Source organism: Mus caroli, unplaced genomic scaffold, assembly GCF_978045245.1.
Source record: "Mus caroli unplaced genomic scaffold, Mus_caroli_1 scaffold_4, whole genome shotgun sequence".
Lineage (NCBI taxonomy): Eukaryota > Metazoa > Chordata > Mammalia > Rodentia > Muridae > Mus > Mus caroli.
In genome coordinates this window covers 148,131,414-148,360,813 of record NW_028227259.1, presented here as the reverse complement: position 1 = coordinate 148,360,813, position 229,400 = coordinate 148,131,414, and the positions used below count along the sequence as shown (strand labels likewise).

Below are 229,400 nucleotides of genomic sequence, written 5' to 3'. Positions count from 1 at the left end.
AGCAAGGTGACCCACACTCGGAAAGACAAAGACCGCGTGTTTCTCGCTCAGATGCAGATATCCTAACCTGTAATGGATATACGTGGGAGTGAGTGTGGGTAAAGCCTAACAAACCAGAAAGGAGACCAACCAAGAGAGGGTGAAAACTGATGTTGGGGCAAGGGCAAAGTAAATTAGACACAGAAAATAAACCGAGGGGAAGGTACATGGTGCGCGGGGGAGGGAGCGGGGAGACCGGGAAAGTAGAAACAGTATTTTTTGGATGTTGGTATACTAAATCAACTCTGCCTTCATACGTGTGCCTGTTGCCTATGGAGGCCAGAAGAGGGCATCAGATCCCCTGGGGCTGGAGTTACAGAGGGCTGATAACTGCTGAGAATTAGACTAGGTCCTTTGCAAGAGCAGCAAATGTTGTTGACTACTGAACAATCTCTTCAACCTCTTTGTGTGTTAATTTCGAAAATTCAGCCATCTAAGGGATCTAATTTTAGAAGTGATGCTCATATATATATATATATATATATATATATAAGATATAATAACTATTTTTAAAAAAGAAAAAAATACCACCCATAATAGTGGTTTATATGCTTCTAATTTTTATATTTGAGCACTTGAGAGGTAAAAATGAGAGGACCAGGAGTTCAAGTACATAGTGAGTTTGAGGCCAGGCTGGCTTAAATGATACCCTGTTTCAGAACAAAAACAAACTTATCTACAAGTCCTGACTCAAGTAGAGCAAACTTGCTTTGATCCATCACAGACCATAGCAAAATGGGAAAGCCAGAGAGAATCTAATCTAAAGGAAATTCTTGGGTTTAGAGACTAACTTTCCAGTTGGTTTCAAGCCAAATTTTTTTTTCCTTGTGACCACCCAGAACCCACCCACCCACCTCCAAAGCTACCCTAGATGACAGACGCACAGCTTGAAGTTAAGATTCAAAAATCCAAGCCGGGCGTGGTGGCGCACGCCTTTAATCCCAGCACTCGGGAGGCAGAGGCAGGTGGATTTCTGAGTTCGAGGCCAGCCTGGTCTACAGAGTGAGTTCCAGGACAGCCAGAACTATACAGAGAAACCCTGTCTCGAAAAGCAAAAAAAAAAAAAAAAAAAAAAGATTCAAAAATCCATGCTGAGACTTGGGAGTAAGTTTACTTGTTGCTCAAACCTAAGGACCTAAATTCAAATCCCCAAAAACCCACACAAAAGCCATTGGCTACAACTGTGCATGTTATACTAGAACCTGCAAGGGACAGAAACTGGAGAATCCTTGGGGCTTGCTGGCCAGCCAGTCTTACCTAATCAGAGAGCTCCAGGCTCCATGAGGAACCCTGTCTCAAACACACACACACACATACATACATACACACACATACATATGCATGTGTTTTTCTTTACTGCTTGTCACCTTATTTCTTTAAACTTGTGTGCGTATTTGTGTGTATGTATGTATGTATATATATATGTATATATATATATATATGTATATATATATATATATATGTGTGTGTGTGTGTGTGTGTGTTGTGTGTGTATGTGTGTGAGGGTATGAGTGTATATGTGTATATGTATGTATGTATGTGTGAGGGTGTGTGTGTGAGGGTGTATGGTGGAGAAGGCTCAGTGATTGAGAGCACTTATTTTCAGAGGACCTGAGTTTGATTTTCAGCACCATGTCTAGCAGCTCAAAACTATCTGTAACTCCAGCTCCAGGGGATCCAACACCTTCTGGCCTCTGTGGGCACACACACATACACACACCCTCACACATACACATATACAAATACACACATACCCTCACACAGACACATACACACACCCTCACACACACACACCCTCACACATACATACATACATACATATACACATATACACTCATACCCTCACACACACACACACACACATATATATATACATACATACATACACACAAATACGCACACAAATTTAAAGAAATAAGGTGACAAGCAGTAAAGAAAAACTGATAGCATCCTCTGGCCTCCATCTATGCATGCACATGAACATGTACACATGAATATACCACACATAAACATATAATTGTTTTTTAAAGGTTAATGTCTCTGTCCTCTGTTCAGCAGGTCATGTCCCTGCTTTGTCAGTGCAGCGCTGTTGAAAATAATCCATAGTAGCTCTCAATGCAGATAAGTACAGCTGGCATGAGCATCTTGTTTTGTACTCCGAATTTAGCGTGGTATGCAAAATTGGTAGAGTTGACATTTTTATTTTAACATATGTTCCATATAGAGTCACGCGGTTCTATACAGCCTCTCTCATGTGTGGGAAGAGAGCAGCCCTCCTGGAGAGGGATTTAACTGAATGCATCCATGGGGTTTTTGGTTTGTTTGGTTTTTTTGTTTTTTGTTTTTTTTTTTTTTGAGACTGTCCTGGAACTCACTTTGTAGACCAGGCTGGCCTTGAACTCAGAAATCTGCCTGCCTCTGCCTCCCAAGTGCTGGAACTAAAGGATGTGCCACCACACCCGGAGCTGCACCCATGTTTTTTAAGCCACTACTTATAACTCAACAATGCCCTTCACAGGAATGCTTCCCAAACACAAGGCTGAGCAAGCATGGTGTTGCGGGCCTGTGATCTCAGGACCTGAGAGTGGAAAGAGGAAGATCAGGAGTTCAAGACCATCCTGGGCTACATCGTCAGTTCAGAGAACAGCCTGAGACACATGAAACTCAAAAACACATATAAATATCCATACAGGGATATAGACTGTAGGCATTAAAAACATTGATATGGAATCTGGTGAGATGGCCAGGGGAGGGGGGGTGGGGTGGGGTGGGGGAGGGAATGTGCTTGCAAGCTGTGCAAGCCAGAGGATCCAAGTTCAGAGCCCCAGCATCCATGCAAAAGCCAGGCAGAGTGCTGTACCAGTTCCCTTTCTGTTGCTGTGACAAGCATGATGACTGAAAGCAACTTGGAGACGAAAGGATTCATTTCCTTACAGGTTGCAGTCCATCGTGAAGGGAAGCCAAGGCAGGAACCTAAAGCTGCTTCCTGGCTTGCACCCTGGCTATTGCTGTGACAAGGCATGCACCATGAGCCAGTTGGGAAAGAAAGACTTCCATATCACTGCTCACCATTGAAGAACAGGAACTCAAATCAGGGCAGGAACCTGGAGGCAGGAGCTGATGCAGAGGCCATGGAGGGTACTGCTTACTGGCTTGCTCCTCCTAGTTTACTCTGCCTGCTTTCTTATAGAATCCAGGATCCTCAACCCAGGATGGCCCCACCCACAATGGGCTGGACTCTCCCCATCAATCACTGATTAAGAACATAGCCTACAGCCCGATCTTCTGGGAGGCATTTTCTTAGTTGATGATCCTAGTGCACCCCCTCTGACTTAGTCAGCAACCATTTTTTAATTATTTCTTTTTACTTTTGTCTCACTCCATGGCCTGGGCCAGCCTGGAACTGACATCGTAGACCAGGGTGGCCTTGAGTTCATAGACATGAATTTGCCTCTGCTTCCAGAGTGCTGGGAAAGACGTACACCACCACAGACAGCTTCAGCACCATTCTTACACAGCTCCGATGATTAGAAATTAAGAGAATGCCTTGCAGACATGGCCACAGCATGGTAGTCTGATCTGAGCACCTTATTAGTTGAGGTCCCTCTTCCCAGCTGCCTCTAAGGTTGTGTCCGGTTTACAGATGAAATGAGCAATGAGAGGGCTCTAACTCCAATGTGGGATTCTTTAGGAAGAGACAAGAAAAGCATGGAGAACAGCTGGCCTTCCAGGATGGCTGAAAAGGCAAGGTCCAGGTTCAGTGAGAAACTCTGCCTCAAAAAAAAAAAAGATGCAGTTTGATTGAGGAAGACATCCTAACATCAGCTTCTAGCCTCTGTGAGCACCTCCATGGATGAACGAGCATGTCTGCGTATGTCCCAAACACGCACACACGCATGCATTCACAAACACAAAGAAGACATAAGTTAGAGGTAGAGCTTTAGATCTCAGTGGTAGAGCACTTGCATAGCATATACAAAGTCCTGGGGAAAGGAAAATGTGTTATGCAGGATCTGGCCCACGTCACTGTTTCACCATCAGTAGACATGCCCAGCGTTAACAAGGTCAGTGCTTTCAAGCAAGCGCACAAACTAAGCAGAGTTTCTAGATGACAACATGCAACTTGCACTACCTGCTTTTTTCACTTCTACCCATTTACAGTGCGATGGTTTGAATATCCTTGGACCAGGGAGTGGCACCATCTGGAGGTATGGCCTTGTTGGAATAGGTGTGACCTGATTGGAATGGGTGTGTCACTGTGGCTGTGGGCATAAGATCCTCACCCTAGTTGCCTGGAAGTCAGTCTTCCACTACCAGTCTTTGGATGAAGACATAGAACTCTCAGCTCTGCCTGCACCATGCCTGCCTGGATACTGCCATGCTCCCATCTTGGTGATAACAGACTGAACCTCTGAGCCTGTAAGCCAGTCCCAAGTAAATGTTGGTTTTTTTTTTTTTTTTTTTTTTTTTTTTAATAAGACTTGCCTTGGTCATGGTGTCTGTTCACAGCAGTAAAACCCTAACTAAAACATACAGGAATGCATACAAAGGAAATCACCAGCGTGAGAAGTTAAGATGAACCTGTAAGGAAATCCATGAAAGGGTGGCTTTTTCCCATTTTTGTCACGTGTATGAGTGTTTCCCCTGCATGTATCTCTATGCACTGCTTGTGAGCCAGGTGCTCAAAGGGCTCACAAAGGGACATTCATCCCCCTGGGACTGGAGCTACACGTGGTGATGATGTGCCATGTAGATGCGGGGAGTCCAGGTCCTCTGGAAGAGCAGCCCAGGACTCTTAACCACTGAGCCATCTCTCCAGCTTCAATTTAGTTTCTTATTATTTTTGGAGGTGTGCATGAGGTGTGTGGGTGGGTGGATGGCTGCAGTGTGCATGCGGAGGTCAAAAAATGACTTTGCTTAGTCTGTTCTCTTTCCACCAAGGAGGTTTTTGGAATCACTTACTTGGCTGGGTTTGTTCAGCAAGAGCCTTTATTGGCTGAGTGATGGCGCATTTGTCCCCAAAGTACGGTTCCTAATACAAAAGCCGCAAAGTAAATCCTAGAATAGTCACAGTACGTTACCATCACTGAACCTTTATGAGGCCACTGCAAAGTTGATACAGCATAGTTCTCTCTTTGTTTCCATGACAACACATTCCTCTGGGTTCCCCCCTTTTGGGTTTGTTTGTTTGATGGTGGTGGTTTGTTTGTTTTTGTTTGTTTTCTGTCTTTTGTTGTTGTTGCTTTTTCTGATTCTTCTATCTCAGTATCCATTTTTTTTTTTCGAGACAGGGTTTCTCTGTATAGCCCTGGCTGTCCTGGAACTCACTTTGTAGACCAGGCTGGCCTCAAACTCAGAAATCCACCTGCCTCTGCCTCCCGAGTGCTGGGATCAAAGGCGTGTGCCACAACCGCCCGTCATTAGTATCCATTATTGAATCTTTGTCTCTAGATGTATAAATTCTGTAGGACTCATGTTATATCTGTCTTCACATTCACTTAGGCAATACAGATGCATTACTGTGTCACCCCAGCCACGTTGACACGTACCTACAATCCCAAAACATCAGAGATGTAGGCAGGTCCTAGTCAGCTACAACACTGACAATGTGTCAAGAAACATACCATACCCCAGCAATACCGGTGCCCAAGGGTATGCATTTGATGGTGTTTAACAACAATATTATTGGTATTACAACAATGTTAAGGGCCCAATATCTGTGATGGTTAATGCTGTCAGCTTGATAGGATCTAGAATCATCTAAGAGATAAACCTGGAGGCGCGCCCACAAGGGATTTTCTGTATTAAGGTTAGCCTCTGAGACTGTCCTTAAAGGATTATATAGATTAAATGTGTCATAACTCCGATTGGCACCATTTGCTCTGGGCTGGATTAAAAAAGAGAAAGAAAGTGGGCTGAGTACAGGTATCCATTGCTCTCTGCTTCAACACATTCTTTGTTTTCCTCAGTGCCAAGGACGGAAGCTGCGGCCTCACGCATGCTAGGTAAACACTACACTGCAGAGCTGTGTTCCCGGTCCTCTCTTGCTTCTTCTTTAATTTAAAAAATCACATTCTTATGTATTTTCCGTGTGCGCACATGACTGCATGCATGTGCGCATGCTCTCCGTAGAGCATGTCAGACAGAGGACACTTTGTCGTGTACATTAGCTCTCTCTGAGTTGATCTCACCTTTACCACGTGAACCCTGGGGCTTGAACTCAGGCTGTCAGGCTTGGCTACAAGCCCCTCTTATACACTGAGCCATCTCGTTGGATCCGTTCTCTGCTCCTTGGCTGTGGATGCAGTTGACCAGGCTATCTCAAACTTTTACCATTGTGCCTTAACTGCCACAGTGGACTGTGCCTGTAAACAATGAGCCAGACAAAAAACAAACAACCGAACAAACAAAACCTCCTCTGTCCTTACGTCACATTTGTCGGAGTATTTTATCACAGCAGAGGAGAAACCTAGTCAATGTCCGTCAGCAGAAAGATGGACAAAGATTGTGAATGTAGAGTGACTCTTACTGAGCACTGAGCAAAATGCTGAGCAACTGATGATAAGGAGGTGTCTTAATCAGGGTTCCACTGCTGTGAGCAGAAACCATGACCAAGGCAACTCTAATAAGGACAAATTTAATTGGGGCCGGCTTACAGGTTCACAGGTTCAGTCTGTTATCATCATGGCAGGAAGCATGGCAGCATCCAGGCAGGCAACATGCAGGAGATGCTGAGTTCTATATCTTGATCTGAAAGCAGCCAGGGGGAGACAGTGACCCCTTTTATTCTTGACTCTAAGCCACATGGCCAAGGCTGCCGAGTTCTGCTTCTTGCTGGAGCTGGAACAGGCAGGCCCCCTTATTCTATTACATCTTCATCAGCTTTCTGTTTTCGATTATTTCCTTGACTGCCTAAGCTTGCCTGTTCTAGAACTTGGCTCAGTAGACTGACCTTGAACTCAGAGATCTGCATGCCTCTGTCTCCTGAGTGCTGGGATTAAAAGTACGTGCCACTAGATCAGGACCTAATCCTTTCTTTACCTTTTCATAAGATCTTTGTATATTCTGGATTGTAGTTCATTCCAGATATAGTCAAGTTGACCACCAAGAATAGCCATCACGGGGGCTGGAGAGATGGCTCAGCGGTTAAGAGCACTGACTGCTCTTCTGAAGGTCCTGAGTCCAAATCCCAGGAACCACATGGTGGATCACAACCATCCTTAATGAGATCCGATGCCCTCCTCTAGAGTGTCTGAAGACAGTTACAGTGTACTTACATATAATAAGAATAGCCATCACAGTAGTTCAGGTAGATCACCAGAGACATTGAATCATCCTAGTGAAGGCCCTAAGTCACAATGTAACTAGAGTCATTGCTCCTGTTTACTGAACACTGTCATGTTAGCCCTACTACCCACCTTGCCCTAAGTATTTTCACTCACTGATTCCACATAATAACCATGCCAAAAAGATACTGCACTTATCTTATTTTATAGACAAGAACATAGGGGCACAGGAAGCTTTTGAAATATTTAGCCCAAGAACATATGACTTACACATCGTGCAACTAGGATCTTTTTCCACATATTAATTTCCATTGGTATTTATACATTTTCCCTATTTTGTGGTGTGTGTGTGTGTGTGTATGTGCTCTGAACTTATGTGTATGCCTATTCAAGAAGGAAGATACACATGTGTGCACATGCTTGTGAAGACCTGAAGTTAACATACGAGTCCTTCTTGGTTTCCCTTCCTCTTACTCACTGAAGCAGGGGCTGTCAATCAAACCTGGAGCATCTCTGATATAGCCAGTCAAGCTACTTAGCATGCTCTGGGAATCCCACCCCTGCCATTTGGGGCCACCATGCACACTCAGCATCTATGTGGGTTTTGAGGACCCAAACACCTGTATCTATTTTATGATAGTTTTGTTAAAATATAATTTGTATATTATAAGATTCACCCTTGTAAAGTGAATTTAGTATGTTCAGAGAAATTCAGAGCTACCGCGGATAATTTTAGACATTCTCATCACCCTGCAGAGAGACAGATCCTCAGCAGACTGAATTGAAATCCAGGCAGTTTGAGTCCAAATTTAGCTTCAGAAAGAACAGCATGGTGTCACATATGCAAATTTCTTTACATATGCCAAAGTGTATGTTATCTGTGCACATAAGAGTCATACTAAAATGCTAAGATACACATGGAAATGATTCTGACCTTATTATTACTCTTATTATTATTTTGGAGTTTATTTTTCCCTTTGAGACAAAGTCTCATGTAACTGCAGCATGTCTTGAACTCCCAACGTAGCCCAGACTGGCCTTGAATTCCTGATCTTCCCTCCTTCACCTCTCAACTGATAGGACTACAGAAATCCACTCCTGCCAGGCCTAGCTTTTTATTTTATTCTTTGCAATGCTCAGGACCAAGCCCAAAGCTCCATGAACTCTACCACTGAGCTCTGCTCCCACTTAGCACTGGAATCATCATTATCATCACTACCACCAACGTCATCTTCTTCATCCTCACCATCACCATCTTCATCATCAAAATTGAGAGATGATTTCTATGCATTCCACATTTGCCCAAAACACAGTATATAACCCAGATGGAACTTGAACTTTCAATTCTCACACCAAAACCTCCTGAGTACTAGGATTACATGCCCAGGTGGCTCCTGACTTTAAAAGCATAATTACTGGCTGGGAAGTGGTGGTGCACGCCTTTAATCCCAGCACTTGGGAGGCAGAGGCAAGGCAGATTTCTGAGTTCGAGGCCAGCCTGGTCTACAGAGTGAGTTCTAGGACAGCCAGGGCTACAGAGAGAAACCCTGTCTCGAAAAACCAGGCTAGGTAGATGGCTCAATTGGAAAAGTTTGAGTTTTTTCGTGTCCTTGTATGCACCAAGACCTGAATTTGATACCCAAAGATCCAAGTTTGAAGGTCACAGAATCCATTTAAAAAAGAAAAGAAAAAGCTGGGCACGGTGGAACCCTCCGGTAACCTCAGCATTGTGGCGCAGTGTGTTCCTTCTCGCAGTGAGAAGGGCCTCCTTAGTGAGCTCCAGGCCAGTGAGGGGCGGTGTCTCATAAAACAGGCAAAAGTGCCTGCTGCCAAGCCTGATAGCCTGAGTTCAATCCCTAAGGCCCACATGGTGGAGAGAAAGGGCTGACGCCAGCAGGTTGTCCCCTGACCTCCACACATGCACCATGGCACATGCCTGTGCACACCAGCACAATAAACAGAGTGTGGTTTTAAAAAAAAAAACCAAGGTGGATGGTGTCTGGAGAACAATACCCAAGGGTGTCTTCTGTTGTATACACACATACGCACATGCACACGCATACCTGAACACACACATATACACACAGGCATACCTGAACACACACAGGTATACACACAGGATAAGAGAAAATTCTCTCTCTCTTATTTATTTATTTATTTTATCGAGACAGGGTTTCTCTGTGAGGCCCTGGCTGGCCTCGAACTCAGAAATCAGCCTGCCTCTGCCTCCCAAATGCTGGGATTAAAGGCGTGCGCCACCACTGCCCGGCTTCACTATATCCTCAGTATGTAGCTAAAGGTGACCTTTGAATTTCTGATATCTCTGTCTCTACTTCCCAACTGGTGAGATTACAAGACTCTACCAAGAAGCCCAATTTTATGTAGTGCCAAAGATCGAACCCAGGGTTTCATGCACGCTAGGCAAGCACTCTGCTCACTGAGCTATGTTGCCACTCTTCAGAGCACTTATCTCTCGAGAGGGTATAAGGGGAGTGATTTCTGAAAGGCTGGCGTTTGGAGTCCAGCTCTATCTGCGATCATCAGTTCTATAATAAAAGTAGTTGATACACTCTGAGTGTGGTCTTTCCCCATATCGAAATTTAATCTTTCTTATGAGATTAAGAGATGAGACTGGGTGGGACATCTAAAAGGAGATTAATTACCTGCCCTCATGAGTGGATTAAACCACTTATGCAATTAATGGACTAATGGATTTTTTTTGATTGATTGGTTATTTCAGGAGATTGCTGTAAAAGCAAGTTCAGTTGTCTTTCTCACGTTCCTGTTCTCTCACCATTATGACAGTCTGTGCAGCCTAGGGACTCTGCTAGCAGGAGGATCCCAGATGTAGTTCCTCTAATTTAAACGTTAACTATGAACTAAAATAAACTTCTTATCATAATGTGCTCAGCCTGTGGTAGTATGTTATCCACTACATAATTTGTGTAAAGACACAAGTAACATTCGACAGCAATGGTTAACTTGGTACATGGGGATGTTGGTATATTCTTTGTTTTCAAACTTTCATGTTCTTTGCTCTTTTACTTTGAAGTATTAGTGTTATGTGGATGGGTTTTATTGTTTTATCTCGTCTTGGTTTTGTTTATTTTATAATCATTATTATTACTATTGGGGGGGGCGGTTCGAGACAGGATTTCTCTGTATAGCCTTGTCTGTCCTGGAACTCACTTTGTAGACCAGGCTGGCCTCGAACTCAGAAATCCGCCTGCCTCTGCCTCCCAAGTGCTGGGATTAAAGGCGTGTGCCACCACACTGGGCTCATTATTATTATTATTTTTTAAGATTTATTTATTATTTGTAAGTACACTGTAGCTGTCTTCAGACACTCTAGAAGAGGGAGTCAGATCTCGTTATGGATGGTTGTGAGCCACTATGTGGTTGCTGGGATTTGAACTCCGGACCTTTGGAAGAGCAGTCAGGTGCTCTTACCTGCTGAACCATCTCTCCAGCCCCTCATTATTATTTTTTAGACAGAGTTTCATGTAATCCAAGCTACCCACAAAGTTTCTAGGTAACCACAGACAGTCTTGAAGTCTTGACCCTCCTAGCTCTGTCCCTTTCAACAAAGAGTACTGGGAAACTGGTTGAAGCAGGAAAAATAAAAGTAGATCCCTTTCTCTTGCCCTGGAGGAAAGTCAACTCAAAATAGATTTTAAAAAGAAAAAAAAAACTACTTGTAATGGCTATTCCTGGTTGTCAACTTGACTATATCGGAAATTAACTACAATCCAGAATTGGAGGGCTCACCTGTGATCCAGGTCTTGAGGCTGGGCTGGAAGACAAGTTTCTGACCTGGATCGTGATAGGGAGATCTTGAGGCATGGTGGTCATGAAAAGTTTAGGCCCAGGCCAGGTAGAACAGGCCTTTATTCCCAGGAGGTTGAGGCAAGGAGATCTCTGAGTCCAAGTTCAGCCTGGGGCAAAGCAAGTCCCAAATGCAGGCTTGGTGGTATACACCTTTAATCTGGAACATACCTTCTACTGGAGACCTACATAAGAACATTGGAAGAAGGAAGATTCGCTCTTTGCCTGCCTTCATTTACTTGCCAGCACATCTGTTGGAACTTACTTCTACAGAAGACCAGATGAAACAACTAGCCTTGTAGAACTGAGCAACTACTAGATTCTTGGACTTCCCATTCACAACTGACCACTGTTGGGGAGTTGGACTACAGGCTGTAAGTCATCACAATAAATTCCCTCAATATAGAGATTCATTCCATAAGTTCTATGACTCTAGAGAACCCTAACACACTAATATATGACTTATACCCTGAAATTATTATAGGAGACAGTTTGTGTTGGGGCGGGGAGACTTCAAAACAGGCATAGGCAAGGACTTTCTGAGGGGGTTTTATTCACTCATCGTGCCAACAACTGACAAATAAATAGGATTGCATGAAATCAAACAGCCAGTACTTAAAATATAAAGTACAAGTGGGGAGGCAGAGGCAGGCGGATTTCTGAGTTCGAGGCCAGCCTGGTCTACAAAGTGAGTTCCAGGACAGCCAGAGCTATACAGAGAAACCCTGTCTCGAAAAAAAACAAACAAATAAATAAATAAATAAATAAATAAATAAAAAAGTACAAGTGACCAGTAAACAGAGGGGAAAAGTTCAGCATTACCGGCCATCAGAAGACTACCAATTAAAACTTCACTGAGGGACTAGAGGATGTAGGTTGCTAGAGTCTTGGCCTAACAAGCAAGAAGTCCTAAGTTCAGTTAACAGCACCTCATGAACACTTACTTAAACCCGGTGCAGCAGTATATGCCTGTGGTCTTGACTCTCAGAAAACAGAGGCAAAAGAATCAAAAGCTCAGTGTCATCCCCAGATATCTAGCAAGGTCAAGGCCAGCTTGCTCTATATGTGACAGTCTCAGAGGGAATAAAGTGTCATCCACAGGAAAATGACACAACTCGAGATGATTTTAGTAAGCAAATTAAGTCAAGTCAATATCACATTAGAGGCAAAGATCACAGCAAGTTTTAGGCCTTTCTGTCCTATGCAGCAAGACTGTTTGGAAAAAGAATAAAGAAAAGAAAGAGCTGGGCATGGTGGCGCACACCTTTAATCCCAGCACTCAGGAGGCAGAGGCAGGCAGATTTCTGAGTTCGAGGCCAGCCTGGTGTACAAAGTGAGTTCCAGGACAGCCAGGGCTACACAGAGAAACCCTGTCTCGAAAAACCAAAACCAAAACAACAACAAAAAGAAGAAAGAAATCGAAAGAAAGAAAGGAAGGAAGGAAGGAAGGAGGGAGGGAGGGAAGGAAGGAAGGAAGGAAGGAAGGAAGGAAGGAAGGAAGGAAGGAAGAAGAAAGAAAGAAAGAAAGAAAGAAAGAAAGAAAGAAAGAAAGAAAGAAAGAAAGAAAGAGAAATGTTAGCCTTTGAAAATTGTTCATTTGCATTTATTTCCTTATCTTTAGTTAGTGTACAAGTAGGGAGATTCACACGGAAGTGAGAACAATTTTCTGGAGCCAGTTCTGTCCTTCTGCCACATGAATTCTGGGGACATCAGTCTTGGTGGCAAGCACCTTTGCATTGTCTGGGAACTTTATGCTCATATTCCCATGATCCTTTAATCTTTGCCCTTTGTAGATTTCATTTCATTTGTGCAATTATTCAAGTACTGCTTATAACAGTCTTGTCCCCAAATGATGTCGGCTACTAATTACTAAATTTCCGAATGTTTTATTTTATAATATACGTAACATCTTCTTAATTTATAAAGAGGATCTTGATGTTGCCCAAGTTACATTATGTAAACTGACACATCTACCTGAGGCTTTCTCTCCCTGTTACTGAACACCTGTCTTTTCTTTTTTTTTTTTTTTTTTTTTTTTTTTTTTTGGTTTTTCGAGACAGGGTTTCTCTGTGTAGCCCTGGCTGTCCTGGCACTCACTTTGTAGACCAGGCTGGCCTCGAACTCAGAAATCCGCCTGCCTCTGCCTCCCGAGTGCTGGGATCAAAGGCGTGCGCCACCACGCCCAGCTACCTGTCTTTTCTTGGCTGGGCTCTGATACTTTATTTATCTTGGCTTTCTGAGCAACCTGGTTATAGATAATAATGCACTGCTGTCGTTTGTCAAAAAGCATCTTCTCCCCTCGCATCCCATACTTTTTCACATGAGTGTCTTCTGTCAGATGTGATTTTTCTGTTAAAAGGGAAATCAGGGAGGCAGTGGGAGGAGAGGGTAGGGAACCTGGGAACGAGGTCAGGTATGAAGCATCATCATTCTCTGCGTTCCTAGATCTTGTGTAGTGTCCAGGCTGGGGGCAGTGAGGCCCCATTTGGCACCGGTACTTGGAGATGGACGCCATAACCGGAAGTAGCTTTTTGCCCGGGGGAAACTCCACCACAGCCATGTTTGCACGTGGCAGTTTTGCTGCAGGCTCAGCATGGGGTTGGTGGGTGGGTGGGTGGATTTGGGCTGGAGTGGTGTTGGCTCAAACTTGGGGTGTAGTTCTCTAGTGGGTTTTTCTTTTTTTTTTTTTTTTTTTGGTTTTTTCGAGACAGGGTTTCTCTGTATAGCCCTGGCTGTCCTGGAACTCACTTTGTAGACCAGGCTGGCCTCGAACTCAGAAATCCGCCTGCCTCTGCCTCCCAAGTGCTGGGATTAAAGGCGTGCGCCACCATGCCCGGCTCTAGTGGGTTTTTCTTGGGGTGGCCAGTAGCAGCGATGGACGTAGGACTCGGCTCCTGCCACCCTTCCAGGCTGTCTTCAAGAAAATCTAGCCTCCTTTTTGGACTATGATGCTCAGCCTGGCTTTCTGCCTTGCCCAGAAGTAAGCGTTATCTGCCGAGTGTTGTCATGGGTTCGATTCTGTTGCATTCCATATACGTCTATATAGTATACAAAAAATTGTAAGTAAGGAGCCTGATGTGGTGGCCTCTGCCCAGCATTTATAAGGGAGAGAATAAGGAGCTGAAGGCCATCAAACTGGGCTCCAAAGATTGGTGTCAGCCTGGGTGCATTCTAGGAAACATCCTGTCTCCAAAAGCCAATTTAAAAAAATTATTAGAAAGAGAAAGGGAAGAAGAGGAGGAGAAGTAAGCAAGGGGGAGAGAAAAAATATAAACAGTGAGCAGGGGAGAAATGGCTCTTCTAGTGGTGGCTGAAGGATGGCCATATGTCAAAGGGTTGTACCTCAAAATGTAGAGAACCAAGGCCCTGTTGCTCCAGGGTATAACCATGCTGTCTACTCCTTGACCCACAAGCTCAGCCTGCTCTACTTATAAAAATAAAATGCAGGCAAACACAAAGTGATTTGGAAGGAGCTTTTATGTGGGGCCAATTGTGAAGCCTTTTGCAAGGCTTCAAAAGGTGAGCCAAGCCTGGTGTGCTGGCCCACACTTGTGGACGTGGCACTTAGGGATGAAGACAGGAGGGCTAGTTAGGAGTTTATGGTGATTCCTGGCTACAAAGCCAGTTTGGAGCCAGATTGGGCTATAGAGCATCTTGTCTAAAATAAAACAAAACAATCCAGGAGGGCTTATGGGATAGGTGGGGGTGGGCCAAGAGCATTGCGCCAGTCATTACAAAGTTCTAAGTATCATAACTTTCAATCATAGGTCTCCCGCTGGGCCGTCTGCATGAACTGTTACCCCTGAATGAGGAAGCTTACAGGTCACCTACTTTGTCTTGCTTAGGAATGCTGCTTTTCCAGGCGGATGCAGGCTTCAGCAAGGTCATAGAGGTCCCCTAAAGAAGCTGGAGTGTCTACTCAGTAATTGTAAACTATCAGTTACACCAAGACAGCCATGAGGGCAGCCTCCACTCAAAACACTAAGGGTTTTGTTGTTGTTGTTGTGGTGGTGGTGGTAGTTTAAGTTGTTTTTAGTTGGTTCAACTTTTGTTCTAGGGTCTCTTGTAGCCCAGGCTGGCCCATAAGTAAGGAAGTCATTGAACTCCTGCTTCTCTTCATTCTGTCTCCTAAACGCTGGGATTACAGGCATTCGGGATACCATGAGTGATTCTGGAGAAGTATTTCTCGGGCAGCCGTGAGTTTTCTCCAACAACAAAGACAAGATGCGCCCTGAGCATCTTTGTTTACATTTTGTCTCAGAGTTTCCAGCATCCGAAGGTCAGCTCTCTCAGTGCCAAGGATAACTTTTGATCCTTTTGTCTTTACCTCCCCACTGAAGACTGCACTACTATGCCTAATTTCCGTGGTGTTAGGGACTGAACCCAGGGATTCATGCATTCTAGGTAGCCTCTCTACCAACTCAACTCCATCTCTAACCCACTGCTTCCATTTTATATCTGCATTTCTCAATCCTGTTCAATCTACTTAGAAAATCCCACCGGCCACAGACCTCTATAGATGTGTGCTCCTACACTCGTTGCAAGCAATGTACATGACCTGAATTGAGTAAACCGGGAAATCCTCCTATCCACTCCGCAGGCTTATCAATATTTAATTTAAAATGTCTTAATCATGTCAGGAGATGGCTTGTGTGGTACCCGTTACATGTTATCTGTCACTAGGAATCTTTCGTAATAGCAGCCCCTCATCTTTGCCCCTCGGTGTATGCATTTGGATAAAAGGACTGTAACCCTAGTGGTCACCTCCCTTCAGCACCACTAGCTAACTGAAGCCCATCTTCATTAGGATCTCCCCTACTAAGGGGATTTCTTCAGAGTGTTTCCTTTCCTCTGCTCATTAAGCTTTCAGCCAGGTGAGTTAGACACGCAGGTTATCTTCTGCCCTCTATCTCCCTTCCCTCTCCCAATCCCTGGGTGTTGTGTTGTGAAGATGTTGACAATGGGACCTAATAGACCCCACTGGGGACCAGACTGCATCTTGTAAAGAAGACGGTTATAGTGTCACAGGAGATAGGGTTGATGTTTGTCAGGCAGGCCCAAGGGAACACCCGAGCTTTGGATCCAGCAGCAGTAAATAGGAACGAGGATAAAAAAGATGAAAAAGCAGTGGCGAGAGGCTTTGCCCGGTTCGGCGGTCTTTCTGTGAGGGCGTTTCGACGCGCTGGGCCGTTTGTGCTTTCATCACATTTGTTAACAGGTCAAAATGCAGATCTTCCTGAAGACCCTGACCAGCAAGACCATCACCCTGGAGGTGGAGCCCAGTGACACCATCGAGAACGTGAAGGCCAAGATCCAGGATAAAGAGGGCATCCCCCTGACCAGCAGAGGCTGATCTTTGCTGGCAAGCAGCTGGAAGATGGCCGCACCCTCTCTGATTACAACATCCAGAAGGAGTCGACCCTGCACCTGGTCCTCCGTCTGAGGGGTGGCTATTAATTATTCGGTCTGCAATCCCAGTGGGCAGCGATGGCATTACTCTGCACTCTAGCCATTTGCCCCAATTTAAGTTTAGAAATTACAAGTTTCAATAATAGCTGAACCTCTGTTAAAAATGTTAATAAAGGTTTTGTTGCATGGTAAGCATAAAAAACAAACAAACAAACAAAAAGATGAAAAAAACCTGTTTGTGGCAGTTAGGACCTGTAATGTCAACAGGCCCTGAGTGAGGAGAGCCGTGAGTCCCGTTCAGCCTGGGGAATGCCATAGGTTCCAAGCTGTTTTAGACTCTTAAAGAAAGGAAAGAATACGGTGGGAGATGGGCCTGAGGGAAAGCAAGCCAGGACAGAATGAATAAGGCGTTGCCAAATAGGACGAGTTCAGGGGTTTGGAGGCACATTGATGGGCTCTGTTTGCCTGGTGATTTAGGAGAGGAAAAGAGAGGCTTGTGTGTCAGAATTAGATAAGGAAGGTACTGAGAATACAGATGTGGGACTGGTTAGTGTGTAGATGACAGACACGCCTCCCAAAGAGCTCTAGAAGTCCCCAGAAGACAGCTAACCTTGAAAGGGGGAGTCTTCCCTAAGGTGTCTAAATATCCTAAGATACAAGACAGTGTGCCAGGAGCGGTGGCACATCCCTGTAATCCTGACTCCGAGACGGCTTGGGGAAGACAGCTGCGAGTTGTAGCCAACCTGAGCTACAAAGTGAGACACCCATCGCTGAACAAAACAAGTTAAAAACAAATACAAAACAAAACTGAGCAGGATGGCATACACCTGTGGTCCCAAGACAGAAGACTGAGGCAGGAGGATCAGGTTTGGACCGGCCTGAGATGAGCTGCCTGAACCCTTCATCTCAAAAATCAAAATTGAATATGTACATAAATAAATATGAGGAAAGAAACAAGTGTATGTAGATAGGCCTGGGTGTGTGGGAAGGAAAGCACGCCACCGTTATAACAGAGTCCTTCGTGCAAATGAAAGATGTTTGTATCAATCACTACCCGCCAGCTGGACCACCTGGGGGATGGCTTTCCCTCTCTGCCCTGATAAAAATGACTGCAGGATCTTCCAGACCTATTTAGCCCTGTCTTTCTTAGGAGTGCTACTTCCCAAGGCCAGTGCAGGTTGTGTGAAGTGGTCACAGCATAGGGAGGTCTTCTGCGGCGGCTGGGGTGTCCCCATAGTGATTAAAAGGCCATAAACAGTAGATTCTTGAAGTCATGAGGTTAATCCAACTGATTGCCAGTCAAGGACTGGATTAGCTGAAACTTCCCCACTCAACTCTGTTTCTTTAGTGCTTGTTTCCAGAGTGTTTTGAATCAAGGTCTTATGTGGCCCTGGGAAGCAAGGACCACCTTGAAGTCTTCCCTTCCCAGGTGCATGGCCACAGTGTCTGGCTCTAAAGGTATTTTTCAGAGAGCCTTGAGTTCCCTCTAGTAACTCTTAGAGACAAGCTTTCTGCTGTATAATAACAGACAACGTCAAGGTCATAGCAAACACAGGCTGAAGCGAATCACCCTTCATAGAGCTTTATTAGGGAGAGCTACAGGCTCACGAGCAGAGGCGCCCACGATGGGGCCTGAAGCGGGAGAGCATAAGGAAAGAGAGCCACCAGGTACAGCAATGATGGGGACCCTGAAGGGAAAGAAAGGGGGCGTTTTACAAGTTTTTTGGGGGGAGGGTGATAAGATCCATATCACGTGACCTAGCTAGCCTATGTGGTGTGAGTCACAAGACAGGAAGGAACTAGATAAAAGTAGTTCTAAGTCAAGGTTGTCTGGGCATCAGTGTCTGGGCTTGGCGCTGTAGGGGGCTTAGAGAGAATGGAACTCTGAGAGCTGTGAGGTCACAGCAGCTCTCTGAAGCTGGCCTTGAGAGACTGAGGGGTGTGGCCTCATTCTGGGGAAGAGGGAACAGTGGGTAGAGGACCTGGCTTCTGCCACTGCCCTCTGAGCACTCTTTGCAAACCCCTGTGTTGTGTTGATTTTTCTTTAAACTTTCCTGAGCCTGGGACTGGGGAAGCCCTGGCTGGCCTCGACCTTGCGACCTTGCGACCTTGCAGTGCAGCACAGGATGACCTACTTCTCCTGCCTCTGGCTCCCCAGGAGCTGGCATTCCAGGCATGGGCGCCACACTTATGTTGGGTGCTGGGGAATCAAACCCAGGGCTTCAGGCAAGTTAAGCAATCACACTACTACTGAGCTACAACCCCAGCCCTCATCTCTTTTCTAAGAATAGTCTCGAACCTTTGCTTTCAGGAGTCTGAGCTGTGCTGCCAGTGCTGACTGGCGTGCCTGCCGGAGGCCCGCGGACCTTTAGTGGTCGTTTCCCTTCACTGCCTTTCACCCTTAGGATCTCCCTTCAGAGAGAAGGCCCCATGACCTTGACATCTCTGTCATGTTTCTTAGGGGGAGTTAAAATACTTGACTTTCTTTTTCATCTTAATCTTTTTCAACCCATTTCCTTTATAGCCTCAGATGACAACAGATATGAATGGTAAAGAGTTTATATCCATGAGGTTGTAACAGAAGGGGACTTGGAAGGAAGATGGTTATATAAAAAATCCCACTTAGAAAAGAGGTTGCTACGTGTCAGGCAGGATAAAGATTAAACCCTGAGATTGGATAAAGTGGCTGGGATGCTTTCCCTGGGGAGATGCTATACAACTAATAGGGAACGCACCACCTAAGTCTAACTTGGTGAACCAGTGAGTTTATTGGAGTTACTTATAGGAGTATGGGTGAGGGCTTACGCACAGAAGCAGGGATAACTCAAAGTCAGCTGCATCAGTAAAAGTCCATTCACACATGGTCGACTCATGAAAGCCGGAGCTCTAGATATCAACAGGTTGAAGCACCTCTTCCTGACAGCTCCTCTGGTTCTAGGCTCCTCAGCAGTCATGACTGTGTGCATAACCTGGTGGGGGTGGGAGCTTATGCATCTGCTCAGTTTCAGGAACTTCCTGAGACTCGTGGGTTATTTACTTCCTGAATTGTAACCTCCATTCTGACCGTCCTGAGTTTTAGCCATCTTCCTTTTGGGATGAAATATTTCCATTAGAAGGAAATTGCTGCATATTTGGCGGCAAATGCTTCATGGGGTGGTATAGGTCCCAGTGCCCAGGAGGATGAGGCAAGAGAATAAGCCTGAGTTATAGTAAATTTCAAGCTAACCTAGGCTCGCAAAAGAAGTGAGATGATAGGGAGTCCTGAGGGAGAACCTTTATTGACATTTCAGAGGGAGGGCAGATAAGCTGCATAGCCTTGGAAAATTGAAACAATTCAGTTGGTTTCTGTTGTAGATGACATTTCTAGTTTGGTACTGGGCACTGGATAGTCTAGGGAGAAAAACCATTGGTTTGGATGTAAGAGTTAAAGGAGGTCATTTGGGGGCATGTAGTTTCGGGACGGGTTGGTTCTTATGTAAAGGCACGTCCTCGGAAGATAGTTCTTCTACGTTTACTATCCCTTAGGAGGGAGGGAGGCTATCTCCCAGACCTGTAAGCTTTAGAACATGCCAAACAACTGCTCCCTACTCAACAGGAAGAACTTTTAATAGTGAATGCTTGGTTTCTGGTTGATTTTGATCCGTGGTATTATAGAGCCTAGCTGACCTGTAGCCAAAAACCACCTCGAAGTCCTGATTCTCCTGTCTCCACTTCTTAGCTGTTAGGGTTACAAGTATGCGGGATCAAGACTTGCCCTAATCAAGTAGTTTTAAGAGACGTATAAATCTTCTCTGTTAACTCTTTGAGAAACCTACTCACTAAGCATGCCTTCACGTTTCCCTAATTTTTATTATTTGCTCTTTAAAAAAAAATAAGGAAATCATTCTTTCAGTGTTTTTAATATCACACTTAACAAAGGTGATTAATATTTTAAACTTTATTTATTTATTTATTGCATGAGTGTTTTGCCTTTGTGTAAGTATGCACCATGAGCATGCCCAGGGCAGGTGTTGGGGTGTTGAATCCCCTGAAACTGGAGTTACAGATAGTTGTGAGCTGCCATCTGGGTGCTGAGAATCAAACTTGTCGTGTCTAAGTTGAGGGTTCATGTTGCTGTAATAAAATACCATCACCAAGGGCCACCCGGGGAGGAAGAGGGCTACTTCATCTTACACTTCCAGGCGGTGCTCCACTATGGAGGGGAGTCAGGACCGGAACTCAAGCAGGGCAGGGCTCAAGTCGAAGCCCGTGGACACATGGCTGCTTACTGGTTTGCCACACTGCTTGCTCAGCCTGCTTTCTATACAACTCAAGACCACCTGCCCAAGGAAAGTGGCACACCTGATGTGAGCTGGGCCCTCCCACATCACTTATTCACTTGATGTGAGCTGGGGCCTCCCACATCAGTTATTCGATCAAGAAATTGCACTATAGACTTCCCTGCACATAGATCTTATAGAGGCATTTTTTTTTTCAACTGAGAGTCCTTCCCAAATGACCCTAGCTGTGTCAAGCTGTCATAAACTAAGTGATTCACACGCGCACTCCACAGTCTTGGTGTGCATATACTTGACTTCAATAGCTTATTCAGTGGAGGAGTCAATAGTGACATTCTAAATGCTCAAAAGTTTTCTGTCATTAATGTGCCTTCATCTTTGAAGTGCCTCATCTTTGCCTTAGGTGACTGTTTTGTCCTGGCAGTGCTGATTGAGCCCATTTGAGTCAGGGAACCTCTAACCCTAGTGGTCATGGTCATTCATTAGGCCTCACACCATTAGGATCCCACTAAACAGGAAGAAATAGTCAAGGGTGACAGTAGTTAATTTTCTGTCTTGAACTCCTCATCAAGGTGAGTTAGATATTTGGCTTATCATCTGTTACATATCCAAGCCAGACCCTTTCTACATACCCAAAGCAAAGTATGCTACGCTTAACCCTTAGCATACTAAGAATGCCCTTGTTGGAGGTAGGATGCCTTATTTTATGATTTTTCTCATAGCCATGGCAAAATACCAACAAAGCCAGTTTAATACAGCAGCGGTTTCTGTTGGTCCACAGCTGTAGGATGCAGTTTGCTGTGAGGGCAGGAATTTGGGACCACTGGTTACAATTCCTCATGGTCAGGAAGGAAAGATGATGCTGATGCTCAAGTCACTCTCTGTCTACTCATTCTAGGACCCCAGCCCACTGAATCACAAAGGCATCCATACCCCCAGAGATAGAGCCAACAGTCAAGAGCGAAAGGCAAAAGCCATTCCTACCCTACAGTCTTTAAGCTGCAAACCCACACCTCTGTCTTAAACCCAGATGTATAGTGGACCCCTGCATGCAGGTTCTCTGCAGAATAAACGCTCTTTGCTGTTGCGTACTATTTGCGTCTGGGGTATTGTTCTTCACAAATCGCAGACCTTTACAGTACAAAGTACTCAGGCTTTCTCTAATGGTGTAATCCCAGTAATGACCAGCACTCCTTCTGGCTCCGCCTTGACTGTAAGGTCAGTTTATTTTTTTCAAGGTTAGATGCTTTTCCCTGCCCAACAGCACATTTTTAATTCCTTGCTTCTTCACATTTGCTCTCTTTCATCTCTTTCATCGTAGACCTGGATAAGGGCAACCAACAGTGCCCTTACTGAAGCCTGAATGCTGTCCTGTCCTGAAATTTCTTCTGCCAAACAAATTAGTTCATCATCTTCAAATTCAGCTTCACCGAAGTTCTCAGGACAGGTTCTTTACCACAATATGGCACAAACACCCCCAGCCCAGTTCCCGATAGTTCACCCTCTCCTCCCTTGTCTATGTCTCTGTTAGTATTTTTGTTTTATAGGACTGCCACCAGAATGGCCATTAAGTTCTGCCTGCAGTAGTTTATGCCTCTTGTGGTCCACAAATGCATCTTTCCCAGGTTCTACCCACAAACCAGTTGAAACAGCTTAAGAACCACATTGTCAGGTTATCACAACAACACCCCCACTCCCGATACAATTTTCTATATTAGTAATGTTCTTAGTGCTCTGAAAAAATACCTTACAAGAAACACCTTAAGGGAGGGAGGGCTCACTTGGACCACAGGGAAGTCCATGATGGTAGGGAAATCATAGTAACAAGAATGAAGAAAGAGCCAGCCGTGGTGGTGGCGAACACCTTTAATCCCAGCACTCGGGAGGCAGAGGCAGGCGGATTTCTGAGTTTGAGGCCAGCCTGGTCTACAAAGTGAGTTCCAGGACAGCCAGGGCTATACAGAGAAACCTAGTCTCAAAAAACAAAAAACAAAACAAAAACAGAACAAAACAAACAAACAAACAAAGAATGAAGAAAGATGGAGTGGAAGTGTACACCTGTAATCCCAGCACAGGGGAGGCTGAGGCAAGAGAATCAGAGTTCCAGGTTACCCTGGTTATATAGGAAGTTCTAGGCTATCCCAAGCTCTCAAAATGGGGAGGGGGATAGAATTAAGGGAGAGCCTGAGGCAGAGCCTTAATTGGAAATGCAAGCCAAGGAAATGTACACAATTTTACAATTGTAAAAGCAATTTTATGGGTGGCTTCTACCCCACTCTATTCCGTTTAACTTCCAAGTAATCTTCAGAGAGACATCAGATCTTATTAACGAACTGCTGGCACTGTGGTGGGCAAGTTCTGAACTCTCCTCACCCAACTAGGCTATTAATAACCAGATAATGCCCCGTTACTCGCCATCTGAGTCTTGCTCTGTCCCATGCGTGTCCTCAGGGTGAGCCACTTGGCCATGTGCTCCATCATGTCATAGCCACCTCCTTCTTCCCTTTCCTTTTTCTTCTCATGATCCCTACCTGAGATCTCCTCACTCAGTCCAAGGTTCTGTCTTTCCTGCCCAGTCATAGGCTCTAGCTTTTTCTTTACCAATCAGAGATTTTGGGGGAGCATTCTTTATAGCACATTGGTCAATATAGTGCCCATGTCCACACTGCATCTTGATCTTGGGACACAGCACTCAGGGTCTGAATACACCATGCACAAGACCAACCCCAACACTATACTGCTTAGCACTAGGAAACTGGACTGACTCTGCTGGGTATGCTGTAGGTGCAGTTCTAATTGTCTAGTACTTGACTCTGGGTAGCTTAGGTAAAGAGAACTACTACCTGTGTGTTAAAGTTAAATAAAGAAGTTGTTGGGAGTTTAGACAGGATTGGTTTGCTTGTTGCTGAAATCCATATTCTTGCTAGAAAACTGTATATTCCCCCAAATTAGCTAGTCTAGGAATGAAGAGTCTTTCCCAACCCAGGGAACTTTAGAATGTGTCAATAATATCCTAAGACAGACTGGAGAGATGGCTCAGTGGTTAAGAGCACTGACTGCTCTTCCAGAGGTCCTGAGTTCAATTCCCAGCAACCACATGGTGGCTCACAACCACCTGTAATGGGATCAGATGCCCTCTTCTGGTGTGTCTGAAGACAGCTACAGTAGATAACTAGTGTAGGAGATAAGGCATTTGTGCCAGAGGAGATCCGCTGTTTGTCCCATTTGCCATTGAGAGCTATTTGGCTACTTGCCAAGGACTGGGAACCAGATGGTCCTTTTTTGTAACCCGTCATGGTCACAGGATGATCTGGGATACCATACGTGTCCTGAAAATAGGCCTCAGAATTACACCACTATCTTGTACTTGGAGAAACTTTGCATGAGAAAAGCACACTGGATGAAATTCCCTATGTATAGTACTCTATAGCCTCGTCAGAATGAGGACCTCCATCAGAAAGGTATGTTAAACGGAGTGAAGTTAAGCCTTTGACAAAATGGGAAACACCTTTGCGCTGTTTGAAATTCCTCCAGAGGAGGATGAGCTGCTGTCCTCTCTCCTGGGTCAGGAGAGGGGGTCCCCCCACTACTCCTCAGAGGCCTGGCCTCTTCCTGAGCTCCCCACATCCCCTGCAGAGTCTCAGCCCGCTCACATGGAGGCTGCACAATAACTTGATGTATGAATTTGTCTTGCTCCGGGAAGATCCTGATTCTCCTAGTTCCTCGAGCTGGTTATCCTTCCGCGGGAGCTTATTAGTGCCCGGCTTTTAGCTCTCCAGCTTGTGGCTGCTGATACAAAAACAGCTCTAAAGATAAAAGGACTAGCCAAGCAAATGTGGTAGAGAGAAAGGTGTCTATTCAAGAAGGCTCACCACGGGCTGGATAAAAGTCTGTTTCTTTCCTTCCTCCCTTGAGTTGCCCACTTACCTTTGCAAGCTAGCACACTGATCACGCCAACACAGTTAAAGCACAGAAGTAGGTAATCATGCTCTTAGTGCCTGGACTCAAGGAGGAGCAGACCCTGGCAGGGTTATCCCTTTAGATAAGTGCAAGGATGTTTGCTATTTCGGTCAGCACCTACGGATATAACCACTCGATCATTTAGATGCACGTGAAAGCATGAAAAAGCAAGACCAGAAAGGAGAAAAGAGAAATCCGTTAGAAACCCAGCAAAGTTGGGTTCCATTCTGGGGAGCAGAAACACTCTCGGGAAGATGCTGGACCTACCGAGTGACAGGGCTTCTTTTAAAGCACGGAGCTTGGTTAGTTTAAAGCACTGTCCTGCTTAGGTCTCTCCAAGCCTCAGCTCAGGAGGGGAGGCACCTGTCTTCACTATCCCTCTGGTCCTCATTCTCACCTCAGTTTGTTGTTGTTTTGTTTTCTTGACAATCCAAGGATCACATTCCCCAGATGTTGGACTTAAACCCATGAGACATTAGATAACAACTTCTCACTAAGAATTTTCTTCTTGGTAAGAAAATGCAACCCAGATGTAAGACTTCAGATTTTGCCTCAGTTCAAAACTGCAGTGCCTATCAGTAGCAGAGAGACAGGCCCGTTACTGCTTTAACCTAGAAATCAAACAATGGCTGAGTTTCTTTTCTCTCCTTAAGAAGCCAAATGGGAGGGGTGTCATGCTGACTTGCCACTCCGAAGGCTGTCTATCAGATGGTCTCAATCAGTCTTAAAAGTCAAAAGAAAATGAAGAGGAGCCAAATGGACAGAGGTTCTTGTGAGCCTGGTAAGAGAGTCCAGTGAACTTTGATCTGGACGTTTAAAACACTCTGTTTGGCTTCCCTTGTGTCTGCAAATAACTTGCTGTAACTTCTGCCTCATACCCCTTTTCGGGTACCAAGCAAGGACTTCTTTTCTTCCCTCTCTACAACTGGCGGTTATACAGATAATCCTACCGTTATCTCTCAGAGGAGGAGAGGGATGGTAAAAGCAGGTGAGGTTTGGCTGGGCAGTTTAAGGGAAAAAACAAACAAACAAACACAGACAATTTATCTCTTGGCTAACAGCCAGAAACTTTCTTGGAACTCTTGGCAGCCTCCTCTCTGACAGGAACTAAAGAGCCAAAAATCTGATTTGGTTCCTAAATGAGTCTATGATTTTTTTGTGACGGGGGTGGGGGGTGGGGTGGGGGGGTTGGGGGGGGAGGTGTGCTGGGAGGAGTGCTGCAGATTGGGGGGGGGGGATGTAAAAATTGTCAATGAAGGCCTGTTAAAAAACTGGACAGATACAGTGTGCCTTTCATCCCAGCTCTTGGGAGGCAGAAGCAGGCACATCTTTGAATTCGAGGCCAGCCTGGTCTACATAGTGAATTCTAGAACAGTCACGACTACAGAGAGAGACCCTGCCTCAAAAAAAAAAAAAAAAAAGTAAATAAGTACATAAACAAAAATAATAAAAAGGAAGAAGAAAGCAGGAACACTTCTGGTCAGGAGAGTAGCTGAGCCAAATCAGCCTTCTGGCCCAGGGAGCAGCCCTACCAATGTGTGCGCACCTTAAACCATGCTAGACGTCCCGTGCATCAGGGGCTCATTCCCAGGGTTATTGAGTCAGCTTTTACTAAACACGAACGTCCTCCTAATAAGTCTCTTACTTCAAGATGTGACAGCAAAAGAAAGTCACCACCTTCTTAAAGAGTTTGAAGAAAGAGGGATTCGTAGGAAACATTGAATATTAGTCTTTTCTATTGGCCACTGTAAAACTTAGGTTGTGAGAATGAATTCAAGTCATTTCATCTCCCCCACCTTGTAAGACTTTTATGCAAATGTTTATCCCTTCCTCCTCCCGACTCAAGACCTAGTAAGCCTTTGTAGTTGAATACAAAGCCCCTGCTACAGTCTCAGAACTTTGGTGACTGAAGCAGCAGACCCCTTCCCAATTTCCACATTTCCTTTTCCCCAGTCTTTTAAAAACAGTCAATTCAAAAGTCTGTGAGGTCAGCCCCCAGCCAATGGGGAATGGCAGTCACTACATGAGAATAGAAACCAAGTGCCCAGCCCCCCTCCACCTGCTGCCTGCTCTGTGGCTTGCACCCTCCTGATCAACATCCAAGGTGGGCTTCCCCCTCTCTGAGAGTAGGGAGGTGTAATGGGGGGAAGGTTTTGTGGGGTGAGACTGGGAGAAGGAGGGATGTAATGTAGTTAAAAGATTAAAGTTTTGCCTTACAGAGCCCTTTGTATGACACTGAATATATTTTTAACAAAGGTAAAGTTTTCTGTTTTGTTTCTTGAAGGACAAAGAAAGCACATTTTTCTGGGTGGGTGGCGGCGGCTCAGGGAGGGCACCCCCCCCCCCTGCCAGGACACCTGGATATATATACCTTTTCTACCAGCTTCAAGACACTAAACACTGAGCCAGGAGAACTAAAATTCCTCTCAAGAGTTGAGAGAGCTAGCTGACTATTGACTTGGGTACCAGAAGACACCCTTTGGGCAACCTTGGTTGAACAGGTCTGCATTGGTCAGGAGTTCATGAACATGATTTAAAAAAATCAAATCAGTGTTGGCTCTTTGTTTCTGGAATTCTAGACACCTGGTATGAGGCCCAAACTCAGAGGCTGCCCATAGTTAGATCTGGTCTATTTAATTAGCAGGCAAGTTGCAGCAACTGTCTTAAAACATGGCAGTACCCGAACTGCACAGACATATGGCTCCAGTGTGTGCATTAGTGCACCTGCTGCAAGCTCTTGAACAAAACTTAATGCAGAGATGCTCACCAGTGGCTTCTTTAGGTTTTTTAGTGGCTTAATTACAGGGTCCATGTCACTCAAGTAAGTCAGCATCCTGTCCTTACAGCTTGTGATGTGATATGAGGGCTTTGCAACTAACTAAAAGAAACTGGAGTCCAAAGACAGCAGAAACCTGCCATGCCTGAGAGTCCCCATGGTTGCCTCTGGGTTCTTGGACTTACTAGCTGGCAAAAAGCCAGCTTCCTTGGGAGGAAGGCAATGCTGTCCCTGGAGATTATAAGGCACAGCTGCTGGACTGTTCTTTAGACACACCTGTGCTTTTCCTTGACAATTGTATAATCCTTTCAGTCAAGATTGTAAAAGCCTGGCCTGGAGAAGCTCAGTGGATAACAGTTTGTCCTGCTCTTCTTGGGGAAAAATAAAACGGAAAAAATAAATCTTAAATTACAAAGTACTACTGGGCCTAGAGAGATGGCTCAGTGATCAAGAGCACTGCCTGCTTTTCCATAGGACCTAGGTTCAATTCTCAGCAGCCACAAGGCAGGTTCTAACTGTAACTCCAGCTCTAGAGGATCTGGTACCCAAACACCGACATACATGCAGGTAAAACATCAGTGCACATAAAAGAAATCTTTAAAAAAGTTACCGTACTTTTGTAGTAGTTGTTGTTTGAGACAGGATTTCTCTGAGTAGTCCTAAGTCTCCTGAAATTTACTCTGTAGACCAGGCTGATCTCGAACTCATATCCACCTGCCTCTGCCTCCTGAGTGCTGGGATCAAAGGTGTGTGCCACAACCTCTCTGAGGTTGAGTGACCTTTTCACAGAGGCTGCATATCAGATATCCTGCAGATGAGATATTTACACTACAATTCATAACAGTTGCAAAATTACAGTTATGAAGTAGTAACCAAAATATGGTTGGGGGTCACCACACATGAAGAACTGTATTAAAGGGGCCCAGCATTAGGAAGGGTGAGAAACACTGCTTTACATCTATTGGATAGACTCAAGAGACTGCTTGGTTTCTTGCTCCTTTCCCCAATACCCTTTAATTTACATTCTTTCTTGAACAGAATTCTTCTTGGGGAAAAATAAAACGGAAAAAATAAATCTTAAATTACAAAGTACTACTGGGCCTAGAGAGATGGCTCAGTGCTCCTCTTTTGGGAACACAACATATTTGGCTCCAGTGTAAAGAATTCAGCGCCCTCTCCAGATCCATTCTTAGATAGATCCTGGGACTCCTCAGAGAAAATCTGAACAGTGCTATCTATAGGAAGCCAGATCAGGGAGCCCCTTTGCCCTATAGTTGTTCGTTGTTAACCTTCTGCAAGAAGGAACTAAGGGTCAAGTTGGTCCTTACCTTCTTTGTCTAAGAACAGCTGGGGCAATCCTCTTCCGATGGCCTCCTGCTGATGCTCATGGCTCTCAGTTTTGTGGACTCCACATGGAGTCTGGAGGCACCTGCCTGAGATGCGGTCTTTCCAGATTTCCTAGAGACTGGGAGGCCAACAAGGTCACTTGCTTTTTATGGTTCTGTTCCTTGGGGCTGCGGTGATGGCCCAGTGGCTAAGAGCGCTGGCTCATCTTGCAGAGAGAGGAACTGGGTTCATTTCCCAGCACTCACATGGCAGATCACACTCACCTGTAACTGTGGTTCCAGGGCATCTGATGAATTAGATTGCTAGAATCCACATGCCCTGGAAGGAGAGAACTGACTCCCACAAGTTGTCTTCTGACCTTCACATGTGCTTCTGTGAAATACAACAAACCCCACATACTGAGCATCTTAGTTTGGGAGTGTATTTTCTTGTTGGGTGTTTTAAGATCATATAGATGACCAAAATTAATCATTTGATTTTTATCGTCAAGGCCAGTTGCGGATCTGGTCCTCAGGGATCACTTGGGTTTAAGAGGAACCCCTGGCTGTGAGGACAAGTCAGAGGCCTTGCTTCGCTTGGAAGCATGGAGGAAAAATGTCCTCCTTTTGGTAGACCAGTTAGAGTTCACTCAGTAGGCTCTCCATGGCCTCCCTGAACAAAAGGACAATGACTTCCCATAGTCACAGAACATTTTGAGTAGGCCCCTGGCACCCAGGTAACCTTGGAGGGCAAGGGGGAAAATATTCTCCCTTTAAGTCCCTTTTACAGGTAGTTGTAGTTCACAGCTTCAATCCCTGTGATCAGGAGGCAGAGACAGGCAGATCTCTCTGAGTTCAAGGCCAGCCTGGTCTACAGAGCAAGTTCCAGACAGCCAAGACTCTCTCAAAACAACAAAACAGAACAAATCCCTCTTACCATATCAGTATAGGCCTCTAAGTATAATTATCAAACTCTTAGGATTTCCATTAATGTGAAGAGACACCATGTCCACAGCAACTCTTAATGAGGACAGCATTTAATTGGGGCTGGCTTACAGGTTCAGAGGTTCAGTCCGTTAGCATCAGGACAAGAAACATGGTGGCATGCAGCAGGCATGGTGCTGGAGAAGGAGCTGAGAGAGTGAGTGAGCCACTGGGCTTGGCTTGAGCTTCGGAAACCTTAAAGGCCACCCTCAGTGACCCCCTTGTAGAAAGTCCTCCAACAAGGCCACACCTACGAACAGTGCCCCTCCCAGTGAGCCTATTTTCATTCAAACCTCCACAAGCACCCAGAATGTCAATTATACCCTTTTGGTAGTTTTAACTACCATGTTATATTTAGATGAAACGTGAGCCAAGACCAAACATTTCAAAGTAAACTTTGATTAGACAAACATTTTAAGCACTTCTTGTAATTGTTATCAAGAGCAGGTCAATAGCGCCACTGATTTAAGCAGAGGCTTGATATCAGTATATTGGGCTTAAATTCTGAATACCGTCTGTATCATGTCTACACCTCGTCCTTTACATGCCTTAAATAACTTAATCAGACCTTCACAACTCAAATGAGCTCTCTCGCTTTCTTTTTACATTCTGGAAACATCAACCATCTTAATATTCACTCACAAATCCTTTTTTTACCAAAATATTTTCATTTCTATACCCTTCTAATATTTTTTACTTGTTTCCTTAACACCACAAGGCATAATCACATTAACAAATGAATGTGCCATTTGTTGTGAGAGTTTTCCTTGCAGGGGCAGGGACCCTAAGCGATGTCTATTCCCACTTAGTTCTTCACCCAGCCTATATTACAGCCTCCCCATCGATGCACAGGTGGAGCCCCCACTACCTAGTTTTTCTTAGAGCATATACTCTAGTCTGCCTCCCTCAAAAGAGCAACCATGAGGCCTCATAAGATTAGGGCAGAATTACATCCAGCTGGTAGGAGAGGCTGGGTACTCAAGTGAGGGTCCAGTGACTGTCCTTAACTCACTTTTTCTATGAAGGGACATCTACAGGCAACAAACTCAGCTGCCACTGCAACAAGGCAGGGGACACATCTCTTTCAAGGAGTGGATCTGAACACTCTCCCAGATGGATCTGAAATCCTGGAAAAGCCCCAAAGTATTAAAAATATTCTCAGGGTCACACAGAGGAACACCCAAACAAAGCCCAAGCAAAACTTGCCTCTTGATCAAAGGAAGCACTCAGAAATTAAAGTGCCCAGGCTAGGAAGGACAGTTGGTGTTTAATGCTGGTGGTCTTTCCCCATTGGCTGGGTCTGACCTGAGTTGTTGGTTAACTAGTTGAAAAGACTCAGAGCAAATGAAACGAAACAGGAAGCAGGCTGCCTCTTAAATCAGTTTTCTTTGTGTAACAAAGGTTTTACCAGGTTGGGAAGGGATTAAAATATTTGCATAAAAATCTTACAAGGTGGAGGGATATAAAAAGTCTGAGCTTTGTCATCAGCTTCACAGTATTTGATAGAAAAGACCAGCGGCTAACATTTCCTATATTGCACCCTATGCCGGCTAGGCTGCACTGGCTTCAAACACAAGTTGCGAACCCATTGTTGTAGATTACACAATAAATTAATTCCATTGCAGATTCTGCATTGGTTTGTATTTGAAAGACATGCTCCCGGTTGGCACCAATTTTACTCCAAGAAACAGTGACCCTGGCAGGGGTAAGAGGCACTACTCAAGCCAGAAAGCTTGGGAAGATGTGAAAACAACCTAAGATACAGAAAGTAAGTCAAGGATGACAGTGGACACACATCCAACCAAGCCCAGCACTCCGGAAGAAGAGGCAGAATACTGCTGGGAGTTCCCTAGCAGCCTAGGATACAAAGTGAAACACTGTTTCAAATAAGTCGATCAAAAGGAAGCAGGGAGACATTCACCCACAGCCCCAGTCTAGAGGTTAAAGCAGGAGCATCAGGAGTTCAAACTGTAAATCAAGGGGCTGGAGAGAGAGCTCTGAGATTGACAGCACTGGCTGCTGGTTCAATTCCCAGCACCCACATGGCAGCTCACAACTGTCATTAGCTCTATTCCAGGGGATCTGCCACCCTCATGCAGACATACATACAGATAAAACAATGCACATGGAAATAAATCATTAAAAAAATCATAACCCTGGCTACATACCAGCTTTGAGTCCAGACCTTGTCTCAAAACTTAAAAAAAAAAAAAAAAAGAAAGCTTATACACCATAGTGTATGACAAGGGTATTACATCAAAGACACAGTCTGTCATTCAAGGATGAAGGTTACATCAGTCATAGGTTGGCTATTAGGATGGCCAGGGTCATGTCTCTGGCCAAGAGAGCTGATTTCCTGGGCTGGCTGTCCTGGTGGTCCTCTGCAGCTGCTGTGAAAGTGACGCTAATAATCTAAGGTGACAGGGTTGTGATGTCAACAGTGTAGCCACTCGCCAGCAAAAGGGTTTCATGGCTGACGGCCCCCTGCTCAAAATTCTTGTGGTGGACAGTTTCCAGGTTGGTTTTTATGACGCTGGGATTCATGTGGCCCAGGCTGGCCTGTAGATGAGGAGACCCATGAAGTCTTGATGATCCTCCTGGCTCCATCTCCTAAGTGCTGACCTGACAGGCACAGCTACAGTGTCTGGCTTTAAAGGTATTTTTCAGAGAGCCTTGAGTTCCCTCTAGTAACTCTTAGAGACAAGCTTTCTGCTGTATAATAACAGACAAAATCAAGGTCATAGCAAACACAGGCTGAAGCGAATCACCCTTCATAGAGCTTTATTAGGGAGAGCTACAGGCTCACGAGCAGAGGCTCCCACGATGGGGCCTGAAGCAGGAGAGCATAAGGAAAGAGAGCCACCAGGTACAGCATGATGGGGACCCTGAAGGGAGAGAAAGGGGGCGTTTTACAAGTTTTTTGGGGGGAGGGTGATAAGATCCATATCACATGACCTAGCTAGCCTATGTGGTGTGAGTCACAAGACAGGAAGGAACTAGATAAAAGTGGAGTTATAAGTCAAGGTTGTCTGGGCATCAGTGTCTGGGCTTGGCGCTGTAGGGGGCTTAGAGAGAATGGAACTCTGAGAGCTGTGAGGTCACAGCAGCTCTCTGAAGCTGGCCTTGAGAGACTGAGGGGTGTGGCCTCATTCTGGGGAAGAGGGAGCAGTGGGTAGAGGACCTGGCTTCTGCCACTGCCCTCTGAGCACTCTTTGCAACCCCCTGTGTTGTGTTGATTTTTCTTTAAACTTTCCTGAGCCTGGGACTGGGGAAGCCCTGGCTGGCCTCGACCTTGTGACCTTGCGACCTTGCAGTGCAGCACAGGATGACCTACTTCTGCCTCTGCCTCCCCAGGAGCTGGCATTGCAGGCATGGGCGCCACACTTATGTTGGGTGCTGGGGAATCAAACCCAGGGCTTCAGGCAAGTTAAGCAATCACACTACTACTGAGTTACACCCCAGCCCTCATCTCTTTTCTAAGAATAGTCTCGAACCTTTGCTTTCAGGAGTCTGAGCTGTGCTGCCAGTGCTGACTGGCGTGCCTGCCGGAGGCCCGCGGACCTTAGTGGTCGTTTCCCTTCACTGCCTGTCACCCTTAGGATCTCCCTTCAGAGAGAAGGCCCAAGTCTCTGCCCTCTATTTCTTGAGGTTAATCATATCCCTGGCTTGGCATCTGTCCTGTGCCCCACCCAGCCCCTTTCCCCAACACCTGCAGTATATACTATTCTTGCAGAAGTGGGAGGTGGCATGGTAAAGACTTTATAATCCTGAGAGAGGACCTGAAGCAAAGAAGATGGCTATAAGTCACAGATCCCACCCAGAGAAGAGTTAATTCATTCATGGCAGGCAGAGTGGAGGGAGGTCCTGGGCTGGATCAAGTGGTGGAAGATAAGAATGAGGGCCAAAACCAGCATGTGGTGATGTGGGCCTCTAATCCCAACAAGTGCAGGTCCCAGCTCTCCTATGGTTAAGAGGGCAGGCAGAGAGAGGAGGCTGCAGCAGAGAGAGGAGGCTGCAGCAGAGAGAGGAGGCTGCAGCAGAGAGAGGAGGCTGCCTGCAGAGAGAGGAGGCTGCCTGCAGAGAGAGGAGGCTGCCTGCAGAGAGAGGAGGCTGCCTGCAGAGAGAGGAGGCTGCCTGCAGAGAGAGGAGGCTGCTGCAGAGAGAGGAGGCTGCCTGCAGAGAGAGGAGGCTGCCTGCAGAGAGAGGAGGCTGCCTGCAGAGAGAGGAGGCTGCCTGCAGAGAGAGGAGGCTGCCTGCAGAGAGAGGAGGCTGCTGCAGAGAGAGGAGGCTGCCTGCAGAGAGAGGAGGCTGCTGCAGAGAGAGGAGGCTGCTGCAGAGAGAGGAGGCTGCCTGCAGAGAGAGGAGGCTGCTGCAGAGAGAGGAGGCTGCCTGCAGAGAGAGGAGGCTGCCTGCAGAGAGAGGAGGCTGCCTGCAGAGAGAGGAGGCTGCCTGCAGAGAGAGGAGGCTGCTGCAGAGAGAGGAGGCTACTGCAGAGAGGAGGCTGCCTGCAGAGAGAGGAGGCTGCCTGCAGAGAGAGGAGGCTGCCTGCAGAGAGAGGAGGCTGCCTGCAGAGAGAGGAGGCTGCTGCAGAGAGAGGAGGCTGCCTGCAGAGAGAGGAGGCTGCTGCAGAGAGAGAGGAGGCTGCTGCAGAGAGAGAGGAGGCTGCCTGCAGAGAGAGAGGAGGCTGCCTGCAGAGAGAGAAGGCTGCTGCAGAGGAGGCTGCTGCAGAGAGGAGGCTGCTGCAGAGAGAGGAGGCTGCTGCAGAGAGAGGAGGCTGCCTGCAGAGAGAGGAGGCTGCTGCAGAGAGAGGAGGCTGCCTGCAGAGAGAGGAGGCTGCCTGCAGAGAGAGGAGGCTGCTGCAGAGAGAGAGGAGGCTGCTGCAGAGAGAGAGGAGGCTGCCTGCAGAGAGAGAGGAGGCTGCCTGCAGAGAGAGGAGGCTGCTGCAGAGAGAGGAGGCTGCTGCAGAGAGGAGGCTGCTGCAGAGAGGGGAGGTTGCTGCAGAGAGAGGAGGCTGCTGCAGAGAGAGGAGGCTGCCTGCAGAGAGAGGAGGTACCTGGAGTTAATGGATCAGCTAGCCTGGCATATACAAAGGACAACAAGAGACCCTACCTCAAGAAAGGTCAAAACCAAGATCTGACGCTCAGTGAGGCCCTGTGGCCTACCATCCATTCACCATGTCAGGTATTGGACGGACACACACACACACACACACACACACACGAGAGAGAGAGAGAGAGAGAGAGAGAGAGAGAGAGAGAGAGAGAGAGAGAGATTAAAAAGAATGAGAATGAGCAAAGATTCAGATTCAAATTCAGAAAGAGGGATTGCATTTTGTGGTCTCATAACCATGTAGGATATAACAAAGGACTCACTATAAACTGGGCATGGTGGCGCACACCTTTAATCCCAGCACTTGGGAGGCAGAGGCAGGCGGATTTCTGATTTCGAGGCCAGCTTGGTCTACAGAGTGAGTTCCAGGATAGCCAGAGCTCCACAGAGAAACCCTGTCTTGAAAAAAACAAAACAAAGCCGGGTGTGGTGGCGCACGCCTTTAATCCCAGCACTCGGGAGGCAGAGGCAGGTGGATTTCTGAGTTCGAGGCCAGCCTGGTCTACAAAGTGAGTGCCAGGACAGCCAGGGCTATACAGAGAAACCCTGTCTCGAAAAAACAAAAACAAAAAACAAAACAAAAAAAACCAAAACAAACAAACAAAAAAACCAACCAAACAATCAAAGGACTATGTCCCCAGAGAAGAAAACCCCTGATCCAGCTACCCAACCCTCAGGAGCACAGGACTGAGCTCTGAGCTGCCTTTGTGTGTTTTGGCAGAAGGAAGGCATAGTTTTCTGCACACTGGGGTAGTAGCACTCTGCCGTTGCTTTTCTTCCTCGGTCCTAATGCCTTTTCTATGAATGTTTTATCACATTCCTTTCTTTTCTGTGTGCTGGCAGAGGGCATGCAAGCCTCAGTGCACATGGAGATCAGAGGACACATGGAGGAGTCAACTTGTTCTAACGTATGGGTCCTGGGGACAGAACTTGAGTCATCACAGTTTACCCACTGAGCCATCCTTCCAGCCCCTAGTATCCTTTTTTAATAACAACCCCTCATCTTTTTTTCTAGAAGGCTTATTGGTGTGACAGATAGTGATCACGTCACCAGGTCCTAGGACCTCTGACTCCTGTGGTCAAGTCTGTTGCCAGCCCCACCCCCCACCCCCAACTAAGGGGATCATAACTCAAAGAGGAGAATTCCCAGTAGTCTCCGAGTTTCTTTCATCTATTTCTTGAGGTGAGTTAAGACTTTTGGCTTATCATCTGTGTGTCCTCATGGCCACTTTCCTAGACACCTGTACTTGCTAAGGATGCAGACATTGAAGGTGGGATGGTACTGAAAGACCCATAACGTGAGGACTCCCCCACGTTCTGACTCAGGAGAGGCGACACCCCAAAATCACCCACAAGAAACGGTCTTGCTGCAAATTGCAAGAGGATTTTTATTCAAGAGCGCTCTCGGGCCCATGGTCATACACCACGCAGGGGTAGAGGACCATGGCGCCCCGAGTAGCTGAGTAAGGGGGTATTTAAAGGAAGAAACCACAACTCAAGGAGGTGGGGGAGGGCGTTGTTGGAAAATACTAAAAATACCAGTTAAGAGTCACAAGGAAGTACAAAGTCACAAGTGTCAGGTTATCTCTCAAGACAGTTTCTAAGAGCCCCTAACAATCTAAGAGCCCCTAAAGATAGCACATTTGCATTGCAGGTTCCAGTAATGGTCAGGGTGCCTTTCTTTGAATGAACACTCTTTGAACCCAGGAAGCAGGTGGGTGGAGGAAGGAATGTCGCTATCTGTTTTATGACCAGCACCTGGAGCACTAAGCCACAAAGGCTACACTCCCAAGCCTGAGCCCAAAAGCCTCGAATTTTGCTATACTTCTTCAGTACTAGCCCTGGGAGGGGACCAGAAGGAAACTTGGGAGATGGTTCTACTGTCACAGATCCTACCCAGAGAAGGGGGTGCCCCATGGCTAGGCAGGGCCAAGGGTGAGCACCAAGTCTGTCTGATGCAGTAGAACACAGGTTGATGGGAGGAGGCTCAGTGTGTAGATGTGCACGTGCAATCTCAGCACTCAGGAGCCTGACGCAGGAGAATCACAAGTTCAAGGTCAGTAGGCTACGTGGAAAGTTGCAGAGTAGCCCAAGCTCTTAAAACAAAGACGCAGAATGTGGAGGAAAGTCTGAGGTGGGGCCTTTGCTGCCCATTTCTAAGGGAGAGGAAAACTTGGGCAGGCAAACAATGGCAAACTGGAACAGTTCAGCGGGTTTGGATACACAAGTGGTGGCTTGTCGCCTGATACCTGGCTCTGGGTGAGTTAGGAGAAGAGAAAAACTGGTTTGAGTGTGAGACTTAAATCAGGAAGTTGTCAGGAATACAGACTCAGGACTGGTTAGTTTGTTCAAGAGAGCCACGCCCCTGGTAGAGAGCGTTTTGAGGCTCCAAACAATGACCTACCCTAAAGAGCAGAAACTTCCCCCAAGCCTTCTTCAAACTCTGGGAAATATCAAATCATCCTAACATACAGAAAGTAAACTGAGTGTGGTTATATACACCTGAAAACCCAGCACTCTAGAGGCCAGGGCAGGAGGCTTGCTGTAACTCAAGATGGGTTACAAAGTGAGACCCTGTCTCAAAATACAAAACAGAGCTCTGCATGGTAGCACATGCCTATCATCCCAGCACTGTGGAAGCTGAGGCAGTATGTCTGTCTGTCCAGGAGTCCAAAGCCAGGCTGTCCATGTGAGTTTCAGGTCATCCAAGGACACCTAAAAAAAAAAAAAAAAAACAAAAAGAGAAATTTGTTAATAAGAGTTAGCTGGGTATGCGTTTAGTGTTTGCCTATAATACTAGTATGTGGAAGGCTCCGTCTAGAAGATCATGAGATTGTTAGTTTATCTGTTGTACCTCCAGGTAATGTCTCATAGTCTTAGCCGAGACTGCATAGAAGTCACTATGTAAGCCATAGGCTGTGGCCTCAAGTAGAATGAAACCCTCTTGCCTAAGTGCTGGGATTTCAGACTTGAGATGCCACATTAAGCTAGGATTTCAAGTTTGAGGCCACCCTGAGTTACGGATTGAGACTCTGCTTCAAATAGTATCAGCACCATGCCCTCTGCCTGCCTTAACTAGCATGCAGGATCCATGAGGAGGAGGAGAGGAACCGGCACAGGGGTCAGAGTCAACCTCAAAGGCTTCCTTCCAGCTCTCACTTCAGTTATCAAAAAGCTGGGGGATCCTGCACTCCCAGCTGCTCAGGAGGCTGAGGCAGGAGGATCACTTGAGCTTAGAGATTTGAAACTAGCCTGAGAACAGAATTTTTTTCTTAAAAAAAAAAATAGCTTTTAAAAAGTCAGGTGTGGTACACTTGGGGCACGGGGCCTGCTGAGGGCAAGGCCAGCTGTGGATAATTCCGGGCTATGAGACCCGGTCTCAAAGAGTGAAGAGTGCACCTGCAGTGTGGCTTAGTTGGTAGTGTGCTTTGACCTCTATGCAGGGGAACCCTGGGTTCAATCCCCAGCACCACATTATCCAGGGAGGGTGATGCACTCCCGAAATCTTAGCACTCAGGTGACAGCAGCAGGGCGTCTGGAGAGCAAAGTCATCCTTGCCTGCAAGTTCCAGGCTGACATGGACTGCCAATAAATAATAAAATAAATAAAATCACCCTAGGCACCAAGACAGTAGTACTGGGCAAATAGAACAATGCTGGAGCTCTGGCCATATTTCAGGTTATCTTGCGAAGCCACCATAACTAACAGCATGGCACCTGCGCCAGATGGACACTGAGATAACAGACTGGGATGGAGACCCAGATAGAAACTACACAACCAGTCACCTGATTGTCGGCAAAGGTTCCTAAATATACACTGGAGAAAAGATGGTCTCTTTCAACAGTGTTGGCGAGTGAAACTGTGTAGATGAGTGTAGACGAGTGAAACTGGGCCTGTATCGTCTCTCCCTGGTGATCAGAGAGCCTAATGGAAGATGGGCTCTGCCACTGTCAGGAAGCAGGACACAGACTCTGAGACATAGACAAGGACTTCCCGAAAAGAACCTCACTCACTCACATACTGCAAGCAACTAATAGGGTGGCATCAAACTATAGGCCTCTGCACACCAAAGGCTACATCTGGGTGAAGACAGCTTGGAGGATCTCTGCAGGGACTCTCACCTGAGATTTAGATCTACAACATATACACTTAATTCAAACAACCCAATTGATTAGTGTGCTAATGAACTGGCCAGGCAGGTCTGAAAAGATACAGATAACCAATATACTTGAGAACATCATGCCAGGCGTGGTGGCGCACGCCTTTAAATCCCAGCACTTGGGAGGCAGAGGCAGGTGGATTTCTGAGTTTGAGGCCAGCCTGGTCTACAAAGTGAGTTCCAGGACAGCCAGGGTTATACAGAGAAACCCTGTCTCAAAAAACAAAAACAAAAACAAAAGAAAACATCATTAGCCATCTGAGAAATTCCAACGAAAACTGCACTGGATGGCTGTGTGTCTAGCTCAGTACAGTGATTACCTAATCCACAAGTCACTGAGTGCCATGGAGATCCACTGCAACTGGCTAACACCTACCTTCTGCATCAGGATCATATGTAAAATGTAGGTTTCCTTCATGACACAGTAAGGGCAAACTCTAAAGCAATGCCAATCTGTAATCTCTGTCTCTATGTCTCTGTCTCTCTCTCTCATGTTTGTGCTTTTTGATTGTCTACAGTCTCCTCTAACAACTATACCTTAATATGGGTCCTCTATCTACATCCCTGTAGACCTAAGATCAGCCCTCTCAGGCTAGAGGCGTGGCTAAGTGGTATAGGACTTGCCTAGCATGCAGGAGGCCCTGGCTTTGACCACTAGCATCACGAGCTCAGCTCTATAAATTACTATGTCAGCAGTGCCAAAAGGAAACTCAAGTCGCGACTACCGTCATGATTGCCTGGATATTTCAATAAGGTTGCTAACTAACTGCTCTGCATGGGCAGTACCACTAGCTGACCACTCTACATGGTTAGTACCACTAACTGACTGCTCTGCATGGGTAGTACCACTAACCACTCTGCACAGGTAGTACCACTAACTGACTGCTCTGCATGGGTAGTACCACTAACTGACTGCTCTGCATGGGTATATGGAAGTGTATGCACGGCATCACACTTAACACTCCTTCATTTCTTTAACAGCTCAGGGCACTTTGTAGATACTTAGTAATTGCCAACGAGAGAGTAATCTCCTTTTGGCTTCCATCCTCCTGCGAAGTTCCCTGAGAGTAGTCTGTCAAAGAGTACCACACGACTTTAAGGTGGCAGTCACCTGTCACCTCTCATCTCTGTTTTGAGGTTGGGGGCGGAACCCACCAATGCACACAGATCTTGACCTTTTAAAAACTCAAGTATTTGTTTAGGGGTAACTTGTGACATAGGAAGAAGGAATAGATGAGTTAAACTAAACTGTCATATTAGGGGAAGACTGGCCCATAAACTTTGGTTGATTTGACTAGCTACCAAGAAGTGCTTGTGAGGCCATCAAGATTAGCTTACAGGTTATGGCCTATGCTGTGACAGCCCAGGCTGGTCTAGAACACACAGCATAGTCCAGGCTGGCCTCTAAGTCAGTGCTCCTTCTGCCTCAGTCTCCCAAGTGCTGGGTCATACTGATTACAGCAGTGTACCACCACATCCAGCTTGCCTTCTGCACTTCCCCAAAGGGATCCTCACTGAAACCAACTCTTACCATCCCTTGGTTCAACTAAGACATCTTGCATGATGATTTCCACAGCTAACTGCCAATCCTTTCAGCCTTGAGGTCTCAATGTCAAGAGGCAAACACATTGTTATAAAGACTTATTTATTTTTTTTAATATAGGGTCACAAAACTGTCAGGTGCCAGACTTTGGGCAAAGCCTGGCTAAAAAGTAGCTAGCCATGCAGAGTGGCTCATCTCTGTAATACATATATACTTGGGAGGTAAGGTAGGGGAACTACCTCAAGTTTGAGGTTACCAAGGACTGCATAGCCAACGGTGAGGCCCGCTGGGCTGCATGACAGCCGGCCTCCCAAAATTACGAGGATCAGAGATGGTGGGTATCTTGGGACATACCTATAATCCCAGCACTAGATAGGCAGAGTTGTGAGCCCTGCCTGGTCTGAGGGAGAGGGGGATGAGTGTGCTTTAAATCAGACTTTGAAAAATGGCAGTTGCTATCCTTCACAATGGTGCCTACCAATGGTTACTTCTGGCTGCCACATCCTCGCCAACTTTCCTTGCACTCTGTTGAGATTGGTCTGTGTGATCAAGACCACAGAATGAACATTACGTGCCTGTAAGATACATTCAAGACACCAGAGTAGATATCTTGACCCTCTCATCTGTTTTTTAAGGGAAGACAAAAAAATCACACTGATATTTGGACTTTCAGAGACTCTAAAGTATTTGTGAAGGGGTAATTTGTGACACAGGAGGAATTAATAAACAAGTTCAACTGTATCCCAGGCATCAGGCTGGGGTGAGAACTGGCCAGGAAAACTTTTGTTTACTTGGTACCAGGCAACACTTGTGATGTCATCGAGATTAGAACCCTCACTTGGTAGGTCCTCGCCTACACAGTGACAGTTAGCGCGCAGACTCAGCTGACTCAGCAGGTGAGCACACCTACTTTTGCTCTCTCCTCCTCCTTTCGACTCGGTGATGCTGGGGGTCCGATCCAGGGCCTTGCCTGACCTAGGCAAGCAAAGTATGACTGAGCTACACCCCAGCCACTTCTGCTGTGGTTCTTTTTAAAATATTTTTCCACTTTTCAGTTTTCTGGCACAAGGCATCACTCTATAGCCCAGGCTGGTCTAGAACACACAGTGTCATCTAGGCTAGCCTCTAAGTCAGTGCTCCTTCTGCCTCAGTCTCCCAAGTGCTGGGATTACAGGAGTGTACCACATCTGGCTTGCCTTCTTCACTCCCCCCAAGGTGAATGGCTAAGGAATCCTCACTGAAACTGACTCTTGCTATTCCTTGGGTCAACTAAGACATCTTACATGGCGATTTCCACAATTAACTGCCAATATGAGAGGGTTGCTCCAATTTCAATCCTTTTGGCTTTGAGGCCTCAATGTCAGTACAAGAGGCGAGGGATATATTATTACATTGTTTAAAAAAAAAAACCTTTTCATGAAAGTACACAAAGCTTCTGGACAAACGCCTAGCCAGGTATAGTAGCACAGTGCTGTATTCCCAGCACTTACGCAGGATGAGAGGTAGGGGGTTCCAAGGCAAACCCCAGCTACAGCCCAAGTTTACAGACAGCTGAGCTAAAGCACACCCAGTCTGAAAAAAACAAAGGCTGGACATGTCAGGCTCTGTAATTGCAGCATTGTAAGGCAGAGACAGGAATAGCACAAGCGTATGGGCTGTTCACAGCAAGACCTCATCTCAAAAATAAATGAGAAAAAAAAAAGTTACCCTAATATTTTTAGTACCATTATAACAGTGGGTCCTAAAATAATGTCATTTTTGGCCGGGGTTGAGAAAACTTTATCTCCACTCACACGCACATGCACACACTGGTGAATAAGGATGAAGTTTTACTAACCCGTGCCACGGCCCTTCATTTGGGAAGGAGATCTGGATGTTACCTAACTTGCAGGTTCCAAGTGATATTAAATAGCTGGCGTATTTACAGCAGGTTCTCAGGAACTCATACCCCGTGTTGTGATCTCCTTTGGTGAGCTCGGATCCTGTAGTCTCGGATCTTAGGAGATTTGTTTAAATTAACGCGCACCAATTCTTTTTTTCAGATCGATTTCAACTCGACTGCGAATCTGTGCGGGAGGGTCGGGTAGTCTTTTTTTTACTTAGGTGAGCTGGAAACACAGTCTCCCACACGCTTTGCATGGTCCTTAGCTAGAGCCTCAGCTGCTACCTAGATTCATATTTCCTGGTCCTTCAACATTAACAGGGGCTGAGTCCGAGGGTCCACAGTTTCTGAAGCATCACTGTATCTGAACTCCCAGAGGCCGGTGCTGTCCGTTAGTAACGCCCACTGCGCGCGGGATGCAGGGAGAGCTCACAGGCGCACTGCGCTGGCTGCGCTCGGCACCCGTAGGGTTAGGTTGGGGCGCAGTAACTGGAAGTGTCCCCTCCCCGAGAGGAAGTTACACATTGGCCTCTTGCGCCTGGTGGAGATAGAACTTCCGCCGGCTCCGCCCCCTTCCACTTCCGGTAGGGAAGAATGGGTTGGTCCCACATGGGCAAAAACTGGCTGGAAGATTTTAGTGGTGACGTTTTGGGGGCGGCAGCCAAGGGTCGCATTCGGCTGTGTGGCCCTCCTGCTGCCTTTACAAACTGTCAGAGAACCTAATCCCCTTTGACCATGATACCTAATTTCAGTCATTCTGCTGTGACCAAAAGTAAGCTCTGTGTCCACAATGCCCTACTACCTTATACTCCGGAACACTATACATCCATGTAACATACATATTTAAGAGCCACTTGGGTTTGGTTCTTTTGTCTTACACAGACATCATGAGTAAGGAGTCTGGTGTGGTGGCCCATGTCATTAATCCCAGCACTTAGGAGTAGAAGCAAGTGTGTTAGGAGTTATATATCATCCTGAGGTGTATAGACCATTTGGTGAGAGCCTGGGCTACATTCACTGTATTTATAGAAAGAGGGAGGGAGGAAAGGAGGAGAGAGACCGAGGAGAGGGGAAATGCTGAGCAGTGAGGAGGCGCTGGTAGGCTATTGGCTAGTTGACCTGGGCCTCCAAGATCAAAACAGGAGCTAGGCTGGACTATTTAAGTTCTGAGAGTCACAAGCTTATAGTTTCAGGCCCTGACCCTAACCTGGAATCTACTCTTCATATTACCACCTCAGGCCTGCCATACTTATTTCAAAACCTAAATATAGCAAAAGATTTTTTTATGGGCCTAATATAAAAAGATGGCAATGGCTTACTGCTTCTAAATTGTAGTCAAACCTAGTGAGGTATCAATATTTGTAATCTGGACATATGGGAAATAAAGACAGGGTGGGGAGGAGGTAATTACACAATTAGGTAAGGGTTACGTGTGAAGCCCTGTCTTGAGAAAGCTGAGCCAAACGGCTTTGGGTCGAAAAGGGTATGTGTAGCAAGAGTATTACAGCCATCACGACATTGTCCATAATGCAAATGAAGGATCGAGTTTGTACCAAAGGCCTTCAGGGAGAGTTGGGCAAGGGGTAGCATCCTCCCCTGGCCCCTGTGAAATGGCTTCAGGGTCCTCCAGAGTTTCCTTTATTCTGTCTTGTTTAGGAACGCTGCTTTCTATGGCCGCAGCAGGTGGTCTAGACCGGCTGTAACCATGGCAGGTCTTCAGCCATGCTTGCAGTGCAGCTGCTGGGGTGTCCTCACCATGACTGCAGTGTGGACGGCACGCGAGCTGCCGTGAGAGATGCACCGCCTCAGCAATGAGGGTGCACTTGACTGGCAGCTCCCACTCAACAGAAATGCCTCCGTCTGTGGGCGCTTTTGAAAAGGGTGTCCTGCAACCTAGGCTGGCCTGTAGCAGACACAGACCTGAACTCTTCACTTCATCCTCTGGTGTGCATCTCCCAAGGACTGGATGCACACACTTGCAAAACTATGAGAGATGATAAAGATATTTTCCATAGATAGATAATTGTTGTCCAATGACACCCAACAGAAGATACCAATAGAGGCCTCCTACCTTCCTACATCTACTTTTTTTTTTTTTTGGTTTTTCGAGACAGGGTTTCTCTGTGTAGACCTGGCTGTCCTGGCACTCACTTTGTAGACCAGGCTGGCCTCGAACTCAGAAATCCGCCTGCCTCTGCCTCCCGAGTGCTGGGATTAAAGGCGTGCGCCACCACGCCCGGCCCTACATCTACTTTTACACAGGCAATCCCATCCACCGAGAAAAGCCTTTTATCCCCAGGCACACGGACTGACACTCATTGTTTGATTGTGATCAACTAAACCTAGAAGCTACAGCATGGAAAGTAAAAGGACAACTACAACAGTCATGTTAGGACTGTGTGGCTTGATAATTACATAAACCAAGGGAGGGTGGGACCGGCGACCCAGGAGCAGAAGATAGCCTTGCAAATCAGACGCACCAGCTAGCACGCTCCAAGAGTGCTGGGAAGAAATGGGGCCCTGCAGAATATTTCTGTGATGCTAGGTTTGGGGACTGGGGAGATGGCTCGCTCAATAAGAGCAATCACAGCACAAGCAAGAGGACATGATTGATCTCATGTCTCCAGTGCCCATGTAAAAGCCAGCTCGGCCAGGCATGGGCACACATGCTCAGAGATACAGAGGGACAAAGGCAGCACAGCCAAAATAGCTAGCGAGCCTCAGATTTAGTGAGCAGGCCTCTTAGAAAAGTAAGGTGGAGAGAAAGGAAGGACGAAGTGTCCTACACTGATTGCAGTACACGCGTGCAAATGAGTGTACGCAAACTGGACGAGAAGACCAGAGAGATGGCAGTGGGTCAGGGTGCTTGCTGCCAAGCCTGATCCACCTGAGTTGGAGTCCCAGGACCCACATGGTAAAAGGGCAGAAACAACCTTTGCAAGTTGTCTTCTGACCTCCATATGTGTACTGTGGCATGTGTGCAGACATACATATGCATGAACACAAAAATTATAAAATGACTTTAAAAATCAAAATGGGTGATGTGACTGATTTAAGATAGTTAATGAGCTTTCAAATATTTGTCCCTAGTTGTCTTGTTGGTGTGTGCGGACAGTAGGAACCAGTATTGTCAGGTCCCGGGACCTCTGACCCTTGTGGTTAAGTCCATTACTGGACCCATACCAAGAAGATCTCCCCTGCAGTAGATTTCTCCAGAGCCTCCACGTTACCTTCATCTATAGATTGAGGTGAGTTACACACTTGGCTTCACACATGTACTAGAGACGTCTGCAAGCATACTACACATATAAATGCCAAGAAGTGGGAGGTAAAGACCTCCCATCAGCAGGAGAGGAGACAAAGGGCACTGGGGAGATGGTTAGGTAGTCATATCTACAGAAAGGGGGAGGGGCCGCCTGGCAGACAGGGACTCTCAGGTTGAATCAAAAAGGGGTCCAAAAACAATGTGTGGTAGTGTGGATCAAGAATTTTCACACGAGGCATCTACTGGCAAAAGGTGTACTAAAATCCAGGCCAGTCGGGAGAACAGAGCACGCTGGTCCCATGTCACAAGCACAAGGCGATGAAGAATACTGGAGAAATGGTTGAAAGCATAGAAAGTCCTTTCACAGCCAGCTCGAGGATGCAGAGTCTGAGTACCCAGAGCGCATTTGAAAACCGAGGGAGTACCATGGGCCAGCAATTCTATGATGCAGTAGTAGGGAAGGAAGTCTATGAGGAGGCCTGTATGCATCTAGCCTAAATCACATATTGCAGGAGAGACTTTGTTTCAGAAAAGTTAGTCAGTGGGGACCACCCCAGCTACATCCTATTGCCTCCATTAAGACGAGCCAGGGCATGTGTTTGTCACCACACAGAGTATGGAAATGAGATGAGATTCTGATGGAGAGCTTCTAATGACGTTTCATAGTCCCATGTAGTCAGGATTGTTAAAGTCCCTGTGTTAACATTAAACTAGTGATGAACTGCCTCCGCCTCTGGGAGAGCTAGACTCACATAAGTAAGCCCTGGGTGCCCCATATGCAAGGCTGGGGAGGAATAAATGGCCCACACCATGCTAAGCAGCACTTGATCAGCCGACCTTACCGTCGTCACGATGCCCTTCATTTCATAAAAGCATTTTAAAATATTGTGTATGTTGGGGGTGGGAAGGGTGTGCTAGCATGAGATGAGGCAGCTGTGTGGTCACCCCCACCGAGTGGGGACCGCACATTGCACCATAAGGTTCTTGGGGATCAGCAGAGTGGCAAAGTGTGGTAGTAAAAGCCCAAACTTAATGACGATCTACCGGCCCAATACATCATGTTGGTGACAACCCTGAATCTTTCTCCTAGGAGGCTCACGCGTTTGCCCCGGCCTAGGCCTAGGCCTAGGCCGTCAGGTCTTAGGACCTCTGACCCTCTGGGTCAAGTCCATTCCCACCCCACCCCTCACTGGAGCTCCCCGGCAGGAGACTTCTACTCACCTCCCAAGTTACTCTCCTGTTTCTTGAGGTGAGCGGGGTACTTGGGTTATCTGTTTCATGCCCCACGCCAACTCCTTCCCTAGTTGCAGATGGAGGTAGGGTGGTAAAGACCTTTCAGCCCCAGGGGGTCCAGAGACACCTTGGAAGGAAGATGGTTCCACACTTACACTGCAGAAGCAGTGGTTCTTGGAGGGGCAGGAGGGAAAAGACTTAGATGGGCCAAGAGTTGTAAAAGCCAAGAACGATGGCCAAGAGAACATGTGGTTGAAGGCGGTGGGGTGTGATATCCCAATGGAGATTTACTATTTAGACATTGCCTTACTATATATATATATATATATATATATATATATATATATATATATGCTTGCCTGGGAAACACAAAATCTGGGGGCTTGCCTGGACCCCCAGCAATGAAGGAGAGAGAGTACTGTGGAGATGGCTTTAATGGGCAAGACAATTCCCAGCTAGCATGGAGATCCAAATTTGAATTCTAAAAACACAGGCAAAATGGTAGTCCCTCCCTCTCTCTCTGTCCACCTGGGAGGCAGAAATGAAAAAATGTCTAGGAGCTCCCAGGACAGCTGGGAGGACTCCACAGAGTAAAGGGAGCGAGGGAGGAACCCCATCCTATGTCGCCTGCCCAGTGTCCTCCAGGTTCTCATGGGAGTTGAGTGTGCATGAGTCTTCATGTGTGGAGACACACACACAACAACAACTAATGACGTGAGGCAGAATGAGTGGAGATTCTGAGGGATCGCCATTAATGGCCCCTCTAGGCTTCATGGAAACATGTGGGGCTGCCAGGGCCTCGCTGTGTCTCCATGGAGAACTTCAAAATGCTGTGACCTCTGCTGCCACCTTTGGGAGTGCCAGGATCCCAGGCCTGTGCTGCTCAGTTACTGAGCAGGGAACCAATGGCTTCTTCGTGCTAGACTAGCAATCTGCCAACTAAAGGTGTTCCCTGCTAACACTATGGCTTCTCTTATTAAAGTTATTGGTATCCCATGGATTGTTTGAGGTGTGAACCCAGCAACTGTGTAACAGCACAAATGTGGGTGGGTCTTAGGACAACTTGTGGGTGTCAGCTGTCTGCTCCCTTGGGGGTCTTGAGGGGAGTCAGAGTTCACACCAGTACTTGGACTGGAAGCAAAAGCCTTTATCAACTGAACCACTCACTCACTCACTCACTCACTCACTCACTCACTCACTCACTCCTAAAGTCCTTTCCTAATGACAGTCCTTCATCTTTGCTCCTAGGAGGCCCATTGGTGTGCCTGTCCACTAGAGATCAAGGACATCAGGTCTGAAGACCACTGGCACTCCTGATCAAGTCCAGTACCTCCCTCCCCACACCCATTGGAGCTCCCCTGCCGGAGACTTCTCCGAGCCTCCCAAGTTACTCCCCCTATTTCTTGAGGTGAGTTAGACAGTTGGCTTACCTTTTGTCCTGTGGTCCTCTAGCCCCTTTCTCAGATGCCTGCAGGGTGCTGAGAATGAGGATGTAGAAAGGTAAAGGCCCTACAGCCAGAGTGGGGCCTGAAGCAGCCTTGAATGGAGCATGCTCGTATGTCTCATGTCCCACCTAGAAAAGAGGATAGCCCATCACAGGTGGGCCAGTGGGGAGCCTGTGGTGACATCCTGTGGGAAAACACAAGGATGAGCAGGAACAGTAGCATGCAGTGGTGTGAGTGTGGAAACCCCAGTACACAACAGGCTAAGGAGGGGGCATGAAGACGTCCCTGTTCATCCTGGGAAATATAGGATGGTCCAGGGGACACTTTACACTAAAAAAAAAGGAGTCTAGAGTACTCTGGTGAGATGGCTTGAGGCTTGTCCAGTGAGCATAAGGTCCGGTGTTTGCATCTAAGAACCCAGGTAAAACCTGAAGTGTAACTAATTCAGATTCTATCACACCTTTGGTGAGATGGTCGAGAGAATTAGGTGGGAATTTTTAAGTTACCGGACTAGCTAGCCAGCCCTGGGCAGAAGATGACTTGAGACCCTACCTCCCAGAAGGTTGAAGGTGAGGACCCACACCTGAGTGTCCTGTGGCCTTCTATGCAGGCCAAGGTCATGGATTGCATATAATGTGTTTCTGTCTCTGTCTCTCTCTCTCATCCACTCTACCTTTCTATCTCACACATACTCATAGAACACACACACACAGACCTGTGGACCCAATGGGACCCACAGTGACACACATACAAGGGCACAAATTTACAAACTACCAGGATAAGAGACTATTCCAAGGGTCAGCCTTTAGTGTCTTTTCCTGATTTCATGTAGCCATGTAGGGTGCCATGTCTCCAAGGAGGGCACTGACCCCTCATCCTGCTCCCCCACCTTCAGGAATGCCGAGGCTCCCCCCCTGACTACTGCATGTGCTTTATGCCACACTGAGTAGGACCTCGTCACTTTGGGCATGGCAGGTTAGCGCTCTGCCAACTGAGTTTATCCTCCACAGCCAATACCCCCTTTCTCCCCTAATCCTTTATGGGTTGATTGTTTTTATGCCCTGTCTGCTTAGCACACCCAGGTATGAGAGAAAGACGACCTCAATGTTATCAGTTATTTCTTTGTATTGTGGGCATCCACAGATCAAACTTGAGTGGTCAGGCACCTAGGCAGAAAGCTTTATATGCTGAGAATCTCGCCAAACCCTAATATCTTTTCTTTAAAAAAAAATCATTATTTATTTGTATGGATGTTTTGTATGCTCTTACTGTTCATTACACGTGTCCCTGCCTGGTCCCTGTGGAATTTAGAACAGGAAATCAGATCCCCTGTTACAGGCAGGTGTGAGCCACTATATGGGTGCTCGGAATGAAACCTGGTTCCTCTGCAAGAGCAGCCATTGGTCTTAACTGCTGAGCCACCTCACCAACTCTCCCTTAAGGACAATCCTTCATTTCCCTCTTAGGAGGCTCAGCCTATAAGGACCTCAGTGTTCTGGTCCCAACTCCCCTGACCCTCTAGGTTCAGCCCTTACCCACCCCCCTCGCACCCACTGGCATTCCCCTGCAGCAGGAGACATCTCCCAGCTTCCCAAGTTACTCTCCCTATTTCCTGAAGTCAGCTAGACCCTTGGCTTATTTTCTTTCCTTACAGACCCCCACCCCCGTTCTAGCAACCTTGAAATATACAAAGATGCTGCAAGTGGTGTGACAAAGTTCTTACTGCAGGACACCCAAAGGAATCCTGGAAGATGTTTCTAGTACCACAGATCCTACCCGTGAGGGGGTTGCTCATGGCAGGCAGGGTTGCATGGAAGTCTCAGATTGCAAAAACTGGCAGAAGACAGGGATGAAAGCCTAAAGCAGCATATCCTATCGTGGAGCTGTAATCTCCAGCGTCAGGGGCCTCAGAGAAAGGATTGTCAGGTAGAAGTCAGCCTAGGAAATAAAGGGCATTCCAGGCTGTCCAAGCCTCTAAAGAATATGAACCAGGAGGGCCAAGTGCATGATTCCATGGGTAAAGTGCTTACTAAACAAGCATGACAACGCTGGGCAGTGGTGGCTCACGCCTTTAATCCCAGAACTTGGGAGACAGAGGCAGGCGGATTTCTGAGTTCGAGGCTAGCCTGGTCTACAGAGTGAGTTCCAGGACAGCCAGGGCTACACAGAGAAACCCTGTCTCGAAAAACAAACAAATAAGAATGAGGACCCGGTTTTGAGTCCCAGGAAGGCATGTAAGAGCTGAGGAGGTAGCTCCTCTATGGCGGGATGCCAGGCAGAAACAGGCTATCCGGAAGCGTTCAGTGCATCTGAACTGGTCAACACAGCAGAGAAACAGAGACCTCGCACAAGGAAAGGTGGAAGGTGAGGGCCAGCACCAAGGAGCTGTGACCTCCACACTCATGGCATGACAAGTGACCCCCAACTTAGCACAGGCACAAAGAACAAAAAGGATGAACACAGTCTGAGGAGAGCCTTTAAATGGCATTTCAGAGCCTCCCATAGCTGTGTGGCGTGCTCAGGGACCCACTGTGTGGCCACAGATGACTCCTGAACTCTAGACCCAGCCGCCTTCCCTTCTGGAAGCTAAGATTACAGGCCTACTGTGTGTGCCCTTTATGCAGTGTTGGGCTAGGCTAGCACTGCACAGAGTTTATTTAACAGCTTTTCTTGAAAACAGTTTTGTGTTACATTGATTGTGTGCACCCAAGCCAGCACTGTGACCCACCTAGGTAGATCTGAGATCAACTTTGGGTTGTCAGTGCTTTTCTGCTACCATGAGGGGTCAGGGGGCTGAGTGGTCCATTTAAGTGGTGACACTGCTGCAAAAGCCTTCATCTTCTGAGCCATCTCACTATCTCCAAATACAAACATAGTTTTCAATAACAGTCTCATGTTTTTGTTCCAAGGAGGCTCATTGGTGTGCTTGGCCAGTAAGGACCTAGGTCAGCAGGTCCCAGGACCTCTGACCTTCGGGGTCAGGCCCAGGACCTGCAATGGTGTCAGCGTTTGGTGAATATGCTTTCTTAATAGCAGAAAATCTAAATCTTTCTCCCCCCAGGGAGCTTGTTGGTGTAACTGGACAGTGGAAATCAAGGTCTTCAGGTCCCAGAACCTTTGAACCTTGGGGTCAAACCCATTGTTCATTCCCTACCTTTTGGAGCTCCCCAGCAGGTGGAGAAGTATCCAAGCCTCTCAACTTAATTCCCTTATTTTTTTGAGGTGAGTTAGACAGGCCTATCTTCCCACTTATGCACCGCCCTAGAACCTTCTCTAGACATCTGGAGTGTACTAGAGGAAGGAGAGGTCTGAAGTAAGATGCTGAAGACCCTGCAAGCCTCAGACTGTGACATGAAGGTGACCCTAAAGGAAGGTAGTTATAAACTCACAGATCCACTCAGAAAGGAGATATCTACATGCCACAGAGGAGAATGAGGAGTCCTAGATTGGATCAAATAAAAGAAAGCAAAACTGAAAGCCAAAGGAGGTGGTTTGGGCCTATAATTCCAAAATAAGGCCCAGGCAGGTGATTGACCAGTTGAGGCCAGCCTGAGAAACAAGTGTATTCCAGGCTAGGCTGAGCAATCAAAAATGGGGGAGTAAGGGAAACGGATTCAAGCATAGAATTATTGTTGACCAAGTGTGAAGACTTGAATCGAGTCCCAAGAACACATACGACAGCCTGGCAGGTAGTGGGTGTCAGTATGCCCAGCTCTCCTCTGACCAGAAGGCATGCAGACATCAGCGAGTGCCTGGGAGCCCAGCAGGAAGCTAGCCTTGTATATGCAGCAGAGAACAGGGACCATCAAAATCTGTGGACAGTGAGGCTCTATCCCTGAGGATACCTCATGTCCTCCCCACACCACATACTGCACAAGTTAAAATCTCCCCATCAAACTCAAGATGAAAAGAGGGGAGGAGAGCAGAGTAGCTGAGATAGACCCTTCAATGACATTTCACCGTCTTACGCAGCCACATAGGATGGCCAGGTGCTTCCTTATGTTACAAAAGAGGACACTGACACGGATGTTTCCACTCTCAGAAGGGCTGGTACACAGGCCATGTTCTTCAGGGTTGGGGAGAGGACCCGTGGCTTCCTGCCTGCTTGCCTATATTTTGCCAACTGAATTTATTCCCAAGTCACAAGTGTTTGTATGCATCGTCTATTGTGTGTGTGTGTGTGTGTATGTGTGCGCGTGCGTAGGCCCTTGCGTGCATGGGACAGTGTGGGAGAAAGTAGAGGGCAATGTGTGGAGTCTTTTCTCTCCTTTTACCATGTGGAACCTGGAGATTGAACTTGGGGCTGCTGGAAAGCACCTTTGACTGTTGAACCATCTCACAGCACCCCAGGGCTTTTTTAATGGAGAAACTTCCTCTCTGCTCCTAGGAGGGTCATTGGTGTGCACGGCCAGTAGGACCTAGGTCAGTAGGTCCTAGGACCTCTGACCCTTTGGGTCAAGTCCATTGCCCATCCAAACCTATTGGAGCTCCCCCAAGGATCTCCCACGACACATCCCTCATTTCCTGAGGTGAGTTAGAACTTGTCTTCTCTTCTGTCTTCTGTGCCCTCAACACCTTTCTTAGACACCTGCAGTGTACTAGTGGGTGGGGATGGGAGAGCTGAGCAGATGAAAACAGCCTCAGCAAGGTGACCTAGAGGAGACCTGGAAGGGAGGTGCTTATACAGTCCCTGACCTACCCAGAGAGGAGGCTTCCCCCTGCATACGAGGTTTCCCAGTTTGGATCAAGTGGCAGAAGACAAAAATAAGGCTCAAAGCAGCGTGCAGTGGTGTGGGCAGGAATCCCAACACTCCAAAGGCCCCAGCAGATGATTTAACAGTACGAAGTTAGCCTACCGAGCAAGTGGGTGCCAGGCTTGTCTGGGTTTTCAGAAATTGGGGAAACATGAGAGGTGGATGAATGCAGCATAAAGTTTCTGTTGAGCAAGTGTGAGGGCCTGAGTTGGGTCCCAAGAACATGTGCAAAGGCCTGGCAGATAGTGAATGTCGGCACTCCCAGAGGACAGGCAGGCAAGGGGAGTGTCTGGAATGCCATGGGACAGACAGCATAGTTTATGCAGCAGAGAATGAGACACTAAATAAAAACAGTTGACAGTGAGGATGTCTTGTGCCCTCCAAATGTCCACTATGACATGTCATAACTCTCAAACAAAACACAAAATCATTACAAAGGAGAATGAGCAGAGATTTTTTTGTTTGTTTGTTTGCTTGCTTGCTTTTTTGAGACAGGGTTTCTCTGTGTAGCCCTGGCTGTCCTGGAACTCACTCTGTAGACCAGGCTGGCCTCGAACTCAGAAATCCGCCTGCCTCTTCCTCCTGAGTTGGGATTAAAGGGGTGTGTCACCACCGCCCTGCTCAGAGACTTTTTTAAAAAAAATTACTTACTATATTTTATGTATATGAGTACACTGTAGCTGTCTTCAGACACACCAGAAGAGGGCATCAGATCCCATTACAGATGGTTGGGAGCCACCATGTGGTTGCTGGGAGTTGAACTCAGGACCTCTGGGAGATGAGTCAGTGCTCTTAACCACTGAGCCATCTCTCCAGCCCAAGCAGAGACTCTTAGGGATAGTCTTTAATGGCATATAATGGTTTTATGTCGCACCTAGGATGACCAAGGACTCCTTTCTCATCAATGGTGGCATTGAACCCACTTCAGCTGGCTGCAATCTTCTGAAGTGCTAGGATTATATCCGGATCTACTTTGGACTCTGTATTTAGTTGGGGGGGGGGAAGGGGGGATCCTGTAGTCTAGGCTAGTACTCTACCAACCAAGTTTATCCCCCATTCCTAATACAGTGTACCTTGTTAAGATATTCGTATGAAATGTATTTATTCTGTGTGTGCATGCCACTCTATACAGGAGAAGGTTAGTGGATCAGTGGGAGTCTCTTTTCTCTCTGCTTAGTGGATCCCAGGGATCAGAATCATGTTAGGTCACAGAAAATTGCCTTCACCTGCTAAAACATCTGGCCAGCTCCCAAGATGGTTTTTGTTTGGTTGGTTGATTTTGTTTTTTAACGCTAAGCCTTCCTTCTGCTTCTAGGAGACTCATTATTGTGCCTAACAAGAGGCGACCAAAGGTCATCAGGTCCCAGGACCTCTGACCCTTTGGGTCAAGTCCACTGTTGGTTAGTGTGGGGGGAATCTGCCCACCACCAATTGGAGCTCTCTGCAGGTAAATTTCCCAACTCTCTCAAGTTAATTCCATTATTTTAAAAGGTAAATTAAACCCTTGGCTTCTCTTCTTTGTCTTCTTAGCCCCTTTCACCGGTACCAGAGGGAGAGGCCAGAGGTGGGATGCTAAAAAGCTTCTACCCCCAAGGAGAAGCCTGGAGGAGATGTAGAGAGAAAATGATTTTCTTTGTAGTCACAAAGGGGACTCCACTTTGACAGGGGAAAGGGAAGTCTCAGGTCAGACCAACTGGGAGAAGGCAATTGGGTCCGAGGTAGCACGTGGTGGTCTGAGTCCCTAAAGCCAACACTTACGATGTTCTGGCACAGGAGTTACTAGGTTGAGGTCAGCCAAGGAAACATGCTCCAGGCAAGCACGAACTCTCAAAGAGGGTTGGGGGCGTTGTGGGCAAGGCTCAGTGGTTAAGAGTCAGCCTGGGTCCACGTCCCAAGAAGACACGTAAAACCCCAGTAGGGAACACCAGCAGCATTTAGCCTGGTCCATGAGGAGGCAATGAAGATAAACACTGCATCAAAAATGATGAACAATAAAGACAGCTATCTGAGGACGACAAAATGTGCACTATGGCTCACACCACCCTTGCTATACACCACACACACACGCACACACACACACACACACACACACAGTTGATTTTGTTTGTTTGTTTGTTTTGCTTTTCAATACAGGATTTCTCTGTGTAGCCTGGGGTGTCCTGGCACAGGAACCCCTGCTACAAGCTGGCCTGGAACTCATAGAGATCTGCCTGTCTCTGCCTCCTGAGTACTGGGACTAAAGACATGCAGCACCACTGCCAGGCCAGAGTTGATTTTTCTTTAAAAACAAAAAACAAAGTACCTGCGGTTCTAATGCAGAGCCTTTATGGTTTCATGTTGCTATGTTGGATGACCAAGGACTGACTCAGTATGTCACCAAGGGATATTTAAACTCCTGGTTCCAGCTGAGTCTGCCATCAGGAGTACTAATACTACAGTCCTGAGCCACCATGCAGCATTCACTGGGTGCTAGGAGAGAAGTCATGTCTTCTTCCACCCTGGCCAGCTCTCAACCAACTGACCTGATTTCCAACTTGAATGTCTTTTTTGTTGTTCTTAACAAATTTTAATTCCATTTATGTATGAAAAGCCCTCAGAGCATTAAGGAGGTTAGAGAATGATGTAAGGTATTCGGTACTTCTTCCTGGCACTATGTGGACCCGTAGACTGAACTCTGGTGGTCAGGCTCTCAAATGTCTTTATCAGCTTGCCAGTTCCTGCTTTCTTAAAAACTCATTTCTTTTATCTTAAGAGAGAGACTCATTGGTGTACCTATACAGAGGAAACCAAGGTCATCAAGTCCCAGGACCTCTGACCCTTTGGGTCAAGTCCCCCACCTATTGGAGTTCCCCTGCAGTACAGAATTCACCAAGTCTCCCAAGTTACATTTCTTATTTCCTGAGGTGAGTTAGACATTTGTCTTATCTTCTGTCTTCTGTACTCTTGTCTTAGTTAGGGTTTTACTACTGTCAACAGACACCATGACCAAAGCAACCCTTAAAAGGACAACATTTAATTGGGGCTGGCTTACAGGTTCAGAGGTTCAGTCCATTGTCATCAAGGCAGGAACATGGCAGCATCCAGGCAGGTTGATCCACTGCCGCTGCATTCTTGGTGGTCATTCCTGGCACTGGCATCTTCACTACACTGGGGTCTTCCACTACAACTAGGCTTCACCAAGAGCCTGTCATAGGCTCTCTTCATGGTGCCAGGTCTCAACTCCTTTGCATGACCCTTTCAGTCCTGGTCCATCGACTGCAACTGAGGCTGCACCTTCACCAATGGCCTTCCATGGCCTCTCACAGTGCCAAGCCTCAGCTGCTCTTCATGATGCCTTCATGCCTTCAAAACCAGTACCATCTGGGTGACTCTTATATATCACCAAGTACAGCCGCAGCATGAGGTACAACCTTGACTATTTCTGGAACACAGCCTCCGTGCTCTCAGAAAACACTTCCTCAGTGATGTTAGTCTCTTCTTAATCACCACTCATTTCTTAGCTCCAGGTAACCAGCATCAGCTGTCCCAGGAGTCTCTTCCTCTTCTTGACTACAAAGCCAGAGACACATGGCCAAAGCTGCTGAGTTCTGCTGCTTGCAGGAGCTGGAACATGGCCCCCATGTTCTATTACATTATCACCAGCTTCCTCTTTTCCTACTCCTTCACTGCCTAAGCTTGGCTGTCCTGGATCTTGCTTTGTAGATTGACCTTGAACTCAGAGATCTGCTTGGCTTTATCCCCTGGTAGTCAATGTGTGTACCACCACGCCTGGATCTAACTTTAGCTGGGTAGAATCTTGCCCCAAAGCCCCACTCCCTTAATTTGTTATGTCCTTGGACACAGGATTCAGCTCCATTTCACTTCCTGTTGCCCCTTGAACCATATATTTATATTTTTCCTTTCTCAGCTTGCTACGCTTGTTTAAGTGCTCTTCATATGAGACTTAATCAGAGAACAAAGTCCATGATGGGCATTTCTGAGACTTCCTTTGTCAAAACAATTAATCTGACTCTCTTCACCTTAGCCTCAGGCAGACTCTTCATACAAGGGCAAAAAGTAGCCACATTCTTCACCAAAATACCACAAAACCAGTCTCTAGGCCACATATGGAATTTCCCCACTGAAACCTCTTGGACCAGTTCTGCACAATTCAAATCACTCTCAGTAACAAAGTCTTCCATATTCCCACTAGGATAACACGTTAAGCCCTACTTAAAGCATTCCACAGCTTTCCAAATCCAAAGTCCCAAAATCCACATTCATCCAAACAAAAACATGGTCAGGCCTAGCACAGTAATACCCAAGTCTCTGGTACCAACTTTTGTCTTAGGGTTTTACTGCTGTGAACAGACACCATGACCAAGGCAACTCTTATAAGGACAACATTTAATTGAGGCTGGCTTACAGGTTCAGAGGTTCAGTTCATTATCATCAAGGTGGGAATATGGGGGAATCCAGGCAGGCATGGTGCAGGAAGAGCTGAGAGTTCTACATCTTTATCTGAAGGCTGCTAGCAGAATACTGGCTTCCAGGCAGCTAGGATGAGGGTCTTAAGCCCATGCCCACAGAGACATACCTTCTCCAACAGGGCAACACCTTCTAATAGTGCCACTCGTTGGGCTGAGCATATGCAAACCATCATAGCCCCCAACACCGTTCTTAGACACCTGCAGTGTACTAGTGGGTGGGGATGGTAAAGCTGAGCTGATAAAAACCCTACAGCCTCCACAGGTGACCTAGAGGAGACCTGGAAGGGAGGTGCTTATACACTCACTGACCCACCCAGAGAGGAGGCTTCCCCCTGCCAGGCTTGGTACTAGGGAGTTCATAAGTTGGATCAAGTGGTATAAAACAAGATCTGGGGGCAGGGGAGGCTCATAGCAGCATTTTAGGGTGTGGGCAGGCAATCCAAATATTCCAGAGGCTCAAGGAATCTGCTGGATGTTAACAAGAAAACCTGTTTTTTTCAGGCTAGCTGGGCTTTCAGAAATGGGGGCACCAGGATAGTTTGCTTCACCCACTAAGTGGTCACACTTGTTCTAAGACAAGAACACATGCCAAGGCCGGGCAGGGAGGCCAGTGGGGGGCATCAGTACTGATGCTGTCTTCTTCAAGAAAGCAGGCAGACACAGGAGGCTGTCTGTAAACTCAAGGGACAACAATCCTGGTGCAGACAGTGGAGGAGAAACCCTGCACCTAAAGCGTAGGACTGCAGACCCTGGAAGATGTCTGTCCTCTCCATATACCCAGTACTGCACAGCACACAAGCCGGCACCCTCATCCAACACCCAAAAAGGCTAAGAAGAAGAACGAGCAGAGAGTCTGAGAGGTTGAGAGCAAGAGCCTTTCATTCCATCACATGGTCTCACTGGCCTGACCACGTAGCATGGCCATCATTGGTGACTTGGAACCCCTGATTCAGCTGCCTCCATGTTCGGGAGCGCTAGAACTACAAGCCTTATCTGCTTTGTACTCTTTTTTTCCTGAATGCTAGGACAGCACACTGCCAACTCTGCTCGATCCTAATATCACTTCTTTTGTTAAAACATCTAATTCCACTTATTCTTTATTATGGGTCATCGCTCCGTGGGAAGGCAGAGGACAACTTCCTGGATTCTGTTCTGTCTTTCCACTCTGCAGACCCTAGAGGGAACTCAGACAGCTAGACTGGTGGCAAGTGCCCTTATCAGTTAAACCATCTGCCTTGTCGCTAAAACCTATCCTTAATGGCAGTCCTTACTCTTTTGATATAGGGCAGTAGGGCTCTATATCAGCAGGTTTCAGGACCTGTGACCTTTGGGCTCAAGTCCTCTGCCAGCCCCCACCAATTGGAGATCCCCTCTCCAAGCCTTCCAAGTTACTTTCTATACTTTTTTGTTTGTTTGTTTTGTTTTTGAGACAGGGTTTCTCTGTATAGCCTTGGCTGTCCTGGAACTCATTCTGTAAACCAGGCTGGCCTCAAACTCAGAAATCTGCCTGACTCTGCCCCCCAAGAGCTGGGATTAAAGGCATGTGCCACCACTGCCTGGCCTTTCTCTACTTTTTTAGGTGAGCTAGACTCTTGGCTTCTCCCCTTACCCCCCTTTCAAGATAACGACAGAGAACTATAGAGAAAGAAACACTGATTTAAAGCATGTGTATGGCTAGGACCACACCAGAGAGGGAGGGCTTGATAAACTTCATCCTCACTCACGCATGCACACATATTAAAAATGACAAGGATTGGATGGGGGAGGAGCTTTTAATGCCACATCACCTTCTCATGTAGGATGGCCACGGACTCCCTGCGTCTCTCACTCTGACACTGAACTCCCAACTCAGTTCCCTGCAGCTTTGTTGTTGTTTCAAGACAAGAGTCTCACTGTGTATCCCTGGCTGTCCTGGAATGTAGACATCTGCCTGCCTCTGCCTGCCAAGTGTTGGAATAAAAGTCGTATGCCACTCTCACCAGCTTTTGCCTGCACATTTGGGAATGTTGGGATTCAAGCCTGACCTCCCACAGGCCCTTTCTACTTGGGAAGGAACCCATGGTTTTCTGTATGTTATGCTAGCATTCCACACAATGAATTTGACAGTCTAAAGTAATTTCCTTTGTTAAAATATTTTATTACTCTGTGTGCTCTATATAGTTTGCAATGTCCCCCTTTCACGATGGGAGACCCACTGGGTCCTGCACGTCAAACCTGGGTAGTCTGCGCTTGCAGCAAACACCTTTATTCCTAAGCCGTCCTGCCAATTCTTAATAACATGCTTGTATCTTTGCTCCCAGGAGGCTTACTGGTGACATCAGCCTATAGGGACCAAGGCCACCAGGTCCCAAGACCTCTGACCATTCTTCATCTCCCACATTACTACTTATAGTTCTTGAGGTAAGTTGGATACTTGGTGGGTCTTCCATCTCCCTTTTCCTAGATTTCTGCTGAGGTCCAAGGGTGTAGATGTCAGAGCAGGATCTAGGTTCACTCTTACAGCCCCAGGAGGGCATGGGAAGACTTGTTAGGAATATGGTCACACAGTCACAGATCCTACACAGAGAGGGCGCTGCATCACACCAGGAACAGGGTCAAGATGAGGCCCCTGGCTAGCTTAAGTGGCATATACCAACCAGAATGAGATTCCCAAAGCAGCATGATAGGTCTGTAACTCCAAGACTCCGCAGCTTCAAGCAGGAAATTCACTAGTTGGAGGTTAGCTTGGGAAACATAGGATGTTTCAGATTAGCCTGGACTATCAAAAATGGGGACTGGGAAGCTGAGAAGATGAATTTATGGGTAAAAACTTGTGTCAACAAGTATGAGGACCCGCCTTTTATATTTCAGTTTAAGCCAGCTGAAGCTGTGAAGCTGAGGTGAGGGGCCAGCACTCTAGGCTCAGTACCGTGAGAAGGCAGGCAGAGACCAGAAACAGTCTGCTGGGGCAGTTAGCTTAGCATGCACAGTAGACAGCAAGAGACTGCTTACAAATGGTGAAAGGTGGGGCTAGAGAGACAGTTAGGTGGTAAAGAACACTCACGGCTCTTCCAGAGGACCTTGGTCCAGTCCCCACTTTACAACGACCTGTATCCCCTGCCCTAGGTGAGCTGGGGTTCTCTTCTGGCCTCTGCAGGCACCAGGAGTGCACGCGGAACACTTAAACACATGCAGGCAAAATACTCATACACAGAAAAAAAAATATTTTTTTTTTAAGATGAAAGATTAGGGACAACACCAGAGGCTGTCCCCTGGCCACGCTCCCTCCTCTCCTGCCTCCTCCCTCCCCTCGGAGATTCTGGGGCAGAGCCTTATAATGTTTCATGTTCTCAGGTGACCCTGTAGGATGGCCATGGGCTCACTGCGCTGCTCACAATGAGACTGAACTCCTGAAATAGTGCTTCCTGTCTTCAGAGTCTGAGCATTACAAGTCCCAGCTACTATTTGCCCTTGATTTGTTTATGGAGAGGGGACCCATGGTTTTCTGCGTCCTAGGGAATCACTCTATCTTCTAAGCTCAGGGGTTCCATCATCCTTGTGTCTTCCTTCCAGAAAGGCTCCATTACATTTCTAGTGTGCCAGAGGTTAGAGGACAAGCGTACAGCACTCGTCTTCTTCCACTGTTGTAGGGATGGAATTCAGGTCACCAAGCTTAGAGCAATGCCATTTACCTGATGGGTCGTCCTTCATAATGACAAGCTCATCTCTGTGCTTCTCTAGGAGACTCACTGGTGAAGGCAGCCCTTAGGACCAACACCACCAGGCCCGGAGACCGCTGACCCTCAGGGTTAAGTCTATTGCCGGCCTCCAAACAATTGCATCTCCCCAGTTGAGGAAAAGTCCTCGAGTCTTCTACATTACTTCCTCCAGTTTTGAGGTAAGTTGATCACTTGGTGTGTCTGCTGTCGTATTGCCCCCTTCCCAGATAACCTGTAGTATATTAAGGATGCAGGTGTCAGAGGTGGGGTGATAAAGACATCATAGCTCCAGGCAGCAATCTGTAGGAGCTCTGGAAGGAAATAACAGCAGCTCTGCCCAACAGGGTCTTGATCCATGTCAGCTGGGTCAGGCGGGTGCCAGGTTGGAACAAGCATTAGAATGAAGACAAAAAGCACTGTGAGGTATGGGCTTGTAAGCCAAAAACTCAGGATGCTTACGTTTGATTTAGCCTGAGAAACAAAGGGTATTCCAGGACTAGTCTGGACTGTCAACAGCAACAACAACAAAAGTGGGATTTTGGGAGCGTCTTAGGAATAATCTCTACTGGCATTTTTTATTAAAAGTAGCATAGGCGCTGGGCATGGTGGCGCACGCCTTTAATCCCAGCACTCGGGAGGCAGAGGCAGGCGGATTTCTAAATTCGAGGCCAGCCTGGTCTACAAAGTGAGTTCCAGGACAACCAGGGCTATACAGAGAAACCCTGTCTCAAAAAAACAAAACAAAAACAAAAACAAACAAAAAAGTAACATAGGCAGTTAGGCAAGATATCACTGACAAATTGTAATAATTTTAGTGAAGACATAGTTGCCTGTCACTTGTTTTTCATGATTTAGTGGTAGCAACATACATATTTGACAGTGAGTGGGGTAAGGATGTTTTTGTGAATAGAATATCAGCTAGTTTGCTTTGTGGATGGGAGACATCCTCTTGGTATATAAACTGTCTTTCAACAGAGTCAGCTTCTGTAGGAGGAGGAGTCTCCCCAAATCTGCAAAGTTGGTCAATATGATGTCAAATGTCATAAGATACAAGTTGTAAGTTACATCTAGTGTTTCATATTTGCATACCCAGCACGCAGGGGGCTAAGGTAGGGGGATTGCTTGGAGTTCTAGGCTAGCCTGGGCCACAAAGTGAGACCCTGTCCCAAGAAATGTAATGGATGACGGAGATGGGTCCTTTATTGAAACAGTTTTACATTTATTTGGTGTTGGGGGGATTGCACATCTGCTGCAGCATGCTTGTGGTGGAGATCCCAGGACAACTGGAGGAGATTAGTTCTCTCCTTCTACTATGTTGGTCCCAGAAATCTAACTCAGGCCCTGAGGCTTTCAGCAAGCACCTTTTCAAACTACTTAGCCATTTCCCTGATCTGTCCACTGATCCTTCAGTAAAGTCCTGCCAAGCAGTAAGAACTGAGACAGATGGCCATAACTCATGCAGCTGTGGTGACATGGACTTGCTTGCCTAGGTCTGAGGTCCATCTAGTCTGGCCTTCTTGGCATGTTCCAGGTCAGTGAAAGTCACTATCTCAGTTCTCCTGAGACTGGTGCAGGAGGATCAGTGGTTCAAAGTCAGCTACACAGCTAGTTTTAGGCCAGCCAGGACTATATGATACCCTTTCTCAAAAAAGCCTGCTGTCAGAGAAGGAATGATCCGGCCATGGCCTACCTCTATTGCTTAGAGTGGTGGCTACGGTAAGAATTGCAAGGGGGCAATTCTCTTACCTCTGAGATGCCTGCACGATCTTCTAGAATGCACTCTGTGCTTTGGGAGAGCTGCTTTCCAAGGCCACAGCAGATGACCTGAAGTGCTCTCGGCAGGAACAGTGTTTCAGGCATAGTTGCAGTGGTCTTCTGTAGATGCTGTCTTGCCCTTCCACTTCCAGGGAGTAGAGAGGGGACATAGCACAGGACATGTGGATCTCAGGAGTTTGATGGACGCCATCTAAGCAAGCTCTCTGTTCAGTGTGACACATGAAGATGCCAAATGTTAACCTCTGTTCTACACACACACACACACACACAAAATGCTTTTATAGTCAAATTGTTAAGGTGACCTGAATTAAAGAACATCAAACTTTGTGTAAAATCAAATCAGAAGTGAGGGCCATTTGAGAATGTCTTGTTCACTGGGGCCAAATTCTCTTTCTTCCCTCATTTAAATCTGTAAGCCCAGCACTTGCAGATCGAGGCAGAGGTTGTGGAGTTTAAAGCCAGTATACAGAATAAGACCCTGCCTCTAAAAACAAACACCAAACCCCCTTCTTAATAAATCCCAACAGGGGCGGGGTGAACTTCTGGGACCTCAAAGGGAAGTGTTTTGAAATACCATACCGTTTAGCTAGATAACTCGTCCCTCAGTTCCTCAGCATTTGAATTTAATTACCTGGAAAAGGCAAAGTACCGAGCAGGCAGTTCTAGTTGCACAAATCGGTCATTTTCCTTGAGATGGGGTCTCAGTCTATAGTCTTGGCTGACCTGGATTACAGACAGGATTTTACTCTGTAGTCCAGGCTGGCTTGAACTCATGGCAATCCTTCTGCCTCAGCTGCTGAATTCTAGGATCACAGACACGAGTTACCTTTTGCAAATCTCCTAATAATGGTCTACAGTGGTGAAATGCCATAACCATTTTTTTGTAAAGAAAAAAGTTGTGGTGTTAATTTTGACAGGAGATGCTGAAATGTGAGCAACTAGGATTCTCTTTCTCCTTTTTAATTCCTCGAAGTACTTGAGTTTTTTGCTCCAAATACTCAATAGACATTTTATAGCCAACCTATAGGGACTGTAATGAAGTTGGTAGCATGAGCAGGTATAGGCTCCTGACCTCTTTATAATGTTAAAAGCTTAGCATAGCATGCTCTGGCTGGAATAAATGAAAGGAAAAAGGAAATATGGAGTTGTAGTTTTGTTGTTTTGAGACTGGGAGTCCTTCTGTAGCACAGGGTGTCTTCAAACTTGTGATTCTCCTGTCTCAGACTCACCTGTACTGGGAATCATTAAAATGGGACTTTTAATGCCCAAGCTAAGGAGCTTAGCTTCTTCTGATCTGTGTTTTAAAATAAAACAAAAAACTGTGTCGACAAGAGTATAGTGAAACCAGAGTGGAGTGCTGGAGGAGTCAGTTAGACTAGGCTTAGTGAGAGAGAAGGCAAGTGGGTGGTGGGCAGGACCACAGCTCGTTCGGTCAGTAGGGTGTAGTGAACTGATGGTCTAGGGGGTGAAAGATTTTGATCAGCAGTGAATGCTCTTCAGGGGTGTGTACTAAATGGGTACCACAGGCAGGCGCTGGAGGGGAGAGAATACAAGGATGAACTACTTTGTCCAGCCTCAGGATCCAGGAAGTGACAAGAAGCATGACTGTAGGACTGGGGCGCAGTTGCCTCAACCTGGAGAGCTAAGACTTGAAGTGAGATGTTGATGGGGGTGCATGGTCTGTTCTTTAGCCTGGCAGGGCTACGTGAGGTAGAGACAGCGGAGGCCCCGTCGCGGTGAAGGCCCGTGGATCGCGGAGCCCAGTGGCCCCGCCACCGTAGTCTGCAGGGCCGCTCGTCGGAGAGGCATGGGTCTCCCCGGATGGGAGCTCAGCAGTACTAGCTTTAGGGCCCCAGCCCGGGCTGCTCCGGGAACTCTGGACGGAAGCGGCCCCTCCCCGCCCTGCTGCCGGACACCCAGCCAATCAGTGCATCCCGCCAATCAGGGCGTCGGACCAATCAGTGTGCTTTCTCCGGCGGAGCCCGGCGCTTAGCTGACGCGTGAGGCCAGCCCGCGCCCCGCCGCCCTTGGGCGACGGCCCCTCCCGCGCTTGCCCGGCCCGTTAGCTGCGCGCCGCGCCTCTTGCGCGACGGCCCCTGGGCGGCGGAGGCCGTGGCGGCGGCGCGTGCGGGCGCGGCCCTGGCGCGCCCCCTGGCGGCCCGGCCGGCAAGCTGCGGGTGCGGCGCTGACCCGGAGGCGGCGGCGGCGGTGCCCGGATGGAGGCACGTCATTGTCCCCCGCCGGGCGGCTGGGCTGTGTGCGGCGGCGGCGGCGGCGGCGGCGTCCGAGGGGGATGGAGCGAGTGCCGAGCCGGGTCAGGTAAGCTCCCGCCTCCTTCCCGCCCGCTGCAGGCCGGCATGGGGCCGGGCCGCGTGTCCCTGCTTCGCGGCCTCAGCCGCCCCGCCGCCTTCAGCCGGCCGCGGCCCGCCGGGACTAGCGCGGCCCCTCGCCCGCCGCCCCCTCTACAGCCGCCGGGCGGCCCGGGGACCCCACGGCTGCGGGACCGGCGCTGCCGCCGCCCGGCCGGGCCAGGCCCGCAGAGCTGGAGGCGGTGGCCACGGCGGGCGGGCTCGCAGCGAAGGCAGCGCCGGGGTTGCACGGGAAGGGCCGGACCCCCCTGGTTGCCATGGCCACCGCGCTCCCACCCCCACCGGCCCCAGCCCGCCCCCTCGGTCCGCTGCTCCGGCCGGGCTGCGGCCAGCAGCTCCCGGGCCGCCCGGCGCGTTTGGAGCTGCCGGGGTGGGCGTGTGCACGCCGGGACAGTGTAGCCGGCGTAGCCGGCGTCCGGGGCCCGCCCGCCGCCCCCCGCGTGGCTGCCACCTCCCGCTCCAGGGCGCCCCTCGGAGCTCGGGGCTGGCCTCCCCGCCCCCACCCCACCCCGACAAACTTTCCCACCCGGGCGCAGTCCACTCGGCTCCTCAGCAGAACACCCGAGTTGCCCACGCCGTAGTGGAGCGGACACCCGAAAGAGAGGCGGACAGCCGGGGGTGTTGGGGTGGGGGGAGGAGCCCCGTAGCTCTTTCCCCTCCGAAAAAGCGAGTGTGCCTTCCTCCCTCAGGCTCTTTATCTTTTGGGGCACGGAGAAACAACTTACCTGGTTGAAAGGGCGGGTGGGAGGGATCGGATTCAGATGTTTGAAATGAAAATTTGACGGGACCAAAGTTTTACAATCTAGGACTTTAACCTCCCTAGAATACAGTTGAGATTACTTTTGTTGAATAGCTCTTTTATATCTGAAGGCCTTAGAACTTGCTTGTTTGTCGTTCTTTCAAGTAAATACACTCAAGTAACAAAAAGTGTCGGGAAACTAGTTAACGCCCCTTTTACAAAGTAACAACGGGATCCAGGTTCGCCCAGCTGTTTATGGAGGAGATCTTTTCTTTAAAGCATGCATTTTAAACGTTCTGCTTTTACCATGTCACTTATTCAGATGCTTAGGTCTGTGAATAATGAGTTACACTTATTTGTTTTTACTCAGGGACAGTTTCACTTTCTTTTCTGTAATCATTGATTCAAGACTACAGTAAGTATTTGGTTTGCAGAGTTTTACGGCTAATCATTCTGTTTACCTAAATACAATTAAAAACCAAGTGGTGTCTTTTTATAAAGTTTCTTAAAACTGAAATGTTACCAGAACTTGAATAATATTGTTTATGAAGAATTCGCATAACAGTTTTTTTTAATGCGTTGACCTTAAAGAAATAAGGTATGTGGGGGGACACAATGTTTACATAGTGATATTCTTTCTTAAAATGAGAAAGATAAATGTAGCCTGGCATTTACTTATCGTAAAAGAGACCTAAGCAAGTAATTAGTCTTGCACATTTACCCAGCTTTGGTCCCCGGTCAGGTTTCAAAATGGACTGTCGTAACTTTGTATGTCATGAAAAGGTGTTGGGCCGGGCTGGGCTTTGAGTAAGTAGTTACCGTTCACAGGCCGTTTTGAACACTAACTGTCAGACGCTTCACTTAGACTAAAAACAGGAGCCACATGAACCTGTCTTACACGATATAGCTGGGTTTTAAGAAAGGTTGGCTCTTATAGGTGGCGTTTAGTTTGATCCCTGGTGACTTTAGGGTGATATTCATTGGCTGAATATCCAAGTGAAGAAGATGAAGTGAAGATTCTGTTATTCTTGCCAGAATCAAAACAATGACACACTGATGACTTGAGTTGTGTTTTCCTTAATATTTATCTCCTAAGCCTATCACAGCATCTTTGCTAGAATGAGTACAGTGTTTTGTTTGGTTGTTTGTTAATCATTGTATGGGAAGGTTGCTTGTCCCAGGTTTTACTATTAATGTTATTTTAAGTAAGAATAGACTAGCCTTTCCTTATTACGGAGTTTTGTCTTTCTTCCCTTAACTCTCCCTCCTGTTCCTTTTCTTCCATCAATACACTGTGTGTGTTGTGTGTTTGCACGTTGTATGTATGTGTATATATTTCTTTTGCCTGTAGCATGAGAAGTATATAAACTTTATTTGACTAGTAGGCCCAAGTTTTTTTGTGACTGAAGGTGATTTATCTTCATTTCATTAAGTATTCAAGTTATTGACTTTCTGATTTTATGTAACTGCCCCTACATTGTTAAGGTTGTAACTTCACTTGAATTAAAAATTGTAAACAAGAAGGTTGAAAGTTTTAAGAAACAACTTGACTGTAAGCACCAACATGGGGACGTCTGTTCACTGAAGTGCATGAGGATTTTATTACCCTTTGTACTTAAAAAGTGGTGGATTTTTTATTTTTTTTTATCTTTTTTATTTTTTTTTGGTTTTTCGAGACAGGGTTTCTCTGTATAGCCCTGGCTGTCCTGGAACTCACTCTGTAGACCAGGCTGGCCTCGAACTCAGAAATCCGCCTGCCTCTGCCTCCCAAGTGCTGGGATTTAAAGGCGTGCGCCACCACCGCCCGCGTGGTGAATTTTTTAAAGGCCAAATTTTAGAGGTATTCCCTTTAATTCAGAGGTTTTAAAGAATTAAATGAGATGCCATATATAAATCCCTAAGCACAAGCTGGTGCTACAAGCAAACACTAGTCACTTCCTGTTTGCACGATTTCATTCATTTGTTGAACACGTGTTTGGAAAGCTTCCCCCATACCAGGTAGGGGTGGAGTTAAGTTTTTACTACATGCTTCCGTGGAGATCAGCGCAAGGACTTTTTAGGATTGGTTTCTGACCCAATCTTGGGGTGAAAGGTATTGTCAAGGAAACCCTTTAGGATGGATTTCTAATCCAGTCTTGGAATGAAAGGACTTGTCAGAGAAAGCATTCCAGAGGAATGAGTTCTAAGCCTGACAACGGAAAGTGTTAACTAAGCAGAGGTAGGAGATGGAGAACATGTGAAGAATAGCTTGCAGGAGCTCAGAAAGGAGCTGGGACTGAAAATGGACCCTGTCTATGGTGGGAGCGTAATGTGCGGAGTGTTCCAGAGACTAAAGCAAGCCAAGTTCAGATGCTGGCAAGAACATAGGGAGGGCAGTGGAGCACCCCTACATGTCACCCCTTTTCTTCAAGGTGTGACATGTAGATTTGGCTGCCTGGACATTTTGAGGACCATTCCTTAAAAGCACTTTGCTGACTTGGGTTGCATAATGGCTAGACAACGGTCCTGCTGGGTGTTGTGGCTCAGTCACTGACCTTGCAGATTTTGGCTGATCTTCTAAAGGTTTATCATGAAAATTTAGCAAATATATATATATATATATATATACACACATACATATATATATATATATATACATACACATATATATATATATATACACACACATACATATATATATATTCAGCAATTAATATGAGACCTAGCACATCAAAAAAACTCAATTAGTAGATTTAAAAATAAGATTCAGAGATTTAAATACATATTTGTGTTCAAAGATTGATGTTAGTAAAATTACAGGTTTAATTCTAAAAGTTAAAATACTTATAAATGCTGGACTTTTTCAGAAAAATGTATTTGCTTCACTGGTAAGACCTTTCTGTAGCTAAAATTTTTCAAAACTTCAAATTTCATACAATAATATTTTAGACTTTCAATTAAAAATTAAAGCTAAATATTCTCTTTATGCAATTGAATTGATTTTTTTCCCCTGAAAAATGGCGTATGATTTAAAAATGTAGTCAAATATATTAAATTGTAGACTGTTCCTAGCTTTAAGCAGTATATATTATATAAATATATATAAGGTGTTTTTAGTGTACATAATTGTGTATATAATATATATACACATATGTGTGTATATATAAATATCATATACACAATTATATATATATATATGGTGTTTTTAGTGTGCATAGTTGTGGATGAGGAGCCTGGGTATAACCTTGCATGGTTTGTGGGATGTGATACAGGAAAAGGGTTTTCTGGTAGTGGTGCTGCTGCGCCTCGCAAAACAAGGTCTTTGTAAGACAGTCTTGTACTGAATTCTTGATCTTCCTGCCTCCACTTCCATTGCTGGGATTACAGGCGTGTAACCACCAAGGCTAGGCAAGACCTCTGCCACCTGAGCTACAGTCCTGCCCCCACTGATGTTTTCTCTTTGTTGGATGACTTGTTTAAAGGTAGTTTCCCTTGGTTAGACACAGTTTGGAGGACACAGTGACTGGCAGGTAGACCGCTCTTCTCACCCTTTGAAACAAATGTACTTTTTGTCTTTTGCAGGGTTGAAAAATGACCATAGTTGACAAAACTGAACCTTCAGACCCATCAACCTGTCAGAACCAGCCTGGCAGTTCTGAGGCAGTCTCACCTGAAGACATGGACACAGGCTCTGCCAGCTGGGGTGCTGTGTCTTCAATAAGTGATGTCTCAAATCATACACTTTCATTAGGGCCAGTGCCTGGTGCTGTGGTTTATTCTAATTCGTCTGTACCTGAAAAATCAAAACCATCACCACCAAAGGATCAAGGTATGAGTGCAGAGTTACTGCCGCCAGGGGCTCCTGGGCCGGCCAAGATTGACACCATTTCATTTTGCTCTAGTGAGCATTCATTCATTTACCACACCCACCCATAGATCATTATTACCACGTATAACAAATAGGATAGATTGATTTTTAATTGTCAGATGAATTTTTTTTTAAATTTCCAGTTTCTTGAAGGATAGACTTTTATCTTGGCCTCAGACTCATTATGTAGCCAAAGCTGACCTGATTGTTTTGTCTTCTTGATTCTCTTGTCTCTACCTCCTGAATGCGGGATTACAGGGGGTGCTGGGGATCAAACCCAGGACTTTCTCTGCATTCTAAGGAAGCATTCTGTGAATTGAGCTACATTTCCAGATAATTATTATGGAAAAAATATAAAGTTGTAGGTCCAGTAAACCCATATATCCATCAGCCAGCTGCCGACAGTTCATGGCCTCTTAGCTGAACCTCCAACCACAGACCTCCCTCGTGTGTGTGTGTGTGTGTGTGTGTGTGTGTGTGTGTGTCTGTCTGTCTTTCTTTCTGTGTGACTTACACCCTCTTCTGGCTTTCACAGCACCAGTGCTTGTATGTGCACAGGTGTGGCACACAGAAATGCATCTAGTCAATATTTAGATTTGTCTATTATATAATTTTTAAAAATTGTAGTATTTTGTGTGTATCCATGCTATGTATATATGTACAGGTCAGAAGGTAAGTTTCTGAGGTCAGATTCTCTGCTTCTGCTGCAGGTTCCATGATTAAACTTGGGTTGTCACGCTTGTGTGACAAGTTCTTTTACCTGCGAGCCCTCCTGCAGGTCCTCCAGTGTAAATGAAGCCTACGTTTGGCTTTAGGTAGACTTATGTCTTTGAAGATTCTTTAATTTGTTAACAACACCCCCCACCCCCGTCCTTGAAGACGATTTGTTGAAGAAGCCAAGTGAATGTGGAGTTAATCTCACCCTAGGCTTTGGACTTTGTCTTCTGTGTTTGTGGCAGGCTAGTAATGAGGTGTAGGGTCCTGATCAGATTCAGACGTTGCTATGTATTTTGCTTATTTGTTTTCAATTTTTTGCTCTCTTTTTTTAAGTCCTAGGTGATGGCATTGCTCCTCCTCAAAAGGTCCTGTTTCCATCTGAAAAGATTTGTCTTAAGTGGCAGCAAAGTCATCGAGTTGGCGCTGGGCTCCAGAATTTGGGCAACACCTGTTTTGCCAATGCCGCATTGCAATGTCTGACTTACACGCCACCCCTCGCCAATTACATGTTATCCCATGAACACTCCAAGACATGTGAGTGTCTCCTGCTCTTGAGTGCCTGTTTTCAGTGCTGTGGTTTGCTTTCCTGATGCTGTCTTCTTCTGAAATGAACATGACGAGTAGTGACATTACATTACCATGGGCTTGGTGTGTAGCTCCGTGCTAGTCCCACTCACCTAGCATGTATAAGGCTCTAGGTTCAATCCTCAGCCTGCATTTAAAAAAAATCAAAAACTCCAAGTTAAATGATCACAGAGAAGTTGGTTTGCTGGCTTAGAAGCTGGGGTGGGTGGGAGGGTGGGAATTTTAGGATTGGTCTTGGGTTGCATAAGGAACATTTCACACCTAATTTGATCTGTAAAGTATTTTAAAAGAAGTTTATTTTGTTAGCTTTTGACAATTCAGAATCCCTTGGGGTGTGTGTGTGTGTGTGTGTGTCTCAGTCTTGCTGTGCAATCTTCAAATCAAGTCCAAAATCCTGCTCAGCCTCCAGGTATGACCTGGCATTCCTAGATTTTTACATTTCTTTTAACTCAGTAGAAGCCCAGCTCAGTGTTGGCTAGAGAAATTTGAAGGTTGCCTGCTGTCCCTATCCCTCCCTTGCCACAGTTCTTTTGAAGTGTGATTGATAGAAAGCCTGTATTGTAGATTCACAAGCTGATGTGTGTTGACTTTGTGTCTCTGAGACGATGACCACAGTTACATTCATCAAACCCGAAAGTTTCCTGGTGGCTCTTTGCAGTCCCCACTTCCTCAGTCCCAGGCAACTGGCTGATCCACCTTACAACACATTAGCTTGATTTTATTTGCTTTTTTGTATGTTGCATATATGGAGTTACAACATATATATTGTTTTATTTTGCCTGATCTGACATAATTCAACATTATTCTGTTGGTTGTGTGTATCACAGATTACACAGCTACACACTTGGGAAGTGAAGGCCAGAGGACCTCTAGAGTGAGTTCAGGCCAGTCTGGGTTACCTGGATCCTGTCTCTAAGAAATAATGAAAAAACCAAGTCTTTGTAAAACTTTTTTTTTTCTTGTCTTAGGTACGTGTGTAAGAATGAAAAGGTTTCCTCCTGTTCTGGGCACAATAGCTTTTAAACTTTCCAGAACCAGCAGGGGATAAAAGTTCTGTTCACACCATTTCCCAATACAAGATGTGCTCAGGGAGTTTTGTTTTGTTTTGGTACTGGAGCTTGAGGCTAGCAGGCCACGCCTGTTAGTAGGCCAATGGTCTATCCCTCAGTTGTACCCTCGGCCCGGTCTTCACCATTGAGACCATTCTCAGGAGTGTTTAGTAGTGTTCTGACTGGGGACTCTGCTCTGCCCTTCTCTGATTAGTAATGATGCAAACATCTTGTGGAGATTTGAACTCTAGATGTTTACTTGGCTGAAATGAAATGTCTTTTCAATTGTTTTTCCTGAGATAGGATCTCATGTAGGCCGGACAGGCTCAGCCACTTCTCATCCTCCTGTTTTTACTCTTGAGTCCTGGGCTTACAGGTATTCATAACCAGGGCTTCCCACATGTGAGGCGAGCAGCCTGCCAATTGAGCTACAGCTCCCGCTCCCCTTCAAATAGTTCGTCTGTCTGAAAACTAGTTTTCCAATACGTTGAATTTTGAGAGTTTTACAGTTTTTGGAAATGGTAGACTGAGATTTGTAAATGTTTTTTCCTGCCTCACAGGTGTCTTTTCATTCATCTCAGTGTCTTTTGGAAATTGAAAATACTTGTCAGGATTTGTAGTTCATTAATCTTTTTTATTTTTTATCAGTTGTGTCTTAAATGTTTTATTAAGAAATACTGAGCTGGCAAGATGATTCAGAGGGTCAGGTTGCTTGCTACCAGGCCTGACAACCTAAACTCACTACCTGGGGCTCCTCTTGTCGAAGGGAAGAATTGACTCCCTCAAGTGGCCTCTGATCTCTACACATGAGTGTGCGCGTCCAAACATGACACATAAACAAGATGTAAACATAAAAATCTCTGCCTAGTCGGAGGTCAGAGAGAGTTTTACTACATTTTCTTCTATACATTACCTAAAGGGCCTGTGATTCCTTCTTAATTTTTGTTTGTGATGTGAAGAATGTGGGTTTTTTGTTTTTTTTTTTTTCCTTTTCAGTGCTGGGGAATTGAATGCAGGGCCTCACATACGCCAAGCGAGTGCTTTGCCCACGGTGCCACAAAGGCCTCTACTGTTGCAGTTGTTCACTTACACTGTTCGTACTCAGAGAGTAGTAGCCTTCCTCCACCGAGACATCTGGCACCTTTGCCTCGCATGTCTGCTGCTCAATAAATACTTCCCTCGGGGTACATTTCTCCTCTGATTGTAAAGTAGTCAGGCTATACTCATCGATGCCTCAGGTGTCCTAGGTGAATTAAATGACCACTAGTGATAGTAGTGAGCTCTGCACACACATGGTAGCTGGCACTAGTGCTGCATCCTGGGCATCTGCCCCTCATCTCTGCTCTACTTTCCTGTTGCACATTGTCATTTTGCTCATTTGGATTCTCGTTATCTTGCAGGCCACGCAGAAGGATTTTGTATGATGTGCACAATGCAGACACACATTACCCAGGCACTTAGCAACCCTGGGGATGTTATCAAGCCGATGTTCGTCATCAATGAAATGCGGCGTAAGTCTCACTGCAGTAGCTCAGGGCAGAGCCATGTCTAGTTGTCCTCCATCCTTTTCCTTCTTGACACATCTCCCGAATCATCCTCTCAAATGCTGACAGGGTCATAGGTGTGTACCACGTGTGGGGCTTGTATACATTTTTTTTCTTACGCACTTTTTGCTTTCTGAGACAGCATCTCCTTTGTCTCAGTCTGGCCTAACTCTATCCTCTGATTTCCTCATCCCAAGCGCTAGAGCATAGGTGTGTGTTGTCAGATCCACTGGCTTGATGTGCTTTTTGCTTTTCCTACTGCAACTTTTTATCATTTTAATTAGCCAAGTTGTAATAAAAAGGAAGCAAAGCTTGAGGCTTCTAGCTGAGTAGCTAGGTGGCGAGGTAATTACGAGATTACGTGAGTGTGCTGATGCACATTTGTAATCCCAACACTTGGAAACTGAAGACAGGAGGCGCAGGGGTTCAAGGCCTTCTTCATTACATGGAGAGTTGGAGGCCTGACTGAGATTCGTAAGACTCGGCCTCAAAAAACAAACAAGTCATTCGGGGATTTTTCCAGGCGCATACTTCAAGGTGTTGCTTTTAGGAGTGTTGCTATGGCATAAGGTATGTAATAATAAAGCCTTGTCTTTCTTCAAATCTCATAGGTATAGCTAGACACTTCCGTTTTGGAAACCAAGAAGATGCCCATGAGTTTCTTCAGTACACAGTCGATGCCATGCAGAAAGCATGTTTAAATGGCAGCAATAAGTACGTATAGCAGAGCATATGTTGCTTCATTAGATCATGCACTTAGCCTGTCTCCTTGAAGGCACACAGATCCATCACTCTGATGTATCTTGGCGTCTCATCACCTTGTCCCAAGATTTGCATAATCTTAAAATGATATGCTGACTATAACCATTTGATTTTGTTGCTCTTAGATGCTGGGTGGGCAATAGGCTTCTGTCCTGTTGCTGTTTAGTTTCCAGGTCTGAATAGTAGCTCCTTTTACTTTGTAGCCATGCTTAATGGTTTCCTTGTTCACCTTCAGACTCAACAATCTGCCCCAGACCCACTTTAGTCAGCAGTTCTGTAGTTTCTTAAAACCCAAATGTAGACTCAGGAGGACTGAAGATGAAGGTGCTAAGGCAGCTGCTGTGTTGCAGACAGCTATGCACAGCGCACACCTTGCTGTTTGCTCTCATTCTTTCATGGTCATAGGATTGGTCCGAGTGAACGCTGATGCTGAGCAGAGGAAGGTGCTGGGCCTTTAGCTCCCCTTACCAGGCCTTGGGAAAGAAAGCCAGATTTGCAAAAGGCGTCTTCTCCATTCTCTGCCTCAAGTTCCCTCATGACAGAGTGCTTTTGTGTCCTCTTCACATCTCTAGCTGAGACACATTCTGATGTCGTTTGTGATTCTCCTGAGTTCTTATTCCTGTATAAGCATAGATGGTTTTAGATGTAGACGCAGTATCTCTCCAGGGCAGTGTTTGCCTGGCTCTCATGTCACCGTCCTTGACTGTTTTTCAGATTAGACAGACACACCCAGGCCACCACCCTGGTCTGCCAGATATTCGGAGGCTACCTAAGATCCCGAGGTAAATCATCATCACATACATGCTTACAGTTTTAAATGTTAACAGTAGGGGCAGGATAAGGGAAAACTAGATCCCAGGTCTGCCCAGACTTCTGTTTACAGTGTAGCCTTCTGGTGCTTCCTTATGCGTGCGCAAGCTGGGCGCGTGCTATGCATAAGATTTTCATAGTTCTCTTACTGTTAGAGATCTTATGTGTGAATGCAGAGATGTAAGAAGTCAGTTCCATTTTATTTCCTAGTGAGGGATAAGTCAGTTCCAGTTCTGATGGTATCCGATACACATACTTTCGTGTGTGTGCAACTGTGTGTTCAGGGTAAAGTTTTCTAATTTCTGAATCATGCAGTATCTAGAGGGTATAGCAATTTATATCCCAACCAGGAGCTCCTAGGGACTAGGTTCATTGCACTTCTACCCACAGTACAGAGTATCTATTTATAGTTGTTTTTTCATTGTAATAAAAGTTGTACTCAAGTTCATTTTTTTTTTTTGGGGGGGGGGGTTTTCGAGGCAGGGTTTCTCTGTGTAGTCCTGGCTGTCCTGGAACTCACTTTGTAGACCAGGCTGGCCTCGAACTCGGAAATCCGCCTGCCTCTGCCTCCCGAGTGCTGGGATTAAAGGCATGCGCCACCACGCCCGGCTCTTTTTTTTTTTTTTTTTCAAGTTCATTATTTTGAAGTATTTTCTGTTCTTTCAGTAGTTGGTAAGACAATGAGTAGATGACCTTACTCACTGTTGATATTTTCTTTTATTTCAGTTAAATGTTTAAATTGCAAGGGTGTTTCAGATACCTTTGATCCCTATCTGGACATAACATTGGAGATTAAGGTGAGCTCAGCATCCACCGTAGGGAAGTTACGCAGCCTGCTGTCACCTCGGACTTTTTATGCATTCTCGTCGCTGTCAAACTTAGATCTAAGGTTGTTCCTCTTAGAAACTTCAGCTCATTGAAGATTTTTTCACACTCTTTTTGTTGTTGCTTGGAGCTTTTGCTTTTCTGACTATAGATTCAGTTCTATGCTTACTATATAAAGAACATATTTCAGAGAAATGCAAAACTTGCCTCTCAGAGTTCATTCTTTAGTGCTGTGATCTATTCTGCTTCACAAGGAGATTGCTTGCTTTAAAAAAAATGTTTAATCTTCAATGTATACGTGTGTGCACGTTTCATCTGTCTATTGCTCTCAGCCTGTGGCAGTGTGCATGGGGACCTGATGTTTATGCAGTGTGCATGGGGACCTGATGTGGCAGTACGCATGGTGACCTGATGTTTATGCCCCTTTCCTAGGCTGCACAGAGTGTTACCAAGGCGTTAGAGCAGTTTGTGAAGCCAGAACAACTGGATGGAGAGAACTCCTACAAATGCAGCAAGTATGACTGGGTGGTGGGCTTCTTCCTGCTCGCCCGTGATGATCCACCTTAGAAACTGGCTCCGTTTTCACTGCTTTTTTTTTATTGATTTTTTTTCCTTGTTTTGTTTTGTTTTGTTTGTTTGTTTGTTTGTTTGTTTGGGTACTGGATGTTGGGTCCAGAGTCTCACATGTGATAGGCAAATGCTGTTAGCCACTTAATGTCATCATTTATCAAGTGCTTGTCATTTTAAAGGCAGGTCTTCTGTGTGGCCCAGCCTGGCTTTAGATCTTTGATTATTCTGAACTGCCAGCTTACATCTCCTGTTAGTGGTCAGTTCCCTCTGTAATTATTATTACTACTCTGTGTATATGTGTTACAGAGGATTGAACATGGGCCCTTGTGCATACTCAGCAAATGCTCCACTGCCGACCTCCAGGCCTCATGGAATTTTAATTTTATAATTGTGATTATTGGTCTAGTTTCCTTGTGTTAAAATACTTTTTAAAAATTTTATGTACATTGGTGATTTGACTGGATGTGTAAGTGTGTGTGTGTGTGTGTGTGTGTGTGTGTGTGAGAGAGAGAGATATCCTGGAACAGGAGTTGTGAGCTGCCACTTGGGTGCTGGGAATAGAACTCAGGTCTTCTGGAAGAGCTGCGAGTGCTCTTCACTGCTGAGCTACCTCTCCAGCCCTTGTTTTAAAATCTTAATGTAAGGTGTTTTAGAAAGTACAGACCAATACACTTGAGATGTTTCTACACTGAGTATCCTAACCCTTCCTTCTTGTGCTTTAAGGTGCAAAAAAATGGTTCCAGCTTCAAAGAGATTCACAATCCATAGGTCCTCTAATGTTCTTACCATCTCACTGAAGCGCTTCGCCAACTTCACCGGTGGAAAGATTGCTAAGGTATGTCCATGATTCCTGACTGTTCTCATCTCGGTACAGTGAGTTTTCCCCTTTTCTTCACAATTAATGAAGGGTAAAGTGGTGAAGACACACAGAAATGTGCAGGAGACACAGCACATGCTCAGGTCACTAAGACAGAAGAGCTATGAGTAATGTCTGGCGCTGTCACTGCTGCTGCATTTGGTGAACATTCACAGTGTGGACCCTTCCTTATTGATGGCAAATAAGATCAATGGGGGTTTCCTTCAGGTCCCTTCTGTTTCAGGCATTAGGTTTCTGGGGTCAACAGTTGTAGGTTCTGCAAGTCCCTTCCTCAAAGCCCTTCCTTAGGAGTTATGCCTGTAGCTGAAAATGTACCTGTGTCTTCAAAAATGGCAGAACTTTCTCTTTTTTCCATTTATCTTTAGGATGTGAAATATCCTGAGTACCTTGATATTCGGCCCTATATGTCTCAGCCCAATGGAGAGCCAATTATTTATGTTTTGTATGCTGTGCTGGTACACACTGGTTTTAACTGTCATGCTGGCCACTATTTTTGCTACATCAAGGTAAGCTGTTGGGTGACGACTAAGTCTGTTGTGGGGCAGCTCTGCATTCATGGGGTAAACAGTGGAGTGAGACTGAATGACATCACTTACCACCCCCACCCCACCCTCCATCTCTTTGCAGGCTAGCAATGGCCTCTGGTATCAGATGAATGACTCCATCGTGTCCACCAGTGATATCAGAGCAGTGCTTAACCAGCAAGCTTACGTCCTCTTTTATATCAGGTACTGCTGTGGAAACAGGTGGGCGGCAGCCAGGTCTTCTTCATCCGGACAGTTAGTTAAGCTGGGAGCTAATTTGTACAAACAACAAGTTAAACATGAGTTGCCATGCACCTGAGCACAGCAGGCCTTTCTGAGTGACAGGTGTAGAAGGCGGGAATGGCCCTGAGGAGTGGTCTAGGGACAGTGGAAGCCATGGGAATGGGTTCTCAGTGCCTGTGTGCTCTCAGCCAGTTGAGCACAGGCCTCCGGTCAGGCCCTGCCAGCGCCAGTGTCTGACCTGCTGCTGTAGATGCAAGCTCATAACTCAGCAGCGCTCTCTAGAGAAATGGGATGCCTGCCCCAGGCTGGCTTCTCTCTTTGTGAGGTACTTGGGTTAGAACCCAGGGCCTCTTCATGTGTAGTAGCCAAGACTTCTGTCAGGCCTGGCTGCGTCCCCACAAGGTATCCCAAATAGCTGAAAATTAAGGCTATCCCCAGATACTCACCCATGACAGAATGATCGTATCCACATGTTGAAATACTATGGCAATGTTAAGAGTGATTTGTTTGTTTGGGAAGTTGGGGGAGATAAGGGTCTGACTGGTATACAGGCTGACCTTGATTTCTTGATCTTTCTGCTAAGAATGATTTTGCATAAAGCCTTTTTAAAAATGTTCTGGGAAAGTGCTTGCTGTATATGGAAGGAAGGGAAACAAGTTGAAATATTAAATGCAGGTATTGAAAAGAGCAGCGGGCTGAAAGCCTATGGGAGAGTGTAAATGAGAAGGGGCTGGGGGCTTAGTGACAGCTCTCTGAGGAGCAGGTCTGCATAGTACAGGGTTTCCATAGCGCTATATACTTATCATTGAAAACCTAGACAGAAAAATAGCTTTTCAGATAACAACTATCAGGATATACAGTTAAAAAAATGAATTGAGAGCCAGGCATGGAGGCTCATCATTCTCAGGCAGGAGGATTGCCCCAAGTGTGAGGCAGCGGAAACTGCATGAGGGTTCCAAGCCATCCAGAGCTTTAGAATGAGACCTTCTCCAAAACATTAACAAAAAGACAGTAACTTAACAACATACAAAAAACCCAAACTGAAACATTTTGTTGTCTCATTGGGTGCTAGGTGTGGTGGCCCACAGCAACACTCAGAGGCAGAGGCATCTCTATATATTTGAAGCCTAGTTTACACACCCAGTTCCAGACTAGCCAGGGCCATGTAGTGTGTCCTAGGGGGAGGAGAGGGGGTGTCACTGAGTTGTGCAGCGCCTAATGCAGGTGCTGCGTGCAGCTCTGAGTTGTGCGGAGCTCCAGCTCCTGTGTCTGACAGGCTGAGTATTGTTGGCTTTGAGAGTAAAGGCCCTGCCCTTGTTACACAGCCATTTCATTCTGTATCCCAGGTCCCATGATGTGAAAAATGGAGGGGAGCCCGCTCATCCTGCCCACAGCCCCGGCCAGTCCTCTCCCCGCCCAGGAGTCAGTCAGCGGGCAGTCAACAGCAAGCAGGCGGCCCCAGGGTTTATTGGACCCCAGCTGCCTTCCCACGTGATGAAGGTAACACTCGAGAGTCAACATTACTCCCTTTCTGCTTGAATCCAAACCTGGCATCACTGTAGAAATTGCCTCATCTACAACTGAGCTTCTGGCTTGAGGGCACTGCAGCCCGTTATTACAGAGGCCTCAAGATGGGCGAGTGATCCAGTGGCCGCCTAAGGACTGTGTAGCAGGTCCCACTTACTGTGCACTCCCACACTTCTTACAGGCTAAATAGTTGGACTCGGGGAAGTGAAGCTCTTTCAGAAACATTTTGTTCATGCCTGAGGGGTCATCTTAGGAATGTGGCAGTGTAAAGGGGCTTGGGCTCATCAGTAGATGAGAGAATGGTAGGTATTTTATAGAGGTGAAGCTTGTTAGTCACCAAGACCAAAATGGGGAGGGTCCTAGCCATTGTGCGTCTTGTGTCCAGAGTGCTGACCCAGCTGTTCTCTTCCTCCTTCTAGAACACGCCACACTTGAATGGCACCACGCCAGTGAAAGACACGCCAAGTAGTTCTGTGTCAAGCCCTAACGGAAACACCAGCGTCAATAGGGCCAGTCCTGCTACTGCTTCGACTTCTGTGCAGAACTGGTCTGTTACCAGACCCTCAGTTATTCCAGATCACCCCAAGAAACAAAAAATCACCATCAGTATTCACAACAAGTTGCCTGCTCGCCAGGGTCAGGCACCACTGAATAACAGCCTCCATGGCCCTTGTCTGGAGGCTCCTAGTAAGGCGGCACCCTCCTCCACCATCACTAACCCTTCTGCAATACAGTCTACCTCGAACGTACCCACAACGTCGACTTCCCCCAGTGAGGCCTGTCCCAAGCCCATGGTAAATGGCAAGGCTAAAGTGGGCGCCAGTGTGCTCGTCCCCTATGGGGCCGAGTCCTCAGAAGAGTCTGATGAGGAGTCGAAAGGCCTGGCCAAGGAGAACGGTGTGGACATGATGGCCGGCACTCACTCCGATAGGCCAGAAGCTGCTGCAGATGAGGGTGCTGAGGCTTCCTCCCATGAGCTTCAAGAACCCGTCCTGCTAAATGGTGCTAATAGCGCAGACAGTGACTCACGAGAGAACAGCCTGGCATTTGACAGTGCCAGCTGCCAGGTCCAGCCCGAGCTACACACAGAAAACCTCTTTTCCAAACTTAATGGTCTTCCTGGAAAGGTGAGTGGGAGGGAGGATTCTCAGACCTCAGAGCTCCCATAGCTGGGGTTCAGTAGGCACGGAGCTGGCCACAGGAGCTCAGGTACCTTTGTTTCATTGTAGGTGACGCCTGCTCCTTTGCAGTGTGTTCCTGAAGACAGAATCCTTGAGACCTTCAAGCTTACCAACCAGGCAAAGGGTCCAGCGGGTGAAGAGAGGTAGGAGTCGTGCCACCGGTGTGCACCAACACGCCTAGTGTGTTAGTACTGAGGACACAACCCAGGGCTTTGTATGTGCTGGGTGAGCTCTGCCACCTGAGCCACAAGCCCCAGCCCGGGACATGTTCACACGGGGTCTCACCGTGTGGTGCAGGCTGGCCTCGAGCTTCCTGTGTAAGTCGGCCTTGCTTCAAGTTCTTGCCCAGTTTCTCAGATGCTGGGGTTACAAGTATGTGTAGCTACCATTCTCTTCTACACTTGGCTCCTCAGATGAGATAGATACTTACCTGAAAGTACGAGGTGTCTAGAACTACAGAGGTGTGAAAACAGAGTTAGTCTTGATACAAGTTTTATTTCTTACTGAATGAGGGACGAGAAAAACTTGGTTTCCAGGGATGATAGGCTTGGTGCTGGGTTTCATCAGATATGCTTAAGTTGCGAGTAGTTGAGTAGACCTGTCGGGTAGTCCTGTGTGGCAGGCAGCCTGTGACTTGGTTTCTTTGTCTTGCTGTAGTTGGACTACGACAGGGGGAAGCTCTCCAAAGGACCCTGTTTCACAGCCAGAGCCCATCAGTGATGAGCCCAGTCCCCTTGAGATACCGGAGGCTGTCACCAATGGGAGCACACAGACCCCTTCCACCACATCACCCCTGGAGCCCACCATCAGCTGTACCAAAGAAGACTCGTCCGTTGTTGTCTCAGCTGAACCTGTGGGGGGTTTGCCTTCCGTCTCTGCTCTTTGTAACAGCACCGGTACTACCTTGGGGGATACCCCAGTGCCCGAATCGTGTGACCCTGGAGACTTGACTGCCAACCCGAGCCAGCCAACCCAAGCAGTGAAAGGCGATACAGCTGAGAAGGCTCAGGACTCTGCCATGGCTGAAATGGTGGAGAGGCTGAGCCCTGCTCCCTCAGTACTCGCAGGTGACGGGTGTGAGCAGAAACTCTTACTTTACCTCAGCGCGGAGGGCTCAGAGGAAGCAGAAGACTCTTCCAGAAGCTCGGCGGTCTCTGCTGACATGATGCCCCCTAAGCCTGACAGGACCACCACCAGCTCCTGTGAAGGGGCTGCCGAGCAGGCTGCTGGGGACAGAGGCGATGGAGGCCATGTGGGACCCAAAGCTCAGGAGCCTTCCCCAGCCAAGGAAAAGATGAGCAGCCTCCGGAAGGTGGACCGAGGACACTATCGGAGTCGGAGAGAGCGCTCCTCCAGTGGGGAGCACGCGAGGGACAGCAGGCCCCGGCCGGAGGACCATCACCATAAGAAGCGGCACTGCTACAGCCGAGAGCGGCCCAAGCAGGACCGCCATCCTACTAATACATACTGCAATGGTGGCCAGCACTTGGGCCACGGGGACAGAGCCAGCCCTGAGCGCCGCTCCCTGAGCAGGTATAGCCACCACCACTCACGGATTAGGAGTGGCCTGGAGCAGGACTGGAGCCGGTACCACCATTTGGAAAACGAGCATGCTTGGGTCAGGGAGAGATTCTACCAGGACAAGCTGCGGTGGGACAAGTGCAGGTATTACCATGACAGGTACACACCCCTGTACACGGCCCGGGACGCCCGCGAATGGCGGCCTCTGCATGGCCGTGAGCATGAACGCCTTGTCCAGTCTGGACGGCCATACAAGGACAGCTACTGGGGCCGCAAGGGCTGGGAGCTGCAATCCCGGGGGAAGGAACGGCCTCACTTCAACAGCCCCCGAGAGGCCCCTAGCCTTGCTGTGCCCCTCGAGAGACATCTCCAAGAGAAGGCTGCACTGAGTGTGCAGGACAGCAGCCACAGTCTCCCTGAGCGCTTTCATGAACACGAAAGTGTCAAGTCGAGGAAGCGGAGGTATGAGACTCTAGAAAATCATGATGGCCGTCTAGAAAAGAAAGTCCACAAAAGCCTGGAGAAGGACGCGCTAGAGGAGCCAAGGGTGAAGAAGCACAAAAAGTCTAAAAAGAAAAAGAAGTCCAAAGATAAACACCGGGATCGAGAAAGCAGGTGAGGGCTGCTTGCGGGCTGGCCTGCTCTGTCCTGCCGGTAGGAGCCAGCAGTTTGTTTGTTTCACTTTTGAGTTTAGAGATTTCATTAGTTTACATCTCTACATTTTCACACAGCTTTGAAGTTGTTGGTCCCTAACAGTTCTTCCAGGCCTATCACATGTCATCGTACCTTGTAACTGTCGCAGTTTCTTCTCTGCCTGTTTGCCTGCTTAGAGTGAGCTTAAGACACACCATTTATTTCTTTGGCTTTTGTCTCCTTTTTAGGCCACCATTTCTCGTTTTGAAGTCTAAATGTTTTTTGTATCTTTTTGAGGCCTGCGCTGGCCTCAAACTTAGATCTTGCTGCCTCAGTGTCCCCAGTGCTGGGGTTACAGACTGTGGCAAAGCACCTGATTGGTTTTATGTAACTTAGGAGCTTAACTGTTGGCGATTGTCTTAATGGATGCCTGATTGGTAAGCATGAGTGTGATTCCTGGATTTTTTAGCTAATAACACTTAGCACTAAACTAGTTGAAGACTGCCAGAGTCTTTGTGACCAGCTACAGACCACAGATGCCTTTTGTCCTCTGCTTGAACACTTGGCAGACATGGCAGGGCAAAGCTATGCTGGGGAAAGTGGTGGTGGACTTGAAGACTGTGCTTAAAACTGGTTTCCATGGAAGGAAACCACACATGAGCAGGAGGCATTTGCCCACTGTTGGTAAGCAGTGTTCCGGGGACAGGGAGCTCAGATGGCGGTTTTTCTCAGTGCTAACCTCGGGCTGCTTCTTCTGCAGGCACCAGCAGGAATCTGATTTTTCAGGAGCGTACTCTGATGCTGACCTCCATAGACACCGGAAGAAAAAGAAGAAAAAGAAAAGGCATTCCAGGAAGTCGGAGGACTTTATAAAGGGTGTTGAGATGCGTTTACCGAAGCTCTCCAGCTATGAGGCCGGCGGCCATTTCCGGAGAACAGAGGGCAGCTTTCTCCTGGCTGATGGTCTGCCTGTGGAAGACAGTGGCCCTTTCCGGGAGAAAACGAAGCATTTAAGGATGGAAAGCCGGCCTGACAGATGCCGTCTGTCGGAGTATGGCCAGGGTAAGGGAAGCAAGGACACAGCTCTGAGTAAAGTACTTTGGGAAAGGTGATAAACACAGAAACATAAGAGGCACAGAAGGGCCAGGCAGTGGTGGCGCACGCCTTTAATCCCAGCACTTGGGAGGCAGAGGCAGGTGGATTTCGAAGTTCGAGGCCAGCCTGGTCTACAGAGTGAGTTTCAGGACAGTCGGGCTACACAGAGGAACCCTGTCTTAAAAAAAAACAACAAAAATCAAACACACAGACAAAAAGGCACAGGAGGATATGAGAGTGGACTCGATGCCCAAAAACAAGACCTGCCTGTGAGCAGAGGTGTGCTTTAATCTCTGGCTGGGAGTGTCTAGCTCTGTGGAGGGCCTAAGTTGCATAGAGCTAGGCTCAGCACAACCTGTATACTCAGATCCCTGGAACTTGGAGCGTCTGTGAGTGTCACACAGTAGAACTTGGGCTATTAAAGCATTCTGTGCCCATGTATGTCTTTATGTGCACATCTCTGTGTGTGTTGTACTAATTTCTGAACCCCTAAATGCACTCGTGTACCCCAGCTCCTAAGCCATAAATCAATAGGGTGATCTCTAGAGGTGTAGCTGCAGTGTGGGGCTCTGGTATCCTTCAGGCTGCTGGTTTCTGGGGTGGTTCTTGCTGGTCTCTGAGTAGGTCTGTACACTATACTCTGTATACAGCAGCCCCTGTGCCTTGAGCTTCCTATGTAGTCCAGGCTAGCCCAGCACTCAGTTTTATGTTAGCATCCTGAGTGCTAGGATTACAGTCCAGTGCCAGTGTGCTTGGCTGCTTTCTCTCTGTGAACATTCATTCCCTCTGGACAGGAGCATTGGGCTTGTGGAAACTGCATGGGCTGTGAACATCAGTGGGGCTAGTGCAAAGGCTGGCAACCTGCAGCCAGTCTAGCCTGGAGTTAGGAATGGCTCTCAACAGTTCAAAGTGCAGAAGACTGGCGTGTGTTCACGGGAGCACCGAGGTGGGAGGGTCAGGGTCAGTGCACCGTGGAAGCCCAGGTGCTATGTGTTAGCTCTGAGACATAGCCTGTCCACTGAAACGTTTCTCATCACCTGGCCCTTGATATAAAAAGCTTGACAATTCTGCCTCAGACACCCAAAGATCATGGTCACAAATAAAGGACATGTGTGTCACTACAGAGATGTGGGCATCTTGGTGGCCCCGAGTGGAACCTTCTGCTTCTTGGCAGTCCGTCCATACACTGCATCTGGTTCTGCAGCTAAACACCGCTGCTCTGGGTCTGACACCAGCCCTTCCTCCAGCTCTTTGACTCTCAGATCATTGCTTCAGCCTGAAAGGATGGTTAGCCATGCGAGAATGTGCAGCTCTGTGCTGGGGCTGAGACCTGGTCCCGTGTGGCTCTTGACCCTTCTGTGCCCGTGCTTTGTGGCACTGCCAGCTCATGCTGCTATACGAGTGATTTTTCAGCAGCTGATAATGAGCTGTAGGAATTGATTATAGTTAAGTCTGCAGGTACACACCCATAATAAAGATGTTTCCTTTGCCTTCTAGGTGACTAAAAAGCCTTGGCCTTATAACAACAAAATTACGGTAAGCAATTGTCCCCGTTTTGGTCATTTGTGGAAGTGCTGAGTGGATATAGGTGGGTTTCCTGGTGAAAAGCAGGGGTGGTGAAGGGGAGGGTCCTGGCGTGTCTGTGCCTCTAGGACACAGTCACTAGCTAGCATCCAGATGTGGAAATTGTGCTAAGAAATGGAGTTAAGTATCTGAGAGCCAAACAAGGGTCAGGGTATATCCTGGTTCCTAATGCTGGTGTTGTGTTGTGTGGCCCTGAGACACAGGAACTCAGAGCCCGAACTCTGTGATGGAGGACAGGTCTAGTCAGCAAAGGCTTTAAATTTAAAATGAGCTGCTGCTCTCGCAGCTCAGCTTCAGCTCATTCACAGGCTTCCTCCGTGTCATGGAGACAAAGCCTCTGGGCCTCTCCTCTCTGAGGTCCAAGTGATTTGCAGCTGTGGGGCCCAGCAGGTGGCGCTGCCCTGGCATCCCAGGGTTCTCTACTGCAGTTCCGGAAGGTAGAGAGGCCATTTCAGGAACTTCTCAAAAGCCTTGGGGACACATCCAGAGAGTGAGAGACCAACCTCTGTTCAGCTAATGCCTGCTGCACCTCTTATCTTTCAGATTCAACATTTTGATCAGAAGCCATCCCCAACCCAGCTTAAATTATAAACATAGAGAATAACTTTGTCCGAACTGCGTGGTGCTTCTTTAGTAAATACTGTACAGAGTTTACCATGGACAACTGTTTCTTTTTCTTTTTTTTTTTTTTTTTTCAGTTTTTACCTTTTCTTAATTGCCCTTATTCCAAACGGATACTTTCTACACTGCTGAACATTGTAAATTACCGTGTACATAAAATCACACTGACAATAATGCCCTGGAATAGACCATCTCAAATGCTGCTTAACCACAGACTCAGGTTGACTACTTGTATCTCATGTAATGTTCCTCCACGCTAGACACCTGGTGCACGGCCAGCTGGGAACCATGGACTTCAAAAGGACAAGCGACAGTGCGTCTATTTAAATTAAAGACTTATTTAAAGACCCAAGCTCTCAGCGAGACCTTCGAGGGCTTCCTCTGCAATGTCTGACACTAGAAACTAATTTGCTTCACATTTTAGTTGTATTCAAGATTTGAAGATGTATTTTATAGACAAGTTCTGTTTTTGAACTTTGTGGAACTATTCCAATCAATTTACCAGTTATGATGAGTATTTGCATTATGAATGTATAATCCAGACATTATTTGTAAAGCCTACAGTATGTTTTTTTTACCTAACACTTTTTATACTGTGTCTCGTCTCGACAATATGATATTGAAGTCTGAGTCGTCAGCTTGATCCCTTCAAGTTTCTAGTTACAGACAAAAATCATACTGTGATTTTATTTTTAATATGGATATGCTATAAAACTGTGACACTTATAATTCACTGGTCCTGCATCAGGAGATGGGAGTGGGGAGAAGACTGTATTTAATACAGTGTGTATCTGAATAATCTGTATGGTTTATACAGTTTGTGTTGTTCAGAGATGTCTAAAGTTGATCTTTGTTTTTTTAAGATTAAAAAAGCACTTGCCCCACTGTATATATACGGCATGTAAGATTTATATAGTATATAAATGGCAGCAAATTAAACAACCGTCTCAGTTTTACTCTGTTCTCCACAAGCTCATAGCCATGTCTGTTTTAAAGAATTGAGTCTTAGGCAGTTTTGGTTTTAGCAGTATGTTTTTATTTAGGGAACACAGTATTTGCAATAGTTCTGACAGCCATAAGGCCCTCCATTTTACTAGCTGTTTGCTTTGCAATAAAATAGCCAGAAATTCTGATATCAACATTAATAGGATATTTCTTCATGCAGGTTGTAGGAGTATGTACATTGTATAACACTGAAGAAATTAATACATATGTACATTATTTACATAGTAACTATTTATTGTAAATAGAAATGTTTTCTAAGATAAAAAGAAATCACAACATGGTTTCTGGTCTGTAACGACCTAACTTGTCAGCAAAGCACACCTGTAGCTCTGAACTCAGAATGACAGGAAGCACAGTAAGTCACATCCCCAGACGGTTCCGTTACACTGCAGTACCACATCAAGTCTTCTGAAACCCAGAAATGATGCCCAGGGCCCAGCAGGACAGGGAACTGTCTTTGGCCAGAGTAGGGCTTTAATGCTTCACTGACGAGTGCAGACAAAGGGTGAAGGGCAGGAGTGCCTGAGCCTTTACAAGCTCTGGGAGTGGCAGATGCCCTTGGGGTTAACACTGTCACAACATAACCTGAGTTAAGTGACTCCATGTGGATACTCCAAGAGCCAGTAACTTAGGATTCTTAGCACCAACAGCCATCAGGCAAGGTCCCCTCAAAGATGACTATGGCATCAAAGACAACATTAGGTAGCCTCATGCTTAACGTCCTGACCTCAATATCCCACAGAGCTCTGTTGCCCAGGGCCTCACCTGGGTTGAACATCCGACCGGCTCACCATGGTCCTGATTGAAGAAATGCTGCCAGTTCCCACCTCCCTACAGGTGCCCCACCAGCAGTAAATTCAGGTCTGGGGTGGGGAATAGGGGATAGGGATCATGGAAGACTGGAAGCCAGGCTGCATACACACCAGCCAGGCAGCTCAAATGCAAGGGTTTCAGATTTGAGGTATCAGTAAAAGCAAAGCCTAGAAGCTTGGGAATAAACCAAAAAGTGATCAGTCTGGTGCACGAGCAAGGGAGCTCTGGCCTGCACATCCCTCTGTGCCATCTTAGATGGCAGCTACCACCAAGGTCAGGCAAAAAGCCTTAAGACAGCTCACTGAAAGTCTCCTGTAAGGGCATTTGGTTGGCGGTTTTCAAGGGCTCTCAGAACACAAGCTCCAGGTGGGTGTGCAGGGAAGACCATTTTCCAAATAAGCCAAGAGTGGGCCCTCTCATCTTACCCAGTCTCAGCCCAAGCACATATGCCCTGAAGGCATGCGCCTTAGGGGTCTGGATGTCACAGGTGTCCCTCAGTGCCATCCTCAGTTTTTCCCCTCCTCAAAAGGCTGTCAAATGTTGGAAAACATGGCACTAACAGAGAACAGGTGGATTACTTCTGGCTGCTTCTGCTTGCTTACTACATCAAACTATGTGTCAGCACTTAACCAAGTTTGAAACAGCAAGCAACAACAAAAGTACCAAAGTCCTGAGCCATGTGCAGTCGGACCACATGAAACTGTCCTGCATGAAGGTCAGACAGGAGGAGGCTCTGCACATAAGTGGCCTGTTTTCCAGAGAAGGAACTCCATCTGCAGGCCTTGGCACTGGCAGGATAAATACCCCGGCCATAGCTGTACCTTACTGATTCATCTTAGAGAAGCATGTGAGGGGCACACTGGTCTCCACGCTCACCCCAATGCCTCTTCACTCAGCCGACACTGTCAGGATGACTGCGCCCCAGCTGCTCTGGCCCCAAGTGCATGGGGGCTGCATATATAGACTGTTTTCAGTGCACAGTATATACTTGTGTCCAGGAGTTAAATTTATAGCTGCCATTCTAAAAATACTACTGTTAGAAATTAAGTATCTTTCATTATAATTTTCAGAATATAAAAAGGCATATAAAAGCTATAATCCTATATATCTGAGAAAAATTCTGAATAAAAAAGTGGTAGGTTTTCCTTTCCCATTTTGATATAAAACAGCGACTTCTAGAACATCTAGTGTTGCCCCAAAGAGCAGGTGTGGCATGGTGTGGATGAGGCTCTGGCTCCAGAACAGGAGTCCCATGTGGGCTGTGCAGATCTGGAGGCTGTATCACCAGGTGCTGTTGTGGACAAGGGTCCCCAAAGGTTAATGCCAGGATGGTGGCAGGAAGGAGACACTCACAGCTGACCAATGTCCCAGAGCACAAGCTTGAGGGCTCAGGCCTTGGCTTGCTGTTCTGGAGGACCCATGGGCAGCACGTCGCCCCTGGTCCTGCTGCTGGAGTCTGGATCCTGACATGTACCTATTTCTTATTGGCAATCCTCCTCTTCCTGGTGGCCAACATGTCATAGAACGGGTCCCTACTGATGCTCGCTCTGGGGAGGAAACGAAGTGAATTGGGCTGGAGCTGAGAGAAGACCTGGCTGCCCGCCTCACCCACAGCTTCCCAAGCAGCAGGGTCAGGGTGAGCTACCCAGGCTGGCCTGCTCAGTTGCTGACACACTGAGTAAAGGCATCCGACATGCATACACGTGTCCACACACTCCTGACATGCACACGCATGTCCACACACTCGACATGCACACGTGTGTCCACACACAACTGAGCAGCCTGGCTGTGCCCACTCACTTGATGGACTTCATCCACTCCTCCTTCTCCTCCGGGCTGGGGGCAGAGATCCGGTACACAACGTGGTTGCCCTCTACCACACGGCCATCGGCCTCCGTCTTGCAGGCCTTGATGACTTGACCTTTGTGACTGGGGTTATACAGCTCAAAGCAGTTCTGACAGAGAGAAGGGGGTGAGTGTCAGGGGCATGGGGGTTGGGTGGGGGTGGAAGGAAGGCCGCAGGCACAGGGCAGCACATACCGGCTTCCGGGGGTCCTCCACCTCCCTGATGCTGAGGTTCTCCAGGGGAATGATCCCCCTGGGCTCCTTGTCCTAAGAGAGAGGCATGTGAGGCAAGGCCTGACAGACACGAGAATGCCAGGACTTCGGAGGGTGTGCGGCCTCACTTACCGTGGTGTACTCAAAGTAGTAGAGGCAGTTATCTGTGAGGATGAACCAGCGCCGTTTCCAGGTCTTCACACGACCCCCTAGGAGCAGAAGAGCCCTGTGAGGCAGGTGTCCTGGCAGCTGGATCCCCAGGGCCCAGAGTGGGGCCCAGAATCCCCTACCCCATATCACTGCCTTGATCAAAGGCCACAGGAGCCAAGCTCATAGCTGGGCTTCCTTCCTTTTCAAGCTTCCCATATGACCATAGTTATAAGTCAAGGGCAAGCCATGAGGCCTGACCATTCAGGATGGCTGGGTGCAGGGCTGGGGCCCCCATGCACCCCCACCCAGGGCCCACGCAGGAACTCTCTCTCCATGGCCACCCAGGGTCACCCTAGGTTACACACTGATTTCAAATCTGCTTCCTGGAAAAGTTAGTTGTAATGGATGGGTGCAATATTTCCCCCATGAAATGAACACGATGAAGTCAGTGCCGCCTCACACAGGTCTGTCCAGGCTTAATCCTGTTACGTCAGGGTTGTTATCGCATTACTGGGACTCTGAGCAGCCCTGGGATCCATCAAAGTCAATTACTCTTGGCCCAGGGAATTATTAGATTGAATTAATCTTTTAACAAGATCTGGAGCTACACACACACACACACACACACACACACACAGACAGAGTTATCTATAACACACAGGGTTATCTGTAACTAACACACACACACACACACACACACAGAGTTATCTGTAACACAGGGTTATCTGTAACTAACACACACACATACACACACACACACACACACAGAGTTATCTATAACACACAGGGTTATCTGTAACTAACACACACACACACACACACACACACACACACACACACACACAGAGCGCTATCTGTACCTGCTCTTTACTATAGAAAAACCCTTTTTTCTGCCTTCTTCCCTGACACATTCAGTACTCTCAGTTACAATTATTTCTACTGACAGCTTCTGCTCTTGACAAGAAGTTTGAAAACACGAAGGGGAAACTGCTGGTGCTGACAAAGTCAAGTGTTCCACGGGGTGAGGGCAAGCGGGCCCTCCTTGCCCCAGAGGCTCATGGAACTGACAGTGCTCACAGAGGCCTTGGCTTGGCTTTCTCTAGGTGCTAAGAGGTGGGGTGCTAAGAGCCTGGGGCTGCATCTGGAGCCTCCTAAACTCTGCAGGCATGCAAGGGGCTGCAAGTGTGGGTAGGCTGTGGGAGGCACAGAAGGTGCCCAGCGTGTGGCTAGAGACATACAGCAGACAGTAGGAATAGGGGAGGGAACTTTACCCTGACAGAGTGGAGAGTCTGGAAGGTAGGGAGGGGTCTGTAGAGCACAGAGGGATGTCAGGCCAGCCCCAAGCTACCACACACCCTCCTCCTCTTCCTCAGTCTCTCACACCATCCTTCCTGGGGCCTGTCCTGAACTCCTGCTCCCCACGCTACAGCTTCCTCTCTAGAGTCCTGCCCCAAGTCAGGACCTGTCTCACTCTATTGTACTCTAGGGACTTATGGGAAGCCCCATCCCATGAAGGGGCCCAGAAAAAGCTCAGTTCTGTCCCTCATGGCCCTAACTCCTCCAGTGAGAAGCAGAGAGAGGCATGCCAAGATCTAGCCAAACTAGCTTCTCTCAGCTGCTCTTCCAGGCCAAGGCTGTGACAGAATCAGGTGACAGCAAACTCACAACTCAGACACTAGTCTGCTGCTTCTTCTCCCCCTGGGGACTCCTACTGCGTGGTCATCCTAGCTACATTGCTGCCTCCAGCCCTGGGCAGGCCACCTTCCCAACAATAGCCAAAGCACTTGGAAATTAAAACGCCTAATTTCCCTCTCCAGTCTCGGGCTCCTCCTTGGCAAAGCTGCTCTGGTCTTGGTGGCAGCAGCCGCTGGCACACACCTGCTCCTCTCCCATGCTAGCTGTACCCCGCTCTTTACTGCGGAAAAGAATCCTTCCACCTTCTGCCCTGACATACTGAGTACTGTCAGTCAAGATTACTTCCACTGACAGCTTCTGCTTTGACAAGACTTTTGAAAACACCTGGCTGTCAGGCCTGTCTGTGCTCCGCTCAACCTCAAGCTACCTGGCCTGCCAAGCCGTGGGCCCACAGCTGCCTAGCGGGCAATCTGTGAAGATGAAGGGCCTTGGTTCAATACCCTGGATAGCTCCACTGTTCTCACCGCCAGGCAATTGCTGGAGCCTGGCCAGTAGGTTCCTACACTGAGCAGCACCAGCTGGGTTCCAGGCTGCCCAGCAGGGCTACCATTCAGCTCAGATGCAAGTCTAGAAGGGGTTGGGCAGTCCCCAAACTCCAAGTCACAGCAGACTCTGTTACAAACCGTTGGGACGCTCTCTGCTAACCGTCCTGCAGCCAGCCCTGTGCAGAGGAGCTGTGCTCCAAACCCTTCCATGTTTGCATGCTTTCACTTTCACGGGTGTTAGCAAGCATGTGTAAGTGGACACGCATGGCTGCACACACACAACACACTGACATGTACATGCCTACACACACCTTTTCCTCCATGATAATTCAGCTTCATCTACATCCAATGTTTTTTTACTTGAATGCTCAAAATCCAACACTGTACACAGCTCCAAGAATGCAGAGGCTTCCAGCAGATCATCTAGTGTCCCTCCGGACACTTTTCCAGGATCAGCCGGCTGCAGCAAATGCTAGCTATGTGCCCCACACAACTGAGGGAGACCCAGGGCATCAGGCACTGGGGAGAGGCCAGTGCAAGCTCTCCGTGCCTCATGCTGGGGTGCCATCTACACCTCATGTAGCCATGGCTCTGGCTTCAGACTATCCCTAGAGTAGCGTAAACACAGCGGCTGCTGGTGTGAGCGAGGGAGAGCTTGGGTCCCTGCATCTGGCTGTACTGTGTGGAGGCCTAGCCCAGCCCAGCCCAGCCCAGCCCAACTCTGCACACCGACTTCATGGCCTGTTTAAAAGTCCAACTAGAAACTAGGCTGCAAACCATGAGCCATCCTACAGCTTGTGTCATTCATTTGTCATCTTAGGGACTGGCCTCTTCCTAGCACAGGAGCTGTTTGTGCCACCATCCTCAAGGGCTCCCTCCTAGTGGGCTGTGGAGCCTCGCAAGCATTCCTCTTTTCTCTGCTGCAGGTCCACACGCACAGCACACCTGAGGCCTGTAGTGCGTGCATCTAAGTCTCTCAAATGGCCAAGTTCAAGGGTACTGTCATAGGTTTAAAGCCAACATTGAGAACATTTCTAAACGCTGACCCAGGGAGAAGCAAAGAGGAGCAGCAAGCAAAGTTTCTGAGACAGCAGGGCTCAGGGCCGACCCAGTAGGCTACAGCAGTTGTCCCTGACGTCACACCCCATCCTCCTTTGATCTTTTAAAAAATACCCTCAGAATTCTATATCCCTCATGTCTTTCTTGCTACAGAGCAATGACATTACCTGAACAGGGTGCTGTCACGTGTCACAGGCTTTACTGTCAATCTGCAGTGACACTTCATCCCCCCAGAGTCAAATGAACCCTAAAAGTCTCAACTGCTCCATATGCAGGAGTGATTAACTTTCCTAGGGAAGCCCCTGTCCAGGCACAAGCACTGTTGGTGAGTGGGGTTGGGGTGTGGGGGGTGACACTGTAAGGACAGGCTGGTTTCCAGCTTCCTCCCTGCCACAGGGCCCTGAAGACAGAGGCAAGCTTACTCCCACAAGCCTCCCCATGCGCTTCCGTCCCAGGTGCTCTGGGTCCTGCTGCTGGTGGGTGGGTGTCACACACACTATGCCTGCATGATGCTGCCCCAGCCGAGTCCAAAGCCAAATGGATCAGATGAATGGCAACCACAGACCAGAGCTTCACACAGACCAACGTGGGGGAGAGAATGAGCCGCTGGGGAGGGGAGGAAGCCACTGGGTACCTACCTCCTAACGCAGGACAAGCAGGGACAGCCCGTCACAGAACAGAAAGGTGGGAGCCACAGGCAGAAGGAAAACAACAAGAAGGCACATTTAAACCACTCGTCAGAATCACAGCCACGCCAAAGCACGGGAAAGCACACAGGCTCTGGAGAGAAAGGCACTTGCTTGCTTCTCAGGCAGAGGACTGCCTGGATCCATGTGGACACTAACTCAGTAGCTTTCTGGGATGGGCCGTGCAGTGGATGCTGCGAGCATGACCCATTCTGGAAGGCCACAGCTCAGGGACAGAGCCACCGGTGCTGGGGGTGTGGCTGCCCAGAGTGGGCTCTGGCTTGACTGCACTTTTCCTTTTTAATCTTTCTGCCTTGTAGCTGGGGGCTTCAGGGCAAGGAGCCCCGGAGGTGCTGCTGTGGGCAGGGGCGCAGTGCAGGTCCCCCCGCCAGGCTCACTCACCCAGCTTCAGCAGCCAGCCTTCTCGGTCTGGGTTGAAGAATGTGTGTGTCAGGTCATTGCCGTCGTCTTCTGGGATCTTAAACGGCTCATTCTTGATACTTTCATACAAGTTCTGTAAGGGAGGGCAACAGCCAGTCAGGGACTGTACTGGGAAGCAACCATCCTTTCTCCCTCCTGCACAGAGTCCCCATGCGGCCCGAGAGACCAGGTGCTTAAGGAGACACTTGGAAGACCAGGTGCTTGGAAGACACCTTTGAAATCAACAAACCAGCATGACTGATTCTCACTGGGTTGAGAGTATTTGAAAATGAAAAATAACTTTCGAGGCCAGGAGATGGCTCAGCTGGTGAGGTGCTCGCTGGTCAGCAAGATTCTTATTCTGAGTCCCCAGCACGATGCCTCTGTGAGTGTAAGAACCTAGTATCTGTTCCTGTCATCTCAGAGACAGACACAGGGGGATCCTTGGGACTCACCAGCCTGTGAGAGACCCCGTCTCCAAAAACAATAACAACAAATACCTGGAGGTTGGCACAGGCCCAGCAGGTACAGGCACTGGGTACACAGCCTGGCAACCCAGTTCCATCTGCACAGCTCACGCACACATGGAGGGAGAGAGCCAACCCCAAGTATAGTTCTCTGACTTCCAAAGGCCACCACCTCACACACAGCACGTGCACACATCCACTACAAACAATAGTGATAATAGTAACAATACAGGAGAGGAACAACTGAGGGAAAAACCCAACACAGAGCCCTCCCTTCCTGCACACACACAGTAGAGAAACCCCAGGAAAGGCAGCAAGGACGGTGGCCATGCTGGCTCGTCTTAACTGTCAGCAAGACACAATCTGGAATCGCCTGAGAAAGACTTGTTAGTGAGGGACTGTCTACATCAGGCTGCCTGTGAGGAGGAAAGAGGCAGCCTCACTGTGGCCAGTACTGGTCCCCTTGTCTGGGTCCCACAGTATAGAGAGCGAGCGAGCGAGCTTAAGGTGAGCATGCTCTGTGTACACCTCCCCCTCCTCTGACGCAGTACCTGCCCTGACTTCCCCAGTGATGGCCTGTATGTAAACCTAGGCTTTGTAAGCTGAATAAAGCCTCCTCCCTTAAAGCTGCAGTTGTCCGTATTTGATCCCAGCAAGAGAAAGGAACCGAGGACAGACACACGCAGGGCAGGGAAGCCGCTGCCTGCGGACTCACCCTCAGCAGCTCCTCAGGAAGGTCCCCACCCTCGTTGATGCCTCGGTTCATGGTGATGAAGCGCTCAGCGGTGGGCTTGTCGCGCACGTTGTGGTTGTGCAAGCTGGTGTTGAGCATGATGATGGCAAAGGAGAGCACGTAGCATGTATCTGCAACAGCCACAGACAGGGAGGGCCCTGAAGTGCTGCCGAGCTGCCTCCCTGGCAGGATGGCCTGCCCACTTGGAGGGATGGTTCCCTACAGAGGCAGCAGGGTTGACGGGGAGCGATGGTGGGGCACAGGGGCTGCTGACCTGTGGACTGGAAGACCCCAGGGTTACACAGGCAGTATCGGGATGCGAAGGCCTCCATCATGCGGTCGATCTTCTGCGCCTCTCCAGGAAGTCTGAAGCTCCATAGGAACTGCCTACAAAGACGGGATGCCTCACTGAGGGGCCCTTGGAGGACAGATCTGGCCAGGGTCCCAGCAGTTCCTGCCCCACACCACAGAAGAGCCTGGCCTGCTCAGCCATCAGTGAGAACTCCCATGAGGGCAGCTAGTGTCCTCTCGTCCAACAACTGAAGACTGCAACTGCCCCCTTTTGTGTAACTATGATCAATTCTTCCAGATCTGCTGCAGATGCCTTAAACCTGTCCGGGATCTCAACACATTGCCTCTCATGTCCCCATCTCATCCATGTACCAGATGGTCACCAGGGCCTGTAGGGGCACAGCTGTCACAGTTCTGACAGGATAAAGGGTCCTGCCCTCTCAGAACCTTTCACCACAAGGCAAGGTCAGTCAATAGCCAGTGCCCACCCACACCTTCCAGGCCACAGCCATGGTGTGTGGTACCATTCCTGATTCTAAGGACCAGGCCAAGCTCAGAGACACTGCTGTCCTCATAAGTCCCTTTCCCAGTAAGGTCTCCACTGGACACCCTATGTGACACGGTAGTCCCTGCTCGATGTCTCCAACTCCTTCTTGCCTCACTTTCTCAGTCTGCACGGCACCCACCAGCACTTCCCACCTGTCTGCCTTAAGTACTGTGGAGAAGATATGGCTGTCCTGCCCTTTAAGGTCTCCCTGGCCAGCGAGGCTCATACCCAGTGCTCAGGAATAGCTCGCAACCATGGCTAAGAATGAAGATGAGAAGGCATGTCAGACCCACAGGCTGGAGAAACCTCCTGGACTGATGTGGGTCTAAAGACATAGCTACTACAGTGATACCAGGGAGAAGGAGCCGTGTCCCTCTGGGCTCCTCCTCCCACCTGCGCTGGTGAGATAGGCTGGTTTCCTCTGGGCAGGGCCACCACTCCCTCCTCCTTGCCACTGCCCTCTGCTCCACTGCAGAGGGACTCCTGCCACAATCAGTCCTCACTCAGCCAGAGCCTGGCTCAAGGCATCTTTAGTGAGAATTCTGGTTTCTTTACCAAACACAGAAATAGGAATGCTTTCCTTTTAATCTCAGATGTGGGGTGTGGGGTGTGGGGCCGCAATAGGTTGGCCTCAGCAGCTATGATTGGCCTCGTATTCTGGTGGCAGGGGCATGATTTTGCCAACTACAGATAGCTTCTGTGGTTGTGTGACATTTGGAATTTTGGGGACATTTTGGAATGTATATCAATGCTAGGGCCCCAAGAGGCACGGTGGGTTGTTGGTTGGTGTTGGTCAGGGTTTGTTAATTACTTGTACACAAAGAAAAGGAGGAGGAAGAGGAAAAGGAAGAGGAGGGAGAGGAGGAAGAGAAGGAAACGGAAACTAGGTGACGTCCTCACAGTGAAGATCAAACAGGAAGTGATCCAATGACAACATCACCATCTCTCTGCCCCTGACTTTACCCCGAGGCCTCACTCCTTCCCTTGCTGTCCTGGTTCTCTCCTATCTAGTGGTAGTGGTAGAAAGGGTGGGAAGGGATAGAGAAGGATGAAGAAAGAAGAGCCATCAAGTACCCAAAGAACAGCTACAAGCACGCCATGCTGATGTCCTGTTCCTACTTTCAAGGCAGCCGGTGGAGCCAGGCCCATCTCTGATACTTCCCACTCTACTCTATACAGTCAGCAAAGTGCCACCAACATGCTCTCCCTGCCCCTCACCCCCGGAAGCTGGTGGTACATCTCTGCCCCCTCCCCCCGCCCTGTAGCAGTTCTTCAGACTACAGGGCAGCAGCATCCACCAAAGCAGGGCCTGTCTCCTGGTTCCTGGTGCTTGCTCCATCCTGGTTTCTGAGGAGAGCCCCCTTCACTCCACTAGTCTGACAAGTTCTTATTCAGCCTCACACTTTATCCCCACAGGAGGTAGTTTCTCTCAACAATGGAACAGGCATTAGCAATGCCTGCCACCTCCCACGCCCCTAGGGATGGCACTATTAGGAGGTGTAGCCTTGTTGGAGTAGGTGCGTCACTGTGGGAGTGGGCTTTAAGGTCTCCTTCCTAGCTGCCTGGAAGCCAGTTTTCTAGCAGTCTTCAGATGAAGATGCAGAACTCTCGGCTCCTCCTACACCATGTCTGCCCGGATACTGCCATGCTCCCGCCTTGGTGATAATGGACCAGACCTCTGAAGCTGTAAGCCAGCCCCAATTAAATGTTGTCCTTATAAGACTTGCCTTGGTCACAGCAGTAAACCCTAACTAAGACAAGGTCTGAGCCAACAGAACCTAAAATCAGTGACCCGGGTCCTCAGCACTCATGTATGGGTTTCTGACAGGAAGCTTTAAGCCCATGCTGAGCTGCTGAGCAGGGTTCCAAGGGCTACAGCCAAAGGCTGCCAACTCTTCAGTCTGTGGCTGAAGTAAGGCTGCGTAAACAACCCTGAGGCAGGAGGAGAGGTATGAAGATACAGCAGACAAGACCAGCTATGTGTGCTTAGCTTGCAGCAGGCGGTGACCCCACCAGGACAGTCCTGTTTCCTCTTCCTATACCAGCTGGTACACCCGGGTGATGTCACAGTCCAAATGCCATGCCTCCACAGAACAAGACACCAACTGCACAAGACTGAAGACCCAGCGGCTTGACTGGGCATCTGAAGAACATGCTATGTTCACTAGAAAAGCTGAATGCTGAGGGCCATCCTCCTTCCCTTACAAGTCAGAAGCCACAGGGTGACATCTGATGGTACACATCCTCCTTTGCATGCTTGGGGCCTGAGGCCAACTCTAGTGACAAGAGGCCAAGGAGACACTGAGGCTGCACCAAACATCGCACAGGAAGCAAAGCACACACATGCTGTGATGGTTAACCTCCACTGTCAACTTGATTGACTGGATACAGAATCACCATGGAGACATGCTATCGAGGGCTATCGAGGATGGTGTTCCCAGAAAGGTTTCAATGAGGAGAGCCCGATCTGAATGTGGATGGTACCATCCCTGGTCCAGGACTGATCCCTCCCATCTCCCACCTCCACAAAACCTGCAAGAGCAAGAAAGCGCTCTATCCTTAGAGCAGGAGGATCTGTCTCTCTGCCTTTTGGAACCCAGCATGCCATCTCTACACAGCGGTTCTGCTGCTTCAAGGCTGTACCGTAGCTGGGAGCCCGTAACTCTCCAAATAAAGCCATAGGGAGAGCACCTGACCTCAGATTCCTTTCTGCAAACCTGTCAACATCTTTTCTTGTCTATATGTATACCTTAAGCAGCTGCTATGCCTTCCCCATCGTGACAGACTGCACCCTCAAACTGTGAACCAAAACAAGTCCTTCCTTAAGGCATAATCAGAGCCTTATGTTAGAGCAACAGGCACGGCAACAGCAAGTGCAGGGTCCTCAGACTGAAGGACAGCAAAGAGACTGAGAAGGGGCCGAAGCAGTGTCCATAGCGAGGCAAGCATGCAATCTGCCCCTGAGTGAGTCCGCTTTCTGCCTAGGGCTGCTAAGTGTCACACAGGAGAGGGCCCTGAGGCTGAGCAGCCAGAACTAAAGGACTAATGGGGAGTCCATTCAATGGCTCCTGCTACCCCAGCCTGCCCATCTGTCTACTCATGCTGGGAGGCAAGCACTCACCTTAAGGCCTGGACAAGGTTGAGATCAGCAAACTCATGCAGCTCAACAAAAGCCTGAAGAACTTTGATATTAAAGTCATCCCTAGGAAAGAGCACACAGGGAGAGCACATCACATCCCAGTCCTCTGGGGAGAACGCTTATCATGGCAGGGCTTACAGCTGACAGCAGGCAGCCATGTCTGCACTGTGAACTTGTCTTCAGGGTTGTTACTTGTTTTGCTCTTTTGAGAGAGAGTCTCTCACTAGACTGGAGAAGGAAGGCCTGGAACTCAGGGTTCTCCTGCCTCCACCTCCCACGGGCTGAGATTACAGGCTCCCAGAACCCAGGCTCCCCATTTTCAGGGTCAGTGCCAAGGACGCTGAAAGGCTCTCTGCTGAGTGTTTCCTAACAGACAGGAGATGGAAAGGAGTCCACCATAAAGCCTCAATTCATCTTCAGGCCAGCTCTACCTATGACAAGTTGTGAGGCCCAGGAATCTATCTACATCCTGGAACCTCCCTATGATAACCTCTGCTTCATAAATGGGGTTTTTGAGCATAAGGAAAAAGAAGCAACACCCAGGCGATAAAGCATCAACTGCAGCGACCAGGAAAGTCTAGGGGAAAGGACGGCATAGTAGGGGGATTTGATTTTGGAGGGGGTGAGATCAGGTCTCATCTGTAACCTGGACTAGCATGAAACTCTATGTAACCCAGAGAATGCATTGTAATCCTCCTGCCTCAGCCTTATGAGTTCTGGGATTACCAGCACAAACCACACCAGTTTCTAAAAGTTAAACATGAAGATGCAATAAAAGGCTTTTAACATTTAAATAGAAAGAAAACTGAAGTATCTGTGTGTTTCACTGGATCTTAGCTCAAGTCCCGCCGCAGGCGTGCTCACACGTGCTCTAAAGACATCCCCACTAGCAGCACAATGCCAGAGGGCACCTGCCCTGTCTCAGGACTGGAATTCACCATGAGGGTCAAATACCTACAACCTCAAGGGACACAGGGGTTAGAGCAGACCTGGCAGAAAAGCTAGTCTGTACCACACAAACACTAGACAGATCTTAGGCACTAACCACAATATAGTGCTGCCGCCCGTTGGACACCTCCCACCCAGGTGGAGGTTTCAAGTTAAAAGAAGGGAACCCGGAAACAAAGCTCTGGTGGAGAAGCGTGGTACTGTTATCTCCAGGGCCCTTGATGGTTCCTTAACCTGTGTCCCCAGAAGGGGGCATGATGAGACCTTCCCAGGAGGCAAGCAAGACCTATTCCTGCAGATCACAGAGGCTGGCTTAAGGCCCCAGTCTTGCAACACACATGTCAGATGACCCACTGAACTGGCAAAGTGGCTTTGTGTGAGGCACACTTGGGCCAGGTGAGTGTCCAGACATGCATGCCCCACTGCTGCTCAGTGTGGAAGGACCACAGTGGCAGCCACTCTAAGGCCACAGCTAAGGACAAAGCCTGTAACCACAGCAGCTTCCAGAGCCTCAGGGAATGGTGGGAGAGGCTCCCATCCTACAGTATTAGGGTAGGACTGAGGCAGGTCAGACTACCAGACGTCTTCATATCTCCAGCTGTGTCCTATCAGTCATCAAGTATGATTTTCAAATGCTGCTCTTCGGGGGAGCTGCCCCACCTCTCTCTCTTTCGGGTTCTTCGAGACAGGGTTTCTCTGTGTAGCCCTGGCTGTCCTGGAACTCACTTTGTAGACCAGGTTGGCCTGGAACTCAGAAATCCGCCTGCCTCTGCCTCCCAAGAGCTGGGATTAAAGGCGTGCACCACCACTGCCCGGCTTCTGGACCATTTTTATCCTTATGTTAGTTGTATGTGACCGATGGGGAGGGGGATGAACAGGTGTGTTCAAGTACAGCAGAGGTCAGAAGAGGACACCAGGCCCCGGGAGCCACTAGATGTGGGAGTCGCAAATACAACTTAGGGCCTCAGCCGAGCTCCTGCTCTTGCCTGCTGAGCCAGCTTTCCAGCCCCACAGTCACACGTCTGTCTTTACGTCAGTATTGCACTTTATTGATTAGTATAATTTTTATTTTATTCTGTAACCAAAAAGTGGTATTTTGAACTTTGTTCTTTTTCAACACTGTGGCTATTTTGATCCCTAAAATCTTCCATGTTGAATTTTATAATTAGCTTGTGGAGTTATGTGTAGAAGCCAAATGGGATTTTGGTAAGAGTAATGGGATCTACCATCATGGTGAGGCTGCTGAGTGCAGCAAGGCTCCTTCCCAACCCATCACTGTGGGCTGGACTCCCACCCACTCAGATCTCTGCACTGCCTGAATCCTTTCAGGTTGCAGGCTGTCTGCACGTCTTCTGCTAAATTCACTCCTGGTCTTTTTAATGCTACAGACCTCCCTTCTGTTTGCTGAGGTGAGACTGACTGTACAGAAACAGGACCGACTGTGGTACATGGAGCTTGACCCCAGCAACCATGCTGAGCTCGCTTGTTCACAGTCTGGTATGTGTCCTGCCTAGGTTTATTGTCAGCTTCACAAAAGCTGCAGTTACTGGGGAAGGGGAACCTCAATCTAAGAACACTATCTATCAGGCTGGTCTGTAGCCATGTCTGTGAGAGATTCTCTTGACTAATGGTTGTCCACTGTGGGTAGTACTGTCCCTAGGCAAGTGGATCTGGTTTGGCAGTGTGAGTGCAGGTGAGCCAACCCTGAGGATGTGAGGGCTGGAGAGCCGACCCTGCCTCCTTTGATGGTGGCATTGGATGGCCTACCTGGAGCGATGCTGGAGAGCTTGCCCTGGTGGTGTGGAAAAGGGAGAGCTAGTAGGCTGCCCAGCCCAGTTACCAACCAGGTCCATTTCCAGGGCTTTTGAGTTGGCTCACCCCCAAGTCTGTATCATCTGTGAACTGTTGGGGCACGTAAAAGGGCTAGACCTGCTAATCCAAAGCTGCAGAATCTCCATGACACAAGGCAACAACAGGATAACCAGGAGTCCTAGTGGGAAGCCAACTATTGATGACATTACAGAAGCCAGAGGCCACAAACCCAAACAATGGCTCACTGCATTTAACATTCGTAAGGTAAGATGTGTGGACAGAGGAATCTACTATGGGACACACTGTGACACACTGCTTTCTAGGCTTTGTTTTGTTTACTTCTGTTTGTGTGGCTTTTTTTCATTTAGGCAGGGGAGGAGGTTGCAAGGGCAGAGAGTGGGTGCGAGGGGATGGGGAGATGAGTGGGGGCTGGGGTGCATGGTGTGCAACTCTCGAAGGATCAATAAAAAGTAAAAAGAAAGACAGCAGCCAGCTGAGCACGAGGCTGCGAGCAGGCAGAGCAAACGCTGCTGCTGCTGCTCCTCCGAGTCCTGCTCAAGTGCCTGCTCTGCTGGCCTCCCTGGCGCCCAGGCAGAGATGTGTGTGCCACAGACATTCTTTCCTGCCCAAGTTGCTTCTGCTCTGAGTGTATCACAGCAACAGAACACCAGGACATCGTGTGTATATATGTAAGGTGTGTGTACGTGCTTGCTTGCAAGTATGTTAGTACACACGTGTGCTTAGCTACATATGTGTGGAGGCCAGAGGCTAATGTCTCAACCACTTTTTGCTTTACTTTCTGAGGCAGGGTCCCGAACTGCCTCTGCTCGCTTTCTGTAGGATTCTCTATACACACGGATCTTGTCACCTGCAAACAGTCCACTTCTACCTCTCCAACATGCATTTTTCTCACTGTTGACTATGTGACCTGGCCAGTATCAGCAGCAGCAGCGCCGCACTGAGGAGCAAGAGTGAGAGGGCAGGCAGACTTCCTGTCCCCTCTCACTTCAGGCCTGACATGTGCACTGTCTGTCGTGCTGAGGGAAACCCCTGCCTTTGCTATGTTAACTGAGGTGTCTGTTTACTCGAAAGTATGTGCCACCATGACCAGCTTACGCAGTGCTGCCCAGGACTTGTATGTTATACAAGCACTCGAACTAATGATCTACATGGCTGGCCCTGAATTACTCGGTGTGTGTGTGTGTGTGTGTGTGTGCTGCTGTTGCTGTTGCTCAGGATGAATGCAGGGCCTCATGCACACTAAGCATCGCCAAAGCTCTGTGACTGACTTGACTGACGTGACTGACGTGACTGAACTAACTGCCCAGGGCCAGGAAAGCCAGGAGCCAGCAAGGAAGTGAGCGACTGAACACAAAGAAACTTGAGGCCATGTCACTAGAGGCTGTGCGGGCATTTGGTACATAATCTTCACTTACTGTTAAGTCTAATGTGCTAATTTGTTTTGAAAGTTCGTTTCTATAAGCATAAGATACTTGTTTGTAGCTTTTGGCTCATCAATGTCTGCTATGGGTGTCAGCTGACCTCCCTGAATGAGCTGTTCTACTTTAGATCAAGTATTTTTAGTAATAAACTAGAAGCAGACCTGCCCTGACTAGGCAATGTTAGGCTTTAAACACCCCCAACATTGAGAGTGGGCACCTGCTGCCACCGTCTTCCCACCTAGCCTCAGCTAAGCACAGCAGACGGCCCTTCAGGGACTGGTGATCCCCAGTAATCCCAGCCCTTAGAGGCAGAGGGAAGAAGATAGATCTAAGCATGAGGCCAGGCTAGGCTACATACACAGCAGGACCTGATCTCAAAAAGCAACAAAGACAAACAAACTAAAACCACCAGCAGACGGACCTTTAGCTGAGGTGAGAAAGTCACCTCAAGTGACAGGGGAGAGACCCATGAAAAGGCTGGGATACTTGTGGGCCAACCTGCAGACAGCACACATTCTTTTGAGGGCCAGGAGGGAATGCCACCAGTGACAGAGAATAGTTCCAATGGGACATAGACATACCTGACTCTCAGCCACCCACTCCTGCTCTGTGTGCATCTGCTGCGTATCTGTCCAGATCATCAAGTTCACCCCTATGCCTCCTAAGTAGGGCTTTGGTCCACTTTAACATTCGGTGCCGTATGATCCCAAATGCCCGGTGTCCCCATCCCTGTCCTCACTCGGCCCCCAGCAACCTGGGGTCAGTGCCTCTATCCTACAGCTCGCAGCTCAGGGGCTTGAGGGCCTCCTCAGCTTACCTCTCACCCAGGTAGTCTCCAATGACGGTCTTGTTCAGGCCCTCTCCTTTGTACAGAAACTGGGCGACATCCTCTGGGGAGCTCTGCAGCAGGTCGTTCTCAATTAGGAACTGAATGCCCTGCGGAACAATGTGGAATGGAACATGCAGGTCAGGAGGGCCACTCACGATCCATTTTCACAGTTAGAAACCCAACAGGTTTAGACACAGTGAAAATGCCAGAGACCTATGGAAGGCACACGGTCTGGTTTCATCCATTCGAGAAGGAGCCACTCTGTTTGTCAGGTATCACCCAAGCAGTTAAAATCACCTTCACATTTGTAAAGCTAAGGGAAAACACCTCCCTCCTGCTGCACAGACTTCGCTGTGGTGAGAGATGCTGTCAGCTGGGCAACCCAATACCTGCCCCTACGCACCAGTCTCTTGAAACCTTGTATTTCTGTTTTATGTATGTGACTGCTTTGCCTGCATGGATGTCTGGGTACTTACTACATGCATGCCTGGCAACTGCAGAGGCCAGAAGGAGGAGTCAGATCCTCTGAGACCGGAGTTACTGAAGGTCTGAGCTACCATGTGGGTGCTGGTAATTGACCGCAGTCCTCCAGAAAAACAGCTGAGCCATCTCTCCAGCAGCCCTTCCCCACCTTTTACAAAATAACTTTTAAGTTATTAAAGTTTTAACTTAGGTTTACTTATGTGTGTGAGCCCATACACTGGCCATAATCAGAGGTCAATTTGCCATGGACTGGATCTGTCTTCTACCATGGTGTCCTGGGGATGGAACTCAGAGCTTCAGGCTTGGTGGGCCTCCTTATTCACTGTGATTGTGTGTCCGTGTGTGAGTGCCGTGTATGTGCTACAGTGCACAGCCTTCAGAGTCAGACCCTGGCGCTGGAACTCAGGTTACCAGGCTGTGTGGCTTCCCATTCTGCCCCAACCCAACCCTTTTCAATGACCTAAGACACAGGCTTGGCCAACCTGACGTAAACAGAGGCCTGGAGGGATGCACACTTCTACTGCCTTTCCTCTTTCTTTCCACCTTGAAGTCCATGCCATGACAGCACCACAGCACCTCACGTGAGAGAAAGACTGGGATAAGTACCTTCCGCCTGTCACTTGGAAGACACTTATTGCCACAGCATCCACATGAGAAAATAAACTCCACTGTGCAACCAATTGGAGGGTGTGTGTGTGTGTTTGTTACCTGAAGCCAAAGACATGTTAACTGGCACACCGCCACTGAGCTTACACCAAGCAAACACAGGCCCGCTTGAAGAACCTGCAAAGTGCACTGGCAGTTTTGAGAATGGGTCGTCCTAAATCAGCTGCACTACACCATCTCACTGGACTTCCAGGACCCATAATAGCAAACCTTCACCTTTCACACAACTTGAGAGCTGGTTTATACCAAGCTACCTTATTCCAGGCTGGGGAGAGCACATGGGAGTCTGCTATCCATGTGCCAAGAGGCATTTCTACAAACTCAGGGAGGCTTTTCCAGCTGAAACTCCCAGGCCTGCTGTGGCTTCCTCATCCACCCACAGTCCATCTGGCAGCCTTATTTAGCATTCCCAAAAACTTCATACAGCAACAGACAACCAGTAAGAGAGAAGATAAAGGTAGACGGTGGAAGACTGCAACCGGGTGGAGAGAACAAAATGAACGAGAGCTCATAGACCTAGGACACAGCAAAAGACAGTGCAAGAGCACACGTGTTTACGTAAATGCATCTTGGTCACTGTGTGCATGGTGCAGGCATGTGCATGTGCACATGTGCTCATGCATGGAAGCCCTACGCCACTCTCATGTCTTCTTTGTGCTCCATTTTTAATTGTTGAGGCTGGGTCTCCCACTGAACCCAGAGCTACCAATTCTAGTCTATCTACTTAGCTACCTTGACCAGGGCTTTCCTGTCTCTGCCTCTCAAGTGTGGGCCCACTATGCCTACTTGGGTTTTGTGTGGGTTTGGAGGCTCAATCTCTGGTCCTCTGGTCCTCAAACCCGCACAGCAAGCTCCACAGCCACGGAAGCCGCCTCTCCATCCCCAGGCAAGCTCCACAGCCATGAAAGCCACCTCTCCATCCCCAGGCAAGCTCCACAGCCATGAAAGCCACCTCTCCATCCCCAGGCAAGCTCCACAGCCACGGAAGCCGCCTCTCCATCCCCAGGCAAGCTCCACAGCCACGGAAGCCGCCTCCCCATCCCCAGGCAGGTGTATTTTCATTCTGCTTGCGCAAGTCTTAAAAAAGGAAAACCTAATTTTGGTGATCGTGTGGGATACCTGGGGGAATGGATCTGAGAAACAGTGGCCCCAGAAAGGTGGCCTGCAATGTTCTGCAAGTACGGTTTGTTCTGGGTTGAGGGTTTTGTTTCTTAATTTGTCAGGAGGCTTCAAGACTTACATTTAAAATTTGTGGGCCACGCAACGTGCCGTTTAAATCTGACAGCAGCCCTCCGTTAACTCTTGTGTGTTTCTGGCAGGAGTGGGAAAGCATGCCACCTGGTGCTACTGTGAAACTACACACACTCTGCACGCTGCTGTGGCCATGGGACACACCTGTGCTGGAGTATGGGCTAAAACCAACTTCACTGCTGCTTTGTGTGGCTTGTTCTCCAACCAAACAGGTGAGGAGGACTTAGAGCCAGTGAGCCAGTGAGCCAGCAGCCAGCAGAGGGACACAGGGCAGGGATACCCTTGGGGCTGGCAAGGGAGGGGCAATAACCACAGGACCTTAGGCAGGTGTTTACTGCCTAACACCTCAGGGTCAAAGGTCAATACTGCAGCATTATAGAACCCTTGCTAAGAACATTAGGAGTCATGAGATTAACAGTAAGTGTGAACTGGTAAGTCTTGCTACTCTGAAATCTACTAAGGGCAGGCAGGAAGGAAGGCATCTGAAAGCACCCAGGATTCTGGAACAAAAGGCTCATGGAAGTAGAGTGTAAAGTGGTCTGGTGTGGGCCTGGTTCCTGGACTCCTTCCACTGACACTGTGCTAGCAGAGGCTGAGTTTGAAGACATCCCCCTCAAAGATCCAATGACCCCCTAGGCAGACAGACAGTCCCAGGACTCTTATGAGGTTCTTGCATCTTTGCCCTCTGGCTTTTTCTCCCCTCCTTCCTGTCCTGGGGCTCCAGGGTCTGTGGTGTCAAGGCTAAGTGCCAGACCTTGGAAGCCTAGACCTCTGCCAGGTCAGTGACTTTGTGGAACATGCTGTATGGATAGATGTTCTGGACCTGCCCTGAGCCTCTGTCCTCCCAAAGAACTAGGTCACTGTAACAGCTGATCTAGACAGCCTGACAGCGCTTGGAGTCACCTAGGAGAAAAGCTTGTCTGTGAGGGAGTGTCAAGAGACTGTGAAGTGAGGGAAGGCCACTCCTTATGGTGGATGGCACGGCTTCCATGGACTAGGAGAAGGTAGCTGAGCTCCAGGTGAGCGCCACTTCTTACAACTGTGGACGCAGAGCGAGCTTCAGCTGCCATGCCTTTCCACTATGGACTGACCCTTGACCTGTAAGCCCACGTGACCCTTCCTTCCTGAGGTCTATTCTGTCAGGCACTTTGCCACAGCAGTAAGAAAAGGGATCAACACAACTGTTGGGGAGACATGAGAAAACCATATGGTCAGAAGAAGGTCATTTTTGGCTGCCGTCACAGGAGGGACAGCAGGAGGATCCCTGCAAAGGTTCCCTCTGCAGGAGACACAGACCCTCATCATGGGAAACGGAGCTGCAGGGAGTTCAGGGCAGAGACCTACAAGGTTAGTCCTGTCCACTGGGCTGGACTGAGAGACCTAGGTCACTGAAGGACACTTCTGCGTGTCTGTGTGCTCCCAGACACGATTAGATTGGACGACACTAGATTTTGAGAGTTTTGACCTCATTAATGTTAAGATTCTTCAAGGCTGATAGGTTGAAGGTAGCAGAGCTGTGGAAGACAGGGTCTGGTCACAGGAAGTGGGCTGATGGAGGCGTGTCTCTGAAGGGTCTATCTGGCCCCTTCTTGCTGCTTTTCTCTGCTTCCTGTCTCCACAAGTAAAGGGCCTCTGCCACATCTGCTACCACACACTCTTCTGCCTCCCCTCAGGCCCAGAGCATCCCGATGACCATGCCTGACTCTCTAAAACCATGGGCCCAATCTAATCTTTTTCCTTTAAACTCTGCTCAGTGATGAAGTGTCTGATGCAGACTAAGCACAAATGGAGTCAAAAGCCAGATACCAAGCAAGTGGGTGTAAGAAAGTCTCCATCAGAGTGAGAGACAGAAAGGAAGCAGAGGCCATGGGAGCAGGCCTGCTCTGAGTCCAGTGATCAATGTCCTTACAAGAGCAGTTAAGCCAGGTACTACGTAGTGGCACATGCTTACACTCTCAGCACTTCAGAGGCTAAGGCAAGACGATCTCGAGTTCTAGGCCAGCCTGGACTATACAGTAAAAGGGAATGTGCACAGAAGAGAGAGAAGGCTCAGCAGCTGGAGGCTATGTCCACAGCTAAGGCACACCGCTGTCAATCACCTACAGCTAGGATAGAGGCCTGGACAGACTCACCTTGCAAGTGTGAAAGGTATTCTGCCTGGACCTTCAGCTTGGACTACTTGCCTCCTGCATGAGGATATATTTCTGTGCCTTAAGTCATCTAGTTTGGGGTAATTTGTTACAGAAGGTACAGAGTACTAGACATTAAAAAAAATACTTATAAAAGAAATCAAATGTCTCATTAGTAAAAAGGTTGTTTTCTTTTGTTTTTGAGACAGCGTTTTACTGTGAAGCCCTGATTGGTCTGGAACTGACTTTGTGGACCAGGATGGCCTTGCAGTGAGTGATCTGTGTGCCTCTTCCTCTCTCTTCACTTCAGTCTTCCTCTAAGGGCATCTCACCTGAGAGGTGCTGGTGTGTGTGTCCTTCTGTGTGTGTGCTTTGCCTCCATGTGTGTCTGTGCACCACAAACACACAAAGGCCAGAAAGGGCTTCAAGTTCTCTGGAACTGGAGTCCTAGTGGATGTGAGCCACCCTGTGAGTGCCAGGTCTCCAACCCACACACGTGGGACCCACTAAACGGCCTCTCTGGTCCCTGCTGGTATTACTTCTAACCTAGGTAATTTAGCCAAGTCAAGAGCTCACTCCTCTCATCCCATAGCTGGGAGATTTTTTTGGGGGGATGGGGGCGGGTCTTTTGGAAGGAAGAGTTTGTGAAACTCTGAAGCCCAGGCCATCCCTGCCATGACCATACCTTCTTCTGGGAACGGATAAACCTTAGCTCATCCCTGTTTTTCATGGCAACCCAAAATCTTGGCATTTAACCTGTGTATGCCTCTCAATACCTAGAAAACCTCAGCAGTCTTTGTTCCTCTCCTTTCTCATAAAATATACTGAGCGAATTTGGGTCTTCTAAAATACATTTTTTCATATAACCCTCTTCTTGTTTAGACTTGGGGTTTGTTGGTTTCTTTTTGTCTTCTGTGTGGCTGTTTTAGGAGGCGGCACGTATCACATTCTGTGGTTTAGGCTGACCCTGAACTTGATGATCCTCCTGCCTTAGCCTCCCCAGTACTGGGGTTACAGCACCCCTGGCTCTGTGCACCTTCTGTATTCTGGGTGTGTTTCTTGTGTTAGGGTATACTTACTCAGTTTCTCAATACTCAGACAAGGTCTTAGTGACTAACTTTTTTAGTCCCTGCATGTCTAAAACTGTCACTGCTCTTATTTTTTCATTAGGGACAGTCTGGACAGAGTTCTCAGTTTTAAATCATTTCTCCCCTTAAACCTTAGAAGATACTGTTTCGCTACTGTGCCTGACACAGCCTTCTCTGGTAACACAGCTCCAGACTTCCGTGATCTAATCAAACCTTTCCTGATTTATTTATAAACCCTAGTGTTACTTCTAGACGCTAGCCCACTGAACAAAGCCAAAGCTCCTTGCTTAAAGTGTCATCGCTCAGAGGCTGACAGTCCCACCTACCTGAGACTAGTCACTCTGGCATTTCCTTGTGCTTTCATGAGGTGACATGGCGCCCTTTGACACAGGCATAAATAGTGTTCTGAGCTACAAAGTGAGATTTTCTACTGTGTCTGTGGACTAATTGTGTATGTCCCTCAAGATGCACACACAAAGCCCCAACCCCGTGACAGCCAGTGGAGGCAGAGACCGTGGGGTGATCAGGTAAGACAAGCTCATTTGGAGGTGCCGGGTGGGTCAGGGCGTACAGCGCCTGAGAAGAGGAGCTCTAAACCCAGCTTCCTCCACAGCCTCGGCACATGAAGATTCAGAAAGACGGCTGCCATCTGCACGGAGAGGAGGGACCTCAGTGAACACAAGCATGAAAGCACCCATGGGCTCAGACCTGCAGGCCGACAGAGGAGTGTGAGAAGAAAATCTCTGGGGTTCCCATCCCTGGCCTGGGTGCTGTGTTTATTTCCATGCATGCCAGTTTTTATGCATGCCAGGCTAGCCACCAGCTGGCTTTGTAGGTCAAGACGACAGTGAGCTTCGGATCCTCTGGCCCTCCTGTTTCTACCTTCCAGCACTGGGCTTACAGCCTCACTCCACCAGCCTGGTTTTCAAGGTGTGGTACTTTGTCATAACAGCTTAAGCTGACTAAAGCAAGTATCACAACCAAGTCTACAATACTAAATGATTTTTTAAAAAAATTCATGTGCAGACTAAATGAGCTTTAATTATAAATAGTTGAATAGAACCAGTAATTAACATAAAATTCATAAAAATACTTTCAGGTCAAAAGGGACATCAAGTGAAACCTACAAAGCAATTCACCACAGCCTGACTAAACCCTGATGCCCTTGGATGTGGTGGGCAGACACCACGGGGCTGACAGAGTTTCTGGACCTGGGGCTCTCAGCAAGTGACCGACAGGCCTGCATCCAGAGCCCCAGACCATGAGAAAGGTCCAGGTGCTTGTGACAAACTGAAACATCAACTCCATCTTTTCACAAGGCCATGGGAGTCAGCCATTTGCATGCTGAAGGCCGGAACTATTCCTCACCTTTTTGGGGTCCATGTTGAATTTCTTCCTTCCCATGGCTATTTGCTTGTTCCTCTGAGTAGTTTTGCTATTGGTTTTAAACAATTTTGAAAAATCATTAGTATTTCACAGAGTACAGCAGAACCACACACCCCTGTTCCTTCTCCATCTCAGGTCCACCTGCGGCATAAGGCAGCGGTGTCCCGCAGACCCTACTGCCCTCCACAGGTGACACTGCTGCCGCGTTTTGCATCTTCATGAACAGTAAGACTTCTTCAGAAAGGCTAATGGTGGAAAGCAGGGCCTTGCTACAAAGCAAGACTTTAGAGTCCTGTTCTCATGATACAGAGTTAACTCAGAGTCCCTCTGCTTACTCCCACACCTACAAAGTTGACGAGGACACAGGAGGCATGAGGAAGGATGGCCAAAGGCCCCGACTCCCAGCCCAGCCCTTGCTCCTGCTATAGTGGCTGGAGGAGGTGGCAGAAATAAAGAGGGGGAGGAGTCTGAACAGTCACAAGCATTTTACCTCTCCTCCACTGAAGTCAGGTTGTCAATCTCCGTCATCACTTCTGCAATTTCATATTTCAGCCTCTGTTAGAAAAGAAGGAGCCAGGTCATGGGGTATCTTAACTCTCCTATACTCATAGGCTCAGAGACATCCTGATCTTCTCCAGGCTAAGCTTTCCTAAGGACTCATATGAGCATCACAAGGCCAAAACCCAACATCTGTACCAGTAAGGTAGACCCAATGCCAGAGGCAGCACAGCACAGAGAACACAGGCAAGCAAGCATACACTCATGCACGCACACTCATGTACTCACACATTCATGCACACACATATTCATGTACGCCCACACTCATGCTTGCCCACACACAATCTCCACCTCTCATTACACATATCACAGGTGTCCAACAAGGCAGGCTCTTAAGTATCTGTGTGAAAAGTCAAGAAGGAAGTAAACAATACAAAAGCATGTACAGGCAAGCGGGGGTCCTTAGCTAAACCATGTGGTCATCGCATATAACCAGACGCATGGGTAGCCTGCATTCTGAGGGGAGCAGAGACTTGGAGATGTCTAAGTTGATACCAGGTTTGCCAAACAGTCTCATGACTGTCACTTCATAAAAGATGAAGCCCCTCAGGGCTAGAGAAACGGCTTAGAAGTTAACACACTGTGCTACCCTCAATCTGCACACACACATCAGATGGCTCACACCACTTAAGTCCAGCTCGAGGGGGTCCCATTCCTCTGGCCTGAGCGCACCTGCACTCGTGTCCATAGACACACACACATGTACATCATCTAAAATAATAAAAATTCAAAGTGATGATTAGTTACCATTCTCTTTTGTTTTTGTTTTTCGAGACAGGGTTTCTCTGTGTAGCCCTGGTTGTCTTGGAACCCACTCTGTAGACCAGGCTGGCCTCGAACTCAGAATCCTGCCTGCCTCTGCCTCCCGAGTGCTAGGATTAAAGGCGTGCGCCACCACACCTGGCTAGTCACGATTCTTTTTAAAAGAGCAACATGAAGCCCTAAGAACAAGGCCCAACTCAGAGACATCAGAAACAGAGGGGACCGAAAAGGCTCAGCCCCCTCTGGCTGGTTTCCCCACCTCTCTGCAGTCAGAGTTCAGGGAAGGGGCCGTGTTATTAAGCAGTACGATCACTCTGTCCACACGATACCCACTCTCACTCTTTAGATAAAGGACTTCGCTGGTTTGCAGAATTTTCCAAGAATGCAGGCTAACCTGACAGCCAAACAGCCACCAATTACCTCTCAAGTACAAAGACATTATATTCAGAACCCTATTATGTGTGTGCCAACAAGTTCAAACTTAAACAAGTTCCTAGAAAGGAGCCATTGTCTAGGACAATCGTGGCCTGTGAAGCAACATTTACTTTGGCAATGACAGTGACTAGGAGGCCCCTCAAGCAGAGCCACACAACTGTCTTTCCTGAGGACCAGGTGGCCCCTGCATGTCGTCTGAAGCAGCTCAGATCCCCAGCTCTGAATGTACTGTATGTAGCTTCACTCAGCTCTTGCCCTGTGGCACACCTTCCACCCTGGCCTCGGAATCAAGTACACAATTGTGGGAAGGCACTGTATACCCATCGGTTTTACTTATCTTCGTTTAAATTTGTTATTCTGCCCTTACCAAGTAGGCACATGGTATATAGTTAGAATCCAACAAATATGCTTGTCTGTCTATTCAAAGGACACAGACTGCCAAAGATATAGCAGGCACTTTTCTGAGTGCCTGGAATAATATACACAGAAGAGGGCAGCATGTGCCGGGCTGTTGCCACTGCTTCCACTGACACTGTACCTCTGAGGCCACATGACAACTACTGGGCATGTTAGTCCCATTGAGGTCTCTACCAGAGCTTGTGCTTTCGGGATGGACAGTCTTTGCTGCGCCAGGCTGGAGAAGCCATCTCCTCTGTCTCTGTATTTCTAATACACACATACTGAAGACTCAATGTCGCGTGTTCCTGAAGCTACCCTATTCAGTATGCCACACAAATCCACACGCTAAGACACTCTGCTGTTGCTGAGTTACCTCAATGTCATCAATAAGTTCCTTTTTTCTTCTACGAATGTCCAAAAGTTCTTCTCGCTCTTCTAATGACAGGTCTTCAGGCACTGAAAAGAAGAAGAAAGAAGAAAGAAAGGTTAACACCTTCGGGGAACCTGGTCAGGCTGGAGACCGGAGGCGGGAGGTTGGGTTGGGAGGCCCCTGAGCCTCCTCTGAGCCACCCTACAGAGGCTGCCTGCTGCTCTGGAGGAAAACAAAGCTAAAGGACACCAAGCACCTCTGTGCACACCTCACCCCACCACATGCTCATCATCCCGCCCCCATGCTTTAGCACAGACCTGCTCCACCACGGAGACCTCAGGAGAGGTTTCCATGGTGGAGGTTGTAGTGCTAAGATAGACACAGATGCAACCAGCACACCCCAGCACCCAGCAGGGAGCAGTGGGCAAGGTGGCCCTGCTGTACTCAGCTCTCAACTGCATGTAGCCTTTCACTGAAGTGCTACATATGTAACACATAAAACATGCCCTGAACCAGACACACACCAGTAAGAAAGGTCAAAGTGGTTACACTCTGGGGACTGAGAAATGCAGTGGGAAGGCAGCACGGTGCTGGCCGCCTACACTCAGCTCCACCGTGAGCCTTGTAGAACTAGGGGCTTTCTTAGGCACAACTATAAAACTGCTTGCCAATCTCACTAGACTTGCTGTGCTGGGGTGGGAGCAGAGCTGGGGAGCACAAATGAGCAGGAACTTGGGGAAGCACTCAGGTACATCAGACAGCAACCAGGATGTAGCACTCTGCAGCAGTGCAGCTGGAGTAGCAATGTTGAAGAAGCACATTTTATAGATTAGAAATTATCCAAGAAGTTAAATGCCATCCACGGGAGGCAGGGCAAGTGTGCTGGCCTCTCATAGAAAACCAGTTGCTATCAGGTGATTTCAGAACATCTGTGTAGACATTGCACACATTCTCTTATGAACCTCAAGAACAAAACATTAAATAATAAATTGTACAGGAATTTTCTTAGCTTTGTTCCCCACTGCCATGATAAAATACCCTGACAAAGCTGTGTTAGGGGGAAAGGGTGCATTTAGCTCACAACTCCAGTCCATTGTCATAGGGACTCCGTGGAGTTTGAACACGCATCCAAGAGCAGAGAGAATGAGTGTGTATGACCATGCTAGTGCACAGCTTGCTCTCTTCACTCACTAGGACCCAGCCTGTGCATGAAATGGTGCTGCCCACACTCACAGGAGGTCTTCCTCACCTTAACCCAATCAAGAAACTCCCACATGGCCACAACCACAAACCAACCTATTCTAGAGAATTCTTTACTGAGACTTCTTTTCCAGGAGATTCTGTATTATATCAAGTTGGCGATTAAAACTAACCATGGATAGGCTGAAGAGATGATCCTGAGGTTAAGAGCACTGGCTGTTCTTCCAGAGGACCTAGGTTCAATCTGCAGCACCCACATGCTAGATAACAACTTTAACTTCAGCTCAAGGGGATCCAACATCCTCAGATAGACATACATGCAGGAAAAACATCAATTCACATAAAATAAACAAATCATTTAAAAAAAGAAAAAACTAACCACGGGCACATAAATACATGTCATAACATGATCAGAACAATGAATGCAGAGTGTATAATAAGCACATCCTGTAAGGCGTGGAGGAAGGAGAGAAGCAGAGTGTCTGTTACATTGCTACCTCTTCTTCCTCTGCTCGCTCCACACAGAAACATGAATGGTGCCTTAGTGGTGTCCTTAGGTAACCTTCTATGCCAAAATGCTACTAAGGAAATGGTTACTGCTCTCCAAATAACAGAGGGCTATAAAATACCTGGGACCCTCAAAAACACCATGAGGACAGTCATTATTATCCCTATTTTAAAACTGAGGCCAAGAGAGATTGAATGATTTTTCCCTAGGAAAGAGATATTGAAGATAGAATGGGGATGGAAAGATGGCTCAACACTTAAGAGCACTTGGTGCTCTATCAGAGGCTCAGAGTTTGATCCCAGTACCTACATCAGGCAGTTCACAAGTGTCTGTGACTGTGATTCCAAGGACCAAATAGCCCTTTAGGAGTCACTGAATGGACACACACACCTAGATAGATAGATAGATAGATAGATAGATAGATAGATAGATAGATAAATAGATTGACTGATTGATAGATAGATAGACAGACAGACAGACAAACTTAGATTTCCACAAGGTCCCTGGAACCAGTGTCTTCCTTCTACCTTGCAAAGTGCCAGCTTCATCATGGAGCTGCCTCCCGCCCTGCTATGCAGTACTTGGTAGCTGAGGCTATGTGCTTCCTCACCCCAGAACCTGAGCTGTCTCAGCTCAGACCAATCAGCAAAAGTAGGAGGCATGTCCAACACACACACACACACACACACACACACACACTCTCTCTCTCTCTCTCTCTCTCTCTCTCTCTCTCGACATTTTATGCCCTTTATGTCAAAGAAAAGACATAAAAGGAGCCAGCAATGCCCAATACCCAGAAAGATGAAGCATAAACAAGCATACATGTTTTCTCTTCAAAACTATTATCACAATCATCAACTTTAACAAAGAGAATATTTCTCAAGTTAGGCAGTCTTTAGTGGTATTAGCTGGATATTAGTCAACCACACCGATCAGCTGCCTAAAGCCACCCTTAAGAAAGCCTAAGGCTTTTCTTCTGCTGACCTCTCCGACGTACATACACAACACAAGAGTCTAGAAGCAAAGAGCTGCAGATTTCAGTCTTCTGCAGATGGCTTTTCTACAGAAACGGCTTCCTCTCCTGCCCTGGAGACAAGAAGGCTGCTAAGAATGAACAAAGGTAACGGAAACACCGAGACGGTTTCATCCTAAAGATGCCAGTGCTCATCCATCAGAGCCTTCCCACGCCTGCCTGGACCTCTCTCTTCTACAATGCCTGTCTTAGCCTTTAAGGCAAGGAGGCACTAAACAATAAAGTGCTGCCCATTCACCTTGCCAGGAAGTCTCGTCTTAAAGAGGAGAGGAGCTGGAAAGGCGGCCATAGGCAGAGTGCTTCCCGCCAAACCCAACCTGAGTGTGAGCCCCAGGATCCACATGTTAGGAGGAGAGGACTGACTGCCATATGTGTACCACGGGCATGCTTGCACACGCGCACGCGCACGCACACGCGCACACACACACACACGCGCACGTGCACACACACACACACGCACACACACACACACACACGCGCACACACACACACGCACACACACACACGTACACACACACACACACACACGCGCACACACACACACACACACACACACACGGGTGGGGAGGGAATATGTAATTTTAAAAATATAATTTTTGTCAGGTAGGATAATGGTGTTGCAGTTATATAGGAAATATCCTTATTTTCTAGAGATTTATAACCAACTATTTTGTTTTAATTATTTTAAGGCTATTAGATCTAAATTTTACTATCAAAGACTTCAGAAAAAAATTGAGTAAGCTAAAAATTATAGAATCATTTGATTGGTTATCAGTTCTACATTCAAAGTTTGAGATTTCTAGGCCAGGTATGTGGGGCATGCCTTTAATCTCAGCACTCAGGAGATTACATCAGGTGGATCTCTGTAAGCTCAATAGCAGCCTGGTTTTCATATTAAGTTTCAAGGCTACACTGTGAGACTGTCTCTTGGAGTAAGGTGGAAGAGGAGACAAAGAAAGAAAAGAAAAAAATTAAAAATTTTCATAATAAAAAGTGACACCCCCCCCCAAAAAAAAAAACCTCTTTTAACTCAAACAGCTAGTAGCATCTCTTCTCGTAACATCTTTTGAGTTATTTGGCAGGAAACGGGACACTCCTCCACACATTAGAAAGACTAACAGGGCTGGGTTGTACAATACAGCATTAATGCAAAGGATAAAAGAACATGATCCACTATCCCTGGACCAATCCCTGCATTTCCTCTGTCACTCCTACACCTTGCCACGCTGTCATGTTGTCAGGTGCCAGGATGCACCATGAACATGGCAAGCACTGTTTGGTACAACCCCCGGCATCTCTCTGTAGGCCCCTTCACATGCTCAGCTGCCATGTGAGGAGTGGAATGGCATGTGATGCTGGGGGAAGGCTCGCTAACGCTGCAGACCCTCCCCAGCAGCAGGCCGGTCCTTGCCCAGCAAAGTCCATACAAAGCTTGGACTCGCTTCTGACATCCTGGGCTCTGCTTTGTCACTTTAAGTGTCTTGGCTTAGGAGAAGTAAAGTTGTCCTAATGAAAAATATTTCCTCCAACTTCAAGTAAGAAAAAAAGGCAAAGCTGTCCATCCAGCACGGTCTTTAACATTTGGGCGTTTCCATTTTGCAAGAAGTACTCAACAGAAGGCGTGCTTTCTTTTATGAGAATACTGAGTGACAGCTTCACCGTGGAGGGCTGTGAAGCCATTTTCTGTGAGTTGAGTTTTCAGCACAGGTGAAGGGTGTACTGATGGTCATCTGATACAACACTGGTTCTCCTGAGTGACATCAGCTTAAAGTCAGACTAAAGGCAGTGCAGTGAAGAGCAATAGATGGATGGTTCCTGCAAGCACTGCTGGCTTGCATAGATCTCTGCTAGAGCGCAGAATGTTGCTCCCATCCCTTACAAGTCAGATCTGGAGGCCTGCTGCAACTTCATGATTTCCACTACACCCTATGGAATAGACACTGTTGACATGGCCTTCTCAGGCGTCTCTGCACTCTTTCTGTAATGGCCACAGATAGCCCCAGCTGGCGGTTAGGCTACAGGTACATGCTTTTGTTGTGCACATTTGCTGTGATAATTGGGCGTTTGTGCATCCCTCTACTTCCTGTAACTTATTTTACTGTCACCATCCCTGAGAGTGTCATACCACTCAGAAAATTGTCAAACATCCGTCCATTAGAGGAGAAGCACTCCTCTAACTGTGGTAAAGCTTCCTGGGTATTACTCAATAAGTCTCTGGGGATTTAATCCTCTTGCCATTCCTTCCTCTTTTCTCCTCTCCTTTCCTCCTCTTCTTCCCCTTTGTTTGTGATTCTGGATATTTGTGTGGTCCTGTGCATGTGACGCTGTCACCTACCACAGAACTCTACCCCAGCCCAGCTTTGATCCCTTTTGAGTTGGAATAGGGAGCCTTGCACATGCCAGGTAGCTGAGTTGCGTGCGCTCCAAACCCTTTCTTTATTTTGAGACAGTCTTGCTAAACTAACCAGGTTGGTCTTGAACTCATACAGTCTTAGTTTCTTTATAAAGTTTTTAGGTTGGTGGCTAGGCAAAAGTTGGCAATTCCTCAATTCATAACATTTCCACCATATCCTACCCAAAGGCAGCAGCAGTGAATACAGAGTGAGAGACACTTCCTCGTGATCCCAAGCAGTCGAGAAAGAGAAGCAGGGAGGGGAGGCACTCCCTGAGTATGCCCACCCCGTCTGTCCTGCGTGTCCTCACTGGGGATGGACAGGATCTATAAACTTTTAAGATGCCTTAAAAGAAGAGAATCCCGCCGGGCGTGGTGGCGCACGCCTTTAATCCCAGCACTCCGGAGGCAGAGGCAGGCGGATTTCTGAGTTCGAGGCCAGCCTGGTCTACAAAGTGAGTTCCAGGACAGCCAGGGCTATACAGAGAAACCCTGTCTCGAAAAACCAAAAAAAAAAAAAAGAAGAGAATCCTTTGATGACTCTTTCCAGAAATTGAAGTGTTTATAGTGCTATGGTTTGCAGAAGGAGATGCTGAAAGAACCGCCAGCTTTGTTATCAGGAACAGAAGAGGGCAGCTTGACAGCCACTACATAGAACAGCCCAGCTCCAAACACCAGGAGCCTTTACAGTCTGCCAGTTCAAGATCTACTTAAGCAAGTCTGAACTCTGCTGCTCACTGCAAGTATAGCTCACATAAAGCATTTGCCATACAGCCTTCTCATGTCAACAGGTGTGGTATGAGAACAAATAATGCCTTCCTGACTTCCAGGGTGAACGGTTCCAAGTGAACAGCTTTGACTGCTGTGTGACTCACACTTCATTCCAAGTGGGGAAAGGGTGGTAACATCTGGATTCTGGATGTGGGCTGTAGTGTTTTCTGTTTCTCGTCTTATTCCACATGGAGGCAGGCCTGAGTTCTGTGCTCACATAATGAGGAGCCACACAGAGCATAACTTCCATGACAGCAGAGAGCCCTAGCAGCACAGCGCAGGCTAGATGCAGGACAGCAGGTACAGTTTCAGTTTGGTCCAAATTCTGGAGAGCAAACAAATGCTTTCACAAGGTAAAACAGTAGGGAAGGAAGGCAGGAAGTCCTGTGTTTCTGCTGTTGGCACAGCTTCAGAGAAGAGTCACAACAAAGTCATGACCAGGACCAGGCCTTGCTTTCTCAGGTACCTGCCTCCTTCAAATGAAGATTTGCAAATCAAAGCACCATAGCCTGCTGCTATAGTCTGCTGCCAGCCAGGGTGGGCAACTAAACCTGGGCTTGACTTTGTCCGAAATGAAGGAGAAAGTGGACAAAATTCCAAACCTTGCAAAATAACTTTCAGAAAAGGTGAAACCAGCTACTTTTCAGACAATAAAATTTTAAAATAATTCATTGGTAGCAGATCTGCAGGCAGCCAGCTGTAGACTACCAAATGAAAAATCTCTATCTCTACAAAACAGTGTCAGGTGCTCAGAGGAGCAGCGTGAGCAAAGGTTCTCAGTCTCGATGCAAGTCTCTTAAAAGATTTAGTGCTGCTGTCCGGATCAAAAGCAAACGGCGCACTGCTTCAGTAGGCATGTAAAAGAACACAAGACTCAGAAGAGAAAGTCAAATCACATTGTTCTGACATTCTTAACCTAGCTAGACACCTGTAAACAGCTCAGAAGGCTGAGTCAAAAGAAACACCCTAAGTTCAAGGCCAGTCAGAGCTACAGAATGAGACCTTGTCTCAAAAACACTAAAACGAGACAGACAACAAAAACAAGAGAAAAAATATTATTTTCCTATATGAGAAATGGTATATAATGTTTGGTGATAGACTATAACAAGTTGAAAATAAATTATTACAGGGCTAGAGAAATGGCTCAGAGGTTAAGAGCATCGGCAGAAGACCTGCCATGGGTTCAAGTCTGAGAGCCCACTTGGCAGCTCACAATATCTGGAACTCCAGGGGACATGACACCCTCTTCTGGTCTCTGTGGGCACCAAGCATGCATATGGTGGCCAGACAGACATACGGGCAAAATGCCCATACAAATAAGCACCACTGTCTTTATAAACAGAATATAGTGTAGTGGCTGGGAAGATGGCTTAGTGCGTAAGAACACTCGCTAAGCAAGTATGTGAACCTGAGTGTACATCTCTAGCAGTCACAGAAGAAGCTGTTGTGGCTGTGCACAACTGCAACCCTGGCACTGTGGGGACAGAGGTAGGATTACTAGGGCTTCCTGGTCACTACATGCTCTAGTGAATAAGCCCAGCAGGACACTGAACATCCTCCTCTATCCTCCATACAGAAACACAGCCCCTCCCCCCTAGCCCCCCCCCCCCCCCGCCACACACACACACACACTATAAACCCTGAAGCAGCTAACAAGGGCGGAGACACTGTATGGAGAGGTGGAGTGGAGTGCAGTGCTGCCCTGTTTACCTCATTCAATAAAATCCAGGCACGCACCCGTTATCCACTGCCTGTTCACAGCCATCGAAGGACAGAAGTATTCACATCGCAGAATCAAGGAAGAATCGGGCACTCTGTATATAGCTTAGAAAACATATTGGTATTTAAAATGTGCTGACACTAAAGAATCAACAGTTACCTCCAAGATGAGCAAGTACTTTGTAACAGTGAAGTTATGTGAATAACTCACTGGGTGACAAGTTACAGGTGCCAGACAGAAGCTGTCATTTCTCAGCTCTGCATTGTTGCTGTACCTAAGGCTCCCTTGTAACTCACCCCACTCCCCCACATGGGCATTGTCTCCCTGTGTCTCTCACACACTGTCCATAAGGCTAACATTCTGTTCTACAACTCTCCTGAGAAAAGATAAGATCCCCGAGTTAAGAACCAGAAACATTATGTTTTAAGGACCAAAAGTCAGTATGTTAACAAATGATCCAATGAACAGAAATTTGACCACTTGGTTACCCGACCATATGTTCTGGCCCTCAACAGCAGACTGGAAATGGTATCTGCCACTTTCAAGTTTACTATCACTGCAAGGAATCAACACTAACACACAAAGCCTAACTTCCCTCTTGCCATTTGACAGCTTTTAGATTTTCTTAATTAGGGACATGCTAGTCCTACAGGATATTAGCAAGGCATGAGCCCAGACACTGGTCCCCACTGATCCACTAAAGAGCCCTGTAAAGAGAGGCACCTCTCCTGCATTCCAAACACTAGTGACTCAAACAGTAAGCATGGGTCAGAAAGACAGTCCAGAGCAGGGAGACCTGACAGCCGGGACAGAAGGGCAGCTGGGCACAGAAGCAGTGCTGAGCCTGTGGGTCTCACCAAGAGCCTCCTGACCTCTGAGGTGATAAGGCCAGGCAACACACTCACATCCAAGTGGGTCACCTGGCCAGTCACATGATGATTGCAGCAGGAAGGGACAGTGGGGAGTACTCCAGCTGGCTGGATGCTGCACTGAGCCACAGGGCCAGGTAAAACTGGGAGCCTCAAGGTCACATGGGAATTGCTAGTGCATGGTTACTCTCTTGGGTCCCTTCAACCTTCACTGTTCCTCTTCATTGTCCCAGGACTCTTTGCCTGGTCTTCTTTGAATTAAGTAAAACAATTACAGAGAAGTAAAAAGTGAATACTTTGCCACCTGGACACGATTGTTAGAGGAAACCCTGAAAAAGGACCATTCAGAGAAAAGATCTGAGCCAGGTGGAGAGGGAAGCCAGAGAGTAAGCACAGACCTCTTCGGTCCACTCTGAAGGAAAGCCATGATGCAGCAGACAGTATCTCACAGAATAAAGAACTAGGAACTGGAGGCGGCAGCCAATGAACAGCAAAGCAAACAGGCTTCCCTCATGCTCCTGCGCGTTATGAACCATCAAGTGGAATCTTGACAAGATTTTATACGAAAATGTCCAGGCTATGCAGGAAAGGAACTGAGTTTCAAATTCCAAAGATGGGGGGATTAAGATTGGACTGAAGGAAAAAAAAATATATATATAAAGATAAGTGGGCCAAGGTGGAGGTCATTACAGCAATGGCCCTAAGTTCCATCCCCAACAGCACAAAATAAAACAACTAAAGACAAGAAAAGAGATACCACCACACCACCAAGAGAAATTAAAAATATAAAAGATTAAAGCAGGAAAAATAGTGTATTGGTTCCTACTATAAGAGAGAGAAAAATAAGTCCTCTGTAAATTACAGTTCCAATCACAAAGGGAAATCTGTTTCTGACAGTGACTGCAGGCTACCTTAGAAACTTCCTATGACCAAAGGAAGGGGGCAGATGTGGCAATGTGTTGGGTCAAGGCCACAGAGCCTAATACCTCACCCTCTCATATCTTGGAATCTGAGACCACCATGCTCTGGAGAAGCTAACGCCCACAACCCTGAGGGGAGAAACCACACAGAGACAGAGCTGCAGACACCCCAGCTGGCAGAGTCAACTCAGCTAAGCCCCCAAACACCAGGGTGTCACTGTGTAGATGAGCTCAGCCCCCACATGACCTGCCAGTTTAATATAGCAAGATGAGTGAACCCAGAAAATCAGGAGACAAAAAGACTATAGTAGCCAACATGCTACTGCCAGATTATAACAACTGCACTGGACAATGTGGTCTGCCATAACATGTAACCGGTACTTATACAATAAATATAAAAGGAAAACAAGTCACATTTAAAGCCTAAAGTTAAAAATGGAACACAAATAAGGCTAAGTTTTATGAAGAAGAGGCACATTTACAACAAACATAGTGTGTAACCGTTACAAATAAAAGCAAGAAGGTAGTGAGCAGGGAGATGTTCAGCGTGTACAGTGTCTGTCATGTAAGCACGAGGGCCCGAGCTCACATCCTTAGAAACCACGTGAGGGTATGAGAGTGCGAGAGCTGAGAGCGGACCAGCTCAGATACAATACATCTCAGGCCCAGATCCAGGGCTTTGAATTGGCCAGCCCCATGATCTACCCCATCAATCAACTGCTGGAGTGCAGTTCCTCCAGAGCAAAACCACAGGATCTCATGACACAGGGCAACAACAGGACTCCAGTATTAATGGAGTAGCAGAAGCCAGAGGCCTTGAATGAGAGCAGCGAGTCATTACGATCAACATTTGCAAGCAAAGAAGTGTGGAAAAGGGGTATATTGTGGGATACACTGTGACACTACAGCTTCCACAACGGGACTTTGTTTCTCTGTTGGGGGGAGGTTAGCAGGGTGGAGAGCAGGTACGAGGGGAAGGCAAGATGAGTGGGATTGGGGTGCATGATGGGAAGGCCACAAAGAACCAATAGAAAGTTTAAAGAAAAAAATCTAGGAGACTGGTGCGGGGGTGTAAGAGCAGTGGCTTTTGCAGGTACCCAGGATCAGCTGAGAGTACCCAGATCGCAGCTAACAGATAGCTGTAGCTCTAAAACAAACAACTCTGTCTTCTGGCCTCCAAAGACTGCACGCATGTGGTGCATCAACACCACACACACACACACACACACACACACACACACACACGGGTGTGTGTGTGTGTGCAAAACATAAAATAAAATATGTTCTTTTTAATGTCTTGGGGGCTTGGCAGAAAGATCAGTGTGGACTAAAACAAGCTATGCAAGAATAAGAACCCAAGTTTGAATCCCCAGCACCCACAATAAAGCTGTAAATGACCACACAGGCATATACCCCAGAGCTGGGGAAGCAGGGATAGGAAAATCCCAGGAGCTCTCTGGTCAGGCAGCCTAGCAAAACAGCAAGCCTCAGGATCAATGAGAAAGCTTGTTTCAGGGAAATCAGGTGAAAGCCATATTCACGCATAAGTGCATACACCTGTACATGTACAACACAAACACTGTATACACGTTTAAAATCTTTTTAACCTTTGGTGATGTACAATGGATATAGTGTGGGGCCTAGATTAGATTCTGCATTACGCACGAGCGTGCGCGCACACACACACACACAGGCACACGTGCACACACTTTCCCCACAAGGGGCTGGTGAGAGAGACACCTAAAGTATCATTATCTATAGGGCTTGAGCCTCACTCTGTGAAGACAGAGTGATGCTGGTCAGACAGAAGAACTGGCTCAGAGCTTCTGCAGAGCACGAGTAAGACAGTTAGGAAGCCAACTGCATGCAGGCCTACTGCTGAGAACGGAGATCTTTAAAAGCAGTTCTGCACACATGAGGTAGTGGCTTAGTTGCTTGATTTAACCATCCCACAGTATATCACACAGCAAAGCATTGCACTGTAGGAGCCTCCACCTAACGGATAAAGGTGCTTTCCTGCCAAGTTTAGCCACTTGAGTTTGAAACCAGGAACCTAAGTGGTGTCAGAATAGAGTCAACTCTCACAGGCTGTCCTGACATTCACATGTGTCATGGCACATGTGTGCCATCGCCAACATACCAAAGTAAGTAATTTTTTTTTTTTTTTGGTTTTGTTTTTTGAGACAGGGTTTCTCTGTGTAGCCCTGGCTGTCCTGGAACTCACTCTGTAGACCAGGCTGGCCTCAAACTCAGAAATCCACCTGCCTCTGCCTCCCGAGTGCTGAGATTAAAGGTGTACTACTAGCCACCACACCTGGCTAGTAATTATTAAAAAATTAAATAAAAGAACTATCTAGCACACTGTCAATATATATGATTTTTGTTACCTCTACCTTAAAACTAGGAAGAAAAATATTTTACCTTAAAATGACATTTCCAAATAGCTGGGTGAGTGGATCCAGCGACTGGAGACAGCACACAGGCCAGACACAGAGGCAGATCAGAGTCCACCTAGGCTTCTCAGAGAGCAGCAGACTGGGAATGGAGGGTTGCCTAGATCAGCATCTATACACCTATGGAGTTTATTCTCTACAACTCTAGAACCTGTGAGCCCACTGCAGCCATGGGCATCTCCTAATTCAGGCTTGACTGTCACCGATAGGTCATGACCACAGAGGTGAGCTCTCTCTGCTAGCCGTCCCACATAGTGAGCAGCCCATTATTCCTCATAGCACACCATCCATTCCTGCTAAGTCAATCACAGTGCTTTATTCCTTGGCTTTCATGGGAAGACCATATTCTCTGTTAAGTCAGAATTCAGCAACAAAACAGTCACTAGAAAAACCACTTGTTTAGAATTTAAAAAACAATCTTAGAAGGGCCTTATGTTGAATGAAATAAGACAAATAGCACATGTTCTATCTCATATGTGGAAGCTAACAACCTGGACATCAAGCAGAAAACAGTCATTACAACAGTAAGAAAGGGAGGGAAAGGGAACAGAGAGTGGGTGGCAGCATGCTCCAAAGCATAGTTACCTAAGAAGACAGGGAGTGCTCTCAAACACAGCAGAGTGGCTAGGTGTGGGCATCTGCCACATAAGAGGCTCCAGGAGGAGGCAGGAGTTTCGGTCCATGCTGGGCCTGGAAGAGCGGGGAGTCTGAGGTGCAGAGCAGTCAGGAGAGATGCTAATTACCTGATTTGATTAGTGTATATTCTATACAGGAATTAAAACTTTATCCCAAATAAACTGTGCAACTATGACATTAACCAGAAAGAGAAAGCTAAGGATCCTAATTGCAAATAAGTTACTGGTCAAAGAAGACATAGTAAAAAATGGTTTCTCATAGTGAAACTTCTTTAAAGACCTAAAATGGAACGAGAGTGTAAAAATGTCAAATACCAATGTTCATTGGCTATAGCTCTAATACTTAGAAAACCACAAGCTAACATGACAATTTTAGAAAACAAACTGAAAATGTACTCACTTTTTAAAGTAAGAAAAATAAATTGCTCAACCCTAAAGAAGAAAACAAAACACTTATTTTGTTAAAATGTGATACATTGTAGCCATTTTGGGGGCGCTTGGCAGATCTTCAAAGACCCAGTCTGCTTAATGCTGCAGTTCAGCTCCTAGGTGTGCATGGCAGAGATGTGAGGATGCATGTCAACACAAAGCCCCGCATGCCAATCTCCAGAAGCACTGTTGACAACAGTCAATTGGTGAAGGGAGACATGTGTACATACATACATACTACAGACAGACAGACAGACAGACAGGGAGGGAGGGAGGGAGGGAGGGACATAGAGTGAGAGGGAAGGAGAGAGGAAGATAGAACATGTGTGTGCCTAGATAGGTAAGAAGAGGCATCAGATCCCCTGGAACTGGAGCTGCACGTAGTTATAACCCACCATGTGGGTGCTGGAAACCAAGTCTAGGTCCTCTGTAAGAGAAGCAAGTAACTGCTAAGCCCTCTCTCCAGCCCTCAAGAGCACATTTCTAATAGGAAAGGTTGAGAGTAGGCCAAGAATAGACAAAACCAACTCATGGGGATAGAAATCTGAGCAGTGGCAAATCTGAGGGTGGATGGTGCTGCCTGAGAAAGGACACGGCAGAGCTTCTTAGGTGGTGCCAAGTGCTCCATGCTGACGTGGGTGGTCACTACCCCATGCGTGTATCCAGCATATGCAGACATAAGACAGCTTGAGCCCTAGGGATTACTTAGCAACTGAGGACTCTGTTAGTCATATTCCTGTCACCGTGACAAACATCCAGGATAATCAGCTACAAGGGAAAACGTTTATTCTGGCTTGGAGTTTCTGAGGTTTTAGTCCATAGCTGTTTGGCCCTGTTCCTTCTGTGTTTGGGGCAAGGGACAAATGGTAAAAAGAAACCACTTCATGGCCAGGACTAGACAAGTGAACCGGAGAAAAACAAACAACAAGAAAACCAAGAATCTGAAAATCTCTTCAAGAGCACACTTTTGATGAATTTTTAGATTGTTTTTCACTTCCTCATTCTAGGCCCCATCTCTTCAGGTCCACCATCTCTTAAAAGTGCCATCCCGGGAAAAAAGCCTTTAACTAACCCAAACTGTAGCGCACTAACCTCAGCTTTACCACACACTTTATTACCCTGAAAGGCAGCTATCTAGGGGCTGGGGAATGGTTTCGTGGGTTAGAGTGCTTGCTCTGCAAACATGAGGAACTGAGTTCAAATCCCTAGCACCCATGTTAGAATCCAGGCATGGCTATGCAAGCCTGTAACCCCAGCCTAAGAGTAGTGGAGACAGGTGATACAAGAACCCCCTAACCAGCCTGCCTAGCCAAACCAGAGTTTTCTGGTTCAGAGTGAGGTTCTGTCTCAATGCAGAAAGCTGGAGAATTTGCTCTGGTCTGCACATGTGTACACATGGACAGTTGCTTCACACACACACACACACACACACACACACACACACACACACACACCTTAAAAATTTTAAAGACTACACCTGAATAGTTGACTCCTTTCAACCCTTGATGAAAAAAAAAAACAGTGTTTGCTAAAAAATAAAAGCACTAAAGATAGTTTCTGAGGACAGACAGTAAGAACCAGCGTTTATCAGTGACTCCAGCAGCAGCAACACTGACTTTGTATACAACAGCCGATCAAGGTTACTACCTTTATCTCACAGTAGATAAAATTGTTTTAAAATTAGCACATTGCATAATAGATTAAAAACAGCAGAGATTGAGAATCAGAGCAGTCAGTAAATTTTTAAATGTCAGCCTTGTCTTTATACAATGTTGCATATTAAAAAAAAAAAAAGCTGTCATTGCAATGTCCTCGAATTAGCCTTTTGGAATCCATATAAACATCCTCTTGACAACTAGCATGCCAACCCACAACTGTTGCTCTTCCTGTTTGACGATGCAGTCAACCACTGCCAAGGAACAGAAGAACCACTGTAGGCCTGTGTTACTGTGGCAGTGGTAGAGGGCAGTTGACTCCCTGGCTCCATCTAACAAAACTAAACACAAAGACAAAGGACTCAGCCAGCTCTCTAAAACATGCAACAAACATGCTCCTTTAGGGTGTCCGATTCTAACTGATTTTCCCCAGCAGTTTTCCACCATGTGGCCTATGAACCTTCTCTACTCAGAAGCACCTATCTGGGTCTGAGAGATGCTCAGTCAGTAACTGCTGACTTCCCAAGTATGATATCTGGAGTCTGGGCTCCCAGTACTACAAAGAAAGCCAGGTACAGCCATGTCAATCTGTAATCCCAAAACTGGGGACAGATGGGAGGAACCCTCAGAAACTGCTAGCCAGCTAGGCTGGCCAACTGAGTGAACTCCAGATTCAGTGAAAGCCCTAACTCCCAAGTAAGGCAGCGGACCCTGACACTAACCTTGGGCCCATGCTAGGTCTCCAATCTTCTATCTACCACAGACGCTGGGTGACCCTGAGCTACCCTTTAAACTTTATGTGACGCAATTTTCTCAGCTGTAAAAGAGCAATGCAATTACTTTTAAAAGTTAGTCACATCTCTTCTTGATGTTGAAATTTTAAAATAAGTACTCTATTTTTAACAAAAACAAGAAATAATTTTAAAATTTGAAGAATACTTGAAAAATTAACAGTAGACAATGAGGCTTTCTACCCTCAAGAACAGGTGAGGAAATAAATGTTTATATCAAACCTGACAGAGGGATTCTTTCCACACCCAGAGGTTGAGGTTGTGGAGGAAAGACAAAGGTTGACAAATATGTGAATAGGAGCTGTGTGGCGGGTGACACTCTGAAAGATAGTGTGCCAGCCTCTCACAGAGCTAGACACAGGCATGCAATACAAGCCAGTGCTGCATTCCTAGAGACTTACCCAGCAGAGCTGAAAGCTATGTCCACAGGGAGACCTGCCCATGAATATTTATAGCAGCTACTTCATTACTGCCCAAATCTATATGCAACTGTGATGCCCTTCAATAGGTGAATAAAGAAACTGATACTTGTCAGGCAGTGGTGGCACACGCCTTTAATCCCAGCACTCGGGAGGCAGAGGCAGGTGGATTTCTGAGTTCGAGGCCAGCCTGGTCTACAGAGTGAGTTCCAGGATAGCCAGGACTACACAGAGAAACCCTGTTTCAAAAAAAAAAAAAAAAAAAAAGAAAAGAAAAGAAAAAGAAATGGATCCATCCTTATTATGGAACAGTATGCAGAAATCAAATCTAAAGCTGTGTCAGTGGGGTTTTCACTGCTATGACAAACACTTAAGAGACAGTCTAAGGATGTGACCCCTTCCCAGAAAAGCTGCAATGATCCAGCCTCCAGGTCATTCTCAGATCTCACCCACCTGGGTGCTGTCCCCTCCTTGTTGGTACCAGTTCTGCTCACAGTCCCTCCCCTTCAGATTTGAGCTGAGCCTGACCTGCCCCAACCTACCAATAAATTAAAGACCCACAACCACTGCCTAGAAGACATCACTCTGACCTGGCAGCGTTAGCAAGTGATCTAGAAGCAAGAGCCTAACTGAAGACTCCGTGCTCCAGGGTCAAGCCCAGGGTTTCATTTCTGGCTCTGTTCACTGGCTAAGCTGTGTGACACTAGGTTCCTGTGTTCCCCTTTACTCATTTAAGTACACCGAATGTTTGTTTGTTTGTTTGCTTGTTTCCAAGACAAGGTTTCTCTCTGTGGCCCAGGCTGTCCTGGAACTCATTCTGTAGACCAGGCTGACCTTGAACTCCCAGAGATCTGCCTCATGAGAGCTGGCATTATACAAAACACTATTTACCATCATAGCCAAGTAATGTAATATGCCTGAGATTCCAGTACTTGAAAGAAGGGGCAGGAAGAGCCCAGCGTATTTGAGACCAGTCAGGGCTACATACTGAGACCATCTTTTTAAGACACCAAAATCAACCATTATAACCACTTGTGGGGGTGGAGTGCACGGTGAGCATGCTGTATCTGGGGACTGAGCCCAGGACCTGACTGATTCATGCTGTATCTGGGGACTGAACCCAGGACCTGACTGATTCATGCAAATGAAACACTTTTCTGACTGAGCTACATTTCCAGCTCCTTGTGACAATTTTTAAATAATTTTATTTACTTTATGTGCATTGGTATATTGCATGCACGCACGTCTGTGTGAAGTGTCAGACAATCAGGAGCTTGTGAGTACTGGGAACTGAACCCGAGTCCTCTGTAAGAGCAGCCACTCTGTAAATGCTCACAACCACCCAACCATCTCTCTCCAGCCCCCTTCATGACCATTAAGAGTGCAGTTCAGGGGCTGGCAAGATGGCTCAGCAAATAAAGATACATGCTAAAGGTGGTTACCACCAAGCTGGCTCCAACTCTGGGATCCACAAGGTGGAAGGAGATAAATGACTCCCTCAAATTGTCGCCCAACTTCCACACATTCTGTGACATGTGTGAATGCATAGCACACACATGTACACATGATCGATAGATAGATAGATGCTTGATGGGTAGATGGATGGATGGATAATGGATGGATCGATAGATGATTGAAGGGTCAATAGATAAATGGTGGATGGATGGATGGATGGATGGATGGATGGATGGATGGATGGATGGAAAGGTTCCATAGTGTTAACAACACTCACCCATCTTGCAGATATACATCTGTATTAAATACTAAGCTAACCCCACTGTTCTTCACCCTTGAGAGCCACCATCCAAACCATCTGTCAGTAAGAACCTGACCACTTATAGACACTTCATGTCGGAGTTCTGGGAGAGGCTTACTACACTCAGCCCAGTGGCACCCTTAGGGTTTATCCAGGTTCTAGTATGTGATTTCCCTCCTTTAAAGAAAAAAAAAAAAAAGTGTCTCACTTTGTAAACCAAGGCTAGTCATGAATTCAAGGTAAGCCTTTTGTCTCAACTTGCCCACAGTACCAGAATTATAGCATGTACAAGTCTAAAAAAAGCAAGCTCTTCCTTCTAACGGCTGAGTAATATTCCATTTGTAATAACCTACCACATGTTGTTTATTCATTTGTCAAAAGAAAATTTTATTAGATTTATTAAATCTAATTAAATCTTATTAAAATTTATTAGATTTTATGTTTATTTTGCCTGGATGTATGCATGTACACCACATGTGTGTGTGGTGCCTGCAGAGACTAAGAGGGTATTGGATCCCCTGACACTGGAGTTACACAGATAATTTTGAACCACCTTGTACGTGCTGGGACTCAAACCTGGGTTCTCTGCAAAATGAACAAGTGCTCATATGACTGCACTCCCTCTCCATCCCAGTTTCCACATCTTATCTATGATTGGGGTCATGTGGCATTCAACGCTTACTTTGTCAAGGACCGTCCACTGTAACAGTTATGCCTTTCACATTCTCACCCACAATACACTGGCTCATCTTTAATGGCAAACACAGGGAACACTGCTTTCCCATAACAATGGGAATGCTATGTATCAGTATCACCAGTAGCATCATGCTAAATTATTGTTCAGTTGTGTCTATCATAACACACAGTAGGTGCTCAGAAATTATTTCCTGGGTTGGATGCAAGCAATATGCCCTTGCAGCATATTTAAATGACTGGAAGAGACAGATAGGTGGAGAGAATTTTCAGAATACTTACAACACAGGTTTTTTCCTCTTCAAAAAATTGCTCAAGGGATCAGAGACATTTGCTTATTAATGTCTTATAAAGAGCTGTTTCATGGGGCTGGAGAGGTGGCCCAGGAGATAAGAGCACATGCCGCTCTTCCAGAGGATCTGAGATCATTGCCAGCATCCATGTTGGTCTGCCTGTAACTCCAGCTCCAGGTAATCTGATGCCCTCTTCTGAACTCTGTGAGTACTGTATGTATATCCACATACCCACACATATACACACATAATTAAAATGTAATATTTTCTTTAAAAGAGAGAGTTGTTTCACTATTATTTTATAGTCCTAGTGAATTCCTGAAAATCGGTCCTAGCACTGGCTGCTGTGTCAAATTATCTACAAAACAAAATTTGGGGAGGAAAAAAATATCTCTAATGATACATCAATAATATTTTAACTATTTTTGTGTCAAATAATTTTAGAGTTAGGATTCTTTTAATGACACAGAGCCCAGGATGTTAAGCTCTACAACACAATGAGGCAATGTAATCCTGGCTTGTGAAATACAATCTCAATCTTGGCAAAGCATCCTTCTTCCTTTTCCTCCTGGTCTTTAAATAACCAGTGAAAGTAAGTTTTAATCCTCTTGGCCCACAGCTCCCAGAGCCCTTGAGAACCAACGGTCTAGGCAGGTGCAGTTCCTCAGTGACGCTCACTGCCTTTGCGAGCTCTTTTAGTCCCTAAGAACAAAACCCATTCCTAGATTCCTCATCTAATGCAAGAGTACACCCTAAAACAAGATGAGCATCCATCTTAGAGCTGGCAAAGCAAGAGTCTATCACTCTGGGGATGCTCTCCTGGACCACCTGACAGAACTCTACTCCATACGGTTCCAAGATCCAACACGAAGCTCCTGTCTGGGCAAGGGCACTCATCTTACGGTCTTGTAGGAAGGCTTATGGACAGGGAGTGAGATAGTCCCTGTACCTTTACTAGTCGCCACAGCTTCTTAGAGAGCATGGCTTTGATGGGCCCACCATGGAGTGTGTAAGATGCAAACAGCCAAATGATAAATCTCACAGCAATGTAGAATCTGCACTGTGATACAAGTAGACCTAAGACACAGGTTGCAATCAGTGTAGCATCCCTGCAGAAGGCTGAGCCTCTTTCCTGCTGCACTCACGGGGCCAGGGAAGAGACGACAGCGTCTTCATTTCAATCAGCTTAGACACAAGACTCAAAATTCTTTTAGTAAGAAACAAATTTTCAACCAAATGCACCTAACACGATATAGAGTTCTTTTACATGTGAAGAGAACAGACTTGGAGGGAAGGTCTCCTGTAGTTCTGTGTGGGGTGGAGCACGGCTAACGGTCAACATCACCTATCTTTGTCCAGACTCCCCACCTTACTTTTGGACACAGAATCATTCAGTGGGGCCTGGGTCTCAACTGTTGGCTAGACTTGCGGACCAGCAAGCCCCCAGGGATCCGTCTGTCTCCAGCTCCAAGGTCATCATCCCGTATGGAATATGCAGTGCCACACACACAGATTTTTATATGGATGCTGAGAAGCTCGTGCAGCTGAGCACATTATCTGTGTCTCTCCTCACATGCAAGAGTGCTGCAGACAGAACATGCAATTCCAATAGGAGCAGCCAAGTCAATAAAGAAAGGCCCAGTGAGTCTGAAGGTTCCTGATGGTCCCTTCTCTTCAAGGAGCCAAAAGAAGGACCTACTCCACAGCTAAAGAGATACGGCAATCCACAGAGTTGTGGAGAACCTCCCCAACCCAACCACAGACAAAGACTGCAAGCTGCAAAAAATTTTCTTTTATGGCAAAAAAACTTTTCAAACAAACTCCCCCACAAACCTATAAATTCAAGAAGTTTATCCAAACAGGATAAACCTAGAGATCAATGCCAAAACACATCATAAATACACCCCTAAAAGAGAGGGAAAAAGATAAAAGTTTCCAGCCAGAGAGAAAAATGTCTTACCTAGAGGAGACAGACATCTACTCAACAGTGTGTTCTCACCAAAGCCTTCCCGGTCTGAGGAAATAGCACAACATTTTTCAAGTGAAGAAAGAAAGAGCTGTCAACACTGTACATCTGACAAAATTATCCTTTGGGAACTAAGGGGAAACTGAAACATTCTTGAACAAAGGAAACGCAAGCTGCATTTGCCAGGGGCAGAACTCCCCTTGAAGGCCAGTGGAAGGCCACAGTGCAGAAAGGAATCTAGAGCCTTAGAGAGAACAGGTGGGTTAGTGAGGTGGCATGTCTACCTAACTGTGATGACACTCCACCCTGGCTTGCCTCAAGTAGTACGGTGTACATCTTTAATCTCAGCACTTGGTAGAGCAGAGGCAGGAGATAGTGTGAGTTTGAGGCCAGCCTGGTCTACAAAGTGAGTCTGGGACCTTGCTATATTTTATATTGTATATATGGGAGGGTATGCATGTGTTACAGTGTCAAAGGGCAACCTGTAGGAGACATTAGATGGCACGAAAAGTAGCCCCTGGCAGGCCAGTGAGATGGCTCAGCAAATAAAAGCATGTGCCACCAAACCTGATGATCTGAATTCTATTCCTGGCACATGGTAGAAGTTAACAAATGACTCCTTCAAGTTGTCCTCTGATCTACATTTGCCATGGAAGAAGCACGTGCACACACACACACAATTTCACTATTTAAGTACTACTGATAAATCAGGTACTTCTTCTTGGGTAGTATTATATATACACTTCATACCCTGTCAAAAAGACTTCCTGACAGCCTGGTTGGACAGTCAGCTCGGCTTGACCATGTGGCAAGCAGAACTCAGGATGCAGCTCTGGAGCACAGTGCTAGTATCTTACTGTTGATGAAAGAAAGGCACTAGCAGAAAGGGATGAAGTGGAAACATTTATGCACAGAAGGACTAAGAAATCCTTCTGAAACGTAAAAGCAAATACAAATGACTCCAACAAAGCGCATATAAGCCCTGTGTGCAAGGGGTGAGAGGATAGGGGATTTTGGAGGGGAAACTAGGAAAGGGGATAACATTTGAAATGTAAATAAAGAAAATATCAAATAAAAAAGTGAGAAAAATACATAAAATTTTAAAAAAGAAAGAAAATAATGAGGCCAGGCTGAGGTAGTAAAAGCAGGCCTCTCTCATCACTCTGAGGTCCGTACAATGCGGCACTCACAGACGCTCACGTCCTAGACGGCAACTCTGCTCCCCTGAGCCACCCCTCTCTCCCCTGTAGCTTTCCTCCCTCCCACGAGCTCCAGTCCATTGGTAATAAACATGTTCCAAGCCCTCATGCCCCCACCCTCTGAAAGTACACATTCCCTTCTCCTCGTATGAACTATGTGAGAGCATGCTGATCCTAAACTCTGCTTCTCAAAAACAGGGATGATCTGAGTATGATCAACAACTTCATGTTGGTAGGGAAACACTGGGGCATCTAAACATCCAATGATACTCTGACAAAAGAATATGGCCCCCAAAATGGGTAAAGAGAGCAACAAATTAGACTACAGAGCTTTAAAGCAGATAATCACACATTAAAAATATTCAACACACCACCGGGCGTGGTGGCGCACACCTTTAATCCCAGCACTCGGGAGGCAGAGGCAGGCGGATTTCTGAGTTCGAGGCCAGCCTGGTCTACAAAGTGAGTTCCAGGACAGCCAGGACTACACAGAGAAACCCTGTCTCGAAAAACCAAAAAAAAAAAAAAAAAAAAAAAAAAACACCGAAGTATTCAACACAGAAGCTTCCGTGTGTGTGTGTGTGTGTGTGTGTGTGTGTGTGTACGTGCATGCGTGTGTGTGTGTACACTCTAAATGAAATCATCAAATAACAGGAGACATAGAGTCCCAATTGGTCATCTCTTGTCATCAAATGAAGCTCCGTATACTGGAATTGGATTACATCTAATTGAATTGTTGGCCAAAGGGGTCCTGTGGGAATCCCAAACAACGCAAGTTGTTGCCAAGACTATAGGTTTCTTTCCACAACTGACAGCAAGGCCCCATTGCTGAAGCCAACACCTACAGACCTCACTGCACATGGAGAAGCTGAGCTGGTGCCTACACAGCCTTTGCCCATGTGTCTTTGGGACAGGAAGGTACTCTGCACACTACCAAAAGCCACCAGCCAGCCGCTAACCCTTTGATCTAAATGGTGTACTGCCTGCAAGGTATGTTAGGGCAAGAAAGCTTGAGGCACAGAAATTGCACGAGTAACCAACTAAAATCTGATTTGACTTAAGGCCCACACCATGAGATGGAGCCCATACCAGACATTATTTGGGTGACCAAAAACCAGAGACTAACTAGCCAGGGACCTAGGATAAAACCAAAAATCATGTTCTAAAATCAAATGACCAACAACAAAAACATAGTAATAAGATGACCCCTAATGACATTCTGCTAGACTCATAGCACTGCCATTCTCAGCCATCACCAGAGCAGCTTCCTCCTGCAGCAGATGGGAACAAAGTTTATTTATTTTAGGAGAAAGATGGATCAGGAGATGAAGGTACTTGCTGCCAAACAGGACAACTTGACATCCTGAGTCAATCCCTAGGAACCACAGTAGTGGAGAAAACCAAAGACCTATAGCCAGATGTTATGCAGAAGGGGAGAAAGCCATGGGAACCACTCAGCCCTAACTGGGACTTCTCTATCCCTTCCCTCAGGCATCAGAGAACCTGCAGAAAAGGAGACAAGAAAGACCTAAGAGCTAGAGTGGGTAGAGGACACCAAGAGAAAGGCCCAGGCCTGCACCAGGTCCTCTGCATAGGCATGGCTGCTGACTTAGTGTATATGAATGTGCAAACAAGTGGTCTCTTGCTCTTGTCCTCTTGGGCTCTTTTTGTTCTACTTGTTTGTCTTGTTCAACGCCAATCTATTGGGTTTTTGTCTTATTTTATTTTATTATTATCCCTTAGAAACCTTTTGTTTTCTAATGAAAGACAGAAAGGGAGTGGATCTGGATGGGAGGGGAAGTGGGCAGGAACTGGAAGGCGCGGAAGGAGAGGAGATGGTAATCGGGATGTCTTATGGGAGGGGAAGCATCTATTTTCAATAAAAAGAATGAACTCAGTAGTCCCTTCAAAAAAATATGCTGAGATGATGGAGTACCAACAGGAAAAAGATCAGGTTATACTTCTACCCCTCATATGATATCCAAAACTCCACTCAAAACGGGTAAGCTCAGGGTAAGTGCAAAACTACTGGAAGAGAAGTGGAGGCAAGGCCACAGGGCCTTATCAGAGCATTATCACATGACCGTAAGCGCAGGAGCAGGAGGAGAGTGCAGTCGAGCTTGGGGCACTCTTAGAACTCAGCTCTCTGAAGTTAAGGTAGGAAGACAACAAGCTCCAGGACAACCTGAGCTACAGTGAGCCCACAACGGGACAGCTGGAGGAAGGGCACGTGGTGTCTGCAGTAACAGCTTGCTTCTTAAGTGCACTACTGCTACTGCAGAGGACCTGGGTTCAATTCCTGGCATCCACATGGCTCACAATCATCTGGAACTCAAGTCCCAGAGCATGCTACACCCTCTTCTGCCTTCCAAAAGCATACACATGGTATACACACAGGCAGTCAGTCAAAACACTCATACACAAAAAATAAAATTAAATTTAAAAATTATTATGTACAAATGCCAACAAACACATGAAAAGAGACTGAGTACGGTTAGTCATAGAGAAATGCAAATCAAAACACAATATTCCATTTCATTGCATGAAAATGGCTTTAATGTTTTTAAAACATAAAAACTAGTGTTGGCAAGCATGTAAAGAAATTAACTGTCCTGCAGTGCAAGTGGCAATATAAAATGGACTAGTCACTGTGGGAAAGACTGTTGGCCTCTTCAGAAAGTTGAACACCAGGTAAGCCCACGATATGGCTTCTCTCTCTGTATGTGTATATATATATATATACACACATACCTGACAACAAACACTATAAACAATGTTCACAGATGCACCACTCACAGTAGCCAAAGGTGGAAACAACAGAAGTGTCCACCATGCCGTGAGTGGATAGAAAACAGCTGTGGCAGGGGCTGACCGATGGACAGCTCAACAGTTAAGAATGGATGCGGCTCTCCCAGACCACCCAGATTTGCTTCCCGGACCCAACAGCAGGTATCTCACCATCTTCTCCTACTCCATAACTCCAGCTCCCGGCGATCTGACGTCCTCTTCTTACCTCCTCAGACTCTCATACTTACATATGCACTGCCCCCAACACACACATAGACACACACACACACACACAAGTGTAATAATATGATGCAGCACAGGACCCGGCTGTATCATGTGAACACCTGTAAGGTTGGCTGTGTGGGAATCTGACGCAGGAGGATCACTGATGTTCAAAAGACAGCCTGAGGAACTCTGTCTGATCTAGACTTGCATACATACACTCACACACTCACACACACATACACACACACACACACACCTAGGAACACAAGAGACGTACCCAAAGGCACTCCTAGAAGTCTAGACCAACAAGTAGTCCATCATTACTGAATAGAATTTCTAATATTAATAAAGTCTATAAATCAAACAAATCAAGCCAGTACAGTGTGCCAAGATGCTTACACATCCCTACCACGTATCCAACTAACTGTAGCAGAAATGCTTTCTACACAAAGACCAAACTATGGGGTAAACACTGATAAAGCTCACAAAAAAAAAAATTAATCTACAAATTATCATGACAAAAAATAAAAATTAGGTTTTGTCCTTAAACAAAGAAGAAATCAGTCTTAAGTGTTTATTAATCAGTGTCTTTTGACATATGTCTAATGAAGTAAGCCACTAAGTCTAATAAAATGTACCTCAGGCAGACACTATATGAGAGATGCTGGGGGGTGAAATGTTAAAGAAAGTGAGACAGGGTGTATGCAAAGACACACATGTGTGCATCATGTACATGTGGCTGGCTCCCCATCCCACCCCTTCTTCCATGGGGGTCAAGGCTCGGCAGGAAGTAAGTGCTTTTACCCAGTGAGCTGTCTCGAAGCCCGCCTTCTCTCCCTCTCCCCCCTCCCCCTCCCCCTCTCTCTTTAAATTATTTTTAATTGTTTTCATGGGCATGGGTGCTTTGCCTGAGGAGGTCAGAAAAGAGTGTTGGATCCTCTCGAGCTGGAGTTACTGATAGTTGTGGGCCACCATGTAGATGTTGGGAACCAAGGCCCAGGCCCTCTGGAAGAACAGTAAGTGCTCTCAACCAGTGAGCTGTTCTCCAGTTTCTTTCTTACATGAAGAATCTGACGGTCTCCACACAGGCTGAGGTGTCTCCCTGCACCGATCACACACAAGCACAAACGATGTTTTTCAGTGAGTTGGCTTAAGGAGCCTTGGAGATGCTTCCTCCCTTCTTGCTGGGAAAGCCTGAATCACCCTCCCTCTGAGGCAAACTGGATACAGCTGCAGAACATCTGGCATTCCATTTCCCACTCACAGACATTTAGAAGGTAGAACACTTGAGGAATTTAATGTTGGGGTGGGGGTAGGGAAGTGCTATTTTAGGACACAGCGGGCAAAGAGGGGTGTAGCCCATCTGGTTTTCATCTTACAACCCAGGCATGAAGGTGAAGTGAGCAGTGGAGGCTGAAAAGGCTGCAAGGCTTCTCCAGCCACTCCAGGGCAAAGTCCTCAAGGAGCCTGTGGTCACATCTCAACACTACTCCAAGCCTTCGCTCTCCATCAGGGCCTCAAAGGAAAGCCCCTATTGTAACATCTCACAGGTGCTCAGGACACCAAGGTTCCTATGGAGCAGAGAGTGAGCCAAGAAGGTTGCAGTTTGAATTGCAGGGGTGAGCTGGAGAGGGCAGGGTTAGCACATGGGTAGACTCTGCCTTTCTTCTAACCCCTACGTAGCACAAGAGGCTTTTTACAGAAAAATCACTCACAGTTCAGAAATGCTACTTTTTAAAAAAAAAAGGACCATAGTGAAGAAAAGCTTTCAGGAGACACAGGCGGCAGACTGAGGAGTTCGTATTTTAGAGTTTGAAGCCTGCAGTCCCTGGGAATGTTTTGTTCCCACTCGAGACAGAACCAGAATCAGGGCCTGAGGTGGTGAATGCCTCACAGATCAGGGGCCAAGTGGCTCCAGTAGGAGGAAAAGCAACAGCAGAAAACCCTCCCTCAAACAACCTAAAACCTCCACACTTGCACTGCTGCATATGGGAAATCCACCTAACACACACACACACACCCTGACTCAAAAATTGTTTTGTTTTGTTTTGTTTTTAATTAGCAATGTCCAGTGTGGTGGAATATGGCTTTGGGAGCAATTGGGAGGCAGAGACAGTCAGAGGGAGATCTGAGTTTTGAAGCCAATTTGATCTACATGGGGAGCTCTAGGCCAGTCAGCACTACAATAATAATGAGATCCTGTGTCACATGCACACACATACCATGAAATTAGGAATGAATGTGAAAATATGAACTTTCCCCTTCATTTACATTCTAAAATGCTCACTTTTTACTGCTAAGTCGAGGATCATATAGGAATGGTCTAAGAACCAGAGGAATACACACATGAAGCAAGCATTTTAGCACAGAACTCCACCTCAGCCCACAAATTATCTTCTTGACCCTTTATTCTCTCCAACCATCTGAAGCTACTGCTGATAGTGTTCCAGAGGCACGTTAGAAAGCAGATCACACACGTACAGTGCATTCATGAATACAAGACAAGACTGTTTGCTAGCTTCAGAGTGCATGTTCTTCAATGGCCATGGGGACAGAAGAACACACTCATCATGCCCTCTGGCTAGGCCTCTGCTCCAAATACTCAGCTCCAAATGTGGAGGTTAGGGGGAGGAGAGGGGCTAGAAAGAAAGGTCTTTGTGAGCTAAGGATCAAGTTCTCGATTTGTGTGGGAGGGTAGGATTCAGGGGTCAGGTCACACTGAGAGAGCTAGGCTGGAAGCAAACACACCCCCCACCCCATGGCCTTATTTTAAAAAAAAAACCAAAAAACAAAAAAAGAAGAACTGTTTTAAACCAAAAAGTGGAGGCAAAAGAACTTATCTACAGCCAAGCCAATGCTCAACTTTAACATTTAGCTTCTGGAAATCCAGGCTGCCTCCCCCTTCTGAGTGCCCTCCCACTCGATCCTCCACAAAAGGATTCCCTCAATTCAGGCACTCTGCCTCATTTATAAAAATGTAAAAGTGCCCCTTCTCATCGGGGACTTCCTCCTCCCACTAGCCTTATCGTCCTTCCCTTCATTTATCTAAGGGGACACAGAGTCTAGTTTTGTTAGACGTTTTTATTGGTGGCTCATGAGTTAGTAGCTACAGTGACAGGGAGGAGCATAAAGCCCTTTGCAACTGCTTCATTCTGAAGGCATTGAGTGCACACAAACAGGATACAGGGAGCCACTGTAGAGACGCAAACAACTGCAAGTTCTCAGAGGAGAGCAACAGATGTTTAACAGCTGTCCAGTGACAGTCTGAAATAGTGGAACAGAAGGTAAAACTTGAGCTAGCCAAATGAAGTGTAGAGGGAAATCCAAGGAGGAAACAGTTATATTCGAGTTGGCTGGGGAGCCCCAGTGCCCTACTGACTTGTGCCTCTCAATGGCTGCGTAGCTACAGCTGAGAAAGGAAAGAAGCCCTGCTGCTCCTAAGTGCCCCAAAGGTGGTAAAATCTGCTTCTAGTTTGAAAAACACAGTGCCTCTTTAGCCTTCTAGAGATGTGCAATTTTACTACCAGCTGTGCTTTAGCCCAGAGAGCAGGCTTGTTTGTCCAGGCAAGGCCCGAGAACCAGCAATCATGAGGCCACAGCTCAACTCCACCTTAGGTGTGCCATGAGGATTATTTACACAGAATATTTCATCTGATTAAGTCCCCGTTTTCTGGTCTAGTGACTAGGATTTATAGTGACTGCATATTAAAACTCAGGAAATTTACAAAGCTTATTTAAGAAGTAAACAAAACTCACAACGCTTAGGAAGCTCCTGAATCCTACAAGATTCACAAGGCCCTCCCCAAGATTATTATACAAGCTACAACAACTGCTAAAGAGAGTTTCTGTGGCCTGCCAAGGTGCCTGCATGCTCATTGACACTACAGTGGATATTTTAGGGGATGCAGCTGCCTATGAATGCCTATGTCATTCATACTCCTGTAGAAACCCCAAAATCTCACTGGTTCACTAAAGTGGAGTTGTATTGGAAGAACAGAAACATCTCCCCAAGAAAAATCATACTGAGCCGGGCAGTGGTGGCGCACACCTTTAATCCCAGCACTTGGAAGGCAGAGGCAGGTGGATTTCTGAGTTCGAGGCCAGCCTGGTCTTCAAAGTGAGTTCCAGGACACCCAGGGCTATACAGAGAAACCCTGTCTCCAAAAAAACCAAAGGGGGAAAAAAAAAAGAAAAGAAAAGAAAACTCATACTGAACATGAGCAACCAACTCAAAAACTGTAGTAAAGATTACAAGTGAGCTCATAGCTCAAGTGGAAAGTGATGCCTCTACCACTGTATTGCTAGAACTTATAACCACATTCAATAAGGAGCCACAAGTCCCTAAAGCTAAAGTTCCTATCACTGTTCTAGACAGAGGAAAAGGAAATATGAAGTGAATGAAGAATGTCAGATGACTAATGCAAATGCCAGAACTATTCAAAAATAAAAATGAAGCCAAGTGTGATAGTGAATGCCTGAACCAACACTCAGAAGCTGGAGGCAAGGGAATAAGGAGTTCAAGGCCAGCCTTGTCTAGGTAAGACCCTGTCTCAGACAAACAAACAAAACCAGGATTCCAATGTACATTCTACCTTACGAACAATCAGACTTAGAGAAAACTCTGTGTCTTGGGGAACTGACAAGATGGCAGAAAGAATATCTATTTAAATAAAAAAGAGTCGCATCTCCGTCCAGAAGCTCACAGCCATCTCTAACTTTAGTTCCAGGGAACCTGATGCCCCCTTCTGACCTCTGAAGGCTCCTGCATGTACACGGTGCACATAAACGCATGCAGGCAATGCATTCTTAGGCTTTTAAGTAGCATCTGCTGAACAAAAAGGGGTTTGAGGCACATGAGCATTTTCTCAATGTTTGCTGTCACAGGCAAGAGACTGTTAGATCTTCTAGATGATCAAGAAGTTACCTCCCCCCCCCCCCGGCAAAAAAGAAGTTACCTCCCAGAGTAGGACCTACTAAGAATCAGAAAACTGCGCAAACTGGAGAGGGGCTTGACCCTGGCCTGAGCCACTCGTCTCACTAATGACACTTCCCAAGCACCTCCCAGCACCAGTTCATCCCCTGAAGAGATTGATGGGTTTCTTAACAAACACTACACTTAGTGGCATTCCAGGCAATTCCACAATTTGGTTATTTCTGAAACAAACAGGCGACAAGTGGGCCTCTGACCCTGGGTATACCTACAAGAAGTACCACTAGGACTGGAGAGTCAGCTCAGTCAGTGAGGTGCTTTGTACCACAAGAGTGAGACATAAGGCTAAGACCCAGCACCATGGCGGGTGGGGCGGGGGCAGGGGAGCAGCACCCTGACTGCATGTGCTTGTAAATCCAGTTCTGGGGAAGTAGAAACAGGCCTATCCCAGGGCTTGCTGATGAGCAAGTCTAGCCTAATTAGCAACCTACATCTTGATGAAAGAGTCCTATTAAAAACTAAAAAACAAAACAAAACCAAACCAAGAAGTTACCTCCCAGAGTAGGAGCCACTAAGACAATGAGGAGCACCACAGGAGGTTGACCTCTGATCTCCACATCCCTCACGTGAATGAGTGCCCCCCACACACACATGCACATGCACTTTGTACATACTGACTGACCAGGCTCCAAGTCTACGGCTAGCTTAGGTTAGCTCATCAATCAAGATCTCTACCAGGTGTCCCCATGTCCCACCCTCTAACTGTTCCTCTCCCCAGCTGCTCCTTCTCTGCTCCTGTGACAATGGACCACACTGGCTGTCATGATGGGCAGGCTGCCATCACAGAAAGAAAAGATCTGTGTCACAGCTTCAGAGCCCTCCTGTTATGAGGCTGACCAATATGTGTACCCATGCTTGATAAAAATCAATCGAACAACAGCAACAAACAAACAAATAAAAACCAAACCAACTAACTCAGAAAACCTGTTGCTAGCACTAGCCACAGCCAGGAGCCTCTAGGGGCAGCTGCTGCAGCAGCCACAGGCGTGGCTAAAGCCACACTGCTCACATGGCCTGGCTACAGCTGTAACCCTGGTTCTGGCTCTAACTGCCACTTCCCTTCCCTCTGGTCAGTTTCTGGGTATGGCTTTCCAGACTGCCTGTAGACTCTGGGACTTCCCCCTCATTCTTCCAGAGACTTCCTTACATACATACATGAACTAACACCATCTTCTGTGATTTGCAACGGAGAACTATGGTAGGCACAGACATGAGTTCCCAGTCCAGTTGTGGTACAGGAACTCCCGACATCCCATGCGCCTCCCCGCAGTCTTCTGCTTTGCTCAGCTACAACTGCTCTCCTAGCCTTCCACTGACTTCTCAAACTCTTTCTGGCTCAGGTAACCGGAGTTCTTTTCCCCCAAGTACCTTAACTAGTGCTGGCAAGACCTTGTTCTTCAGTCCCCATACTCCTCACTGTAAACTCTCTCCTGGTTTTATCCTTGTGCTCAGTGCTGCTGCAACTTCACATATCCCCTGAGCACCAACAGCTCCAACACAAAGTGCACATCTTCACTGGGAAAAGCCACACATACATCACGATGCTGGCAGAGCCACCTGTTGCCTTGTCCTCTGCAGTCTGTTTCTACCCTGGACTCAACTCAAGCCTCTGCTTTCCACAATGTCAGACCAGCCCTAGCTTCAGCCCAGAGCGAAGACCACCACATCCTGCAGACTGTACCTTCAAGTATAGTTGATGCAGCTGCAGTTTCTCCCCGCTTCATGCCCTTATCCTTTCTCCAGCCTCTACACCTTCTGTCTGTCTGGACTGCTGTAACAAGATGCTCTTAGAAAGTACAGAAATGTATATGTCTTCCAGTTCTGGAGGCTGGAGTCTATGACTGGTGTCCAGAGGAACTGCAGTATCTGGTGGGGGCTGCTCTCAAGGTGGCCATCTTTTCGCTGTGGCCTCACAGGGTGGAAGACGCAAGCAACTCTCAGGGGTCTCTTTTATGAGGGCACTAATCCCCATTCATGACCTCATCACCACCAAGGACCCCCAACTCCTAACCATCACCTCGGGGCTAGGATTTTTTTTTAAGATTTGTTTTTGTGTGTGTGTGTTGCCCGCAAATATGTATGTGCATGCCTAATGCCCATGGAGGCCAGAAGAGGGCATCTGATTCCCTGGAACTGAGGTTGCAGATGGTTGTGAGATTCCATGTGGGTGCTGGGACCCACACCTGGACTTTCTGCTAAAGCAGCAAGTGCTCTTAACCACCAAGCCATTTATCCAGCTTAGGGGTGAGGGTAGGGGAGATGGTGCTAGGATTTCAACAGATGCATTCTGGAGCTGGACAGGTGGTCCATACCCATAGTCCCAACTACTCAGAAGGCTGAGGTGAGAGGAACACTTGAGCCAGGGGTTCAAGGCCAGGCTGAGTGAGTGTCCATGTGGCCGACTGAGTCCAGAGCCACACGCCAGCTAGTTAGGGCCACTAAATCACAAAGCACCTGGATGGTTACACTCAACTTTTCAGAAAGCTGCCATGGGCTCTTCCTTCCACAGGGAAGCAAGCCACTTACCTGGAAGTGGTGACTAAATGACAAGATGTGCAGTCAAGAGCAGGCAGTCACTTCTAACTCTCATTCACACAGTCTCCTGACACCTGAAAGTCAAGGACATTATACGACCCTTGAGGACAGAAACCCCATTCCAATGTGAGCAGTCTCCATTCTCTCCTCAACCATCTACAACACATCTAACTACTTGTTAGGGAATACTGTTCTCAAGAGCTCCAAGTATTGGAGGCTACAGAGACAGCTCCATCCATAAACTGCCTGCCACACAGATATGAGGACTTGAGCTCAGAACCCCTAGCATCCATATAAAAAGCCAGGCACAGCAACATCCATCTGTCACTTTAGTGCAGGGGAGACTGAGACAGGGGATCCCTGAATCTTGATGGCTAACGGGTTTAGCTCAATCACAGAGTTGCAGATTTACAGAGAGATTCTGTCTCAGAAACAAGCACTGAAAAGCTGGCTCCGTGGTCAAGAGCAGCTGTTCCCACAGAAGGCCTGAGGTCAGTTCCCAGCACCATCCTGAGTGGCTCACAACCGCCTAACCCTAGCTTCACAAGATCCAATGTACTCTTCTCTTCTGGCCTCCCTGGGCATCCATACATATGTGTACAAAGACAAATGCACACATAAAACTTTAGCAGCTAGAGAGATGGTTCGGTGGCTAAGAGAACTTGCGGCTAGTTCAGAGGGCCTGGTTCTGCTCCTAGCACCCACATGAGAGCTTACAAGTGTCCTTAACTCAAGTCTCAGGAGATCCCCTGAACTCTTCTGGCTTCCACAGGTACCAGGCATACATCCTGTGCATATACATACACACAAGCAAGACACCCATACACATAAAATGAAGAGTAAAAATTCAATTTAAAACACAAAATGTTTTAAAAGTTGAAGGATCTAGAGAAATGGATCAGAGGTTAAGCGCACTTATACCTCTAAAAGAGTGCCCAGGTTCAATTCCCAATTCAGTATGTGGTGCTTCACAACCATATGTAATTCCCGTTCCAGGGGATCCAATGCCTTCTTCTGGTCCTCATGGGCACCAGGCAGCCATATAATACACATACATTAAGGCAAAATACCCATACACAAAATAATTTTTTAAAGGACACTACACTCAGTACAGAAATTTACCTGACTCCAGTATCTCGGGTCTTGCTTGCAGTCCTTTCAGAAAGCTAGACACAAACCATCTTAAGTCAAGTAGTGTAGAGTAGAACTGTTGGGGTCAGGCACTCAAAGCACAGGGGAACGGAGAAAGCACGAGGCTCGGAGGCCTGGAGGACAACCAAGGCTCCAGGAGTCTTCAGGGGCAGCTTGGCTCCATCCCACTGGTAGATAAACCTCAGGAAGATGTGACATCACAAACTGAGACAAAGCACTAGCTCTCCAGCCATTTGGCTCTAATTTCTACTTTAAGACATGTTCAGGAGCTAGAGACAACTCAGCAGACACAGTGTGTGGGACCCAAGTGTGGATACCCAGCACCTACATAAAAGCCAGGTGTCCCAAAAGTCACATATATACAAAATCCCAGCATTGAGAAGGTAGAGACAAGGAAGGTCTCTGGAACTCACTGGCCAGCTAGCCTAGCCAACTGGAATGCTAGAGACTGATGGGAAAACACGGGCCATCAGCCTCTGCCTTCAGACACACAGACACATGCGAGCACCGAGTGCTTACTCCCATCAGAAATTACCTGGGTAATTACCTAATTACCTGGGTCTCAACTCATGGGAATTGGAAGTCCCAATTTCATCTAATTTCCAGAGAAGACAAGAGAGGCAAAACACAAAAAAAGAATTTCATGACGCTCAGGGAAGCACTTGCCCTCTGTTGTTAGAACAGGGCCTGTACACCAATTTGCCTAGGATGTACAATTAGTGGAATTGGCTCTGTGCAAACATTGTAATTTACAAAAGAAAACATTGTAACAATCTGAGGCAACTGTTATATTTTATCAAGCACCCTTGCAAACGGTTGTCATTCAAACCCAGAAACAGACTATAGCTACCAGCACACAAAGTAACTATTAATATTTTAACTCATATGTGTTCTTTTTTTAAATTAATTGCTTTTAAGTACATGTTCATAAAAATGTTAAGCATCATGAAACTTGGTATCTATGTAATTGCTTCATTTGTAGTCAAAAGAAATAACCCTGGGGCTTGCAATCAAGCCTAGCCCTCCCCCACAGGTAACTGCTGAGCAGTTTCCATTAAAGGAAACTCCATAGTCTTAAAAAGAAAAGGGTGGATGTAAAAATGGCCAGATTAAGAAGTGACTGCTAATACCCAAGATGACGCTCACTAGGGAGGAGGCCTGGTAGGAAATGCAAAGTGCCGGGGAACATAAATAACCTATACATACGGAGAAGTGTGCTGTGCAAAGATAAAAACTGTGTTAAAGCCCTGTGGGCTCGGGATACCTCTCAGGGTCGTGTAAACTTAGAGTTCTATTCCAGTACCAAAGACAGTGTGGGAGGAAGAGAAGAAAGATTAGGAAATGGGAGCCCAGCCGGGCATGGTGGCGCACGCCTTTAATCCCAGCACTTGGGAGGCAGAGGCAGGCGGATTTCTGAGTTCAAGGCCAGCCTGGTCTACAAAGTGAGTTCCAGGACAGCCAGGGCTACACAGAGAAACCCTGTCTCGAAAAACCAAAAAAAAAAAAAAAAAAAGAAATGGGAGCCCTTCAGGGCCTGCTCTGTGACACTACAAAGAAAACATGCACACTCTAACATTCAGATTTGTAGAACAAATACCAGTAAGGTAAAATCCAATCTACACCATGGACCTTGGGCAGTAGTAGTGATGTACCCCAGTGGATTTCCACATGGCTACTGTTTGTCCAGTGTCCAATGGACAATGTGTTCTCGTATGTTAAGGGCTTGGTTACCAGTTGACAGTCTTTTTGAGAGGTGACTGAATCATGAGGGTTCTGACTATCAATAGACTAACAATCCATGTAAGACTGCTTGGAAGAAGGAGGATGCTGAAAGGCACGGTCCCATGAGCTGACCAACTGTCCTCCTCTTCTGCCATGATGTTCCTACCTCACCATGGGCCCCAAAACGCCAGGCCAAGCAGCCAGAGACTGAAACTTCTCAAGCTGCATGGCAAAATAAATCCTTTCTTCCTCACCTTTGTCAAAACAACTAGCAGGTGACTAACAGATGGACTTCATCACATATATGGCTATAGCATGAGTGTGAACAGTGGGGAAAAGAGCAGGCGGGGCAGAGAGTACAGAGTACCTCCTTATCTTCAAGAACATATTCTGTGACCTCTAGGAGACATCTAAAACTACATAGAGTACCAATTTGTATATATATTTCTTTTCCTCCACAGACATCTGTTGGTCTGATGCTGCTTATACTTTAGTGCTAAATACTGGTTCCTCACAATGTGGTTGCCACTGACAAGCAAGTGCCCACAGTCTCAAGTGAGGCCAGGTGAGCCTTCTCCCCAGCTTAACTGTCGCTCAAAGGCCTGTGACTGGGCAGAGGAGGGAGAACATGGGACTGAAGGTTTGAGAGACAGGGTTGCAGACAGAGAGAGGAGGAGAGGAGGAAGGAGGAGGAGAGGAAGATATCATGGACAAGAACTGTGTGTCCAGGAGAAACAGCAAGTAACAAGTGGCATTTTTGTTGGGGAATAAGTTAGTATAGCCTAGATCTGCCCAATCTAGGCATACGGCTTATAAATACAATATTTGGACTATGTGTCTTTTGTATGGGCTTATTAGGATTGTAAATTCTTACTCCAGATATCTAAATAAGATTTGACTTATTATTTAGGTACTATAGGAGATTAAAAACCATTAATTGAGCCTGGCAGTTGTGGCACACGCCTTTAATCCCAGCACTTGGGAGGCAGAGGCAGAGGCAGGTGGATTTCTGAGTTCAAGGCCAGCCTGGTCTACAGAGTGAGTTCCAGGACAGCCAGGGCTACACAGAAACCCTGTCTCGAAAACAAAAAACAAAAAACAAAACAAAAACAAACAAACAAAACATTAATTGACTGTTGTAATATTTTTTTTTAAGTTGCTTAAAAGTAATGAATATTTCTAGAACTTTCCATTTGGTATTTTGAGACCAAGGTGAACCATGAGAAAGTGAAACTGCAGAAAATAAACCCACATACAACCAAAGGCAGAGAATGGAGGTGACCATTGAGTAAGGGAACTCTCTACAGGCTGCTCAGTTTTGTTGCTACCTAAATTGTTCTAAAAGAAGTCTGTTAAAAAGACAACATCTCTAGAATAAGGAGGTTAAGGCAAGACCAAGTTTAAAGCTACCATAGGCTATTCAAGACTTTGTCTTTAACAAAAGAAAAAAAAAAGGGGGGGGACTTCTTTCCCATCCTCTCTGGACTCTACACATCACCACCCACAATGCCTAGGGTCACTGGGCCCTCAGCTCTGGCCTCTTTCCCTTTAACAAACACAAGTTCCCAATGTTTCAATTCACCGCCTACAAGTTAATGACATCCAAAGTTGATGGGATAGCTAATAACACTGTCAACTTGAGAGTATCTAAACTCATCAGTGGAAGCGAATCAGAAAGACTCACCCTAAACATAGGTGATGCTATCCTGCGAACTGCATAGAGAAGGGCAGCCGAGTGCCAGTACCTATCCGTTTCCTGACTATAGACAGGGTAAACATCCGCCTGACAGTCCTGCAGCCATGCCTTCCCTGCAATGACAGACTACATCCTCAAACTGGGAGCCCAATTCTTCCTCCCTTAGGTTGCTTTTGTGGGGTTTTTGATCACCACAATGAGAAAAGTAACTAACACAGCTGAGTCTAATCAATCGCTCTGAACTAGAGTACCAATGGCTGCTGAGACCAACAACTTACAGAAAATAACTGGGTTATCTCTCTTTCATCTCTTTGTAGTAACATACCAGAGAACTTTCATGTATGGAGATTGTCAATTAGCTAGAGTGGGCAACAAAAGCTACAGAAAGTATGAGGAAGTACCACGAATATAAAATAACTGTTTTTCTAGTTTTGGGTTGTTATTACATTTATATACTTCTTAAAATGTGTTAAATCATTGTGACTTTTGGTCCATTACAACGCAATACCTGAAACACACATGTTTATTCTTTTTCCCTAGACATGATCTCCCTGTGAAGCCCTGGCTGGCCTGGTACTGTAGAGAAGGCTAGTCTCACACTCACAGACTCCCCTGCCTCTGCCTCCAGAGCACCGGGATTAAAGGCCCCATAAATCCTCTCTCCGTCACTGCTGACCTGAGCTGCTGCTGTGGGGCCTCTCACCTCTCTCCCTTCGTTGCTGTTTAACACAGATCCGACCGAGAGCCTGGAGAAAGCATGCCTTTGAGAGATACCTATGCCTTTGCTCAGACCCTAACTCATCTCCAACCTCTAAGAAATTCATAAAGATCTAGCTTTAAATATCTCACAAGAATTTTGGGGTGAATTATAGGTTATCACAATTCTAAATAAATATGGTCCTCATCTCCCATCAGTATCCTACACAAAATGCCACCTGCTTAAATACTTCCTAAAAAAGAGCTGGTGAGAGAACTTCACTGGGGAAACGTTTGCTGCACAACAAGCATGACCCAAGTTCAGCTCTCCAGCACCCAGCAGCCATTCGCCTCCATTACCCCAGTACAGGGGTGGGGCAGGGGGCAATTAAAAACAGGAGCATTCCAGTATTAACTAGCCAATCAGTCTAGCCAATGAACCCCAGGGTCAGCAAGACCCTGTCTCAGAAAGGAGGAAAGCAGCAGGGAGGGCATCGGAGGCTGGAAGACATGATTTCACAACATGTGTGTGAGCACACGGAATCTTTACACTATAACAAAGTATTTAGTTATACTCTGAACAAAGGAAGGGAAAAACAGACCACAGCACGTTTGACTGGAGGGCCTGATCCCATAATCTGTTTTGTTTTCCTCCTCTTATGTAAGATGCCTTTATCTTATTTTATATCTTCTAGTAGTTTGCTTACCTTCATATTATCTTTTTAAACCACAGTACTAATAAATTTCTGTAATTATCAATGTTAAAAGTAACACCAAGTCTGGGTCCTCACCTTCTCCCAGTACTTCCTGAGCCGTCCCCACCCTCACCTTGCCAGCTTCTCTAGTTCCCAGACTCATTTTATTAGAACGGCTCCTGAGTAACCAGCTGAATTCTATTCTGTTTTATCTTCCCATTGAATTCACTCAAATAGTTATGTTTATAATTAGACAAATTTGTGGTTAAATTTCTTTTCTTTTTTTTTTAAAGATTTTATTCATCATTTTATTTATTATTATATGTAAATACACTGTAGCTGTCTTCAGACACACCAAAGGAGGGCATCAGATCTCATTATGGATGGCTATGAGCCACCATGTGGTTGCTGGGATTTGAACTCAGGACCTTCGGAAAAGCAGTCAGGGCTCTTAACCGCTGAGCCATCTCTCCAGCCCCTATGGTTAAATTTCAATGACAGTGTTTTGGTTTCAATATCACAGCTTTCTCATTTAAGTTCTTTCACCTTTTTTGCCATTAATAAGACAGACCCTTCCTCTGTTGCCAGGCTGACCCTGAATGCTCCCATTTCAGGCTCTCTGGAAGCTGATTTCAGGCACACCAATTAAGTCTTTTAGTTGAGGGTCTACTATGAAAACATTGTCTCTTTTTACAGAAAAACTCCTAAATGACATCAGAAGATTCCCCACATCCTTGAACAGAAAGGACACTCTGGCGCCTGTCCAAGGACAGGTGAGCTCCCACCGAGGCCACATGTTAGCTCTACCCTTTGCGTGTACATGTGTGCAAGAATCCAGAGGTTAATGTAGTGTGCGTTCTTTTCGCTCTTGGTCTTACTTCTGAGACAGGTTCTCTCTCAGACGAGACTGGCTAACCAATGAGTTCCAGGGCTTATCTCTACTCCCCAGCACTGGGCTACTGATGGATGCTCCACACCTGGCTTTCTGCGTCAGTGCTGGGGATAAGATTCAGCTCCTCATGTCTACACAGCAGATACTTCATGGACTGAGCTGGCTCCCACACTCCTAGCTCTCCCTTCTTTGTAGATTCAGAGAACTCCTTTCTGTTGTCTTTACAAATTAGCAATGAGGGTGATTGATTCTTGGATACAGTCTTTCTCCTAAAAACTTCCAGTCTTACTCTACCCAACAATATTGTAGGAAAGTCTAAAAGTATCCTGACTTCCCCTTGCTAGGTAACCTACACACACACACACACACACACACACACACACACACACTCCTAAAAACTTTCAGTCTTCCTCTACCCAACAATATTGTAGGAAAGTCTAAAAGTGTCCTGACTTCCCCTTGCTAGGTAACCACACACACACGCACACACACACACACACACTCCTAAAAACTTTCAGTCTTACTCTACCCAACAATATTGTAGGAAAGTCTAAAAGTGTCCTGACTTCCCCTTGCTAGGTAACCACACACACACACACGCGCACACACACACACACACACACACACACTCCTAAAAACTTTCAGTCTTACTCTACCCAACAATATTGTAGGAAAGTCTAAAAGTATCCTGACTTCCCCCTTGCTAGGTAACCCACACACACACACACGCACACACACACACACACACACTCCTAAAAACTTTCAGTCTTACTCTATCCAACAATATTGTAGGAAAGTCTAAAAGTGTCCTGACTTCCCCTTGCTAGGTAACCACACACACACGCACACACACACACTCCTAAAAACTTTCAGTCTTACTCTATCCAACAATATTGTAGGAAAGTCTAAAAGTATCCTGACTTCCCCCTTGCTAGGTAACCACACGCACACACACACACACACACACACTCCTAAAAACTTTCAGTCTTACTCTATCCAACAATATTGTAGGAAAGTCTAAAAGTGTCCTGACTTCCCCCTTGCTAGGTAACCACACACACACGCACACACACACACACACACACTCCTAAAAACTTTCAGTCTTACTCTACCCAACAATATTGTAGGAAAGTCTAAAAGTATCCTGACTTCCCCTTGCTAGGTAACCCACACACACACGCACACACACACACACACACACACACTCCTAAAAACTTTCAGTCTTACTCTACCCAACAATATTGTAGGAAAGTCTAAAAGTGTCCTGACTTCCCCCTTGCTAGGTAACCCACACACACACACGCACACACACACACACACACACACACTCCTAAAAACTTTCAGTCTTACTCTACCCAACAATATTGTAGGAAAGTCTAAAAGTGTCCTGACTTCCCCCTTGCTAGGTAACCACACACACACACACGCACACACACACACACACACACTCCTAAAAACTTTCAGTCTTACTCTATCCAACAATATTGTAGGAAAGTCTAAAAGTATCCTGACTTCCCCTTGCTAGGTAACCACACACACACACACACACACACACACACACACACACACTCCTAAAAACTTTCAGTCTTACTCTACCCAACAATATTGTAGGAAAGTCTAAAAGTGTCCTGACTTCCCCCTTGCTAGGTAACCCACACACACACGCACACACACACACACACACACACTCCTAAAAACTTTCAGTCTTACTCTATCCAACAATATTGTAGGAAAGTCTAAAAGTATCCTGACTTCCCCCTTGCTAGGTAACACACACACACACGCACACACACACACTTGCGTTAGCTGGGCTCCTTTTGGGTCCTTTATCCTGATATGTCTTTCTTACTACTATGTCAGCTAATGCAGAATAAGCCCACTGAATAGACAAAAGCATCTGGTGTTTTTCTTTCAAGTCAAAGACACTTTTTCCATTGTAGCTCTGATTACTGTTTCCATTTTGTTTTGGTATCTTCTCAGGAACAATACTTACTTAGATCACAGCACTAATTAACTTCCCACATGGCCAATTTCTTCCTCACGGATCCTAGTAGAGTTTAAAATTCTGCAAATACATTTAGTAATTGTATTTTCTTTCTCTTGGCTTATTCATTTCACTTCATAATTCTGTCTCTCATCTCAATAAACTAGTTTTCAACTTGGCCTATGGCCTTTTTCATCTGTGTGTGTGTGTGTGTGTGTGTGTGTATGCACACAAGCATGCCCATGTCATATGTATGCAGTGGCTATGAGGCCAGAAGAGGACAGTGGATCCCCTGGAGTCATGGGAAGAGGGTGCTAGGAACCTTGCAAGAACAGCAAGCACTCCCAACTACTGAGCCATCTCCCTATCCCCTCCCCACCCCCTTTAACTTTTTTTTTTCTTTTTTTTTTTTTTTTTTTTGGTTTTTCGAGACAGGGTTTCTCTGTGTAGCTCTGGCTGTCCTGGAACTCACTCTGTAGACCAGGCTGGCCTCGAACTCAGAAATCCACCTGCCTCTCCCTCCCAAGTGCTGGGATCCCCATTAACTTTTAATCCATTTATTTCCCTCCTATTTTATTAAAATCAACAAAATTACATTTTACCTAAAATTTTCTTCAAGCTTTTATAGTTCATTTTCTCTCATAATCACATTTCAGAATCTGTATCCCCCTTCATTTTATTTTGGCAGCAAGCTGTTGCTATTATTATTGAACAATGGCTCCCAAGCCCGAGCTTCCCAACCCACCCCCAAACAGAGTGGCTGGCCCTGCTTGTAACACCGCCAAGTTTGGCTGGGTTTGTTTTGTTTTACTTTTCTACCTCACATGTGTGAGCAGAAGGGTCTGTGCACACCTCAACCACAGGAGCACTCCTGGGGTAGTCCAGCTTCACCCCTCAGACATTTTGTCAGAGTCTCCTAGGATAATCCCATCCTGTTGATTCTGGATCCTGATGTCTGTACCTGACTCTGACCTGGTTTCCACTCCAGGTGGCTGGATTGCTGCCCATTGCTCCAGGGGAGAGACTGCAGCGTGGAGGCAGCAGCCTTAATACATCTGAGCATATGGAGCGCACATGTGTTCAATGGCCTCCCAGTCCAAGTGGCTCATTGGCCTCCCAGTCCAGCGGCTCCTGATGCTAATTACTGTGCAGGAACAAATCCACTCCTGGCTGTCTGAAGTCACTTGGGATCCATCATCTAGGCTTTTTCCTACTTCCCAAATTAGCAGAGCCCATATCACAGTTTACATTGTTTCTCGCAGCACTGAATGCTTAGGAAACAGTAAATGAGTCAGGCCCTGGTATTTCTTCACCCGATCCCACCTATTATGATTCAGCTTTTCACTCTTTTTCCTCTCAGTCACTTCTATCAGAAGCTGCTGATTCAGGAGGCAGGAAGACTGGAAGTCAGGGAAACTCCAGCACCTATTCACTTACCCCAAGTAAGTTGCCAATGATAATGTTTTAAAGAGTTCTTCCATCTTCTCAATTCTCTTTCTTTTGGCGTCAGCTATTCTTTCTAAAAATATTTTGAATTAAATCTCTTTCATGCTAATGGGTTTTTCCACCCATCTGGATATCCTTGCTGTCTGTACACATTTAAAAGTGAGATACCATTAGTGATGTGGCATCCCTCAGTGTTGTAGGCAAGTGTCTTCCCTCAGTAGATTCCCTCTTAAGGTTTGCATTTTGAGTTGAGAAAGTACATTAACTTTGGGGTTTATAAGCAAAGCCTAGACACTACCTTCCATCATGGTGAAAGGTGAGATAAAGTCTGACAGGCTCAGAAGCCCTCAGAAGGCAAAAATAAAAATAAGCAACTTTATTTGGGTTCTCAGGATATGTCCAGAGAACCCCAATTCCCCTCTAGACAGAGAACTCAATTTTTATAAAGAAATGTTTGCCTAAGAATAAATATCTATCAACTATGCCCTTACTAAAGAGGAAAAGGAGCAAACAGAGGGAAGAGTCTGGGGAACATTGGGGCACAATGGCTTCCAGATGGCCTTTTGAATCCAGTTTGTGTGTAAAACAATTCCCACACTGGCTGCCCTTCCTTGCACAAGCATAGCCCTACAAGAGGCTGCCAAGAGCCTTTCCTGCTTCTTCTAAACGCCCATTCTCACACTGCATCGTGGTGCCACAGCTCGTCATCCCAACACTCTGGAGGGGAGGCAGAAGTATCAATTCAAAGCCCATCTTGGCTACAAAAGAACTCCCTCAAAAAATAACCCTCATTCTGTGTGACGTGTTGGTAGGTTTCCAATTTCTTGTTCCTTCTAACAGCTTAACTCTCCCTCTCTACAAAAGGGTCTGTCCTTGAATTTGTCTCCACTTAAATTATAGCATAACTGGCAATGAAGTCCTATATATCAGAGGGGTGTAGTGCCATGCACCTTTCATTTCTGGAGGTAGAGGCAGTACTCTATGTGAGTTCAAGTTCGGCCTAATCTATAAAATGATACTCTGTTTCAAAGAGCTATTTTATATACATACATATCATGAGATGATTATCATTCAAGCCAATTAAAATGACCACCTCCAACAGTTACCAAATGTGATAAAAACTAAAACTGATGAACTTCAAGTATATGATACAGTACTAAGCACAGTCACCATGCTATACAATAGCTATCCAGAATTTACTTACAATGCCATCTCACACTACCTGCCCCATCCCCTTTTCCTAGTCTGTCTGCTGGGAGTTGTTTTTAACTTTGCTATCTGTCAGAACTTCAGAGTGAACAGGGGCTGAAGGTCTGGCATCCCATGTCCCTCAGAAAAAGATCTCCCACAGCTCTGTTCCTTTAGCTCAGCTCCTTGTATCTATGCACTGGCCTTCAGAGTAAACACCTTCCAGACAACCTGCTTCTGCCTCACATGCTGCTGCCCGTACAACCGAGAGGACACGACCACAGTCCTGCTCCACGTGTAGTGATGCCTACCGAAAACACAACTGCATCTTCTCCTCTTGTGTGGGAGACAGGGGATGTGCACTCTCTCTCGAGCGCTCTCTCTCTCTCTCTCTCTCTCTCTCTCCCCCCCCCCCCCATCTGCCCATGTGTACTCTCATGTGCACTGGGCTTCCCCATCACTCTTCACTCTTCTTATTGGGGTAGGGAAGGGGCCCCCATGGCCTGTCTGTGGAAGTCAGAGGACAACTTTCGGGAATTGGTTCTCACCTCCCCACTTGCTGAGGTAGGTCCTCACTTGTTTCTGCAGGTCAGCTGCATAGAGAACGTGTGCACAGGTCTCCTGACTCTGCCTCCCATCTCACAGGCAGGGCTGCGATTAAGGATGCTTGCTTCCTTCCATGAGTTCCAGAAACTGACTTCAGGTTCTTGGACTTGGGCACCAGGCACTCTTGCCCACTAAGCCATGCATCGGCCTCATGCCTTACTCTTTGGTCAAACTCTGATGAACGCAGAGCTTGCCTTCTCACTAGACTTTCTCTGCCTGTCTCCAGTCCCCAGCTTGGAATGACAGGTGCCCATCCAGCTTTAAGTTAGGTTCTGGGGATCAAACTCAGAACCTTGTTTGTGCAACAAGCACTTTCAACAAACAGCTCAGCCATCTCTCTAGCCCTACACTTCAACATTTGTCAATGTGACAAATATTCAAGCAAATCTAAAAGCCTTCAGGATAATACACCAGCCACAAGTTCAACCACAACACACGCATGAGGACACAAGGTGAGCAGACTCTCTCACCACTCCCAAAACTCAAACCAATCAGTTCCCCTCACAGGAGCTGCATGGGGGTGGCTGCTGGGCCTACGACTTGCATGAGCCTGAGACACTGCAGCCTGCCACAGCATGAATGAATCTGCCAGGAGAAAGGAGTGGAGCACAAAGGCCCTGTGGTCTACAACTACACTAATATCAAATGGAGTACATAAGTGGTTGCCAGATGGAGAGACTGTTGGAGGTAAGGACATACTTGTGAGATAAAAATTTTCTAAAACTGGGACAGTGGTGATAGTTCAACGTTTGTAAAAACTGAGACAAAGTGTCTCGTATAACCCAGGCTGGTCTTGACCTCTCTGTATAACTGAGGACGACTTTAAACTCCTAACCATCCTACCTCTACCACCATAGCCCACCCCAACCACTCCCCACACTGGCATGATAGGTCTGTACCCCCACATCCAGTTTCCGTAGCACTAGGGATGGAATATATGAATTCTCTCATGCTACGCAAGCATTCTGCACCTACTGAGCTACATCCCAGCCCTCAACTGCATACATTAAAAGGCTGACACTTAAGGGCTGGGGGTATAGTTAAGTGGTGGAGTGTGTGCCTAACACGTGCAAAGCCAGGCCCTGAGTCAGTCCTAACACTGTGTCCCCCACTAAATGTTACTGTTATGACATGAATTTTAGTGCTTTACAAAATAGGCATTTTATTGTCAAAGAGTCTAAAGGGTTACAATTCCTGTTAGTTTATAAGATCTAAAACTTCTTACAGATCTTTGATGCTATAAAAAAAAAAAAAACAGCAAGTCAATCATTTATAAGTAAGAAGCTATCAGATTATTCTAATGTTAACAAAAAGGTAGGTAGCACTGATGAGCCAAGAAGTGGAAGCTGTGCAGGAAGTGCCTCAGGTATAAAGCTGCTCCTCTGGTGGGAGGCCGCAAAACCAACAGAGGAGGACCAAGGAGACAGTACCCTTCCTACTGTAAGATAGGAGACAGTACCCTTCCTACTGTAAGATAGACAGGAGACAGTACCCTTCCTACTGTAAGATAGATAGGAGACAGTACCCTTCCTACTGTAAGATAGATAGGAGACAGTACCCTTCCTACTGTAAGATAGATAGGAGACAGTACCCTTCCTACTGTAAGATAGATAGGGGACAGTAACCTTCATACTGTAAGATAAATAGGGGACAGTACCCTTCCTACTGTAAGATAGATAGGAGACAGTACCCTTCCTACTGTAAGATAGATAGGGGACAGTACCCTTCCTACTGTAAGATAGATAGGGGACAGTACCCTTCCTACTGTAAGATAGATAAGGGACAGTACCCTTCCTACTGTAAGATAGATAGGAGACAGTACCCTTCCTACTGTAAGATAGATAGGAGACAGTACCCTTCCTACTGTAAGATAGATAGGGGACAGTACCCTTCCTACTGTAAGATAGACAGGAGACAGTACCCTTCCTACTGTAAGATAGATAGGAGACAGTACCCTTCCTACTGTAAGATAGATAGGGGACAGTACCCTTCCTACTGTAAGATAGACAGGAGACAGTACCCTTCCTACTGTAAAATAGATAGGAGACAGTACCCTTCCTACTGTAAGATAGATAGGGGACAGTACCCTTCCTACTGTAAGATAGATAGGGGACAGTACCCTTCCTACTGTAAGATAGATAGGGGTCAGTACCCTTCCTACTGTAAGATAGATAGGGGACAGTACCCTTCCTACTGTAAGATAGATAGGGGACAGTACCCTTCCTACTGTAAGATAGACAGGAGACAGTACCCTTCCTACTGTAAGATAGATAGGAGACAGTACCCTTCCTACTGTAAGATAGATAGGGGTCAGTACCCTTCCTACTGTAAGATAGACAGGAGACAGTACCCTTCCTACTGTAAGATAGATAGGGGTCAGTACCCTTCCTACTGTAAGATAGATAGGGGACAGTACCCTTCCTACTGTAAGATAGATAGGAGACAGTACCCTTCCTACTGTAAGATAGATAGGGGACAGTACCCTTCCTACTGTAAGATAGACAGGAGACAGTACCCTTCCTACTGTAAGATAGATAGGGGACAGTACCCTTCCTACTGTAAGATAGACAGGAGACAGTACCCTTCCTACTGTAAGATAGATAGGGGTCAGTACCCTTCCTACTGTAAGATAGATAGGGGACAGTACCCTTCCTACTGTAAGATAGATAGGAGACAGTACCCTTCCTACTGTAAGATAGATAGGGGACAGTACCCTTCCTACTGTAAGATAGATAGGGGACAGTACCCTTCCTACTGTAAGATAGACAGGAGACAGTACCCTTCCTACTGTAAGATAGATAGGAGACAGTACCCTTCCTACTGTAAGATAGATAGGGGTCAGTACCCTTCCTACTGTAAGATAGATAGGAGACAGTACCCTTCCTACTGTAAGATAGACAGGAGACAGTACCCTTCCTACTGTAAGATAGACAGGAGGCAGTACCCTTCCTACTGTAAGATAGATAGGGGTCAGTACCCTTCCTACTGTAAGATAGATAGGAGACAGTACCCTTCCTACTGTAAGATAGATAGGGGACAGTACCCTTCCTACTGTAAGATAGATAGGAGACAGTACCCTTCCTACTGTAAGATAGATAGGGGACAGTACCCTTCCTACTGTAAGATAGACAGGAGACAGTACCCTTCCTACTGTAAGATAGATAGGAGACAGTACCCTTCCTACTGTAAGATAGATAGGGGACAGTACCCTTCCTACTGTAAGATAGACAGGAGACAGTACCCTTCCTACTGTAAGATAGATAGGGGTCAGTACCCTTCCTACTGTAAGATAGATAGGGGACAGTACCCTTCCTACTGCAAGATAGATAGGGGACAGTACCCTTCCTACTGTAAGATAGATAGGGGACAGTACCCTTCCTACTGTAAGATAGATAGGGGTCAGTACCCTTCCTACTGTAAGATAGATAGGGGTCAGTACCCTTCCTACTGTAAGATAGATAGGGGACAGTACCCTTCCTACTGTAAGATAGACAGGGGACAGTACCCTTCCTACTGTAAGATAGATAGGAGACAGTACCCTTCCTACTGTAAGATAGATAGGGGACAGTACCCTTCCTACTGTAAGATAGACAGGAGACAGTACCCTTCCTACTGTAAGATAGATAGGGGTCAGTACCCTTCCTACTGTAAGATAGATAGGGGACAGTACCCTTCCTACTGTAAGATAGACAGGAGACAGTACCCTTCCTACTGTAAGATAGATAGGGGACAGTACCCTTCCTACTGTAAGATAGATAGGGGTCAGTACCCTTCCTACTGTAAGATAGATAGGGGTCAGTACCCTTCCTACTGTAAGATAGACAGGAGACAGTACCCTTCCTACTGTAAGATAGATAGGAGACAGTACCCTTCCTACTGTAAGATAGATAGGAGACAGTACCCTTCCTACTGTAAGATAGACAGGAGACAGTACCCTTCCTACTGTAAGATAGATAGGGGTCAGTACCCTTCCTAATGTAAGATAGATAGGGGACAGTACCCTTCCTACTGTAAGATAGATAGGGGACAGTACCCTTCCTACTGTAAGATAGATAGGGGACAGTACCCTTCCTACTGTAAGATAGATAGGGGTCAGTACCCTTCCTACTGTAAGATAGATAGGGGACAGTACCCTTCCTACTGTAAGATAGATAGGGGACAGTACCCTTCCTACTGTAAGATAGACAGGAGACAGTACCCTTCCTACTGTAAGATAGATAGGGGACAGTACCCTTCCTACTGTAAGATAGATAGGAGACAGTACCCTTCCTACTGTAAGATAGATAGGGGACAGTACCCTTCCTACTGTAAGATAGACAGGAGACAGTACCCTTCCTACTGTAAGATAGATAGGGGACAGTACCCTTCCTACTGTAAGATAGATAGGGGACAGTACCCTTCCTACTGTAAGATAGACAGGAGACAGTACCCTTCCTACTGTAAGATAGATAGGGGACAGTACCCTTCCTACTGTAAGATAGATAGGAGACAGTACCCTTCCTACTGTAAGATAGATAGGGGACAGTACCCTTCCTACTGTAAGATAGACAGGAGACAGTACCCTTCCTACTGTAAGATAGATAGGAGACAGTACCCTTCCTACTGTAAGATAGATAGGGGACAGTACCCTTCCTACTGTAAGATAGACAGGAGACAGTACCCTTCCTACTGTAAGATAGATAGGGGACAGTACCCTTCCTACTGTAAGATAGACAGGAGACAGTACCCTTCCTACTGTAAGATAGATAGGGGACAGTACCCTTCCTACTGTAAGATAGATAGGGGTCAGTACCCTTCCTACTGTAAGATAGATAGGGGTCAGTACCCTTCCTACTGTAAGATAGACAGGAGACAGTACCCTTCCTACTGTAAGATAGATAGGAGACAGTACCCTTCCTACTGTAAGATAGATAGGAGACAGTACCCTTCCTACTGTAAGATAGACAGGAGACAGTACCCTTCCTACTGTAAGATAGATAGGGGTCAGTACCCTTCCTACTGTAAGATAGATAGGGGACAGTACCCTTCCTACTGTAAGATAGATAGGGGACAGTACCCTTCCTACTGTAAGATAGATAGGGGACAGTACCCTTCCTACTGTAAGATAGACAGGAGACAGTACCCTTCCTACTGTAAGATAGATAGGGGACAGTACCCTTCCTACTGTAAGATAGATAGGAGACAGTACCCTTCCTACTGTAAGATAGATAGGGGACAGTACCCTTCCTACTGTAAGATAGACAGGAGACAGTACCCTTCCTACTGTAAGATAGATAGGGGACAGTACCCTTCCTACTGTAAGATAGATAGGGGACAGTACCCTTCCTACTGTAAGATAGACAGGAGACAGTACCCTTCCTACTGTAAGATAGATAGGGGACAGTACCCTTCCTACTGTAAGATAGATAGGAGACAGTACCCTTCCTACTGTAAGATAGATAGGGGACAGTACCCTTCCTACTGTAAGATAGACAGGGGACAGTACCCTTCCTACTGTAAGATAGATAGGGGACAGTACCCTTCCTACTGTAAGATAGACAGGAGACAGTACCCTTCCTACTGTAAGATAGACAGGAGACAGTACCCTTCCTACTGTAAGATAGATAGGAGACAGTACCCTTCCTACTGTAAGATAGATAGGGGACAGTACCCTTCCTACTGTAAGATAGACAGGAGACAGTACCCTTCCTACTGTAAGATAGATAGGGGACAGTACCCTTCCTACTGTAAGATAGACAGGAGACAGTACCCTTCCTACTGTAAGATAGATAGGGGTCAGTACCCTTCCTACTGTAAGATAGATAGGGGACAGTACCCTTCCTACTGTAAGATAGATAGGAGACAGTACCCTTCCTACTGTAAGATAGATAGGGGACAGTACCCTTCCTACTGTAAGATAGATAGGGGACAGTACCCTTCCTACTGTAAGATAGACAGGAGACAGTACCCTTCCTACTGTAAGATAGATAGGAGACAGTACCCTTCCTACTGTAAGATAGATAGGGGTCAGTACCCTTCCTACTGTAAGATAGATAGGGGACAGTACCCTTCCTACTGTAAGATAGATAGGAGACAGTACCCTTCCTACTGTAAGATAGATAGGAGACAGTACCCTTCCTACTGTAAGATAGATAGGGGACAGTACCCTTCCTACTGTAAGATAGATAGGAGACAGTACCCTTCCTACTGTAAGATAGATAGGGGACAGTACCCTTCCTACTGTAAGATAGATAGGGGACAGTACCCTTCCTACTGTAAGATAGATAGGGGACAGTACCCTTCCTACTGTAAGATAGATAGGGGTCAGTACCCTTCCTACTGTAAGATAGATAGGGGACAGTACCCTTCCTACTGTAAGATAGATAGGGGACAGTACCCTTCCTACTGTAAGATAGATAGGAGACAGTACCCTTCCTACTGTAAGATAGATAGGGGACAGTACCCTTCCTACTGTAAGATAGACAGGAGACAGTACCCTTCCTACTGTAAGATAGATAGGGGTCAGTACCCTTCCTACTGTAAGATAGATAGGGGACAGTACCCTTCCTACTGTAAGATAGACAGGGGACAGTACCCTTCCTACTGTAAGATAGATAGGGGACAGTACCCTTCCTACTGTAAGATAGACAGGGGACAGTACCCTTCCTACTGTAAGATAGATAGGAGACAGTACCCTTCCTACTGTAAGATAGATAGGGGACAGTACCCTTCCTACTGTAAGATAGATAGGAGACAGTACCCTTCCTACTGTAAGATAGATAGGGGACAGTACCCTTCCTACTGTAAGATAGATAGGAGACAGTACCCTTCCTACTGTAAGATAGACAGGAGACAGTACCCTTCCTACTGTAAGATAGATAGGGGACAGTACCCTTCCTACTGTAAGATAGATAGAAGACAGTACCCTTCCTACTGTAAGATAGACAGGAGACAGTACCCTTCCTACTGTAAGATAGATAGGAGACAGTACCCTTCCTACTGTAAGATAGACAGGAGACAGTACCCTTCCTACTGTAAGATAGATAGGGGACACTACCCTTCCTACTGTAAGATAGGAGACAGTACCCTTCCTACTGTAAGATAAATAGGAGACAGTACCCTTCCTACTGTAAGATAGATAGGAGACAGTACCCTTCCTACTGTAAGATAGATAGGAGACAGTACCCTTCCTACTGTAAGATAGACAGGAGACAGTACCCTTCCTACTGTAAGATAGATAGGAGACAGTACCCTTCCTACTGTAAGATAGATAGGGGACAGTACCCTTCCTACTGTAAGATAGACAGGAGACAGTACCCTTCCTACTGTAAGATAGATAGGAGACAGTACCCTTCCTACTGTAAGATAGATAGGGGACAGTACCCTTCCTACTGTAAGATAGGAAAGAAGACTTAGAAACCTGGCACAGACCCAGCAACACTCTAGGAAGTAGATTTTCGCCCCTTAAATTTGTCCGGCAGTGCTAGACCGTTACACCCACAAAAGCACCACTAGCGTGGTTTTCTATAAAGTCTAAATAGCTTTTAGATAGTGAACATTTCTGTGCTAATATGTATGTATTGCTAATGCCCTGAACCACAGAAACATAGATCTAAAAATAGTACATGGGAGTTTTCAAGGAAACCTGCCTATAAAATCAAATCTAAGAAGACTAACTAAGAAGGCTTCCACAGACCGCATGATTTCTTCACAGGCAGCACTGGTCTCAAATAGCCCCCAAACAGGATGTCTGGCTACAATTAGAAGAACTATGAGAAATGTGACTCCCACACACACACACAGAAGAAAAACAAAATGTCCAAGATGCACAACTGTGTGAAAGCCACTAAGCTGACAGTCAGTACACTAATCTCAAAACTATCTCCCTCAGCTACAGGGTGATAATAGATTGTTCCTAAAAGACACCAAGATCCAATGGTGTTCTATAGAGAGACTTAAACAGATGCAAATTAAAGTTTTCATTGAGCTGCTGACTCTGAACTTAATGGCTTGATGGTAAATGCACACATAGGAGTATTCCAGAAAAAAGGAAAAAAAAAAAAATTAAGAGAACCTGGCTTTCCTTAACGGAGCGAAGCTGGCGCTATCCCACCCTCAGCATAGACTGCGTTTTGAAGAATTCTCACTCTGTTTCCATGAGGAGCAGTTGGGTCCTCTGGGTTCTCACATGTTACTATTTTCTGCCTCCCACTGAAAATGTGTCAGCCTCACGTACACTCTCTGGTTACATGGTGTATGCATAATATTAAAAGGGAAAAAAACTAAAACGCCTACTAGACTAGTCACAAACAGAATTAATACCTCAGAATGGAATTTAAACCGGCCTCTGAGCGGGAGACTCCTAGATCCCGCTGCTATTTCTTGAATGCTTTCATAGGGTGTCACTCTTTTCCCACCCTGCCCTTTTCCTTTATTGAATTTTCATACAATGACTTTGCTATGACCATCACCGGATGTAAGAACAACAGCAAAAAGTTACAGCTGGATCCTGTATTGGCTTCAGCTGCAGCTAAAGTTCATTTCTTTTTTAAAGACTGAGAAGAGAGAGGGAAGAAAGAAAGATCATTTCCTGAGAGAATTTAGTGTGCTCTATATCCAAGGATATAACGGCAAATATTTCTTTTATGCTATATAACTACACTTTGTCTAAATTCTCCAGTCCTATAGTCCATTTCATTATAAAACCCTGGCCAAATATTCAAATAAAATCTTCACTATGTCAAGCCAGACAAGAAATCACCTTCACATGGATGTGAGTCTAACAAGCCATTGGCCAGTTCCAAGCGTACTCGCTTGCTCTCTCTCTTTCTCCCTCTCTCTCTCTCTCCCTTTCTCTCTCTCTCTCTCTCTCTCTCTCTCTCTCTCTCTCCCTCCCTTTCTCTCTCTCTCTCTCTCTCTCTCTCTCTCTCTCTCTCTCTCTCTCACACACACACACACACACACACCCCACTGGAATCTGAGTCATTTAGTCACTTCTTCTGGTGACCAACTTAGGCCACATTTACCAAAAAAAACACAAGAAATGAATACAACTTTGACCTTGAATTTATACAATGATTTTAACATATTTGTAATGAAAGTGGCATTAAAGAAGAAACTAAGTCTTTAGAGCATCTCTCTAGCTCATATGGATAATCTAGTCTACAGTATGCAAAGAATATTAGGCAGTAGGACTATACTCATCATAAAAAAGGGAAACTGAAAAACCATATGATGTAAATCTTAATCAGACCTAAATATGTAAAAAAAAAATAAACAGTGCGGCTGAGAGATGGCTCAGCAGTTGGGAGCACTGGCTCCTCTTCCAGAGGACCCAGGTTAGAGTCCCAGAACCCACATGGCAACTTACAACTTTCTGTAATTCCAGTCCCAGCAGATCTACCATCCTCCTCTGGCCTCCACGGGTACCAGGGACACACACAACATACAGATAAACATTCAGGCACAGCACTCATATACAAAAAATAAACAAGTAAGGCTTAAAAAGAAAAATAGCTTGAACAATCGGAGCTAACTGAACTTGGATTATTATGTAAAATACTATGAAATCTGTGTGTGTGTGTGTGTGTGTGTGTGTGTGCACATGTGCACGCATGCTTGACACAAAGTCTGACTGTCTACTTGTCCAGGCTGGCCTAAAACTTACTAGATAGATGGGCAGCCTCCTGCTTCAGTCTCCCAAGTGCTGAGATCACAAGCCTGAGCCCCAGGTCCATTGGGAATTGCTGTTACTCTTTAAGTGGAACCATGGTTGCTGATTCTACCGAAGAGTGTCCACAGCAAGCCAGATACTTAATTATTTATGGAGAAAATGAAATGATACTTAGAAGTTACTTTCATATAGCTTCTCTACACACACATACACACACACACACACATACACACACACACATACATACACACACACACATGCACACACATACATACACACACATACATACACACACATGACCATTTAAATGATATAAAGAGGAGAATGAACAAAATGTCGGCAGTTCAGATGCAGAAAACAAACAAATGAAAGCTGACTGAACTGCTGACTCTGACCTTACCGGCTCAGAGGGAAACATTCAGGGCTGTTTGTCGTAGTTGTCTTTCCAAACATGTATACTTAAAGACATGCAGAATACAAAGGGTAGAGATAAAAACTACTTAGCTTACAAATCACAAGTTTCTCCTGCACCCAACAGAAGCCACTCCAGCTCACTGTCTGCCTGTGGCCTGGGGCAGGTAAGGGGCTAACACACTGAGGACTGGCAGACATGTCTGTCCACTGTTTGAAGATTCACTTAGAGCTCTGAACATTCACTGCACATATGAGAAATCTGAAGCTCAAGGAAAGCAACTTACACCCATCAGGAAGGTAGAGACAATGAATATGTCAATGCCAAGCGCAACTACTCGGTTCACCATGTCCACAAGCATGTTTATGTATGCAAGCACACTAAGTACAGACTTACTCCAAAGCCTCAGACTTTACAGCCGACGCTTCTACCACAAAGGACAGGATTGATATGGGAAACGGGTCAGTCTGGATAACAGGAGGTGTCTTAAGAAGAAATGGCTGCTCAGCTATCTCCAGCAGCACGATTCCTACCATGTCAGTCATGAAGATGAAGGCTGGTAACAGAAAAGGCTCAGGTGCTGTGGCAATCCTACAGTTCCAGAGGCCAATTAACTTATGGAAGTAATGATCTGTACATGGAAGTAAGAGAAAGGCATGTTCAACACATTAAGAACTACGAACATGAAGTTCAATCCACACAGATTAGAAGCCACGTTCTCCGACTTTTATGTGACAGCCCAAGCCTGCCAGCCTTCTTCCTCTCTCTTAGTGGCTGGCGGAGCAGCCCTACCACCAGCACTTTACAACTCTCTAGTTACTGAAAAGCTACACCTGTGAAAACCTGTTCCTGAAATCGCTCACCACTAACCTACTAAAAGCAAAACAAAAACCAGCCACTTGTTCCTCTAAGGCAGCAGCAGCCCTGAAAGCACACTCCCACATTCTCAGGCTCCTGGGCCACTGCTCCGTGCTTCACTATGGCTGTGCTGAGGATGGAGCCCAGAGCCTCACACTGCTCAGCTACTGAGTCCGCCTAGCCAGACTGAATTCTTTTCTGCCCTATCAAAACCTTTTATAACTAAATCAGGAAAGTCAAATAAATAAAAGTTCTTGATGTGGAACTTGTAAAACTCTTCTAAAATAGATGGTCTCCATCCCTCTTCAGATGCAAGACCAAAATAATCCATAAAAATGGACAGGAAGACCAACTATCCTGTACTGTGAAGGAGAAAGGTAGCGGCAATGTGAAGGCTAACAGAGTCTTAAAATCTAAAAACTAAATGTCAAAGCCTTAATAGCGGCAGGATCCCAGGGGAAGAGCGTATGCTCTTTCCAGATTTAAAAAGAAAGATTAGTCATGTTCTGCATGTCCAGCCATATTACCAGGCATCTTATGAAACAGAACTGCTACCCCAGCAGCCACAGGAGGGTGGCACACACATGTCCTACTTTGACTCTGCTCTGCTAATGGTTGTCGTCAGGAGTGAAGGCCATGGGACAAGGCTTGGGGACTGAGAGGTAGAAGAGGCAGAGCAATCTGAAGGGAGGAAGGGAAGGAAGCTTGAGCCCTCCGTTACCCACGTGACGAGCATAGAGTCCAGCCCTGTTTCAGAGGAGAGAAGCTAGCAAGAGCCAGTCTTTAAAACAGAAGAACGAAAAGCTTTGGAATCACTTTACTCTGGGAATCACAGGCAGCCACACTCCTGAGGAAATGCAGTTTTAGAGGCTTGTCCCACATGACGATTCTCACTCTCTGCCCGTGAAAGGCATCCCTTCTCACACCATCCATGCTCTCTCTCAACAATGCAGTCTGTACTGCACCAGGGTCTGCACTCACTCAGCCTCCCTCCCACACGTGGATGTACAGACTTGTCATGGGAGCAGGCCAGACTCTAAAAGACGCTACAATCCTCTACTTTCCCATACTCTAACACAAACAAAAATGAATTCATTTGTCTGATCTCTTCAACTCAAAAAAATTTTAATCTAATTAATGAAATTTGGCAAAAGGCATTCTTGATCATTGTCCTTTATTTCCTCTCTGCTAAGAACTGAAAGGGAGTCTGTCTTCTAACAGCATGTGATGTTGCCCATGCCTGCTCCACTATTCCTCACTGCATTAAAATATATATATGCTTGAAAGAACCATAATCATAAATGTCTGCCAAGTGCAACTATAAATACATCCTAAGCATATGAAAACATAATTTTGTTTATATATTTTATGCAGAAGAACAAAGTGTCAATCTCAAAAAGAAAATATCACCTACCTCAGTTTTTAGAAAGAAAACATACATGATTAATATACTCACAGAAAAGGAGAATACCTTTCACTCGGCCCTCTACAGCAATGTAATCCTCGCTGAGTGCGAGCGAGAGACACGGAAGCTTCCCTGCTGCCCCACCGCCTCAGGCCTGTCACCTCTGACTCTAAGAGACAACACCTCTTCCTGGCCATTCTAATAAGGAACCTATTGCCCTGTGTGACAGGAAATATAGAGACAACAATGCTACAGGAGGGGTTAATATGTGAGAATGTGGGCTCAGAACTCAGGCATAAAGGATACCATGCCTACAAACTGGCTAGCCATCAGAGCTCAAGGAAGCTCAGTGTAATGAAAAGAACCATATCCCTCATGTAGTTATTTAAGATGAGAAATTTCCCCCAAGAAACCCCTTTGTGCTGGCCCACCTCCCGGGGCTGGTGATAAGCAGAATAGCCGGACTATCAGACTCTGTGGTGTCCTGATGGGGAGATAGCCTCTGCACAACTCCTGGTTCTGTGCACAAGAAGAAAACAGGGTGGAGCTGTGGCAGGAGAGCAAACACAGCAATGATGATACACTTCCCAGAAGCAGGCAGCAGAGGAATGAACAGGCTGCTCACTAATCCTTCTCTCCTGCTCCTCTCCCACCAATACCTAGGTCCTGGTTTTATGGTTTCAACTCACAGAGCATGACTTAGGTACTGCTTTATAGAAAAGAAAAAAATTACTTAATTCCATCAGCCACCCTATTATTTAAATCAACTCTAGAAATAGCTAAATAGTTGCTGCTTTAATGAACCCTCACATTATCAAATTGTGGTTTTTAAAGAACCTCCAGAATGTGAAATAATAAATGCAACCCAGATGTTCACAAAAAAAAAGAAAGAAAGAAAGAAAACAAGACTGTTTTTACTTCATAGCAACCAAATAGGTCAGCCCATTTCCTCCTTCCGAGAATCCTCAGGGGACCGCAAACGCCACTCCAAGAGCATGTGTTTCATATGCATCTGTCCACAGAAATAGGAAATGCCGCTGTCCAAAGTAAACGGGGAATATTATATGTTCCCATGAAAGTGAATTTAAGACTGCAGTCAGACTGTTTGCTCTAAGTTGCCAAACATCTGGATGAAAACAGGGGGAGGGCAATTAGTAATTACCTTTCAGTCATCATCAAAATGCTTAGTGTTATGGGACATTTCTGAGCTTATTTATCAATTACAGAAGTATGTTTGTCAAAAGGGGAAAAAACAAAAAAACGAAAGAAGCCCAGCACTGACTAGAGCCCTGCTGAGAGCTCAGGCCTGGAGCTTTATCCTCCCCTATTTGAACAGTGTTCTTGGTGACTTACTAGAACTGAGACAGCCCAGAAAGTCAATTTGCTCTGTGAAAGTAAATTACAGAATCATCTTGGCCAACTAAGTTGACTTGAGTAGGTCTCTCCTAATGTTTACTCAGGGCTGACAGACATTTATCTGAAATAGAAAGCGTACTGGGCGGTCTCCAGGCAGAGTAGGAAACATTTCTGAACCCCCAGTCTATCTTATCACGCTACTGGAAAGCCAGACAACAGCTCTAAAGTTCATGAGCGCAGTTAACTTCAAAAGTCTGACGAAGACAGGAGGTATTTCCCACCCTTGCTTAAATCATTCACTGTATTCCCAAAAAGTCAAAATATTTTATGTATCTTCAGCAGATTTTAGGCTGGGTTGATAAAATCTACTTTTAAGACCGTTTAAAGAGCTGGAGAGCTGGCCCAGTAGTTAAGTACGCTCACTGCTTTTGCAAAGGACCAAAGGTCAGCTCCTAGGATCTATTGGTAGCTCACAACTGCCTTGTATCTCTAGCTCCTGGATAGCCAAAAGCCTCTCCAGGCTCTGTGACTCTGAAGCCAGCCTGGTCTACATAGCAAGCTCCAGCAAAACAAGGCTACACAGTAGAGAACTGTCCCAAAAAAGCAGGGGGCAAAACCCCAAAAAAGTTTTTCACTTAACAATTGTCCTGTGTAATACAGACCTGTATTACAAACTGACAAACACACTTCCTCCAAAACTTTCCATCAGCTTCTTGAAGCTCATCGACCTCTTTCCAAGGGGTGGCTCCTACCCGTGCTGCTGAAGCAGTGAGGGGGCTCACCTATACTCTCAGCATAAGGAGTCACTTTTGCTCCCCATACAAACTGATTACTCCAGAAATATGTCTCTCACACGCACATGCACACACACAAATACATGCACGTGCACACACACATACACACAGAGTTTTAAATAATGAGAAGCACAGAAACTAGTCTCACATGTACACACACGACAACACAGAAGACACACCTAATTACATGCAATCAGTATTCCAGGAGAAGGATCAATGAAGAGACAATGACCAAGAATTCTGCACATCGTATTTAAGATCAAGCCTTGGCATGGCCCTTCCAAGAAGAAAAACAGCAGCAGCAGCAACTCATCCCAGGCAGGACAGATCAGAGGGAAGCCACCTCGGGCCCAACACAGCTGACAGGCAAACAAGAAGACGGCCGAAGGTGAGCTGCGGAGAGTCATACTAGCTTCAAAGGAGCAGTGAGCCTGAGCAGGTTCCTCCAGAGACACTGCAGCCCATGCATGGCAATGGACAAAACAAACTGTCCCTTCCCAGCACCTTGGGAATTAACTTGATACTCAATAAAAACAGCCTTTGAAGGTAGAGAAGGCAAAGACATTTTTGACAAAACACACACATGAACCCTCTCTTCTGCTCTCTAAGCCTACTCACAGAAGCTAAAAACCCCAAATCATCTTCCACTGCTAACCCCTCCAAACTGTTAGTGTGTCCCTAGAAAAGCAGCAAGAGCTACAGCTGTGGGGCTGCAGCAGTGGCTCCGAGGCTGGGAGTACAACCTGTTCTTCCAGAGGTCCTGAGTTCAATTCCCAGCACTCACACAGTAGCTCACAACGTCTCTAGTGGGTCCCAACACCCTCTTCCGGTGTGCAGACATAGGTCCAGACAAAAGACCCATCTAATTACAAAGAAAAAAGGATACATCAATGTATCTGACTCCTGAGGCAGGTGGACATTTAGGATAAGAGCCAGAGCACCAATGTGGACTAAAATGCTGGGGCTGCTGGGAAATCAGAGTCCCACTCACCAGATCCTAAGGAGAAGGCAATCTGCTGGAAATGTAGGGAAACCCAAAGCAGGAAAACCATAACCGCTGGCTGTGATGCCAACACAGACGCAGAAACAACAACAGATCCAAAAAGCCTCACACATTTATGAAGAGATGCAAGCCTACAGAGCTCATCTCAATGCTGTCTGTAACCACATCAATAGAAAATCAGCAAGTCAGAGTTCAAGACGGGACAAAGACAGAATGTGGGGGAAGTTAAAAGCAGCAAACAAAAGTCCCTGTACCATTAGGTGGGTCGTCTTACACTTACATGCACACTGCCAAGCATCCATAGAGCCCACACCAGTGTCATCGTTAAAAAGGAGACGTACATAAACACACACCTCTGGAGGAATCAGTGGGAACCACACTGACCTGCAGTGTGACAACTGGAGATAGTTCAGTGGTGAAGGGCCTGCTGCACAGGCACCCAGGAAAAGTCTAGGCAAGATCCTGCATATCTGCAGGCCTAGTGCTGGGGAGTCAGAGACAGGCAAATCCCAGGAGTTCAACAGCCAACTGGTGAGACCTGGGTTCGGTGAGCAACTTTCTCAAAAAACAGTCGAAGGGGATGGAGAGGTAGCTCGGCAGTTAAAAGCACTGGCTACTATTCCAAAAGGTGTGGGTTCAATTCCCAGCACTCATGCAATGGTTAACAACCATCTGAAACACCAGTCACAAGTGAAGTTGCGCCCTCTACTGGCCTCTGTGGGCACTGCATGTACACATATTCAAGGAACACAAACATGAAATAAAAATAAAATTGTTTAAAGGTGGAGAGCCCTTGAATAGTTCTTGTGTATGGTGTGAGAAACACCAGTCATCAACCTCTGGCCTCTACATACACAGACATGCACGTGCACATACAGACCATATCAAAATAAGTAAGTAATGTTACTGAGGCCTGATGTACAAAAGATGCACAGAGTGGTATTTTACATCTTAAAGGCATGGCAGCATAAAATATTTCTTCATCCACACAACCTACCTTCTTTTAAATTATTTTATTTTATTGAGACAGGATCTCGATGTGTAGCCGTTTTCACAAAGGCCCTCCTGCCTCTAACGCCCAAGAGCTTAGATTAAAGGCATATGCCAAAACGCCTGGCTAGAGCTTACACTCTATGAGAGAAGTTGACTATAAATAAATACACGATGGGCAAGGGGTGCTGAGTACTGAGGAGTGGAACTCAAAGAAGAAACTGAGAACGGAGAAAAGGGAAGACTGACATTGGGTGATGCTGGATGGCTGCCTGAGGGAGGGCTCCACAGTAAGGAGACACAGCAGTCACAAGATTCTGAATGAAATCCGGAAGGCACCAGGTGCAGCTGGCCAGCAGGAAAAGCCTGGGGGCAGCTGAGAAAGGTCCTGAGGCAGGGGTTACCTGGCAGAACCCAGGAGGTGTACCTGGAGTGAAGGGATAAGGGAGTGGGAAAATGTTGAGCTAGCAAGACCTGGGGCTAGGGAGCACTCGCAGCTCTTGCAGAAGGCCTACGTTCAGGTCCCAGCACCCATGTCAGGAGGCTCACAGCCACCTACTAACTTTACTTCCAAGGGATCTAACACTCTCTTCTGACCTCCACAGATACGGAGACAGGTGGGCAGGCACACACATACACAGCACAGATTTAAAAAGCAAACAAACAAACAAACAAACAAACAGCAAACTCTTTTTAAAGTAGATGGGCTATACAGGAGCCAGATGTAATGGCAAATGCCTTTAATATTAGCACTTGGGAGGCAGAGGCAAGCAGGTCTCTGAGTTCTAAAACACCCAGGGATATATAGTAAGAACTTGTCTCAAAAACAAAGCAAAACAAATTAAAAAAAAAAAAAAACTTACAAAGGGGTCAAGGAGAACAAAAGGGCTTTTTATTTAGCATATATTAAAGTACATACATTAGTATATATCCTAATGTATGTACTTTAATAGATGCTGGGGTGGTGGAACATACTCTGGCTGTAAACAAGGACGAGGAGCTGGGTGGGGGAGGGTGTTTGAAGGCTAAGGCAAAGAAGTAAAAGATAGCACCCTATGTTTGGCTGGAGTATCCAGAAGGATGCTGCTGCTATACACTGAGACAGAGGGTCAAGCCTCTGCTATATACAAAGATGAAGGGACTTACCTGCAATAATACCTAAAGTCATACCACACACTGTCAACAGCCAGTATACTAATTCTGAGAGATGGAGACATTATGTATTGTGCACGATGGTTTGTCTGTCTGCTCTGAATCACAGTCTCACTCTACAGACTAGGCTGGCCCAGAACTCACAGATGCCTGCTGGCCTTGGCCTCGGCCTCCAGAGCACGCAGCTTTGTATGGAGACAAGTCCCATGGTCTTTCACCCCTTTCCCACTGCTTCTTGATCCTGCAGCTGATGTTAACTGTCACCTGCACCACGACAACCTCCTCACTGTGCCCACACACCTGGTTCTTCCTCCAACCCATTCTTCACTGGGACCCAGGAATACCTGTCCTAAAAGGGCAAGGTGGGCAATGGTTAAACATACATACAGCCGGGTGTGGTGGCGCACACCCTTAATCCCAGCATTCTGGAGGCAGAGGCAGGCATATTTCTGAGTTCGAGGCCAGCCTGGTCTACAGAGTGAGTTTCAGGACAGCCAGGGCTACACAGAGAAACCCTGTCTCGAAAAAAAAAAAAAAAAAAAAAAAAAAAAAAAAAAAAAAACAAAAACATACATACAGACTCAAGCTAGGCTGTGACAGGGCCTGCCTTTAGGTCCAGTGCTTGGGAGGCAGAGGCAGGTGGATCTCTGTCTACAGAGTGAGTTGCAGGACAGCCAGGGCTACACAGAGAAACCCTGTCTTAAGAAAGAAAAAAAGAAAGAAAGAAACAGACTCAAACAAGAACACAGATAAAAGTCAGGCATGGCTCCACCACTCAGCAGCTGTGACATTTGAAACAAACTACTCAGCTTCCCCTCTCCCTCCACTTTTCTGTCTGTGGCTAGTAATACTTGGCAGTGTGGCAAATCAAGATATGGAAAGCACAAAAGACAGGACCTGACAAAGAGCAGTGTATAAACACTAGATAAAATTATTGAAACATAAATCTAATCATGTTGTCTTGTTTGAAATGGACTTCCTGCCCTGTGAGTGACACCACACACTGGCTCACCAGCCCCTCAGGCTGACCCTGAAGGAGTCCTTCCTCCAAGAGGCTGTCTAGGCCAATGGCTTTCTCCCACCTCCCCCACCTTCCATGCCCCACCTCCAACACCCTTCTGGTCATCTCTTCATGTCTTTCAAGGCATTTAGAATAATTTTTGATTATTTTAGAAATCTAGTTACCGTTTAAATCTGTCTCGCCATGCAAACGTAAGTTCCATGAACACAGGAAGCCCCCCTGCCTTACTTATGATGACTGCCCTGTGGCAAGCACAGGAACTGCCACTTGATACAGACCATATCACAACCTGCATTACTGCTCGAGCCCGCTCAAGGCTTAATATAAAAGCAAGTGTCCCAGCGTAAATCCTCAAGAGTAGAGTGCTTACTGCTGTCCACACACACAGGACGCATGCAGGGTGCATACTCTATTATACTCAATAATTAAGTTTTAAGATGTAAATCTCTTTGTAAAAGGAGATGTCTTCCTTTCTCTTGTAGGGGATGGTATTTTATTTTTTGCTTGCTTTGAGAGTTTTGTCTTGGGGTATTTTGTTTTGTTTTTGAAACAAGTTCTCTCTACATAGTCCTTGCTGACCCAGAACTCACTATGTATATAAGACTGACCTCAAACTCATAGAAACTCGCCAGCCTCTGCTTCTGGCCTGGGATTAAAGGCGAGCCCACCAGCCCTGGGCTCGTAGAGACAGTTTTTTGTTTGTTTTGTTTTGAGAAGGATTTATTCTGTAGCCCACACTGTCCTTAGGACCCACTCTGTACTTCAGGCTGGACTTAAACTCTTTGCAAGCCCCCTGCCTCAGCCTTCAAGCACAGGAATTAGAGACATCCCCTGTGCCCAACAAAAGAAGGTGGGGGCGGTTTTGACTAGCACAGAAAAATACTTTTCCCAAGAACTTGTTTTCTAATCTTAGCAAGGTGCGGACAGATTTATTTCAACTTTATCCAATTTTGAGAAATAAAAAGGCAGAGAATGAAACATTTCCTCCCTGTCTAAATTCATCAACCTGTCTGAACAGGTGATCATTGTTCTTAGATCTTTGTTTAACCTTCCAGAAAATGGTCATTCATCTACAAGCACTTCCTTAAAAAACAAAAAACAACAAAAACAAAACCCAGAAACTAGCACACAATTTATATTTTCGTACTTTGCTTCTGTAGTTTAGCAAAACATTATGGAGGTGTGTCTGTATCAACTCAGTTGCCTCTTTCCTCAACTCTGTAGCTTCGGTCACCATCCCCTATATTAAGAATTTATTCTCCCGAGTCTTCTGCTGATAAGACATTCAAGGCAATGAATAATCTTTTGCTTTTATTGCCTCACACAAACACAAATGTATTCCCACATTAAATTCCTAGAACTGCACAGTTGGGTCTGAGGACTTACAGCGTGATTTTAAAAGATAGTGTCCTGCATTTCCCATAGATACCAGGGTCTAAACAGGGTAAACAGCCATCTCTTTAAGGCTCTGAAGTCGAGGGAAATTGGCCTAGGGAATTGGTTACGCATGTGACAGAAAAACAGGAAACAGTAAGACAACGCAGAGACCAGGAGGAGCCACCAGCTCTCCCTTCTGTTGGGAGTTTGAAGACAGAAGGCATTTCCAGAGCTCGGAGCTTAGGAAAGCCAGGAGTTAGAGAAGCAGAGACCCTGTGGCAGGAGCAGGAGCAAGAATAAAGGAGGAGCAGCTGCAGGGACATGGCCTGGGGCAAGAACCTTTACAGGAGAACCTAGGTTCTCCTTCCTTCAGCTTCCAAACTCCCCAGTAGCTCCCACTGGCCAAACCCAGCCGGCAAGACCACTCCCAGAAATGTCTGGGAAATGCACCTGCAGGTCACCGTCCCTCCCCAAGGCAAGAGCAAGAAACAGATCTGAGCCAACAGGACCCAGGCAGGGTACATTAACCCTTCCTGAGAGCTGTGACTAATTTGCAGTGCCGCCAGCAAAGGCTAAAGGCCTTACCAACAGTGTTTTCGAACTTCAGGCTTAGCACTTGACTGATAGGTTAAAGTTGGGCTCTCAACCCAGCTTTTCTTTCGTGTTTATTGAGTTCCCTGAACTTCAGAGCGCCTGAGCACAGACTGCGCCTGCACCCACACAGACGGGAGCTGCCGCGGGTACAAGTCAGACCCATCACCTCATCTGTCCCAACAGCACATTCAGAAACATGGATCTGGCAACAGCACAAAGCCAAACTAGCCAGTAGAGGCCTGGTTCAAGAACTGTTCTAGATAATCTGGAAGGAGAAACACCTTAACTACACTCTGCACACACTACAAGGAACAATGTGTTCCTGTAATCTTGTACCCCCACTCGCCCCGCCTGGTAACCGCCCCCCAGCCATTCATGCACCATCCCTTCCTTATCGCACACGGCAAAGAACAAATAATTCAAGCCTGGACAAAAAGTTCAGTTATCAAAACTACAATTTCTGAAGTCCTTTTTGCCTGACCAACACAATAGCAATAAAGAAAATCTTTCCAATCACTTTTGGTCTATTTGAATAAATTTAGCTTTTTTTTTTTTTTTAATCTTCTAAGAAAGCTGAAACAGGGGTCCCAGATGTAGATTAAAGGCTCTCCTATACTCTAATGATATGCCAAATAATGCTCTGCTTTGTAACTGCCTGTAACTACAACAGTTTTATCAAAGGGCCAACAAAAACAAAACAGAACAAAACAAAATCTTTTCTTTAAGCAAAGCAGTTGTTTTGAAAATGGAAATGGGATTACTACAAGAACTATATGTGAACTTCAAATCTCCACAGATCAAGGGTCACACAGAGGCCATCAAGTTCACACAGTAAAGTATACAGTAACTCACATTTTTAAGTTGTGAGAGATTTTCACTGGGTTCGAAGCTCTAAGACTGCCAAAAGCATCCGTAAGTATCTTTCCATAATGTGAGGAGGAAAGATTTTTTTTTTTGATAAGCTAAATCAATAAAAGTTAAAAAGCTGTTTCCTATCACATAGCACACTGTCTGGCATTTCAGTAGAAAAAAAAAATCAATAAATCTCTTCATTGTCAAATGTTCCAGGAAGGTGGATTAAATCATCCTGTATGTTTAAAATATCCAAATCTTTCATAAGCTGAGGTGTTTTTTTTTTTCAAATTTGAAAGCATGTGTTATTATTCAAGAAAAATCCATAATGATAGCAGTCTTTACACTCTTTAGACCATAATGTACAAAATAACTGCTTATTCTTGGTTACTTTTTAAGATTGTGTGTATGCACAAGCTTGTTGCTGCTTGCCTAAGGAGGTCAGAAGACAACTGTGGGCGTCAGTTCCCATGTGGCTCCCCAAGAGTCAACTCCAGCTGTCCGCATTACTTGTAATGTCTCCCTGAAGTAATCTTACCTGACAGCCGTTACTGTTTCTCATTTTTAAACTTTTTACCATGGAATACAGTATCATTGAATATAACATCTTTTTTAATTTTAACATCCTCTGGTATATTGATATACCCAGAGATATTGATAGTCCAGAGATAGCTTTAAGTCTTTTTGACACTTTAATAATGACCTTTATTATACTTCTAAATTCTATGAACTGCTGAAGCACACTGGCTTCTAAGTTTACCCCACTGTATCTGCTTTTACCTTCATCTCAGCCACGTGTTGACTCAACAGACTGTGCAGCACCTGCAGAGCAATCGCCAGCTCTGCTAGCTACCTGGATCCCAACGTCAAATTGCCACTGTCTTTTTTTTTCTAAACGACAATGTCAGACTGTACTATAGGCGAAAGGCAAGGCATCCTCAGGGACCCAGTGCCTCCAGACCGGCAGCCGGTATGTAGGAGGGTTTGCAACTGGGCTCTTTCTTTTCATAAACAAAACACCCACTCGATGCCACTGTGCTACCCCTGGCTTTTACTATGAGAACTGAACTTGGCAAATGCCACGAGGAGTGCCAACTTCCTACAGCCCAGCCACTTTGTCTCTTTCACAGGGAAGAAAAAAAAAAATCTGACAAGCTCTGGAATTCTAGAAGGCACCTTGATTAACCGCTTCACGAGGAAGTCTTCAATACTGCTGATTCTTACAGGCAGCTGCTCCAGCAGCCTGTAATTAAGACTTCTTTTTCCCCCTAAACACTCCCTTATTACATGGGATTCTGATCATTCTGTCAGCAAAAAAGGAAGATCGTTCCTCAAAGTCCAGACAGCTTCAACTTGGGGTGTTTGGGTAAAAATGACGGGTACATCATTAACCCTTTGCTTACTTCAGGCAAAGCCCCACTCCACAAACGGTGACTCTTCGATGTTTTGGGAAACCAAATTCATGAAATGACACAACAGGAATCTGTACTCCGTTGAGTAATTTGCAACCGGCTCATTTGCAGCAGGGTGGAACTCTCAAAGTCAGGCACATACATACAGCCTGAACAACACGGAGAACTGATAGCTCACCTCTGGAAGGGTGTCTGTCACAGGCACCTGTCCAGGAGTCTAACAGTCTCGCTGCTGTGGCTCCCGCATCCCACCCTCGGCTTTAAAGGAATCCCACCTGACCCCTTTAATTTCTTAATTATATTTTCCATTTGGTGGTGTTGGGGATCAAACTCAGCGTCCTGGGCATGCTAGACAATGATTCTATCATTTGTGCTATTTGGCCCCCTCTTTATTTTTAAACCCCACCCCTTCTCTGTAGCATTTTTTTTCTTTTCTATTTGATAAAAATGCATACTCAGACCTGGACTGGAGCTGCCTGCCCCTCATGTCCTTTATGCCATTCCCAATGAGTACTTCTGATCTAAAAACCAGAGACGTGGTCATGACTTCCAACCTTCCTCCTCTCCCCCGACCGATCCACCCCACCCTCCGGGCCCCGAGTCCTCCAAATTGAAAACTTTCCCCTCCCCATCCACGAGCTCCCAAGCTCCAGACACCTGAGGAGAGCTGAAAAGGAGAGGGGCCCGTCCGAAACAGCTGGGCTAGGGAGGGCGTGGACGCCCTTGGCAATGAGACGCTAGGAAGGTCGCCCCACAGAGTGGCCCCATCTCAGAAAGGCGACCTGGAGCTGTGCTGCGGAGACCCCGGCCTCGAACCCACGACCCGCGACCGCGCTGGGCGACGACCCCGCGGTCTCCGACATGTCCTCTCACCAGGGCAGAGAAGCCCGCGTCCCCGCCTTACCCCGCGCACCTCCCCACGGTCGCCGCCACCCCACCCGACACCCGGCCCCACGTCTCAAGCCTGGGCTCTCAACAGCGCGACCCTCGGCCTCAGGGCCGCCCAGAGAGCCGGCCACACCTCCATCACTCACCGCTGCCGCCCTCACCGCCACCGCCTTCGTCCATCTTGAGGCCACTCCCCGCCAGCCTGCGAGCCCGGAGCCGGCGGGAGCGACTAGGCTGAACGCCGGGACTAGGAGAAGTGGTCGCGGGGAGAACCGGAGAGCGCCTCAGCGTGCGCGGCCCGGGTCGCGGCCGGGCCTCCACGGAGGGCCGGGCGGAGCCTCACTGCTCCGGCGCCATCACGTGACGCAAAACCACGCCTCCCCTGTCGGTGTGGGCGGAGCCTAGACGCCGAGCGGTCCCGCCCACCAGACTCCGCCCGGCCTTGCAGTAGCTGCAGTAGCTGCTTAGCTAGGAGACTTGGATCCTGCAGCGCAGCACTCTCCCTCGAACCTCATGTCTGCCCCTCTAGAGCATCCTGGAGAGGAAGCCGGGTCTATCAGGAGCACGAGGACGCCCTGCTCTACAAAACCTGATGGCTAAGGGTTGCGACTCGCAAATGCATAGAGGAGTGAGAAACTATCTGAAAAGGAAGGCTGATGATTGGCTCAAGTGGCCCCCCACTTAAAGGCAGAAGGAAAGAACTGACTATAAAGTTTTACTGTGACCGCAGCATGCGTGGGCGTCCACACATGACATACACACAGTAATAATTGTGTGGGGATGTAGTTCTGTTGTTAAGAGCACTCGCTGCTCTTGAAGAGTTTGGTTCTCAGCACCCACAGAACCCTTGTAACTATGACTACAAAAAGGATCCAATACTTCCGGCCTCCAAGGGTACCTGCACTCATATGACGGTTATCTGGCACACTCATACCTCACACATCAGGCATGCTTGTAGTGCACACATATATGTGCGGGCAAAACACTGATACACACAAAATAAAATTTTAAAAAACTTTTTGAGATAGGGTTTCTCTGCATAACCATCAATGTCATGGAACTCTTTCTCTGTAGACCAGGCTGACCTTGAACTCAGAGATCTTCCTGCTTCTGACTCCTGAATGCTGGAGCTAAAAGGATGAGCCACCATGCCCAGCTAAATAAATCTTTTTTTTAAATGTTTATTTTAAAAAATAATTTTAAAAATAATAAAAGCTGGGTGCGGTGGCAAATACCTTTGACCACAGCAAGCCAATCTCAACAAAATTTTAGTGGGTTTGGTCTGTTTAGTGGGTTCCAAGTTAACCAGGGCTACCTAGTGAGTCTCTGTCTGAAGTCATCATCATCATCTGAAAACGAGCCCTTGAGAAGACTCTCCCCACCCCCACCTCCTCCCTTCTTTACCCTCAGAATGTTAGGGTAATTCCAGCCTTTTATCCTTTGGGTGTATAATAATAATGGAGTCTCATTTTTCCTGCGGATTGGATGCATTTTAGAATTAACAAAGTATTAGGTTGGCAAATGAATATAGTGATGTTGTTGAACCCTAACCCCAGTCCAGCACAGCTGGGGCTCGGCTCTCAGAAAGCATTAGTACAGGGGTTGGCCAGTCTGGCGTCAGATGCCCGTGCAGTTGAGCTTTAGTCTCCCTTGGCTTGCTGCCAGCTGCCCTGGATTTATGATGCAGTAGGAGCTCTGAATTCAATTTCCCGTGGGCACAGCCCAGGGCTGGGCAGACGGACTCAGTTCGCCCCTGTTCCAAATCTATGGCTCGTTTTTCTCATTCCGTATGTCTCGTTTCCAGTAACTTCTCCTTAACGTTGCATGTGTGCCCTCCCAAGCCTTTCTGCTCGAATTAAATTGCATTAAAGAAAAGCAAACATTATAAGGGAGGAGATGGCTCATCTGTAATAAAATTTTCCAGCAACTGTTTTATATTTACAAATTGCCCATTGAATCAAAGAATACTTCCTCCATCGTCCATCTATCAAAGCAGACAGCCTTCACCTTTTTGCTCAAGGTTAAAGAATGGTTTCAAAGAGTCCAATTTCCTGATAACATCAAGAATTATAACCCCGGATATTCTGTTGCCTCCTAGACTGTAAGATAGGCTTCTGCGAGTTGATGAAATGTTTAGCAGCTTGTACAAATCCATAGAGAAGTGATCTGAGAGTCAAGAGATGTAGATTCAAGTCCTGATGAACAAAACTGTGGCTTCCTGATCCTGTCCATTTTGTTATCTCAAGATAAGAGCATCTGAGAGAAAAAAAACGATAGCACTCTTTGAAGAGGATAATGTCCTAGGGTGGAGCTTTGAACTCAGACTCATCAATTATAAATGCTTTTCAATATTAATTCCTGGGCTGGCGAGATGGCTCAGAGGGGAGAGGTGCTTGCTGCAGAGCCCAACCACATAAATTCCATCCCCAGGACCCACATGGGAAGAGGAGAGAATGGACTCTAGCAAGTCGTCCTCTGACCTCTCCACATGTGAGCCATAACACACCCATGCACACATACATACATATATGCACACGTAGCAATAATTAAATTATATCTAATATATTATAATGTAATATATGATATATTAATATTAATTCCTAATGCTTCTATTTCTTAGATTGTAGTTGGTCTATAGGTACATCTAAAAAACTGCTTCTGATAGCATCCAATCTAATCTCATTAGTATAATGGATACACAAGTTATTTGTAAGCAATGTGTATTATCCCCATGGGTTAGCCTGAGCCCCCATTTTGACAAGGCCTGAAAGAATGTTGGGAGAAAAGATGGCTCAGTGTGCCAGGTGGTGGTGGCGCACGCCTTTAATCCCAGCACTCAGGAGACAGAGGCAGGCAGATCTCTGAGTTCGGGGCCAGCCTGGCCTACAGAGCAAGTTCCAGGACAGTCAAAGGCACACCAAGAAACTCTGTCTCAAAAAACAAACAAAACAAAAGAATGTTGGGAGAATAATAGAGGCTGTGGGTGTCATTTCTGCCATTTATTAAAGAAATCAGGAGACATTCGAAATTCACAGGTATTAATATCAAGAAAAAAATGGATTTTTTAAAAAGTAATGTTTCTGGTATTTCATAAACCCGACAAAGATATCTGTTGTGCCTCCATAGTGGGACATTTAACGCTCTCATTAAGGCACTCGATTATAGCTGGTTTTGAGTGGTTGTCTCAGATATTTAAAACATTTTATATTTATTTATTTGTAGGGGGCAGTGCATATGTGCGAAGGCACTGGTGTGAAGGTCATGGTTACAGGAACCATCTCTCCCCTTCCACCTTGTGAGTCCTGGGATTCAACTCAGGTTGCGAAGCAGCTGCCTTCAATTCGGAGCCAGCTGGGGCACTGAGATTTTTCTAAGTAAATGTTTAAGTAAAAGAACTCTTGGAAAAGAAAAGAAAAGAAAAGGAAAGAAAAGAAAAGAAGAGAAGAGAAGAGAAGAGAAGAGAAGAGAAGAGAAGAGAAGAGAAGAGAAGAGAAGAGAAGAGAAGAGAAGAGAAGAGAAAAAGACGAGGGGATGAGAGGGGAGGGGAGGGGAGGGGGGGGAGGGGAGGGAAGACATGCTCCAAGATAATTGTATTGAACACAATTATCACACTGTTCAATTACTGGGTCAGAAAATAGATAGAAGTATCACTTTTATTGTTTTACATTTCCTCATTGCGTATGTGTGGGGGCACACACGTGACACACATAAGGGAGGCAGAGTACAACTTTCAAGAGTTGATTCTCTCTTTCCACCATGTGAGTCCTTGGGGAATCAGACTCAAACCCTTGTCCAGGGGATAGAACTAGGACAGTAGGTATTGTTACCCACCTAACTACCTTCCAGGCCCCTTAGGAACCTCTTAAGTTCCAATCTAGGTGCTCAGAATACAGAGATGAAAAGGATGCAGCCTCTGTCTTCCTGGGATTGATGGACGAGAAGGGGAGCATCAGCAAGGAAGCCATGATAGAAATATTTATCCATCCCAGTCGCCCCCACCCCACTCTGGTTCCAGGGAGCCCAGGGCAGATGCTAAGTACCCACTCTCCGCATTATAATTTTGATCCCTGTCCTATTTATAGCCATTCTTGCGTTTGCTGTTTCATGCCTTACTGGCTTTTCAGCCTTGCAGAGATGGTAATCGGTCTCTACACTCTCCTGCAGGGTGTGGCCATGTAAAAAGGGGAGAAAACACCAGTTAATTGCTGGAGGGACAGATCGTAAGCAGTGGAAGACACTCTGCAAACATGTTGAAACCCATTTATCAGTCTCTTAACCATGGAGGAAATAGTTGAAGAAATCAAGAATGTGCACATTCCATCGAGGTTGGGATTTTTTTTTTAATATGTTCATCTCTCTCTTGCCCAAGGAAGTCTGTGAAAGCAGACAGAAGCCTCTTCCAGAACTAAGAGCACAACAGCCAAGGCCTGCCTAAAACAAAATGTTTCTCTTCCCTTCCTCCTCCCTCCTTCCTTGCCTCCTTTCTTCCTTCCCTCCTTCCTTCCTTCATTCCTTCCCTCTCTCCTATCTCCTTTTCTATCTTTCAAGTGGTCCAGGGTGGCCTTGAACTTGCTACCTAGCTGAGGATGATCTATGCCTTTTCTCTGTCTCTGTCTCTCTCCCTCCCTCCTTCCCTCTCTCTTTTTTTCCTTCTCCCTTCCCGTCCTAACAACATCTCCTGTGTAACCCAGGCTGGCCTTGGTGGCCTCCTTCCAACCTTCTAGATTCGGGAATTAACAGGCGTGCACCAAAACGCTCAGATACCCTCTTCTTTTGACCCTTTTCTCTTTGCATGATCAGGAAAAAGCCCGCCCACACTGTTGAGCTCTGGCTGATGCCAGATCCCGGGCAGAACAGTTCCCAGCTCCTTTGATAACGGTCAAAGAACACAGACACAGTGGTGACAACCAGCAGACCGGGACTGGACTAATAGGTTACATGTGGTCAGGGGTCTGGTCCAGTTTGGGGAACACACCAAGAAGAAGCCAGCTAGCTCCCTGTGGGCTCAAAGTCACGAAAGGAAAAGTAATGGTTTCAAAAAAAAAGAAATCTAATTTTACCTAGGACTAGAGAGGATCTTGAACAGATTAGCAAGCTCCAGGCTCCACTCTGCCCAAGCAAACAGGAGGATTTCATGTGGCAAGTCACAGACTTCATTAAATTTTCAAAAGCCCAGACACTCTGTCCTTCAGGCTCTGCCTTTCAGGGTTCAGTGCCATCCACCTTGGCCTCATTTCCCCCTGGAACCCAGCGTTGACAGCAGTTCCCCAGTTCCCCAGCCTCACGTTACTGGGGGCGACTTCATTGACTTTAGATTGATTCCCTTTTTTTTTTTCTCCTTTTTTTATTTTTCAGGAACAAAGGCAGCCACATTTCTTTTCCATGGTAAACTTGAAAAGAAACTTGGAAACTGGACTGACTGCTATGCCCAGTTGTTTGTCCTTGAAATCCGGGCATGCTAGACAGCCTTTTTTTTGTTAAGTAATTATTTCGTTAACTGATTCTTGTTATTATAACTTAAATTTTCTTCTACAGTACTAAAATGCTGTGGGGTTTTTTTTTTTTGTTTTGTTGTTGTTGTTGTTTTGTTTTGTTTTTTTTGCTTCTTCTGTCTGTTTTTGTTTAGTTTTTGAGAAAGGATCTCTAGGTGTAGCTACACCTCACTACTCCTATCTTGATCCTTTATGGCTGCAATTACAGGTGGGCCACCACACCCATCAGACATTTATTTATGTGGACTTTGGGGGCATCCAAACTCAAGTTATTATGACCGCAGAAAACACCCTAACCAGCTTTTTTTGAGACAGAATCTCTGCTATTGCTATAATCTGTGAACTGAAACATTCAGGACATAAAACCTGCAAGTCCCAGGAAGTTCCCAAAACTTAACAGAATTCCCAAGATACCCTACCTCAACCAGGTTATGTAAGCAGTGAGGATTTCTGGGAAAGAGCTCTCTCCTAAGAGCTCCAGGGTCACAGCTTTTCCTAAGTCATAGATCATGGTAGAGTGGGTTTCTGCTGACACAGCTGCCCTTGAGTCACTCAAACTCATGTAAATTCACTGGTTCACACTAGGCTAGACTTTGGGTGGAATCCTTTCTGTCATCATTGCCTTATCAGGAAGTGAATAGTATTTTGTGTTGTTTTGGGTTTTTTTTTTTCTTCCTGGGACTACTCACCCAGCAGTAACTTACGCAGTCTTTTATTCAAATCATGATTTCCCTGCTTCCACCCACTCAATGGGTACCAGCATGCTAACCTGGATAATATCGTTATTATCTTTATCTAGTTCTTTGATTTTATAGTTTGAGCCTGCCCTGCTGAAAAAAAGAAAACTAATTTCACACACAAAAATTCAGGTCACAATCTGTGGTACACAGCTTAAAGCTATCATCAGATATTGTCCTGGAGTTCAGAGTGTATAATCAGTCAGGGGATTAAAGAGGTGAAGGGTGAAGTGGCAGATATAAAGACATAGAGCATCTGTCTGTGATTGAGGTCATCCATGCAGACAGTGTGTTCCTTGCCAGCAGATGATGGGATGCTAAGTGGCCCTGACCTGAAAGGATTGTGACTCAAGAAGGCTTAACTAGACCCAAGCAACTGCGATTCCATAATGTGGCCTCTCGGAGTGGAAGCCAATCATGAGATCTGGCCATGTCACACCAGTATGTCTCTGGGTTCTAGCCATAAAACATCACATAGTGCCACCATTGGTACCTGGATACCCCATACTTTCCAATCAGAGGGACAGGACACTGTTCCCTGGCTGTGGAACCTGGGGCAAATTGTTTCACTTCTCTGTGCCTTACTTTCTATAAAATGGGACCAACAACAAGTTCTGGCCCGGAAAGGTGTCGTGAGAAACTGTTGTTGGCCATGGTAGTGTATGACTGTAATCCCAGCACTTGATAAACTGAGGCAAGAGCACCAAGTTCAAGGCCAGGACCAGAAAGAGCACTGGCAGCTCTTCCAAACGACCTTGATTCCATTCCCAGCACCTACAGGGTAGCTCACAATTGTACACAGCTCTAATTCCAGAGGATCTGATGCCCATTACTGGTCTACACAGGTGTGTGTGTGTGTGTGTGTGTGTGTGTGTGTGTGTGTGCAGGCAAGCCACCCGTACACATAAAAATTGAATTAATTATCCCAGCTCTCTCCTCTGCTCTCTAAAGAGCATCCTGGGTTCTTAAACCTCTGGTCTGCTGCTCTGATTGGTCAGCAGCCCAACATAGGTTCAGGCCCTTTTGACTTCAGAGATTAGAATTAGGGCTTCCTAGTGCTCACTGCAGACATCAAAAGCAATATTTCCAGGGTTGCAGAATGTAATCCCAGTTACCCAGGAGGTTGAGGCAGGAAGATCAAAAGTTCAAGGCCAGCTTGTGTTATAGAGAGAGTACAAAGTCTGACTAGGCAATTTCAGGAGATTCTGTCTCAAAAAAAGATTACTAGGAATGTGGTAGAGCCCCTGCCTAGAATTCCCCAGTGAGGAGCTCGGGGGTGGCTCAGTGGTAGAGCCCCTGCCTAGAATCCCCCAGTGAGGGGCTGGGGTGTGGCTCAGTGGTAGAGCCCCTGCCTAGAATCCCCCAGTGAGGGGCTGGGGGTGTGGCTCAGTGGTAGAGCCCCTGCCTAGAATCCCCCAGTGAGGGGCTGGGGGCGTGGCTCAGTGGTAGAGCCCCTGCCTAGAATCCCCCAGTGAGGGGCTGGGGTGTGGCTCAGTGGTAGAATATTTGCCTAGCATGTCAGGCCCTGTGTTCATTCTATAGTATCACTAAAAAAAAAAAGGTAATTTATACAGATTTCTGATTCCAGATGCAGCAAAAATGACCTCTAATCCTCTCAATAATACAAGTGACTCTGGTGAACGTTGTATATGAAACAAACACAAGATAGAAACTGTAAAGAGAAGTCCAGATGGACTCCGGACACACAGACCCAAGGAACATCCTCTTCTTCTTTCTGCCTACAGTGGAGGCTGGTGAAGCCAACATTCAAATGCTCAAAAACACTAACTGGCATCTAGGGGTCAGGGTGGGAAGTGGGGAGAAAGCATCAACAGAAATAAATAAATAAATAAATAAATAAATAAATAAATAAATAACAGGCTGCTCTCTTGAGCCAGGACCAGGAAAGGCGTTGCCAGCCAAGACAGAGAATGTTTAGATGATAAAGCTCAGCCCCCACCAACCTGCTCCCACCATAAAAACAAAAGACCAAATAGGGAGCCTGCCCTCCACCCTCCCGGGGCTGCCAGGACACATGGCAGATCCATGCCTCCCTCCCTGAAAGGCTAAACAATGCAATGGGGCTGATTTCAGCTGCAAAGTAAATAAGGTTCCCCTCCCTGCCCACTGAGGTGATGTTAGGGAAGATGGAGGGGGAAATCAGGACTTCCCCTCACCTGCCAAGGCCTGGGGGTATCCAGAAAGCCCACCCACAGTCAGACACAGGAAAGTACCCCCACAACCCGATATGGCAGCAGAGGTCAGATGGGAAAACGCCACTTCCACCCTCGACTATTCCTAAGGTGAAGATGCCCCTGCTTTGACAAAAAGGATTCTAAGACCTAGAGTCTAGCAATGTATAATTTATGAAAACTCACTTATGGAGACCTTAGCCTGTTTGTGTATACCTGTACTCTCTTTCTAGCCACCTTTCAGTAATTATTAATCCACCTAATTGGTCCTCATTCGTGACTAGAGTCATAGGGAACTAATATCCTTTTACCTTTGACTCAATCACTGTATTTTGTTTTGTTTTGTTTTGTTTTGTTTTGTTTTGTTTTGACAGCATCTCATGTAGTACAAGCTGGCTTTGAACTCACCATATCTAAGGATTAACACTCTGAACTTCTTGTCTTCCTGTCTCAACTTCTGGGAACAGAGCTAACTAACCACTCTGCTGATGAAGCCACGAGCCCAGTCTCTATTTCTATGTCTATCCCCACCACAGTACCACCGTTTTTTAGACAGAGTGTCACTAAATAGCTCTGGAGGTCCTAGAACTCCCAGAGCTCTGACTGCCTCCGCCTCGGAAATGCTGGAATTAAAGGTCTGCTCCTCGACAGCTGGCTGTTTTCTAGCCTTGTAATGCTAGTCTCACTATTGACCCCAGGCTGACCTCAAACCCAAGATCCTCCTGCCTCAGCCTCCTGGGTGCTGGCATGACAGGATACGCCACCATGCCCAGCTGAAGGGAATCTTGCTACCAGCATCCCAGGGAGAAAGCAAAGTTTTACGTGGAGACTGTGTCGGCTCTGTCCCTGTCGCCGCTGCTGTGGGAAAATGAGTCCCAGATTTGATCTGCAGCTAAAGAACTGCCTTCTACAAAAAGAAAGAGGGACACTCCCTCAGCCAGGCAGCATTTTTCTACGCATTTGACGGAGGAGTTGAATAACAAGCAAACAAAATCACTGTCTAGTGGAGATGCCAGGTCAAGGCAGTGCCTGGGGCACCCTCTTCCCCTGGAACCTGCCTGCCCTCAGTCAGAAGGCTCCTTCCCAGTCCGGTGGCTGGGAGCTTACATGGCATTTCAAACCTCCTCCACAAGGTCAAGTTCAAAGGAGGCAGAGAGGAGGCTCAGGGAGACACTGAAGGAGCAGGTGAGGCTGGGTGAAAGAATCTATTAACTTCTAAAAGATGTCTGTCGGTCTCCCTCCCCTCCCCTTCCCTTCCCCCTTTATTCTCCCTCCCTTCCTTTTGTTTGTTTGTTTGGTGGTGGTGGTGGTTGGTTTTTTTGGTTGGTTGAATGGGTTTGTTTCGGTTTCCAAGACAGGGGTTTCTCTGTGTAGCCATTGCTATCCCTGTGCTTGTTATATAGACCAGGCTGGCCTGGACCTCACACCTCTGCTAGGATTAAAGGTACAGGGCACCGCACTCTGCTTCCTTTGTACTTTGTAAAAAGAAAAAAAAAAAAAGCTTCAATTGTTTTTGTATCTTTTTTTTTTTTTAAGATTTATTTATTTATTACATGTAAGTACACTGTAGCTGTCTTCAGACACTCCAGAAGAGGGAGTCAGATCTCGTTACAAGATGGTTGTGAGCCACCATGTGGTTGCTGGGATTAGAACTCTGGACCTTTGGAAGAGCAGTCGGGTGCTCTTACCCACTGAGCCATCTCACCAGCCCTGTTTTTGTATCTTAGTATGTGTGTGTGTATTTGATGATGAATGCACACATGTCTGTGCAGATGTGCACCCGTGCATGCTCACAGAGGCCAGGGGAGGATGTTGGGTGTCCTGCTTTAGCATATCCTGTCTTACTGGCTGAGACCAAGCTGTTTCACTAACCCTGAAGCTAGGATGATAGCCAACCAATGATCTTGTCTCCTCCCCCATAGCTCTGGGGTTATAGGTACACATGTATACATACACACACACACACACACACACACACACACACACAAAATCATGCCTGGATTTTTTTTTTTTTTTGAATCAGGGTTTATCTGTGTAGCCCTGGCTGTCCTGGAACTCACTCTGGAGACCAGGGTGGCTTCCAACTCACAGAGAGATCTGCCTGCCTCTGCCTCCAGAGTGGTGGGATTAAAACTGTGTGCCATCACCACCCGGCTCATGCCTGGCTTCTTAATTTGGAGACTAAGGATCATGCTTATGAGTCATTGCTCTAACCCCTCCCTTGGCTTTTTTGTTTTCGTCTTCCGATATAGCCTAGCCTGGTCTTGAACTTGCCATCTGTCTGCCTCTTAGATGCTCTGATTATAGGTCATTACCACCTGGCTCTATCCTCTCTGAGACTGAACATACTAAATGAGCGACGAGAGGCTCCATTCTGCCCATACCCAGCAAGGCCATCAACGCCACCAACGTCAGCATCACCACAGCCTCCTTACTTTTCAGAACCCTCCGAAGACTAAGCTCAGTTCACACATTCCCTGGATCCCTCCCAGGATCCTCCCATACCCACCAAACAAGGCAGATACTGTCCCTGTTAGAGCCTGGGAAGTGAGACTCCCAGACAGTAACTCGTCTAGGACCACACAAGACGACAGGAGAGGAGCCAGCAAACATATTGCTTCCACTGGCCCCGTTCCTCTGGAATCTAGTTCAGTTTCAGTGAATGTCTTTTGCCTTTTCTTTTCCCCTTATTCTTCCTTCTCTAACTCTCAGTGCTGGAGATGGAGGCCAGGGCGTGGGCATGCTAGACAGCACTCTATAGCTGAGCCCTGCTCCTGGGCCTTCACTGAAAGGTTCTACCCCTCTAGCCCCTCACTGGGGGATTCTAGGCGGGGGCTCTACACTGAGCCACGCCCCCAGCCCCTCACTGGGGGATTCTAGGCGGGGGCTCTACACTGAGCCATGCCCTTAGCCCCTCACTGGGGGATTCTAGGCAGGGGCTCTACCACTGAGCCACACCCCAGCCCCTCACTGGGGGATTCTAGGCAGGGGCTCTACCACTGAGCCATGCCCCCAGCCCCTGCCTGAGGGATTCTAGGCAGGGGCTCTGCTACTGAGGCACACCTTAACCCCCCCTTTTTTTTTTTTACTTATTCTGTTACAGGGTCTCACTAAATTGCCTAAACATGTCCTGAATTCACTCTGTATCTCAGAATTTGAATTTATGATCCTCTTGCCTCAGCCTCTGGGGAGTTAGGATTCCAGGCCTATGCCACCAGGCCTAGCTTTTTCTTTCTCTTCTGTCATGTCTTTTTCTTTTCTTTTTTGTTTTTTTGTTTTTGTTTTTTGGGATAGGGCTTCTTCTCTCTGTAGCTTTGGCTGTCCTGGAACAAATTCTGTAGACTAAACTGGCCTACAACTCACAGAGATCTGCCTGCTTCTGCCCTCCAAGCACTGGAGTTGAAGGCATGCACTACCACACCTGGCTAGTGTATATTCAGGTTCTGTGTCTATTTCCACCAAATTGATTTGTCTTTCTCCTGGAAGGTAGACAGAGACAAAGGATGCAGATGATACTTAAAGAGCACAGAAAAGAAACACCTAAGTCTCCTGGAGCTCCTGAAACTTATAAAACACACACAAACACATACACACAAAATGTATATATACACACACACAAACATATACACACAGACACACACACAATCATATATACACACACACAAACATATACACACACACATATACACACAGACTCACACACAATCATATACACACAGACACACACAAACATATACACACAAACACACACACAATCATATACACACAGACACACACAGTCACACACAAACATATATACACAGACACACACAAACATATACACACAAACACACACACAATCATATACACACAGACACACACAGTCACACACAAACATATATACACAGACACACACAAACATATACACAGAGACACACACAAACACATACACACAAAACGTATATACACACACACACACAAACATATACAGAGACAAACACAAACATATATACCCAGACACACAGTCACACACAAACATATACACATACATACACACAGACACAGCACATACAAACATATACACAAAGACAAACACACACACACAATAAATAAAATAAATCTCTTAATTAAAAAGGGAATAGATGTGATGGCACACACCTTCAATCCCAGCATTCGAGAGACAGAGGCAGATAGTCTACTCTCGATAAGCAGGAGTTCTCACCCTTCCTAAAGCTGCATGTGACACTTCAATACAATTAGTTCCTTGTGTTGTGGTGACACCCCTCCCCAACCATAACATTATCAACGCTACTTCATAAGTGTAATTTTGTTACTGTTATGAAGCATAAATATCTGGCATGCGACCCCTGTGGAAGGGTCATTTGACCCCCACAGGGGCCGAGGGCCACAGGTTGAGAATTGCTGACTTGGTGAGTTCCAGGACAGCCAGGATTACATGGAGAGACCCTGTCTCTGAATAAATAAATAAATAAAATAAAATACTACAAAGTGGTTGTCTCCTGAGGAACTACACCCAAGGTTGATATCCTCTCTTCCTGTCTTCATGTTCACCCAACACACATTCACAAAGTAGCTCAGGAGAGAAGAGGCCCTTCTATTACCAAAGCTGCCAGCAAGCCGTACAGAGATTTCTGGGGACTCAGCTCCAGCATCTCCCATGCTTTTTGACTGGCCTCTCAGTGCTTTTGGCCACAGCCTCCTTTGAGACGTCCATGCTGCTCTAAGAACCCCCTCGGCCATACTCCTGTAAGGAACCCATATAAACTCACTGGCAGGCTAAGCGAGCCGTGGAGAGTTCGTGCTCACCTCCCTAGGAGAAGTCCTAACAACAAAATCCCAAGACCCTGTGAAGAGCCAGGCTGGGGTAGAATTTCAGTCACACTTGGCCCCTCCCACTTCCATATCTCCACACCCGACTGCCACACCGTGTCTGCATGTGAACTCAGGTGAGACAGACTGACCAGAGACTTGAAATGACGGCTCTTTGGAGAGGTGACTCAGGATGGTGGATTCTTGTTACGCCTGTCCCTCGGAATCTGGCATTTCTTCTGCGCACTTCTGGAAAACTAATATCATTAGTTTAAACCACATCCTAGGGCACCCTTCCCTGAACGTATGTATGACAAGGCAGCTTACTAATTAATGGGTGGCCACTGAGGTCTGTGACCCTCTGAGACATGTCACCCATCAGGTTTGCCAAGAAGGGCCGCTTGTCACACGGCATCAGGGAGGTCACAGCAGGATCAGCCTGGTTACAAGTGAGGAAGGACAAGTGCCAGCCTTTTGTTATATTTTGTTCTTTTGATCCTCTGTGTGTGTGTGTGTGTGTGTGTGTGTGTGTGTGTGTGTGTTGTGTGCATGCATGTTCCTGTGGAATAGTTCTCTATCAGGCACTCTCTTTCTTGTGACAGTATCCTTCCCTGACCTGGAACTCAATAAGTAGACTAGGCTGGCTGGCCAGCAAACCCCGAGAATCTACCTGTCTCCACCTCCCAAGCCTGTGCAAACGCCCTGAGATTTCTTTGTTTGTTTGTTTGTTTTCTTTTTGACACAGAGTTTCCTGTGTAGCATTGGCTGCCCTGGAATTAGCTCTGTAGACTAGGCTGGCCTCTGGCTACTGAGTGCTGTATTAAAGGTGTGTGCTGCCACCACAGCCACCACACGGCCAGGACCACCGCCACCGCCACCGCCACCGCCACCGCCACCGCTACCACTGCCGCCACTGCTGGGCCTGCAGACTCTTTCTTACATGACAAGCACTGTATCGCCTTAGCAACCCTCTTTTGGGAGGCAGGTATTTGACATGAAGCCCACGATTGCCTTGAACTCCCTACATAGTCCAAGCAGCATTTTGAACTTGTGATCCTCTTGCCTGGGCATGCTAAGCCACTACAATTACACATGTGTGCCATTACATCTTTTCTATAGCTGGGAGCAAGCCTCTCAGCTAAGACGAACTGAGAACAAAGAGCAGTCGGTCAATATAGCCAGAGCCATCCAGGCAAACGCTTGCTGCGAGGTATGCTCAAAGCAGTAGCATTCATAAAGCTGCAAGAGGAAAAAACCACCCAGACATCTGTCCATGGATGTACACGTGCATGAACCCATGTAGTGGAATATAAACTGTAGGAAGGAAGACGTGGGGCTCAAGCCAAGGCCTCAGCAGGTAAAAACACTTTCTAAACAATCAAAAGGACCAGAATTCGGATTCCCCCCTCACCCATATAAATGCCAGGTAGGTGTGGCGGCTCACCTGTAATTCTAGTGTGCAGGATGGGCAGATAGGGGATCCTGTCTAGAGATAGCTGACTAGCTGGTTGGCCTAATCAAAGCTCTGTGTTCACAAGAGAGACCCTGCCTGGATAAATACGGTGGAGGGTGACCTAGGAGATGCCTCCACAGCCACAGGTACACGCATGCACACGCACCCACGTGAATATGCATGCACACACGGCTGCCGAAATAAAAAGGAAGGCAGGCTCGATACATGATGCTGAATGGATAAACTCCAGAAACATGCCAAGTGACGGTGCCAGACACAAAGACCACAGATTGTGTGATTCCATTTATAGGAAATAGCTGGGATAAGAAAATCCATAGAGACAGGGAGGGGAACAGGCTGCCAGGAGCTGGGGCGGTAGAGGGAGGGAATGGCTTCGGAGTGGGTATGTATGAGAGTTTCTTTGTTGAGAATATTTGGGAATGGGATGTAATGTGAAATGTAAGATATTAGCCAGGTTATAGCATGGCACCTGTAATTTCCAGCATTTGGGAGACTGAGGTAGGAAGATCTCAAGGCTTGACCAAAGTACATAGCAAATTCAAAGCAGGGCCTGGGTACCATCGCAAGGTCCTGTATCAAAAGGAGCAGGAAAAGAGCCGGGCGTGGTGGCGCACGCCTTTAATCCCAGCACTTGGGAGGCAGAAGCAGGCAGATTTCTGAGTTCGAGGCCAGCCTGGTCTACAAAGTGAGTTCCAGGACAGCCAGAGCTATACAGAGAAACCCTGTCTCAAAAAACAAAAACAAACAAAAAAGGAGCCATGGGCGCTCACTATAGTTTGCTTGTCGACTTAGGCTCAGCAATACACCCCTCCCCGAAATAAAACCCAGTATGGGAGCCTACATGTCAGCCATCCCAGCAGTCAGGAAGAATGATAGGAAACTCAAGGGTATGCCTAACTACATATCCAGCTGGAGGTCAGCCTGGGCTACTCGGTCTCAAGAAGGAGGCAGGGTGTTGAGGAGATGGCTCAACAGGCAAAGACTCCATTGCCATATGTGTGCGAGGACCTGAGATAAAATCCCACAGTAAAGCCAGATGCAGTAACCTACGTCTATAAGGAGTCATCCCCAGAAGCCAGCCCATGGGCAACCTGGTCTGGGATATAGAGAAGAAGATGACCAAGAGACTCCTCCTCAGATAAGGTGAAAGACCTCTGACCTCTACATGCGAGCTGTGGCATGCACGCCCCCGCATGCACACGCAACACAAAAGGAGGGATGGGGGTAGAATTAAATGGTAGAGCATGTACATGGTCTAAGCCCTGGCCAGCAGTGCAGAAAATCAACCATGCAACAGAATTCAGTCAGGCCCTTTCCTTAGGGGACTGATGAGATATCCACAGGAGAAAAAATGTGGTCCGGGGTCTGAGAAATCTCAAGTTAAAGCACACAAGAGAAAAGGTGACTGTGTTGTGGTTTTCAATCTAAGTGTTCGGTGCAGACAACTCGTCCTGCTAATGGAAAGCGCCATATCCGCTTCCTGGATTTTGTGAATGGGGTAGAGACCCCTAAGGAAAACAGACAGACCAAAAAAAAAAAAAAAAAAAAAAAAAAAAAAAAAAAACCTCCCAAGCAACACCCGGTCCATTAGTTTTCTGGGCGTGACTTCAGGTTTAATTATTTATGATAGGGCTACAAGAGAAGCGAGAGCAGCACACAGCCTTCTTGTAATTCTCTGGTTTCTCAGAAGGAGCCCTAGCTTAGCATAGCCCAGCGGGTCTCCAAGATTAGAATGAAAGGGGAGGGGGGAGGGAGGGGCAGCGACCTGCATATAAAATGAATAAATAAATTAATTAATGGAAAAATCAAAAAAGTAAAGCGAGAGAAGGGTTGATTTTAGTTTACATTTCCACATCATAGTTCATCGGAAGGCAGCCAGGGCAAGAACTCGGAGCAGGAACCTGGAGGAAGGAACCAAAGCAGAGGCCAGGGGGAGCAGAGCTTACAGAACCCAGAATCACCTGCTCAGTGGTAGCCACACCCACAGTGGGTTGGGCCTTCCTACAACAATCACGCACCAATATTATTTGTTGTTCTTGTCGGGTTTTTTGTTTTTTGTTTGTTTGTTTGTTTGTTTGTTTTGAGATAGGGTTTCTCTGTGTAGCCCTGGCTAACCTGGAACTTGCTCTGTAGACCAGGCTGGCCTCAAACTCAGAAATCTGAGAGCCTCTGCCTCCTGAGGACTGGGATTAAAGGCATGCGCAACCATGCCCAACAGTATTAATAGCAACAAATTATGGAGAATCCCGTTAGCTGGGGAATAGGTAGAAAAATGATTTGTTAATAAAATAATAAAATGCATTATTATTGTAGAGTTAAGAGGAGGAATTAAGAGAGCATGCACACAAAATATGTATATGAAACTCACAAAGAATTTTTTTTTCAAAAGGCAAAGTGAGGCAGCACTGGCACACACCTTTGATCTCTGCACTCAGGAGGCAAGTAGGGGGCTCTCCATGCCACACTGTCTGTATAGCTAGTTTCAGCCAGCCGGGGCTATATAATGAGGCTCGTCAAATAAAACACTATGCTGGAGGGGGGTGTTTGTGTATCCTGGCATGTGAGTTCAATCCCAAGCCCCATATGTAAGAAAGCTGAGTCCTTTTACACACACACACACACACACACACACACACACACACACACACACGTTAATAAAGATGAAGTGTGCTTTGGTCTGGCCCTCAAAGTAGCCAACATATTAAGAATTAAAGGGAAAAAAGTTAGGGCCAGGAGGGCTGGAGGGATGGCTCAGTGATTAAGAACTCTTGTCATTCTTGCAGAGAACCTAGGTCCAGCTCCCAGAATCCTTCTCAGGCAGCTCAGAACCAGGGAATCCGATGCCTTCTTATGACACCCATGGGCACTCATGAAACACACATATGTACACACATATATGCATAAAATAAAAAATATATATTTAAAAAAAACCAGTTGCTAATAACCAACCTCGGGGAGAAGTCAAACGGGAAACAATGTCTCCCTAAAGACGTCCCACACTCCTGCAACCAGACACCGAGTGGAGCTGGCCAACAAGTCACCTACCTGATGCAAAGCACATTAGACGCTGATCCTGAGACCACAATAGCAGAAGCCTTCCTCCCATGGAAAATTCCAGAGCTAAGCAAGGTGGGGGAGTGGGAGGGGGAGGGGTACATGAAACAAACCAAACTTCCACTTCTCAGAAGATCACATACGGGACCGCTTATGTGTATTTACTGTAGTACTAGGGGCTGAACCCAGAGCTTTGTGCATTCTAGAACACTCGGTGTCATCGAGCCACACCCCAGCCCCTCACTGGGGGAGTCTAGGCAGGGGCTCTAACCACTGAACCACACCCCCACAAGTTTAACAGGGAAGGAAAGTAACAGGAAGAAAGAGAGGGCCTTTATATGGTACAGCATGAACCTCGGCCCTGAGTTAAATCCCCAGCACCATCCACATCAGACCTTGATGGGCAAGAGCGCACTTGCATCATTTGTTACATGCCAACGTGGGCTACATAGCAAGCAGTCTGGACTACATGAGACCCTGTCGAGGAGGAGGGGGAGAGAGGAAGAAAAGGAGGGAGAGAGGCAAGCCAGGCATTCTGATACACACCTGTTACCCCAGCACTTGGAGGGTGAAGGCAGGAAGAACTCGGGTTCTGTGTTGTCCTGGACTACATAGAGAGTTTGAAGCCAGCCTGTCAAGAGAAGGCATGGGGAGGGAGGGGACAATGGGGGGGGGCATAAATTCGATGTGATTTAAATGTGCTGTGTTCATTTACTTAGCATCCCCTCCCTAGCCACGGTTGACAACTAAAACCTGACTGAGACTTATCCATTTAAATCCCCAATATTCTTCCTTAAGAGGAAAGTGTGGCCTATTAGGACACAATGAGAAGTCCCACTTGAAGGACATGACCTGAGCCCATCCCCTGGAGGAGGCTGCATTTCCATCCCACGGGGCAAGGCTACATCTTGATTGATTCCGAACTGCTCTCCTCACATCTCAGCAAGAACTACTCATTTAGGTGTGAAATCTAATAAGTGACACGTTTAATTATAGATGTTGACTTTGCCTGTCTGTCCTGGAGGATGGAAAACAAAATGACTCTGATGAAACCCAAGACAAGCAGAATGAAGAAGCTGTGCCTGGTGGACCAGGAACTGTAGCCACCCACCACTGCGTATCAGACACCACCATGCAGAAATGGAGAGGGGTGAGGAGGCACCTCAGTGGTAGAGCCCCTGCCTAGAATCCCCCAGTGAGGGGCTGGGGGCGTGGCTCAGTGGTAGAGCTCCTGCCTAGAATCCCCCAGGGAGGGGCTGGGGGCGTGGCTCAGTGGTAGAGCCCTTGCCTAGAATCCCCCAGGGAGAGGCTGGGGGCGTGGCTCAATGGTAGAGCCCCTGCCTAGAATCCCCCAGGGAGGGGCTGGGGGCGTGGCTCAGTGGTAGAGCCCCTGCCTAGAATCCCCCAGGGAGGGACTGGGGGCGTGGCTCAGTGGTAGAGCCCCTGCCTAGAATCCCCCAGGGAGGGGCTGGGGGCGTGGCTCAGTGGTAGAGCCCCTGCCTAGAATCCCCCAGGGAGGGGCTGGGGTGTGGCTCAGTGGTAGAGCCCCTGCCTAGAATCCCCCAGGGAGGGGCTGGGGGCGTGGCTCAGTGGTAGAGCTCCTGTCTAGAAACACAGTGAGAGGTTGTGACATGGTTCAAAAGTAGAACATTTGCCTAGAATCCTCTAATGAGGGGTGGGGTGTGTAGCTCAGTGGTGGGGTGGGTACCTGTGTGACATGCACATAGCCCTGGGTTTAATCCCTAGTACTGTCTGTTCTCCCTCCCCCCCAAAAAAAAAAATCAAAGAAATGGAAAGAGGCAACATGGTCTACATAGTGAGATCACCCAGCAGTGGTGGCACACACCTTTAATCCCAGCACTCAGGAGGCAGAGGCAAGCGGACCTCTGTGAGTTCGAGGCCAGCCTGGTCTACAGAGCTAGTTCCAGGACAACCAGGGCTACACAGAGAAACCCTGTGTCAGGAAGAAAGGAAGGAAGGGAGGGAGGAAGGAAGGAAAGAGAAGAACGGCTGTAAGTAGAACTGTCCACCACTCAGTGTTTTGAGCATCCTAGCTCAGGAGGCATTACGTGCCGTCCAGGGAAGCCATGGCTGAACCACGCTCCTTCCAACGCCACTTCTTTCTCTCATGACTCTGAATATTCACGTTTACAGAATTCAAAGCCATTGCAAAGCCAGAAAGCTGCTCTTAAATTTCCATTTCATAATGTGGGTCACACACGACATAGAACCTTAGAAGTTGTGGTGGTGAGGGGCTGCGGGAATAGGTAGATGGGTAAAGAACTTGTTGCTAGGCCCGGATCTCCAGCACCGCTGTAAAAGCCAGGGATGGTGGCACCCACTTGTAATCCCATCACTGGGGCCAGAGATACAGGGAGAGACAGGCTAGATGAACCAGGAAGCTCCAGGTTCCGTTAGAAACCGTGTCTTAAGAAATAAGGGGGTTTCCTTCAGTGATGAACAGTGCTAGGGAAATGTAAGCCAAATAATCACACACACACACACATGCAGATCTAGACACACACATATATGCACACACACATGCAGATCTAGACACACACATATGCACACACACATGCAGATCCAGACACACATGCAGATCCAGACACACACACATATGCACACACACATGCACACACATGCAGATCCAGACACACACACATGCAGATCCAGACACACACACATATGCACACACACACACACACACACACACACACGAGAGAGAGAGATTTATAAGGAAGAGAAACAAAGGAAGGGGAGGAGAAAGGGGAATAAGAAATTTGCAAGAAGCAAAAAGAAAGTCTTCTGGGAGCTTTGAGATCTTGACACAGGCTGGCCATGTGCACAGCTCAGACTTGACAAGGAGGCAGCAAAGGTTTATCTGTAAGGTCACTGAGCTGGAGATGTGCCACTGTGTATGTGTGGCACTGACGGAGTAGGCTAGAAACAATCAGGTCAGTCACATGAGGTGAGGCAGCAGTGCAGCGTGAAGTGAACAGACCCTGGAGGAGGAGCCGGTGGACACTGTCTGTCTGCATTGTGGTTATTGTTGGGTTTTGGGCAGGGTCTGGCCTCAAACTTGCTATAAAGTGAAGAATGACCTTAAATTCTGATCCTCTTGCCTCCCAAATACTGGGATTCCAGGCCACCATCCCTGGCTGACACTGTCTTTTGGGAACCTGAGAGGGGCTGGCAAAATAACATCAGCCACCAAGCCTGAGGACCCCACATACCAGAAGGTGAGAATCGAGTCTCCAAAGTTATCCTCTGAGCTGGATAGTGGTGGCGAAGGCCTTGAATCTCAGAACTCAGGAGGCAGAGCCAGGTGGATCTCTGAGTTCAAAGTCAGCCTGGTCTATAGAGCAAGTTTCAGGACGGCCAGAGCTATGCAGAGAAACTCTGTCTCGAAACAACAACAACAAAAAAGGTGTCCTCTGATACTTACACTTATGCTATTGTATATGCACACACACAGATACACACAGACAATAAATAAGTAAGTAAGTAAATAAATAAATACATGTAAACAAAATTAAAAGCCTTACAAATGTTTGTGTCCCCTCACCCAGTAAATTCCACCTCTCAGAATTCAATTTAAAAAAAAATTACAGAAATACAGATGAATTTTCAAATCTCTCAGAAATAAGTAACAATTCAGGAACCTGAATCTCTGCACTGCAAAATGAGTTAGTTGTATTTTTTTAAATAGAGAAAATTATCATTTTATTACCTTTTATATGCTATATGCTAGTGTGTGTTTGTGTGTGTGCGAGCGCGCGCTCGATCGCGCAAAGGTCAGAGACAACCTTGTGAAGTTGGTTCTCCACTCCCACCTTTCCAAGGCTTTGTGGGATTGAATTCAGGTCATTATGCTTGGCAGCAAGCTCTTTTACCGGCTGAGTCATCTGACCAACCCTATTGTGGTCTTAATAAAAGAAAAAAATAGCTGGGTAGTGGTGGCACAGGCCTTTAATCCCAGCAGATGTAGAGGCACGTGGATCTCTGAGTTCAAGGCCAGCCTGATGTACAGGGGGAGTTCTAGGGCAGCCAAGGTTACACAGAGAAAGCCTGTCTCAAAAATAGATAGATAGATAGATAGATAGATAGATAGATAGATAGATAGATAGGTAGGTAGGTAGATAGATAAAAAGAAAAATATTTATATTGTTAAAAAGGCAGAACAACAGGATATAATCCTAGCAATTGGGAAGCTCAGGCCAAGTCTGATAAAATGAGTTAAATCCCCAGAACCCAAACAGTAGGAGAGAACTGATTCCCAAAAGGTGTCCTCTGACCTCCACACTCACACTGTACCTACACACACACACACACATCCCACATGCACATACACACACCACATGCACACACGAATTTGAACACACACCACACAGAGTAATAATAATAAATGTATTTTTAAAACAAAACAAAGATGTTTGAAAGTTTGAAACCAACCTTGGCGATATACCAAAGCCCTGTCTCCAAAAGCCTAAATAAAGCAATTAAATGAAAGTCATGCCAGTGCTCACAGATATAGCCTCCTCCATAAGCCGTCCTTTTAAATATGACAAAGTATTCTACAAAACAACAAATAAAGAGCTGGAGAGATGGCTCAGTGGTCAAGAGCCCCTGTTGCTCTTAACCAGGGTTCAATTAACCAGCACCCCCATGGCAGTTTCCTACTGTCTGTAACTCCAGTTCCAGGGGCTCCAATCCTTTTTTCCCACCTCCATGGGCACCAGGCACACATGTGGTGTGCAGAAACACATGTAGGCAAAAAATTCATTTAAAATAAAATTGCACATAAAATAAAAATAAATCAGTCTTTAAAAATTAAACAAGTAAAATCCTAATATCAGGGTGGGAAGATGGCCCTATAGAAGAGAGTGGCTGCTGGGCAAACCTGATGACCTGAGTTCAAGTCCCCAGGACTCATTAAAAAAACAGGCATAGCACCTGTCACCACAGCTGGAGGCAGAAAATTAGGATCTCTGGGGCTTGCTGGCTACTAGCCCTAGTTAGCTCTAGGTTCAGTGAGACATCCTGTCTCAAGGAAATAATGAAGCAGGGCGCTGTTTCTCTCTGGCCTCTGTATGTACAAATGTGTGGACGCAGACAAGAGTACACCATCACATACCACATACACTTTTATGCACCAAAAAACTTTCAAAATTTTACACAAAAATAAAAGGACTAGCAATATGGTTCAGGTGGCAAAGGAGCTTGCTGCCAAACCTTATAACCCAAGCTCAGTCGCTGGGAACTACAGGGTGGAAGGAGAGAACTGACCTCACAAGTTGTCCTCTGACCTCCATACAAGTGCCATGCCACACACACACACAGACACACACACACTCCTATATACGTGTAAGTAGATAAAATATAAGAACCACAAGACTGGAAAGATGGCTCAGCGGTTAAGAGCACTGACTGCTCTTGCAGAGAACCCAAGTTTGATTCCCAGCACCCACATGATTGATGGCTCACCTACACCTCTAACTCTACTTCCCTCTTCTTGCCTCCATGGGCACCAGGCATTATATATGGTGCACAGAAATATGTGCAGATAAAACACATATATACACATAAAAAAATTTAAAGTGATAAAATTAAAACCCAGAACTGTTTTTAAAAATGCTGAGAGTAGCCGGGTGTGGTGGTGCATGCCTTTAGTCCCAGCACTCGGGAGGCAGAGGCAGGCGGATTTCTGAGTTCGAGGCCAGCCTGGTCTACAGAGTGAGTTCCAGGACAGCCAGGGCTACAGAGAAACCCCGTCTCGAAAAAAAAAAATGCTGAGAGTAGTTTGCCTATGTTTCCAGTGCCTCGACTGGCCGTGTTTTGGCTAAGCACAATCCTACTTTCTTCCATTCCCATGAACTTAAAAGACACAGACACACTGCAGCTAAAACCATGCTTTTGCTAGTGATTTAGTTTATGAGTGTTATAAATATAATTGACTTGTAAAGGAGAGAGCACATTCTTTCAGACTCTGCATGTCTCTTCATATGGGCTCAATTAAGACAGAATACTCTGTAAATAAAACGCCTCATCAGAAGGCATGACGTTTTTAGAACTTGAACATGACCATGGAAGCTTCAAGATACTAAAAAATATTGAAAGCAAGCATTCTTCTTTGTCAAGAGTCCCAAAATATGTCTCAGTATGCACACACACACACACACACACACACACACACACACAAAATCCAAGACTCCAGAACAAAGACTCTGGGCTTGATATTTTAATACTCACATTTAAAAGACCAAGAAATATGATCACAATCTGGATGAAATTGGAAAAAATCTGGAAGGCGATCAAATAACGGAAGGAAGTACCACTTGACATAATAATTTCCAGTTTGATTAAGGAGACTTGAACTCTACCACAAGAGAGGGCTGAGTAACTATTTCAAGGCAAACGTTATTGGTTAGAGCTGGGAGATGGTAAGCAGTTGAAAAGCCTGGAACCCCAAGAGCCCACATTTGATAACTAGTTTTGTCAACCCAGCACAACCTAGAATCACCTAGGAAGAGTCTCGGTGAGGGGCTAGTTGTCTCATGTTCGTCTGTGGATATGTCTGTGGGGAGTGGTTTGAAGCCAACTGACATGGGAAGAATCAGCCCACTCTGGGTGGCACCATTCCCTAGGCAGTGTGAGTCCTGAGCTGTCTGAGAGTGGAAGCCAACTGACATGGGAAGAATCAGCCCACTCTGGGTGGCACCATTCCCTAGGCAGTGTGAGTCCTGAACTGTCTGAGAGTGGAAGCCAACTGACATGGGAAGAATCAGCCCACTCTGGGTGGCGCCATTCCCTAGGCAGTGTGAGTCCTGAACTGTCTGAGAACGGATATACTGAGCTGAGCACAAGCAAGCAGGACTGCAGTCATTTCTCTCCACTCTTGACTCTGGATGCAGTTCGTCTAGCTGTTTGAAATTCCAATCGTGACTTTCCCCAATGAAGGACTCTAACCTGGAACTGCCAGTTGCAATAAGACCTTTTCTCCCCTAAGTTGCTTTTTGTCAGGGTGTTGTATCACAGCAACAGATACCAGGCAGGCATAGTCATTCTAGTGCTCAGGAGACAGAGACAGGGGAGCCTCAAGAGCAAGCTGGCTATTGAGACTAGCCATATAGGATGAGCTCCAGTTCAATTAAGAGACCCTGCTTCAATGGCTAAGGTAATAAGTAACTGAGATGACTGAGGAAGATATCCAGCATCAATGTTGGGGCTCTACATGCATGTATACAGACATTCACCTGTACATACATATACACATATGTACACACAAACAAACAAATGTAATCTCTTAGTGTTTTTATTGGTTAGAAGAGACACCATGACCATGGCAACTCTTATAAAGAAAAGCATTTAATTGGGGCTGGCTTACCGTCTCAGAGATCCAGTCTATTATTATTATGGTGGGAACCATGGCAGAATACAGGCAGACATGGTGCTCAAGAAGGAGTTGAGAGTGCTACATCTTGATCTGCAGTCAGCAGAAGACTATGTGCCACACTAGGCACATAGCTTGAGCATAGGAGACTTCAAAGCCTGTCCCCACAGTGACAAACTTCCTCCAACAAGTGCCACTCGCCGGGGGCCAAACATTCAAACATATAGTCTATGGGGTCTAAGCCTGTTCAAACCACCACATTCCGTTCTCTGGCCCCCATAGGCTTGTAGCCATAACATAACGCAAAAATATATTTGGTCCAACTTCAAAAGTCCTCATGGTCTATCACAGTCTCAGCAATATCTAAAAGTCCAAAATTCAGTCTCTTCTGAGATTCATGCAATATCTTAAATGTAATCCCTATAAAATTAAAAACAGATCACATACGTCTAACATACAATGGCACAGGCTATACATTACCATTCGAAAATGGAGGAGAGACATGAAAGTGAGGGAAAACTGAGTCTAAGCAAGAACAAAAACCAGTCAGACAAATTCCAAACTCTACATCTCCATGTCTCCAACTCTTTTCCTCATTGTGGACTGCCAACGCACTTTTCTTAAGCTGGTTCCACTCCTTGTCAGCACCTTTCCTTGGCAGGTATCCCCCGGCTCTGGCATCTCTAACCTCTTGGTGTCTCCAGTGAAATCCAGGCTTCACCTTCACAGCTTCACACAGTGGGCTCTCTAGACCTCCATGCAGGGACACCCCTGCCACCCTTGGTGACTTTCCTTAGTCACGGAGGAAGGGAAAAGTCTATAACCCCTTTCTTCTATCCTTGACTCTAAAGCCAGAATCATGTGGCTAAATCTCCCAAGTTCTGCTACTTGCTGGGGCTGAAACCTGGCCCCCTTATTCAGTAACATCTTCACCAGCTTTCTGTTTTAGATGGTTTCCTTCCCTGTCTAAGGTTGGCTGTCCTGAACTTGCTCCGTAGACCAGACTGGCCTTGAACTCAGGTCCTGCATGCTTCTGTCTCCTGAGTGCTGGGATTAAAGGCATGCACCACCATGGCTGCACCTAAGCTTTTTAAAAACGTCTTTTTCACACGTTAGAAGCTTAGCTGAATGGGATCTTGCCCTGAGGTTACCATTCCCTTTATTCCATTTTTTAAAACCTAACTTCTTCAGCACAGGGTTCAGTTCCATTCTTCCCCGTGCCCTTTTCCTCCTCAAAGTTTTGTAACTTTTCTTGCTCAGTGTGCTCCTTTTTATTATTGATCTGTATAAGTGTGGCCACTAATAATCACATGACACAGTCCACGATATATATTGAGATTTCCTCTGTCGTTGCAATTAATCCAAAATTCTTCAACCTAGCCTCTGGCAAATTTTTTGGATAAGGGCAAAAGGCCTTACCCACATTCTTTGCCAAAATATCACAAGAACAGTCTCTAGTACACATACTAACATTCTTCTCCTCTGAAAGCTCCTGAGCCAGGCCACCACAGCTCTAACCAATTTGACATCACTTCTTCCATGTTCCTACTAGGATGGCCCATTAAGCATCACTTAAAGCATTCAACTGGTTTTCTAAACTACAGTCCCAAAGTCCATATTCCTCCAAACAAAAACATGGTCCTGCCTATCACAGCAATACCCCACTCCTGGTACCAACTGCTATCTTAATTAGGGTTTCTATTGCTGTGAAGAGACACCACGACCATGGCAACTCTTATAAAGCAAAAACATTTAATTGGGGCTGGCTTATAGTTTTGGAGATTTAGTCCATTATCATCATGTCAGGAAACGTGACGGTGTGCAGGCAGACGTGGTACTAGAGGCGCTGAGAGTTCTACATCTTGGTCCACAGGCAGCAGAAGGAGACTGTTTGCCACACTGAGCACATAGATTGAGCATAAGAGACCTCAAAGCCTGCTCTCACAGTGACAAACTTCCTCCAACAAGGTCACACCTCCTAATAGTGTTGTTCCCTATGGGCCGAGCATTCAAACACATGAGTCTTTTGGAGCTAAATCTATTCAAACTACCACATATGTGTATCATATCCAGATACAAATGAAAGAAAAAAATTAAAAACAACAAAAACAGGAGAAGGACATTTTTAAAGGTATCATGGGGCCGGGCAGAGTGGCCTTTAAATGCAAGCCCTTAAGAGGCAGAGGCTGGTGAGTCTCTGTGGCTCAAGGCCAGCCTGGCCTATGCAGTAAGACCCAGTCTCAAACAAACCAACCAAACAAAAAATTTGTGGTGGGCTGAAGATGAGGCTCAGCTGGAAGAGTTATTTGACCTGAATGCACAGAATCCCAGGTTCTGTGCACAGTGCTGTGCATAACCATGCACGCCTGTGTTCTTAGCACTCACAAGGGGGAGGCAGAAAGATCAAAAGTGCAAGGTCATCCCTGGCCACATAGTAAGTGTGAGGCCAGCCTGGGCTACAAGAGACTGTCTCAAAACTTAAAAAAAAAAAAAAAAGTTTTCCAGTTTTACAACCTAAAAAGGTTTTGTTGTTGGCACATTCGATTTAATGCGATAGATGTTGAAGGTTTGTTACATTTTCCAAAGTGATTGCAGCCTATAGCGTATAAGGAACAAAGAATAAAGTGGGTTCCCTCCATTTTCAAGCATGGATGTGTGTGTGAGTATGTGTGTGTGTGTGTTTGTTTGTTTTGGTTTTTTTTGTTTTTTCGAGACAGGGTTTCTCTGTGTAGCCCTGGCTGTCCTGGCACTCACTTTGTAGACCAGGCTGGCCTCGAACTCAGAAATCCGCCTGCCTCTGCCTCCCGAGTGCTGGGATTAAAGGCGTGCGCCACCACGCCCGGCGTGTGTGTGTGTGTGTGTGTGTGTGTGTGTGAATGCACACACACTCAGAGGTTGATAAGGTTTTTCTCCTTAGTAGACAAAACAGAGTCTCTTTCAATTAAATCCCGGGCTTGCTCGTATGCAGCTAGTTTTGCTAACAGTTTGCTGTGAGGATCCCCCATCTCTACCTTGGGAGGCTGGAAGTACAGGCCACACCCGCCCAACAGTCACAGACAAACAAGGCTGTTTGTGTGTTTCTGTGGTAGAACACATGACTAACATATGTGAGGCTCTGGCTTTCATCACACACACACACACACACACACACACACACGCACACACACACACTGCTATTGAGCCCAGGGGTATAGCTTGTTTTGTGGTGTACTTGCTCAGCACACACAAAGCCCTGGCTTCCATCTGAACAAAACTGTGGTGTGGGCGGTGGAAGTAGGGAGACCAGAAGTTGAAGGCCATTCTTAGCTACACATCAAATACAGTCTGGGCTGCATGGGATTCTGTTGAAAAAAAAATTTTTTTTTTGGCCTGTTTCATGGCTTACCCTGGTGAATTTGTGTTGATGAGCCTCTTGGCACAGAAATTCAAAAACCACAGGAACCCTGGGGTCTGCTGATCTGGCTTCTCTGCCCTTGCCCCACTACCAGGGCCACTGCCTGGTTCTGAGTTGTTTATAGATCTATGAACAGCTCAGAGACTTTGAAGCTTGAGGTCATATTTCATTTCTCAATATGCCCATGAACTTCCAAAAAAAAAAGAGTTTAAATGACAAGTGATGAAATTTAGTGTGCATTCTCCTTTTTTGGGGGCGGGGAGGAAGTGTGTGTGTGTGTGTGTGACACATTGAGTCTGGCTGTCCTGGAACTCACTAAGTAGCTAAAAATAACCTCTTCATCCTGTCTCTTCTACCTTCCAACTGTAGTCACTCCACTAAACCTGGCTTAGCAATTCATTCTTTTAAAAGACATATTTTTTTTATTTTGTCCCCCTCGATGTGAAAGGGATTATGCCCCAGCACACATATAGAAATCAGACAGAGGACAACCTGTGAGAATCTGTCCTCTCTTTCCACTGTAGAGACCCAGGAATCGAACTCAGGTTGTCCGGCTTGGCAGCAAGCACCTTTACGGGCTAAACCATCTCACTGGCCCTTCGAGTAAATCCTTAATGAGCCCTGGCGTGGGAGTGTGGGGAGGGGAGCCCAGAGTTTTGAGCGTTACAGGCATGTGCTCTGTCCTTGAGTTGCATCCATCAGCCCCGTTCTTAAAACTTGCCATCTGAAATTCTCTGGGCGGAAAGGAGTTTACAAATGACATTTCAAAGATGGGTGGACTCCGTATTCACATGTTTCCCAATAAAGAACCTACTTTCTGTTTCCAAATATATCAAATGCCCTGAGCATGACCAAACTCTTGATTCTATTTTTTGCCAGGGAGGGTTGGGCTGGAGTAGAGTCAAATGTGATAAAGCAATCCCCTTATAGAATCATACGTTTTCCTAAGTTATTTGTCTATTAATGTGATTTTAAAAAAAAATATTCTTTTGAGACAGAGTCTCACCCCAAGCTGGCTTTGAACTCACTATGTGGCCAAGTCCTCTGGCTTCTACCTTCTGAGTGCCAAGATTACAGGCACACACCAGGCTTGCGGCCTGTGCTGGGAATAGAACCCAGAGCTTCCTGCGTGCTAGGCAAGCACTGAACCAACTGAGCCACATCTCCACATAGAATATTAGGGGTAGGATGGATAGAGAAAAAGAACAGCTTTGTGGGGGCAATAAGGTGTCCCCTAACACTAGCAGCTCATCCAGACATGCCCAGGTAGCCAGAATGGGTGACTTGGGGTAGAGGGAGGAGCCACATCACATCACTAAGGGACAGCAAATACCAGGCCTTTACTGTCAGTTAGCTGGAGCATGGGATCCTAGACTGCAGCCAGAGAGTAGCTGGGTGGAAAGGTTGTGCTCAGTGTGGACCGAGGTAGTGCCAGAAGCCAGACGGAGGGAGGGAAGCCCAGGCAAGAATGCAGGCTGTCATCACAGGACGTCCAGCCTGGCCAAATAGTCCTATTATCTGAACATATCACCTCAGAGAAAGAAGCCAGACGCAGGGGCTACATATTACATGATTCCATTTAGAGGAGATGATCAGAACTGAGAGCCCATAGGGACAGAGAGCAGGGCAGGGGGCGGGGGTTGGGGGCTGGGGGTGGAGGAGGATCAGCAGAGCATATGTATCTGCTTATAGGATACAGGATCTTTTGGGGGTGATGAAAATGTCCAGGAAGCAGACGGTAGCAACAGTTGCTCAACAATTCTGGAAGAACCAATCACCATGAATGGTAAGTTATCTCATGAGATTTTACTATGATTAAGGTGGGCTAGGGGAAGACAAGAAATAGATGCCTTGCCTGGTGATGTGCGCTTATAATCCAGGCATTTGGGAGGTGGCAGAGATAGAAGGTTTGGGAGTTCAAGGTCAGGTTCTCAGACACACAGAGAAAGAGAGGGGGGGAATGGAGGAAAGAGAGAAAAAGAGAGGGGAGAGAGAGGAAGAGAGAGAGAGAGAGAGAGAGAGAGAGAGAGAGAGAGAGAGAAACCCAAAATTTGGCTGTTAGGAAGTAAAGAAACGGTGTAGGAGTCAGGGTTCAGTGAGTTTCAGTTTCAAAAGATGAAGAGCCCTCTATGGACGGCAGAGGCAATGGATGCCCAACACTGTGAGTGCAAAAGAGACTGCCTATCAGACAGAAAGGCCACCAACAGGCTGGGAAAGGATCTTTACCAATCCTAAATCCCATACAGGGCTAATATTCAATATATATAAAGAACTCAAGAAGTTAGACTCCAGAGAACCAAATAACCCTATTTAAAAAATGGGGTATAGAGCTAAACAGAGAATTCTCAACTGAGGAATACCGAATGGCTGAGATGCACCTTAAAAAATTATTCAACATCCTTAGTCATCAGGGAAATGCAAATCAAAACAACCCTGAGATTCCACCTCACACCAGTCAGAATGGCTGAGATCAAAAACTCAGGTGACAGCAGATGCTGGCGAGGATGTGGAGAAAGAGGAACACTCCTCCACTGCTGGTGGGATTGCAAGCTGGTACAACCACTCTGGAAATCAGTCTGGTGGTTCCTCAGAAAATTGGACATAGTTCTACCAGAGGATCCAGCAATACCTCTCCTGGGCATATATCCAGAAGATGTCCCAACCGGTAAGAAGGACACATGCTCCACTATGTTCATAGCAGCCTTATTTATAATAGCCAGAAGCTGGAAAGAACCCAGATGTCCCTCAACAGAGGAATGGATACAGAAAATGTGGTACACTTACACAATGGAGTACTACTCAGCTATTAAAAACAATGAATTTATGAAATTCGTAGGCAAATGGATAGATCTGGAGGATATCATCCTGAGTGAGGTAACCCAATCACAAAAGAACACACATGATATGCACTCACTGATAAGTGGATATACTGAATTCTTTACAATGTTGCAAATATCAGCTGATAGAGGGCTTGCCCAGTGCACACAGAGCCCTGTGTTTCATCCCCAACACCATAGTGTATGTAAGTGTATGAGTGTGCACATGTGCATGTGCAAGCATGTGGAGGTCAAAGGACAATTTCTGGATGTCAGACCTCTCCTTCTACTGAGTGGGTCCTAGAGTGTGTGTGCGTATGTATGTATGTGTGTGTATGTATATATATATGTGTGTGTGTATGTATAATATATATGTAATATGTATATTACAATTAATTGTGAGGAGTCTTTGGGCCAAAATCATTTCATTCATAGTTCAGAGAAGAGGAAGGCAATAAATCGGAATCAAATCGTTCTTCATCCATGGTGGAACCATCTGGAACTTTCCTATGGGACATATGTGAAAACCCACAAAATCATGCCATGGTCCTAAGTTGACCAATTATATTATTGATAGTTTGTTGAACACACATAAAGCCCTGGGTTCCATTCCTAACACTATAGAAACTGAGCACGTAGTACATTCCCATAATTCCAGCACTCGGGAGTTAGAGACAGGAGGATTATAAATTCAAGGTCATCCTCGCTACATACTGAGTTCAAAGCCAGCCTGGGTTACAATCTAATTTTGTTGTTCTTATGTTTTGTTTGGCTTTGGTTTGTCTTGGGGGGTGTTATATTTCATTCATTATTATATGTACTATATTATATACATATATTATATACACATACATTATTATATGTACTATATTATATAATATACATGATGTATATTATATACGTTATATTATATAATCATATATTATATGTATTATGCATTATATCTATGTGCATGTACATATATAGCATGTGCATGTAGGAGCTAGAGGACAATTGTGTGGGGCCACCAGGCTTACAAACTGTCTTAGTTAGGGTTTCATTGCTCTGAAGAGAAACTATGACCAAGGCAACTCTTTTTTTTTTTAAGATTTATTTATTGATTATATGTAAGTACACTGTAGCTGTCTTCAGACACTCCAGAAGAGGGAGTCAGATCTCGTTTCGGATGGTTGTGAGCCACCATGTGGTTGCTGGGATTTGAACCCCGGACCTTTGGAAGAGCAGTCGGGTGCTCTTACCCACTGAGCCATCTCACCAGCCCGGCAACTCTTATAGAGGAGGCTTGCAGGGCTGGCTTACAGGTTCAGAGATTCAGCCCATCAGCATCCCGGCGGGAGCATGATGGCATCGGGGCAGAGATGCTGCTGGAGAAGGAGTGGAGAGTTCTATATTTTGGTCCGAAGGCAGCCAGGAAGAGACTGTCTTTTCACCCCTGGGCACAGCTTGAGCACTAAGAGCCCCCAAACCCCACCATACAGTGGCACCTATCCTCCAACAAGGCCACACCTATTTTAATCAGGACACACCTAATAGTGTCTCTCCCTGTGGGCCAAGCATTCAAACACATGAGTCTACAGGAGCCGTTCCTATTCCAACCACCACACAAACCAAGTGTCTTTACCTGCTGAGCCATATCAATGTCCCATTGTGTTTTGGTTTTTTTCAGACAGATTTTCACATTTTAATCCAGGCTAGCCTAGAACTCATGATCCATCTACCTCAGCCTCTAGGAGTCCTGGGGTGGGAGATGTTAACCACACCAGGTGGGTTGTTTGTTTGTTTGGCTTTTCTAAATAGGGTTTCTCAGTGTAACCAGCTCTGGCTGTCCTGGACTCACTTTGTAGACCAGCCTCGAATTCACAGAGATCTGCCTGCCTCTGCCTCCCAAGTGCTGGGATTAAAGGCATGCACCACCACTCCTGGCTAATTATTTACTCATCCTTATTTTATGTGCATTGGTGTTTTGTCTGCATGTATGTCCGTGTGAGGGTGTCAGATCTTGGAGTTACAGATGGTTGTGGGCCACCATGTGGTTGCTGGAAATTGAACTCAGGTTCACTGGAAGAGCAGTCAACGCTCTTAACCGCTGAACCATCTATCCAGTTCACCTGGTGGTTTGATTAATGCTTGTCTTAATTAAAGAGGCTTTAAGAGGGTGAGTGTGTGTGTATGTTTGTGTGTGTGTTTATGATTGTGCTCTTGTGTGTATATGTGTGAGTGTGTCTGTGTGAGTGTATGTGTGTGCAAGGGGGTGTGTGTGTGTGTGTGCGCGCGCGCGCGCGCAAGCATGCATGCATGCATAAACTAGAGGCCAACACTGGGTATCTTTTTCAATCTCTTCCCTTTATCTTTGGAAACAGTGTCTCACCACACTGATCCTGAAGCTCACCAATTCAGGCAGACTGGCCAACCAGCAAGCCCCAAGGATCCTGCCTCCATCCCACCCGTCACTGGGATTACAGGCATAGGCCATCTTTTAAATGGGTGGTGAGGATCTGAACTTGGGTCCCCAAGCTTGCATAGCAAGCACTTTACCAACTGAAGCCACGGGCTCCAGAGAAAGAGCAGCCGGAAGAGGGGTACCTCCGCAGCTCAACACTCAGCCAGCAGGTCTCTTAGAGAGGGGTCCACACTAGACGTCTGCTGCAGCTGGAACCCATCCAAGTCGGGGAAATGGGAGTAGGGAGCGCTGATACCGAAGGGCCTGGAGCAATTGTGAGGACTTTGATTCTTAATCTGAGTCACAAGGGCAGTCAGGCGCTTTTGTGCAGAATATCAGATCGTTTTCTCTACAAAGTAGCAAAGAAAAGATCCCGGAGCTCTGTTCCCAGGGTCCACAGGAGCTCGAAACCCGAGAGTTATTTGCCTTTGATGTTAAGTCAAACCAGGAACAAGAGCCTCCTGGAGGAGCGCTGGGAAGGGGTCACCCGTGTTAAGGAAACTTTATAAAAACTGAATAGGGCATTTAGCCCACGTGACTAATTTCTCAGCTAAAGGCTTGAGCTCTGGAGGGTCTAAGATAACAAACAATCCTGCACTTCAGGAGGATTTGGGGCCAGATCTAACCGGAGCGGAGAATACCACGGGAGCATGCGTGCTTATGCAAGATGAATAGCAAGCTGGGTCATTGTGGCTCTAAAGTCTTGTATGTATAACCAGATAATGAGGCACATGGTAAAAGGTTAGACACTAGCTTACAGGATGGATCGGTGGGTACAGACGCGACTCAGCCTGATCCCCAGAACTCACATGGTGAAAGAAAAGAAAGGACTCTGGAAACCTTCTCCTCTGACCTCCACATGCGAGCTGCGGCAAATGTAGGCACATGACCCCTTCCCTAGCTCTCCGCCACACCCAAAGCTGTCTGCTGACCTCCACACCTACTACATGGAACCCATGTGTCCACATTCATAGACGTACGTTTCATATGCACACTCAGTAATAATAAGTAAAATAAATAGCTAATACCAAAAGTAACTCAGATGTACATCAAAAAAGAATGGATAAAGAAAGTGTGTAGCCAAACGGGATCGACAGAGCAAGTACCAGGACAGTCAGGACTACACAAAGAAACCCTGTCTCAAAAACCTAAAATAATAATAATAATAATAAAATATATAAATAAAAAATTTAAAGTAAAGAAAAGGAGGAGAAAAGGGGCGGTAAAGAAGGGGAGGGGGGAGAAGCCGGGCATGGTGGCACAGGCCTTTAATCCCAGCACTCGGGAGGCAGAGGCAGGCGGATTTCTGAGTTCGAGGCCAGCCTGGTCTACAAAGTGAGTTCCAGGACAGCCAGGGCTATACAGAGAAACCCTGTCTTGAAAAAAAAAAAAAAAAAAAGAAGGGGGGGGAGAAGAGGGGGCTGGAGAAGATAAAGGGGAGAGAGAAGGCACAGGGTGAGGGTGAAGTGGAGGGAAAGGGGTGTGATGGTTTCAACAAGAGATGTCTCCATAGTCTCAGGCATATGAGCACAGAGTCCCAAGTTGATGGTGGTGCACACCTTTGATCCCAGCACTGGGGAGGCAGGTGAGTTCAAGGCCAGCCTGGTCTACACAGCAAGTTCTAGAACAGCCAGGGTTACACAGAGAGAAGTCATCTCAAGAAAATAAATAAATAAATAAATAAATAAATAAATAGGGCGGGGCTAGAGTTTGGAGTCTGTGGTTTGGAGCAGCAATGCTCCTACCAAAGAGCCAGGCTTGGTCCCCAGCACCCTCCGGACATCACCTGTGACTCCAGTTCCAGGGGATATGATACTTTGTTGCAGGATTTTCCCTGTCCAATCACATTAGGGCAGTGAGAGGCTTGTGATTGGACAAGAGAAGGGAGGCGGAGTGAAGAGTTGAGGAGAAAGAGAGAGAGAGAGAGAGAGAGAGAGAGAGAGAGAGAGAGAGATCTCAGGAGGAGTGAGAGAACCAGAATGGAGGCTGAGGAGGCGTTATCAAAAGGTTAGAATAATTGGGTTAAAGCTTTATCATTGTTATTTGGCTCTGAAATTATTGTATTGACATCTTGTAAATTGTGTTATTATTGATACATAAATCTTATTGGCTAACTAAGCATTAAGAGTCTTGATTCTACCGGGTAATTAGGTGTTTAGATGGCTAACCAAGGGTGCATGAGGCGTTTCGTGAAAGCAAGAGGAACTCAGAGGGCCCCGTCCTAGAGATGGCAAGGTGGGAGCCATGCGGCCTCGCAGGGCCAGGCGGGCCAATAGACCGAGCAAGTGAGATCACCTGGTGCAGGGGCTAGCTCTAGAGAGTTGTTGGCAGCAATGGGAGCACGGGAGCGTGGCCTGGCCCCACTGAGAGTTGGTGGGTTCATATTTTAATATTTCCTGCAACAATACCTCTTCTCATCTCCATGGGTTCCTGCAGGCACGCGGTGCACAGACATACACCCAGACAACAAATAAGTATTTAAACAAAATAAAAATATTTTATTTTTCTCTTCATATGCTAACCTACAAATAAAACTTTTTTAAAAGGACCAGGGAGATGATGGCTCAGTCAGCTTGCTGACAAGACTTCCGGCCCGAGTTCAATCCCTGGACCCACACAAAGAAAGGTAGAAGGGGGAAGAAGTGTCAGGTTTCCTCTGACTTCCAAGTATGTGGCCAGGGTACACACACATTCATGTGCCCAGTAAATCAATTTTTTAAGGGGGGGGGGTTGGTTTGGTTTGGTTTGGGGTATTTGTTTGGTTTGGTTTGGGGTTTTTTGAGACAGGGTCTCTCTGTGTATCACTGGTTGGCCTGGAATTTGATGAGTAGACCAGAGTAGCTTCAGACTTACAGAGATCCACCTACCTTTGCCCCTTGTTCCGGGAAAAGAGGCATGCGATACCATACCAGCACAGTTTGTTTTGAAAATGAAGAATTTGAATCAAAAGGGATTTGAGCAATTTCCTAGATCCAGGTTTGTTGAATTGCTGTACTTCGAGGGACTTTTATTCTTGTAGGATTTATGTTTGTGGCCTGTGTTTGGAATACATTGTGTTCTCTTTAACATCAGAAAATTACATAAGGTCGTTGTCACTTTGGGGACCTCCCTAGAATTGTCTTACAAACCCTGCAAGATGTTTGTTTTATTTGGAGCACTCTCTAACTCTTATTGTATAAACTGTACCAGTGGCTCAAAGCTCAGTCGTTATAATAACTGGAAATACTTAACAAAAGCACAGCCAGCCAAATCCCAGCCACCTCCCACCTCCCCACCCCCACCGGTCATCTGACTAGCAAAGCTGGATGGACCTCAGCAGTCTGTAACTTTCTGCCATCCCCAAAGGTTCACAGATCAATCCTACTTTGTGAAATGGTGGTATATACAGATGTTTTGTGTCTTTTTGTTTGTTTGTTTTGTTTTGAGACAAGGTCTCCAGAAAATTGAATTATTTTCCATGGGTTTATGGGGAGAGGGTTTTTCAAATTTGACTTAACTCATGTTTTTCTGCCTGTGCCTGTGTCTGCATGATGTATGTTACATCCCATGAGCACATCTGTCCCATGTTGAGCACTTAGGAGCTCAGGGGATGACCCTGTGGGGTCAGTTCTCTCCTTCCTCATGCATGTGAGTTCCAGGGCTCGAACCCAGGTCCTCAGGCTCGCAGGCCAAGCACTTTACCCACTGAGCTAGCCAGCCCGCCCTTATCGTTTCCTTCACTACATTTCTGCCACATGAAAAAATTGTCTCCCTCTATTTTAAGATTTATTTTCACTTTGCATATAAGTATGTCTGCCTGCATGTATGTATGGGTACCCCTGGCATGCCAGGTACCCACGAAGATTAGAAAAAGGCATCAGATCCTCTGGAACTGGAGTTATAGGCAGTAGTGAGCTGCCATGCAGATGCGAGGTCCTCTGAAGGAGCAGCCAGTGCTCTTAACTACTGAAAGCACCAAGTACTAGATGCTGGAGATGAACTCCACAACTTCTGCAGCTTCAAGCACCCTAGAAAGGGGGTTCTACAGGGGTACGATCCCCAGCCCCTTTCACTTTTTCTTTTACAACTATTTGTTTATTTACTTTTAGTTACCTATTTATTTATGTTCATTTACTGTCTCACCAAGGTAACTCTGGTGGCTCTGACCTCCTTCTGTGGGAGTTCTTCAGGCCTGGCCCTGAGTAACACGTTTTTACTTCAGTGTTAGGGAATGTTCAAAGTGAGCACTCTTCCACTGAGCCACACTCCCAACTCATAAAGTTTTTTGTTTGGTTTTTCGAGACAGAGTTTCTCTGTATAGCCCTGGCTGTCCTGGAACTCACTCTGTAGACCAGGCTGGCTTGGAACTCTGAGATCTGCCTACCTCTGTCTCCCGAGTGCTGGGATTAAAGCTGTGTGCTATCATGCCTGGCACATTAAGTTATTTTAGCAGTGTTCAGTCTCACAGCAAGTCTTCCAGTTACGATGGGAGTAAAGTGAATGACCTCATTCAAGCCCGTGGTGGAGTTGCCCGATGCTTCCAGCCTTAACTGTCCATTCCTGGGACAGAGCAGGGTTGGACAAGCTGACCTCCTGGGGCCCTCAGAGATTATTAAGCAATTCCATTGATTATTAAACAATTCATTCCGGCCTTTACAAGATTCATAGCCAGCATATTTCACATACTTCAGATTCTCATAACTACTCCTGGTGAGTCACTCTCTTCGTATGTGAGCCTGCCTCTGCTTGTGTTCCTGTGTGAGAGTATCCATGCATGTGAGCGTGTCACACAGGTGAAGGCCAGTGGCATTTATGTCTTTCTTTTACTGTTTTCTGCCACTATGTAGACCAGGCTGGCCTGTCAGCCTCTGCTTCCTGAGTGCTTGGATTAAAAGCTTATACTACCATATCCTGGACCCACTCTGTGTGTGTGTGTGTGTGTGTGTGTGTGTGTGTGTTTAATGTTAACTTCTTTAACTATACTTGTTCTTATTTTATGTTTATGGGTACTTTCTGGCATATATGTATGTATACCACCATGCATATCTGGTGTCCACAGAAGTCAGAAGAAGGCATCGGATCACCTGACCCTGGATGGTAGGGAGACACTATACTGAAGCCCAGTGCTTTGCAAGAGTTGTCATTGCTCTTAACCACTGAGCCATCTCTCCAGTCCCAGAATTGGACTTCTTATGTAGCTGGGACTAGCCTTGAACTCCTGATCCTTCTGCCTCTACTTCCCCAATGTTGGGATTTTAGGCGTACACCATCCCACCCAGGTCCACCTTAGCCATTTTTCGGTGAACAGTTCATTGACATTAGTATTTCACAAGTGTGAGCAGCAGTGAATAGTGCCCTCTGCCCATCTCTAGAACTTGGTCATCTTCTCCAAGTGATGCAAGCAGGGAGATGGCTCAGCCCGTGAAAGAGCAGAAGACGGCTCAGTCCGTTCACTTGCGGCTGTTGGTTTCCGCTGAGGAGCAAGGCATCCTGGAGGAAGCCGCACCACTGCAGCCTTGGCTTTGTGGATTTTAAAGATCTCAGAAAGATGAAACAATGCAGATGGAACCTGCAATGGTAATGCACTGAATTCAAAATACACTCTCAGGTGGCACCGCGATTCATGGTGGGGTGGGGAGGGGATGTGTACTGAGCCAGGAAGAAGAAGAATCTGAACTTGAAAGGATCAGTGTGCATGCCTACCAAGAGCCTCACTACAGGAAAAACACCCGGTGGTGAAGGTGAAGGTTTCACCGGGCTTGCTTCTGATGAGAACCTACAAGCGACTCAAATTTACACAGTCCTTTGAGGGTTGTTAAAACCACTTTCAACAGCACTGGGCCAGGAGCAGAGGCCAAAGTCACTGCTGGAGAGGACTAAATCAGCTCTTTTAATAAATTGGTTTAATCAGTTGATAAAAATATAGATAGATTGATTGATAGATAGATACCTGTGACGTCCTGCATCTGTAATCCTAGCATCCCCACAGCAAGATGGGAGGCAAAGGCAGAAGAATCAATCAGCTCATGAAGGCTAGCTTCTCCACGGTACACTGTACCCAGGTCAACATGCTAAACTCTGCCTCAACACGGTAGAAGAGAACTGGCTCCTAAAAGTTGCCCTCTGGCCATGATACACACACATATATCTGGGCATGTGTGCATTTTGTTCACACAATAAATAAGATACTTTTTTAAAAATTAATAAACCTGTAGTCAGGGAGCCGGAGCCATGGCTCAGTGGTTAAAAGCATTGGCTGCTCTTCCCGAGGACCTGGGTTTGGCTGCTCATCCACCGTGTGGTCACAATGATCCTTGATTCCAGCTCCGAGGGCTTAAACGTCCTCTTCCAGCACCAGACACTTGGGTGGTGCAATTCAGGCAGAACACCCATCCACATAAAATGAAAACGAATAAAATCTTTAACAAAAACCGTGAGGGTTTGGAGAGATGGCTTGGGGGTTACGAGCATGCACTGCTCTTGCAGAAGAACTGGGTTTGGTTCCCAGCGCCTACATGGCAGCTCTGAATCCTTAACGCCATCTTCAACTCCAATTCCAGGGACTCAGACGCCCTCTTCTGGCCTCCTCCGGCACCTGCAATGACACACTCACCCCTGGACACTCATGTACATAAGTGGTTTAGAATAAAATAAATCTAAAAAGAAACCCATTGACATCTTTTTAAAATTGACTTTACACATTTTCAAAAGGGAAGCAATGTTCACTTATGGCTTATGAAAGGAAAGCCAGACTCGGAGCCTATGGAAACTGGGTTAAGACCATGGGAAGATCCACCAGGATGCACAATTTCTAGATACACAGAAATGAAACACATCCGTTGACCTAAACCAACTTCCATTCTGAGGCTAACCCAAAAGAAGTTAGAAGGCTAGTTAATTTATTGTTTATCTCTTTCAGTTCTGAAGATGAAACTCAGTACTTTGTGCACGCTAGTTAAATCCTAGAATACTCATTGGGGCATTTTAGGCAAGTATTGTCATTGAACCATGTCACTGGGGGAGTGTAGGCAGATGCTTTGCCACTGAACTATGACCCCAGTTCCTCACTGGGGGATTCTAGGCAGGGGCTCTACTACTGAGCTACACCCCGAGCCACTCACTGGGGGATTCTAGGCAGATGTTCTATCACTGAGCCACGCCCCCAGCCCCTCCCTGGAGGATTCTAGGCAGGGGCTCTACCACTGAGCCACGCCCCCAGCTCCTCACTGGGGGATTCTAGGCAGGAGGGGTTCTACCACTGAGCCACGCCCCCAGCCCCTCCCTGGGGGATTCTAGGCAGGGGCTCTACCACAGAGCTATGCCTACAACATGCCCCCCCCCCATTTTTTGCTTGTTTTTGTTTTTGTGTGATACAGAGTCTCAGAGTACAAGTTGACCTTGAGTTTACTATGTTGCTTGAACATCTCTAAGCCAAGAACCTCCTCCCTCAGACTCCTTAGCGCTACATCCACCACACCCAGCAAAGCTACTTCTCCCCTCCTCCTTTGTTTTTTCAAAAGAGGGTTTCTCTGTGTCATCCTGGCTGTCCTGGAACTCACTGTGTAGACCAGGCTGGACTCAAACTCAGAGATCTGCCTGCCTCTACCTCACAAGTGCTGAGATCAAAGGCATGTGCCACTACTGCCCTGAGCAAAGCTACCTCTTAAATAGGAGAAAGGGTGTGGAGTGGCACACAGTTTGGACTCAGGTGTGCTTCATTTATCATTGATGAAGGTTAACTTTCTGCTTAAAAATAGAAAATTCCGATCTAGCAGGGAATTCACTCCTCAGAGCAGCTCACAACGATCCTCCTTTTCTGTTTCTGCTCCTCTCAGAGCAACGAATCTATCGCCTGCGTTTCCCACGTTGGCGCTATTTAGCAACTGGCTATTTTTGCTAATCTTTTGGATTAGGCTTTGAACTGCTAGAGAATCACCGCCTTAAAAAGGAAATGTTTCTGCCTTAGAGCTTCTACTCTGGTGGAATAAGCATGATCAGTACAAAAAAAAAAAAAAAGTGCTGTGCAAGTAGCCAGTGGCTTACCTCAAAATGGGTCCCAGCAAGCAGCTAAAAATAAGCCCTTAAGGAACAGCAAAGCATAGGCCAGGCATGATGGGACCAAAAGACCCTTCTGGAGATGAGGAATCTCAAGACCCAAAAGCTAACCAGCTCTTAGCTTACTTTGATCTAGTACAAAGACCAAGGCTGATGCAGCTATATTGTATATATGAAGCAAAATGTTACCCTGCCCCTTATAAATATGTTCAATTGTAACATACCACTCAAAAGGAAATACAGGCTGGGGAGTGTGACTCAGCAATACAGTGCCTGCCTAGAATCCCCCAGTGAGGGGCTGGGGTGTGGCTCAGTGGTAGAGCCCCTGCCTAGAATCCCCCAGGGAGGGGCTGGGGCGTGGCTCAGTGGTAGAGCCCCTATCTAGAATCCCCCAGGGAGGGGCTGGGGGTGTGGCTCAGTGGTAGAGCCCCTGCCTAGAATCCCCCAGTGAGGGGCTGGGGGCGTTGCTCAGTGGTAGAGCCCCTGCCTAGAATCCCCCAGTGAGGGGCTGGGGGTGTGGCTCAGTGGTAGAGCCTCTGCCTAGAATCCCCCAGTGAGGGGCTGGGGGCGTGGCTCAGTGGTAGAGCCCCTGCCTAGAATCCCCCCAGTGAGGGGCTGGGGGCGTGGCTCAGTAGTAGAGCACCTGCCTAGAATCCCCCAGTGAGGGGCTGGGGGCGTGGCTCAGTGGTAGAGCCCCTGCCTAGAATCCCCCAGTGAAGGGCTGGGGGCGTGGCTCAGTGTAGAGCCCCTGCCTAGAATCCCCCAGTGAGGGGCTGGGGCGTGGCTCAGTGGTAGAGCCCCTGCCTAGAATCCCCCAGTGAGGGGCTGGGGCGTGGCTCAGTGGATATATTATAATCTAGGTGCAGTGGTACGTGCCTCTGAACTCAACACTTAGGAGAAAGAGGTGGGGAGATCAAGAGTTCAAGTCAAGCTTCAGCTACAACATAGCAAATGTCAGGCCACCCTGGGCTACAACAGATCCCTTCTCAGTAACCGAAAGTCCACAACTCAATGTCTTTTCACATGTGCATTGAGTTATGCAAACATCATTACTGTCACTACCCTCGACTTTTTCATCACCCCCCCCCAAAAACATCCCCTGAATCTTACCCATCTTCCCCCTTAGTCCTCTGAACCTTGCCCCAGTCCCTGGCAACCACTGTCCTATTTGCTTCTGTGTAGAGCCACTCTGTCTGACATTTCATATGAGCACAATTATGCAATCGGTGACCTTTATGTCTAGCCTCTCTACATGCTTCCAGAGTTCATGGGAGTTGTAGCATATATGAATTCCTCATTCTTACTAGGTATCAAATTTGGGGTCTTACCCTGCTGACCCACTGATCCATACCCTGAATCCCACTTCTCTCATTGTGTGTGTGTGTGTGTCAGTGTGTATCTGTGTGTGTCTGTGTCTTGCACACACACACCTGCATATGCAGGCCAGAGCTTGGCCTCAGGTGTTGTTCCCATGGCTTTATCTACATTGTTTATGGTCAAGAAAGCTAGGCTGGCTGGCCGCTTAGCCCCAGGGATCCGCCTGTCTGCTTCTCTAGTGCAACACACCTGGCTTTCGCACATGGGTTCTAGGGCCCAAACTTAGGTCCCAAGGTTTGCACATCAAGTGCTTGAGACTGACTCATCCCAGCTCCCTGTCATTCATTTACACATTTCTTCCCTTTCAGGTTTTGGAGCTCCAACCCCAGGTCTCACATATGCTAGGCAAACTCTCTATCACTGAACGACATCCTCTGGCCAAAGTAGGTAGCACTTGGGGCTGGGGAGATGGCTCAGCAGTGAAGAGCACTGCCCACTTTTACAGAAGAACTGGGTTCAAGTCCCAGCCCCTACACGGCAGCCCCCAACCATCCTAACTCCTGTTCCAGGTGATCTGATGCCCTCCTCTGGCCTCCACGGGTATCAAGCACGCACATGGATGCACAGACATACTACAGGCAAAGCATCCAAACACAGAAAACAAGAATACAGACAAAGCACAGCCATTTGTTTCTCGCCACCCTGGAGGCAGAAAGCTCCAAGATCACGGAGCTGATGAGATGGCTCTGCAGCTGAGAGCACTTGCTGTCAAAGGACTCAGGTTAGGTTCCCAGTACACACACTGGGCAGCTCACAATGTCCTGTAACTCCAGATCACGGAGTCTTGTGTGTAACTCTCTGAGGAATCACCAAGCTGTTTCCCCCATGCAGTAACAGCCCCCACATTCCCACCAACAGCATCCCAGGGCTCCAATTTCTCTACATCCTCCCCCAAGCTTCCCATGACTCTCGGGTGATAGCCAGTCTAGTACATGCAATCTGCACTTCCCTTGTGGCCAGATGCTGAACGCCGTTTCGCTTGAGTTGGTCGCAGATATGACTCATCTCTTGTTCCCCATTCACCCTGAAAGGGCAAGAGTGAATGGCAGTTCTCCCCTCCACATTCTTACAAGCTTGAGGATGTCGTCCTGACCCTCAAGATTAGAGAAGGGGAAGAGACCAAATCAGCCTGTGTCTAATACGTGGATGTGCCTCAGTCTTCTCACTTCATCTTTGCATTGACTCTGGGAGGACGATAGTACAATGTCTGTGTATGTGCACATGCACACGGCAGGAGTGTGCAGACATGTGCAAGTGGGGTGTGTGTGTGTGTGTGTGTGTGTGTTATAGTGAATGGAACACAGGTCTTTGTATATGCTAGGTAGGATGTCTGAGACTTGAGCCACAACCCCAGTCCCTCACTGGGGGATTCTAGGCATGAGCTCTACCACTGAGCCACGCCCCCAGCCCTTTACTTGGGGATTCTAGGCAGGGGCTCTACCACTGAGCCACGCCCCCAGCCCTCACTGGGGGATTCTAGGCAGGAGCTCTACCACTGAGCTACATTCCCAGTATAAGGCTCTCTGTGCTGGCTAGTTTTATGTCTGTTTGACACAAGCTAGAGTCATTTTAGAAGAGGGGACCTCAATTGAGAAAATGTCCACACTAGACTGGCCTGTGGGCAAGCCTGTGCTACATTTTCTTGACTGATGTCTGACATGAGAGGGTACTGCTCACTGTGGTGACACTATCCCTGGGTTAGTGGTTCTGTAACCCTGTGGTCCTGGGTTCTGTAAGAAAACCGGCTGAGAAAGTCATGTAAGTGGCACCCCTCCATGGCCGCTGCATCAGCTCTTGCCTCCTGGTTGCTGCCCTGTTTGAGTTCCTGCCATGACTTCCTTTAATGGTGGACTGTGATGTACAACTATTGGCTGAAGTAAACCCTCCCCTCCCCCAAGTTGTTTTTGGTCCTTGTGTTTTATCCCAGCAGCAGAAACCCTAAGTAAAACAAGTTTCCTTACATAGCCCAGAGTGCCTTCAAATGCGCAATCCTCCTGTCTAGAGAAATCCTCGTCTTACAGGCATGTGCCACTGTACCTGGACTTTGCAAATAAGGAAAGCATGATTACAGCATTGAAGGAGATGCTGCTGAGAGATCAGCTGAGGCTGACCCTGGGTGTACATGTCTGTCTCCTTTGTGATCTTGCCCCCGGGGATCCCTGCAGTAACAAACATAGGAGCTGACAGTCTTGAGTCTGTGTGACACATTCTCACGTGCTGTCATTTAGATGTTATTAGTCTCCAAAAGCGCAGGTATTGGAGAGTTGGCCTCCAGAATAGTGGCAGTGGGAAGTGGCACATGTTTTAAGACTGGATCTTGTGGGAGGTCCTTGGATCATACAACAGACCCTTCAGGTGTCATTTCCTGTGAGGAACTGAGCATTGAGAGATAAAAGGCCCCGACCCATAGACATATAGATCCTACAGATCTATAGGGCATTGCCATGGTCAGCTTTGTCAACTTAACACAATCTAGAATCTCCTGGGATGAGTGTTTGTTTGTTTGTTTGTTTTCATTTCGTTCAAGACAAGGTTTCACTGTGTAGCCCTGGCGGTCCTGGAACTCACAGAGACCCATTTGCCTCTGCCTTCTGAGTGTCTCCACCCAGCTGGGATGAGAGTCTTCATGAGGGATTGTCTACCTTGGGTTGACCTGTGAGCATGTCTGTGAAGGACTGTCTTGAGTTAGTTGATGTGGGAAGCCCTAGTCCAGTATAGGCGTCACCATCCCCTAGGCAGGGGGGCCTGAGCCATTCTATGAGTGCAGGAATCAAGGTGAGCACACGGAAGCAAACAAGCTTTCATTTTTCACCCTAAATCTTCCCAGTAAAACTCCCACTAAGACAATTAGTGCATATTTCTCCATTTGTCATCATAAGTAAGAGGAGCATTGCTTATATTAGAACTTATAATGAGGTCCAGCAAGGTGGCTCAGGCGGTAAAAGTGCTTTCCACCAAGCCCCATGACCTGAGTCGGATGCCCCAGACCCACATGGTAGAAGGGAACTGATTCCAGCAATTGTCCTGTGATTTCCACACGTGCCTCCCACACCCCAACAGATAAATAAGACCAAGGACAACAGAATTTACAATGTATCACTTGAAGCATCAAAGAGAAAATGGCTTCCGAGGGGGTTTGAGAAAAGAAGGGGGACCAGTTGAACAG

General features: G+C 46.7%; 2 protein-coding genes, 1 long non-coding RNA gene and 1 pseudogene across 8 annotated transcripts; 2 read left to right on the top strand and 2 right to left on the bottom strand.

Annotated features, from left to right (window-relative positions):
- The first annotated feature begins 16,300 nt into the window (after positions 1–16,300).
- Positions 16,301–16,751, top strand: LOC110294663 (uncharacterized; annotated as a pseudogene).
- A 44,441-nt stretch (positions 16,752–61,192) lies between these two features.
- Positions 61,193–63,978, bottom strand: LOC115031100 (uncharacterized). Its single transcript, XR_003836686.2, has 3 exons — positions 63,846–63,978; positions 63,185–63,417; positions 61,193–61,670 (listed from the first exon to the last, which is right to left on the bottom strand). It is a non-coding gene; the product is annotated as an uncharacterized LOC115031100 (long non-coding RNA).
- Usp42 (ubiquitin specific peptidase 42) lies at positions 61,574–86,911 on the top strand. Of its 3 annotated transcripts, none has more exons than XM_021162887.3 (18): positions 61,574–61,617; positions 69,884–70,130; positions 71,220–71,420; positions 73,921–74,031; positions 74,676–74,778; positions 75,541–75,608; positions 76,363–76,433; positions 76,894–76,976; positions 77,755–77,866; positions 78,274–78,414; positions 78,536–78,636; positions 80,022–80,175; positions 80,622–81,329; positions 81,432–81,526; positions 82,041–83,519; positions 84,298–84,599; positions 86,130–86,168; positions 86,760–86,911. In XM_021162887.3, exons 2-17 carry the CDS (start codon positions 69,893–69,895, stop codon positions 86,135–86,137), a joined length of 3,975 nt encoding a protein of 1,324 aa, XP_021018546.1. In that variant the 5' UTR covers positions 61,574–61,617; positions 69,884–69,892; the 3' UTR covers positions 86,138–86,168; positions 86,760–86,911. The 3 variants fall into 3 exon arrangements, with proteins under 3 accessions (XP_021018546.1, XP_021018545.1, XP_021018547.1); XM_021162886.2 differs by lacking the exon at positions 61,574–61,617 and adding an exon at positions 65,418–65,533; XM_021162888.3 differs by lacking the exon at positions 61,574–61,617 and adding an exon at positions 66,355–66,737.
- A 926-nt stretch (positions 86,912–87,837) lies between these two features.
- On the bottom strand, positions 87,838–183,377 carry Cyth3 (cytohesin 3). 4 transcript variants are annotated; one of them, XM_085837413.1, is made up of 13 exons: positions 183,172–183,377; positions 114,947–115,029; positions 112,910–112,974; positions 112,402–112,468; positions 105,405–105,523; positions 100,368–100,448; positions 96,683–96,795; positions 96,391–96,539; positions 95,191–95,302; positions 90,846–90,922; positions 90,696–90,767; positions 90,456–90,610; positions 87,838–90,202 (listed from the first exon to the last, which is right to left on the bottom strand). In XM_085837413.1, exons 1-13 carry the CDS (start codon positions 183,203–183,205, stop codon positions 90,130–90,132), a joined length of 1,200 nt encoding a protein of 399 aa, XP_085693539.1. In that variant the 5' UTR covers positions 183,206–183,377; the 3' UTR covers positions 87,838–90,129. The 4 variants fall into 4 exon arrangements, with proteins under 4 accessions (XP_085693539.1, XP_085693540.1, XP_021018880.1 ...); XM_085837414.1 differs by lacking the exon at positions 183,172–183,377 and adding an exon at positions 147,174–147,254; XM_021163221.3 differs by lacking the exon at positions 183,172–183,377 and adding an exon at positions 146,329–146,492.
- Between the last annotated feature and the right edge of the window lie 46,023 nt (positions 183,378–229,400).

What these genes read in the sequence shown, in the direction of transcription:
- Usp42 (XM_021162887.3), top strand. Translation starts at nt 69,893, where the DNA reads ATGACCATAGTTGACAAAACTGAACCTTCAGACCCATCAACCTGTCAG. An exon ending in ACTATTTTTGCTACATCAAG is followed by an intron (nt 78,415 to 78,535) that starts GTAAGCTGTTGG and finishes ATCTCTTTGCAG; the next exon opens with GCTAGCAATGGCCTCTGGTA. An exon ending in GGTCCAGCGGGTGAAGAGAG is followed by an intron (nt 81,527 to 82,040) that starts GTAGGAGTCGTG and finishes GTCTTGCTGTAG; the next exon opens with TTGGACTACGACAGGGGGAA.
- Cyth3 (XM_021163221.3), bottom strand. Translation starts at nt 146,371, where the DNA reads ATGAAGCGGGGAGAAACTGCAGCTGCATCAACTATACTTGAAG. An exon ending in TGGGGTCTTCCAGTCCACAG is followed by an intron (nt 96,540 to 96,682) that starts GTCAGCAGCCCC and finishes TGGCTGTTGCAG; the next exon opens with ATACATGCTACGTGCTCTCC. An exon ending in AGGCTGGCTGCTGAAGCTGG is followed by an intron (nt 90,923 to 95,190) that starts GTGAGTGAGCCT and finishes TTCTGCTCCTAG; the next exon opens with GGGGTCGTGTGAAGACCTGG.